The 268,117-nt window shown below is 40.4% G+C and overlaps 3 protein-coding genes, 1 non-coding gene and 1 pseudogene across 6 annotated transcripts; 2 read left to right on the top strand and 3 right to left on the bottom strand.

Moving 5' to 3' along the window:
- Positions 1-59,407: 59,407 nt before the first annotated feature.
- RUBCNL (rubicon like autophagy enhancer) lies at positions 59,408-96,092 on the top strand. Of its 2 annotated transcripts, XM_076009431.1 has the most exons (15): positions 59,408-59,486; positions 72,189-72,847; positions 75,689-75,771; positions 76,258-76,468; positions 80,028-80,129; positions 80,557-80,617; positions 81,566-81,698; positions 83,663-83,808; positions 86,179-86,208; positions 86,296-86,360; positions 90,943-91,181; positions 91,645-91,706; positions 93,308-93,461; positions 94,069-94,159; positions 95,413-96,092. In XM_076009431.1, exons 2-15 carry the CDS (start codon positions 72,316-72,318, stop codon positions 95,523-95,525), a joined length of 2,022 nt encoding a protein of 673 aa, XP_075865546.1. In that variant the 5' UTR covers positions 59,408-59,486; positions 72,189-72,315; the 3' UTR covers positions 95,526-96,092. The 2 variants fall into 2 exon arrangements, with proteins under 2 accessions (XP_075865546.1, XP_012638146.2); XM_012782692.3 differs by lacking the exon at positions 86,179-86,208.
- A 33,012-nt stretch (positions 96,093-129,104) lies between these two features.
- Positions 129,105-169,989, bottom strand: LRRC63 (leucine rich repeat containing 63). 2 transcript variants are annotated; one of them, XM_012782703.2, is made up of 10 exons: positions 169,795-169,989; positions 168,722-168,883; positions 159,748-160,437; positions 159,222-159,290; positions 150,918-151,075; positions 147,458-147,556; positions 141,607-141,743; positions 137,299-137,382; positions 134,237-134,476; positions 129,105-129,473 (listed from the first exon to the last, which is right to left on the bottom strand). In XM_012782703.2, the coding sequence occupies exons 2-10, from the start codon at positions 168,804-168,806 to the stop codon at positions 129,263-129,265; spliced, it is 1,773 nt and encodes a 590-aa protein (XP_012638157.1). In that variant the 5' UTR covers positions 168,807-168,883; positions 169,795-169,989; the 3' UTR covers positions 129,105-129,262. The 2 variants fall into 2 exon arrangements, with proteins under 2 accessions (XP_012638157.1, XP_012638156.1); XM_012782702.2 differs by having other exon boundaries at positions 168,722-168,836.
- Positions 137,001-137,107, bottom strand: LOC142875277 (U6 spliceosomal RNA). The gene has a single exon (XR_012922674.1). It is a non-coding gene; the product is annotated as a U6 spliceosomal RNA (small nuclear RNA).
- Positions 169,990-198,851: 28,862 nt separating the features above from the next.
- Positions 198,852-256,970, top strand: LCP1 (lymphocyte cytosolic protein 1). Its single transcript, XM_012782711.3, has 17 exons — positions 198,852-199,458; positions 201,155-201,267; positions 223,230-223,317; positions 224,341-224,504; positions 224,681-224,810; positions 226,165-226,297; positions 228,678-228,759; positions 230,533-230,698; positions 232,355-232,497; positions 235,001-235,096; positions 236,349-236,544; positions 238,666-238,744; positions 239,617-239,731; positions 240,532-240,665; positions 247,606-247,729; positions 252,018-252,142; positions 255,168-256,970. Exons 3-17 carry the CDS (start codon positions 223,254-223,256, stop codon positions 255,298-255,300), a joined length of 1,884 nt encoding a protein of 627 aa, XP_012638165.1. The 5' UTR covers positions 198,852-199,458; positions 201,155-201,267; positions 223,230-223,253; the 3' UTR covers positions 255,301-256,970.
- Positions 256,971-265,926: 8,956 nt separating this feature from the next.
- LOC142875249 (uncharacterized) lies at positions 265,927-266,035 on the bottom strand (annotated as a pseudogene).
- Positions 266,036-268,117: the final 2,082 nt, after the last annotated feature.

Here is a 268,117-nt window from a genome sequence, read left to right as displayed (position 1 = left end):
AATATTGGCTTATCAATTATAATAAATATACCACACCAATGCAAGGTGTTAGTAGTAGGGGAAATTGGAGAGGGAGGATGAAGGAGTATGTGGGAATTCTCCATACTCTCCACTTGATTTTTCTATAAACCTAAAACTTCATTTAACAAAGTCATAAATTAATTTTTAAAAATTAATTATTTCCTTGTACTGGCTGTATGATCTTGAGCAAGCCTTCATTTCCTTGTCTATAAAATGAGCATAACTGCAGGATGGTTCCTGGCAAGGTTGTTGTGGGAACGAGGGCTCTAGCTCAGGGCCTGGCAGTGCTGGTATTCAGCAGGCATGCCCAGGGTGCGTGGACTGGCTGTTCTACAGAACACTTCCATACCAGTTAGTAAGTAGCTGCCCTGATCATATCCCACACACAGACATGTATACCCAACCCCTGCCCTCAGATTCCTCACACTTCCTCAGGACCCAGCAACTGAAGGGTTAGTGCATGGCACAGCAGGGGACCTCAGATCTCCTACTGGGGCTAAGGCTAATGACAATTCTGAGTGGTCAGTGCCCATACCATACTGTTTGTTAAATGTGTGTAATATCATCCCTGCTATCTAATGAATAGCAAGCCCTTGAGGACTAGTAGTTATTGTTATTAGTGTAACTTTCTATCATTTAGATTTTATGCTTTAAGCACAGTGTTGCTTTTATCAAAAATGTCAATAGCATGTGGCTCTACAGGTGCCTTAAAGGAATTTTTTTTAACTCTGGGAAAATCACTATATCCAGAGTGGGAGTTTTTTTTTTATGCCAGGTTGTAGTCTGGGCTCAAAATGCATGCTGCAAAAATTTAACTGCAGGATAATGAAAAGCAAGGCAGTCAGCTGGTATAATCATGTTACATAATTGTTTTAGCCTTAGTGTAGCCTGAAAGAGTTATTGGGCAATCATTGGCAATGATCAACTGATATAAGTGAACAGCACTATATCTAATTTGGATGCCTGTTCTTGGTAAATAGAAATCAGATATTGCCTTCACCAAGAAATTATTAAAAGCAACTGATTAGAATTTGTGACTTTTAAGAAAAAATGAAGTGAGAGAAATGAGACGTTATCTGGGGAATCTGGTGATCTGAACTAGATTATCCAGGAGAGATGGGACATGGTTTTTCCTTAAAAACAGCTTGATTAGTCCTTATTTTTGAGTCTGTCCAGCTGCTTTCCCATTGTCTGTGCTGACTCAAGGAAGGAGTGAGAGGAAGTGAACACAGGACGATTGTCAACAGAACAATGGGACAATTGACATGACTACCTATGCCAGAATTATGGTCAACAAAGTCCTCTCTGTGTTCTTGAAAAATGGGGAAAGGAGACTATTTTTGGTGTGACCAACAAAGAATAATCCACTAGGTAGATTAATCCAATTGAATCCACTCCTTTGCCCCAGGAGAACAGCTCTAGATTTAGGAGGAAGAACCCATCAAGAGAATCTTTACCGCGTAGCTCACCCGGATGGCCCCATTTAGGTGACAACTTATTATATGGCATGTTCTCACTCTTCCCATATAATCACTGCCAAGGACAATGTCATCTCCAACTCACACATGTACACCGTCTGTGTGTCTTTCTCAGACAAAGAAATCCAGTTCCCATTCACCCTTACTCTCAAACCTGCTCTCAGAAGCCCACCAGGGAACACAGCGAGGAAAGGGCTTTTAGTGAACACGATCTGTTCTTTTGCAGAGACTGGCACAGTTTCAGGAGTGCGGTGGGAGGAGTAGACATAGCAATTTTTTTTTTCCTGTTAGCTCTATATCCAGAGAAGAGAAACGGAGAATGCCTTCACACAGTTACCGTCTGTCTGAGGTCTCTCCACCTCTGGCGCAGGCCCTGCTTTCTCTGTGGTCCAGCCCTCACCCCATTCATGGTTTGGCTGGCCTGCACTGCAGTCTCTCCTTCCATTCTCTCTCGTGACTGTCACTCATGGCACCATCTGGGTGTTTTTTTCCCCCTACTTTTGAGGTTGGCCATGAACACACATTCCTGAATGGGAAGACTGTTTTCCGAGACGGTAGGGAAAACCCCATTACAGCCAGGCCCATTGTTTGTCTAAATTTGTTTTGTTTCTTTATGCTGAATAGGCAGCATCCTCTATCCTTTTCTAATATGTCTGTAAATAGGCCTTTTTCCTGTGGAAAAGGACTTGTTTTAATATAATTCTAAACTATAGAATAAAGCTGATAAAAAGCATTGTCTACGTCTGCAGTCCCCAACCCCTGGCTCTGCAGACCCAGGCTGCTCCCAGAGTGAGCAGGGGGAGCCAGCGAAGGAAGCTTCATCTGTATTTACAGCCGCTCCCCATCGCCCGCATCACTGCACAAGCTCCGCCTCCTGCCGCATCAGCGGGGGCATTAGATTCTCACAGGAGCACAATCCCTACTGTAAACTGTGCATGCGAGGGATCTAGGTTGTGCTCCTTATGAGGATCTAATCCCTGATGATCTGAGATGGAGCTGAGGTGGTGATGTTAGCACTGGGGAGTGGCTGCGAATACCTGTTATCACCAGCAGAGACGTTTGACCGCACAATAAATGTAATGGGCTTGAATCATCCTGAAACCATCCCCCTACCCACTCCCAAGTCCACGGAAAATTGTCTTCCAGAAAAATGGTCCCTGGTGCCAAAAAGGTTGGGAACTGCTGGTCTATGATGTAGTCATAGCTTTCTGCAGAGGTATCCCTGCCAGTTTGGTGTGTGTGATCATGTGATTTGCCGAAGGTGACCAAGGAGACCTGACAATCAGCTAAAGCCATGAGCTGCTGACTGTTTATGGTGAGTCCCAGCCTGTTGCTGGGTGTCCTCTCACCAAAGCCACATGACAAAGGCTATCTGTGGGCTACTTATCCCTGAAGGGGGGCCCAATCTTTGCTCTATTATCCCATTGTCTTAAATGATTGCATTTTAATATCCGACAGTAGTAGTCACTTTTCATTATTCTTTTTTCTTAAATTTTCTTTGATATCTTTATCTATTAATTCTTTCAAATATAATTGAAAATAATTTTGTTGCCCCATCCTGCCAGGATATTCACTAATTTTAACGTTAAAAAAATACACCTTTACAATGGAGAGATCTAACTGTCACCATCTTAACCACTTTAACCTTAATCTATCAGATTGTAGGACAGCCTGAACAATATGGAATACATAACATGATCTGGGAAGTGTTCTTCCTAAAAATGTTTACCCTGAGCGTATCAAGCATTTTTAAGAAATATAGAGACTAGAAGAGCAAGTTAAACTACACCACAAAAACATCATCAAACACATCCAGGATAGAGGACAAAGAATTGCCCTTATCTTTTTAAAAGATAAAAATTATTTTTAAAATATTTCAAAAATTATTTTTATAATAACGAAATTTTAAAAATCCAAAGCAGTGAAAAATAAATTGGAGGACTGCTTTATAAGAAAAGAGCCTAAAAGGCCGGGCGCTGTGGCTCACGCCTGTAATCCTAGCTCTTGGGAGGCCGAGGCGGGCGGATTGCTCAAATCAGGAGTTCAAAACCAGCCTGAGCGAGAGCGAGACCCCGTCTCTACTATAAATAGAAAGAAATTAATTGGCCAACTGATATATATATAAAAAATTAGCCGGGCATGGTGGCACATGCCTGTAGTCCCAGCTACTCGGGAGGCTGAGGCAGAAGGATCACTGGAGCCCAGGAGTTTGAGGTTGCTGTGAGCTAGGCTGACGCCACGGCACTCACTCTAGCCTGGACAACAAAGCGAGACTCTGTCTCAAAAAAAAAAAAAAAAAGAAAAGAGCCTAAAGAGAGAATAACTAAATGTATTAATATTAATAATTGTTGAATCTAAATGGTGAATATTTTGGTGTTCGTTGCACTATTTTTTCCAACTTTATGTTTGTTTAAAAAGTTTTCATAATAAAAAGTTAAGGGGAAAAAATGAAAACATTTGTGACATTTCTAAAATAGTTCACTAAGATTTTGAATTTAACTGCATTAAAACAATAAGCTAATTGGGAAATAATTAGCATGCATATAAAATCGAATGTTTCTTTCCAAGAACATGAGTTTCTTCATTTATTCAAGTATTATCTTATATCTCTCAACAAATTATTTTTAGTAGTTTTAATAGTGGCCACCATATTCATAAGCTTTATAGTAACAAAAAAATGAAAGCAATTTGCTTTGCAAACACAAACTATGGTTTTTGCTTAATCATTTACAGTTGCACCTCAGAGAATAGCACTAAAGGGAAACTTTGAGGCCTGCCTTGTGACTAAAATACTGCAATTTCTGCTGTCCATAATATCTTGCAACCAGAACTGCCTTGTGTGTTTGACAGGATGAAGAGAAAAAGGGATCCTAAACCCCATGCAGCCATAGTCTTCCAAGCACATATTTTCTTGGGAATGTGGTATCATGTTATTACAGAAACCTACTTACTTGGCCAGTTCTCTCAAGCCCTTGGTATGTGTTTGGGAGTTCAAAAGGGGCTGATCATACCCATCCTTTCCTCCAGATTTCAAACCAATTTAAAACAGACACAAGAAGCCAGATGTAGTCGTAATACCATGTCAGTTTTATTTAAGGTAAAGCTGGTAGATTAGAGAATGTGGCTTGACCCAAGTCTGGACCAGAGCTTCCTATTCCCCCTGACAAACCCACCAATCACAAGTTGAAGATCCGAGGACTCAGGTGGGATACATCTCAGGTGAGTTTTTCAAGAGAGAGAAGGAAGTGGGGAAGGGATTGTCTTTGCTTGCTAGCAGAAGGAGAATGAGAGCTGAGAGGGCTTACCGCCGAGCTATAATCTCACCTTTCCCAGGGGGCTTCCCCTTGCAGTGAGGAGCAAGTCAAAGGGGATGTTCCGACCCAGTATTTCTTGCATAGGGCAGAAGGGCTGGAGCAAATTCCCTGCATCTTTGGGAAAGGCAAAGGGTTTCCGTTCTATAGCATGCATTCTTGTACTTTCCCTCTTACATGATTGGTCCCTGCCAGATGGACTGTGGACCTCCATGAGAAGGAAGTTCCTGAAGGGGGGAAATTTGGGGAAGACAGTGTGGAGCTGAAATTAAATCAAGGCCTTTTTGGAATGGACCTGATACCCTTAGAAAGTTAATGATCTACATTATTGCCTCTGTGTTAAAGGCTGCCTGTAAAGTTCACATGAAGAAGTATAAGGATTCAGAAAAGCCTGGAAATGAGGCTGAGTCTTCCCTCTGACAATGTCACTGAAATGTTAGCTGGCTGTTTCCCCTAGGTTTCAGCTAAAATGTAATTAAATGGGTAACCATTGTGAAGAAAGCCAGGCAAGTAAAATGAATATCAAATGAATTGGGTTGTGAACTTAAAATAGCATGAGAAAATCTAAACAGATTTTTATCTTGAAATATTCCCTCTCTCTCTCTTTTTCCCCCCTATTTTTATTTCAGGAAGAGGAGAGATGTGTATCAGGGAATCGCACTTATAACAGAGGGAAAGGGTTTACCTAGCATATTAGATTTAGTCTATGAAACAACACAACCATGAAAATATGGTTTTAAGTTCTTAAAACCCCTGATGAAAGCTTAGATGAAATGAATCAACAGATGATTCATCAAAGAGTCCCACTTTTGCAAGAGTCTGAAAGAATAAATATTGTGGAGTTGCATCAGTTAGGGACTTTAAACATTCACCAAGGAAAAGACTTAAGCTCATTTATAACATTTGGTGAATGCCATCTCATAGCAAAGATTCTGTGATGATTATTTTTATATGTCAACTTGCCTGGGCCGCAGTGTGCCCGGACATTTGGTCAAACATTATTCTGGGTGTGTCTGGGAGGCTGTTTCTGGATGAGATGAAGGTTTGAATGGGTAGACTGAGTAAAGCAGAGAGCCCTCCATAACGTGGGTGGGCCTCATGCAATCTGTCAAAAGCCAAAAGCTGGAATAAAACAAAAAGGATCACTCTCCCTTGAGTAAGAGGGAATTTCCTCTGGCTTGCCTGCCTTGAGCTGTGACAACAGTATTTTCCTGCCTTTGGACTTGAGCTGAATGAAACATCAGCTCTCCCTGGGTCTCAAGCCTGCTGGCCTTCAGACTGGAGCTGCACTAGCCGCCCTCCTGGTTCTCTTATGCCTCTAAACCCAGACTGAAACTCCACCATCGGCTCTCCGGGGTCTCCAGCTTGCCCCCTGCACATCTTGTCAGCCTCCATTATCATGGGAGCCAATTTCTTATAATAAATATCTCTATATTTAGCAATAGATATAGACACACATAAATCCTATTTGTTCTGTGTCTCTGGAAACCATGACTAATACAGGTTTACATTGATATTAGTGTCCACTAAGATTCTGTTGGTAGCAAGTGATAGAAAACTGTACCCAAATTACCTCCCATAAATGGAAATTCTGCAGGTGGATGGCTTGGTTTTATTCCTGGCTTCATACAGTGGTGACATCAGAATCCATTTTCCTTCTCTCTCCATTTCTCAGTTTCAGAAATTAAACTAGAAGAAAAAAAAATCACCCAACGCCACCTCCTCCAAAAAACCAAATTTGTTTTCATTTGAATATCCTTCTAGTTCTTCTTCACATGTATACTTGCTACTTGTGAAATCATAGTGGAAACATACTTATTATTAATATTCTACATTTAACCTGCACCACAGATAAATTTCCGCATATTGTTTTGTTGATTGTTTCCATTTTAATTAGTGCAAGAAATTTAATGCCAAAGTATATAAGTAGTTACAATTACCTCTTCTTACCCATGGTTTTGTTTTCTATGGTTTCAGTTACCTGCAGTAAACCACAGTCCAAAAATAGGTGAATACATTACCATAAAATATTCTGAGAGAGAGAGGCCATATTCACATTACTGTTACTATACTATATTGTTACAATTGTTCTATTTTATTATTAGTTATTGTTATTAATCTCTTACTGTGCCTAATGTATAAACATTATTATAGGTATGTCTGTATAGGAAAAAACATAGTACAGATGGGGTTTGGTACTATCTGGTTTCAGGCAGCCACTGGGGGTCTAGGAATGTATCCCTCATAAATAAGAAAGGACAACTGTATGCATAAATTATCTACCATGCCCTTCTGAATAAATGCATCAGTTTTGTTGCATTTTTTCTGAAAATAGTGCAAGTAAATAACATTTGTGTAAGTTTAGGTTTTCCTTACTTTATTTCATTTGACTTTCCTGGCAACCCAGTGAAGGCAGCTTTGTTCCCCATTCCCCATGCCTGCCTTTCACAGCTGGGGAGAGAGAGGCTCAGAGATAGTAGCGATCCACTCTTGAACACAGAGCCCAGCAGCCACAGGATGGTGATGCCTTGAGCCCGATGCTTCCAGGGCTTCCTTATTCCACGTGCTTTGCATGTGTTCGTGCTGGCGATGCTTTTCTTTTAGAACCTAACTTCCCAGTGACTGCCACCTGCGTCACAAGTATCCATGCCAAGGAGTACAGCTCTCTGGCTTTATGAGTAAAGGACATTCACAGCTCTCCACATGGGCTAATTTGAAGAATCCGGAGAAGGCTTTTATATCCCTGAATATCTGTCATTCCTCTGAGTTTTAGAAAAGTACTCCTCTGAGTTTTGGTGACCTTTGGTCTTTAAGAGGTCCTTATGAAAATCTCTAAAATACTGAGAAGGATGACTGCATAAGCAAGGGTTTGCTAACCCCTGTAATAGAGATTGTTTTTCAAAACTTGATATTAGTGGACGGGTAGCAGACTTCTGTTGTTTTGTGTGCCCGGCACCCACACGCTCATGTAATGGAATTAACTCCTCTTCCCAGTGAAATGTTATTATGAGGGCTGTCGTATTAGCATAAGGCGATTGCTGGTGATCTTTCTGGTGTCAGAATTGAGACTTTGAGATTGAGACTGAGAGGAAAGTGTGTGTGCACTCTCTCTCTCTCATTCATTAAAGGCCAATTTCACAGTCCATACGAATGACAAAAGCAGAAATTCTCTGCCCTTAGTAGATTGTGAAGACAAGAATCGAGCCCATCCTAAGAAACCTGCAGAGGCACAAATTGAGAACATTTCAAAGGCTGTGGAGGTATTAAGTAAATGTTAGTCATCACTCACATGTCATCATAGTTTGTGCACGTTTAGTTCAGCGTTTATCCAGCAAACGTGGATCAGGACCCCCCTGTGCCAGGCCCTGGAGACAGACATGAAATCGAGAGCTTCCTCAAGAAGCCCTCAGACTGGAGACAGAGCCCGACAAGCAAACCAATTGTTTCAAAACACACGACCAGCACTCTAAGGAGGACAAAAGTGTTAGGTACTGCAGTCAAGGAAAGTAGAGTTATGGAAGAAGACAAGAGCCCGTGTGGTGTGAGGTCAGGTGGGCTTCAGGGAGGGGTGAACGTTTGAGTGGTTCTTGCTGGGTGAGTGGAAGTTTTTCCATGGAAAGATGGTGGGCGGGTAGACTGTGAGTCTGGCACGAGCAGTCATCTATGTAAAGAGAGTAGGTTGTGCGAGGGTCGGGAGGAATAAAAAAGTGTGATGGTGGGGGGACAGCTCTCAGTCTGTGGAGTTGAACCACACGGTTCATGCCAGGGAATGGTGGGACAGGAATTGCAAACACAGGAAAGTGCCAGCCCAGGCTGGGCCTCACGGTCTGGGCTAGTGGGGTCTGTGCTGTGTCTGAGGATGATCACTTTGAAAGCAGAGAGGTGGCAGCAGAATTGTGAAGGATCAAGTGCATGGGCTCTGAGGCACCAGGCTAAGGCTGCGTCTGGCTCTGTTACCCTCTAGCTGTGTGCTCTCAAGCAAGCTGACGCCCCTCTCTAAGCTGCAGTGTTCTCGTCTCCAAATTGGCACTTATGCAGCATATACCGTGTTTCTCCGAAAATAAGACAGGGTCTTATATTTATTTTTCCTCAAGAAGACACCCTAGGGCTTATTTTCAGGATATGCGTTATTTTTTTAAAGTACGGTACAACATTCTACATTTATTCAACTATAATTAAGTAGTCTTCTTATGGAACATCATCATAACTCTCCAAACCCCGAATTCCATCCTGAATTTCTTGCCACTCTATTCCCTTTAGAACCATTGGCCCCAATCTCTCATGTCGAGCAATAGAGCTCTCATAGGGCAGATGAGAAGGGCTGCTCATCTTCTTTACTGCTCCATGACAAAATGCATGGGTTGTGCAGATATGCTGTGTAGCCACGCCCATCACTAGGTCTTATTTTCGGGGTAGGGCTTATATTGCCCAAATGCTTAGAAATCCTGCTAGGGTTTATTTTATGGGTAGGTCTTATTTTCGGGGAAACACGGTAATACCATACCAAAATACACCAAAAAGATTTCTTGAGAGAACTAGATGTCATGTCTTTAAAACACTTAGCACAGAGCCTGACAAATACAGTGACAGTTTAATATAGAATAGGTACTATTAGTAACTTGAGTAGCAGTGGTTTGATGAATGCAAAAGGAAATAAGGAAGCTTAGGATATATTAGGATCTTCCAAGGAGGAAAAAAACTACCACCTCTGCTGGAGAGAAAGCTTAGAGATCTTGCTCACTGGAGACCACTTTAAGTGTAGATGTTCCTCAACTTATGATGGGGTTATGCCCTGATAAACCCATTGTCCACACAGTTAATTCAAAAATGCATTTAATACACCTAACCTACTGAACATCATAGCTTAGCCTACCCTACCTTAAACGTGCTCAGAACACTTACATTAGCCTACAGTTGAGCAAAATCATCTAACACAAAGCCTATTCCATAAACAAACTGTTGAATATCATGTAATTTCTTGAATACTGTCCCAAAAGTGAAAAGCAGAATGTTGTATGGGTACTCAAAATGTGTGTCTACTGAATGCACATGGCTTTTGCACCATTGTAAAGTTGAAAAATTGTAAGTGGAACCATTGGAAGTCAGGGGCAGTCTATATTCATTGCTAATTATCTGCAAAATGTGTTTCTAAGTAGCTGGGTATGAGAAAAACAATTGGAAAAAACTTCAGTGAAATACTTTTCATTGAATATTCTATAAAAAATTCAGCACAGAAATCCAAAGACAGAGTAAAGGAGGTTAAAACACATCTTGCTGGCATTGATTTGGGCTTCATTACACAAGGGAAAACCCAAGATTTTCTTTTTTCTCTTGCAACCCAACAGAAGATCATGTTGGTCTTTGATGCAGATGTGTTTAACTGATTAAAGAGTTTGCAAACTGTGGGGACATTTTCACTTTGTCAGATTGGCAAGCAACAGAGAAAGAAGATTTACGCGCTGGAAAATGGTGTGGGAGCTTTTGTTGTGGGATACTTTCTAGAAGCTGAAATATTAAAATCTACTCCCTTATAAGCAAACACAGTGTCTAGAGGATGCCAAAACATCTAAGCATGTGTTGATCAATTAGATGACAAAAGAAAATTTGGCCAACGAATCAAAGTTTTTTCCTACGTGATGCCAAACATCTGGATATTTGGAAGCAGCTGTTTGGCATCCTGTGGACTAAATAGAAGCACCATTGTACCACTGTGGCCTGAGGTTGCCTTCTGTCTGATCTGTCATTGTCCCTAAAATCCAGTCTCAGGAACACTACTGACCAAACAGGGCCAGTACTAGTTCGTACATAGGTCAGGTAGTAAAGTTGATGAAACAGAATTGCTCACTGGGATTCAGGCCTGAGGAGTGGGCATTGGACAGATTTGTTAGGGAGACTAAATCTCCTAAATGCAACCGTTCATGAGAACACAGAACACTGGAATAAGACAGGAAGTAGTGTGGAAATCAAGGTCAAAGGGGTATCTCTTCATGCTCCAGACAAAGGCACTTTGGGAAGGAGGTTGCATCAGTGGCCAGCACACTGACTTCATTCTCATTATTGGCTGAGTCAACAGCATGGTGTAGTGGGATGAGCATAAAACCAAAAGTTAAAGCCCCTGAGCTCTGCTCCCAGCTCCACCACCAGGGTGTACATATGCCCATGAGCAAACGCTCTGAAATTCAACTTTCTAACAGGTAAAATAGAGAGTGTTGTAACTACCTCACAGAACTGTTGAGAAGCTCAAATGAGATTATTGACATGCTTCGTAAATGGCAAAGTGGTATCCAACGTAGGTTTTCATTAACAGTTTTTATTCCCATTTTTTGAGGTCATGTAAAAGTTGAAATGATTAGCTGAAGTTATGAGGGCCATGGTAAGAATATTTCAGAGAGTTTTTGATGGAAAAGAGTTGTCCTAAAAGATACTAGGGAAATTTGACTGGAGAAAAGCCTGAGGTTTGGAGAAAAACAGATGTGGGCTTGAACTCCAGCTTCCATGCAGTTTAGCTGTGTATCTTGAGGGCAAGCTACTTCTCAGTGCTCTCGTTTCCTATTTGTACAGTGGGGCTAATAATAGCAGCTACCTCAGAGCGTTGTTGTGAGAATTAAGGAGATAATGCCGGCAAAGCTCTGTACCTGGCTCAAAGCAAAGCTGCTGCTGGGATTATTATGAACAAGTTTTCTGTCCTTGAAAAGGTTCAAGCAGATGTGGAATCCCAGTCCCTCCAAGGGGCTGATGTGTGAGGAGATTGGGCAAAATGACTTCTAAACTTCCTTCAAGTTCAAAGTTTCTATGAGTTGATGACATAAAAATACACAATTAAAGCCGGCGCGGTGGCTCACGCCTGTAATCCTAGCACTCTGGGAGGCTGAGGCGGGCGGATTGCTCGAGGTCAGGAGTTCGAAACCAGCCTGAGCAAGAGCAAGACCCCGTCTCTACTATAAATAGAAACAAATTAATTGGCCAACTAATATATATATAAAATTAGCCGGGCATGGTGGCGCATGCCTGTAGTCCCAGCTACTCGGGAGGCTGAGGTAGAAGGATTGCTTGAGCCCAGGAGTTTGAGGTTGCTGTGAGCTAGGCTGATGCCATGGCACTCACTCTAGCCTGGTCAACAAGCAAGACTCTGTCTCAAAAAAAAAAAAAAAATACACAATTGCAGGAAAGAAACAAGAAATGAATTTGATCCTTGTAAAAAATCATTCCACTTACATGCAAAATGAGAAACTAGATATGAGCGTAACATTAAAAACCATGCTCTGAAGCTTTTTACTGACACCGAATCCAGCCTATTATTGAGCCAAAGCCCAACACAAATCACTAGTGAGCTTGTTCACAATGCCCCAGGCATTGAAGTGTCAGGATTTCAACTTCTGCTCTTGTTGGGTTACTCCCAGTACAAGATAAAGGACCAGAGGATCTTGTTGGCAAGTTAAAGAATGAAAACAGTAACAGCAGTTATCAGCGTAACTGTGCCATGAGCCCTAACTTAGGTTGTAATTGCTGGCAGAAGAGATAAAGTTCTTTGGGGCAGAGCTATCAACGTTTCTCACTTTGTAAACAAAACACCATTCTTCCTGTTGAACTCATCTTTTAGGAGAGAGGAAGGACAGCTTAGCTTTGGACACTGTGCCAAGGGAAGGACAATCCAGCTTTGGACATTGAGGCCTTGTTGAAAAATCCATGCCATAGAGAGAAAAATTCTCTCTAGCAAATGATAATTTCTCTTTGTCATTGGTAAAATTAACTGAAAACCAAAATAAACACAGCAATTTTTACTATTTTTTCTTCATTTATTCTTGCCTTAGTGCATTCTTTTTTCCCTTTTTAAAAAAAATTTTCAAAATATTAATTAAGGAGGTACAAGTGTTTTTGTTACCAAGATATCTTATATAATACTTAAATCAGGGCTTTGGTGTGCCCATCAACAGAATAGTGTTCATTGTCTCCAGTAGGTGAGTTTTTATCCCACACCCACCCTCCTTCCCTGCCCCCTTCTTGGTGTCTCATAATCTTTGTGTTGCTTTGTGCCCGTATGTACCCATCTATTAGATCTCACTTATTAGTAAGAACATAGGGTGTTTGCTTTTCCATTCCTGAGATACTTCACTTAGGGTAATTGTCTCCAGTTACCTCCACATTCCTGCAAATGACTTTATTTCATTCATTTTTATGGCTGAGTAGTACTCCATGGGTGTGTGTGTGTGTGTGTGTGTGTGTGTGTGTGTGTGTTACATTTTCTTTATCTATTCATGAATTGAATGGCCCTTAGGTTGATTCCACATCTTTGCAATTGTGAGTTGTGCTGCGATAAACATTTGAGTTCAGGTGTCTTTTGATAAAAATTAGTTCATTTCCTTTAAGTAGATACCCAGCATGGTACTGGTATAAAAATAGAGATATAGATCAATGGAACAGAATAGAGAACCCAGAAATAAAACCATCTGCCTTCAACCAACTGATCTCCAATAAAGGAGACAACAACAAACACCAAGGAAAGGAAGCCCTATTCAACAAATGGTGCTTGGGAAAATTAGACAGCCACATGTAGGAAAGTGAAACATGATCCCTATCTCTTGCCATATATAAAAATTAATTCAGATGGATTGAAGCCTTAAATATAATACATGAAACCATAAAATTTCTAGAAGAAAATGTAGGAAAAACTCTTTTAGACATTGGCCTAGGTAAAGAATTTACAGCTAAGACTTCAAAGACAAACATAGCAACAACAGAAACAAATAAATGTGACTTAACTAAATTAAAAAGCTTCTGCACAGTGAAAGAAATAATTAACAGAGTGAATAGAGAACAGGAGAAAATATTCGTAAAACTATACATGCAACAAAGGACTGATAATCAGAATCTACAGAGAACTCAAGCAAATCAGCAAGAAAAAAAACAACCCCATTAAAAAATGGGCAAAAGATATGAACAGAAGTTTTTCAAAGGAAGATAGACAAATGGCCAAGAGACCTATGAAAAAATGCTCAACATCACTAATCATCAAGGAAATGCAAATTAAAACTACAGTGAGACACCATCTTACCCCTATGAGAATGCCATTATTAAAAAGTCAAAAAACAATAGATGCTGGTGTGGATGCAGAGAAAAAGGAGCACTTATACACTACTGGTGGGACTGTAAATTAGTACAACCTCTACGGAAAACAATGTAGAAATTCCTCAAAGGAATAAATGTAGCCCTACCATTCGATCTTGCATTCAGTCTTTTGAGCACCACCTATTGTCTCAGCATATTCTAAGCCTTTTACATGCTCTGCTGGGCAATCTCCATTCACTATTCCAGATCCACTTGGCCCTCTGCTCTGGGACCCCAAGAAGCTGATCTTTTATAGGTAGCATCATCCAGGCTCCATTGATTGGTTCATAGTTGAGTTTGGCCTCTGGGAGGCAATAGCGAGAGTTAGAAGGACAGAAGGAAAATAGGTTTAGCTTATTTATTCATAGCCTCCCACCACTTATCCCATCATTAAGCTTCAGGTACTAAAAATCCAGAACCTGGGTAGAGCTGTTGGTAGCCCTGAGGTGCTTTATGATTCTGGTGGCTTCCCTCAACCTTGCTCACACTTGTGTAAATAATCCCTTAAACAGATGGCCCTTTATAGTGTGCCATCTGTTTTTTTTTTCTTTTTTTTTTCTAGAACCCTGACTGATACACATGCTTATTTCCAGTGGACTATAACCAGAAACGACACAGTCACTTTAAGGCCAAAGCAGTAAAGAGCCAGAGTGGTTCCTCTATTCACCAGGAAGCAAAAGCCTCTAAGATATCAGAGTTGCTATATGGAAAAAGCCCAGATCCTTGATCGCTCTTGGAATAAAGCCATCTTCCCTCCACCCCCTGACTCAGACTGGGACATAAGCAAGAAGTAAACTTTTGTCAGGTTAAGCCACTAAAATACTGGGGTTCATTTGTTAATGCAGCAGGGTCTATCCTATACTGACTAATTCTCTTATCTAATTTAATTCTTATAACCACTTTATGAAGGAGTTAGGTACATTAATCCTCATTTTTATAGATGAGAAAACTGAGATGCAGAGAGCTTAAGTAACTTGCAACCAGACCAGAAGGAGCAGAGCTGGGGCACAAACTCAGGCTTTTCTGACTCCAAAGCTCAAGCTCTTAGCAGGACGTAGTATGTTTTCCCCTAAATCATACTCCTTTATGTGGGATGGGGGGGAATGTCTTTTCTCTATATGTAGGAAAACACACATGCTATCAGTGAATTTTGCAAATGATGTGAGTCTAGGACAGGCCCACTGGCCAGGCAGAACAGTTGATCCAGCAAATGTTTATAGGACTTACCTGAAGCCTGGAAACTCATGGCTAGCCCCTTAATATTCTTGCTTAACTTCCCTACCTGGAAAAGGGAAATGTAGGATTTGTTTTCTTGCCTAAGGCTTGTAACATTATTCCTAAGCACCACACTTTTCCATTTTAATCTGGAATGAAAACTGTACTTCTTTTTTGCCCCTGCTGAGTAGATTTTTTTCAGAGAGACTTTGGGGGCTCCTTTGTAATTATTTTTTAAAAAAATAAATATGACTCAATGTACTTCATGCCACTGTATGTATGGTAGACTCAAAAATGGTTAAAATGGTATATTTCAGGGTGTGTATATTTTACCACAATAGAAAAAAAATTGTTTTAAAACATGACTACTCACCCTTGATTGATTAAGGTACAAGATTGCATTCTCGCCATGGATTATTTGCTTTGGAAAATGCATGTGCACTGCATTTTCAAGGTTTCATTATCAGCTGGAGGAAACAGGCTTTGTCATTTGCAGGAAGAAATCATTGACTGTAGGTCAGATCCGTTCCTTGCATGCAACAATAATGACTGGTTTTTTTTCTGTTGCCAAAGGAAATTCAGCAACACAGCGACTTCTGAAATTTTGTGCATAGGAAGGAAAAGCCAAAGGAGTGCTTGGTGGCCCAAGCCGGAAATATGACCTATTGAGCTCTCCAAAGGCAATGAGGTCAGAGCAGCCCTTTATCCTCCTAAGCTGGATGTGCTCGGCCTCAGCAGTTTGCATTCCACAGCTCTTGGGGATGAACTGGAAGGCTCGAATTCCGATTTCCAGTATTCTGTGTTTTTTACCATAATCAGCGTGCCCTGGCTTCTTTCATGGAGCTGTCAGTGGGTCTGGAGCAGGTCTTCGTGTGTGGAAACCATTCTATCCTATTTATGTTTCCTTCTCCATGACAGTCTCCTTGGAAAAGAATGCTTCAGCACCTGTCGAGTGGTCTCCCGGGATGGCCCCTGGTTTCATCATGGCCCCATCCCTTCAGGCCCAGGCGTGGGAATGACTTCCTGCTGTCCTTGCCCCTACATGCTTCTAGACCTTTGTTGGACCTCTTAACCCTTTGCACTCAGATGTCGAGTGTGGATAATGTCGAGTGGATAATGAGAAAAAAGCAAGCGAGTGCAAAGGGTTAAGCCTGCGTACACCTGCCTAAATGGCCCTGTCCTGCAGCTCTCTAAATCTCCAGCTGAGCATCCTTTCTGCAGCCTGCGGAGGCCTTGACTGAGGGACTCTTAGCTCCAAGGAGCTCCTGCCCATTTGGGTCAAAGTCCTTGATGTCACGAAGCTGAAAGTGCATAACCTGGAGGCTTGTAGAAGCTTGAGTCATGTTTACTGTTTCAATATTGACAGTGCTATAGTTTGTGGCAATGAAATTTTACTCTGAAAGAGATTATCTAAGCCCTTGCTACCCAAAGTGTGGCCCACAGACCAGCAGCAGCAGCAATACCTGGGAACTTGCAAGAAATGCAGAAGCTGAGGCTTCACCGCACACCTATGGAAAAAGAGTCCGCGTTTTAACAAGGTTGCAGGTGATTGCAGTGCACGTTAACGTTTAAGAAGTACTGATGTAACCCATAGAATATTGAGATCATTCTATATTACCCCACGGGCAGAGCCTAGCTCTTAAAGTGTTTTTAAGACAGGATAGTGGGTCAGCTTTGTGAAATATTTCAATGTTTTACATACTACAGGCTAATGAAAGAGAGGAAATTTGGATTATATCCCCTTTGAATATCCTTTCCTCTCAGATATTTCATGTGACCCTGTTCTTTTTTCCTTCTTTAGTCTATCTCTAAAAAAATCTGAAAAAGTCATTCACCCTATAGTATAAATTAATGGGAAGATCCATTTCATTAGATCAAAACCAAACATTATTTAAGTGTCTATTATGCACCAAACAGTGCTATACAGCAGGAAATGATAAACTAGCAGTGGAAAAAGAGAAGGATGCTGGGAGGAATTAAGAAATACTCAGAAGGTAAAATTGCCAGAATTTAGTAACTGACGACATAGTACCACAGTAGGGGTTGGGGTTGAAGGAGTGTGTAGAGATATTTTATTTTAGCCCATGTGGTTGGTGTTGGGAGTGATGCTGATACCATAAATTAGATCAGGAAGATAGGAGGAGGAGCAAATTTGAGGAACAAGAGGATGACATCCTGAACTAGATATATCATGGGCATTTATATATGAGCCTGAAGTTTAGAAAATTAACTTTTTTTTAAAGAAAAAGAGGAACTAACCAGGAAAAGATATGATTGACCCAGAGCTACAATGTGGGGGTGAGTAGCTTGTTCCTCTACATTCAAGCATAGAATAAAAGCAAATGTCCTTCTAATGATCTGTGAGTTTGACAAGCCTCAGGTGAGCTCTGCATGCTGTTTTTCTTCTTTGGAGCAGAGTCCTGGTACCCCATCCTCTCATTATGCCAGGATGTATCTTTCTCCAGCCCCACCTCTCGAGCTCCTCTCCCCTGGCCAGGATGGGAGTGGGACGTGGTTGCCCTCGATCCTTATTCTTTGCTGTTCCTGGATGCAGCACATATGACTGGTTTTTGTTTTTTCACACCAATCCTTATAGGAAATAAGAGGAAAAGAGAAGCTGAAGCAAGGACCAAAGTGGTCCTCTTGCCTAGTATTTCTACTAGGAGTAATTAGATCTTCTGAACAATTCAGCTTGGCACTTTTCCTGAACACCAAAAGTGCACTTGGGAACTAAATGGGAAAGGAAACGTGTTGGCCGACTCCATTGAGGGTAAAAACAAAGGAAATCCCAGTCATGAAAATGATGTTATACGTTTTTCTTCCAGAATTAATAGTTGCTCTCTGTTTTCTTCTTTCTTTTAGATTTGTTTTGTTTTTGTGTTTTGTTTTGCTTCATCTTTTCTTTCTTCTTCCTTGCCCTTCTCTGGGGACCAAACCTTGGCTCTTGTACAGAATCCCACGTATTCAGATTACAGTCTGTGAGGTCTGCTCATGGCTTTGGAGAATGAAATCAGAGACTCCAACCTTAAGTATTCTGAACACAAAGCTACAGAACTCAGATAAATGAATTCCAAATGCTGCCCTGTGCATGACGAATAACAATTCCTTACACCAAACTGGCTATAGGATTTATGTGACATTTCGTGCTGAATAAATAAAGTGTCACTAACCAGACAAATGGCTTGTGGTTTCTTCTCTCTTTTTTTAAACAAATGACATCAATATACATTTTTTTTCTTCTTTTTGACAAAGAAAAGAGAAACTTGACCATCAACCCTATTGTATTTGCTCTTCAGCCTTCCTTAGATTTTGTGTAGCACAAAGTAAAGCTCGTATTTTTTTCCAATGAAGTTCAGTAGTAAAAAGACTAATCTGGACAGTTCCTCTCAATCAGCCCTCCTTTATTCTCAGTTACCAGACTTTCAGGCAGAAATCATTTTCATTTATCCTGAATTTATCAGAATAGTTTCTGAAATGTGACCTCGTTTTTGAGGAAGGCTTCTGGGAAAATCTTTTGAATTGTTCAAATTAGAAGCAAACATTGCCTTGTATATTTGATTGCTAGAGATAACTGGTGGACTTCCTCCTAACAGCAAAAATTAGCGCCATTTCTTTATATGTATTCACCCAATAACATTCTCTGACACTTATGAGGGGCACATATTATGCCTGGTGTGGAGGATTCTTGCCCTTGTAAAATACACATTCTTGGCAAGAGACAGTTATGTAGTGATGATACCAATGTGGTGAGTGATGTAATAGAATTATGTGAAAAGGGTCATGGGGCATGGAATAGAGAAGTCCTAATTTTATAGAGAAGGGAGGAAGTGAATAGGAAAGTTTCATAGTGCAGGTGACATTGAAGCAAGGACTTAAAGAATGAGCTTGAGAGTAGCATCTGGCATGAGGAGGGAAAGGCATTGCAGGCAGAGGGAACAGGGTGAGAAAGGCATGGGTTTGAGGTTCATGTGTGTATATTTAGGGTAGAGGCTCTATGAGAGGTAAGGAAAGCAGGACTGGGACCCAGATGGTGATTCTCTTGCTGGCCAAACTGAGAAGTTTATGTGTTATCTTAGAGAAGGTTATGAGCTGCTAAGAGGGTTTTAATCAGGTAATTGTTACTTTCGTTTTCAAGAAAACATACAGAACCTTTATTATTAAGAGAAGAAAATCTCCATCCCAGAGGACTTTATTCCCTAAGGTTCACCTTCTCTTTCAGAGGGGTGCCTGGTGGTCACTACCAGTGTTTTAGTCAGGTCTGAAAGAGATCTCTAGACTAAGCTGGACAGGGGTTTCTTCCAATGATTCAGTGATTCCTCAAGGTTTGATATGAACATTAAAGAAGATTATGATTCAGTGATTAAGTGAAGCAAAAAGACATTCAACAGATTTTACTTAACTGCTTCTACAGAAATAAACAAAAGATAGGATAATCCAGTTTACAAAATGAGGCCTGCTCTCAGGTCTGGTCCCATGCATCTCAAGGTCTGCCCTTTTGGGGCATGTGTATGACGCACACCCCTATGCTTGCATGAAGACGTACTTACGTAAGTGGTGGTGGGGGGGCCGCAAGAAATGTTTTGAGTGTACTGTAATGGCCCAGGAGTTGGATGTAGTGTCTTTGCATAACTTCCAACAAAGGGATGGGCTTCCAATGACAGTATCTGTGCTATGCAACCCTGTTCCCAGCCATAATGGGCTGTTTTAAGGAAATACTTCTTGCCCAAGTAAATCAGATTCCTTTACCTGAGAATTTGAATCTTGGAAATGAGACAAAAAGACTGGAGATCCTTTGAGCTGATTCAAAAATGGCAGAGCTTTAGAGAGGTGCTGGTGGGCTCCCGAGGCTGCTTTGCTTTCTGCCCTCTGGAGGCTTGATTGTTCATTTCTTCCTGGGCTTCAATTAGAAGCATAGTGTCCTTCCTTAAAACTTCAATAATTAATATTTAGTTGGTAAGCATTAGAAATCCCTGTACAAATCTATGGGGTATAAGAATAGACAAATAGATCAATAGAATAGAATAGAAAGCCCAGAAATAAATTCTCACATTTTCAGCCACTTGATTTTCAGTAAGGATGCCAAGAAAATTCAATGAGAGACAGAACAGTCTCTCTAACAAATGGTTCTGAGATAGCTGTGTATCCACATGCAAAAGAATGATGTTGCATGCCTACCTCACACCATATAGAAAAATTAATTCAAAATTGACCAAAGACATAAATGTAAAAGCTAAAATTGTGAAACTCAGAAATAAACCGAGGCATAAATCTTTGTGGTCTTGGATTAGGCAGAAGTTTCTTAACTAGAACACCAAAAGCACAAGCATCTAAAGAAAAATAGATACATTGGACCTCATCAAAATTAAAAACTTTTGTGCTTCAAAGGGCACCATCAAGAAAGTAGAAAGACAACTTACAAAATGGGAGAGAGTTTTTGCAAATCATATATCTTATAAGCCAAGGGACATGTATCAAGAATATATAAAAAAAACTCTTACAACTCAATAATAATAAGACAAATACTCCAGTTAAAAATGGGCAGAAGATTTGAATAGATATTCCCCCAAAGAAGATGTACAAATGGCCAATAAGCACATAAAAAGACATTCAACATTATTAGTCATCAGGAAGATACAAATCAAATTGACAATGAGATCCCAGTGTACACACACTAGGATGAAATAACCAAAAAGAAACTAACAAATGTTGGCAAGGTTGTGTAGAAATCAGAACTCTCATATACTGTTGGTGGGAACATACAGTGGTGCAGTCAATTTGGAGAATAGTCTTGCGGTTCCTCAAATGGTTAAAAACAATAGCTACAGTATGTCCCTGTAATGCTTCTCCCAGGTATATGCCCAAGAGAAATGAAAACATATGTGCAAACAGAAAATTGTACATGAATGTTCATAGTGGCATTATTCAAAACAGCCAAAATGTAGAAACAACACAAATGCCCATCAACTGAAGAATGGTTAAATAAAACGTGATATAAGCCGGGCGCGGTGGCTCACGCCTGTAATCCTAGCACTCTGGGAGGCTGAGGTGGGCGGATTGCTCAAGGTCAGGAGTTCGAAACCAGCCTGAGCGAGACCCCGTCTCTACTATAAGTAGAAAGAAATTAATTGGCCAACTAATATATATATATATATATATATATATATATATATATATATAAAAACCAAAATTAGCCGGGCATGGTGGCGCATGCCTGTGTCCCAGCTACTTGGGAGGCTGAGGCAGAAGGATTGCTTGAGCCCAGGAGTTTGAGGTTGCTGTGAGCTAGGCTGACGCCACGGCACTCACTCTAGCCTGGGCAACAAAGTGAGACTCTGTCTCAAAAAAAAAAAAAAAGTGATATATCAAAATGATAAATATTATTTGTTAATAAAAAGAAATTAAGATACATGTTACAACATGGATGAACCTAAAAAATATTATGCTAAGTGAAAGAAGTCAGTCACAAAAGACTACATATTATATAATTTCATTTATATCCAATGTCCAAAATAGACAAATCTATAGAGACAGAAAGTAGATTAATAGGATTAATGGTTGCCTAGGACTGGGGGAACAGGAGCGAGGAATGTGTTGGGAGACACTGGGCAGTGACTGCTAAGGTATTTCTTTTTGGAGGGATGAAATGGTCTAAAACGGATCGTGGTGATGGTTTTGCACACATCTTGAATATACCAAAAAACCATTGAATTGGTTTACATGGGTGAATTTTATGAAATATGAATTATATCTCAATAAAGCTAATATTTTTTTAAAATCTATAGAGAAGTCGATGTCAAAACATCTTTAGGAACTCCTCAGCAAGTCCAGGGGTTCAGCAGGGAGTCTGCTGGGGTTCAGGGCCCAGGCTCACACGATGAGGGACTTGGGATACACAGCCAGGGTATTGCAGTCCTGTGAAGCTCCTCCAGAATTGTTTCCACAGCGGTTTTGGTCCAGCTGTGCTTTTCCTCTGATCCCAGGGCCCTAGATCTCCAGGGAATAGGACGATTCTGGCTCTGAACCTGGGACCCAGGTGCTAGGAGAATTCCTGGGTTCAGCATCTGGTGAAGTTCATTTGGCCTTTGACCTCAGCAGCTGGAGCCTAATATTCTTTATGCAGAAAATAAATCAGTGCACTCTAGCTTTGATATGATGATCAGGGCAGAACAACATCACCATCTGAGGCCAGCGCTGTCTGCCATCAATCAGAATAATTCGGAATACCCAAAGTAGACCTCTGTCGGGCCTATACTGTCAGTTTAATGAATGGGAAAAAGAAAAGTCATGTTTTCAGACCTGGTGTAAGTAGTCTGAAAACACAGTCATGCCATTCAGACCATGTAATTCTCCATTAATATTCTAAAGGAGAGATCTTCAGAATGGAATGTGCTCACCCCAAAGGGGCCATAGACAATCTACTGGGGTGTGAGGTCATATTAATATTAGAATTTCTGTGTATTCTTCATCATCTTTTTAAGTTTATATTTTTCTTTCCCTTTTTTAATATATATAGTATTTTAGGAGAATTGTACATGCACATTGCTTATAAATATATAATGTAAATAAAGTGCTCAAAAAGTTTTTATTGGCAATTTTAAAAGAGTTCAGTTGACTGCTGCTCTGAAGAATGTTTTGGCTTACTGCCAGATGGAGGGGAGAAGATTAATTGAAATCATACCTTGACTTACTTTGAGACCTAGCCCAAAATGGAAAACTAGCTCAGAATACCTCTTGCAAAAATTTATTTTTTAATGTGAATTCAAGTTAACTGAGGTCAAATCTCTAGAGTTCAATTGTCTCCCTACAATAGATGGAAGTAAACCCCACGTGGCCAGCCCTGCTTCCTAATGCCTTATGCCTCTTTTCCACTAACAGGGCAAGTAGACCTCAGTCTATAAGTTCAACCCTGCCCTAGCCTAAAGGATCTACTCTGACTTTAAATTGGTGGATTTAATGTGCTCTGTTTGCACATTAGTTTTAGTAGTGCAAGTATTAGTATTTAGTATTAGTATTAGTAGAGCAAGTATTAACTTGCTCATATTGCTAGTCTAACTTTAGGTCACTAACTTTAGGTCACTCAACTGAGAACTGGGCTTGTGTATTGATCCTGAGACGTATTCCCAATTAACACCCTAGTTCTAGTAATTGAATCCTATTTTCTTTCCCATGTCTAAGTCTGGATCCAAAAAACCCACCTACTACTCAGCTCTACAAGGACAGGGACTACCTAGTTCTCCCCAATCTCCAGGCATATGATCAGTGGCTAGGTACTTGCCTACAGAGTTTTCAGTGTTTTGGGTTCTTGAAATGTTTACACGTAGATGACAAAATGAAGCTATGCATAATTATCCAAAGTACCCTCATAACTGATTATTAACATCATTATTAGTAACCAGAAGGAATATTCACGATCTGCATTTAAATGTCTTCTTTACTGAACAAAGCTCATTCTTCTAAGAACACGAAGCTGTCGCATAGCAGCAATCCCCTTTAAATGTAAAGCAAAATCAATGAAATTTTTGGGTGTATCCAATCTCCAAGCTACTAAGATCACCTTTGAGAACTGGGCACTGCTTAGAATGGTGAGAAATTCAGCCGTGGTCACGCAGACTCCCTGAACTTTTGACACCTGCAGATTTGAAGGCCTCTCTCCTTTTTCTATGTCCCGTTCCTCCAGGTAGATCCTCAACAACTGCCTCTATGAATTAATTAGCTCAATTTCCCTCGCCAATGTTATTCTCTGATTCTTAACTGTTTTTTATTTTCTTATGTTCTCCAAATTAAAAAAAAAAATTATCTGTAAGAAATATACTCCAGAGTTACCATAATGCATTCAGAAGGGAATTTAGATTTGTCTCCTTGCAAGTCCTGGCTCTTGTTTAACCCCTTCATCACCCTGAGCACAGGACTCTTCACCAGATTCACAGCTAAGATAGCTGGATCTCATTCCAGTCCAGGTGGAGTCCTGCTGGTGGGGACCCGTTCCACCCCATCTCGTCACTGCTGTCAGAGGCAGACTTGATCACTGGTTACCTAGCAACCAAATAGCTCCTGGAGGTGTGTCCAGGAGTTACTCCATCCTGTGGAGTCATTTTACCTGTCAGTTGTCTCATATCTTAAATCATTATAATTATCTAACTCCCAGGCTGATTGCTAGAGTAGAATAGGTGTTACCATGACTATAAATAGTCTTACTTACTAGGTGTCATAACAGCTAGTGCTACACTTGTCAAGTTCTTCAAAGTGTTTGTAGAATATTTCATATGAATATTGATTCATAAGAATAGAATGAAATTTCTACTTGGTGTCCAACTTAAACACTTCTTCAGTAGCCCATTGCTCTTGGTAGCTAGGTGTGTTCACCTTCACTGACACCAGGCTTCTCAGAACACCACCTGTGGTGTTCTCCAAAGTTTGCCCTGTAATAAGTAACATTCAGATCAGAAAGAGACCATTTAAAATACATAATGTTTTATATTTTATTATTGGCACTTCACCTTTCAGAGCGTAAAACTTATTAAACTGCTTTTGATGAGCGGTAAAACTAACGGGAAAGTTAGCACAAAGATTGGAGCTTCTGAGAAAAGAAACTAAAATGGAAGAAAAAGAAGCAAAACCAACAATGTCAGGTGGAAAAAAGTTGGAGCTGAATTGCTGGGAGGTTTGCTTTCTAGCTGTATAAACATGGGAATGTTGTATGATCTCTCCAAGTGTCATTTCCTTCTCCGTAAGACAGAGATAGGAGTTAGAGGAAGTTTCATCTGCTGTAGCAAAGAGACCTTAAAATATGTAAATAAGAATATAAGAATCTTCTTATAAGAAATAAAATATTTAAATAAGAATATAGAAGCTTATTTCTATCATACATAATAATTCCTAGGTGAGTATTTGGCTTGGCTGGGCAGCTCTAATTTAGTATCTTATTAAATTCCACAGACAACTTCATGAGTGCGTCTGTAAAATTCATTCTTCATTTTTCTGGGGCGTGTGGTTGCCCATCTATTCTGTGTTTCCTATTTCACGACATGAAGCAACAAAGAACTTGTCAAACACAATCTCAAAAACGTAAGCTATAATGCAAAATTTGACAAATGTGATTCTATAAAAATTAAAAATTTTTGCAGCTGTGCCATAAAAATGCCAGATCATACGGAGACACCATGGGCAGATGTTTTCCCAGGCCCAGCGGAACCTGCGGTCTGAGCAGCTACCGGCCATCCTCTCCCAGACGTGGACGTGTGCATGAAGAAGCCATTCTGAAGTGGCTTCTCCTGCCCCAGCCACTGAGCTGACACCGCAGGGGTCATTACTAATCAACCAGCAGATCCCATCCTCCATCCCTGATCCACAAATTGTAAGAACAACAAAATGATTGCTTCAAGTCCTAAGTTTTGGAATAGAGTTTAAGAAAATCTCTGACCTGAAAACACAGATGTGAGACTCACAGGCATCTAAGTGGTGATCAAAAAGCCCTGGAAATAAAGAATGCAGAGTAATCTGAATAAAACTGAGGTAATAATTACACTTCCGATTCGAAATTGGACATTTCATATTTAATGACCTAATAGTTTAGATACACATTATCCCTTGTGAATAGTGCTACTATCAATGCAACTTAGTTAACAAGAAAGAAAAAAAATAAATTTTTCATATTAAAAACTTGAAATATTGATAGGCCTGATATTCATTGAGAGCATGCATAGAAGCGTTTCATATGGAGAAATTACTGTATTTCACTTATAAATTTTTGTTTGGGTACAACAGCAGAACAGCAAAAAGTTACAAATGCAACACTGATTTTCTATATTAATTGCCTAAATCCACATTTTCCATAAGCCTGTACAGTTTTTTTAATTTTTAATTTTTTTCTGTTTTTATTCCAATTATACTAATTGCAATGTAATTTTATTTATTAACTCTAATAATAAAAATATAGCTTATTTATGTTATGTATTTTATGTTCATTTTCCCAGTAATTCATACTTAGTTATTTTATAAAAGTGTCAGTGCCTGACGGATTAGAAATTTGGAAGACTGGGTCTTCACCACGGATAATTTGAGAAGCACTGTCTGTAGATCATGGTTCTCACACTGTGTGTGCATGTGAATTATGGAGGGCCTTGTTAAAAATCAGATTCTGATTCAGTAGGTCTTCAGGGGGTGGTTTGAGATTCTGCATTTCTAACAAGCTCCCAGGTGAGAAGAATGTTGCTGGCAGGGCCCACATTTTGAATAGCAAGGCTATAAAGGAGTGGGAATTGATGATTCTGGAAAAGTCTCAAAATGCTGTATGAAAGGGACAGAATCAGCCAATGCAACAGAAAGTCCCCAGGTGAAGCAGAAATGTGTGGGGTGCTAGTCATCCCTTACGTTTTGATAGAATTGTCTCACCCTGGCATCCCTGAAAGTAGGAATGGCAGTCTAGAAGTAGTTTTCATGGTTGTGTTAATACAAGAAGCCAGTGCGGTGGAAGTCACGGGTATCCTCACCAAGTGTTGCCTGTACAACCAGCTCCATGGGACTGCAGGAGCTCCTTTTCTCCCTTTCTCCCACCCAACCTCAGCTTTCTTCTTCTGGGCAGCTGGTTTCCTCCACCCCCCAGTCGTGTGCATTATACCCCCCAGGTGGGAGGGTATAATGGGGTGTATAGTTGTAATATCCCATGGGTCTCAAGGACACCAGATGCTCTAAGTCCCCCCTAGTGGAGGGTCTGGTGTTCTGAGACAAGTCTACACACAGATGGCCGTGCGATTTAGGTGTTGCCGATAAGGCCACTTCCTCACACTTGTCCTATGAGAACACAGACACAGAGGAGGAAAGTCCCTCCACTAAAAAGGAACTGTGGCCCTGCATCTCTCTCCAGGCGTGGTCCTCATCCAGGGACAATGGAGAGACTGATGGGCCATGTTTACCTCTGTCTCACTGCCCTGTGTATAAAGGCTGTCTCTGAACTCACAAATGATGCAACACTGCAGAATTTGTCCCCACCTGCCATATGTGACTCATGCAAGCCTGGAAGGAACCCTATTTACATGCCATTGTTTCAAAAAATCTGATAGAACTACATTTAGCTAAGATAAATCTGTACAAGCAATTACTTAATACATTATCTTGTAATTACATGATATTTGACATATGTTATTTGGAAACAGAATAAAATGATCATGTAATAATGGCCTGTAAAAGGGTAAAAATGTTTTACGTCTCTTCAAAACCCCCTCACCCTTTTTGAGAATGAAAACCTACATTCCTGCTTCAGGCCAGTGGTCAGGAGGGACAGGAGAGTGTCCTTTGTTCTTTGTCTCGCAGGAGACAGCTCAAGGGAACTGTCTGGGTGAAGGTCACGAGATTATTTTAGCAGAAGATGGGATGAATCTGGGCAGAGGTCATGAGGTTGTTTCAGCCAAAGATTAGATTAAGGGATTAATCAGAACCTTTGAAAGTTCTGTACTTCTGCTCAGAGAGAGGACATAGGTACTTTGAGACAGAAGTCTGCCAGCCTCCTCATTTGCTGGCAAATTAATAATCTCCTCTGTCCTTGTCCTCAAACCACTTGTGCTCTTTCTTCTCATGCAGCCTCCAGGACAAGCACTGAACTTTCAATACCAATAATAGAAGGGAAAAAAATGAGAATCATCAAGCTAGTTCAACTTGCTTTAAAAAAATATTCATTGAGATGTTGTTAATTTGTGCTGTATTTTCATTGGATTTTTATCTTCCATTTTGACCCTGGAGGTGGCTGGCTGGTTCTCTGTGTTCTTTTGGTTCAAGGCCCTAACTTCACCACCATCATCAGCTTCCTGGCATTTGCTCTAAAAAGCCTAAAGGGGATTATGTTCTATTTTCCTAGAAAGGGAAGAGAGGAGTGAGAGCCTTTAAGGTGGAAAGTTGTGAAAACTGATAACAGAGTAGGGAGAAGGGTTTTCCCAAGTCTGGAACATGGATGGGGAAAGTATTGGTGACCTGAGCCCCCCTCTCTTGCAGCACCTCTAGGAGGTGACCAGGCCTTAGAAGGGAGTGTCTGGCTGAAACACCAAGAGTGCGTGGCCACTGTATACTGGTGCCCTTTGCTCCTGACCAGGACCCTATGCTCAAGTTTGGCAAAGAATGACTGGAGTGACCCACCTTCAAGCCTTGTACCAGCACAGCATATGAGCTAAAGATTATAGGCCCTTTATCGAATGTTCCCTGGGGAGAGAGGACAATTTCAACAAGACTAAGAGTAAATTTTCTGCCTCTCAGGTGGGCCCACAGCCAGAGTTAAGAAATGCAGAATGTTAGAAATGCAGAGTCTCAAACCACTGCCCCCCAGACCTACTGAATCAGAATCTAATTTTTAACAAGACCCTTAAGCTTTAGAAAAATAAAAGTATCTAATATACTCAAGTTTGTTGAGTAAAGTTTATACCTACTGCATCATCATCCTAAAACATGACCAAATTAAGCTTTGAGATGAAAAATTTAGTGATTTCTCCAAGGTCATGTGATGACTTATGGGCAGAGTCCACTGGCTTTTTTCTATCACATGCTACCTCCCTTATTGCATTTGCCCAGAACAGTAGGCTAAGAGAAAAATGATCCAATCCTAAAGCCATTTAATAATAACAACAACAATGACAATGCCATCATGCCAGCAGCTTTATAGCAATAATTTAATATTTATACTTATTTTATTCCCATAAAACCCTATGATAAAGATACTATTATTATCTCCATATCATAGAAATTTAACTAGCTGGCCCAAGGCTGCACATGTAGGAAAGGCTGAACTGGGGTTTCAGCCAGGCAGTGTGATTCCAGAGCCTGTTTGTACACCTACCTAACCACCGCATTAGTCTCGGGGCACTTACCGGCAAAACTCGGCTTCAAGAAAGGAGGGTAAAAGCTGTGTCATCTGTTTTCTATTCAACCAACCTGATTTATTTTAGGCTTTATGCATTGCAAGTGTGTTAATATGAAATGCTGTGTTACTCATCTATTTCAATTAGGGAAAAAGTCGAGCCTTATATCAATGGTGTCCTTTATTCTCGATGTGAAATTCTTTAGCCTACCAGTGAACTGTGCCCAGACCCCAGGTCTGCTTTTCACTCTAAACCTCCAGCAAGTTTTCTAGCAGAGCAGGGAATTAGGCATCGTGAACCTCCAAGAGAGCTCGCATTTGAGGCACTTTGAAAATGAAACCATATTATTTTATTGTGAGTAGATTTGGCAAATGCTCTCAAAGTCAATATATTCCTTGTCTGGTTTCCAACAGTGATGCTTTGAACTGATGGTCACCTACATGCCTCGAGTCTGCATTTGAGTAAGGCACAAAATTCCACTTGAACAAACTGGCTTTGTTTTCTCCTTCTTGCAGAAGTCTAATTCCTCACAACCACATCACTGAGCAATTTCACATGGTAGTAATTAAGACCACATTTTCCATACTAGATTTTCTTCTGGTCTCTGATAAACTGCATGAATGGAGTATTCAGGTTCTAAACACCCTGAACATACACTGTTTTTACTTTTGACCTCTCATTTTGCTGTTCTCTTAGGTAAAGAAGGGAAAGACAGTACCGTGACTTCACTCTGTTGGTCTTGCCTGTCTGAGATACTTAGATGATGGAATGTGTTCTTCCTGGTGAGGGAGAAAGTCAAGATTCCTGCTCATTAAACAAGAACTAAGGGCTATTTCATGGACAGGTATTAGGGTCTGAATGTGTCTCCCCGAAATTCATATGTTAAAATCCTAACCTCCAAGGTGATGGCCTTAGGAGATGGGGCCTTTGGGACATGATTAGCTCATGGGAGTAGAGCCTTCATGACTGGGATCAGTGCCCTTACAAAAGAGGCCCCAGAGAGTTTGTTCACCCCTTCTCCCCCATGAGGACACACAGAGAAACCACCCGCAAGGAACCAGGAAATGGACCCTCACCAGACACCAAATGTGCTGGTGCCTTGATCTTGGATTACCAGCTTCTGGAATTGTGAGAAATCAATTTTTACTGTGTATAAGCCACCCAGTATTTTCTTATAGCAGCAAAAACAGCCTAAGACGCTGGGAGCTAAAGCGTATCTTGGGAAAGGAATGAGCTGCCCCAGAGGAAGTAGCAAGGCCCTCTGAACACCAAGTTCTACACTGGCTGTCCTGAACCCAGGGGGAAGAAAAGTTGGGAACTTTGCTCTGCCAGGGCTCTCCTCCCCACCTTGCAGTTGTTGGTGTCAAAAACAGCCACTTCAAAAGAATTTTGCCATATCTATGCAACGGAATATTATTCAGCCATAAAAAAGAAGAAAATTCTGACACATGTTACAACATAGATCAGTGTGGAAGACATCATGCTCAGTGAAATAAGCTAGACACAAAAAGGACAACTGTTCTACGAGTCCACTTATATAAGGTACCTAGGGGAGTCAAATTCATAGAGACAGGTAGAATGGTGGTGGCCAGGGACTGGGGGAGGGGGATGTAGAGTTACTGCTTACTAGGCACAGACTTTCAATTTGGGGTGATGAGAAAGCTCTGGAGATGGTTGGGGTGATGGATCCACAACAATGTGATTGTACTTAATGCTACTGAATTGTACACTTACAATGGTTTAAATGGTAAATTTTATGTTATGCATGTTATGTTATGCATTTTTACCACAATTTTAAAAAAGAACTTTTCACTGAGATTGAAATGGTCAATTTTATGTTGAAGCTAGAAAGGCTGTTACAGATTGTAGGAAACAACAGTGCCAATTCAGAGATGGGTACACTGAGATCCAGGATTTGAAGTGACTTACCAAAAATCTCCCAGCCTAGGCCCAGCCAGGACTCACACGTAAGCTCTTCAGCCCTCCCAGACCACTGCTTTTCCCACAATAGCTCTAACAAACCAGCGCCCCACGGGAGACACACAAATTATAGGGAGGCTTATGGCCCTTCCCTGGTGCTCCCACTACATGAAAATACCTTCCGTGGATCCATGACCACTTTTTGTTTGTTTGTTTGTTTGCTTGTCCAGGTGGCCCCCTCCCCCCTAAAATTAGCTCCGTCAGAGCAAGAGCTGTGTCTTTTTATCTTTATATTTCAATACCTAGCAACTTGCCTAGTGCATGATAAAACCTGAAGAAATATTTGTTAAATGAACGCGAATAAATAAATGAACAAACCACCTATGAGCAGACTTAGGATTGTCAGCCTCGAACACAAGTATCAAGAAGAGGATGGTCTGGAATATTCATTATTTAATTTGTCAGTCTTTGAATCCAATCACAAGAAGTAATAGTTTATTATTTTGTTTTGTTTTTTTAAATTCAGATTTGTAGTTTGGAAAATAAACCAGTACTCCCTTTCATGCAAAATAATATGAAGATTTACTTCTAATTTTATTAGAGAACAAAGACAAACATTAAACAATAAGGTCCCTTCAACTAGGACCTCTTCATTTTGTACTTTGCCACGCCCAGGTGCCCGGTTTTCTTAAGCCAGAAAGGTGAAGTCTGGCGCCCTCTCGTGGTTTTCCATTTTTAAAAGAAAAATGCAGTGAGTTTTGTTGTCTTGAGAAAATCATGTTCAGTAAACAGCATCTTGTCTCTCTCTGGAGGAATATTGCTTCTTTGACACCCATTGCTTCTAATGCTTGTCATGTTTCTTAACAATTTCAAATCAGAATTTTCTACCTTCCAAAGATGTAGTCAGGCTAGTTGTAATGTCTCTGCCAGTTGCTGAGAAATGCACTTGGCTGTCCTATGGAGTTGCTCTAAAGAAAGAGAATTAACATAAATGAAATCGGGAATTAAAACCCTTTTATAATCCCACGACGATGGCAGGTCCAATCCATGTGTCATATAAGGACCTTCATGATCCAGCCCTTGTGTTTCCCTCCGGTTTTCCTCTCTCACACCCTCCCCATCCTCACATCCTTTGACTCCCAAACACCAGTTGCTCATCTTTCAAGACTATTTAAGCATCATTTCCTTGACAAAACATTTCCTGCATTTAAAAAAAAATGTCTATTTCTTCCTTGGTTGCCTCTGTCTCCTCTCAGTCTTATGTGATGTCTGACGACTCTTATTGCACTTAGCTACGTATTTATCTGAATCCTTCATTAATGGTTGTGCGCTTTGAGCACAGACTTTCTGTCTTGAGGAAGTTGCGATTCATTCCCATTCACCCTGTGCTTAGCACAGAGTTGTAGTAAGTTTGATTGTATTACTATAAATTGAAGAGCAAGGCAGAAAATCACAATGGAAACAAAGAACAGTCAAAAACTAGCAGTTGTCTCCAAGAACCCCAAGATTCCCCTCCCCTTTTACCTCAATGATCTGCTATTTGGTACAGAGAATATTAAGGCACCATCACTTCTGACAAGCCTGTAGATCCCTCAACTCCGAGGAGATGAAAAAGTACATTTTCCACGGCCCCTCTATGGACTTTGGGAAGCTTAAAGTCAAACTTAGCCCTTAATGTAATTGAAAGTTAAAGAGTACAAGCATTGCTTTATTCCTCTACTATAAAACTGTGAGGACTACAGGTCTCAAGGTACTGATAAAGAAGATGAGCTCAGAGAGGCGATGCTTGCCCCAAGTCATGCAAGCTTTGGGCAACTGCATGCAACATGCAACTCAAAAAAATGGAGCCAGAACAGGAACATGGGCCCTGACTCCAGTTCCATGCTCTGTTCATGACGTGATGCAGTAGTTTGTCTGGTCAGGGAGTGCTACTCCTGAACCAGACATTTGGGCACTCCAGGTACACACATTCACAAAATATTTCAGCAAATGTTAAAAAAGTTATTTAGATTACTAGAAGCCACCCTCACTAACCACGCATCCCCACCACTAGTGCCCAGCTAAGATTAATTTAAACAAAAACACCCCCAAATCCCATGAAAACAAATGAACAAAACCACCCTCTCATGGGTCCTGCAGAATATCACGAGTATTACGGAAGAATCTGGAGTTACCAGGGCGGCATTTGAATCCGTGCTTGGCCATTTACCAGTTATATGGTCCCAGGCAATTGACTCCTCTCTGCTTTAACTTCATCATGTATAAAATAGATAAAAAATTGTGTGTGTTCAAAGAATTCAGTGAGTTTATGTGCACATAGAGCCTACCATATGGTCAGTTAAGTTTAGCTATTATTATTTGAAGAATGATTTCAGTTATCCGGATTGAACTGTCTACATTGGTAAAATTCATTGCACAGTGTTATTTTTCTTTATATTAGCTACAGTCTTTGGTAGGTGATTGCTTTGAAATGAAGTTTATCTCACCTACTGCTATATATATCTGCAGGACCTTCGTCCTTCTCTCGCTCTGATTCAAAGTTAAGAAACCATTTCACTTCCATCTCTCCAGGTAAGCCCTTCTGTGCTATTCCACATGGCCCCTTTCTGGGGTTCAAGGCAAGCCACTTTTAAGAAACTGGCTAAGACTTTTGTCAGTATGGAAAAAGGAAACGCTGCCTATTTGCTTCTCAGAGGCAGCTGTTCTCTGAACATATTGACCCCAAAGGGAAATGGGTCTAAGGGGCATTGATTGCCTTTGATTCCTTGTATCTCCCTGTAAATAGCTTCATCTCTCTGACCTCTTATCTCTCTCAATACCAGTTCATAATACAAATATCCCTTGAAGGATTAGGGAACTAATAGTGCCCTCTGGCCAACTGGCTTCTGTATCCAAAAAGAGCCAATAGGAATCACAGCTTCCTGAGCTCAGGTCATTAAATATGAAATGTCCGATTTCAAATCAAACGTTTAGTTTATTATATCCTGAACAAGAAGCAGTACAATTAATCAAAGTATGCACCTAAACTATCAACACAATTTTGCCATCTTAGAAGCCTGGAGAGTGAGTGGTGATGAAATCCAAGAAAGACATTTTCCATAGCTTGTTGCAAATTGAATATTTTTCCTTGCAAGAAGTGGTCTAAGGGCTGGAAGAAGTGGTAGTCAGTTGGTGCAAGGTCTGGTGAATACAGTGGATGACAGAAAGTTTCCAAGTCCAGCCTCTGTAGTTTGAGGAGCGTTGTCTGTGCAACATGTGGTTGAGTGTTGTCATGCAAGAGGATTGGCCTGTCTCTATTGACCAATCTTGGCTGCTTAATTTCAAGCATCCTCATCATTTCATACAAATGGTGGCAGTAGACATCTGCTGTAATTGATGGACCAGGTTTCACAAAGGGATAGCAGCTAATACCAGTGCTGGACCACCAAACAGACACAATTAGCTTTTTTTGATGAATATTCGGTTTTGGAACATCATCTTTATCCCACTGTTGTGCTGAATACTTGCAATTGTCAAAAAGAATCTATTTTTTCGTCACATGTAACAGTACGATATGGAAATGGTTTGCCTTTGTGTCGTGACAGCAATGAAAGGCAAGCGTTGAGGTAATTTCTCTTCTGATGTTCGTTTAATTCATGCGGAATCCATCTATCCAGCTTCTTTACCTTGCTCATTTATTTCAAATGGCCCAATATTGTTGGAATAGTAATGTCAAACCTTGCTGCTAACTCGTGTGTAGGTGGAGATGGATTTGTTTTCACTACAACTTTCAGCTCATCATTATCCACCTTGGCTTCAGGTTGCCCACATGGCTCATTTTTAGGATTAAAATCACCAGAATGGAAATTTTAAACCATTGATGTACCATGTGTTCACAAGCCACAGCCTTCCCAAACATTTTGTTGATATTTCAAGCCTTTTGCGCTGCTGCATTAATTCCATGACAGATCTCATATTCAAAAATAACATGAATTTTTTACTTTTCCATGGTTTTACAAAAATTGCAATTAAAAAAAAAATGTGAAAGATAATAACAAACCAAACCGCGTGTTTGAAAGACTGAGGATGTACCTTCACAATAAAAATAAAACAAGAAGTGTCAAACTGAAAAGTCAGAGCTATCAACTGTCAAACTTAGCACTTTAGGAAATCGGACATTTCATACTTAATAACCTACTTTTCACTGCTGCTTGTAGTGGCATTTCTCCTTTATCTTAGTGCACACATTCAATTCCTAATCAGGTGGGATTTGCCTGGCTCTTAGGCAACAGTCCCAACAGACAGTGTTTGTTTTCCTCCCAGGAACTGAAAGGAATACTCTACTGCAAGGGATTAAACCCTTATCTAGAGGCTGTAGTCAACAGACAAATTTGTAGTGAGATTTTTGAACTATGGCTCTTAGGAGCACTAAGCCTTTGATGCCATTTCAAGGAGAAACTCAACTGAAAGCTTCCTGGAAAAAGACTAATGAGATATTAAGCTTGAAAGGAACCAAATTTGTTGATAACTGATGACAACCTTGACTTTAGTAAAGAGGAATCTCAGATCAGGTGCTTGTCAATACCTAAGCGTGTGACCCCTACAAGCATTAACGACCGTGACTCAGGGTGTTTGGACAGAAGCAACCTGGCGTTTCCTGGCTTTGCACTTCAGAGTCGTGGTAAGACTACAGATCCACAATCTGGGCGATTTCTTTTCCTCTCTGTAAGAAATTTAAACCACATGTAGTGACATTAAATAAACATATGTCATAACATATTTGGGTAACTATTAGGCAAACTAAAAATAACTTGGCAACAAATCTCCTAGAAGTGACTCAATCGTTGTCTAGTTGGGCAAGGCGGCTTTCTGAGACCACGGCCACTGCCATTTCTTTGTGCTCTTGGCGTGAGTGGCTGCAGGCTTGAGGAGGACTGTCAACAAGTTGCTCTTCTTTCTTGAGCAGGGTGAAGACGGAGATCTGGGGTCAAGCCAGAGACATCTGTCTACACTGCATCTAAGGAGGCTAGAGCCCGGCCACATCACCCTCTGCACCGGACTTGTTCCAACTATGGGTGAAAAGCCAAACTGCTCATGTGGGACACTGGGCGTCAACTCATTGCGTCTCCGCAGCTTTGAGGCGGGCACACTGGAAGGCTGTTGTGTAAACCGGCGGCTAGTTCTTAGAATCTTCTGTTTTTCTTAATGTTTTTCTATTGGGGTGGTCACTTATACATGTGAAAAACACCAAATATCCCCAAACATGCTGACATCTCCTTTCTGGTGTTAAAGGAGCCAGGAAATGGCAAAAGTATTTTTTGAGACATTTGGATTTACGGATTGATTAGAAGTTTCTCTTCTTTGTTGTAATTCTTGTGACTTCTTGCAATGATAACAGACAAGGCTATCTGCTTGAAATCCACAGACGGGACTCTAATCTCATTTCTATAGCTAGTGCGGTAACCTCTTACTGCTTGCAGGCTACGGCAGGGAGAGACTCAGGAGAGCTGGGTCTTGGAAGCCAGGAAAGAGAAACAGTTCAAAGAGGAGAAAATTGCTGGTTTCCCCAAACACTGTAGTTAAATCAGGTAAATGTAGGGCTTAAACATGTGATTTTTTTTTACAAACAGCTTTATTGCAGTATAGTTGACATATAATAAGATATTTAAACAGATATGTTTAAGGTTTACAGTCTGATGAGTTTTTTGCATATCTACACACCCTGAAACCATCACTATATCAAGATAATAATGACCTCTGTCACCCCAAAATTTCCTCCTGTTCCTTTGTAATTCCTCCTTCCCACCTCTGCCTAATCTTTCTTCCCAGAGAATAACTGACCTACTTTCTGTCACAGTAGGTTAGTTGGCATTTTCTAGATTTTTATGCAAGTGGAATCCTACAGTATGCACTCTTTTTTGTCTGGCTTCTTTCGCTTTCACTTAGCCTAATTATTTTGAGATTGAGACTCATCCATACTGGAGAATTTATCAATAGCTCATTCATTGTTTTTTGTTTTGTTTTGTGTTTTGTAAACAGTATTCCATTGAATGGATATAACATAGTTGGTTTGCCCATTCACCTGTTGATGGACATTTGGGTTGCTTCCAGTTTTTGGCTATTACAAATAAAGTTGTTTTCAACATTTGTGTTTATGCGTTTGTATGAATATTTGGGCAACGGACTGAATACTTGTGTCTCCCACCCCAAATTCATATAGCAAAATCCTAACCTCCAAGGTGATGGTATTCAGGAGGTAATTAGATCAAGAGGGTGGAGGCCTCATGAATGAGATTAGTGCCCTCATAAAAGGGACCCCAGAGAGTTTCTTGCTCTCTTTCCACTATGTGAAAACACAGTAAAAAGGCAGCTGTCTATGAACCAGAAAGCAGGCTCTCACCAGGCAAGGAATTTTCTGGAGCCTTGATCTTAGACTTCTAAGCCTCCAGAATTGTGAGAAATAAATGTTGTTGTTTAAGCCACGCAGTCTATGCTGCTTGGTTATAGCAGCCCAAACTGACTGAGGCAATATGTTATCTTTTCTCTTGGGTAAACACCTAGGAGCAAAATGGCTGGATCACAGGGGACGTATATGTTCAACTTTTAAAAAAAACTGCCAAATGTTTTTCAGAGTGGTTGTGTCATTTGACATTCCCACCAGCTGTTTGAGAGTTCTGGTTCTTCCACATCTTCATCAGCACTTGATGTGGTCCGTCTTTCTAATTTTAGCCATTCTACTAGGTGTTCTCTGTGCAATCTGACAATCAGGATGTTCTGATAATCCTCAGAAAACATCTCCCTTGCAGGAGTGGAGACAGAAGGCAGACTGCATGGGCAGAGGGGCGGGAGTTAAGCAGTGGAGACAATGTCTGTTCTCAGAGGCCTTGGGCTATAAGGAAATGCTCCAAATTCATGTAAAGGTCAAGATCATATGTTCAAAACAGGGCCACTCTATATCATAATTAGATTATTTTGAAGTTTATTATTTTCCCAGTTCACAGTGTGGGCAGTTCGGTGGGGCTTGACAAAACTAAAACTTATTTTGAATTGTACCAAATCACAAGCCCACGTTGCTTTCTGAGAATTATCTAAGTGTTAAGGTTGGATAAAAATCAGCTGGAACTTCTCCCAGTCCTTTAACAAAACTTGAAATAGGACACATGTGTCGGTCCTCTTCCAACAGGGCACACCCAGACAGAAGACAAACAAGGAGGCTGGAAAAGAGAGACAGAATGAGAAGCAGGGCAAGGGACGGGGTGACCACTTGTCCCAGTTTGCCTGGGACTGCCCCAGTTTTTAGCACTGAATGTCTCGTGTCTGTGAGTACGTGGGAGCATGAGCTCTATTTTTGTCAAAGTTGAAGCAAGAATGAAATCAATAAAGCCTGAGGACTTGGATGGAGGAAAAAAGATGTCACACCATCTGTAATTGGTTTAGAAAATATTTATTTTTCCTTAAAAATAAGAAGTATAACTTCACAAAACAACAGTGTGGTATGCATGGAGGAGTTCTACAAAATCTAGGCACTCGTAAGATGGAAATGTCTCAGAGCCGCTCACTCGAGTGAATAGATTCAGTGAGGGCAGGATGAGCTCTGGACCCTCCTCTGCCCACCTCCATCCTGTGGCCACTGGCTTCTCCTACCCCTTTTGCTTGCTGTCCTAATCCCAGCTATGTGTGCTCATGAACTTATTTGGAAATAGGATCTTTACTGATGTAATCAAGTTATGATGGGGTCATGCTGGATTAGGGTGGGGCCTAATCCAATGATCGGTGTCCTTATACCAAAAGGGAACTTTGAACACAGAAACACAGGAAGGGAAGGTCACATGATGATGGTAATGCTGAAGGCAAAAACTGTTGTGATGTGTCTAACTCCAAGGAATTCCAAGGACTGGGGCAGCCACTAGAAGCTATGAGAGAAGCATGAAGCAGACTCTCCCTCAAAGCCTCCAACAAGAAACCAACCCTGCTCAAAACCTGGATTTCAGACTTGTCGTCTCCAGAACTGTGAAAGAATAAATTTCTGTTGTTTTAAGCCACCCAGATTGTGCTACTTTGTTAGGAAACTATTAATAATACTGATACTTCCACATATGCAACCCCACAGATCATTTACATCCTAAACATTTATTTAACAAAAGTTTAATGTGTGACTGTGATGTTCCAGGGTCTGTGTGGGCTTAGGAGAGAAGCAACTTAGAATGACAAGGTCTGGCCTGCTTCTTTGCCTGGATTACTCACATGTACTGCCCAGGCCTCCACTCAGCTCTCAGTTACCCCTTTTAGAAAGCTTTCTCTCATTTTAACTTTCTAGATGGGTCTCAAGGTTTTCAACCATCTCTGAGCATTTTTCAAAAATGCCTAGTGCCCTACAGAGCTGAGAGTCTGAGTCAGTTATTTTGAAAAGTCCCACAAGTGATTGCAATGTGCAGGTTTGAGATTCCCTGGGAGGGTGCTTCTCATTTGGGCCTTCATAGCGCTGACTACTTACTTATAAGCCATCATATTATAATGAAACAATATGGTTTCATTTTTTCTTCTTTCCAGAAGAAAAAAACTTCAACTTGCCGCACAATCAAATGACCCAGCAAATTAAAATCCCTTATATTCTTGACCAGTCCCAGGCCAATCAAATCAGAATCTCTCCAGGTGATTCTAATTTGCAGCCAAGTTTGAGAGCCACTCTACTAGATCAAAACTCCTTCCGAGAAGGAATCTAGCCTTATCGATCTTGGTAACTCCAGTGCCAATACACTGCTGGTGCATGGGGCCGCACAAGCGCACTGGTAGATGTTTCTGAAGTTAACTCTGCCAGAAAGTGAACTTAACCTAGAAAGGAGGATAAAACAAACAGACAAGCAATTTATTAATACTATTTACAATGTCGTAATAGGTTATATAAAACAGGTACAATGGAGTTACATCTTCTTTTGGAGCTGATGGCAAGGCCAACTCTGTGCCAGGGCCTCTCCTTTCTGAAGAAAGGGCCCTTGGAGTGGCCCCATGCTTAGGGAGTTGGGTGGCTACAAAAAGCAGCTGGAGGTTGTCTGGGGAAGCCACCTAGAGGCAGGGTCCCATGGCTTTTGGAAAGCCACACACAACAGAATCCAGTGTAAAAATACTCTTCAAAGAATCAGTGCAGAAGAGTTCACTTCTGGAGCTAATTTTACCCGTACAACTCAGGAATGCACCCCAAGTGAGGCTGTGAAGTGTGTTCTTTTCTGTCCTCCCTTTGACTGTTATTGTGTTAAAAAAAAAAGAAAATCCTAGCATGAAGTTAGGTGATTAGATGTCCTTCCTTGTCCCTTCCTGCCCAAACCTTCTCAACCTTCTCAAATAGTCCAACTCCATTCCCATTAGCCTTTATTGAAATCTAGTCCATCTACAACCCCACCCCACTAGAATGTAGTGGGGCCAGGTGCTTTGCATAAGGATGCCAAGATGGTTGTACTTACCAGTATTTCACAGTTAGTCATTTTCATTCTTAACCTGTCTTAATCCATTCCTGCTGCTATAACAAAAATACCCTAGACTTGGTAATTTATAAACAATAATAAATTGTCGCTCACAGTTGTGGAGGCTGGGAAGTCCAAGATCAAGGTACCAGCAGATTCAGTATCTGGGGAAGGCTCATTCTCTGCTTCAAAGATGGTGCCTTGTTGCTCTGTCCACACATAGAGGAAGGAGTGGAAGGGCCACACAGGTTCCCTTGAGCCCTTTTGGAAGAGCACTAATCCCATTCATGAGGACACAGCCCTCATGACCTGATCACCTCCCAAAGGCCCCACCTCTTAATACTATTGCATTGGGTAATAAGTTTCCACATGAATTTTGGAGGGACACACACATTCAAACCATGGCACAATTGCTCCATTAATAACATGGATCCTGACACTAGCAGTGAGGTGAAGGGCCCTCGTAAACCCATCCCCAGAAAGCCAGGCAGAACTCAAAGCTGGTGGGGGTGAGGGCCAGGATAGGCTGGTGAGTGTGGGTGGCTCAGGGCAAATGTGCATAATGCCAGGAAGACATCTTTGATGGTAGAAAATCAATTGTTACTTCAGTTTTAAAGATAAAAGGAAGAGCTAGGTATGTTTGGATTTACATGAAGAGTTTACACTTAAATTGCTTTCAATATCCCGTTTATTCAACTGTTAAATACAGATCTCATCTCAAGTTAGAATTCATTTGTCTATAACTCAGAGTGACCAAGTGGAGTAGTAACACATGGAGCTTAGTTTACTGAATGAACAAATAACTCTGTTACCTCTGTAGGATAGTCTGGGAAAAACTAAATATGGGAATCAAGGTAAAAACTTAGAAAGTATTTATCACCGTAGGCAAACGCATCAGATACCCTGTCATCCCCCTCAAGCCAAAGGTCAGAGGTTGTGATAGAAGTGGAGACTCAATGTTATTTGCTGTCATTTCTCGTATATCTACCAATTCTGGCATCTAAACCATTAAAGAATCCCTTGGTCTCTCATTATATAAATAGAGCTTGACCCAACCTTTTGTAGAAAAAGAGTGAATTGTACCCCTGGGAAGTAGTACATGTGGTGGAATGAAAATTTTATCATCTAAAGCAGTGAGTGTTGGCTAAATAAGTTGTGGATGGGTCATAGGATGGACTATCACAGATTAAAAATCAGGTTTTGTGAAAAATATTTAATGATTGTAAAAATGCTGATGCTACAGTGTTGTTTTTAAAAGCTGGATATTGGAGCCAAGTGCAGTGGATCATGCCTGTAGTTCCAGCTACTGAGGAGACTGAGGTGGGAGGATCACTTGAGCTCAGGATCCTCCCACCTCAGTGTCCTCTAAAAATAAATCAATAACTAAAGTAAAAACTGGATATTGGATATATAAGATGACTTCCTATTATCTAAAATGTGTATGCATATAACATAAACAGTATGTACATATATGCAAAAAAGTTGAAAGACAATATTAATAGCAATTGTAAGTTTTAGGATTATGTATGATTTAGAAACTTAGAATATTTTCCATTCCAACTATCCTTTAATGAATATATTTTATTTACAATCAGAAAAAAGAACACTTTGAGCATTTTTAGGAATTGTTGTCACTGCCAAAATGTCTAATCTATTTTCTGGAACATTTAGCAAAAGTGATTAAAGTAGATGTTGATAAGGCCAGGAAGATAAATTTGATCACTTTGCAAACTATTTACTTTGGTTCCTTGGCTACATGGTACTCCAAATCTGCAGAGCTGTCTCTAAGATAAAAGCCACTGACGAGTGCTGGAAAAGCAGCTCCAAGCCCCTTTCCTTTGGTGGGTCAATCACATTGGCCTCACCTATAAAATCTGTCCTGGAAATGGTGATTCCGTGGATAAATACATGGTACTATATGGGCGAATAAGAAGACATTGTTTCTTTTTTTAGGAGACAGAGTCTCACCCTGTCATCCCAGCTAGAGTGCCGAGGCATCAGCCTAGCTCACAGCAACCTCAAACTCCTGGGCTCAAGCGATCGTCCTGCCTCAGCCTCCCTAGTAGCTGGGACTACAGGTGCATGCCATGATGCCTGGCTAATTTTTCTATTTTTTTGTAAATACAGGGTCTGGCTCTTGCTCAGGCTGGTCTGAGATTCCTGGCCTCAAGTGACCTTCCCACCTCGGCCTCCCAGAGTGCCAAGGTTACAGGTGAGAACCACCATGCCGAGCCTAGAAAGACTTTCTTATTAGTAGTATTTAGATATCTTGAAAAGACAATTAGTTTGTTTAGAGCAAAAATAGCACTATACTAAATATTTATATTATCTATTTTAATGTTCATAATCATCCTATTGAAGTGGATACTCTTATGTGCATTTTACAGATGAGCAAACCGAGGTTAGAGACCTCCATTGTATAATTCCTCAGCTAAAGTATGTGGAAGCGAGAAAAAAGTATTGAGCAATTACTATATTTAGCTGCTCTCACAAATGCTTCTTTGTCTAAAAAAAAAAAAAAGACATTTATTGGGAGACATTCCCACATTGCCAAGCTACTCATAAAGCTAAGAATGAAAGTCAGTACAATGGGATGATGTTATCTGATTCACTGAAAGGGAAATGAGCTAAGATCTGATGGGTTAGGACAAAGACCAGCTGGGCTTTATGAGAATGGCAAGGCTTTTTTCAGATGGCAAGGAACAGGCTTTTCATGGCAGTCACTGGAGGAGAAGAGAACAACTCTAACACTATAAGTAAGAATTTTTGTGGTTCAAACAGATTATGTAGTTTACTCCATTTGGAGTAGCAAAAATAATCAACAGACACAGCATAAATAGCAATTGCCTCCTTTTTTCCCCCAAGCAGAATTTTCATTTGAAGAAAGGATATATTAAAGAGAATACTCATTTTAATCTGCACAACAAGTGTGATGGCACTAGTCTATATAAATGGACTTGCATCTTTTATAAAACCTCAAACACTACAGAGGTTCATGAAACAATGTATAGTTTTTCTTCCTTATCCACTGGTATCAATGCTGACCGGGGGAAATTGCACAGATGTGTTTGTGTGTCTGTGTGTGTCTGTGTGTGTGTGTATGTGTGTGTGTGTGCGCATGTGTATGGCTAGTGAAGCAAGCAACTACCAGAAATCTTTTTTTAAAAATCCAAAATTTATTAAGCTTTTACAATATATCTGAACCTGTACCACATATAGTTTAAATATTATCTCACCTAATCCTCATAAAAACCTATACAATAGGTTTTATTATTCTCTTTTCAAATCAGAGAAATTAAGTGAAATTATCAGCATTATTAATGGATAGTATATTTTGAATGTTTATAACTGGTTATACTACATATTCATATTATCTATTTTAATCTTCATAATCACTCTATTAAAGTAGATATTCTTACCATCCACACTTTACGAATAAGCAAACTGGAGCTTAGAGACCTTAAATATCTTGCCCAACATCAAATAAACATATATGCTTTATACTATCTATTGCTTTGTGTCCTTGACACAGTGCAAAAATTAGTCCCCATTCGTGCTTAGCATATCTCTGAGAGATACATGCCACTACCAGATAGAGAATGTTTGGTAAGTTACTTTTTCATTTATGATAATCAGCAAGAGGCAGAAATAAAGAAAATTTCATATCTTCAAATATGTACCTCCTTAGGTTCAAACTGTTTTTCCTTAGTTGCCATAATGATATGATGATGTACATTAGTGTTTGGAGTGCTGGGAGCTTAGATGCTGGAAGTTAACAAGAGTGTGATTGAACATGAAGCCCTTGAGGGTTGATCCTTAAGCAACGTGAGTATAGGTCAAAGGTAGGCTGGAGCTCAGTTGCACAAGGGAGCTATGCTCACCACACCCACAATCAGCATGTTCTCCACCCCAAGGCCTGTACTGAGATTTAGACATCTAGCATTTCATTTATTTCTCACTACCATCCTATGTACTAGATGTTATGAGTATTACGTCCACTTTACTCAGAAGAGAACCAAGGCTCAGAGAGAAGTATCTTGCCCAAGGCATGTAGCTGGTAAGTAAGTGGCTAAGAGAGAGTTTCTGGTTCCACTGACCACTGGTGGAACTAACTGCTTAGCTCTACTGCACTAATCACCTCGCATCTTGGGAAACTAAACCAAGAAAAGGCTGCTGGCTGGGGAAGAGACCCAATCCTGTTTCAGTTTGTTCTCATTATTAACTTCTAAAAGATTTAAAGAGGAAATCAACAACAATAAGAGGAAGATAAGGATTTATAGAAGAAATCAAAATGGATAAGGAAGTATGAAGAAGAGAAGTTGGTGAAATGAATCAAATGTGTCACATGAACTTTAGCTAGAAAACAGCAATTACATAAATCAAATAAGAATCATGGTGTCACAGGGCTTCCAGAAATTATCTACCTATTCATCCTCTTTTCTGATAGAATGATCCAGTGTATAATTGCACAAATGATGGTTTTGCATCTTATCTAAAGATTACCCTGGAACCACCAACCTTTGATGTCATTGAGTTCATCCTTAAGTATAATGGTGAACTGCCTGCTGAAAATCTCTTTTTTTTTTTTTATTTATTTATTTATTTTATTTTATTTTTTTTTTTTTGAGACAAAGTCTCGCTTTCTTGCCTAGGCTAGATTGAGTGCCGTGGCGTCAGCCTAGCTCACAGCAACCTCCAACTCCTGGGCTCAAGCGATCCTGCTGCCTCAGCCTCCCGAGTAGCTGGGACTACAGGCATGCGCCACCATGCCCGGCTGATTTTTATATTATATATATTAGTTGGCCAATTAATTTCTTTCTATTTTTATGGTAGAGACGGGGTCTCGCTCAGGCTGGTTTTGAACTCCTGACCTTGAGCAATCCGCCCGCCTCGGCCTCCCAGAGTGCTAGGATTACAGGCGTGAGCCACCGCGCCCGGCCTGAAAATCTTTTGAGAAGGACAAGATCATCTCTCCTGTATCTGGGGGGGCCACATGACCCAAAATAACGCTGACAACTTAGGAGTGCTGTGCACTAAAGATCAGCTTTATTTATATCTTCTTGTCTTTTTGGGAATTCTAAAACCACAGCTGACTTCTCCTTTTTGTTCTTTCTCATAAATCTTTAGTTCAGAAAATGTCTGATGTTTTATAACCAAAATGCATCCACAAAATTCAATGTAAAATTAAGAGTTTTTTCATATGTACAGGTATAGACGGGGAATTAGGATACATCTGTGTAGTCAATCATGATGCATTGTGAATCTCTATAAGCCCTAGGTAATATAAAAGATTGAGCTAAACTGTAGGTATTGTTGACTATACCTATTTCGAATACCAAGCTTTTCTTTTATGGTTAGTGCTTCTTGTGTCCTGTTTAAGTTATCTTTGTTCACCTCCAAATCATGAAGGTATTCTCCTCTGTACTCTTTTAAAAAGTTTTATTGTTTTACCTTTCACATTTAGGTCTGTGATCTACCTCAAATTAATTTTTGAGTATGGTGTGAGGTAAAGGTCAATGTTTAGTTTTTTTTCCACATGGATATTAAGATGCTCAAGTACCATTTGTTTGAAAGGCCATACTTTCTCCCACTGAATTTCTGTGACACCTTTGTTGCAAATCAATGGCCATATATCTGTGTGTCTGTTTTTGGATTTTCTCTTTTGCTCCGTTGGACTATTTGTCTATGAAAACTTTTGACATGAATTAGTGAGTTATACTGCCTTTCTGAGGTTGGAAGTGTAAACTAACTAAAAATAAAACTCTAATCCCTCCCCCCCAAACAACTGAAAGAATCCCCCTTTGGCCATGGAGACCCCAGAGAAACCTTAAAAACTGAGTTACTGCCCATCAATGAGTTGAGAGGTTGGACATGCCTCATTACACCCCCTCTTTTTTGTATACACAACAACTCACAGCATTAATGTTAAAACAGAGATGGCCAGACAGAACTGACTCTTTATTGTAATAGGATACCAAACTATAAACAAAACCTAAGGCCATGCCAGGGTTAAGTAACACACCCTATACTTAAAGAATAAACCATGTTCTGACTGCCATGAGGTTTTTCTTTTTTCTTTTTCTCTAGCATAAGAGAAAGCAGCTAAACAAGCACTGGCCTCAAGATAAGCAATATTGAAATAATTACAGCTTATCCACCACCAGACACTGACTAACTCCCCTGTTCCCATAAGCCTTAAATACAGCTTTGATTCGACGAGAGACTGATTTCAGTAACTTTCTCCTGATAAGAAGACCACTGACCATGGACTGTCTCTGGGTAGTTCACAGGGGCTATGCACTTGCGTGCCTTCGTGTCTCGACTTCACCTTTGACATATAGGGCCTAATTGTAATACATTTAAATGTCAAGTCTCCACCCCTAAGTAAACATGGGTCATATATAATATATACGTTCACTTGTGCATGTGTTAGGACCACCTTCATGAATATTCATAGCTCCTCTCTATAACCTGTTGAATATATATATACTTGGCTAACCCACCCAGTATAAATTCCTGTCCTACCCCTCCCTACCTTGAAGTGCCTGTTTCTGGGCTCTGCTACAGGCTTTGCTTCCCAGCCTGTCAGAATGGCCACTTTGCAGGCTGTAACCCTTTATAAGAAATAAAGCTCTCCTTTCCAAATTTATAAATAGTGTGATTTTTAAGTTAACAGAAGGAAGAGATGCCCTAAGTTGGATACACTGGTAACTAAATTACAAAGCCGTGCATAACATCTTAAGAAAAGTTATGCAGAGGTGAAAAGTTACATTGTATAAAAGAATATTTGATGTACAAAGAAATTATCAGTATGTAAGGATTCCAGCCTTTCCCACTATGTGCACTCAGTGAAGCAAATCCTGTAGTTGGCTGTTTAGTTCCTGCGGCTTTGTCACTCCTGAAATATAAGGGGGTCTTGCTTGCTGGGAAAGGATCTGAAAAGTCAATCTACATAATAAGAGAGAGAAACCAAACTTGTTTGGGCCATGTTTGAAAAAGAGTTTAGGTGGAATTTGAGATGGGACAATGCTTGGAAGTACATTCTGGGTGTAAAGAAATTGAAGGGAGGGGCAAAGAAATGCCATAAAGTTGGGTGGAGGATTATGTAAGGTTTGATAATCTTTAATGATCCTTGAGAAATGCAAAGAAAGGGTTTTGGTTGCATCACAATTATTGTTGGTTCTTGAAATGTGTTTGAGTAAATTTGAAGCCATTTTGATTTCATAAGAAAACATAAAATAGAGTCATAGGAATATAAACTGATTAGGGGAAATTGTGCTGATTTTAGAGTAATGCCCATTGGCACTACGACCAATCCACACAGGCAAGGTAATCTTGGATTTTCCAGGTAAATGTGATTTCGTTAACTTGTTTTCTTTCCAACAAAGGCTAATTAATAAATGTTTTAAAGTAAATGTAAAATAATTTTTATAACTTACCAATTATATTAAAAATCAGAAATGTCATTTATCATACTACATCTTGATTTTTGGTTCTGAAAACATTACCACTACATATTAATATAAAGGGAATGTGAGCCTCTCTTGGACTCCAGAATAAGCTTTTTCTTCTTCTGTTTCCCCCTTTTCTTCCTTTATTTCTTTCTTTTAATGAAAGAGTTATCCAATGACCTACTATAGCTGCCTTGGAGACTTCGAGATTCAGGACATGACTGTGAGGAGTCTGCAGTTGTAATTTGAACCAAAGGAGAAGTGACAGGAGCCTTTTCTCATCAGAATAGCAATAGTGGATGTAAATATGTGTCTGGGTTGATAGAGGTGCAGAAAAGATGTTTAATTTGTATAATGCGATGCAATTCCTCTTGGTAGTGAACTGAATACCCCTGAAGAATAAGGCCATGGACTTTTGGGGAAGAACATCTCATTATATCTTAAGGAGAGTTAGAGGCAAGCCAGAGCTGGACAGAAACACACAGTACCTCACTTTGATTATGGTCCCTCCCTGGTCACTGTCTTACTTAATTAAGCTAACAGGGCAGGGGAGGCATGCTGAAGAGAAGGGAGTATTGTGCCTTGTCCTTTTATCAAGGGGACATCACATTCTGTTCCAGGTGCTTTTTCTGGCTTGATGTACTTTGGGGGAGGATGAGGTTTGCAATGAGAGAAGTGACTGGGGTTGAACTTCTTTTAGAAGAAAAAGTCATTTACTCCAGTACTTTTGTAGTAAGAACTGTGTATTCTGATAAAACTCCATTTAATTTTGTTAGGTAGATAGTGAGGGATTCCAGGTCTCCCAGGGACGACAGTGGGTGCTGTTGTCTTGGTGCAATTGCCCCACCTGGGAAGAAGGACAAGGGTGGACCCCTAGACCCAGAACCCTGTCTTGGTCATGCTCCACCTTAGTCCTCTCCTGAGTGACTGCCATAGCTGGGGTAGGAGGAAATAACCTATGAATCTGCATCTGTGCTGCAAAAGAATGCAGAGGACTCTCTAGCCCACGGGCCAAGCAGCATGGGTACCACAGAGTCCAGAAGTGACCTAGAACACCCTGCATATGTAGTAAGATTCAGGTCATGCAACTTCCAGTTGTCTAATCAAAGTTGTTCGATGGTGACCTCTGAACCACAAGGGAGGTCCCAATCTGGTCACTATAAAACAAGACCCAGCCCATAACCAGGTCCTTTTTTTGGCCCTTCCTTTTGTTCTCCCTTCGCTGCGACAATGGGTCCGGTCATCATCTGTGGCATATGTATCATGCTCTATAAACCTGTACCTTGCTCTTGCCTTATAATCCTATCATTGTCTCCTCAATAAACCTCGTTTTCATTCTTATCTTACTTTGGTGTGTCTGGTCATCCTTTGGCCATGAGTGCCCTAAGAACCAACATTTCAGACTAAGACCTGACAATTTCACAAATGTTTGCTGAGCTCTCACTGTGTGGTAGGTTCTGTGTTGGGTGCTGTAGAAGATACACACATAACACAAGCTACCGTGAGTTGAGTAAATCGCTGTAAGAAGTGATATTTGGAGTTCGAGAGATGCTTGCAAGTAGATTCTGGGTGTAAATGAATCCAAGGGGAGGGAAAAGAAATGCAGTGAAGTGGGTGGACAGTTATGAGTGCAATCACCTTTAATGACCCTCAAAAACATTATTGTTGGTTGTTGAAATATGTTTAAATAAATGATCTCCTTAATACCCCCAAAGTCTTATCATAGAAAGGTAATTCTATTGACAGAAGAGGGGATGGAGGCTTATCTGAATTAAATGCATTGTCCAAAATGGAGCCAAGATTTGATCTAAGATTTTCAGAATTCAAATCTCATGCTTCTTCCCCAGTCACTAGAAACCCGAAAAGCACCTTCTCATGACTAACTGTAATATAAAGCGAAGAAGTCTGACTGCTGAGCAAGCAGGTGACGGGCACATGAAGGGAGATATTTCCAGTTTCCTAACGGGTAAGAAAGTGCTTGGGGAAGCTTTTGACTTCCAGAGGCTGATGAGCACACGGTAGTGATCGGGGACTCTGCCAGGAGAAACTGACCACGGACTGCCACCTGCCCACACTAGAGTGAACTCAGCAAAGATGACCCACTGCAAGTGGGGTCCCCAGAGAGCCTTGGTGAAGCACCACTCTCAGGACCTGCACACTTACGGTGGCTGTTCAGACGATGGACAGGGGAAGAAGAGGAAACCGGTTAGAAACTGAAGGAGAAGAAGAGGATCTTGAAGAGGAATGCTTCCAGTTACAGGGGTTCGACTTCTTGTTTCTGTCTTAAGCAAGGTTATCGTAAGGATGCGCTCAGTCCTTTTTGTTTGTTTAACTGTTAAGCCACAGAATTAATTTTGATCTCACCAGTTTTCTTATTATTGTCATTTTTGTAACTGAAAATATTTTATTGTGGTAAAAGATATAGAACATAAAACTTATCATTTTAAGCATAAGGATGGTCAGGATACTCAGGTTTGTTTTTTTTTAGGAGTTGAGATCTTGAACCCCTGGGCTCAAGTGATCCTCCTGCCTCAGCCTCCCCAGTAGCTGGGACTACAGTTGTGCACCACCACGCCCAGCTGAGGATACTCAGTATTCATGGGAGAATGACTGCCATCGCGATGGTAGGAGTGAAGGAGGGATCTCAAAGCTTTGTGTGCTCCTGCTGTACGTACCTCCTCGCAACTCACATTCATGCTCTCACCACCAAAATCAGCCTTGGAGACTCTCAGAACTAATCTTATCCTGCGCTTTATCCAGCAGTGTGCTGAATGCCGGTTACTGAACGTTCGCCAGCACACCATGGTAGTTATCCTTGTTTAAGTCAAGCTCTACATCCCTCTTCCATCAACCACCACTTCCTCCCCTACCTCCTCTTTTCTCTCCTTCTTCTCCTTCTCTTGCTTCTCCTCCTGTTATCCTCTGCTTCTCGTCATCACCATCACCGTCACCACCACCATTACCATCATGGTGTGCTCAGCATCTACCGCGTGTCAGGTGCCATCTTAAGTGCTTTACATGTGTTGCTTTACTTAACTCTCACATCTCTATAAAGTGTGTATTTTGATAATACTAGCTACCATCTATTAGACGTGCAGGGGCAAAGGGAAAATGTCCCCTTTGCCTTCTGAAAGTTCGCTGAAAAATCAACTAAGCAAAGGCAGATTAATTGGAGAAAAGGGAGACAGATTCATTAACGTGTACATAGGGAGAATCACAGAGTGATTATCTAACCCCTCAATGGGGTGCAGAAGCTTAAATACCATCATGAGGTTACAGAAAGAATGGGGGCTGAGGGCATGGCCCCAAACTGGTTATGGTGGTCAATCAAGTTATGGTAGCAAGATAGGTTATTTAGGGCAGAGGGGCAAGAGGGGGCCTGGATAGCAAAGGTGTCTTGTTATATAGATGAAACCTCACAGGTAGCTGCCCTCACAGAGATGGCAAATGTTTCTTTCAGACCTTTCAAGGTGTTGGACTCTCAGTTAATCTTTCCTCGATCGGGACGAGGGAAATTTCCTAGAATCTGGATGCATCGATGCAGATTCCCTACAGATGCAAATTTCCCCCACAAAGCACAGCTTTGCAGGGCCACTTCAGTTTGCTGGCTCCCTGAGCAGACATCTCAAAATACGTCACAAATATATTTTGGGGTAAAATATTTTGATTTCCTTCAGATGTTTCCTGAATGCTAGACACTGGGCTAAGTACTTTACATTTATCATCTCATTTATAGGATACTCTTGTCAAGGGAAAAGAACCCAAACTCTGTAAAATAACTTAAAGAGGTTTATTCTGAGCCAAATATGCGTGACCATGGCCGGGAGAGCCACACCCAAGAAGCACTGAGCAAGTGGTCTCGCCATCGCTGGGTTACGGCTTGGTTTTATACATTTTAGGGAGATCAAATTACACATAAAATCATAAATCACTCTATGGAAGGTGTACATTGGTTTGGCCAGAAAAGGCAGGACATCTCAAAGTGGAGGTTTCCAGGTTATAGGTGAGCTTAAAGATTCTTTGAGTTGTAATTAGTTAAAGAAATGAAGCTTTGTCTAAAGGCTTGGAATGTTTTAAGTTAAGGAAGTCTGTTAACTAGAGACAAGCTACCAGACATGTGCTAACACTCAAGAGATCTGTTGAGTAAATTGATGGCCTGCAGGTGCAGTTTAATCTTAGTTGCACATGGCCTTAGGCTTGCTAATGATTTTGTATTATATCTTATTGTTACAAAGTATAACTCCAAAAGGCATGGGGCATCTGGGCATGTCTGACCTCTCTTTTCTTCATGGCCAGCAACTCAGCTTTATGGGTTTTTTTGTGTGTGTGGGGGTCCCCTTGGCCAAGAGGGGTCCATTTAGTCAGCTGGGAGGCTTAAGATTTTATTTTAGTTTGCACAACAGGGGAGATATATACATGCTGTACTGACCAAAACAAAGGTTAGAGGAGTCCCATGTTTCTCTCTCTGCAACATCAGCTTAAAAGATTCTAATTTATTTATCTACAACTTCCCTTCACATCACTAAACTATTCAAATTAAGGCCCAGTGGTCACATTTGGAGGATCTGGTGTTCTTAGCTTGATGTCAATCTCAAGAAATGGAAAAGTAGATCTGTAACCACATCAGACCAATGTGGCTCAACGTTTACAAAACAAAGTTGTGAGTTGTTTTTAAGTTGCCATGGACCCCCAGACTGAAGGTTATGTAACCTGAGCATGCCCAGATGAACCAAAAGTGCAACCACGGGTGAAACCTAAGTGTTTGGACTGAGGATTTAGGACTGAATTAAGAAGTTGACACCGTCTGGAAGTAACATTCATTGGGTGTGGGACAGGTAGGAGGGGGAGGAGGGGATGGGTAAATTCACACCTAATGGGTGTGGTGCACACTGTCTGGGGGATGGGCTCACTTGTAGCTCTAACTTTGGGGGTTCAAAGGCAATTTATGTAACCAAAGCATTCGTACTCCCGTAATATTCTGAAGTAAAAAAATAAAAGAAGTGGACACTGCATGGCAGGATCCAGGATCCAATCAGATCGAGCCCTGGCATCACCCCATTGCAAGATCCTATCAGATCACACCTCGTTACCCTCTGACTACAAAACTAGCCAACCCCCTTGTTGAGGGACACACTGCTTTCAGAACTATCTCCGGTGTGCTCCTTACTTGTGCCGAGTGATAAACCTCCCTTGCTATAACCAACTTGGCTGTGTCTATTGACTTGATACCTGTCAAGCGAAGGAACCCCTCCAGTTGGGAGGTAACAAATCCACTGCTGACAGCAAGAAAAAGGAATTTCAAAGCCCATTTGGTAATTGAGCACACGGAGAACAAGATGAGACAGTTCTGAGCTGAAAGAGCAGAGTCTGAGTAACGCAAAGCACTCAGAATGAACGACTAATGACATCGCCACAATGTTCTCTGCCTGAAGGATTAGGTTACCCTAGGAAAATGAGCAGCTATCTGAGGATGGAAAAGACCTTTGCGTATGCCTTCCAGCTGCTCCCTCACCTTGTAGGCTCTAGAAAAGCCAATGGTGGACGCTCATGAGTGATCCTGTGTAGGACTTCGCTACTCAAAGACCAGGCCATGCCTCAGCAGCCCTGGCATGCTTGTTGTAGCTGCCAGAGCCCCACCTTAGATTTACTAAACGAGAATCTACACTTTATCAAGATTCCAGGTAATTCCTATGCACATTAAAGTTTGGAAAGCACTGCCTTAAGGAATAAATTTATTAGATCACCAAGGAAGGAAAATGCAAATATCAATAGACTCCCAACCTGGTTATTTCCTACTATTTGCAGCCCTTCAGTAGTTCCCATTGCTCTTAGAATAAGGCTGCACCTCCTTAAAGTGGCTTCAGACTCCCATCTCTAGCTTTCTGCATTCTTTAGTCCCGCCAAGCTCAACATAAACCAACCAGGCTTTCTTTGTGCTTTATGTTTTGCACATATTTCTGTTGACTGATATGCTTTTCATCATTTTAACAAACAGGACTGCTTTAAAGCCATAGAAATACAGCAGTAGTTAGAAACAATGAACATTAAAAAAAAATGTCCATGCCCACAGGGGTCCAGTGAGTGTAGCTAGTCAGTGCACCATCAGCTCTTGCTACGAAGAGCTCACAACCCAATACAATGAAGCACGTCTCTGCCCAGGAGGGCTTTTGAGCCAGCAACTTCCAACTGATGGTATTTTTCAAGGGACCTTTTCATTTACACTCGGTTTGACTCTGTGACAGCAACTCCAACACCAGAGAATGACAACAGGCCTCTCGGGAGCCCGTCTTAGCTGACTGAATGCTGTAATGATTCATTGATATGCTCCACTTGTCTTCCTGCTTCAAACAGGCCTAGTGTTTAGTGTTGGGCATGATATGGGTGCCAGCTGTGTTGACCAGAATGTCACAAGCTCTTTCACCAGCAAGACTAAAGAGCTTCCACACGCCTGGGAATAGAAATGAAGCTTCCTCTTGTATGAGGGAAGTCACTGCTATATACCAAGACTAGGCATTGATGTTTAAACTGAATGCATAGTTTCCTTGTAGGTAGAAAAAGGAACTGGGTATTACTGTCTACAATACTTTTGCTGTTAAGTCCATGTAATTTAACTATCAATTTCTTGATTGTATTGAGGTTCAGAAAAAAGTACCCCAAAATGAGGGCCTCAGAAGCAAAAGGTTTTCTCTGACTTTCTCCTGCCCTTTTGTCTTCCAGTCCCACTCTCCTGAGGCTACCCACAGAAACTAGAATCCCTCTTCCCCAAGGTGGGTCATAGAAATCAGACAAAACCTCTTTTTTTCCAAAAGCCAACCATAAAACCTAAAAATATTCTGTGTAAAAACTGGCCATAAAGACATGATCTGATCTACTTTGTTTGACTGTAGGTCATAAGACCCCCATTCCAGAGGGGTCCTGCCCCACACCTAGAGGGAAGGATGCTGCCCAGGGCTGAGAAGAATCTAGACAGACAGGCCTTGCTGGGTTTCTGCACTCAGTCTATTAGTATTGGATCACACCATTTTGTCCAATCATATTTCTACAAACCTGTCCATACTTTGTTGTACCTAAGCATAAAATGGACAATTTCCCTTGTATCTCTGGGTCTTTATTCTGAAAGCTCCCATGTATACACATTAAAATAAATTTGTATGCCTTTTCTCCTATTATTCTGTATCTTGTCATTGAATTTTCAGTGAACCTTCAGAGGGCCAAGGGGAACTTGGCTCTCGGCCCCTAATGGGAAATTGGCTCATGTGATTATAAAACCTGAGAAGTCCCACGATCTGCCGTCTGCTCATTGGAGACCCAGGAAAGCTGGTGGTACAGCACAGTTCAAGGCTAAATGCCTGAGAACCAGAGGAGAGCAAAGATGAGATGAGTTGTTCTGGCTCAAGCAGCGAGATGGGGAAGAAGGGGTAAACCCCTCCTTCCTCTGTCTTTTGCTCTAGTTAGTCTCTCAAGGGAGTGGGCGATGCTCACCTGCACTGGGAGGACCATCTACCACATCTGCCACTTCAAATGCCACTGATATTAACCACAAACACCCAGAAATAATGCTTAACCAGATATCTGGGCATCCCTGATCTAGTAAAGTTGACACATAACATTAGCTATCACATTGATATTGGAGGCAGTCATCCACAACTAGTCAGAGAGAGAAATGGTTAATCCTCAAAGTTTTCAGACCATCAAAAATACACCAGTCATGGCTCACAGACTTTCTATTTTGCCAAAATCCACTTATTCAACAGATGTTTTTAAGAGCCTATATTATGTTCAAAGGACTTTGATGATTTGAGAGGAAAATGAAATTGAGATATTTCTGGGGGACTCCAGGAAGCCACTTGGCAGGTCTACTACTTTGCAGCTCCAGAAACTGCCTTTCATCAGAGCAACCAAAATCACTCAGTCTCTTGGGGTCTGTATTAGTTTCCTATTGCTGCTGTAACAAATTACTATGAATTAGGTGGGTTAAAACAATACAAATTTAGTATCATATAGTTCTGGAGGCCAGAAGTCTAAAATGGCTCTCACTGGGCTAGAATCAAGGTGTCAGCTTCCCCTGGAGGTTCCAGGGGAGAATCTGTTTCCTTGTCTTTTCCATACTGCCCACATTGTTTGCATATGGATGGCTGTCTTCCATCTTCAGAGCCAGCAATCGTTGGTCAATACTTTGTCACATCAAATCACTTTGACCCTGACTCCCCTGCCCTACTCTTTTACCATAAGGACCCTTGTGATTACATTGGGCCCATGTGGACAATCTCCTCATATTGAAGCCAACTGATTAGTGACCTCAATTCTATTGGCTACCATAATTCCCCCTTGCCATGTAACATAATTATAGTCTCCTGAAATTAAAATGTGTATATCTTTGGGACACCATTATTCTGCCTACCACAGGGTATGATGTAATCTGACCAAACTCACTAGAGATTAATATATGCAAGAATGATAATTTACTGCTATTTACAATGAAAATATAACTTTAAGGGAGTGGAGTATGTGGGAATGCCCATGTTGATCAGTCAGTGCCTTCTTGTCTTGTAGGCAAATTGGCACAGAAAAATTAATTTTTTCGTAGAATTTGGCTTGGTAAGCATGAAATCAGAGCATTAAATCAGGTGACTGACTTTAATGGTTGGTGAAATGAATCCATGGGAGAGAAGCTGTTGGTTGGATCCATCTACTTTATGGAGATGCAACTTCTATTAGTATCCACTGGTATTCATTGTACTGGTAAAGCATAATTTTTTAACCACTTTGGCAAGATAATATATTGAGGGATCCATTTTTACTTTGTTGCAGCTAATAATTTATTGAGAAATTCATTTGTTTTGTTCTTAATGCTTTGTAGAAAAATCTGAATCAATGAGACCACTTTTCTCTTACCTCCCTAAAAAGGGCCAACAGGGCTATCAGTCCCCTGGGACAGAGTTAGATTTTTATCTTTAATTGTGGCTCTAGTCTATGGTAAGCAGAGAGGCAGGAGTTGCTTAAGTGGGAGGTAGTTTCTTCAAGTAGGATCAAAGGGAAAGGGATTGTTTGTTTGTTTTGATGGGAGGGTAAAGATGGCTGGTGGGTGAGGGACAGACACAGCATTCGGATGCTGCCTGAGCTTCCCTTGGCTGTCCCCTTCCTGGTGCGTGTCTTGGCCTCCCTCCTGAGCAGGATCCGCACTCCCTCTTCCCCAAACTTCTGTGTTGTGACGATGCCATCAGGCCCCTTTTGGTAGCTCATTATACAGTTCATTTCATCTCATTTCCTTCCTGTTTTGTACGGAGACTGATTTCCCCTTTGCTGACTCCGTCAGCTGAGTTCAAAACCAGGGTCAAAGCTCTGCTCACAGCACAAATCACTCCTTGTGAAGTCTGGCTGGGTTTTGGTGGGCAGCTGCCAGGCTTTTAGTCTTCTAGAGGCTGTCCTGGCCACAATGGAGCTTTGTGTGTGACCAACGGGTGCTGGCGTGAGCCCGGCTAGCCTGGCTGAGCGGTGAGTTGCTCCTGGCACTCTCCTGGCCTTCAAGCCCCAGGTCTTGGAGGGTACTGTGCAATGGAAGTTCACCTTCCCCATGGGAAAAAAACAAAACAAAACCAGCCTCTGCTTTTCCTGCACTGTGCTCGGTTTGTAGTTATCAGCGACTTTCTCAGAATTAACCAATCAGTTGTGCAGTCTTGGAAAGCCTACCCCTCAGCATCTAGTGCTTGGGGAATTCTACTTCCAGATCCCAGAGGGGACAGAGCAGAACTCCAGTGAGTATTCCTAACTTGGAAAATCTGTCCCTCAACTCTCCTTCTTAGTCCTAGAGATACTCTTTCCGAATGTGGCCCTTTTTTGTGACTAGATGTTGAATGTGTATATTCAGATTTAGCAGGATGCCCATGTGACAGTGCACAGGCCAGCTTTATGGCAGTTTGGGTAAAAACGGTTTCAAAGTGGCTTTGGAAGGAACTGACATCATCTTGGTCCAAAATTTCCTAGTCTCCCTAAAGAATTATTTTCTTGCTTGGACTATGGCCAGTCTGCCACCTAGCAGTTTTTGTTTGTTTGTTTGTTTGTTTGTTTTTCACTCACTGATTTACTTGCATGACACTTGTTCATTTTAAGATTCTTTCAGCTCCCCCTGGACTCTTCTTTCCCTTTATATATTCCTGAAGCGGGCCCTTGCTTGGTCCCTTTATTATTCTTCTCTCTTGCTGCTGGCGGGGTGGGAATTGGACATCGGGTTTGGCCTTAGACACGCTTGCCTTCAAAGCCCACTGTGTGACCTTGGGCAAGTTACTCAACCTCTCTAAGACACATTTTTTTCCCTCTGTGAAATGGGAACAATGATTTATTCTCAGGGATGTTGATAGGATTGCTCAAAATAATTAGGGAAAGTACCTGGCGCATTGCAGCACCCTTTTCTTTCTGACTCCTTAAAGGTAAGCCTTTCCCAGTGGGCTGAACTTCAGCTGACCTGAATCCCTGGGATATTGTATTTGGAATTCCAAATATCCAGAGTTCCTTCAGGTTCAAGCTGTCTAGGTTCCAACAGGCTGCCCCCAAAGCGAAACGAGGAGATTGGCAGCAAGTATTCACCGGACTTTGTCACATGATTCATAATTTCATAGCGACTGATATGGGGTGTCGCCCCTTAACCACTCCATGCCAGGATGTGCCAGGGACCAGGGTGTTCCACAGATACCTGGCAAATAAAGCCCAAATTGCCAGTGCCTTTGTTCCACAACCTGGAAATGACAAAGGACAAAGTCAGGGAACCAAGGAGAGTGCGATGGGATTTGGTTTCTCCAAGGTACTTTTCTAAGGCTCAGCTGAATCGTTGTTAGGTGCAGCTAGCTTGGAGACCCTTTCCCCAGAGCAATTAGGGCGCTGCAGCCCCCTAGGGGCGGAGGGGCGTCGTGCGCTCAGCCCTGCTAACAGGGCGTAGGTTTCCATTGTGAAAACTTGCTGTGTTGGTTAGCAGGTCCTCCCAGCACCACCACGGTCTCAGACATCGGGGCTGTCCGCGGCACACCTGTGGTTGGATTGCAAACCCTGCCGCCAGAGGACAAGGTGACGAGCAGGTTGAACAAATTACTGACGGTGAAGACGGCTAAGTCGGACTCCGCGTGGAGCAGCCAGCTGGGGCGCCAGGTCTGAAGCGGGCAGTTCAAGCCGCGGGTAAATTGCAGGTCGATTTCAGGGCAGATTCACCCAGATTACTCACTCACTCTGCATTTCAGGCAGTTGTACTGAATGCTAAATACCGCTGCTTGGGGCGTTTGGGGTCGGGAACTCATTTCTGATTTCTGCCAAGTCTGTGTTTATCTCCTTGCGACCCCTGAAAGCGCTGCTCGGTCTGGGCCCGCGGGGAGGACAGCGGCGCCCAGAGGGGCGCACGGGGGGTCCTGGCTGTCCCCCGCTCGGGTCGCCGGGAGCAGGAGGCACGGCTGCAGGGTGCCCAGGGAACCCAAGTGCCTTCCATCTCGGTGCGAACAGCCGGCCAGGGAGCGGCGCTTTTCTTCCCTGGGGAGCTTCTCCGAGTGCAGCAGCGGCGGGTGTGGGAGGTGGGGACTGCAGGGGGCGTGGCGGCGACCAGGCGTCGCTTCCCCCTCCTTCTCCCGGCTGCCTGGGGAGCGCAGTGACCACTGAAAGCTGCTGGGGGCCGCGACAACCGAGATCAGACGCGCTGCGCCCACTCGCGCGGCTTCCCATTGCGGGGGTGAGGCGGAGCGGGGCCGGGAGCGGGCTGGGAGGAGGGGAAGGAGCGCCGAGGGAGAGGAGGGATGGTGGAAGGGGTCCCAGAGAGGCTTGTGCAGAGCAGAGATCCCGGGATCTCAAGGTAGGTCAGGGCAGTGTCGGGAACCGCTTGGAGACTATAGACAGGGGCTCCTCGGCAGGGTGGCGGCTTTTATAGCGTTGATTTTGCAAAGCGAGAGCGACCTTGTGCTCGGCTTGGGCCGGGAAGGGCGCAGGGGCGGGACCTCAGGGCACTTTTACGCGGGGCGATTCTCAGTGAGTACGAAGCCTGCGCCCTGGTGGCCCCAGGCGCTGTGTTCCGAGCGCGGTGGCTTTTCTCGGTTCTGCAGATGCGCCCAAACGGACGGCGGTTGACCGCTTCCCTAGCACGCCCAAACCCATGGATCTCTGGTGGCAAGAGAAACAAACATTCTGCTACTTAACTGAGCTTCGTTAGAGTGGGAAAGCGCGGCGTGTAGTTGGTCTGAGCGCCCCAGGTGGAGCCCACCTGCAGAGAGTGCAGCGGGGAGCGGGGCCCTGCGGCTCTCACCCCCACCCACCTGAGCGTGGCCACACCACGCCGTGGGGTTTGCTCCCGATCCCCTGCGAAATTGATGCTGTCAGCTTGGAGAATGTGGAGAACCTTCAGAGGAAGAATTATTTCACCATAAATGAGAATTAAGACTCAAAGGAAAGGGTCTATTCAAGGGTTGCCCGTAATGTTATTACAGGGGGTTTTGGAAGGATCTTTGAATTGAAGACCTGGTGAGAGAGTGCAAAGGACAGACAGTTGGTAAACTCGGGTTTCTTAGACCCTGTCCTAAAGTCAAATAAGGGATGAGATCTTGGCAAGTCAACAAACCTCATTGAACTTTAGTTCTCTTGCGCGAGAAGGGGGAGGATATTCCTGCCCTACCTCACTGGTGGTTTGGAAGATACATGAACTGGAGTCGGGAGGGAGGTGGTTTTGGACATTATATAAAGTATGATCTTCCCAAATGAAGGCATCGTTGCATTGCTGCCAACACAGAACCTAGCCACCAACAGAACCTAGTTTGGAGCAGAATTAAGGCAGCAACTTTACAGTAGTGCTGGGCTTTTCATAATTACCTGTCCAAAGGGTTAGGATGCGTCTGCGTCACAACTTCTTGTTGCAGTTCCTCTTCATTGCACTGCCAGGTGAAACTGCTCATCACAGTGTGACAGCAGAGGACAGGAACTCTGCCTTTTTCATCAACTACTTTAGGGCCTGTACCAAGTGGGGGAGGTGCTAGGAATGGTGATGAAAATTGAGGGGCATACTCTCTCTGGGGGTTTAGATTTGATTAGACATAGTCTTTATGCAACCATTTAAGTCCAAAAACATTGTTGTCATTCTGAGTTCTTGTTTTCTGCCACAGGGAAAATGCTGTCAGAGCCCAGGATAAACAAACATCCCAGAGTGAGCATTTTCATTTGAATGGTCTTTACAGGGAAATAAGTGAAGAGCTAAAGAAAGTGCATTGCTTGTTGACACATTTTCCCCACCCATCTGAAGGCACACAAATAACAGCACTGACAAATTTGAATAGTTTCTTTTGGTACTAAAATAAATGTAGATTTGTATTTTTAGTACAGAAAGGAGAGATTAGCATGGTCGGTTGTGTTGCTGTAAAAGTTCAAGCAGTTCTTCTTGGATAAGTGTGTCCAGCCTTCCAGAAATTACAACTTTAGTAATGCCTAGTGCCTGTTAGTCATATTGCATCTTTTTGTGATACCCAGTAAGATCTCTGACTGGTTTTCCCATTTTAATGCAAAGAAGTTGAAGGATGACTCAGTTAAGAGGTTGGGACATTAAACTAGGTCTCCTTAATTATGCTGTCTGATACTGAACTGTAAATCTTTATGCAATAATGATGATGGTGATAATAAAGCTAGCTTTCATAGAATGTTGTGCACCAGACTGAGATACACATGTTACAATTCTTTTTGTTCTCACAGCAATCCTGTAAAGATACTGAAGCATGGAGAGGTTAAGTGATTTGCTCAAGGTCACACAGCTAAGAAGTAATTTTTCTCAGATTGGCATACAAATTATATTTGCCTGGGTCTCGTGTGTGTGTTTGTACGTATGTATGTATTTTAACTCCTGAACTGTGTTTTATCCCATGCATAGAGGCGACATGAACAGTGAGATTGGAGGCTCTGGAGCAAGGTTCCAGGGTTTGAACTCTGAGCATACCATTGAGTGACTTTGTGGTCATCACCTTTGCTTCCTTTCTCTGGGTCTCAGTTCTCTGATTCATGAAATAGTGATAATAACTCCATGTGGAACGAATGCTTTGTTTCTACTGGAACGTATGAACAGTGAAAGTAAAATACTTCTCAGGGTGTAAAAACTGTTTCAGATTCAAGTGTTTTTGTCATCAGTAGGGTGGAAAGTGGCAAATGGGTAGAAGGTGAAATAAACTGTACACAATGTGCTTTGCCCAACAATCATGTTGAAAAATCATTTTTATAAATAAGTGCTTTAGTTCCAATGATCCTTAGCTTTTCATTTATTAAGAGAAGTGGATGTAAATTAGACCTGAAAGGTTTCTTTGGCAGGTAGCCTTGAAAAATACTCATAGTCAACATGTGCTTTTTCCTAGTTGATTTTAGGTGATGAAAATTGGAGGTGGAGATATTTTTTCTACTTACCCTCTTCTACATTGTTTTATTCCAGCAAGCTGTAGTGGATTCGAAAACAGCTGAGTCCCCAGAGTGTATGTAGGGTACTTCCCTATTTCCTCTCTCTCTATTTGAACATTGTTTTTAGAATACACTTTTTGGGATGGCCTCTTTAAATCTGGGAGGAGACTTGCACTTCTATATGTGCATATTTTAAGGGTGTTTTTTTTTAAAAATACAGCTCAATGGCCAAAACATTTGATTTGTCCTGTGATCTATGTAAAAATCTGGGGTTTTTTTGGTTTGACTTTTCCTCCCTCCCTCCCTCCCTCCCTTATTCTTAGTTTAGGCTCTTGGTTTTGTAGAGATTTAGCCTCTGAAAGGTAAACATGTCCATGTTGGCATTGCCAAGTTCATGGCCATTTGCTCTACACTTGGTGAATATTAATATATTGGAGAGATGTTTGGATCTTCCCTTCACCCCTGTGCTTGCACAATTAGGGCTAGATTAGTTTAGCCTGGGCTTCCTGTGTTTTGGTCATTTGAAAACAACGTTGCAAGAAGGCTGGCCTTTGCCTTAGTACAGGAGAAATAATTCGTTATTAACTTCAAGTATCTTCTATTATACTGTGAAATAAGGATGGTAGATTTTTTGCTTTCTGTTTTTCCAAACAATACCACTTGGAATTGTTGTGGGTTTTGTTCACATATCAACTGTTTCTTAATCAAGATACTCTTAATAATTTTCACCCTGCCTCTTTTCTTCCAGCTGTCCTTTGGTGGTGGTTCTTTAGAAACTGAAAGAATTCATTTTTGTTGGAGGTTGGGCTAGGTTGGTAATAATTAATCTGAAACACCTTGAAGGATGCTGACCTAATCAAGGGATAAGGAAATGAATGTGTGTGCACGTGTAGAAAATTTAGAACTGTGCCAAGCACAAAGTAAATGCTATGTAAGTGTTAGTTATGAACTGATGAAGAAGATGATGTCAGAAGATGAGGGCTATAGAAAAAAACTAGGGTAGCACATAGGAAGATAGCATTTACCTATAGGGATGTGTTTTTTTAAAAGATGATGGGAAAAGTCTCAGTCCAAAGGTGACATTTGAATAAAGACCCGTAGAGGTATATAGAGGTGTCCAGGTAGTAGAGAAGGAGGTCAGAGAGGTAACTTAGGGACACATGAGACAGACATAGCAAATGTTGAAGGTTTTTAAAGAAAACTTTTGCTTTTGGAGGGGATTTTTTTTTTTTTTTTTTTGAGACAGAGTCTCACTTTGTTTCCCAGGCTAGAGTGAGTGCCGTGGCGTCAGCCTAGCTCACAGCAACCTCAAACTCCTGGGCTCAAGTGATCTTCCTGCCTCTGCCTCCCAAGTAGCTGGGACTACAGGCATGCGCCACCATGCCTGGCTAATTTTTTGTATATATTTTTAGTTGGTCAATTAATTTCTTTCTATTTTTTAGTAGAGACGGGGTCTCACTCAGGGTGGTTTCAAACTCCTGACCTCGAGCAATCCTCCCGTCTCAGCCTCCCAGAGTGCTAGGATTATAGGCGTGAGCCACCACGCCCAGCTTGGAAGGGATTTTTTTTTTTTTTTTTTTTGAGACAGAGTCTCACTTTGTTGCCTAGGCTAGAGTGAGTGCCGTGGCGTCAGCCTAGCTCACAGCAACCTCAGACTTCTGGGCTCAAGCGATCCTTCTGTCTCAGCCTCCCAAGTAGCTGGGACTACAGGCATGCGCCACCATGCCCGGCTAATTTTTTCTATATATATTAGTTGGCCAATTAGTTTCTTTCTATTTATAGTAGAGACGGGGTCTCGCTCTTGCTCAGGCTGGTTTTGAACTCCCGACCTCGAGCAATCCGCCCGCCTCGGCCTCCCAGAGAGCTAGGATTACAGGCGTGAGCCACCGCGCCCGGCCGGAAGGGATTTTTTTTAATGGAAGATTTCAAACTTGAAAGAATAGTATCATAAACAACCTTCTCCCTTCTCCCAGCTTCAACAATTATCACCATGGCCAACTGTGTTTCATCCATATCCTGCCCTGGTATTATTTTAAAGCAAATTCAAGAAATTCCATCAAATATTTCTAAGTACATCTGTATATATTTCTAAAAAATAGACACTTAAAACATAACCACAATATTTAACCTTTCTGAGCTTGTTTCCTGTCTGTAAGTCCAGGCCATCCTCAGTGTAAAATCTGACAATAGGCGCCCAATTGCTGATAGGCATAGTGCTAATGTTGTCTTCACCAGCTCTTGATTTTCTTTTTCTAGATAGTTCTATTATGGCAATTTCACTTTTACTTCCTCTTTCTTCTTCATACCTATTTTAGACACACTTATTCAGTATTTCCTTTATCTACTCTCTGTTTCTCCTTTTAGCTTTCTCCTATCCTTTCAGTATCTTTGCTCACAGCCTGACTCATAGCTCATGTTCCTTTGATTTCATAGTCTGGGAAATGCCAGCTTCCTGTAGTCACCTTAGATCTTTTGAAGAAGATGGGCCCTTCTCCCCATTTCATTTTTTAAAAACAATGTTATTGAGATTAAGATAGAATTTACATGCCAAACAATTCAACCATTTAAAGTATACAAGTCAGTGATTTTTAGTGTATTCGTAGATATGTGCTGCCGTGACCACAGTTGTTTTTAGGGCATTTTCATCACCTCCAGAAGAAACCTGGTACCTGTTACTTATTCCCGTCTCTTACCCTGAGCAATGACTAATCTACTTTTTGTCTCTGCGAATTTGCCCATTCTGGACATTTCATATGAATATAAATGTGAAATGCTTTTGTGTCTGGCTTCTTTCACTTAGCATAATGTTGAACACGTTAAATGCTAAGCGCTCATCCATGTTGCGGTGGGAATCAGAACTTCATTTCCAATTATGGCTGAGTTACGTTCCATTGTATGGATGCAGTAAATTTAGTTTATCCATTCATCAGTTGATAGACATTTGGGTTGTTTCCTCTTTTTGGCTATCATGAATAATGCTGCCATAGACATTTGTGTACAAGTTTTTGTGTGAACGTATTGTTCTCATTTCTCTTGGGTATATATCCAAAAGTAGAATTATTGGATCAAATCATAACTGTATGTTTAACCATTTAAGGAACTGCCAGACCATTTTCCAACTTGCCTCCCCATTTCATTTTGCCCAGACTTGGAAATCTAGCCATCTTTCATGTGCAGATACCTACCCTTACTTTGGGTAAATTTCTGTATTAAAATTTTTTCAAACTCTTGCTTAGTTATCTAATCACGTCCAGTATAATTCTGTTTTTTGTTATTGTTTTTTATGTGTAAGGTTTTTAAGTAGAACATTAATTGAGCAGTGCTTCCCAAAGTGGAGGGTACATACCGTTAGGGAACAAGATGATTCATTAGAAAACAAGAACAAAATGCTATTTTCATGTATGCTTTATAATTACATAATGAATTAGAATAGCCGTACATGTGTAAGGTATATAGATAAATATTCTTATACTGGAGTTGTATGGTACAAAGATTTGTTTTATACCAGTGGAAAAGAGTAATCATAAAATTTTGAGAATGACTCCAGAGACATGAAATCAAATATAGTGATGTGATTCTTAATCCTACGTTTTATGCAAAGTCTGATAGGAAAATTCTTAAAATTACTTTGCTAATGATATTGAAAATATCCTACCAATTTCAGCCCACGTGGAACATGTGAATACCGGTGGAAAAACTTTGGATCAGGTGTCAGACTTTTGTTTTTATCTTACTTCTGCTAATTACTAATGGTGAGACTTTAGGCAAGTCCCTAACGGTCTCCATTTCAGTTCTCAAATTGGTATAACATCTGTAGTGTTGCAAATTATCACTGTACAGACTGAGAGTAGGAAGTGTGACATACTCAGTAACTGTAGGGAGTTAGTCATTTGGGTGTTTTGGGCAACCCTGCAGTTCTGTTAGGCAAAGTATCTGGTTTTCCCTGATCTTATCCCACTTACTTCTCTCAGTTGCTTTCATGTTCTTCTGACAGCAACCTTGGAAATTCATGGTCACTGGTGAAGGCCAAATCAGTCAGAGTGGAATCCATGTGAGGCCAACAGTGCAGGATGGCACTGTGTCCTTCCTGCTGCTTTTGTTGTGACATAGTGTTTAGCACGTGTTTTGATGAAAGGTGTGACCTTAGGAAAATTGCTGTTCATAGACATTCCCGGACACTGTTATAGAAGCCGTGGAGTGAAATTATTGGGTATCTTCATGGTTTCTGTTTGATATGCAATAGTGTTAGAGTCTGCCGGCCTCTTTGGGGATGTGAATCTTTGCTTCACGTCGAAGCATGAAGGGAAGTAGATCCTGAGAAGGGAAGAGATTCTGGGAAACTATGTTAACCCAGCAGCTCACATGCTGTGTTTAAAGGTTATTTGTTCTCTACTCACTTGCACTTATTACTGGGCATGCTTAGTGAGGTACCATAAAATTGACAAAAATGAACTTTACCTTTCACCCTAGACTGTCTGTGATTTCTATTCTCTAATATCCTTTATTTTAAGAAAATGGTTGGACATTTTAGGTTATGATCTCTAATTTCTTCTAAAGGATGATATCCATTCTTGACTTCCTTTCTTGGGCAACAGAAATAACCAACATAGTCATACTTAAGTGTTGTTTGTTAGTTCATTCATTCTTTCATTCATAAGCTCAAAGAATATATTTAATGAGCATCTCTTATTGCCTCCATTCTGAGTTCTGGGGACAAAGCAATGTCCAAAATAAATTCTTTAAAAATTTTACATTTTAGTAGGTGCGAGTCATAGAGATTAAATAAAATGGAGATTGGTGTTAAGGAGAGGAATATCGCTGGGAAAAGGGACAGGAACTGTTGGAGAGAGGCAGTTGCCCTCTTTCATAGAGTTACCAGGGAGGCCTTATGGAGAAGGTAACATTTAAGATCTTTGCTCTAATACCCCCAGCTATGTATTCTATGAGTAGATAGTGTTGGGGTGAAGAAAATCTAAATCCTAAATCTGATGTCCTTGTACCTATTTGTGGAGTAACTTTAAGACTATTGTGGGTATTAGGAGCTGCTTTGCCCTCAAAGTGCTGGCTGCTTATGGTCTGAAAGACTTGTGAGGTCATTGTCGAGGTCACGGTGACTCATGCTCAACTGAGGCATCTGTCCCCTCTTGCAAAAGTTGCATCTTTGCAGTCAATGCTGTGTCCCTGTGGTGGGTTAGCATTGCAGTCATTCTTGATGGGCCCACTGACTCTGATGCAGAATGACTTGGCTGGGGGAGCCCTGGAGTCGCTCCTTTGTCCAAGGCCTTTGCTGCTGCGTGTATGTTAACTAGTAACATATATGTGCTTGTGCTCACCCTTTGATCCCAGTTGGAAAGTCTCAGTAGCAATTTAAGCTTTGAGACTCAATATCTATTGATTTTATCTTTTATACCTAAGCAGCTCTGATTCAAAGGACCTCCTTTATGACAGAGGGAAGTATGTTGAGAAGATGCTAAACATTGCTTAGACCCACATTTCCTTCTACCTGTCAGTCCCTGAAATGCATTGAATGTGCATTTATCTATTCACTATCTTCCTTCCACCAGAGCATAGGAAGCTTATTTTCATCACCAGTTTTATGTTACTCCAGTGCCACCAAAACAAAAACAGACATGGGTAGATCTCAATACATATTTCTTAATTGAGTAACTAACAGACTACTAGCAATATGGCAACCGGCAACACGTCCAGCAATTGTATGATGGTACCTCGTGAAATACTTGCTGCCTTAAAGATAAAAAAAATAGAGACCTCTGTCTTCAGGGCCTGGACATTGATGGTTTCCAACATTGCCCTCTCCTCTGTGTCAGCCTACCTCTCAGAGAAATTCATGATCCCCCGTGAGTGTCCAGCCTGGCTTTTTGTTCTCTCTCTGACATTGCCCAGCTGTGACCTTAGACGTGGTTTTGAATCTATATGGGCCTGTTGTGTCTCTAAACGTTTTGAATTCATAACTTGGCAAAGCCAGCACCTGCTCGTTATTCGCATGAAGCAACAACACCTTTCTAGAAGGAAGTGGAGCAAGCACCTGCCTCTGAAAATTGCTTTTTATAAGGAAGTCTATTTTTGCTCAATGCATTTAGGTCACTTCTTTATATGGGAGTCTCACAAATAACATTATTCTCTTTGAACTGTTGACTTTAATCTATTTAAAAAGAACACTGGGGCCGGGCGTGGTGGCTCACGCCTGTAATCCTAGCACTTTGGGAGGCCGAGGTGGGCGGATTGCTCAAGGTCAGGAGTTCGATACCAGCCTGAGCGAGACCCCGTCTCTACCAAAAAATAGAAATAAATTAATTGACCAACTAAAAATATATATACAAAAAATTAGCCGGGCATGGTGGCGCATGCCTGTAGTCCCAGCTACTTGGGAGGCTGAGGCAGTAGGATCGCTGAGCCCCGGAGATTGAGGTTGCTGTGAGCCAGGCTGACGCCATGGCACTCACTCTAGCCTGGGCAACAAAGTGAGACTCTGTCTCAAAAAAAAAAAAAAAAAAAAAAAAAAGAACACTGGGATCACTATTGCTTACCATCTGAGAGTGTATATTTTTCATGTGGTTTCACATCTATCATCACCTTCCCCCCACACAAGAGACATATGATTTATAGAAAATTGAGAATAAACAGTGACTTATATAGCTTTATTGTCTTGGAAATATTGAGGTTATCATGAACTGTGGACCCACACGAAGATTGGAACTAGTAAGAGAAAGGGACTAGTAAAGTCAATTAAAAATGACTTGAACAAAGAGGTTCATTTATGTATACTTTATAATGCAAAACTAAACATTTCTATCAGTGCATCTAAGTGGAGTATGATACATTTATAGAAAGTGATGAGACAATTTAGAAGAATGTATTAACATGCTGTGGTGAGAAAAAGGTAAGTTATGGAATGTGTCCAATATGGTTCTGTGTGTATATAAAAAAATAAAACATATCTTCTGATCTGACATATGTTAATCTACAGATAAAGCTCTGGAAGGAGAAAAATAGTTAACAGTGTTATTTCTGAGAATGAAGTGTAGGGTTGGCGGGGCTTAGGGCCATGAGAGCTCTTTACTTTTTACTCCAGGCTTCTGTGTTTTTGGCATTTTATAAAAACAAAGTCATGGTTTCCTTTTGTAACTATAAAATCCAAAATTATTGGAGTGGAAAAGATGTGTGAGAAAGAGAAATTTGTGCACAGGTGGGATTTGAAGTCAGAAGAAGGAAGATGAAACACTTTGGGATAGTGAGTGGCAGTTAACATAGCGAGCTGTATCCTGTAATATTTTGTGAATGGTGATTTGGGGCTTTTTGTAATGTTTTCAGGCTGCATTTATTTATATATTTGTTATATACATTTATATATGCATTTTTACATATGTTGTATACAAAGGCTATGATATAAATCCTGAAAACAATATACATTATATACAAATACATACACAAACACAGTTGACCCTTGAACAATGTCGGGACTGGGATGCTGACCCCCTGTGCAGCGAAACATCTGCATTTAACTTTTGATTTCCCCTGAACTTAACACTACTAATAGTCTACTGTTAACTACAAGCCTTACTGATAACATGATACGATTAACTCATATTTTGTATGATATTTATATACTGTATTCTTACATTAAAGTTAACTAGAGGAAAGAAAATATTAAGATCATAAGAGAAAATATATTTAATGTATGTTATATATTTAACATATTCATTAAGTGGAAGTATATCACAATAAAGTCTCAATCTTTGTCCTCTTCCCACTGAGTAGGGTGAGGAGGAGGAGGAGGAGGGTTGGTCTTGCTGTCTCGGGGATGGGAGGAAATCTGTGAGTAAGTGGATCTGTGCAGTTCAACCCATGTTGTACAAGGGTAAACTCTGTGTATTTATTATATATGATCTTTAGTAGTCCAAAAGATATGACCTGGAATATGTGGCCCCCAAATCAAGAAAACTCAAGGATTTTTATGAGCAATTTCCATATGTTTCTTCTTTTGGTCTCTTTAAACTTATATCTTGTCACTGTAAGACTGGGTGAGAAAAATTCCATATTCTTACATGGATTCTCTTCTATCCCTGTGTGAATATTATAATTCTACCCCAGTAATAGAAGGTTTTTCTCTAGCTCTTGACTTTATTCCACTCTGTTGAATTCATTCATTCAGTCCATAGACATCTATTGAGCCCCACATGCGACTCCAGGTTTGGGGGATGTGACCTGGCAGTGAACAGACAAGCCCCGCTCTCCTGGAGCTTACAGGCAGGTGGGGGTGGGGGTGGGAGTGGGGGTGGGGAGGAGAACGATAGTAAGGAGCTAAAAAGTATCTGGAAGTGAGCACCACAGTGATGAAAACTAACCAGGGTGACGTGCTGCGGAGTGACAGGGGAACTACCTTAAGAAAGGTGGTGAGGAAAGACTTCTTTGGGGAAGTAACTTACAAATCAAGGCATGCATGTGTGAGCATTTGGGGGAAGATCAGCTCGGGAAGAGGAAACCCAGAATCGTAGCCCTAAGGGAGGACAGAGCTCCCAGGGTTCAAGAGCTTGCTGTGTGGCTGGGTGAAGACGAGTGAGAGAGGTTTGCAGGGACAAGATCATGTCAGGCCTTAAGGACAAGGTAAGGAGTTTGCATTTTAATCCAGATGTGATGGGAAGCCTTCAGGGAATTTTGATTGGGGGAATGACATGGTCTGACTTAGGTTTATAAGAAATCTCCCTGAATACCTGTTGATTATAAGCAGGTGAGAGTAAAAGCAGTAAAAGTTTCCCACTGGGAAACCATGGCTGGACGTGCAGGTGGGAGAAGAAGGTGACTCGGACCAGGGTGGCAGCTATAGCTGTAGACTCGCTGGTGGACTGAAGCTGGAGAGCTGGGGGAAAGCAAGACTCAGAAGTGACTCCTATGTTTTAGGGTTGAGCAACTAACCGGGAGACGTGTTTCCTGAAATGGGGACAACAAGCAGGGGAGGAGCAGGTTTGGGGGCAAATCAGTGTCTGTTTTGGACATATCAGGTTGCAGGGCCCACTGGACAAATGTCAAATAGGCGATAAACTATATTAGCTTGGAGTTCAGGGGGAGGTCAAGAATAGAGATATACGTGTGGGTGTCATCTGCATACAGAGTGATGGTATTTACAGCCCTGGAATTGGTCCCAGTGTCTCACGTTCACCATTGTGTGTGTGCTACGGCACCTTTCATTTTGGCTAAACTTGCTTAGACGCACTGATTCTGTCACCAGGCTTTCCCCTGGCTGGACTTGCTTTTGCTGTTGAAGGTTGCTTCATGACGCAATGGGCAATGAGAGAACAGTAAAGAGAAACATTTCCTAGGCCTGTAATTTTAGTGACAAGAGGGCTTGTCATTGGTGTAGCTCTCAACATTTGAATCATCATTTACTAAGCTAAAATCTGAGCTTAAAAGTGAGTGGACCATTTTAAAGATGGACTCTAGATTCATAGTGTGTTCCTTAAATATTAATATTATAAGCTAATAACAAATTTATATTGCTATTATAATATAAATTAGTATTAACCTAATATAAGTTACATGAAGCAAAGTTTTTAGTGCTATGAATCTTCACCCTGTTTTATAATATATGCCATTTTGCCTACTTTGTTGAAATACAAGAACAAACTAAATAAAGATTAGAAAATATGAAAATGTGTCTTCCAGATAGTATTCTCATTTGGGATATGACATGTAATTTTACTGGAATAATTTCAATGCATGTATGTTTTACATTTTAAGTGATTTATCAGTTGATCCTTTGTGGCTTCTTCAATTATTTTTATGCTTTGGGAAATGTTTCCTATCCCAGTGTCAAGCTGCTAGTTTTACGGCTGATTTTCTTTTTTTTACTTGTAAATCCAAGTGGAATTTACTGTGTTGGATAGAGGCAAGTACAGACTTTTTAATTTTTTTGATTTTTGCCTTTGTTAAATAATTTGGAATCAAACTCTGATTGAACACTTATTTGTTTTGAATGGTTCTTGCTCATTCATTGCAGAGAAGCTCTCCAGAGCCCCGGCTGGCCATGTGGTGAGGTCAAGGTCCCAATCAGCTAGTATGGCAGCCATCTGAGAGCTCCTTCTATCTGTTCTGAACAAATCTGAAGCAGCCCCAAGCCTGGAGAGATGGTGTCACAGTCTACCAGCCGGCGGGATTCTCCCGTGGACCCCTGGGCAGGGATTGGCGATGACTCTAGCAACATTCTCGGTTTGCCCAGCCTCCTGGAGCCTGACCAGCCCCCTTGCCAACTAGACATCAGGCTCACAAGGCACAAAGCTGCCTGGATTAACCCTCAGTGTGTGCAGCAAGAACTGCAGGATTTGGCCTCCAGAGTGCCAGCGGTGGGGACCATCAGGAAGCACTTTGTGGCGGATACCGCCTCTCCCTTGAGTCCTTCACCCCTGGCCATTGGGGACTCCCTGGCAGAGACAGCATTGTCTGAGGATACTGCAGACCCCGCTGGCATTGCCTCTGCCCAGGGCTTAAGTGAAAAGAGTGACTTGTCTTCGACCTCAACTGAAGAATGGCTGGTGCTCCCAGGGCTCTCTCACCTGGCATCTCTGCTCAAAAGCTCGAAGATTTTGGCCACGTCCCCATATCCTGAGGTTGACAGTGCTTTTTTTGACCCTTCCCATCTGACGGCTTCTGCTGATGAAGGTAACTTTAGTCGGTGACTTCCCTTGTTCCTATCTGTGCATGAGCTTGCTTTGCCTTGGCCTAAAGCCTGCCTTATTGACCACCCCATGGCAGAAAAGTTCCTGGGTTTCCACTTTAACCAGAAGCCAGTGCATTAGCTCATTAATACTGTCATCAGCCTAGCCACCTGGGTGATCACAGAAGGTGAAATCAAGCATTTGCTTTCTCCTTAGACTGGAGGGGAATGTCATTTTTTTAGCTCAACATAGTGAATAATCAATGCCTTGTGCCATCTTTGAGTTGGTGTCTGCCTTCAGGAAATTACAGCTCATTAAACTGTCTGCAAGGGAGAGCATCAGAAGCGTTCTCAACTCAGTTGGGTGGTGGAAGGTGTTTCCAGACAGTCAGAGAGGGCTCCGTTTCATGCCTGTACTTATGTGGGTGATGAACTTGCTACACCTGTTATATTTACCTGTACAGAGTGTGATGGGGAAATAGTAAGATTTAAAAATAATAACTACAGATCTCCTCAAAGACTATTAAAAAAACTCTTTTTATTAAAACAAGGGTTCTCATTGGTATGAGGTAATGTACATACTCCTAAAATACTAACATTCCTAAAATGACATAACCAATGCAAGAGTGCCACTCAAGGGTCAATAAACTAGCCATTGTTGTTGTTATATTACAATTTGTGGCATGTTTATTTTAAAATATTCATTATGTTATATTAATACTTGTCATTATTGATTTATATTTCTATTGGAACTCTGGTCCAAATAATCAATGGAGTTTTTTTCAAAATGATTTAAAAAGCTGCCTACCTGTTTGTCTGTATGTGTATTTATGTATTTATTTCTCTCTAGCAGGACCTCATCTTCCCTCTTACCTAAAATATGGGGTTTATTTATTGGAAATGTTTGAGAAATCATAGATGATGACAACCTTTTATGTATTATTCTTAGCTCAAGAACAGCAGATTTTGGACAATCTTTCAATGGCTAATTTTGAAATAAGAACCAAATTGGAGCAAACTGAGAGGACTGATTACAGGCGTATTTTTTTTTTTTTTCCTATTTTTTAGCTTTCAGGATAGAGAGCGACTTGCAGATTTAGTGGTGGCTAAGCAAGAGGTCAGTCTCCTACTAGGTCCTCTCCTAGAAGAAAGCTGTCTCAGTGGCAGACCACCTCGGTGGCAACTTATAAACGGAAGATGATCTTTGGGGCCTAGTTCACCTGCCTGAAATCTTTTTTTGTATCAAGTACAGTGATACAATTTAAAATTATCCCATAGCTTTGTCTTTTTCCCCAGAAAGAAAACAGGCACCCCAGCCCCTTTTGTCCAAAGACAAGGACTCCCAGCAGTTCTTCTCGGCGCCTTTAAAATCCACTCAGTGTTTTGAGAATCTCTCTTAAACTTGGTAAGGGGATTCATTCCATAGGATTAAGAAGGAGAGTCCCCGGGTGATCTGGTTTGTTCGTTCTTTGCTGTGGGGGCAGCCATGGGGCAAATAGGCGCTGCCCACTAAGACAGGATGTTTCTGTGACTGCTGCATCTCAAATGGCACTAAAATTTTCCTTTTCTAGAAAATAGGGCAGGGGAAAGACCACCTGGTCTGTAAGCATTTCCTGAGGCTATAGGAAAAAATTCCACAGTTCCTTTTGTTTTCTGCAGGATCTACATATTTACAAAGCACTTTCACATTTCCTATCTTCTTAATGTCCTAAGAGGTAATTATCCCAATTTAAAGGCTGAGAAAATTATGACAAGGGCCCAGCTGGTGAATGGAGAGCTGGAACTGGAATCCACTCTGTTGAATTCTTCTCTGTGCTTTTTCCTCTATACTCAGGGTCTGCAGACTATGATCTGCAGGCCAGCTCCTGCCAGCTTCCTGTTTTTATAAATAAAATTCTATTTTGTCTATAGGTCACGACAGTGGCAGAATTAGGATAGTTGCAACAGATAACTGTATGTCCTCAAATCCTCCAATATTTACTGTCTAGTCCTTTACAGAAAAAAATTTGCCAACCCAGATGGCTTCTGAAGCTAAGAAATTTGAAGTTTTCCATGTAACCACCACTCTCTTGAACATGTAGCAAGAGATTTAAGTGACCCTGCTTGCCACTCTGTCACCCTGAGAGATGTGTAACCACCAGGACATTTGCAACATTTTGTTCTAATTTAGCAGGGTTGGACAACTGAGCTCTTACGGCATTCGTGGACTTTTTTTCCCCTTTAAATGCTGCAATAAGAAATCACGTGATAGAGTTGCTGTTTGTTTCGATGGTGGTCATTGCCAGTAATGGAGCAGCTAAGGGTGCAGGAATGGATCAGTCTGCAGCATGTCCCTTCTGTAGTTTCTTCTTGGCTTTGACTGGAGGAAGACTGTTTTAGAGAAGCTATGCTGACCTGTGTCAGATGGATTTTGTTTCTGTAGGCAGGAAGTCAATTGCAATGGGGTCAGTTTCAACGACTTGGAGCAATGAGTTGGAGAAGTATTCTCAAAATTCTGTGGCCTTGCTTCTGGACTGTTCCTTGTCACCCTTCCCCATCTCCTGTAGGTATTTCCCATGAACCCACCTCTCTTTCTACCCTCTTGGCCTCTTTGGTGTCCCCTGCCCCTGCCCCGCAGGGTACTGCTAAGTTACTGCCGTAGCCTTTCCTAGAAATAGTTGTCATTAAGACAGTCTCCATAAGACTTCACATCAGAAAGATCTTTCTCCTTCTGTCATCTTAATTTATTCTACAGTTGTGCTAGTTTTTTAAAAAAACAGTATCTAAAAGTCTTCCCTAGAATTTTTGTGTTTTGCTAGATAATCTTTAAGCTTTTCTCCATTTTTAATAACTTGCTATTTTGGCAGGTGCTGTTCAAGTCAGTGGAAAAACCATTTCTTTGAATTCCTTCTCACTGGAGGCATTAGAGCTGCCTGTCGATGTAGAAAAGGTGAATGCTCCCTTCTTTTTTATTTTTTTTTTTAAACTGCAGAGATTCTTAATCCTTTAGATAGTGCTGTTCTGATTTTAACCTGGAAACTTCACCTTAATATGAGGCATATCAAACAGGTTTTATTTCAGCATTTAATTGGTAGGCACTGCCAGGAGCACTAAGCTGAGAAGGGTTCAAGGGAGGATCTGTACTCAGGTGGAATGTTTTCCGTGATTGATGAATGATGTCTGCCGTTGGGCTACCATCAGCCTAGGGTTTTCTATTACAAGAAATTCAGCTTGAGTTGTCTGTTGGTTATATGTCTCCATGGCTTATAAGTCATATGGTGACCCTATGATAACTCAGTTAAGTGAACATTTATATGTATATGCATTAACTTCACTTAAATAGGGCTTCTTGATTTTTCAAATCTGATACACTTTCCATGAAAAAAAAAGTTGCTTAGGCTTGTATTTTAATTGATCTTTTTTTTTTTTCCTGTAGGAAAATGCCCACTTTTATGTTGCAGATATGATTATATCAGCAATGGAAAAAATCAAATGTAACATCCTGAGCGAACAGCACACAGAGAACTGGAGTAAAGAAGAAGCTAGTGGGTCACGTGGAATTGATCAAGCTGACTCTGAAGTGACCTTTGATACAAGCATAAAGCAAGAATCTGGGTCAGCCACTTCTTCAGACAGTGACTGTGAAGGTAAGTTGGGCAAAAATGAGAACACTTGGTGTTGTATGTTCCCCACACACCTCCTGTCTTCTGTCAAATACTGAGGTACAGTGCTCCCCCCCTTATCTGAGGGGGGACACGTTCCAAGACCCCCAGTGGATGCCTGCGATGTCAGATAATACTGAACTCTGTATATGCCATGTTTTCTCAATCTGATGATGAACGTGGCTACTGAGTGACTCACGAGAGGGCAGCGTTTGCAGCACGGATGTGCTGGACAAAGGGATGATTCATGTCCTGGGCAGGACAGGGCAGGACAGCGTGAGATTTCATCACGTTACTTGGACAGTGTGCAATTGAAAACTTATGAATTGTTTTCTGAAATTTTCCATATAATATTTTTGGACCACAATTGACTGTAGGTAACTGAAACTGTGCAAAACGAAACTTCAGATAAGGAGGGACAACTATATGTCTTTCAATCCTTTATCTAAAACTTCTTGCGTAACCTATATGATCCTCAGCATCCCTGCCATCTTGCCTTGGGGTTAGTTATTCTGCTCCATCCAGTTGTCAGATCCTGTTTTGTTATTTTCTTGGACTTCATCCTGCTTTTCTTTTTCACTGAAAAGAAAAAAAAGTGGCCAATGTCGTCTTCTTCCTTTGTTTTCTGATGCATAGCATTCTCCTAGCTCCTCTTAGATTCTGTCCTTTTCCAAGTAGTCCTCTGTCATTCATTCAACAAACAGTGAACCTGTAGTGTGCTAGGTGCTGGGAACAGCCAGTGCGTGGGATAGGCCCCTTCCCTCAGGGGGCAAACGCTCTGCAGCAGGGGCCAGGGAAGCCTTGTGGGATGACTTGTAGACAGAGGCAAGTGCCCGGTGCGGTGTGTCACCAGGTAGGCGTGCGTCACCTGCCTCCCTCCCCTTACTTTGGGGAGGCTCCCCTGGAATGTGTGTTTCCCCAGGAACTGCACATCAGGTCCTCCACCCTTCCCGTCCTTTGAAAGCAGTCTCCTGCTACTGGCACTGTGACATGCTCCTCAGGGCAAATCTGGAACCATCACCGGGCAGCAGCAGCATGTGTGTGGAATGAGACACAAGTCGTGCCCCAGATGCTCCACTGTTGTCTACCGTGTTTCCCCCAAAATAAGACCTACCCATAAAATAAGCCCTAGCAGGATTTCTAAACATTTGCACAATATAAGCCCTACCCCAAAAATAAGACCTAGTGATGGGCGTGGCTACGCGGTGTATCTGCACAACCCGTGCATTTTGTCGCGGAGAGGTAAAGAAGACAAGCAGCCCTTCTCATCTGCCCCATCGTGACAGCTACTATCCCAGAGGTGACCGGAAAGGTGCAGGCAGCCCCACCAACAAGGTCGGCTCCCCCTGTCATGTCCCGGCCATCCTATGTGTGCTGCAAGCTGAGGCTTTGAGAGGAAAATAACACATCCCCTGAAAATAAGCCCTCGGATGTCTTCTTGAGGAAAAATAAATATAAGAATGTGTCTTATTTTTGGGGAAACACGGTATGTGCGTCACTCTTCCTCGGGTCATGCCGTGCACAGCCCGTGGTGAGCAGCTGTGCTTTTTTTGTGGTTACGTGTGTATCTCAACTCCTTTGTGAAATTTTAAACTCTCGGATAGATGAGAAATTGTTTGTATTTGCGTTTAGCATAGTGCCTTGTCTGAAATAGGTATTTTAGAAATATTTGTTAAGTGGTTGGGTAGAAACTGATGTTTAGGTAAAACTTTAAGAAGCATGAATGTGTTAAATGAAATTTAAGAATATTTCTGCCTGCCCAATAAAAATATTTATCTTTTATTAAGTATCTCTCTTGTGACATTTGTGGTGATTGATGTTCTTCCATGGGCTAAGTTGTTGTTCTTCAAACTACAGGTTGGTCCTGAAAGCATCAAAACAAAAAACAAACAAACATACAAATAAAAGACAGAAATAGGATAGAAAGCATTACAGTGCATCTTACTTAGGGCGAGCAATGTTTCCTAAAAAATTTTTTTTATCAGTGAAATATATTATTGTGCTTGTACTAAGTCACCTGTCTGTCCCTGTGGATCATGGCCAAAAGAGAGTAAGAAACAGAGATGATGGGTGACATCCCATCTCACCCAGAGCATTACTGAAGCTGGAGCTTGTAATCAGTGCTGTAGTCCCCCAGGTAGAATGGAGCAGTGTGGGTTTTTTTTTTTTTTTTTTTGAGACAGAGTCTCACTTTGTTTCCCAGGCTAGAGTGAGTGGCGTGGCGTCAGCCTGGCTCACAGCAACCTCAAACTCCTGGGCTCAAGCGATCCTCCTGCCTCAGCCTCCCAAGTTGCTGGTACTACAGGCATGCACCACCATATCCGGCTAATTTTTTTTTTGTATATATATTTTTAGTTGGTCAATTAATTTCTTTCTATTTTTTAGTAGAGATGGGGTCTCGCTCAGGCTGGTTTTGAACTCCTGACCTTGAGCAATCTGCCCGCCTCAGCCTTCCCAGAGTGCTAGGATTACAGGTGTGAGCCACCGCGCCCGGCCTAGGAGCAGTGTGGTTTTAAAGTCAGGACGATTCACACAACTTTGGTGTGACCTATGGGCTAGACTATGTCCCTGAACAACTGTATTCATTTCTGTGTGTTTCTTTCCTGTGTTTATTCAAATGAAAGTTGTGTGACATTATATTCATACTAATTATATAATTATATTTATGTAATTATATTAATAGTATTATTATATTTGTGTGATTATATTAATAGTATTTCATATCCATTTTTTCATGTTGCCACAGTTTTTACATTATTCATTTATTAATTTTTTTTTTAGTTAGAGACAGGGTCTTGCTGTGTTGCCCAGGCTGGACTTAAACTCTTGGCAGAAGTTAGAAATTAAGTTGTTGGGAGGTTTGGTTCCTTCTGGAAGCTCCGGGGGAGAATCTGTTTCATGCCTCTTTCCTAGCTTCAGGTAGTTTCAAGCAATCACTAGCATCACGTGGCTTGTAGACACATCACTGTGATCTCTCTCTTCATGTGACATTCTTTCTGTGTGTCTCTGTCTTTGTATCAAAATTTCTCTCTTGTTATGACACCAATCTTACTGGATTTAGGGCCCACCCAAATCCGGTATGACCTCATCTTAACTTGATACATCTGCAAAGACCCTATTTCCAAAGAAGGTCATATTCGTGCATTCTGGGTGGACATGAATTTTGGGGGAGAACTATTCAACCCAGTATCACATTTATGTCTCCTATACTCTTTGCCTCACTATGAAGATAAGATTGTTTTCTCCCCTTTCATTTTCTTAAGGTTTGTATTATAGAAATTTTCAAACATATCTAAAAGTAGGTAGATTATTATTATAAACCCCCATATACCGATCATTCCTTTTATGCATCGTAGTGAATGTAAGAAGGACGCACAAAGACAGTTCCCTGCATTTTTAAATTTAGAAGCCGAAATGTTTAATTCTTTGAAAGTAAACTTTTAGCCCTTTACATTTCCCAATATCTATATAGCTGGATGTTGCAGGTGGTTGTGCAGTTTTTCTTTTTCTTCTTGTTGGTGAAAACCTCCTTCCCTTTTTGCAGGTTGTGCTGTGTTACAGGTCAGCCCAGTGGCCGAAACACCTGCTTGCGATGATGCTGTGAAAGAGACCTGCAAATGTGACTTTGATGAATTTGTTATTTTAGGTAAGACTTGGAAGCTTGTTGGATACAACTGGCTGCCTCCCCACTTCCCTCTGCACGTACATACTAACACGCCTCACTGCAACACCACGCCACGGTGGCATGCGAAGAAACTTCTCCCAAGGTCAGATTATATCCCTGACATAAAAAAAAAAAAGATGCTCTTGTTTCAAATGTCTCGATAGTTAATCTCTCATATCACTTGTAGAACTGAATGAAAAAGCAGATATTGCTTTCTCAATTATACTTGGTCAGACTTCAGGTGAAATTCTATCTTTGGTTAGTATCTGTAGTTTATAATAGAAACTCAAAAGAACCTAAAGCATGGAGATAAATGAATAATTGGCTATTTCTGAAATGTTCTTATAAAATTGGCTATGGTGAAGTGAATCAGACCGAAAGATCTCATTACTGTTTTATTTTCCCACAGAACTTGGAGAGTTTAACGATATCACAGAAACCTGTAGGTGTTCCTGCAGCTCCTCTAAGAGGTATCTGTCTTCTGTGTGCTCCCACACAGAGACCCCTGGGCTGTCACCTCCGAAGCACAGTGAACAATAGGCCTTGACATTTTGAGCCAAATGCATCCAGTCCCAATGATTTGTTCCCATGGATCTAGGGAATTACCACCCAGAAATGAAACAATCACCCCCAAAGTTTCTACAGTATTTTATAGTGCATAAAAGACATTTGTATACATTCTCATTTAATCCTCATGGACAGACGGGGCAAGTTTTGTGCATGCATTTTTTTTTTTTTTTTTTTTGAGACAGAGTCTCACTTTGTTGCCCAGGCTAGAGTGAGTGCCGTGGCGTCAGCCTGGCTCACAGCAACCTCAATCTCCGGGGCTCAGCAATCCTGCTGCCTCAGCCTCCCGAGTAGCTGGGACTACAGGCATGCGCCACCATGCCCGGCTAATTTTTTGTATATATATTTTTTAGTTGGTCAATTAATTTATTTCTATTTTTGGTAGAGACGGGGTCTCGCTCAGGCTGGTTTCGAACTCCTGACCTTGAGCAATCCGCCCGCCTCGGCCTCCCAAAGTGCTAGGATTACAGGCGTGAGCCACCGCGCCCGGCCTTGTGCATGCAGTTTTAAACTCCATTTTATAGATACAGAAAAGGAGACTCACACAGCCTGTACCTTAGGACACAGTGCTGTTCAGTAGCAGAAGTGGGGCTTGAATGAAGGCCTTCCGACTCTAAACACAGTGCTCTTTTCACCCTACCTCCAAGTCTTAGTACCCTCAATCAATAAAAGATTTATTGAGCACAGAGGAATCGTGTTGAGTAGGATACCTGGTAGTGATTGATGCTTGGTCTTATACGACAGCCTCCTCTGAGTTTTGGGGATGGGAAGGACAGTTGAAAACCAGAGGAAGACCCTGACCATGCTCTTTATGAATATAGTTTTTTGTTTTTTGCATCTCTTACATTCAGTGTCACTTATGAGGCAGACTTCAATTCTGCTGAGCTGTTAGCCAGAGAGTTGTACCGAGCATTCCGCAAATGCTGGATGCTGTCGGGAGTTAATTACCAGCTGGCGGGGGCCCTGAACGCAGCCAGCTCAATAGTAAGTATCAAAAGAAATTGAACTTGAATCAAAAGTTCCTAAATTCTCATTTTGCCTGCCCTGTTTGCTTAAAATATTTGTTTCCTTATATGGTTCCAGGGTGTTGGGAGAGACTCGAATGATGGAACAGGCTTGTGTTGAGGGCTTACTATGTACCAGGGACTGTTCATAATTTAATCCCTACAAGTATCCTGTTAGGTAGATGCTGTTGCTGTTTGTGACGTGATGGGCCAGCCCCTGGCAGGGCTATTGGTGGTAACGCAGGAGCCCTGCCCCAGGCTGCCTGGTTGGAAAGTGCGTGCTGGTTCCCTTGTAGGACTCACTTCCTCTGGGAGCATGCAGCCCACTGGGGGTAGAGAACTTTGTGACAAAGGCTAAAATAAGAATTGCAAAAAAAGCACGCGAAGTACAGGGCAGGGAGTGTTTAATTTTTTTTCAGTGGAACTTAGTGGTGACCTAAAAAAGAAAAAAAGAGGCACAATATATAATTTAAGGAGTTTACCAAAGTGAGGACAGCTGCCCACAAGACTCCGACCCAAGTAACCTAGAATATGAGCTCCATTTAGCCTTTGTTGCAAGCAGGGCTTTTTTTTTTTTTTTGTCTTCTTTCTTTTTTTTTTTTGAAACAGGATCTTACTCTGTCACCCAGGTTAGAGTGCAATGGCATCATCATAGCTCACTGCAACCTCAAACCCTCCTGGGCTTTAATGATCCTTCTGCCTCAGCTTCCCTAATAGCTGGGACCACCACACCTGGCTAATATTTTTCTATTTTTTGTGGAGACAAGGTCTCACTTTTGCTCAGACTGATCTTGAATTCCTGGCCTCAAGCAGTCTTCCCACCTTGGCCTCCCGCCTCGGCCTCCCAAAGTGCCAGGATTACAGGAGTGAGCCGCCATGTCCTCCTGGTGCTTGGCCACAAAGCAAATTTTTAAAAACAAAAAGGGGGATCAGGGAGTGGGCTGATACAAAGTTGTTTGTCAAGAATTCTCTTTGCTTTATAGAATTAATGTTGATTAATGATCAGCTATACATTGTTAAGCTATAAGGGGTGGATTACAGTGTCCAGTGCAGTGTGGCATTATTAGGTTAATTTATAGCTCCTTGTGGCACTAGCAAGCAGTTTCAAGAGATGAATGCATAGTTCAAAGAGAGGAAATAGGATGTGACTGCTGTCTCATTTTAATGCCTCTCTGGGCCTGATCATTTAGAAGGACTCATATTCCTCAAATAAAAGTTCTTGTCTTATTGGGAAGGCTGATTGGAGATCTCAGAACTTGAGCTAAGTATTACGCTGGCCAGAACTGTGGCAGGTAGAAAAGTGAGGCAGAGAGTGTTCTTGGCAAAGGGAGACTGCAGCAAAAGTGGGTGCACGGTGGGTGCTATTGAGCAGAGGGGCTTGGTGTGGTTAAAGAACACATTTTGTGTGTATTTGTGTGTGGGAGATTGATCTTCCTGGAAATAAGACTTGAATGATAGTGACCGAATTATGGTGATCACAGAATGCTAATTTGAGAAGTGTGGACTTTAAAATGACAGTAGGAAAGTATAGTGGTGCAGAGGGCAGCTGCAGAATAGTTAAAAGCAAGGGAATGGTCTTCACAGAGCTCTTTCTGGGGAAGATTAACAACAACAGTGCTGCTTGTTGGCAGCATCTATGGGCTCCTGCCATTTATGAATGTATTCCAGGTCAAAGTGACCTACTTACAGTAAATTCAAAGTACAGAAACAAAGGAACTGAAACTACTAAGCAAAGCTATCTCAGCTGGGTGTTGGTAGAAGCAGTTCTGCACGTGGCTTTAGAGACATGGTGAGCTCTTGCCACGTCCTTTAGTTCAGTTGGACACAGTTTTATTTTTTCATGGTAAATTTTTAATATTGGAAACACTCTTGAATGTTCTTTTATTTAAATTCTCGAAATAGGCTTATTTCAGTTGTTCCTAAATCTTCTTATGTACTACGCAGGTTGTCAATGAAGAGCGTGTCCGAGAAGACTTTGAATCCAGTATGAGCGTAGTACAGGAGATTAAATTTAAGTCCAGGATCAGAGGGACTGAAGACTGGGCCCCCCCAAGATTTCAAATCATATTTAATATGCATCCACCACTGAAGTAAGTGTGAGCTGCTGCCTGGTCCTCCATCTAAAACAAGTTGTGCAGATCCCACCGGACTCTTTATGGAAGTAAGGGAACGAAAAATATAATACGCTAAGGGACACAGGAACATTTGTTTTACGAAAAGGAAAGTTGGGCATATTTTCTGGCTTAGCTTTTGGTGACTCTAAGTTTTGATAAGCTGAGAATTTATATAAATGAATTATGAATATTGCATTGCAACTGAAAATTAAATAGGCTTCAGGGATTTTTAAAGTGGCTAATCTTGAGACTTAAAGATCCTATATGGTAATTTTAAAACATGGAACCATTCTATTTTCCAGTATAGTCAGTGTGAACTAAAAATTAATGAATAAATTTTGAAAAAGGAAAGTTTAATCTCGAGGAGAGTGTCAGTAGTTAAAAAATGTAACAGAATGTAAATAAAAATGTTTTTTCTCTAAGAAGGAACAAAAGTCCTAAAAGACAAAACAACTAAGAGGATGCAGAAAAGGAAAGAAACTCATATATACATTTTTAAGTAATAATTTAATTATAATTTGTTCTGAGAGTGTATGACAGATTATAGACAAAGATTATAGATAAAAAATTTAACAGTGTACAATTGTTTTTATTCCTCTTGGTTTGTATTAAATTTAGTGTACAAACTGCAGTTATGAAGGGACTGGTGAGGGTTGTTGAATATGTCCCGTAGAGGTGCCTTATAGATCAGTGGTCCCCAACCTTTTTGGCACCAGGGACTGGTTTCATGGAAGACAATTTTTTCAGGGACCAGGGGTTGGGAGGGATGGTTTTATGATGATTCAAATGCATTGCATTTATTGTGCGGCCAAACCTCTCTGCTAATGATAGTCTGTATGTGCAGCCGCTCCCCAGCGCTAGCATCACCGCCTCAGCTCCACCTCAGATCATCAGACATTCTGATGCCTGATTCTCATAAGGAGCACAACCTCGATCCCTCACATGTGCAGGTATAGTAGGGTTCACGCTCCTGTGAGAATCTAATGCTGCTGGTCTGACAGGAGGCGGAGCTCAGGCAGTGATGCGAGCGATGGGGAGCAGCTGTAAATGCAGACGAAGCTTTGCTCACCTACCGGCCACTCACCTCCTGCTGTGCAGGCGAGTTCCTAGCAGGCCACGGACTGGTACCAGTCCATGGCCCAGGTTTTGGGGAGCGCAGTTATAGACTGTATCTTTCTTTTGAGAATGATAACCCAAAATAAGTGACTGAGGCAAAAATCTCAATCAATGGTTGTTTATTAAGCCAAAGTTTGAGGATGTGCTGGGGAAAAACACAAGCCACAGATGCGTCTGTGACTGTTTTTTCTGGAGATGGTTTTGGGAACGTCAGTATTTAGGGGGAGAGGGCATACAGATACAGGAAGAAAAAGGAGGAGGGACGTGAGTAGTAAGGAAAATGGTCACATTCTTGTGACACCCAAGAAATCTACATTTTACCTAAGATAAGGTGAATGTTTGAAAAGAAAAAGGGAGCAAAGGAAGAATCAGTTATGTAGATATCCCTAGGGAGGTGGAAGAATGTTTGATCTTGTCTCTGTTCTGCACCTGAGAAGATACACTTGGGAGCAAACCTTGCAGATGCCTGAGGCTTTTTACCTTTCCTTGGGGATCTGGTTGATGCATAACGTTAGTAACAGCTGTTCATTTGGAAGGGGGTGAGCATGACTCGGCCTCCAGGCTCGACCTTCCCTTTTCCATAAGGAGTTGGTGGGGGATGATCCTGAGATTTTAATTTTCCTTTACAAGAGAATGCCAAGAAGGTATCTGGGGCTGCTTGGGCAGAAGAGCTCCCTCTCTTGGTGTTGTGCGGGGTCATCCTTAGTGTGGGGTATCTCTCTTCTCTAGAGTTTCCCTCAATCTTCTCTAAGGCACATGGGCAGAAATTGAGCATATTTTCACCTCGGCCATTCTTGCTGACCCTGAACTATAATCAAATTTTACAACTTTCTCCATAATTAAAAATCACATGTAAAACAGTGTCACGACAATTTAATAGAAAATGCTCCAATGGAATATCCCACCAGACACATTTGACAATTTGTCTTACATTGCCTCTTGTTTGTCTAAATTTCTCTGGATCCATTTGTGAACCTCCCAAGTGCATTGTCCTTCAGTGTCTGGTCTCCCTGAACTGTCTGCGTAACGTGTCTATGGTTCTCTTTGGAGATAGGACTCTGTGCGGGCAATGAGAAGTCCCTAAAAACCCCTTGGTGGAATAGTTATTTGTGATACTGATTCCTGCTTTGGTTTTTGCAGAAGCTTTTAAAAGGTTCTAGCTTTAAAAGACCCAGAGATTTCAACTAGAAAACTGGGTTAAATAAACCTATTTCTTTCCCAAATGAAAAGTGACAAAATGAAAGCCTCAAGCCAAGAAAGGTATCATGATATCAAATTTTTTCCAATTAGTGACAAACATTTCCTCAACCTTCTCTGAAATGTAACTATTACCATTTTCTGTCTCAGGAGGGACCTCGTGGTGGTGGCCCAGAATTTTTTCTGTGCAGGCTGTGGAACTCCAATAGAGCCTAGTAAGTATGGGTAATGGATTGGTGCTTATTACGCGATGACAGGGTTGAGAATAACAAAGTTGGGCAGCGCGCTGTTTTTGTGAGAGATGCCTTTGATGAGAGGCTGTTATAAGAACCTCATGGAAGTTTGCTCTCTATTTTGTGGCGAGGCCATCATGACCTACAAGGCTGTGTGACCAGCCAGGAATGAGGAGAACCAGCCTCCCAGTTCCCTCCCCATTGGGCACTCAGCTCCAGCCACGTGGCCTCCCTGCTGGCCCTTGAAGGTGCCAGGTCCCTCCTGACTCAGGAATTTGCATTTGTGGTTTTCTCTCCCTGGAATGCCCTCCCTGCAGATGTCCCTGGGGCTGACTCCTTTGTTCCTTCACATCTTCACTCAGAAGTCAGGAGGTCTTCCCTGCCCGCCCTATCGAAATGCCCACCTTGCCTCGCTCCTGGCTACACTCACGTGCATGCTTTATGTTGCCTCACCTTCTTGTTTTTTTATTCTTAGCATATTCTTCCTAAAATACTCTCTTATGTTTTACTGATGCATCTTATTATTCTCTGTCCTCATCACTAGATTATAAGTTCTGTCAGGCCAGATGTTGTATGTTTTATTCATGATTTTATTCTCACCTTCTAGAAGGGTGCCTGACCCAGAGTGGGTCCCTGAAAGACATTTGTTGAGTGATTGATGGATTACCAAGGAGCTAGCCAGACTTTTGTGAGAGAGTTTGAGGAGGTGGCCTGAGAGAATCATTCTTGGGCCAACTGAGGCCCAGAAAATCAGACCTCCTGGAGTCAGAAATGAAAGTTTCCAACTCAAGACTGGGAGTCACTTATTCTGCTCTGAGGGTGTCCGTAGGTCTGACCTGCAGAAGGCTGGGAAGATGAGCTTGGATGGAAAGAGTTCCTTCGTCCTTTGATGATCTTTGAAGGAAAAAGACTTTGAGGAGCTCTATTTCAAGAGATGAAAATAAAAAGTAGAAATCTATCTGGGCTTCCTCTACAACACATTGGATGAAAATGCTGACAGGCATTACAGTTATAACTCATTTTCCTTAAATGACTCATTTTCCCAGTTATTCTACCAGGGACCATGTCTTTTTGGTCAACCACTGTTTCCTGGTACCTCAGTAAATATTGAACACATGCATGAGTGAGAAACGTGACTATGATTCCAACTTTTTAAGTGCGTCCCTAATTTTATTCACATATGGAGATGTGGCTGGGCGCAGTGGCTCATGTCTGTAATCCCAGCACTTTGGGAGGCCAAGGCAGGAGGATCACTTGAAGCCAGGAGTTTGAGACCAGCCTGGGTAATACAGCAAGACCCCATCTCTACAAAAAATAAAAAAATCAGTTGGGTGTAGTGGGTGTAGTACCTCCCGGCTACTTGGGAGGCTGAGGCAGGAGGATTGTTTGAGCCCAGGAGTTCTGAAGCTGCAGTGAGCTGTGATCTTGCCACTGCATTCTAGCCTGGGCAACAGAGCAAGACCCAGTCTCTGAAAACCAACCAACCAACCAACCAACCAACCAATATGGAGATGTGTGTCTGCACTGTTGATACAGTGACTAATCTGGCAAACGTGGTCCTGGCTTTGAGGATCTTGCTGATTGTCTTGTAGGGAAAGACATAGTCATCAGCCAAGTAAGTAAATACCAAGGGTGACATATGTAACAAAAGAGAAAGTCAAGAGAGCTATGGGATTTATAGCCAGGAAACTTAATCTAGGCATGATGGGCTGGGAGTAAGAGGTTTCATAAGGATGTGATTGTCTCCAGAAAGAGAGGGGTTTTCATCATATGCAAAGAGTCTGTGGCAATTCAAAAGAAGCCTTATGTGACTAGGGAGTAAGAATGAGAGGAAAAAACATGCGACAGAGGTAGGTGAAGCACAGATTGTCAACAGCATGTAAATAATTCTGGGTTTTTCCTGTGAACTTCCTCTGGCTCTTAGGATAAGTTGTTTTTTTTTTTTTTTTTTAACTTTTTATTTAGAGATAATTTTAGACTTACAGAAGAGTTGCAAAAGTAGGACAGAGAGTTCCTGTATATCCTTCACTCAGCTTCCCCTAACGATAACATCTTACGTCATCAATAGCGTCGTCATTAAATCTGAGAAATTAGCACTGGTACAGTCCTGTTAGCTAAACCCCAGGCTTTATTCAGATTTAACAGGGTTTTTTTTTTTTCACTACTATCCTTTACCTGTTCCAGAATTCAATCTAGAATTCCACATTGAATTTAGTTGTCATGTTTCCTTCAATCTCATACACACTGAACATGACATTTTATCCTTTACGACTTCAGCATGTCCCCAAAATAAGGACAAATAGTCACACCAAAAAATAAAACAAAACAAAAAAAATAATTCCCCAATATTGTTTACTAGTCCATTTTCATTTATTGTCCTCAAGGTACCCTTTATGGCTAATTTTTCCATGTAGGTTCTAATCAAGTTTCATGCATTGCACTTAGTTATTATTTCTCTTTAGTTAGCTTTATTCTAGAACTGCACTACTCAATATGGTAGCCACTAGCCTATGTGGCTATTTAAAATTTAAATTAATTAAAATTAAATATTCAGTTCCCTAGTCATACTAGCTACAGTTCAAGTACTCAGCAGCCACATGTAACTGGTGTCTACTGTATTACACAGCACAGGTATAGAACATTCTCATCCTCACAGAAAGTTATATTGGACATCCCTGGTCTAGAACATTTCCCTCCTTTTTTTCCTCATGACTTTGACTTTTCATTAAATGAGAACAATGGTGTTTTAGAGCAGGATTTCTTAGCTTCAGTGCCATTGACTTTGTTGGGAGGGGTGTCCCATGCTTTGCAGGGTGTTCAGCAGTGTCACTAGCTGCCAGTAGCAGCCCCACAATGGTGACAACTGAAAATGTCTCCAGACATTTCCAAATGTACCTCGGAGCACAAAATAACCCCTGGCCGAGAACCACTGGTTTAGAATGCTTTGTTTTGTTCTAGCTTAATTAATGGGTTAGGAAACTGAAAGAGATGGACATAGTTTATTCCGTACTGAGAGCATGACACTTAGTATGTATTCACTTAAGCTTGATAATGAGTGGATGGATATTGAGATGTTAGGATTTTAGCTGTTGGGGAAAAAGGAATTTTGCCAGGGAAGTTTGTTGGCTCCTTTTGTCCTCCTTTCTCTTCCCATATTGCTATTATTATTATTATTATTTTGAGACAGAGTCTCACTTTGTTGCCCAGGCTAGAGTGAGTGCCGTGGCGTCAGCCTAGCTCACAGCAACCTCACATTCCTGGGCTCAAGCAATCCTACTGCCTCAGCCTCCCGAGTAGCTGGGACTACAGGCATGTGCCACCACGCCCGGCTAATTTTTTTCTATATATATTAGTTGGCCAATTAATTTCTTTCTATTTATAGTAGAGACAGGGTCTCGCTCTTGCTCAGGCTGGTTTTGAACTCCTGACCTTGAGCAATCCGCCCGCCTCGGCCTCCCAGAGAGCTAGGATTACAGGCGCGAACCATTGCACCCGGCCTCTCTTCCCATCTTGTTAAGTTTGATCAGGCACGTGGAGTGCAGGGTCCAGGGCATACCTTTTCATGGTTTATTCAGTGCCACGTTGTTTGCATTTTTGTGCTTTCTGTTGGTGATTTCACTGTTTCAAATCTCCCCCACGCATGGTGCTGAAGTGCTGTGTGTTGTTTCTCAGAGCAGGGAGGTCTGCTTCGTGGAGAAAATGTGTGCATTGATAAGCTCCATGCAGGCGTGAGTCATAGCGCTGTTGGTCCTGAATTCAATGTTATGAGTCAACAAAATATATGAATTAAGGTGTCCTTACATAGAAAGACATCTAAAACAAGGTTGTGTGTCGATCAGTTGATGAAAATGTTGTTACTAGAAATCCCACCTCTGTATACTTCATCAGCTCTGCATCTTCTAAATTTCCGACAGCCCGAGGCAAATAGAGTATCTCACTTTTAAAATATGCATTTCTTTGACTGTTCCTGAGATTGTTCTTCACATCCCTATTGACGATCTGAATTTCTTCTTTCCATGTGTTACCTATTCCCATCCTTTATGCATTCTTGGTTTTTTTTCCTCAATGATTTATCAAGAAGCTCTTTTGGATGCGACTCCTTAACATTGCATGCATGCTGCTTTACTTTGTACTTTTCCTACACGTAGTATCACTTCATCCAGTTCTGAGTTGTGTCTTCTGGTCTCAAGAGGGTCCGCCTGAGGAGATTCTGACCTGCCCTCCTCAGCCTTCTTGCTAGTGAGAGGCAGCCTCTGATCTCCAGATCCTAAGTAAACGTTCTTTTAGCCGCACTACAGTTTGTGATGCCCACCTTTAAAGCCCAGGAGTATTTTGAGAGAGTTCTGTTTTTTTGGACATCTGGTCCATGAAGGCAAAGCTCATGAATGGGCATGACGTAAGTCCCCAAGTCCCTGCTAGAGTTTTCCCAGCTGCCATGAGGCCGAGCGTGGTTTTAATCATGAAAAAAAGCCATCTGAGTCTTTGAGTCTTGCGTAGGCATAGGAGGTGGGGGGCGGACCAGGTGGGCGTCCAGCGCCCCCTCACGCTCGGGTGTGCTCGCCAGAGTTTGTGAAGCGGCTGCGGTACTGCGAATACCTGGGGAAATATTTCTGCCACTGCTGCCACTCCTACGCGGAGTCCTGCATCCCTGCCCGGATCCTGATGATGTGGGACTTCAGGAAGTACCACGTGAGCAATTTCTCCAAACGGCTGCTCGACAGCATCTGGCACCAGCCCATTTTCCACTTGCCGAGCGTCAGCCGAAGCCTCTACGGCAAAGCCAAGGAGCTGGACAGGGTGAAGGTGAGCGCGTCTCCGCAGGCTGGCCAGTGCCCTGGCTGGAAGCGTCCTGCGGCAGGACATGCACGTCACTCTAGCCTCAGGGCTTCCACAGGTAGACCCTCCAGGAGGCAGGTGCATCGTAAAGCCAGTGGAGCTTAAGCTTTGGTGCTTCTCACCTGCACAGGCTCTTTGTAAGGCCCCATATTGAATTTTATATTCGTACGTAGCTTTGTGTTTTTCTTGAAGAAGTTCCCCCCAAATTGTGTAAGCTTCAGCCCCCACAAAACCTGGATCCATCCGGGTTGGATGTGGCCTGTGGGTCAGTGGACTTGGCTATGAACCCCTGCTGTCTAGGCTGTTTGCTAGAAAGGTTTGTTTCATACAGGTGTAGCATTTCAAGGTTAGCAATAACACATTTGACTCGCACATTGCTGGCAGCATTGATCACATTTAGCTCTTACCCCTGTTTGGTTTCTTACATTAGGAAATCCAGGAGCAGCTTTTCCATGTCAAGAAGCTGTTGAAGACCTGCAGGTTTGCTGACAGGTACTATTCTAGGCTGGGACAGTCTGCCATCCCTCCACACCTCTGCTGATCCTCTGAGCCTCCTGCTCCCGGCTTCGCTGTTGCACAGGGCTTCTTGGCTGTCCTTGGGAATGCAGAACCATTTCTTTAAAATCACGAAACCCTTTAAATCACTAGTGGAGAATTTAGCTCATTTAGAAGAATGAGCATACCTATGGATATGGGTAGAAATTTAGTTAAAGTATAGTTTTTCTTAATAAGAAAATATATTACAAATCTAGGTGTTCAGTAATAGCAAAATACTTAATACCACATCCACAATATAGAACATCATCAGCCAATAAAAGTTTAGGCATGAATTCATTGAGAGAGATTTTTAAGTTGAAAAAGAATAGGTTACTCAAGGGAGTTAAGGTTATTTGTTATAATAGATGAGATTATAGGGATTTTCTTAAAAATTCTGTTTTAAAGCATTTTTCCATTTCTGAACTTTAATGATGATGTATCGCTCTGTAATTAAATTTTGTACGAAGGAGCATGCATTGTGTAGTTATTTAGCCTTGAGCCTCCACCTCATGACATTGGAGTGGCATTGGTCTCAGGGCCTCAGTTCTCTTTATCTGTGACATGTAACAATACCTACATTTCCTCCCTTCCCCAAAATATTCTGGAATATCCATTCTGTGCTTCAGATAAGAAATTAGTATATCTGTGTTAAATCCAGGGAGAAAGTCAGCACAAACAGATCATTGCCCCACTGTGTGTGTTAGACATCTGTGCAAAGTGCCGTGAGGGTAGAGAGGAGGTGGCATTTAGCTCAGGGGTGGGGTGCGGTGGAAAGCAGGCAAGGCTCAGAGATAAAGCCTGAATTTGAGGATTGGGACCCCTCCAGGCAGAGGATGCAGCATGGGTGAGCATCTGAGGCTGGGTGGAGAATTAAAGCCAGTTTGGCATTAGTAGCATGCCAAGTCCAGGTAGGGCATGGTTGGCTTGGGAATGCAGTGAATGGTGCTGCCACTAGCCAAGTTAGGTACTCCAAGAGGAGACCAGGTGGATTTGGAGAAGATTAAGTTACATTTTGAATGCCCTCGGGACATCTAAGTGACCGTGAGCACCTGCAATTGGATGGCCTGAATCTTAAACTCAGTGTTGTACTCATGGATTTGGGAGTCACATGCCTGCCTGTGAGCAGTCATTCTCCTGCCAGCTGAGACAGCAGTCAGTGATGCTGACACAGTTGAAATTTAGCTGGAATGACTAAGATAGTTAATTTTGATTACTCAGGAATCAGACAGTACTTGGTGCACATTTTTAAGACTTGGAAAACAAACATTCAATTTTCATTTGCTCCATGTGTGCATGGGGCAGGCTGCAAGAGAGACATTTCTCTCCTCATCAGCTGTTTGACATCAGCTTTTATGGAATTTTAACTTTCCAGCTTCCAAGCAAACTTGCAAAACGTAGAGTGGTGGTGAGCAAGGTTCACTGTTGTTCTTGGGGCTAGTTTTTAAAAATTGTGTTGAAAAAATTAAGTGTGAGTGTTGAGCAGAAACAGCTGACCCTGTTCTTCCCAGCCTGTGTTGGGTGGGTTTCCGAATTCCTCTTTTCTCCCTCCCTGGCAGTGCATTGAAGGAGTTTGAGCAGGTGCCGAGACACTTGACTGACGAGCTCCACCTGTTCTCCCTGGAGGACCTGGTCAGGATCAAGAAGGGGCTGCTGGCACCCACCCTCAAGAACATTCTGAAAGCTTCTCTTGGGCATGTGGCTGGCTGTGAGGTGAGGGTTCGCCTGGAGCAATCCCTGAGCTGTCCTTTAGTCACCAGGGCCTGTTCTGAGTGGTGTGCACTTGACCTCATTTAACTCTCTCAAACCCTGAGGGAAGCCCTGGTGACACTGTTTGCAGAGGAGAAAACTAAGGTTCAGAACTGTGAATATGGGGCAGAGCCGAGCTGGAATGTGAGTCTGGGCCAAGCGAGTTCGAAGTCGGGGTGCCCAGCCTGGCTCGGGGCCCACTCTGCCCTGATGTGCCAGATATAGCCCTGGGGACTCAGGAGTGGAGGGAACAGGAAGCTCTGTGTCTACATGGTCTGAAGAATTCTACTGCAGCAAACGGAAACGAAATTAGATCATTTAAGAACACCCATTTAAAATTATGATCTTTCTCCAGCAATTTAAAACTGCCTTGATATGAAATGGATGAATGTGCATTATTTTTGTTCTCATCCATCCGTTGCTGCAAAACACAAAATCTTTTTCTTGCTAGAGGCTAGAATCACAGACATTCAAAAATTGATGCTTATAAAGTTCTATGAACGTCATAACAGCTTCTCTATCAAGAGAATTACAAATGAGGATGGTCACTTTTTGATACTTTCTTTTACAGCTGTGTCAAGGAAAGGGCTTTATTTGTGAATTTTGCCGGAATACGACTGTCATCTTCCCATTTCAGACGACAACATGTAGAAGATGTTCAGGTAGCTTACTAACTTAATAACATCAACTTAATAGTAGCATAACAACTGAAATCCAAAGTTAATTTAATAAGTTAAGCAAAAAATTATCTTAAGCTGAGTAATAGCTTAATAACTTAAGTACAGTTGTTTCTTTAAAGTACAGTGATGCTGGTGTGTGCTTCTATGTTGGATTGGAGATAATAAAGTTTTGGGCACAGGAGCAGGAGTATTTGGGTGGGGCAGGGATGACGGATTATGTCTCCTGGCACAGGGTTTGGATAGAGGAGACAGTCCCTTTGTTGCCTGTGCCTGCCCTGTTTTGTAATTGGAGCACATTCATGTCCAGCATCGAAGTGTTGTCTCTGGCTGCTTTTGCACTGCAGCTGCAGAGTTGAGTAGCTGTCATAGATAGAGACCATGTGGCCCACAAGTTCTAAAACATTTACTATCTGGCTCTTTACAGAAAAAGTTGCTCACTCTTGTCCTATAGTATTAGTCCCCAAGGGAATCCCGTACTTTCTAAACCCCGTTTCTTGGGAGAGATCCTGGTAATGAACTCTGCCTTCACTCTTGATGTGGGCAGGTCCAAGTCTTAGGCCACTCTAGTGCTCTCTCCCCTAACCCTTTAGGCAGTGTTGCGGGAGGGGTTCCCCGGCAAAGAGATCTGAGGCAGGGATTTGTATGCAGAAAGTTGCATGCTCTCGAGCTCAATATCTGTGGGGGTGTGAAGGCAGCAGCGTTGGGCAGAGGGAGAAGTGGAACTGGGATGTGGGTACAGTGGAGTCCTCGGCCCATTTCATGGGGAACTCTGCAAATGGGTGACCTTTTAGCATTGTTCCAAATTGGGGATAGAGGGCCAGCCAGGCCTTTAAACTCCACCGTGAGCAGTCATTGGATGCAGGCTGGTGCCAGGAAGGGGGCATGACCTCGGATGAGGCAGCTGTCTCCATTTAGGGCCATTTCTAGAGGAGCAGAGCTGCTTCCCAAGAGCCACCGGCCACCACCTGTCTCAGGGGCTGGGGGAACTGGTGCCTCAGTGCTTGGGCAGATCTGGAAGGCACTGTGGGGTCCACTATGTCAGGCTCTCTGAGCCTCATATTCATGACCTGTTGGGAGAGCTATAATCCCAGGGAGTTTCAATCTGGCTGATTTCTTTCTAGAAGACTCTATGTTCTGAACTCGGACCCCTCCCTCCCTAGGATGGGATTAGCGTCTGCATGTATGTGAAGAAACGAGATAGCCCACTTGCTAACGGCCACCCTCCTTGCTTGCAGCGTGCAGAGCTTGCTTCCACAAGCGCTGCTTCCAGTCCTCCCGGTGCCCCCGGTGCGTGAGGATCTCAGCCAGGAGAAGCCTTTTGGAAAGTTTGCCCTCTGCAGCGACGTGATGCCCCTGAGCACTGGGAGAAAGACTGTTCGACTTGCCTTATGATAACACAATTTGTGTCTGCTATTGGTAACCTTGTTTTAGGTATCAGGCATTGTATATTAAGAAAAAAAAGATGGGAAATATTCTCTTCATTGTATATACTTAATGTTTTAAAAGAATGCAGATTCTTTGTTATTAAGCATAGGGTTGTTTCTAGTGGTTTTGTTTACAAACATTTGATACTTTTGCTGCTACTGGGGGTTTTTTTTAAAGAATTTTTTTTGATACTTCTTAAACTCTATTTGTTAGTTACAGTTAGCTAATACCAGAGCCAGTTTTTTTTTTGTGTGTGTGTGTGTGACTTGTAACTGACAAGATGAATTACTCAGTTACTGTTTTTCTAAAGCTTGTTTGATAAAACTGATTGGTAGAGTCAATGAACAAAAATGCAACCCCAGATCTCTTTGCTCAGGCTTTTATTCCTTCTAGAAACAGACTTCCACTTAAATGCCATTTTGTAGTGGTGTCGATATTACACATTTTATATATTCCAGGGTTTGAATAGAGAGTACACATTTCCTCTGCAGTTACATTTATGTTGAATTGCTTAACAGTGGGTGTAGGTCTGGTCGAGGTAAAATTTGAAGATGTTGCCTCTAGAAGGTGCTCTTTTAGATTGCACAGATCGAACCTGTGTGTGTCATCTCTGTTCCACACACTGCTAAGTCAAGGGAGGCAGAGGTGAGTAGAACTTCATCTTTGCCCATTAGATTCTTGCCTTATAGCTAGAAGAGTGAACATAAAGTATCTGCAGACTTCAATAATCTAGGGAAAATACTTTTTTTTTTTTAAGAGATGGCATCTCAGTATATCACCCAGGCTGGTCTGGAACTCCTAGTCTCAGTCAATCCTCCTGGCTTAGCCTCCTGAGTAGCTAGGAACCACAGGCACACACCACTGTGCCAGGCTGGAAACACTCTTAATGATCAACGGGATTCTAGTATTAATAATAATATTAAAGTCAGAGACATGAATTAATAAGGTTAGGTAAATCACAAAACTTTCATGAATTTCTTTTTCCTAATAGTTCCTATATTTATATGCATTCCAGGAGCATGGGAGCCTATTTTTTCTTCTTCTATTATACTTTCTACATACTTTCTCCTGGGGGCTGAGAAAGTGACCCTGGGGCTGAGTCCCTTCCTAGAACGTCTTCAGACTGAGTGGTTCTCAATCTAGGGCTTGGGTGTCACAGTCCCTGGGAGTCATATGCCCTAATTTGAACAAATTTCTTAAACAGCACAGGCAGGCAATAAGGTGTCATAACTCCATCCAGCTCTGTGTGTGTGTGTGTGTGTGTGTGTGTGTGTGTGTGTATGTGTGCTTTATTCAATGGAATAATACTGAGCACGTGAAAGAAATGAATGTCTTCTATCAACCTGTCTTCCCATTCACTTTTTCCATACTGCCAATTGGTTTTCTCATCCCCAATGCCTCTGCCAGAGCTGTGCTCACATTCATTATTTAAGATTTCTTTTAAATAGGAATTTAGGCATAACAAGTGATAAATAAGATCAGAAAACAATGTTTCCTGCATAGCCTTACCTCATATTCCCTGTTAGGAATCAAGGTCAGAGTGGTTGTTTATATTCCTTATGACAGCTGTCTGAGAAATATCTACATCTTACAGGGAAGGAAATGAGGCCTAGAGAAGAAAAATGGTTTCCCTAGGTTCGCATAAGACGTGTGTGGTGGTGCTGGGGTCAGCATTTGAGTCTGCCTGCCTCCAAAGCCCAGGCCTACCCCCTGCTGCTTTTGTGGTTTCTTTTTGAGAGCATAGGAGTAAAAACAACCTTAATTGGTAAGTGCTAATCAAACCTACAGTAGTAGCATTGGGCTCAGTGTTTTCTCACATCGTTCTCTTATGTTGGCTCAAGGCAGTTGCAGTGGCTCAAGCATTGCTTGAACCCTGTACTCAGGGTTGCTGTGTTTGTAAGGCACTGGGGAGCGTGTGTGTGTGTGTGTGTGTGACATATCCTTAATATTAAGGAAGAGTGCACAGCAGTTGCCAAGAAGTTTGATTTTTTATTTTGAGAAAGAATGAGGTAATTTAAAAAACAGCTCTATGGGATTTGTCTGGGACTTGGTTCCTCCCTACTGTGGTAGTAGAGGCTCCTTCTGAGTAAGGCACTTGTTGGAACAGTGTGTCAGCCCATGTGTAGCACCCTATGGGGAAGTAATTAGTTGTGGCATATATTGTCTTTAATGGGGTTTACTGATGATGTGGTTTTCCATTCGACTCTTGCTTGGCTGCCGGAAGGAAGATGAATAGTTGGTCAGACCATCACTCGCTGTGAATTGCAGTGCTGTGATCCTCAGTGATTCATTTTCTGCCTCTACACTCTTCACATAGGAAATTCCAGTAACATGTCATTTACAGTCTTGATTATCAACTGCAGGTAGGAAGTTATGCCATTTCGAGGCAGGTGACATGAGGTAAGGAGGGATGAGCCATCCCAAAGATGTTAAGGTGTGTTGACCTAGGTGAGTATTGGCCAAGGCTTCAGATTGAATCCCAGATCTGCCACTCCCTGCCCGTCTGGGCAAGCCATTTAAATTATCTGCGCCTCTTTGTAAAGCGAGGGATAATAACTGTATGCAATTAATACGAAGATTAGAAACAGAAATGAAGCACCCAACAGAGTGTCTGGTACAAGAAAGGGCCCAATAAGTGGTAATTATGACGTCTAGACAGATTAAAAATTGAGTCATACCACCTCTTTTCTCTATCTCTAGGTAAGTGACTCAGTCTCAGTTTGTAATTTGTCATACGAAGATTAGAACAATACTTCCTATTGTGGGCTGAGTTGTGGCCCCCAAAAAGATACACTGACATTCTAACTCCATGCATCTGTGACTGTGACCTATCTGGTACTAGGGTCTTTGCAGATGTAGTTAAGTTAGGATGAGGACATACTTGATCAGGATAAGCCTTGATCCAATGACTGGTACCTTTATAAGAAGAGGGAAATTTAGACAGAAATACACACACGGAAGACATAGGGAAGAACAGGAGCAGAGAGTAGGGCAATGCATCCACAAGCCAAAGAATGATAAGAATTGCTGCTGCCACAAGAAGCTCAGAGGGAGGCATGGAACAGATTCTTCCTCAGAGATTTCAGAAAGAACCAATCCTGTCGACACCCTGATTTCAGACTTCTGGTATCCAGAACTATGAGAGAATAAACTCCTATTGTTTTAAACCACCTTGTTTATGGTAATTTATGACAGCCCTGAGAAACTAATACGTCTACCATTTGGGGTCCTTATGAGGTTAATTAAACGGTGATTATGTAGCACGTGTGAATGAACCATCACACTTATTGGCACAGAGAGGCCATATCAAGTATTGGACCTTTAACCTTCAAGTATAAAGACACAGAAAATGGACTCTGAAAGATGATGATGACATAAAATCCTGTCCCATCTATAGATTTGTGGGTGTAAAGAGACCTAGAACACAGAGCATCAGCAGGTGGATAGCTGGGTACTCTCCCTCTTTCAGCTCTTAAGCACTGGAGAAAGCTGCTTACCTTCCAGGTGTTGGGATATCCATGAACTTGGAAGGTGGTGGTTTGGGTCATGGTAGAGAGGGTGGGATTGCCTCACATGAAAAAGCAAGTGGGTCCATCTTGATCCTCAGATGTAACAGAAATTGAAACTAATCCTCAAATAAATCTCCAGTGAGGTCTTGATTGGTGATGTTAAGACCCCTCCCTTCCCTCGTAGCGCACACGGGGCTGGGGACTGGTGGCTCGGGCAGGGAGGCCACCTGTTCTACCCGAGGCTGTCCTCACTGCTGGACTCACTTGGGAACATTCTGTGTGTGGCTGGGGAGAGGTCCTCGTGGTCCCTCTCCATCCTGGCCTCTCGGAGGACCTCACAGCAGGAGAGGCTGTTACCCAGCGGTGTCGGGATGCCACCTGGGACAACTTAGCCTGTGAACAATGCTGTGAGCAGTCACTCTGTAGCCTTTGCTGTAGGCGTTTTGAGTGTATGGTACCAAGAGACAGGGAGCCAGTACAGAGCAGGACTCCATTTCCAAGCCAATTCTGAGACGTCACTGGGACATCCAACAGGAGAGAAGGCAGATAGGCTGTGGAGAGAGATCAGGGCCAGCGAGGAGAAACCCAGAACGCCTGTCAAGGTATAGCCTTGAGCTGCAGGCTGGGGAGGCACCGGGTGGTGCTGCTGTCAGCCTGGGGTGGAGGATGAGTTGTGGACTCTGCAGTCAAGGCACATATGGTCTCTCCTAGGGCCGGCACAGGACAGCAGGTCAGGGAAATAGAAGTCAGAGGGCCGCATACGTCCTACAGCTGAGGTCCTGGCAAAACGCGGGAGGAGTGATGGGTTGCGCTTCGGGTGCTCCAAGAAGGCTCTGTGGACGCTGACCCCTGGAGGCAGAGCCCACCGGAACAGGTGGGACGGGAGGAGACTCCACTGGAGGAGGAGCAGCCCGGGGGCGGTGTGGCGGAACCGCAGTGCTGCCCTGGGAGGGGCGAGCAGACCAGCTGAGGGTTTGGCTGGGAATAGGGCTGGGAAGGAAAGCGGAGCCCACAACGTGAAGCACAGTGAGCACGAGGCCGGGGTGTGGGCTCTGCAGGCAGCAGGGATGCTGTGGGCTCTGCAGGCAGCAGGGATGCTTTGGAGGGTTCTGAGGGCGGGCGAGAAGGGCTGCTTGCTGCAGAGAAATGGAGGGGAGGGAGGCTAATAAGCACTCGTCTCCGACATAAAATTGATGAGATCCTCAAAACTCAGTAATCAAGATCAACATGTTTTAATGCGGTATTTTTAAAAAATCGATGCCCCCCCCCCCCAAATCCAAGAAGAACAAAATATCAAAATTTCAAGTAAACACTGGATCCTACCCTGCACTGGCCGAGCCTGCCTGGTTCGCCTCCGCGGGGTGCGCGCGGGTGGGCGTGGGGACGCGGGGAGGCACCGCAGCGAGCGCCCCAGTGGCGAAGCTGGGTGGCGGGGCAGCCCCGGAGAGCCGGAGAGCCGGAGCGCGGGGCGGAGAGCTCGGCGGCTGTCGAGGAAGGATGGAGCGCCCGGTGACCGAGAGGGGCGCGCGTGGGGACAGGGCTGAGCCCCCGGCGAGCCCTCCCCAGTCCTGCTTGCCAAGCAGGAGGGAGGGGGCCTGAGCTCTGGAGACTGGCCCCGGAGGATGGATCGCAGGAACGTGTAGCTTCAGGGCTGGGGAGTGAGGATGGAGAAAGTCTCTCTTGGAGAGTTTCAAGGGCGGCTACAATGGACCAAAGGCTGCCAGAAGTTCTGAGAGCTGTTCCTGTGCGACAGTAGGTGAAGCAGACTGCATTTCAGGGGAGAGCGCGTGTGCGCATGCGCGATGTGCTCAAGCGGTGACAAGGTGGGGACCAGCCCGGCCTGGCCCATCTGGGGTCGGGGGTTAGGGCTGGCCTTCCTGTGGTTCTGCAGAACCCGTGCCAGCGCACAAATGCAGGCCTGATATCTAAATGCCTGATATCTAAATATTTTGAAGTTAAAATGTCTTCTCCTCCTCTCGTGATGAATGTGCTTTCATCAGGACCAGAGAGCAGGTGTGACTTGCAAAGCCTGGGACTCCTAGGTGCTCTGCTCTGCTCTGGAATGTGGCAACTCGGCCATGGCTTCATGGGGCCAACCTCATCTGCCCCCTTTTTCTCTCCACGTTGGCTCCATCCCACAAGCAGCCACCCCTTGGTCCCAGTGGGAATAGCACAGTTCACCTCCAGGAGACTGAATCCAGGGGAGAAAGTCCTGAGCAGCCTTAGAAGTGGGTTTGGGCCTGCAGGGCAGGGGAGTCTGGGGCTCCAGGTGCCCAGAGCACCGTCTGGAAGCAGGGGTGGGGGCTTCACGTGGGCATGGCCCCTTGGCCTTTGTCTCCTGTCCTGTGGGGAGGGACACAGCGGAGGAAGGCCACAGCAGGGCCTCCCTCTCCAGAAGGGAAGGGCAGTCCTTATCCCAGGCTAGGGATGCAGGAAGAACAAGACTTTGGAGGCAGGAAGCCAGCAAGCGGAGGTAAGAGGGGCGGTCCTGGGGCCAGAGAAGGCCACAGGCACAGGCAGAAGCCTAAGAAAATGCAGAGGAAACTACTACATTTGCCAAAGCTAGATGGTTAATCTCTTTGAATCTTAATCCTTTCGTCTAGGAGAGCTGCCCATGCATGTGCGAGGGTGCGGAGAATCTCGTTTTCTCATTTTTACGTTGAAGTTTCCCAACTGTATTTGCAGCCTGCCTACCACGGTGTCACCATAAAAATACTATTTTAGTTTCTAATGAAGTGAGAAAAAGGAACTACGATTTCCCTTTTGAAACCAGTTGTGGAATTGTTTATTTAAAGACGGAGATCCCTAAATGTTTCTTTTACGGAAATGGTTTATGAAGGGTGTTGACAGATGAGCCAGTGCTGTTCTCTACATCAGTCCCCTCTGGCGATGACCCCAAGAAGGCTGGCGACTGCGAGGCTTCCTGCATGTGCTGTCTGGCTGACGTTAAGCCAGCACGCAGGCTCAGACGTGAGGGCAGGGTCTGGAGCCCCCAGCCCCTCGCTGACATGTCTACCATGTTCCGTTGAGCAAGAAGAGGAAGCTGGGCTGCAGGGAGGCTCGGGGATGCATCGGATCACCTATCCTGGCTCAGACTCCTGGGCCAGCACCCGTTGTACCCACAGAACTTTCTTGCCTCTACCCTAGGCAGAGGCAGGGGAGCTTCTAATGGCTCATTGGAGAAGTGTCCCTTTCTGCCACAGCAGAAACATTTTTGGAAGAACAGTCTTTAATTTTTATCTTCATTTCCATAGCTATTTTTTCCTATTACCTACTCCAGTAGAGTTTCCATCTCAACCCTTCCACCCAAACTGTCAAGCTCACTAATAATAGCCAAATTCAGTAGTCATTTCATTGTCTTCATCTACCACACTTGCCTGCATTGTCCTTAAAGAAAAATGCTAGGACCAAATTTGATATTAAAAATAGAGCTATAAATAGAAAAAGCTACACTAAAATGAAATTTACCCTACTTTAATGGTGAATATCTCTGTGTAATGGGATTAGAATAATTTTGAAAAATTTCTTCCATAAGTTTTACTAGATAGAATAGCCATCATTTTAAAAATCAGAGCAACTGAGTTTTACACAACCATATAAAAACAAGTGGGTGCTTCCATTTCTCCTGTCCATGCCCACAGTGGAGAAATCAGGTCAGCTCTTGGGGACCACCTTCAATCCCATCTTCAGAGGGTCTGGTGATGGAGGTGCTGCCTGGTGCCCAAAGCTCTTGGTTCTCTTGGTTATTTTACTAAAGACCACGTGAACAAAAGTGAGCAGGACTAGCTGTCAGATGAACCAAATGGACTGGACGTACCTCCCCACTTTCCTCCCTGAAGCTTTTGGAACCCTTGAAACATCTTGACTTTTATGATTCCTCTCCTTCCTCTTGCAGGCCTCTCCTTGGTCTCCTTTTCTGGTTCTCCTTTTCCTTCTCCAGCCATCTCTAAATAAAGATAGAAATCCCAGAGCTCAATTTTACCATCGTCCTTCTTGCATCTTTAGATGGTTTTATTCAATGAAGTAGCTTTAAATGACTCCCAAATTTATAGCTTCAGCCCCACCTTTCCCCTCAATTCCATAGTCATGTAACCAACAGCTTGCAGATGGCTGTATCTGTATTTCTCTGCAGCCTTCCCCATCTCAGCAAATGGCACCACCATTGACCTAGTTATGTTAGGTAGTTAGGATCTTAGGATGTCCCTTGTCTTCTCGGGGACACAGGTTCCCTGCTTGGATGCTGTTTGGAGCAATTGCTCCACCCGGGAAGAAGGATGAGGGTGGACACTCCATTTTGGTGTTGCCCCACTGTTAATCCTACCCCAAGCAACTGCTATACCTGGGGAAGGAGGGAATGCTTGATCAATCTGGGAATTCCCCAGCCCAGGCATGATAGGATTTAGAAAGTGACCTAGAGTAACCTAAGGGTACTTAATATGCCATTACCTTGAGTCTGCATTGTGATTCACCCTCTCCCCCAAGGCGGGATTTCTTAGAGGGAGCTTATATAGGCAGATGAAATTTTGAGAACACTCGTAGATCATTTGATAATATCCCACACCACCTGAGAGCCCTCCCCCAGACTGGGCTAATAAAAGGAAACAATCAGAGAAGTCAGAGAGGGTGTGTCAGTCAGTGAGTGAGCTGGTATGTCTCTCACCACGTGCGGAGACAGACTGGTTTTTGTTTTAGGATAAAGAGCTGCTCCTGTGAAACTGCTTCCTGCTTGAGGTTACTCCATCACTGGCCCTGCTGGTGATTTTTCCAAGAAGAGAGCCAGAGGACCAGGATGATAGTCTGGACTTGACACTTTAGTGTGTCTGGTCATTGGTTGGCCAAGAGTATACCGAGAACCGAGGGCACATGGCCACCGTGACATCTTTGGGGCTGTGACTCAGATTTCCCTGACATTTTTGGTGCTGTGACTCAGATTCTGACAATTGCTTAAGCCAAACACACAGGAGCCATCCTTTCATTCTCTTTTCCTCCCTCCACAGGTCCAGCCCCATGATAACTTCTGTCAGCTCTACTTCCAAAATGCCTTGGTTGACAATACACCATAACCTCTGCTGTTACTATGGTCCAAGCCACCACCTCCCTCCTGGACTTCTATTAGGTTAAGCCACTTGAGATCGCTGCTATTTTTATCATTTTTGAGCCACCAAATGGCCATTTTATATCGTTTATCTTAATTAGCAACCTCCCAACCATCTCCTGTTTTCCATACCACCTCTGCAATCTGTTCTCCACACAGCAGCCAGAGCAATCTTCAGAAAGCATAAATCAGATTGTGTATCTCCCTGGTTTAAACCCTCTAAAGACAATTTAAAATTAAGCCCAAATTATTAACCAAGTAGCTTTCCTGTTGGGTTAGACCTCTGCACCTGAAGTGTTCCAGTCTTTGCCCCATCGGGTACGTCTTTACAAATTCCCCTCCCCCTTCATGGTTTTCCCTCATTACGTCCCTAAATCATCCATACTTTCCCTTGGGGTACTGTGAGTCTAAGTGACCCAGGGTGTACAGTCAGAAAGTACTTGAATCCTTTCATTTCCAGTTCTGTGATTTGTGATGAGTTATTCAAATTTCTTGAAACTCAGGTGCCTATTTGTAAAATGTTGATAACCTATCGCAGAGGGTTGTTGCATAGATTAAATGATGTAAGTTATTAAAAGTGCTTAGCACCCTGTCTTAGCACTTTGTGTATAAAATTCAGTGTTTTTCCTCTGGCCTCCAAGCCCTCCTGCTTAGCCCCGGTCCATTGTTTTTCTTTCTAGGCCATAACTTGTCTATAACCTTTAGACTCATCATGCCTCTATAATTCACACATCTGAATCACTGTTCCTCTCTCCTGTTCATCTGACCCCATGAGTCTTCCAGAAGAATAAAATCTACGTTTCTAAAGGACTTTCTTCCATTTGATAACTTGTCTTGAGGAGGCAAGGGTGATTGTTTTGGGCCACAGGCATGATGAGAATGTGGAGCAGATGATTAACCGTTGGGAAAGCTACATTTAAAGGGTGGCTCAGACATTGTCAAGTTGCGTGGCTTTGAACACGTCATTTAACCTCTCTGGGCCTTTGCCTCCTTATCTGGAAAGTGGTGCACATGCCTACTTTGCAGGGCTGTTGTGTGCATCAAACAAGACAACGTAAGGTGAAAGTGCTATAATGTAAAGCACAGAGATAGAACAGTGACTCTCTTCTTAATGCTGGTGCTCATGGAAACCTAATGCTAGTGGTTTCTACCCTCAGAGCACATGTAAATTACCATTGGATTTCTTCAGTCACTTCTGTGCCAACCTTCTTTCATCATCAGAGCTCAGACTGGTTGAATTTTGGCTGACATTTCCTGGGCCCTGTCTTTGGCTGTCAGAATTGGTGTGGGTGGTGGCATAGTCCTAGTAGGGTGCCAGATTTGGCAAATAAAAATACAGAGCACCTAATTAAATTGACTTTCATATATATGAGTGTTTACTGTAAAATGTCCTGTGTAATATTTGTATATTTCTGGCAACCCTGACCTCTACAGAAAGCTGGGTAGGCATTTTCCCTGTGCCATGACTATTCACTGTGGCCTGTGAGCAAACGGGGCATTTTGACCATGTCCTGACCAGTCTTCCAGGACCCATGTCAGCTTCCTGGTCAGCCATTATGCCCAGGTTGCTGCTCTTAGCCACGGCCAACTGGGGGTGCTGGTGATATGAGGCTCTGCACGGAGCTCTCCTGGCACAGGTCTCCCTTGGCTGTCTTGTGAGTCTTTGCTTCTTGGGTGATCATCATGTACTCAGCCAACTCAGTGGTGACACCTGAGTTGAAGTCAATTTAAAAATCAATCATTGCACATCAGCCTCGCTCCAGGCTTAGGGGCACAGATGTGAACAAGACCCACTGACTGCTGTGAAGGAGCTCGCAGTCTTTAAAGTTGAGTTTCCCAAATAGTCAGAATGTCCTTCTGATTGCAGCTCCTCCTCAGTCTCTCATTCGGTTCTAAAGCCTGACCTACATAAATGCTCCAGTAAGTAGCACTTCCTCATGCCATGGAAGCAGGGTAGTTAGTGGTCGGGGGCAGACTACAAACACTGCCAGACCCTCTCATTCCCTCACAGAGTAGCCCTAGGATTGTGGAGAACTTTCCCCAAAGTGTATCCCAGAGCACACTCTCCATGTGCGTTGTGAACACGAATGCATGCAGAATTTGTGATCCCAATGAGATTAACTTCCTTTATTAACCACCTCAATCTCCTCCCCAACCTGAAGTTGTTGACCATGTGACATGGTGTCTTCGTTCTAGCATCTGGATAGCCAAACATGGGGCAGGGCTGATCCTTAGGCCCCTGCCAGGCCCCTGCCTCTAGTCCCTCCAGTGAGCTGGGTCCACATGGGGTCTCAGCAGCTACTCTCTTCCAGTTTCCCTAAGAGGAGAGGTTAAGGCAGAAAGGAGAAGTTGGGCCAAGATGGCGGTAGTCAGGGCACTTACACTGACTTCCAATGTGTTGAGCCCCCAATGTGTTGTTGCTGATGTCTCCTCCCTCACCTGTTCTGTACTGGTGAGCTTGTGTCTTTAAAATAATTCCTTAACAGTTGTTTTGGAGCAGTGTTTTTACTGTTGCTTTAGAGAAGCTTCAGCAGTATACAAAATAGACCTATGTTCTGGCTGCCATCTTTGTGGGAGGCTCAAGCGTACAATCTTTTTATGTTATTATTGTGGTTCAGCTAACACTCTTAACTATTACACTATACCTCACTGCTATGTTTCACAGTCTTGGAAGCACTTTTAACAGGGGACTACTATGTTTGTGTCTTTAGGAAGTTAACTCTAGTGGTAGTGTGGAAGATGGAGGTCCAGTCATGGCAGGAAATCTGTTCTGTGACCAGGATTCCAGGATTCATAAATCCCCATTGTAAAAAGGGACACTGTGGTGCCTCACCTCACTGGGAGCATCACTCAGTGCTGTGGGAGATAAGTTCTAAAGCCAGCAGATTAAAAACTGCTTACTAGAAAGTTACCCTTTAAAACGTTTTAAGAAACAGCCAGATGGGAGTTGAACATAAACAGACTTAGTAAGTCCAACAAAGCAAGGTTGTTCTTCCACTTTGGAACAGACTACTGTTTTAGCACATGAACACAAGAAAAAGTAGTTGACTTGCATTTGTTGACTAAAAAATATTCACCTTTAGACATTTGCAAACTCGGGGTGGCATTGTACACACGATGGGGGCTTTGGGGACCAAGAATGCCTGAGGGGACCTCGGGCTCTCATCTGCCTTTCCCCACGGCACAGCCTCCTTTTTTTCCTTCTTTGTGTTCCCTTCTCGTTCTTTCTGCAAGCTTTGGGTTTAACTGTAGTAAGTCCAATGTGCATACGATGAGACTGCAGTGTAATAACAAGAAAGGAAGCAAGACTGCCGCAGTGATGACACACGGTTCTGTACCTCCGTAAACTGTGGCTATTTATAGATATTCTCCAGTTGTTTTGTCCCCTCCACCTCTATTCCAAACTTACCTGCAGATTTATCTCCCATATTTTTACTTTACAATATTCATGGGGGATGAAGTGAATATTTTTTTCCTGCTGAACATCTAAGTTCCCTTCCTAATTTTGAGAAACTTCAGTCTGGTGATTCTTGGTGGGATCCAAGGCCACTTCCTGCCGTAAATACTAAAAGTGCCAGAGTCTTCTTTCCCCAGCCTCCTTTGCAGCCCAGGATCTGGCATATGACCCAGGCACCACGGACTGGGTACAGGTTGCCATCCTGAGATTAGGAACTTGCGACAGAGGGGGTAGGGAGCTGTGGAACACCTGTTCCAGTGCTGATGACCTTTCTGTTACTGTTTCTAGGGTCCTGGCTACAACAGGCTCCTCATTTCTGGTTCTTTCCAAGCCTGGTTCTTTATCCCTACTTACTATTCTGGAAGTTCTTGATACCCTTTCTATAAATCTCTGCTCTGCTTAAAGCAGCTGGAGCAGGTTACTATTTCTTTTAACTGTGAACTCTGATAGATAAAAAGAATTGTTTAGGAGTCTGGTTCTAGTTCATAGCCACCACGGTAACAAATATGCCAAGTGAGTCCAGGCACAGTGGCCCATTCCTGCAATCCCAGCACTCTGGGAGGTTGAGGCAGGAGGATCACTTGAGCCTAGGAGTTTGAGTCTGCAGTGAGCTGTGATGGGGCCATTGCACTCCAGCTTGGGCACCACATGTAAACTAATGGCGGGGTATTCCAATGAGAATCCTATCCCAGGGCCATCTAACCAAGACAGGCAGCTCTCGGCGACATAAAGGGTACCAGTGCTGAGGTCCCTCCCATTCAGCACACCTTGGGATCTGGCTGCTGCTGCAGGAGCCCCTCAACTAGCCTGGGGGACAGGAAACTTTAGAGGAAGCTCAGAGCAGCAGGGAGTGTGACAACACAGGCCCGGAGGGAGCTGGGCCCAGCAATCCTAGCTCACAGGGGCCCACCCCAGAAGTGGTGGCAATCACCCCCCCCAAGAACAACTTCTGTTCTTTTAACTCTTTGCCTGATAGATGGAAAATGATACGTTACTGAGTTAATTCACTTTTCTTTATATGAGTGAGATGGAGCATCTTAGCTTATGTCCATAGAACATTATTTTGAGTGTTGCCTGTTCTACTGCCCATTTTCCACTTAATTTTTAGTCCTAAAGGTATATGACGGCTCCTTCGATCGAAACTTAGATTTGGATTTGCCACCAAAGTCAAAGTTAAAATGTCAATTTACACCTCAGCTGCTTGGGTGACTTCTGTGCCAGGGCCTGCCTTGTCTGACACTAACCACACTGTGCCACCACTAACCACAAGATAAACAAGGGGCCAGAAAAGGAAAATGACATCAGCCGTGGGACAGCTGCTCTTGTTCACTGCTCCGTGGTGAGCAGGTCTGTACAAATCTGCCCCCAAAGGCCAAGGGACCTGAGAGGCTGAAGAAAGAGGCTGACAAATCCAGTTTCTCTGAAAGAGATATTTATTGGGGACTTACAAGCAGGAGCAGTGACCTGTGAGGCCGTGAGTTGGTGGATCCGCACACTGGCCCTCCAGAAAGTATCCTTAATATAATCAGCTCTTAGGATAAAGTCATGTGTAGCTGGTCACGTCTCAGACTTTCTTGCCAAAGCTTGTGACCACTGGGGAGGTTAGATACACATCTTTATGAGGGGTTATTTATGCTACAGGCATTGCGTTAAGACCTTGCAGTAGAACACAGTGGTATGCAGGGGTCAAAGGTTAGTTATGGCGGTTTTGCTTCAAGATGGCGTCACTCTTACCAGGTAACATGGCGTTTTCCTATAGTCAACGTGTCGGTCAGGGTTCTACCAGAGAAACAGTCCCAGTTGGACACACACGCGCGCACACACACACATCTGTTCATTCGTTTGTTAATTGATCAGTTGCAGGGGATCGGCTTATGTGATTGTGGGGCTGGTTAGGCCAATCAGAAATCTGTAGAGCAGACCAGTGGGAAGGGCAGGCTGGGACTGAACTGCAGCTGAGTCCACAGGCAGAATTTCCTCTTCCTCCAGGAAATCCCAGTTTTGCTTTTCAAACCTTTCACAGACTGGGTCAGGTCCCCCCAGACTATCCAAGATAATCTCCTTTACTGAAAGTCAACTGATTATGGATGTTAATCACGTCTACCAAATACCCCCACAGAAACACCCACAGGAGTGTTTGATTAAGGAACAAGGTACTGTATCCCAGCTACAGTGACACATAAAATGGACCAGCAGAGTTGCCAGTCCTCCAGCTTCTGAGAAGAGAAACGTGGGCTTCTCTGCCAAGCAGGAATGAGGGAGAGGGTGGGTTCAGAGCCAAATGGTGTGAAGATGGAAGGAGATGTCAGGATTTCATCACTCACTTTTCATCTGGGTTGTGTGGAAGTGCCAAGCCAATGGAAAGAATTGTACTTTCCTGAAGTGCAGATCTCTTTTATTTCTTCCTTCCCTCCTCCCATCTCTCTCTCATTCTCTTCCCTCCTTCCCTTCTTTCCTCCCTCCCTTATTTCCTTTTTTTCTTCCCTTATCTCTTAAAGTAAAGAAAGAAACCAAGAAAGAAGGAAGGAAGGAAGAAAGCAATGAATTAAATATCTATGAAGAGCACCGGTGACAAAGATAGGGCTTCACAGTGCTAAGTGAAGCCATTTCCAGATTCTCCCCTCAGCCTACATTATCAGTGTCACCCACAAGAAGCTGGGATAGGGTTGAAGGCCAAAGGGCAAGGATTTGTTTGTACTACATTGCTCTGGAATGCATCACTCAAATTATATGGTGATGCCAGCAATCCGCCTCACCTTCCTGGGCTTTCATTCCCCACCTAAATGGCATTTCATAGGTTGTCAATGTGTTCACCTACAAGTTCTGCACATAGTGAGCACGGTATGAGTGACAGCTAATGTCATGTCATGATGAGGACAAAAGAACTAAATAAGTGTGTCCAGAAGTGAGTTTCCCGGGAACATAAGTCCTTTTAAGAAAAGGGTTCTATGCTATAAAGCGGAGGTTTTCAACCAGGAGCAATTTGTTACTCAAAGGACAAGGGGCAATGTCTGGAGACATTTCTGATTGTCACAACTTGCAGAGGGGAGGCTGCTATTAGCACCTACTGGATAGAAGATCACACACACACACACACACACACACACACACACACACACACACACACACACACACACACACTATTCAGCCATAAGAAAGAAGGAAATCCTGCCATATGTGACAACATAGGTAGACCAGGGGGACATGATGCCAAGAAAAATAAGTCAGACACAGAAATACAAACACTGTATGATCTCACTTGTACGTAGAATCTAAAATAGCTGAACTTGTAGAAACAGAGTAGCATGCAGGTTGCCAGGGGCAAAGTGGTTGGGAAAACGATGGATGTTGATCAAAGGGAACAAAATTTCAGTTATAAGATGATCAAGTTCTTGGGATCTAAAGAACAGCATGGGTGGTGATGGTTGTGTTAATTAATTTGATTGTGGTGACTGCTTCACAATGTATATCTAATGATCATGTTGTACACCTTGATCATATATGATCTTTGTCAATTAAATATTTTAGAAAAGAATAATGAAGACGTGGAAAAGTATCACAGTAAATTTTCTTTGACTCAGTGTTTCTCAGACTTCTTTGATCATGCACCTCGCCCCTGCCAATGCATGCCCACAAACAACCTTATCACCATCATGCACGACGGCTCCTGATGGCGACCCATTTGGGGAAATGCTGGCTGGATGATCTCCAAAGTCGTTTTCCATTTAAAAAATATTTTAAAGGTATTTTCCTCTGATGAGGCAGTGTAAAGTTGGGTTCTGAGTTTGATCATACCTTGAAATCACCCTGCTTGCGTTCAGTCCCATTCTGTGACCTGTCAGCCTCAGGTCCCTCGGTTTCCTCGGTTCTAAAGAGGTAGAAACGGCCCCGTCTATCACACAGGGATGTAGTGAGAGTTAAATGAGGCAATAGGAGTGAAAGTTTGCAGCTCAGCACCTGCCACTTGATAAGCCTTCAATTAATTCAATATTAATCATTATCACGTGAGCGTTTGAGTGTATTTCCTCCAGGTGCTGCGGCTGCTTTAGGTCTCAGATCTGGCCACAAGAGGGCACCGGCGACACAGCCTTGCGGCTTTGCCCGTGTCGGTCCGAAGTCTCAGGAACTGTTGAACAGCAGATTTTAGAGCCGGAAGGCACCCTGCAAATGATCTAATCCACCATCAGATGCTGCAATTATAAGCCACAGAAGGGTAAATGTGGGCTAGGTGAGTGCGACTTGCAAAACCAACACTGGGGCAGAAAAAAACAACTCCAAGTATGTTCTCTGTGGAGTTGGAAGGTAAGACAGAAACATCATCTTTCTGGGGGGAAGAAAGATACCAAAACTGTTATCAGAAGTGTGAGACTGAAATGAAAGGAAGGCACTGGTGTGTGTGTTTGTGAGAAGGAGAGAGACAGACAGACACAGAGAGACAAGGACAGACAGAGATAGAGAGAGGTCATGTAGACTTTTGTTTGTTTGTTATGAAAACACTAGATAGTGGTTCTTTCCTCTAGATCAGATCAGGGATGAAAGTATTGATTCTTTTCGGCAGGCTGAGCCTGAGAATGCCCTCCATACCCTCTCCCTTGTAAGGGAGACTGCCGCTGCTCAGGTGGCCTGTGTGGTCCTCATTCCTCAGCCCCAACCACGCCTGACCCCAGGCCGTCCAGTCCTTAACCTGGCCTGGAAAGGGGGCTCATCCCCTGAGGGGGAAGATGCCTCGGACCAGTCAGCTTCCTATTCTCTGAGGTCTAAGTGATCTGAACATGGGATGGTGAGCAGTTCCCACTGAAATATCATGAGCAGAAAGGGCTGGGGGACCTGGTGGCTGCACCCAGGGCGGGCCAGGGTGGGAGGAGCAGGACATAGGAGTCGGTAGAGAAATGAGCTCACTGCAAGCTGAGAAGGGCCCCCAGTAGGGGTCAGACTGCACCCTACCCAGGGGCTAGAGGAGGTAGCAGGGTGCTGGTGTATCCCTCATCCTGCATTTTTTTTTTTTTTTTTTTGAGACAGAGTCTCACTTTGTTGCCCAGGCTAGAGTGAGTGCCATGGCGTCAGCCTGGCTCACAGCAACCTCAAACTCCTGGGCTCAAGCAATGCTCCTGCCTCAGCCTCCTGAGTAAGCTGGGACTACAGGCATGTGCCACCATGCCCGGCTAATTTTTTTCTATATATATTAGTTGGCCAATTAATTTCTTTCTATTTATAGTAGAGACAGGGTCTCGGTCTTGCTCAGGCTGCTTTTGAACTCCTGACCTCGAGCAATCCGCCCGCCTTGGCCTCCCAGAGTGCTAGGAATACAGGTGTGAGCCACCACGCCCGGCCTCATGCTGCATTTTTGAAGCAACTTGTTTAGGTCTCTAGTTTCCTGCACCTAAATTGCTTAAAGAGAAAGTTTTGAAGGCTTTATCGGACAGGAAACCGCATAGCAAAGGCGACATTGTTTATGAAATGGTGTCTCATTGGAAAAGTCTGCAGGGGTGTGTGTGTTCAGAGGGTATAGAGCCAGAGATGTTCCTCCTCCTTCTCGTCCCCCACTCTTGTCTCCTTCCTCTTCCTCCTCTTCCTCCTTCTCCTCTTCCTCCTCTTCCTTCTCCTCCCCTCACCCTTGTCTCCTTCCTCTTCTTCTTCCCTCTCATTCTCCTCTTTCTCTTCCTTCTCCTCCTCTTCCTCCTTAGCTATAACAGTAATTTTAAACAGTAATTTTAACAGTAATTTTAAACTTTTTATTTTAAAATCATTTCAACATTACAGAAAGTTTCTTAATTTATTAGAGTGTAGTTGTTAATAATAGTCTGTAATGATCCTTTATATTTTTGTGGTAATAGTTATAAAGTCTACTTTTTCATTTCTGATTTTATTTATTTGGGTCTTTTCTCTTTTTTTTCTTAGTCTAACTAATGGTTTGCCAATTTTATTTATCTTTTTTAAAAAGCCAGCTTTTTGATTCATTACTCTTTTGTGTTGTTTTTTGGTCTCAATTTCACTTATTTCTGCTCTGATCTTTATTATTTCGTTCCTTCTACTAGTTTTGGGCTTGGTGTTTTCTTGTTTTTCCTTGAGATGTATCATTAGGTTGTTTATTGGAAATCTGTCTATTGTTTGATGTAGACATTTATTGCTATACACTTGCCTTTTAATCCTGCTTTTGTGATATCTCACAAGTTTTGGTAGGTTATGGTCCTATTTTCATTTATTTCAAGAAATTTTTACATTTCCTTCATAATTTCTTTCTTTATTCATTTGTCATTCAGGAGCAAATTGTTTAATTATCATGTGTTTGTATAGCTTCAAATGTCCCTTTTGTTGATTTCTAGTTTTATTCCATTGTAATCAGAAAAATACTTGTTATGATTTTGATTTTTAAATTCTTTTTTGAGATTTATTTTGTATCCTAACATATGGTCAATCCTGGAGAATGTTCCATGTGCCAATGAAAAGAATGTTCATTCTAACGCTATTGAGTGAAATTTCCTATAAATGTCTGTTAGATGTATTTGGTCTATAGTACAGTTTAAATCCAATTTTTGTTTGTTAATTTTCTATATGATCTGTCCAATGCTGAGAGTGTTGTGTTCAAGTTCCCAACTATTATTATATTAGGGTCTATCTCTCCCACTAGATCTAATAATATTTGCTTTATGTATTTAGATACTCTAGTGTTAGATGCATATGTATTTTTAGTTGTTATGTCTTTTTGCTGAATTGATCCCTTTACTATTATATAATCTCCTTCTTTGTCTTTATAGCTTTTGACTTAAAGTCTGTTTTATCTGATACAAGCATGGCTAGTCTTGCATCTTTTTGATTTCCATTTTCATGGAATATCTGTTTCTATTCCTTCAGTTTCAGTCTATGCATGTCTTTACAGGTGAGGCGAGTTTCTTATAGGGAGTATATAGTTGGGTCTTGTTTTTATCCATTCAGCCAGTTTATCTCTTTTAATTGGGAGATTTTAATTCATTTACATTCAAAGTTAATATTGGTAGGTGGAGGCTTACACCTGTCATTTTACGGATTGTTTTCTGGTGGTTTTGTTTATCCCTTGTTCTTTACTTCCTCTCATTGTTTATCTTTATAGTTTGGTGGTTTTCAGTAGTGATAAAGTATAATTCCTTTCTCTTTCTTCTTTGTGAGCACTGAGTGATTTTTAAGCAGGGCTATGATGTAGTCAACTTTACATTTTAGAAAGTTCACTTTTGAAGAATTGTATGGAAAACTGGCTGGAGTTGGAGAAGAGTTGACGTGTATGGCTGTACCATTTAGTAAGCTATCACAATGGTCCAGTTGAGAGGTAATGGTGACCTAAAGTGGGATAGTGGCAGTGGAGCCAGAGATATGTGGAGGTATTAGAGAGACAAGTAGGAGGTGGAGGTAGAACTGACAGGACTTATTACGTTTTGGGAAGTGGTGGAGTAGAATGTGGCCATAAAAACATAAAACACTTGAACCATTCAACTTAATCCCTGTACTGTATGTTTGTGTGTATGTGTGTGTGTGTGTGTAGTGGGGCTAGGGGAGTGTCCTCAACAATCAGTACTCAGCAGTAAACAATGCTACTTTTATTGATTTCATAATAGTATAGTCTTTGCTCTGCTGAGTTGTAGTTGTCCTGAAAGGAATATGAGGTTATTGAGCTAATAACTTTGTCATACTTACTAATACAATGAAGAGTGTTAGTAGAAATTAGAGCCTATGCCTGATATTCTCTGTTTGCTCCTCCAGATTCACTCACTGTCCCTCTCCACCCTGCTGACTGCCCAAGAGGCCAACCTGCAAGATCTGTGTCAACGGTTCCCAGCCTTATGGCTTCCAGGTGAGTTTGACAATTAGAAACCCTGAAAGGAGACCTGAGAGAAGAAAGAGAGCAAGGTCAGGGCATCTGTTCACGCTGGTTTCTACCTGAGAGGCTGCCTTGGGTTGGCCATACTCCTTGACCAAAGGTCTCAGTGCATGTCAAGGTAGCTATTCTATATTTCCCTCTCTACTTTTGAGTTCTGGAAACCCCTACTCCTCTCCCTCAGGCTAAGGAGTCGTAAGAGCTCTGTTGCTGGTAGCCCAGGTTCCACCACCACTTCATGTTCAACCTCTCCCTGTCCATACCTTTGTGAGCATACAATATTTGTGTCTGCCTCCCTACCTCAAGTGTCCAACCTTGCTGCTGTGGATAGCTTGCAGAGAAGTGGGTACTCTTGCTGTGGAGTTGTACTCATGCCTGGTTCAGGAGGTGGAGAAGCTGAAGGAATAGGTCCCATGGGAGCAGGAGGATCTGTGGGACCACCTGCTGCCCCACTCCAACAAGGCGACTCAGCAGATTCATGAAAATGTGCATGTACTGCAACAGAGTCTGACCTACATCAATATTGGGAGGAAACATGGCTAGTGCCTCATGCCAATATATAATATCTTGTGGCCAACTATAAATAGAAACATCCTGGGAAAGGAATTTTGAAAAATATAATTCAGCTTAGCCAAGTTGACATATAAAACCACCACAGAAATGCTGTCACTTTGTTTTCCCTAAGTTTCTTCATAATGTTTATAAAGCACCAAACTGAGATGGTGAATTATGGTTAAGAAAATGTTTGGTTTTAATAAAACCTTAGATCTGTGAAGGGAGTGACTGGAGAATGCCAACTCCGGTGAGAAAGCTCATGGGATAACAATTTTTCAAGCCCCAATCAGAGGTGAAGCTGGATTTTGTTATAAGAACAAAAATAGAGGAAAAATTCAATACTTACTTGAAAAATTTTGTCTACCTGCTTGAGGAAGTGGTGGTGAAATTTACCATGTCTTTGGCTACCATGGGAAGTGGAGAAGTGGACTGTGGCCATGAAAACATAAAACACTGAACCATTCAACTTAATCCCTATACTGTGTGTGTGTGTGTGTGTGCACGCGTGTGGCAGGGGGCAGCAGGAATGTTCTCAACAATTAAAAATCAGAAAAAGTCATCCATTAAAAATAAAATCACTGCACAGAATGTGTGAATGTATCCTGTTCGCATGGATTGGGAAACTAAAGCCAAGAAATGAATATGCACACTAAGCCAGAGCCATTGAAACCCCTAGAGTTCTGAACAAAACAACTGAAAGATTTTTATAACTCAAGGCTCATAGTACTCCCATGGAAAAAATAATCCCTACTAAAGATGAATACAATAAAAAAGAAATTGCAAGCCAGAAGAGGAAATCATCCACCATAAAGACAAATCAGCACGCATAGCAAACAGGAAATTAGCACATTAAGAATTTGAGGCCGGGCGCTGTGGCTCACGCCTGTAATCCTAGCTCTTGGGAGGCCGAGGCGGGCGGATTGCTCAAGGTCAGGAGTTCGAAACCAGCCTGAGCAAGAGCGAGACCCCGTCTCTACTATAAATAGAAAGAAATTAATTGGCCAACTGATATATATATATATAAAAATTAGCCGGGCATGGTGGCACATGCCTGTAGTCCCAGCTACCCGGGAGGCTGAGGCAGTAGGATCACTCGAGCCCAGGAGTTTGAGGTTGCTGTGAGCTAGGCTGACGCCACGGCACTCACTCTAGCCTGGGCAACAAAGCGAGACTCTGTCTCAAAAAAAAAAAAAAAAAAAAAAAAAAAAAAAAAAAAAAAAAAAGAATTTGAGATAACAGGATAAGCTGAAAGAAACTACAAGAAAAGCATATTTATAATAACTTAATTTTAATAAGATTAGAAATTATAATAAAAGAATAGATACTATGAAAAAGACAGAGTTGAGACCCAATCAAGTAGAATTTCTAGAAATAAAAAGTTATTGGAAACAAAAACTCAGTGTATGAATTAAATGGCATGTTAGAAACAGCTGAAACATTGGAAGATTAATGTGAGGAAATAATCTTGAATGCAATATACCAAAATAAATAGACAGAAATATAAATGAGCAGGTAAAAGACATTGAAGACTAAAGAAGAGGTTAACAATTACATATCGCAAAAAATTTAGAGGGAGAGCATAGAGGGAATGGGGGGAACATTAATGAAAAGCCAAGTGCCAAGAACTTTCTAAAAGAAACAATATGGGGGCTCGGTGCGGTGGCTCACACCTGTAATCCTTGCACTTTGGGAGGCCGAGGCCGGTGGATTGCTCAAGGTCAGGAGTTCGAAACCAGCCTGAGCAAGAGCGAGACCCTGTTTCTACTAAAAATAGAAAGAAATTAATTGGCCAAATAAAAAATATACAGAAAAAATTAGCCAGGCATGGTGGTGCATGCCTGTAGTCCCAGCTACTTGGGCAACTGAGCTTGCTTGAGCTCAGGAGTTTGAGGTTGCTGTGAGCTAGCCTGATGCCTCAGCACTCTAGCCCGGGCAACAGAGTGAGACTCTGCCTAAAATCAATCAATCAATCAATAAAAGAAACTGTATGCAGCCTCAATTTGAAGAATTTCTCAAGCATAATAAATAAAGCCAAATCCACACTAAACATATCATGGTGAAATGTCAGAACATTAAAGACAAAGAGGAAATATTAAATGCATCAAGAAGATACACAGGTTAGCAAAGGAATATAAATCATACAGAGAACAGACTTGTTATTAACAACAATAGATCCAGAAGATAAATGTCAAAGTGCTGAAATGAAATAGCTATCAGCCTAAAATTCTACTGTTGGCTAAATTTTTATTTTACTTTAAATTTTTATTTAAAAGTGAAATAAAGGCATTTTGTACATAAACACCTATCACATAACAGAATTTTCTCCTGTATTTAAAAATAGATTTCTTTCTAAAAATTAGTACTTTCTCATAATATGCTTTATAAATGTTTACTATTACTAATTCAATTATTTGAAAAAATAAAAGCTGAGATAAAAAACTACAACTTTCCAAAGTTAACCAAACAAGCTGAAGATAAAAAGCTTTCGATTGTTACTTTCTAAACCCCAAGATGTAAAAAGATCAGAAAGGTCTTTCTTCTCTTGTCAAAGATACACAACTTGTATTGATCAGTTTTTGTTAGGTTAGGTTGCAGTAACAAATGAATTAAAATCTCAGGGGCTTACAATAATGAAAGATTATTTCTTGCTCATGATACATGTCAGCTAGAGTTGGCTGTAGCTCTCTTCTATGTATCCTCTTCATTCTGATTTACAGGCTGAAAGATTCATCCTTGCCTTTTTTTTTTTTTTTCTCTTTTTAGAGAAGGGGAAAGCTATGGCTGAACCATGCAACAGCTTTTAAAACTTCTTTGAGACATGCTGTAAGTCATCTGCTCACATTCTATTAACCAAAGCAAGACCTTGGTAAAGCCTGATATCAATAGTGAAAAGAAATATATTCCACAGAAAGGTACAAGAAGTCACATGGCTTGGATGTGTAATTTTTTTATAGGGACAGTGTAAATAATTTGGAAAAATACTGCAAGCTAGCACATATTGAAAAGATATTTTTCTCATTTATGTTCTTACAAATACTTGTTAGATATCATTTCTTTCCTATCATGTAAAAAACCCTAGCTGTCATGCTCTAAAATTTTTCTGATATTAACCCTCTGAACCTTGGAGTTTTTCTATATCAGCCCTAGTCAGAATCTAATCCAGCAACTACTTGTTAACAATCTGCAGTGAGATAAGAAGATTGTGCCAGAAAGTAAATCAACACACTGCTTCCTTCACCTTGAAAGTCTTACCACAAAAAAACAAAATGATAGCAGAATTGAACAGTGCACTTACTGCTGTAGCTGGTTAACATTTTGGCTTAAGCTCCTTATCTTGTCATAAACTGGTTCTAAATAGTTCGTAGACTGACAGTGGTCAACAAGCCATGCTTTGAGTGGGACTGTTCTGCAGCATTGTGGTTTCACCCATAAGATCACTCAGTTATAGAATTTTAGAGCTGAAAAGTATCTTAGACACCATCTAGTCCAAATCCTTGGTTTCACAGCTGAGGATCCTGAGAAGCTGAAAGTTTTGGAAAATTTCCCAGAGTCAGGTAGTGGTTGAGATACAATATAAAGTAGAGGCCAATTGTCTTGACTCTTTCTTATCACCAGCATGCCCTGAAATTCCTAAAGGAAGATGAACTTCCTTGAGGTTCTTGCTGAGTAGCACTCAGGCTGCATCTGGTGTAGAGATTCAGTAGAAGGAGCCAGGTTGTCTCCTGAATGGGAGTAGGGTATGGAGGATGCACATGGGCTTTCATAACAGACAGATCTGGGTCATGTTCCAGCTCTATCTCTTCCTTGAAGAATGTCTTTGGGGAAATTACTTAAAATCTCAAAGCCTCAGTTTCTTACTTTGTAAACATCCTACTTTGAAGGTTGCTGTAGGATGAGAGATTCTCACCTGAAAACACTAGTGTTCCCTCTTGCAGTAGGCAGAAAAACAGTCCTCCAAAGATGTCTACATCCTAATCTCTGGAACCTGGGAATGTGTTATGTTACATGGCAATGGGGAAACTGAGGTTCCAGACTGAATTGAGGTTGACCTTGAGATGGGAGGATTACCTGGGATCATCTGGGTGGGTCTAGTGTCATCACAAGGTGGCAGGAGAGAAAGAATCAGAGAGGTGGCAGTGGGAAAAAGACTCAGCCTGACGTTGCTGGCTTTGAAGATGGAGGAATGATGCCATGACCCATGGAATGCAGGAAACCTCAAGAAGCTGGAAAAGGCGAGAAAACAGAGTCTCCTCTAGAGTCTCTGCAAACTGGAACACATCTATGCCGACACGTTAACTTTAAGCCAGTGAGACCCATTTCAGACTTCAGACCTCCAGAACTGGGTGATAATGTGTTTTAAGGCAGCAGTCCCCCACCTTTTGGGCACCAGGGACTGGTCTCATGGAAGACAATTTTTCCACGGACCAGGGTGGGGGGATGGTTTCGGGATGATTCAAGTGCATGACATTTATTGTGCAGTCAGACCTCTCTGCTAATGATAGTCTGTATTTGCAGCCGCTCCCCAGTGCTAGCATCACCGCCTCAGCTCCACCTCGGATCATCAGGCATTAGATTCTCATAAGGAGCACAACCTAGATCCCTCGCATGCAGTTTACACTAGGGTTCACATACCTGTGAGAATCTAATGCAGCTGCTGAGGAGGCAGGAGGCAGAGCTTATGCAGTTCCAGCGATGGGGAGTGGCTGTAAATGCAGGGAAGCTTTGCTGGCCCACCTGCTGCTCACCTCCTGCCGGTTGGTCTAGTTCCTAACAGGCCCCAGACTGCTACTGGTTGGGGGTTGGGGACCACAGTTTTAAGGCACTGATTTATGGTGCCTTATAGCAGCAATACAAAAAAAATATATCTTTCATTTGAACATTGTTACAGCTTCCCTAGAGCAGCTGTTGCATCATCTTTTGGAAGATACAGTTTTTTGAGGCCACATTTTGTAGTGGTAATCTTTGGCAGAATCTGCTCTAACACAAGCTAGCCAAAACAGGAAAGCTGCTTCTCAGTTCTTTTTAGCTCTTTTGGTCATAGCTGGTCAAATACAATGGTTTGCATTTGGGGGGCATTGCACTTGGGAATTTAAATGGACTCCAAAATAGCTGGTAATCTGATTTTTTTCCCCTCGCCTAGACTATGCTTAGAGCTACAGTCTTTCCAAAGAGCACTGCCCTCTTGCACTGTGTCAGACACTATTTGCCAGCAAAGCATTAAGAAAGAGGCAACAATGAGGTTCTGTGGTGCCTGGCAGTGGTGGCAGACAGTTTGTGGTCTCTGCACCTTGCAACACTCATCATCCTGTTTGTCGCAACTCTTTGATGCACCATGAAAAGCTTTGCAGCAGGAATGGGCTCCTCTGTTTGATCTACTTCCTTATATCTGAGCACAGGTATTGGGATTTGAATGTCTGGTGGCCACATATTCACTAAGCTGCATAAGATACAGACACAGTAATGTGACTATCACCAGTGATGAGTTTGTAAGAAGAGGAGAAAAAGCACAGAGTGAGGCTCAAACTGTAGTTTTGACACATACATACCCTCGTGCTCCCCGTCTCAGGGGCCTGTCGCCCTCAGCTTCTCTTGGTGGTGCCGCCGTGGGCGCTGTGGCTCTAGCTGCGCAAAAGAGGAACAGAGCAACATTCTTCCGGGTTCTGCAGAGTAAAGAAGTTGTTCTTCTGTCTGGAACAGGCCACAGGAGTGTGGGAGAGCTGATACTTCCAGCTTTTCCCTTTTCTAAATTTTTCTTTCCTTCTAAAAATAAAATGGCTAAGGCCAGTTCCAGGTAAAACAGTAAGGCATTTAGTCCTATTTATTTAGCACTTATGCCATGCTTACTTCCTACAAAATTCAGAAGAACTGCAAAATTAAAGCATTAGAAAATGGGGAATTAAAATAAAGACAATTAAAATAACTGCAATCACGTGCCATTTTCCCATATTGAGTTATTAAATATTTTAAAAGACAGCCTTCAGCAGTTTGGTGAGTGTGTGGCGGAAAGCCTGCTGGGTATGGACACTAGTGGGAACACAATGTTTTCAAAAAGCAAACTGGCTTTTTGAGTTGAAAGCCTTAAACCTGTTTATATTTGTGATCATGAAATTGTATTGTTCAGAATCCACCCTTTCTTAACTCAATTTGCTTTAATTTCTTCACGTGTAAAACAGAGATGTTGCTAAGAGCCCTTTCATAAAGCGGCATGAGAATTAGATCATGGATAGCTGGCACGCAGTGTATGCTCCACAATTGTCAGACATCATTATTAATGAAAAAATAGAGATCTTTTCAAGCAAAAATTAGTACAACATTGTGGCATAGAAATTTAGAGCATTGATAGCTCCATGTGCTGGAGTGAACCTAAAAACCATTTTAGAAAGGGAGTTTGGCTGGCTTGGGAGCCTTCCACCCACCCACTTCCCAATCAGTTCTTGAATCAGTCTCTTATGATGTCTGAAAGTTATGTAAATTGGAGGTCACAATTTAATCCAGAGATATGGTCATAATAAAAGTTAAGGGCATCTTTGACATAAGAAAACTACACGTGTTATTTTTATGGATTGCTTTGGGGGCAAACTTAATGTTCTCCTGAAGGAACATTCCAGGGAACATTCCGTTACCTGGAATTGTGTGTTTAGTGTGGGCTTATCATTCTTCCCCAGTGAGCTGTGTTGTAGGACTAGCATCTGGTTCTATCTGAAGGTTTTCAAAGGACCTTTTTTTATTTTTTGAGAGAGAGTCTCACTTTGTTTCCCAGGTTAGAGTGAGTGCCGTGGCGTCAGCCTAGCTCACAGCAACCTCAAACTCCTGGGCTCAAGTGATCCTACTGCCTCAGCCTCCCGAGTAGCTGGGACTACAGGCATGCACCACCATGCCGGGATAAGTTTTTGTATATATATTTTTAGTTGGCCAATTAATTTCTTTCTATTTTTTAGTAGAGATGGGGTCTCACTCAGGCTGGTTTCGAACTCCTGACCTCGAGCAATCCGCTCGCCTAGGCCCTCCCAGAGTGCTAGGATTATAGGCGTGAGCTACCACACCCAGCTTCAAAGGGCTTTAAAGATGGATACTTCTCGGTGTTTAAGGAAGGGGGATCCAGATTGTTTGGGGCTGGTCACTTTCAGGCTGTGGTTTAGATGCTCGACTCAAGGTCCGTTGAGAATGAGGAGAGAATCCAGCTACCTGGGAAGGGTATGAAGTGAGTGTGCAACGGGTACCCACAGAGCATAGAGAGGAGGGAGATGCAGTGGTGGTTATGGGATGGAGACCCAGTTACCTGGGACCTGAGCAAGAGGGAATTGTCAAAATACAGAAGGAGGCTGTCAGTGCCGTGCAGGAGTCAGGAGAAGGGTGGTTGGGAGGGGTAGACTCGTAGGTGGCCTAGCGCAGGGTCCCTCTCATGTGCCCGGGAGCTGCCTTGAATGGTGTCTTCCTTGCTAACCACCCAGCCTCATGCATGTGGAAAGCTCCCTCCCTCCTCCTCCATGCTATATGCAGGATGAACATGGGCTCCACCCAACCCTGTCCTCACCAGCTAACTGACTATCAGGGGTGACTCCGAGCAGTGCCACAAAGCTTGCTTCTGTCCAGCTGCCCTGTGCAGAAAACAGAACACTCCCCAGGATACCTCTAAACCCAAAGGGGCCCTGGGGCTTAGTATCGTCAGAGGAGCCCCTGTCCTGTGCTTGTGGCAGGGTCCTGTTAAACCGAGCAAAATCTAGACTCTCAAGCTGGGACTGTGCTTAATGGCATCTCGTTACCTTTATAATGTATTCGTTTCCTACTTCTTTTAGACTTATTGGTCTTTTAGACAGGACGTCCTATCTACTTCTGTCCACTGAGGACTACAAATAGCTAATTCCGTTTGCTCTGTCTAAAGCAGGGGACAAGGAGATGGATCTAATGGTGACAGACATCTCTAGCATCATAATGGCATGAATTCAGGTGGAATCTACATACAGGAACGTTTCAGGGCTCTCTGAGCTTTGCCAAAAAAGGAATACTGTAGATCATTTTTGGTCTTCTTCTTGGCGTAGTGCCAAACCGAGAGGGAAAATGAAATTGGAAAGTTCCAATTAGGCAATTTGTTCTGTGATGCATGATGTTACAGAGAAATGGCCTTGTCTGAACGCTGTTTCAAGGACAATCTATTATCATGCTTTCTGGGCTAAGAGAATGTTCAGTTAAGGTCAGTTGGAAAACCGGTGTCCCAGCAGGTATTTCCAATTAGATAATGACTTTCTGTAACTGTCTCTGTATCTGGCCCGGGCCTTATGGAGACTATTGATCTGCTTATTGAGCCAAATTTTGCATTACTATAAATTACTTGGGCAATGCTTACAGCTTAGTACCTCACTCCTTAAATTAAAAGTGTATGACGGAAGCAGGAGTGACCCAGGGATCAAAAAATACAATTAGCGTGCATCTCTTTTCGGTAGAAAAATGAAAACAACCCATAAGCCATATCCAACTGAACTAGAAAACAGTACAGGAAGAAAATCAAATTGACTATTATTTGTACATTATCAGGTAAGCCCATTGTTCTCACTAAACTTTTTATGATTATGGCAAGAGGCTTGTATGAGCTCCTGAGGGACATGCCAATGGGCCCCCTAAAGTTTCAGCTTAAGGGAGACCTAGTCATATTCCTATTTTGGAGACACCTCTGGCTGCTGCAGCATTCCCTAGCATCCGCTGGCTTTATTTGAAACACAGTGAAAATTTAACTTGTTTAGATTTTTCCAGGGATCAGACAAATTCAATGTGCTGCTGTTAAAATGTCAGGAAGGAGGGTCAGGTATTCCAAAATGGATGTGACATTTTGAGTAGACCGATTCTTATTCTTCTTGTGCTCCAGGTGTCAGGAAATAGCCTTTCCAATTTTCAGGTGCAGCTGGGGTGGAATTCTCTCAAAAGGAACAGGTGGTTCCACTGCCTGGGCTCACAATTCGTTTATAGGCCACAGGAGCCCGAGGGCGAATGTGGTATGGCTGTTTTTTTCTGAGCAAGTAGGACCCAAAGGAGGTTGGGGCACAGCATGGAATAACTTGGTCTTTCTCTTGTGGCCCTTGATAGCTCTTCGAAGGACTGGTTCTTTCCCTGCCTCTGCATGACATTTCTGGTAGACCCCAAAGCCCTGCCTGCCCTTCCGTGCCATAAGAGGAGTGTCATTGCAGCAACCAGGTGACCAGTCGAAATATTCACATTCCAAGCTCTTAACCAAGTGAGAACGGTATTGGGTCAGGTGTGAAATCTACAGTGGGGCAGGGGTCACGACTGGCTGCATGTGTCATCCCTCAACCCCTAGTCCCACCTTGCGCTCTCCCCTTGACTGGCTGCAGTTTCTGACCCTTTCAGAGTGATGCCCCAGGGGCAAAGGAGGGTAGGGGAAACTGGCACAGTCACGTTTCATGATCTGGCATTGTGACATTTGGGCTTGGTGGATGCTCAAGTTAACTCTCTGGGCAATTTTGTGGGTTTCCTGGAGAGTCGCCCCCCCCATCCAGGAATGAGAGCCCCCACCCGTCGTAGCTTTCACCATCCTGAAGGTGCTTCCTTCAACTGCCACTTCCCATCCCCTTCCTTAAGCCCTGCACCTCCATCAGGAGGTCCCTCTGCAGTCATTCGGCCCCACCCACAGGGAAGGCTCCCAAAGAGAAGCCTTTCGACATGACCCCATGCTCGATCCTCCCTCTGGTCCACCTGACTCCAAGGAAAACACACATCCTTGTCCCTCTCTGGGGCACAAGCTGCTCTGGCTCTCTCTCTGCTTGGCCACTTTAGATCAACAGCCACAGTCTGTTCCCTCTCAATTTCTCTATGTGTGTCCTACACCAGTGCCTTGTGTCCCTGAGCTCCAGGGAACACTTAAATTTGTGAAATAGGCCCTTGATACCTCTGCCACTTGGCTTACGGCAAGGAAAAGCACCCACCATGATTTCTGGAGCTTTAGTTCTGTAATACTCCTAAGGGAATTCTTTTGTATGCTTCTTCAACTCTTGATCAGCCTTCCAGATACCTATTAAATATATGCCAGATATTCATGACTATCTGTCACAAAACTAGTTTTGGCCATCTCCTTTCCAAGTTCCATAATACATCTCCTTCTGGAAACTTATTATTTTAGTTTAAGCATTTGGACCTCACCTAAAATGGAGACGGTGAGAATCCTATTTTAGTATCCTTTTACAGTTGCTAGCCATTACCAAACAAGAGCTTGCTAACCTGAAAAGAAGTGATATCAAATGCATTTGTAAGGCGCTATCATGCGCACAGAGAGAAGATTATTCTGACAGGTTATACTGACAAAGCTTCAGAGGCAGATCAGGACCCAGCAGGCAGGAGTGTAGGATTGATTAGTAATGTCTGCAGTGTGCTGGCAAGGTCATTACATGGGGCTAGAAGTCTGCCATCCCAGTAGCTGCTGGAAGCCTCAGTATCAATTCAGATTTTGCATCCTGTTCTTGGGCTTTCCTGGTTTGCTAATCTGTAAGACTTATTTTTTTCTTTCAAGAGGTATACAAAAGGGAAAATAATTTGACCAGAAGTGGTTGATTTCTTCCTCGGCAGTAGGTCAGATGGACCAGTGTCCGGGGTGGTAGCAGTGTCAGCTTCCTGCCTCCCCCTAAGTGGGACCATAAGGAAATCAGTTTGCTTAACTCTGTCCCAGCCTGACATATAGACCTGACCAAAATCAGGGTTAAAAAGTAGCTAAGAGCGGCTTGAAGGGAAAAGTAAGTGAGCTAATAACAGATTTCTCCAGTAGAGGGAGTCTGACTCTTTGCTGGTGGTGATTAACGTCTACAATAAGCTGTAATTGTTAGGAATAGATTTGGCTGAATATAACAGAAAAACCCAAAATATCAGTGGCTAAAACAAGATAGAAATCAATTTCTCTCTTATGTACAAGGTAGGCAATACTAGGTCTGATATTGTGGCTCTATGGTGTCATCAGCATGTAGGCTTCTACTCTCTATTCTCAAGGTCACCTCATGGCCCAAAATGGCTGCTGGAACCCCAGCCATCCTGTCTGCATTGTAGGCTAGAGGAAAGAGGGAAGATCAAAGGGTAAGAAAGATCCTCTTTCAAATCAATCCACTCCCTTTCAACAGCCTTCCTGGAGTCAGACCTGACAGTTTTCTGCACCACACAAGTAATACCACAAAAGCATTATGGTTTGTTTTTTTAAAATAGATTTTAAATATGTATTTCTCCAGTTTCTTCTATTTTTAAATTATAAACACAATGACCTTTCCAAATGACCGAATGTCACCTGAGGATCTTTGATTTTTTCATTGGTTGTTTTCATTACATTTAGGGGAAGGAGAGAGGAGGTAGAGACTAATGACAAAAATTGATTCTTCTTTCCATTTTCTCCAACTTGTGCTTAGCTAAGCACTTCTAATCTTCAAATAGGATTCTTCTGGCTAGAGAGCAATGCAAATGTCCCCAAAGCAATTAATCTCAGAAATCCATACATCCACAAATCAGGAGTGCTAACTCATTTTGACCACCTAAACACTCTTCTTCTAAACTAATTTTTCTATAATTAGTATATCTGATGTTCATATTAAAAATATACTATAAGTTACTTTATAAAAAATGTGTAAGCTATCACTGATATTTAAGGTTTATACTAACTGTAGTGAGGTCGGGCTCCAAGTATGTTTTGTATTTGTTCGAATGTCTAGCTATACTTGTTTTTGAAATGTCTTTAAGTTGTTGTCATTTCCCTTAAAACCTATTCTTTCTTGTTTTTTTCCTATTTCAATAGGATACCACCTGGTTGCTCAAACCAAAACCCAATGTGTTTTGAATGAATAAAACATATTTCTTCCCCTAAGAAATATTTCAGGAACAAAGATGAGTGTTAATAGACTATATGTCACTAGGAGTTAATCTTACCTTTTATCTTATTTTATAATTGTGAGTATATTATATTTTTAATTAATTAATTTGTTGTCATGCTATAAATATCTCCTATATTACATGTGTGATACAGTAGCTACTTCTATTATAAATAATTTTATTCTTGTGCTGGAGACTACAGTGTATACTTCTCAAGCAAAGTTTGCCCATTTCTGCTTAAAATGAAACTGAGTCTCAAGGAAAAGCATGTAAGCATCCCAGTATACTGAAATCAATAGTGGGAAAAATTATTTTGCTGATTTACCTTTTTTTTTTTTTTTTTTTTGAGACAGAGTCTCACTTTGTTGCCCAGGCTAGAGTGATTTACCTTTAATTTAAATGATATCACTAAATGATACACACAAACCTGACACAATGTATATGTTCTGACATTCTCTAATAATAAGACAGCTGTATAAACTTAAATCATTTTATTCATTAAGTTTAATTGGCAATGATATTTTTGATTTAAGTTAACTGCACATAAAAGGCCATATGTGAAAAAAGTCTATGCCATTCTAAAATTGTTTGTTATATTAAAATGCTCTTTTACCTTCCTCCTCCTAGACGTAATTCTTAAAGCCTTAAGTTCTACTGTATGCATATACTGCTGTGTAGGTTCTACTCTATTTTCTTTTCGGGCTATCACTGAAGACCTTGCTGATTACTGGTGCTAGGTTATGGAATCAGACCCAGTATCTCGGCTTTATGAGATGCAGGTCACGGTCAAGGTAACTGTTAGAGATGGTCCCAGTTCTCTAAGAACCTGGGAAATGAATTCAAACAACTAAAAATGGAACTAGAATCAATGTTTTGTTCCCCAGAATAATCCACAATCGAGACAGTAGGCACTGGAGAGTTTTCCACAAAAAATGCACAAACATTGAGTACTTGAATGCATGACTTAGAAGCCATACGCAGCATAGACCTTACTGATGACTTTGAAATGCTATCTTGTTGCTTAGTATGGATGCATGAAAAGACCAGTTGTAAGATACAATCCTTTCTGCAAAGGATTCTAACATTTTTTTTTAAATAGTAAATAGACTCGGGAAGACATTTTCTTAATCTTTATTTAAATCCAAAGGCCTTTACTAATCCTTCTTGAAGGATTCTGTAACAGTTTCTTAACAATCACAAACTTTCCTAAGGAGCTAGGATCATAAAGAGAATTCATTCGTATGAGAAAACACGTCTTCCATACAGAACCTGTACTTCCAAAGAGATGAATTACTATATATATAAATTTTATTGGCTTTTACAGTGGAAATGGTAAATCATTGTACTATCATTCATTTACTGTCTCCAAATTTATAGCTATTTTTTTGTCAGGAATGCTCCTTGAAATAAAACCGCCTTCCTTTACTTTTCTATAGCAATGAGAAGAACAGACATAAAACATAACAGGAAGCTGTAATGCTCCAAAAATATCATAGGGTCGGATGACACGAAAACCGTTGCCAAACTTTGGACCATGGCACCAGTCACACCTAGATGTGCTAAAATGGAGGAAATAGCAAGTCAATATTTAATAAATGTCTACTAAAATAAAGACACTGTGCTTTATGCGATGCAAGACTCAAAGTGGTATAAAATATGGCATTTATATTTACTGAGCTTACCATCTAGATGGTGTACTTACCATTAAATGAAAAATTAAATGCTAAAAGAGCTAAACAATAAAGTAGATATATGTATATAATACAACCCTAACCTTTTAAAACAAGTATATATGCACAATATGAAAAGACTCTAAGCATAGATCCAAAATTAAAAACAGTTATTAACCTTGGAAAATGTGATGACAGGGCATTTTAAATTTCTTTACAATTTTTTTTTAATTTCCAAATTTTCTTTAATAATGACGTGAGATTTGTAATTCTTCGTATTTACCACCATGTCGTCCATAAATCATGCATTCCTATCACTTAACCACTTGTCTATGGGTTGTATCTTTTCTTACTGCTTTGTGGAAGAGACACAGTAGCCCCCCCCTTATCCAGGGGTTTCACTTTCCACAGTTTCAGTTATCCATGGTCGACGTTGGTCCAAAAATATTAAATGGAAAATCCCAGGAACAAACAATTCACAAGTTTTAAATTGCCCACCTGGGACAAGAATCATCTCTCTAGTCATCGTCTTGGCGCTGTAGACTCTGCCTGTCAGTCACTGAGTAGGAGTCTCAGTTGTAAGGTCAACTGTTGTGCTGTCACAGTGCTTGGGTTCAAGTGACCCTTATTTTCCTTAATAATGGCCCCAAAGTGCAAGAGTAGGGCTGCTGGCAAATTGTTATAACTGTTCTATTTTATTATTAGTTATTTTCATTAATATCTTACTGTGCCTAATTTATAAATTAAACGTTATGATGGGTATGTATGTATAGAAAAAAACACAGTATATATAGGTTCAGTACTGTTTGAGGTTTCAGGCATCCATCAGGGGTCTTGGAACATATCCCCCTTATCTGTGGGATACAGGACGACTGTCTATATGTTTTTTAACTATTATAAGCTTTGCAATATCTTCTTCCAGTTCATGGCTTAATCCTCTAATTTCATCGATGGTGTCTTATGTTTATGGAAATATTACTCTTGCCAAATTTATGACACTTAGTTTACTGTTCACATTTTTTTGTGTTTTGTTTAAGATATCTTTCTCTACCATGAAGTCACACAGATAGTCTTCTACACTTGCTTGTAAAGGCTTTAGAGTTTTGCTTTGGATTTTTAAATCTTTAATCCAAATGGAAGTGATTTTTGTATACAATGGTGGCAAACACATAGCAGGAAACTAATTTTATATTTTTTTCCTGGTGGATGACCAAATGTCTCAGCATCATTTATTGAAAAGTCTAGGCCGGGCGTGGTGGCTCATGCCTGTAAATCCTAGCACTCTGGGAGGCCAAGGCGGGAGGATTGTTCAAGGTCAGGAGTGGGAAATCAGCCTGAGTAAGAGTGAGAGCCTGTCTCTACTCAAAATAGAAATTAATTGGACAACTAAAAATATATAGAAAAAATTAGCCAGGCATGGTGGCACATGCCTGTAGTCCCAGCTACTTGGGAGGCTGAGGCAGGAGGATTGCTTGAGCCCAGGAGTCTGAGGTTGCTGTGAGTTAGGCTGATGCCATGGCACTCTAGCCTGGGCAACACAGTGAGACTCTGTCTCAAAAAAAAAAAAGACAGACAGACAGACAGACAGAAAAGAAAGAAAGAAAGAAAGAAAGAAAGAAAGAAAGAAAGAAGGAAGGAAGGAAGGAAGGAAGGAAGGAAGGAAGGAAGGAAGGAAGGAAGGAAGGAAGGAAGGAAAGAAAGAAAGAAAGAAAGAAAGAAAGAAAGAAAGAAAGAAAGAAAGAAAGAAAGAAAGAAAGAAAGAAAGAAAGAAAGAAAAGTCTATCCTTTTTCTACTGAGCCACAGTGCTATTTTTTTGAATATCAAGTTTTCCCATATGCATGGGAACATAATAAGTGGGCTATGTTTTCAGTTCCATTGGTTGATTTGCCTTTCCTTGCACCTAATACCATCCTGTATTACTTTCTCTAACTTTATAATAAGTTTTTTTTTTTACATTTTTTATTATATGTTATATTAAGTCTTGATGTCTGGTAGGCAAGCTGCTTTTCAGGCTTGTGTTGACTATTTTGGAGCCTCTGCTTTTCCATATACATTTAGCATCAGCTTATTAAGTTTCTCAGAAAGTTCTATTGAGATTTTTACCATAATTGCATTGAATTTAGCTCTATTTAGGGAGAACCAACATATATTTAATATTAAACCTTATTATCTCTGAATGTGTATATCTCTCCCAGTTAATTCAGCCTTCTTTACATTTTTATAAAGCTTTAATTTTTTAAATTAAAAATTTTGCACATATTTTACTTGCTATGTTCCTAGGTATATAATGTTTTTTCTCCTTATCATCAAAAAAAAAATCTTTTCAAAAATACATTTCCAATTGTTTGATGTTTGGCTTTAGTTATATCTTATTTTTAACCCCCAGATAATAGGCATTGCTATTATTATAACTTCATAGAGAGGATGTTTGTTTACCTACATATTTTCCAATTTATTTTCTCACCATTCTTCGTCCATCTCAGAACTTGCTTCTGGAGTTATTTTCCTTCTTTCCGATGCACATCCTTAGTAGCCCCCGTTACTGAAAATCTGTTGAGAGTTGATTTTGTGTTTTGGTTTCTCTGAAAATATCATTCTTTATCTTGTTCTTGAAAGTTACTTTTGCTGGGAAAAATATTTTTTCAGTCATCGTTCCACTATTGATGGCAGTTGATTTGTTGTTTTTTGTAAGTGATGATCTTTCCTGGATTATTTTAAGTCCTTATCTTTGTCTTTGGTATGCTTCAATTTCACCACAAGGTGTTGTTTTACTTAGCTTTTGTAAGGCGCTCACATCTTTCATTACTTCTGACAATTTGTAGCCATTAGCTCATTGAACAATGATTCCTGTCACTCTCTCTCTGCTCTCACTTTCATTTTTGTTTTTTGAGTTAGGGTCTCGCTCTGTCACCCTGGCTGAAGTACAGTGGCCCAGTCACAGCTCACTGCAAATTCAAACTCCTGGGCTCAAGCGATTCTCCTGGCTCAGCCTCTGGAGTAGCTAGAAATACAAGCATGCACCACCACATCCAGCTAATTTGTTTATTTTTTTGTAGAGACAGGGTCTTGCTATGTTGTCCAGCCTGTTCTCAAAGTCCTGGCCTCAAGCAATCCTCCTGCCTCAGCTCCCCCAAAGTGCTAGGATTACAGGTGTGAGCCACCATGCCTGGCCTGTTCTCACTTTCTGGATCTCTGAGTCCTCTTTTTTCTTCATCTCATTACCTCCTATCTGCATATTCACCATAATCTCTTCAGTGGTCTCTTCATGTGTGTATAATCTGCTTTTTAACTCATGTACCAAGTTAACTCCAACTATTACATTTTTAGTTTCTAGAATTTAAAATTTCATATTTTCCTGATCTTATTTGATGTTCTCTTATTCCAAAACTATTTTTAAAATTATATTTTTTCCTTAAGCACTGAGAGAAGGTATTTCATATTCTGTAAGCCATACTAATATCTTAGGTCCTTGGATGTTAGTATCTGTCGATTGTTTTTGCTGACTTTTATTCTTGGTGGCTTGTTTCCTCGTGTATTTGGAAATTTCTTTAAATCGTCAGATAATATTTATTTGAACTTAATTTTCTGGAATCTTTACAGTCAAAATTGAGGATGTTTCTCTCACAAAAATTTTGTTCTGCCAGGAGAGAGGGAGTTCACTGCTCTGGGACCACTTAGCCTGTTCTTGAGTCCACATGTAAATTCGTGAATCTCAGGTGGAGTTTTCCTATCTTATGCTGAATCCAAATCTCACGGTCTCCTATCTGTTTAATACTCACTAGTTAGGTTTTAATTCTTTAAAAACTTTTTTGCCCTTGAAGATCTTTATTACTTTCTCACTTGCAATCAAGTTTCATGAGCATTGACATCTCAGTGCATTAAAATCAAAAACTTTTGAGCCTGGTGCCTTCTTTACCGGCAGATTTTAAACCACTCTTTCCAGTTTATCTAATAGATACTAGTTTGTTCAGGTTTTCTACCTTTTATTGAGTCAATATTAGTAACTTATATATTCCTAGGAAACCTATCTTACTTAGGCACGTAGCAAATATTTGTTAAATTATTAACCTAAGTACTAATGGTCAACATGTTAGTAAAAATGGTCTTATATCATCTGAAGGAAGTAAGAGACAAGCCTAAGTGAACTGTGAGCGTGTGGAGTTTAAGAGCCGTAGTCCTGAGCTGAGGCGATGATTCCAACACTGGTCATTGACACCTAGGGAAAGAAATTGTTCAAATTGTTCCATGTGTGTCTGCCCTACTCCTGGTCTCTGTGACAGTAGAGTGGAGTAAAACATTTCCCTATATAGTGTGCCTGGAACTAAACAGTTGTTTTGGAAGAACCCATTTCTACATACTTAGAAATTCATAGAAAATATTTATGTGACAGCCATATATAGATATTGTTGAAAACACCGCAGCAGTTCACACTTCACATTGAATTTAAGTAATAGCTTGAGGATATCTTAAAAATGGGATTGAATTATTACCCCTGAAGAGCTGGAAGCAGCAATTTTGAAGGACTGTGTGTATGGTTTTGTGTGGAGTGTGTGCATGTGTGTTACTAAAATGGCCATCTGGGCCTGAAATGAAGGACATTTTAAATGCTTAAAAGTGTGTTTTGGTTAAAAGGGCTTCAACATCTGCTCACCATTGTAGTAACTTTTGAATTTTTACTGGAATATCATCATAAAGTCGCTGTAGATTATTTTTGACAATGAAGAAAGCAATAATTTGAGTAAGTCGTTGTGGATTATTCAAAGAATTTTCTTTCCAAAAGCAAGGAAGAATGAAATTATTCTCAATGTGAATTTTTATCAGGTTAAGCTTCAGAATTCCACTTGGGAGAAAAGACAATTCAATCCCATCGATATTCAGTTTTTCAAGTGACCTATAAATAAAGGAAACCATATTTTAAAAAATATTAATACAATTCATAATATTGAAGTAAAATTCTGCCTCAATGTTGTTGAAAATTGGTATCAAATTTAGTAGCAATAAAACACAAGTGTGTATTTAAGTATTTCCTTGGAATTAAGAGAATTTATTTATAAAGCAATTTAACCAATATTATTATGCAAATAAGTATATTTCTGTGAATAGCACAGCCTAGAATATATCTTTCAACTTTTTGCAACATCTTATCTCTATGGAAAACATTGTTTGTTTGTTTACTTATTTATTTTTTCAGCATATTATGGAGGTACAAATGTTAAGGTTATGTATATTACCCTTGCTCCCCCTCCCCCCTTGAGTCAGAGCTTCAAGTGTGTCCATCCCCAGTTGGTGCGTAATGCACTCATTATGTATGTATATACCCATCCCCTGCCCCCCATCTGCCCAACTCCTGACAGATGTTATTCCTATATGTCCACTTAGGTGTTGATCTGTTAATACCAATTTGCTGGTGAGTACATGTGGTGCTTATTTTTCCATTCTTGGGATACTTCACTTAATAGAATGGGTTCCAGCCAGGAAAATACAAGAGGTGCTATATCACCATTGTTTCTTATAGCTGAATAAGTACTCCATGGTATACATATACCACATTTTATTAATCCACTCATGTATTGATGGGCACTTGGGTTGTTTCCACACCTTTGCGATTGTGAACTGTGCTGCTATAAACATTCAAGTGCAGATGTCTTTTTTATAGAGTGACTTTTGTTCTTTTGGGTAGATGCCCAGTAGTGGAATTGCTGGATCAAATGGTAGATCTACTTATATTGCTTTAAGGTATCTCCATATTGCTTTCCACAGAGGTTGAACTAGTTTACAGTCCCACCAGCATTGTAGGAGTGTCCCCATCTCTCCGCATCCACATCAACATTTATTGTTTTGGGACTTCTTAGTAAAGGTCATTTTCACTGGAGATAAGTGATATCTCATTGTGGTTTTGATTTGTATTTCCCTGATGATTAGAGATGTTGAGCATTTTTTCATATGTTTGTTGGCCATTATTCTGTCTTCTTTTGGAAAGTTTCTGTTCACGTCCTTTGCCAACTTTTTGATAGGGTTGTTTGATTTTTTTCTTGCTGATTTTCCTGAGTTCTAAATAGATTCTAGTTATCAGCCCTTTATCAGATATGTAGATTGTGAAAATTTTCTCCCATTCTTTGGGTTGTCTGTTTGCTCTCTTGACAGTTTCTCTGGCTGTGCAAAAGCTTTTTAATCTGATCAGGTCCCATTTATTTATTTTTGTTGATGCTGTGATTGCCTTTGGGGTCTTCTTCATAAATTCTTTGCCTAGGCTAATGTCTAGAAGAGTATTTCCAATGTTTTCCTCTAGAATTATAATAGTTTCACACCTAATGTTCAAGCCTGTTACCCAGCGTGAGTTGATTTTTGTGAGAGGTGAAAGGTGTGGGTCTTGTTTCAGTCTTCTATATGTGGCTATCCAGTTTTCCCAGCACTATTTATTGAATAAGGATTCTTTTCCCCCATGCATGTTTTTTTCTTCTTTGTCAAAGATTCGATGGCTATATGAGGATGGTTTTATATCTGGATTCTCTGTTCTGTTCCACTGGTTTAATTCCCTGTTCTTCTGCCAGTACTAAGCTGTTTTAATTCCTACAGCCTTTATTTTTGAGACAAAGTCTTGCTCTGTCACCCAGGCTAGAATGCAATGGCATCATCATAGCTTACTGCAACCTCAAACTACTGGGCTCAAGCAATCCTCCTGCCTCAGCCTCCCAAGTACTACAGGCATGCACCACCACTATTTTTTGTACTGATGAGGTCTTGCTCTTGCTCAGGCTGGTCTTGAACTCCTGTATTTCCTTACAAAAAAATAAATGAAGCAAAGAACCATAGGTATACACACAAGAAAAATGAACATAAGTAGCTTATTCTATTAAGTAGTCATCCATATCATTCTTTAAATCATTACTGAAAATGTTATGTCTTTATTTTTTTAATTTAATTTTAATAAAATTTAATTTTAATAAAATTTAATTTTAATTTTATTTTTTAAATTTTTTTAAAGTAGTTGGACATTTATCAATCATTTAATGTTTTAGAAATGGTAACTATATTGAGTTTATGTTTGACTTTAAAAAAATTTTTTTATTATCTCAAATTCTGTTGGTACAAATATTGTTAGGGTTATATATCTTGCCCCTGCCCCCCCCTCCCCACCTTGTTATGCCAGAGCTTCAAGCATGTCCAGTCTCCAAGTGGTGTGTACTGCACCCACCATGTAAGTGCATACCCTTCCCCTTCTCCCCCCTTCCACCTTTTCACCTCCCAATAACAGATTTTTTTTAGACATTTGGTTACAGTGTGTATCTTTGCCTCTCCCTAAAAAGGTATAGAGGTAATCCATTCCCCCCTACAATGCTCATCACATCCTTAATATGTGGGTCTCCCCCCCAATCCCTGTTGAACACTACAATTTTTTGAGCACCATAGTTTTAAAAAATATGGAATGCTTCATGAATTTGCGTGTCATCCTTGTGCAGGGGCCATGCTAACCTTCTCTGTATCATTCCAATTTTAGTATCTATGCTGCTGAAGCAAGCACAAAATGTTATGTCTTTAAAATCCTGTACACTAATCAGTCAAATCACATTTTCAGTAAACTTTGTGCTTCACATATTATATTTTATGGCTATTAAATAAATGAAAGGAAGCAATTTTCCCCATCCCAATCATTACCAAATATATCATTAAGGGCCATATGATTTTCTTATGTACTTACTACTTCCAAAATACCTGAGTTTCTGGATTTCATTTGGAATAAACCTAATTTCATTGTAGGAAATATCAAGCTCTTCAAGATAATACAAGCGAAATAACCTTAATTGAAAAGAGAGAATTAATTGTAAAAATGATTATGTATTTGTCATTACTGGGAATAAATAATTAAATACTTGATTAAGGATGGAGGAGTATAGAAAAACAATGGTTTTCTATGATCTTGACATTTATGTAGACTTCTTTTCATTATACATAGTGTAATTAACATAGAAGTTCCTAAAAATTATTCATCTTTCTATTAAGACTGGCTTTGGATGCTTGGAATGAACAAAGGCCCAATTTAGGAAAAGTCACCTGAGAAATTTTTAACATCATTTAGATATTTTTTTTTCATGGTTGTTGTATTAGTTTCCAAGAGCTGACATGACATATTACCCCAATCTGGGTGGCTTAAGTAACAGAAATTTATTCTTTCATAGTTAAGGAGACCAGAATTCTGAAATCAAGCTATCAGCAGGATTGGTTCCTTCTAGATGCTCTGAGGGAGAAATCATCCCTTGCTTCTCTCCTGGCTTCTTGTGGGTGCTCATAATCCTCGGCATTCCTTGGCTCGTGGCAGCACAACTGCAACCTCTGCCTTTGTCTTCATATGAACTTCTTATAAGGACACCAGTCATTGGATGTAGGGCCCACCCTAATTCAGTATGACCTTTTATTAATCAATTACATCTGCAAAGACCCTATTTCCAAATAAGGTCACATTCTGAGGTTCTGTATGGACATGGATTTTTGAGGGGCACTGTTCAACCCAGTACAGTTGTATTAAGACTTTCCTAGTGAAGTACCTTTGAACTTTCTTTCCATCAAGGTAAGTTCTTAAAAGTAAGAACCAAAGAATACAAAGACTCTATAACACAGATGTTATGCTGCCACAAACCCTGACTCCTGGGGGATGGAAGTAGAAATTGCTTTGCGAAGACTGGACTTGAAGGACTAAGTGCAATAGTCATCACAATGCCTAGTAAACATCCCCTTCCCTGTGTGTGCTGTTCTCAAATACCTTCCTGTTTTCCAGGAGAAAGATGAAAATTTATTTACATGATTATTAGCTAAGGCATCATGAGCACAGTATTTCACTAATTTCTTACTATCTTAGCGTGGTGCATGAGGGTTCTTATGATCTGGCCCCAGACCACTTGTCCAACTCACTTCCCATGCTCCTCCATATTCTTCTATGGTCCAGTGTTTATTTGCTAAAATTCCCTGAATTAACCAGTTCTCATATATCTCCAGATACCATGTGCAATTTCTGCAAACTTGACTCTTTGATCATTGTCTTTTCATTTTTTTTTTTTTTTGAGACAGAGTCTCGCTTTCTTGCCTAGGCTAGAGTGAGTGCCGTGGCGTCAGCCTAGCTCACAGCAACCTCAAACTCCTGGGCTCAAGCGATCCTCCTGCCTCAGCCTCCCGAGTAGCTGGGACTACAGGCATGCGCCACCATGCCCGGCTGATTTTTATATTATATATATTAGTTGGCCAATTAATTTCTATTTTTATGGTAGAGACGGGGTCTCGCTCAGGCTGGTTTTGAACTCCTGACCTTGAGCAATCCGCCCGCCTCGGCCTCCCAGAGTGCTGGGATTACAGGCGTGAGCCACCGCGCCCGGCCTGTCTTTTCATTTTATAAGTCTTGGCTTAGCTATCACCTCTTCCAACAAACTCTTCCCAAATCCATCAGACTGGGTGAGATACCTCTTCTGTACTTCTCTGCTTACCCCATCATAGCACCTATCACACTGTGTAATACATGTCTGCCTCCTAAAACTGATGAGGTTCTGGAGGCCAGGGATTCAGTTTATATTTCTATACAACTAATGCCTTACATAGTGTCTATATACGGTATAGAATCATAATCACAATTGAATGAAAGGAATGGTGATGCCAGTTAATTTGAAATCATTTGCTCTGAGAAATTAATGAGATTGAATAGGAAAACAAAAGAAATGCCTTTTCAATATAGTGTTCATCTCTTATCTCTGTAAAGAAAATGTTAGTACCATTTGCTGTTATCTTTCAATTCAAAATCATGCTATTGGCTTGCCTCAGGTAGTTTCTAGAATTATTTCATCCATCTTCCCTTATCACTTCAGTACTGGCAACCTAGTTTAGTTCCAGGCTTTCACCATGGATGATATATTCCTGCTGATTGTGAGGTTTAATTGGGCTAGTAGACAGCAGTGAGGAAGCTAATTAAGGAGGTTGCATAGGTTCTAGAGTTGAAATTTGCTTCATCTATATATGATTTTAGAGAGCAAATCTCTTCAGACAGCCTCAGTTTGGTCTGATCCTCTATTCCCCCACCAGCATCAAATCTATTATATACTTTTTAGGATGTGTAGAAGTTTTTTTTTTTTTTTTTTTTTTTTTTTTTTTTTTTTTTTTTTTTTTTTTTGAGACAGAGTCTCGCTTTGTTGCCCAGGCTAGAGTGAGTGCCGTGGCGTCAGCCTAGCTCACAGCAACCTCAAACTCCTAGGCTCGAGTGATCCTTCTGCCTCAGCCTCCCGGGTAGCTGGGACTACAGGCATGCGCCACCATGCCCGGCTAATTTTTTCTATATATATCAGTTGGCCAATTAATTTCTTTCTATTTATAGTAGAGACGGGGTCTCGCTCTTGCTCAGGCTGGTTTTGAACTCCTGACCTTGAGCAATCCGCCCGCCTCGGCCTCCCAAGAGCTAGGATTACAGGCGTGAGCCACAGCGCCCGGCCTGTGTAGAAGTTTTTACATTTATTTCATTGCTTTGTTTATTAACACATTGTTAGGCAATGAGATGCTTAAACTAGAGCCCTGCTATTAGCTTGCAAGATTAGATTAGCATTAATAATTGCAAGTGTTATCTGTGACAACCACCACAGCAATATAAATATTATTTATTAATATCCTTGTATATGTCCATGATAATTTAGAACGATCTTTTACCATACTATTGCAAGATTGTTACATTTTACATATTTAAAAAAGTGGGTGCTGCAAGAGGCTAAGTAACTTATCCAAATTAGTATGAATTAAAATATAGTATCTGTTTTCTTCAGATGTGTACAAAGTAATTTAATTCCCTTCTTTAATAAAAAAAAATATGGGAACATAAATGTGTGCAATTTCAGAATCAGTTCTTTATACAAGGCTTTCAAGTAGGTTGTTACGCTCTTTGCTCTAAATAGCTTCTGCTTCCAAAAGAACCTGCCTGCCAATTAAAGCAAACTGAATCAAGAAAGTAAGGCACAAATTTGATTCTGTTAGTTAAAAGTAGCAATTTTCTATGTCATCTTTTTCTCCGCTATCCACTAAAAAATTTAAGGACTTTTTCTTTGCCTTTGTGATAGTTATTTTCACATAACCTCATGGTTTGAGTCTAAAAATTGTTTTTATAGCAAACAGTATTTGTTCATGAATTATGTAGTTTCCTTTGTTCACTTAAAGGGTAATAACATCACAAAAACATGTCTCTTTCCTCCCCCAACTCTGCTTTTCCTTTTCTTATCTTTTCTATCTAAAAGCCCTGAGAAAAGAAAAAAAAAATTTGGATTTTTGAAATGATTTATTATCTTCATTTTGTAAGAGAATTAAAAGACAAATCAAAGAGCTTTTTGTGGTTACAAAACTCTAAACATATGAGTCCCTATCCCTTTTCCCTTAACCTACATTCAATTTGTTAAACTCTAATTGGAAGAAGTATCTTGTTTTGACATTTGGTCAAGGTTTTGGTTTAGAAGTTAGGAGTTAAATAATTACCAGTCCATATATGGACTTTTATGCCCAAATATCAGCATTCCTATTGAATTGAAAGGATCTTAAATATCATATAAACCAGTCTTCTTAGTTTACAGATGAGGAAATTGAGGCTGAGAATAGTTAAGTTACTTTCTCCAGATCAAATAGGTAATTATCATCAACTTTAAAGTCAAAGGTCTAGATTTCCTAGTTACAAGTTCAGTGCTCTTTCCATATCCAAAAATGCTATAAAGATATAGGTGCAAGATTCTCACCTGAACTGGTTTAAATGATTTCTGTTAATTTAATTCATATTCAGATAATGGATATCTAGATGTATATTCATTAGACCCATATTAATTGCCACCTATATAGCTGTTAGGATTGTTTTTAACATCATAATAAGAAGCAAATCAGCTACTTAGAACAGAATAAGAATTACTAAATATCCGAAAAACTGCTAGCTGCTTTCAAAAGGGAAATTGTTTGTTCCTTTTCTAAATTGTAAACTCTTTATATTATGTGTTTATAGACTCAAACTAACAACCTTACCCAGGTGGAAGGACAGTAATCCAATTAAAAGCTATGCTAAAAATTCTAAGGTACTTCAGTTTTTGAATTTCAGAAGGAATTTCTTTGATAGGATTATTTCTCAGTTTCAGTACTTGTAAATTTTTAAGACAAAATACCTGGGGAACATAAAAGAGAAACAAACATGTCAAGAGAACCTTGGAGGTGAAAAAATTAAAATATAAAATTAAAAAAAAAAGAAACAAACATGAATGGAATAATAAAGTATGCAAATCCCTACTTGTTACCTTTTCTAAGCACTTTGAGCTAATGTGATAGAATCACTATAGCAATGTTAATTGGCTCTGTCAATAAACACCTTTGGTCAACCTTCAAAATAAGTGGCTAGCATTAATATGAACGATTTGGTGAAACAGTGCAACTACTGCACTTGTAAACCGTGCAGTCACCCCTCCTCCCATAGATATGGAAGGGAAATATTGAGAGTGGGGAATATGTAACAGAGGGAATGGCCTGAAAAAATGGCAAAAATATTTTTTGTCTCTTTAAAGCATCCTCCACTCCTTTTTGAGAACTAAAGCCTGCATCACTGCCTCAGGCCAGTGGTTGGGAGGGGCAGGGTAAGTCTTTTTTTGTGTGTGCAGCAGGAGATGGCCCAGCTGGGACCTGGTAAAGGGAGGTCCTGGGTGGAGGTCACCAGATTGTCTTCAGTGGAGATAGGGTGATCAGAATAATCAACTGTAGTTAACAGTAATTGCCTGAAGCTGAGAACCCATCCTTTAAGAGCTCTGTATTTCTGCTAATGTTCAGGAAATTTGGATTTTGAGTTGAGAAGGTCTATCATTTTTCCTCCTTTGCCGACAAGGTAATAAAACTTCTCTTTCCTTCCCCTCAAACCACTTGTTCTTGTTCTTCTGATATAGCCTCGAGGACAAGTGGTTGAGCTTTTGGTAACATATTTATATACCCTTAACTCAAGAATGGACTTTTTCTAAGTCAGAAGGGATCCTTTTTCATGGTTTCATATGATGCAATCATGGAAAGATGAGGGCATAAGGAGGTATCTGCAGAACCAGGGAGATAAGTGGAATTAACCTTAATGATCAGTGAAGTGTCAGATATTATAGCCAGATTATTGCAGATATAATAGTAATTTCATGTATATTAATTTTACATATGAAATTTGAAAATAGAATATACCATATAAATCTATGATCTTTGCTTGATTAATATATTTCTTGCTCTCTGATAAATCTTTATAAGGTCTTATATTAGCTCTCTTTAACATTAAATTAAACCTTTTTATCATCATAAAGATCCAAATTTCGTGGAGTAGAGCATGCTTATTCTTATAACCAGGAAGTGTGAATCCTCTAGTTTATTTTTCTTTTCAAAATTGGTTTGGCTTTTTGGAATTTTTTGTATTTCTATATGAATTTTATGCTCAGCTTGTCAAATTTTGCACAAAAAAGGCAGTATAATAATTTTCATAGAGATTGAATAAATTTGTAGATTAATTTGGGAGTATTACCATCTTAACAATATTAAGTATTCAGATTCATGAACATGGGATGTCTTTCCACCCATGTATGTCTCCTTTAATTTCTTTCAACAATATTCTGTAGTTTTCACAGTGCAAGTTTTGCACTTTTGCTAAAATTACTCCTATATATTTGATTTTTTTATGCTATTATAAATTGCTTTCCTAATTTTATTATCAGTATTGTTCATTGCTAGTATATAGAAATACAACTGATGTTTGTATATTGAGCTTGAACACTGCAATCTTGCAGAACTCAATCATCAGCTCTAATAGTTTTTTAGGGAATTCCCTCATATTTCGATATGCAAGACCATGTCATCTGCAGCTAAAGATAGTTTTACTTCTTCCTTTTAAACCTAGATGCCTTTTTCTTGACTAATTGCTTTGGTTAGAAACTCCAGTGCAACGCTGAACAGAAGTGGCAAGAGTAGACATCCTTGTCTTGCTTCTGATCTTAAGAGGAAAAGTTTCAGTCTTTTACCATTAACTATGATATAAGCTGTAGGATTTTTGTAGATGCCCTTTATGAGGTTGAGGAAGTCCCCTTCTATTCTTAGATGTTGAGTTGTTTTTTTTTTTTTTTGTCTAGGAAAGGGTGTTGGATTCCCCCAAATGTGTTTTTCTGTGTCTATGGAGATAATGGTGTAGTTTTTTTTCCCCTTTGCTATATCAATATGGTATATGACATTGATTGCTTTTTGTATGTTGAAACAACCTTGCATTACTTGGATAAATATAATTTAGTCATAGTGTAAAAGCTTTTTTATATGTTGCTGAATTTGGTTTAATAGCATTTTGTTGAAGATCCTAGCATCTATGTTCATAAGAAAGAACGTTCTGTAGTTATTGTTCTTATCATATTCTTGGCTTAATGGTTTAAACTGGGGAGTGTTCCTTCTTCTATTTTTTTTTTTTTGAAGAGTTTGTGAAGGATTGGTTTAATTCTTCTTTAGATGTTTGATACAATTTACCCATGAAGCCATCTTGTCCTAGACTTTTCTTTGTGGGAAAATTTTTAATTATTTTTGAATCTGTTTACTTGTTATAATAAATACAGTATAATTCCTATTTTTTCTTGAGTCCATTTTTGTGTCTTTATAGGAATATGTTCATTCATTTAAGTTATTTAATTGGTCGGTATACAGTTACTTATAGTATTCTCTTAAAATCTTTTTTATGTCTGTAAGGTCAGAGGTGATGTTCCCTCTTTCATTCTTGATTTTAGCACCTTGAGTCTTTTGTCTTTTTTCTTGGTCATTCTAGGTAAGGTTTGTCAATTTTGTTGATCTTTTCAATGTAATAATGTTTGGTTTTGTTGAACATCTATATTGTTTTTCTATTCCCTATTTCCCTAATTTCTGTACTAATTTTTATTATCTCCATCCTTATTCTTTCTTTAGGTTTAGTTTGCTCTTTTTTTCCTAGTGTCTTAAGATGGAAGATTAGCTTATTAATTGAGACTTTAAAAAAAATAATAGGCAATTACAGCTATAAATTTCCCTCCAAGCACTGCTGTAAATGCATCTAACAAATTTTGGTATGTTGTATTTTTATTCATCTCAAATAAATTTTCTAATTTCCCTTTTGATTTCTTCTTGGACTCACCAGTTATTTACAGTGAATTGTATAATTTTCACATATTTGTCACTTTCCAAATTTTTTTCCATTTTTGATTTTCAATTTAATTCTGTTGTAGCCAAAAATAGACTTCCATGATTTTCAATCCTTTAAAATTTATTGAGACTTTTTTTGTGGCCTAACATGTTATCTATCTTGGAAAATGTACTATGTAAATTTGAGAATTGTATATTCTGCTGTCATTAGCTTGAATATTTCATAGATGTCTATTAGGTCTAATTGGTTTATAGTGTTGTTCAGGTCTTCTATTTCCCTATGTCTCTTCTGCCTGTTTGTTCTGTGCATTATTGAAAGTGGGATATCAAAGTGTACAACTATTATTGTTGAATTTTCTATTTCTTTCTTCAATTCTTTCAGATTTTGCTTCATATACTTTGGGGCTCTGTTGTTAAATACACATATATTTTTAATGTTATTTTATCCTGATGGATTAAAAAATGTCCCTCTTTATGTCTAGTAACATTTTTTGTTTTAAAATCTATTTTTTCTTATATTAGTATAGTCACTCCAGCTTTCTCATGGTTGCGATTTGCATGATATATATTTTCTCATGCTTTTACTTTCAATAGTTTCGTATCTTTCAATCTTAAGTGTGTTTCCTATGGACAGTATATCATTTGATTTTGTTTTTTTAATCTAGTCTGATAATCTGTATCTTTTTATTGGATTCCTTGATGTATTTACATTTAATGTTATTAGTGGCATGATTGAATTTACATCTGCCATTTTACTCTTAGTTTTCTATATGTCTTTTTTTTTTTTTTTTTGAGACAGAGTCTCACTTTGTTGCCCAGGCTAGAGTGAGTGCCGTGGCGTCAGCCTAGCTCACAGCAACCTCAAACTCCTGGGCTCAAGCGATCCTGCTGCCTCAGCCTCCCTAGTAGCTGGGACTGCAGGCATGTGCCACCATGCCCGGCTAATTTTTTCTCTCTATATATATTAGTTGTCCAATTAATTTCTTTCTATTTATAGTAGAGATGGGGTCTCGCTCTTGCTCAGGCTGGTTTCGAACTCCTGACTTTGAGCAATCTGCCTGCCTCAGCCTCCCAGACTGCTAGGATTACAGGCGTGAGCCACTGCGCCTGGCCTCTATATGTCTTATGTTCTTCCTTTACTGCTTTCTTTTGTATCAAGTGAATATTTTTCTTGTGTAACGTTTTAATTACTTTAATAATTTTTTCAGTATATTCTCTTGAGTTATTTTCTTAGTCATTGCTTTAGGGGTTAGATATACACCTTATCAGAATCTACTTCAGATTTATACTAACTTAATTCCAATGAGATATGAAAATGTTCCTCCTAAATACTCTATTCCCAATTCTCTTTTGTGCTATAATTTTATACATATTACATCCATATATGTTACAGATCTAACAATTCATTACTATAATTTTATTGTATATGATTTTATGTCTTTTAAAGAACCTAAAAGAAGAAAGGAGACCAAGTATATGTTTATAGGGTTTGTTATATTAACCTTCTTACTTAACATTTTTGTTTCTACATTTACCTATCTTAAACTATTTTGTGAACTTTGCATTCTGCCTGATTCCCCCATATTGAATTTCCCTGAAGCCTGTAATAATTCCAATCACTCAACTTACCCCAGCCCCCAGTTTTCTACTCATTACCTTTACACTATGCTAATAATCAGGCATCATTAGCCTAGCCCCAGTGTATACTTTCTAAGTCTTGATATTATTATTGTCATTGGAATATTTTATCTATAGCTATATAACACAGATCTGCATTTTATTGACAAGTTCTACTGATTTCTGTCACTTTAAAAATGAGCACTTTATATCTTATATCTGAAGAGCTGCTTTGTATTTATACATTATTTTTTAGTGAGTGAAGTATTCTTCAGCAAATATACAAGCTTTATCTGTATCTACTTAAAAGAAGATTAAATTGATGTGAGGAAATAAGATCCCTATATTCCTTGGGAATTTGTGTCAATTTGTCCTCATCAAAGTAATAAGACCGGTGTTATATACTAGAAAAGAAAAAGTAACTTTTCCTAGTGAAAATAAAAACATGATATTACAGATAAACATATGTTTTCAATACTATATGTTTGAAATAGGAAGAAAGTAAATTTGCCAAAATCAATTCACTAACAGGAAATCAATTTCTGGAAATCAATTCACAAAACAACCAATCACTCAGTGACCAATGAAGCAATGACTAAAGATACCGAAAACACAATTTTCCCTAATTAATCATAATGACTCATTCATTAAACATGACATTAAATTAGGTCATCTCATATCTGATTATCTTTGATAACTTAATAAACATTTTGTTATATAGAATATCATATATTAGCTTATGATAATTAAAACTTGTTACAACATTGCCTGGTCACTAACTTGTTTTTAAAGCTTCTAATTAACACATGGATAAGGTTTATTTTAGGTTTTATTCAGAGTTAGAAGAATAAATAAATTATTTAATATTTCAGAGCCTGACTATAACATAGGCCTTGAGGATTATATCATGGACCTTCCTAAGAAAAGTGTACTGTACTTTTTAGACTTATGAAAATAAGTATTTTTCTTAGATAGAACCCCAAATTTATTTATAGTACTTTATAGTGACTTCAGAGTATCATAAGATGTCTACTTTTTATCATAATTAATATTTATAATAATAAATCATATCAATATATAATTATAAAAAGGAACTTACTTCTGTGGGAAAGTAACAAAGATCATTAAATGATAAATTAAGATATACCAATTGGAAAGCCAAACATGTTAAGTCTGGACAATTCAGGAGAAAATAGCCCTAAAACAAAGTGACAGGATATAACATGTTAATTAACAATGCACAAAATATTTTACATAAGAGTAAAACAAAATGAGCACATAATCTGAGTGACAGTGTTTGATACCATACACTAACAAGCCTATACTCAGCTTCTATTCATTTTTTTAGTTGGTCATAGTAATAATTTCTTAAGTATGCACAAGATAGAAACACAAAATAAAAACACTACTTAGTATTTATATATGTGGTAAGTATGGTGCTATATGTATGACAACATTATTCCAATCAGTAACAAGCAAATATTTATGGATTGCCTGCTACATGCTGAAATATAAGTAATGGAGTCATTTTATACTTAATTAACTCCTTTATTCCCTTTTTTAGTCCCTATTTTCTATTTCTCTGTTACCTATCTATTAATCTAACATGCACCTAAAACTTTTTGTTAGATATCCCAATTTTAGACTGAGGAAATACTTTGTCTTGCTGCTTGTTTTTGTCCCCTACCCCGAAATTTATATGTTGAAGCTCTGATCCCCAATATTATGGTATTTGAAAGTGGGACCTTTGGGAGGTAATTAGGTTTAGATGAGATCTTAAGGACCCCCATGATGGGATTTATGCCCTCATAAGAAGAGGAGAGGACCAGAGCTACTCTGTGTCTGCCACGTGCAGGTACAACAAGAAGGCAGCCATCTGTAAGAGAGCCTTCACCAGGAACCAAATCTACAAGCACCTTTATCTTGGACTTCTTAGCCTCCAGAACTGCAATAGATAACTTTTTGCTGTTTAAGGCACTGATCCATGGCATTTTGTTATAGCAACTGACTGTGATATGTCTAGTGTCCTCCCCTGCCCCACCACAAGTATCTTTAATGCTCCAGGACGGCTGAAATATTTGTTTCTCAGAGGGTGTAAAATTGGTAGTGATCAACTGAATGAACCAAGGAACTCTGACGCTGAGGATCAAACCTTGGCTTGTAGGCAAAAGAGGCGTCGTTGCCAAGGCATTATGCTGTGGCATGTGCTATATAAAAATAAAGTTCATGGCTAAAGAACCTCAGAATTGATGGCACTGGGTTCAAGACTAACTTATTATTAAAAGTATTAATATATATCACAGTAGTAGTAGTGTCTACTACTACTACGTTGGTAGTAGACAAAAGCAAGTGCCTCTTGTTCCTGTCATTAAACATTTTTCTCTTCTCTACAGAACTAGTGGTACAAGTTAGGTGGCAGAAATGTGTCTGTCACAGGCTCTAATTATCCTACTTAGTGTGCTCAGATGACCTCCCTTGGGAAAAGGTAAACCTACTGGCTTTACATTTCCTCCTGCCTGGAAAGCTCTGGCCCTATCCATTTCATGAATTATTGTCTCCCTTTACTCAGCTGCCTGCTTCTTGTCAGCCATTTGCCTATAAATCATCCAAACAAAAGGCTTTCTCTGACCAATCTATCATAAATGGCCACCTCTCGGATCAGTGCCTGGTCTTTGGCTCCCTATCCCCTCCACTTGCTTTACTTTGCTTCATAGCTCTTATCACCACAGAACATATTACACATAAATGTATGTATGTGTGTGTGTATGATCTCACTACACTAAAGTTTAAGCTCCATGAAATAGACATCTTGTCTGTTTTGATCAGTGACACACAGTGTGATAGTTTATCACTGGTACACAGAGGGTTTTTAATAAATATGGGCTGAATGTGTGGATATCAGTGATTTTCATGTTGCTTCATGGATTCCAGGGACCTTTACTGTGGATATAAACTGAGGTCTGCCAATCAAAGGTCCCCTGGATCATGCTTTTCTCATCTCATAATAAATTCTGTTTGCTGTAGTTATCATGGAAGGAATGTGAAGGACTAAATAGCACAAAGAATGTGGAGGCTTTCTCAGCCTCTTGAATTACACTAGCAACTGTTAAGCATTTATGCGTTGAGTCTGCAGTATATTAATCACTGCATTTGTTTTGTGTAAATTGTTATTCATATATTTGTCTCCCCCAAATCTCAGGTTGAAAGTTGATCTCCAATGTGGAAGGTGAGGCCTAGTGTTTGGGTCACGGGGTCAGATCCCTCATGAATGGCCTGGTGCCCGCCAGATGGAAATGAGTGAGTTCTTGCTCTATTAGTTGTGAGAACTGATTGTTCAAAAGAGTTTGGTACCTCCCCTCTCTCTCTCTTGATCTCTCTCACCATGTGACATGCCTGCTCTCCCTTCACTGTCCACCATGATTGGAAGCTCCCTGAAGCCCTCACCAGAAGATGATGCTGGTGACATGCAAGATTCTTGTGCAACCTTCAGAACCATGAGTGAAATAAACCTCTTTTCCTTATAAATGACCCAGCCCCAAGTATTTCCTTTATAGAAATGCAAATGGACTAACACAATGTGGTTATTTCTCTACCTTTAAATAAAGTAGGTTTATTCGTTTCATTTAACACACACACACACACACACACACACACACACACACTCATTTAATTTTTAGGGGATGATTAGCTAGGCCATTTACAACTCTGCCTTAGCCTTCACTTCCTGCCTGTATTGCACCAGGAAGTCAGCCAGATGTGAAAGCTCAGGCCTTCTCAGGTCTTTTCTTAGAATGCGTATAACACTGGGCAGGCATGTGGCTTTCCAAATTTTTCAATATATGTAAACATTTTTGAATACCCTGATTTTTCAAAGAAATGCACTCTGCAGCTTTTCCTGATTTTGAAACTTTCTATGGGTTTGAGCCTATATCAAAATAAAATTTAATATAAAAGAGCATCGATTTTGAGGCCAAAGAGTTCTAGGTTAAAATCCAAGCTCTCTGACTTGCTTACTGTGAGATGTTGTGCACGTTACTTTCATTGATCCTCAGTGCTTTTACCTCTAAGATGAATATTGTAATATCTACTTGGCAGGACTGTGAGTTTTAGAAGTAATGTGTAATTGGTACATAATAGGAGCTTAATAAATTGAAACTAGTATTATTGCTGTCCATCATATAGAGCTTATGTTTAGTGAAAAGCCAGCATAGTACTAGATTTTTTATAAGACCAAAGATTGCTGATAACTTAAAAATATGACAAATCTGAATCCCATTTCTCTTATCATGATAACTAATGAAAAAAGCACTTTAATTATTTCAAATCTGAGCATCTTTTAATACTGAAGGCAGATAGGTTTAGAGATGCAATCAGAATGTGGTTCTGGGAAATCTCTATTGCAACCAGAAAAACTCTTCAATGACATACAAATTTACCTATGTGGGGAAACCTAAAACAAAAATAATTGATATCTCAGTTGCAGGTGACAAAGAAAAGAAAAAAAAATAATAATAATTGATAACACAACTGGACATTGTAAATAAAAAGATTTAGCATACCTTAAGATTAAGTGCATTTCTTCCATGTACGTGACAGTTTACTATAGCCAATTTGGTCATGGCTGTTATTGTTTCATATCGAGTTGCTGTAATAGTCTTGAAACCTTCACCACGTATAATATTTCTATCTGATTCTATTAGTCTAGTTTTGTCGTAAACTAAATAAATAAAACATGAAACTTCAATGTGTAATCACTTAGAGTTAAAGTTAAAAGGTATTTATGTTAGCACTGAGTTACTCTAAGGGGTTAGCTATACAAAAATCTCTGGAAGGGATCCCCCATAACCCTCATCTACCCAATCTCAGTTGTCTGTTTGACAAATCGAGTGTTGTTTTGTTTTGTTATTTAATATTAGATGGCATAACTGTCTTTCAAAAGGAAAACCATATGCTCATAGATTTATATCTGGATAATTTAGATGATTAATCTTTTTGTACTATATGTAATTAAAAAATTTTTTTTGGTCTCACTCTGTTGCCTGGGTTAGAGTGCAGTGGTATTATCATGCTCACTGCAACCTCAAACTCCTGGGCTAAAGCAATCATTCTGCCTCAGCCTCCAAGTAGCTGGGACTATAGGCATATGCCACCACACCTGGCTAATTAAAAAAAAATTATTTTTTGTAGAGACAGGGTAACACTATGTTGCCCAAGCTAGTCTCAAACTCCTGGGCTCTAGCGACCCTTCTGCCTCAGCCTCACAAAGTGTTAGGATTACAGGGATGAGCCATTGCACCCCAGCATACATTTTAGAATTTTATTAGAATTACATAAAAAACTTCTTGAGACAAAACATTAATAAATGGCATCATATAAGCATAACTCAGCTAGACATCAACCTCACTTTTTCCTAACATCACCTTGATGCATGATTCAAATGCCCTATGTAATTTAACTCTTAACCAAAGTTTGTAGATTCCCCCACACGAAAAACAAATACTACTGATTTGCCAATGTCTATGTTGACTTTATAACCTTCAACTTTCTGAATTGATTTATCAATTCTAGGAGTCTTTTGGAGGAGTCTTCAGGGTATTCTAGGTATAAGACCATATTGATGGCAAATAGAGGTAGTTGGACTCCTCTTTTCCAATTTTGATACCTGTTATTTCTTTCTTTTCCATCCTTGCCTTGTTCCAGTTTTTAGGGGGAATGCTTTAAAGTTTTCTGCAGTCAGTATGATGCTGGCTGTGGGTTTGCTATATATGGCTTCTATTATTTTGAGGTGTGTTCCTTTTACACCTAGCTTTTGTAGGTTTTTATTATGAAGGAATGTTGGATTTTATCAAGTGCTTTTTCTGCATCTATTGAGATAATCATATGGTTTATATTTTTACTTATCTTTATGTGGTAAGTCATAGTTATTGATTTGTGAATATTGAACAATCCTTGAGTCCCTGGGAAAAAAACCCACATGATTGTGGTGAATTATATTTTTGATGTGCTTTGGATTTCGTTTGCTAGTATTTTGTTGAAGATTTTTACAGTTATATTCATCAATGATATCAGTCTGTAGCTCTCTTTTTTGTTGTGTTTTTTCCTGGCTTTGGTATCAGGGTGATACTGGATTTGTAGAATGAATTAAGGAGGATTCCCTCCTTCTTAATCTTTTGGAATAGTTTCCATAGAATTGGTACCAGTTCTTCTTTGTAGTTCTGGTAGACTTCAGCTGTGAATCCCTCTGGTCCTGAGTTGTTATTAGTTGGGAAATTTTTTATTACTAATTAAATCTCACTGCTCATTATTGCTCTGTTCAGAATTTCTATTTCTTCCTGATTCAAGCTTGAGAATTTGTGCATTTCCTGGAATTTACTCATTTTCTCTAGGTATTTTAGTTTGTGTGCAAAGAAGCGTTATAGTAGTCTCAGATGATCTTCTGTTGTATCAGTTGTATTGTCTCCTTTTTCATTTCTGATTGAGCTTATTTGAAACAAAAAAAATCAATACATGAATGAAAAATTTACTAAACAAATAGATTTATTTATTTTTTTAGAAAACATAACAGAACTTCTGGAAATAAAAGAGTCATTTAGGGAATCTCAAAATATAGTGGAAAGTTTTAACAGCCTAGACTAAGTAGAAGAAAGAATTTCAGAGCTTGAAGAGAAGGCTTTTTAATTAACCCAGCCAATTAAAAATAAAGAAAAAAGAACCAAAATAAATGAACAAAGTCTTAAAGAAATTGGAATTATGTAAAATGCCCGAATATACGAATCATAGGTATCTCTGACGGAAAAGAAGAAAAAGTACATAGCTCATAAAACCTATCTGAGGGAATAATGGAGGAAAACTTCCCTGGTCTTGCTAGAGATTTAGACATTCAGATATAAGAAGCTGGTCAATGAACTCCTGAAAGATTCTTTGCAAAAAGGATATCACCCAGGCTCATAATCATCACACTGGCTGAAGTCAACATGAAGGAGAAAATTCTATGAGCTGTGAGATGAAAACATCAAGTAATTTATAAAGGAAAACCCATCAGACTAACAGCAGACTTCTGAGAAGAAACTTTATAAATCAGAAGAGATTGGGGTCCTTTAATCTTCTTAATCAGAATAATTGTCAGCTAATAATTTTGTATCCTGCAAAACTAAGATTAATGAATGAAGGAGAAATAAATTCCCCAGACAAGCAATTGCTAAGGGAATTTGTCACCACCAGGCCATCCACACAAATAAATGCTCAAGGAAGTTTTAAACATTGAAGTAAATGGTCAATACTCACTAGTATAAAAATTCACAAGAGTAAGAAAAAACTCACAGTTTTTATAAAACAGTAACACAAGGAAGAACACAAAGCAACTAAATAACAATTGACATAAGGTCTGGGACATTATCTCATATTATTAACATTGAATGTATTAATAAATGGTCCTAATGCTCCACTTAAGAGATATAGATTGGTGGAATGGAATAAAAAAAACAGCCCAAACATCTGTGGTCTTCAAGAGAGCCACGTAACTCATAAAGAGTCTCATCAACTCAAAGTAAAGAAATGGAATAAAATATTCCATACAAATAGAACCCAAAAGTGATCAGGAGTAGCTATTCTTGTATCAGATAAGACAGAATTTACATCAATAGCAGCAAAAAAAAAAAAAAAAAAAAAAGATGAAGAAGGTCATTATATAGGGTTTCCCAAAAGTCTCCATACAAAGAAAAAGTTATGTAAAATTTTGTAATGAATATTTTGCAAGTAAAGGTACATTTAGCTACAATTTCCCATTTTCCCTATGCATGGTGATTTTTGGGACACCTGTATAATAATAAAGGGATTGATTCAAAAACAAGATATAACAATCTTACATATATATGCATCTAACATTGGAGCTCCAAGATTCATAAAACAAATACTACTACACCTAACAAAAAAAAATAAACAGCAATATATTAATTGTGGGAGATTTTGACACTCCACTGATAGAACTATACATATTACTGAGGAAAAAAATCACTAAAGAAACACTAAACTCAAATGGGACTCTAGAACAAATGGACCTAACAGATATTCACAGAACATTCTACCCCAAAACTGCGTAATATACATTCTTCTTATCAGCACATGGAACATTTTCCAAGATAGATCATATATTAGGCCACAAAACAGTCTCAACAAATTTTGAAAAAACTGAAATCATATCAAGTTATTTTCTTAGACTCTAGTAGAAAAAATGAGAAATCATTTCCAAGAGGAACTCTCAAAACAATATAACTACATGGAAATTAAACAATCTACTGCTGAATGATCTTTGGGTAAATGATGAAATTAAGATGAAAATTTTAGTGCTAAGGGGAAAGTTTATAGCACTAAACACCTACATCAAAAGGACAGCAAGATCACAAATTAACAACCTAATATTATACCTTAAGAAACTAGAAAATAAGAACCAAACCCAAAGTTAGCAGAAGACAAGAAATAGCAAAGACAAAAGCATAACTAAATGAAATTGAAACAAATAAACAAACAAACAACAAAATACAAAGGATCAAAAAACCAAATAGTTTGTCCCTTGAGAAATAAGCAAAATTGATAGTGCACTAGCTAGATTAATCTAGAATTATTAATTTCTTATATATTTTGTGCTGTAAATTTTTATTTGCCTCTTATTTTTAAAACCCAAAATACCAGTTTTCTAGTGAAATTCTCCAATGTTCTCTTTATTTTCTTAAACATGGTAATCATAGTTATTTTTAAATCCCTGTTTGAAATGCTAATAACTGAATCAAATATGCAGCCGTCTCTACTGTCTCTTTCTTTCTACGAGTTTTCAGAGATTTTACCCTGTTGTTAGGGATGCTTTGTGACTTCTTAATTTAATGTTTGACTTTTTTATGTCAACATGTTATTTTTATTACTGTAATAGAAAAATTTTTAGTTATATGAATATAGGTAGGCAATATATGGTATACTTTATTTTATTTTTTATTATTTTAGCATCTTACAGGGGTACAAATATTTAGGTTACATATATTGCCTTTGCCCCACTCAAGTCAGAGCTTCAAGAGTGTTCATCCCCCAGATGATGAGCACCGCACCCATTAGGTGTGAATATACCCATCCCCTCCTCCCCCCCACCTGCCCAATACCCGATGAATGTTACTACTATGTGTGCACATAAGTGTTGATCAGTTAATACCTTGATGGAGTGAAATTCTTAATAATTTATTAACTTAACTTAATAAGTTAACTTAATTAACTTAATAAGCTAAGTTAATGATGGTGAGTACATGTGGTGCTTGTTTTTCCATTCTTGGGATACTTCATTTAGTAGAATGGATCCCAGCTCTATCCAGGATAATACAAGAGGTGCTATATCAGCATTGTTTTTTGTGGTTGAGTAGAACTTCATGGTATACATATACCCTGTTTTATCAGTCCACTCATGTATTGATTGGCACTTGGGTTGTTTCCACATCTTTGTAATTGTGAACTGTGCTGCTGTAAACATTCTAGTGCAGATGTCTTTTTTATAGAATGTCTTTTTTTCCTTTGTGTAGATGCCCAGTAATTGGATTACTGGATCAAATGGCAGTTCTACTTGTATCTCTTTGAGTTATCTCCATATTACTTTCCACAGAGGTTGTACTAGTTTGTAGTCCCACCAGCAGTGTATGAGTATTCCTATCTCTCCTCATCCATGCCAACATTTATTGTTTGGGGACTTTTTGATAAAGGCTATTCTCACTGGAGATAAGTGATATCTCATTGTGGTTTTGATTTGCATTTCCCTGATGATTAGAGATGTTGAGCATTTTTTCATGTTTGTTGGCCATTACTCTGTCTTCTTTTGGAAAGTTTCTGTTCATGTCTTTTTCCCACTTTTTAATGGGGTTGTTTAATTTTTTTTTCTTGCTAATTTTCCTGAGTTCTATATAGATTCTAGTTATCAGCCCTTTGTTGAATGTGTAGCATGTGAATATTTTCTCCTATTCTGTAGGTTGTCTGTTTACTCTTATGACAGTTTCCTTGGCTGTGCAGAAGCTTTTTTATTTGATCAGGTCCCATTTATTTATTTTTGTTGTTGCCATGATTGTCTTTGGGTCTTCTTCATAAATTCTTTCCCTAGGCCAACATCTATAAGAGTTTTTCCAACTTTTTCTTCTAGAATTCTTATAGTTTCATGCCTTAGGTTTAATTCTATTATTAACCATGAGTTGATTTTTGTGAGAAGTGAGAGGTGAGGATCCTGTTTCAGTCTTCTACATGTGGCTATCCAATTTTCCCAGCACCATTTACTGAATAAGGATTCTTTTCCTTAGTGTAGGTTTTTGTCTGGTTTGTCAAAGATTAGATGTCTATATGAGGATGGTTTTATATTTGGGTTCTCAGTTCAGTTCCATTAGTCTATGTCTCTGTTCTTGTGTGAGTACCATGCTGTTTTAGTTACAATAGCCTTATAGTATAGCTTGAAGTCTGGTAAATTGATGCCTCTCAATTGGTTCCCAATATCCCTTATGAATATAGATGCAAAAATTCTCAAGAAAATCCTAGCAAACCGAATCCAGGTGCTTATCAAAAAAATAATCTATCAAGACCAAGTAGGCTTCATCCTAGAGTTGTAGGGATGGTTCAACATATACAACTCTATAAATGTAATTCAACACATAAATAGAAGTAAAAACGAAGACTGTATGATCCTCTCAATAAATGTAGAAAAAGCATTTGACAAAATTCAGCACTGTTTTATGATAAGAATGCTTAACAAAATGGACACAGACATGACTTACATCAAAATGATAAAAGCCACATATGACAAAGCCATAGCCAGCATCATACTGAATGGGGAAAACTAAAAGCATTCCTTCTTAGAACTGGAACCAGACAAGGTTGCCCTCTATTACCACTTCTATCCACGTAGTGCTGGAAGTCCTAGCCAGAGCAATCAGACAAGAGAAGGAAATCAAGGGCATCCAAGTGGGGGCAGAAGAGGTGAAACGATCGCTCTTTGCTGACAATATGATCTTTTATCTAGAAAACTACAGACATTCTGCTATGAGACTACTGGAATTGATAAACAAATTCATCAAAGTCTCAGGTTACAAAATCAATGTACAGAAATCAGTAGCATTCTTATACACCAACAACAGTCAAACTGAGAACCAAATCAAAGTCTCAATACCCTTCATAATAGCAGCAAAGAAAATAAAATACCTAGGAATATAATGCTTTTGCGCGAACAATTTTAATAGGTCTAGATCAGGGGTCCTCAAACTTTTTAAAGAGGGGGCCAGTTCACTGTCTCTCAGACCATTGGAGAGTGCTCACTGTGAGCCCGGGACAAGTTAGCTGCTAAGCAGGACAGGCAGCAGCGGCAAAAATACCCAGTGGGCCGGATAAATGTCTTCGGCAGGCAGCATGTGGCCCATGGCCATAGTTTGAGGATGTCTGGTCTAGATAATGCTCTCTCTGTCTCTCTAACAAGTGTTAGATTTTCTGCAGTTGGGCACAAAGCATCACTTTGACTTATCAAGGATTTGTTTTGAGGTTTGATAGTGCTAGTCTATTTAGATTTTGTCCTTTTTCCTAAAATATCATTTTTATTCCTAAGGTGTGGGTCCTCTGAGTCTTCAACTAAAAGTCCAGTGTGTTTATAAAGGCCCCCACACTTTGGCAGAGCTTGAACTCCGTCATTTGTTTCTTATACAACTGCAAAATCTATGCTCAAATCTTATCTTCTCAGCTGATGCTTTGTGCTATGTTTCTCAGAGTCTTATCCTGTACATGCACAGCTTAGAAATCTGCCAGCACTCTTACGGGAGTTCGTATGCAGATTTTTTTAGTTTTTAAAAGACAAATCTTGCTATGTTGCTCAGGCAAGTTTCAAACTCCTGGGCTCAAGTGATCCTCCAACTTTAGCCTCCCAAGTAGCTATAGGTGTGCACCATTTCACTCAGCTTGTATGCAGATTTTAAAATGTATTTCCATTCAATTCTCTTCTCTCCAAGATATTGCTCTACATGTCCCAATTATATTGGCAGATCTAAAGAATTACTGTTATCTTTTCAATGCACTAAAATTACGACTTTCTACTTGTGATCTATTCTCCCACACCTCAGACAAAAGCCAAGGTAAAGGTAGAGCTTCCCTTCTTTCAGGGATTATAGCCATTCAAGTCATGCCTATAATTGGCTACTCACCAATTCCTTCAATAGCTATTTTATCTATTTTTGGCAGCTTTAATAGTTGATTTTCATAAGAATGTTAGTCCAATACAAGTTACTCAATCATGGGCAGAACCAGAAATCATCAGGTCATTTTAAAATCTGTGTCTGATAATCCTAACAACTAGTACTCCCATATGTATGTTTGTACTTATTGTTTCTGCTAGTTTTCATTCATGTTTGTCTTTCTCTTTGTGTGCCTGGTAATTGCAAATTGTTTACTATATAATACTATATTAGAGGGATTGTTTGTAGAGATAATGTGAAGTCTAAGATGATGTAATCTTTCTTCAAAGATATTTTTCGCTTGTTTCTGCTAGGTAACTAAGGTGAAAGCCTTAAAACAGTGCCTGTCACATGGCAAATAGTTAACTTATGTTATTGCATGTCTGTTTGGCCCACACAGATTAAGAATATAACAGCTTTTATAATCTCAACATCACTAATGTCTGGTTCATGGTCAATACTTTAAAAATAGCTTCTGAGTAAATGGCTTAAAGGAAATGAAAATGAGGTGAGACATGTATAGTATGTATGTGTGAATCACATACACACATATAAATACACAAAATCAAAAATATTTTTATAGAGAGATAATCTTATATACAGTTTCTAAAAGAATTGTATAAATTTAGCATTTACCTTCAGTTGGTTTTCGAGAGACTTCCCTTGAGACAGTCTCTATATATTCATTGTCTGTTGCAAGAGTTTCTAGAAAAAAAGAAAAAAATGAGACAACTTTTGGATACTTGTAAAAATTCATTTGAGGGTCTTATGACTTCAGTATAATTGTTTATCATTTAATTAATTAGGATTATCCATGAAAATCCATCAGCATTGGTGTTCCACTTCTGGAGTTCATCTAGATCATTTTCTGAGTGAATGTTCATGCTCACTGCTTCTTTGTTTTAACTTTTCTGATCTGTTGAGTTCCCTTGTTGGTTCCCATCACCACAGTCTGTATAGAGTACCCAGTTTGGCCTTGGCAGATCTGCAACGTCAGACCTTCTGTTATGCCCTATGGCCCTAGAATTCAATGTGTAGACAAAAGATAATTCCCACCCTGCAAACCCAATAGGGGTTGGGGGACATCATTTGTTTGTATGCCTCCTCTCCCCTTTGCTCTACTTGACTCCATTATCATAGGCCACGTTCACATTGTATTTACCTATCATAGACTGTCTGTGAGGTCTTCTTGGTGAAGCTGGTGCTGGTAGGTAAATATCAACTGGATATTGAGTAACACTTAGTTTCACTGAAGAGCTTTGTGGTAAAACCTTGAGCCACTGTCTTTCTGGTTTACTAGTTGTAGTACTAGGTAGAGGGCTTGGCGCTGCCTCACTGACATCTGTCAAGATGTGCTGATAAGTAGAGCTTGGGCTCCTTGACAAAGGTTGATACCTGGGGTATGGTTTCTTGAGTTTGCCAGGGATGAGTTCGCAAGTAATTAGAGGCTTGGAGAACACTGAAGAAAGAATTAAAAGGCCTTCTAGTGCTTTGCTAGCATAAACATCTTTTAACATCCTTTTTGACTTCCTTGATTTTTTTATTTGGTCTGTTCCTTTCCCAAAAACTCGAGTGGAAGCTGAATAAGAGCTTGGGAAAAATATGGAACCAGTAGCAGTATCTGGAATGTGCCAGTGGACACTCTTAGTAGGTGCTGGGCGTGTTGAAATTGTAGCCACTTTCCTGGCTCTTTTTCGTACATGATAATCAAAACATAAATTTTGGATTTTGATGGGTATTGGTGATTTACTTCTTGAAACAACATCAGGAAAACTAGTTTCATCTCTTTTAATTGAAATGGTTTCATCTTGAATGAATACTACATGTGGTGACTTAGTTTCACCAGTTTTGGCTACATCAAAAAAGGAAAAAAAAAAGGAAAATTAGATTTTATTTATTAAGATGTCAGAGACAAAACTTTTAATGTCTTAGCATTCATAACTTTTCTTTACCCACTCACCCCTCTCTCACCTTCTAAAATTGTTTCTATTTGTGTTTGCTCAGCTACCAGCACTTCTGTTGAGCTGCCTAGGATAAAGTTTGAGTAAACAACTGGAGAAGTGAAAAGGCTAAATTGTATCAGATTTGGAAAGGGTAAGTAGCTACTCTTGGAAGAATAGAATTGTAGGAGAGAAGAGTGGGCTACAAGAAAATCTTTTTGAGTGATTTCCACTAAAATTCTGGTAACATGGATGGCTAAAATTAGTTTGATGAAGTTTTGCTATTTATCATATATCATTAGCACTCTCTTATTTGAAGTTTTTTTGAGTAAAGATTTACATTTCTTTTGAATGCTGGATGTCAGACCAATGTGTCTTTTGAACATGATAACATTCTGATAGTGCTATCAGGTTCCATAAGTTCATTTAGGTTACAACAATAAGTATTCTTTTCTCTCTTAGGTCCAGAAAATGCACTGAGTCTGAATTCTTAGGCACCTCACTACATTAAATATGTCCTTTCTTTCCTATGCAACAGAATGTTAAATGACATTTTTCTGTTGTTTCAGCTTTAGTGCAATAAATGGGAAGGACCTTTACATTCTAACGTAGAGATAATAGATTCATTAAGGCAAAACTTGCAAGCAGATGGCCAAAACAACTCTTTCAACCCTTCACCCACCTGTTATTTATATATAAGAGAAGGCTAGAGATTGATCCGGGTTCAGAGAGGGGATTTCTTCTGAATAGAGCTTGGAAGACTATGCATTCTTCTGGTTTTCCCCTCCCCCTGGTGGGTAGAAGGGGGATGATGTCCCCCATCTCAAAGTAATTGAGAGGGACTCTTAGAGAACAATTTATAAAGAATAAGAGTGTATGCCACAAGGAGAAAATAATACCTCACTACTCCCCTATAACCTCCCCCACTGATACTTGCAAAGCAGCAAAACTTATTGGTTCACCCAGTGCAGTCTCCAAACCAGAGTAAGATAAGAGAATCCTTGAAACTACTTGACTTGTATTTCCTGGTATTTCAGGGGGTACAAAATTGATGCTGATTCTCACCTTAACTATTCCCCACTCCTAGCCCCACCTATGGAGGATACAGAAACTATAATGTAAGTTGAAAAAGGAAAGTAAAAGAACAGGGTGAAAGAACTGATCATGCCCCTCTTTCGGCTTATATAAAAATTAGCAGGCCTAGATTGAGCTGGGAGAAGGGACAAGGTTTGATTTTATGTTCGGTGGAAGTATTGACTTAGATTGAATTAACTCTTTAATATCTGAAAAGTGAGATGGAACTAATGTATAAAAGTGACTAGAAAAGCCCTGGGAGAGAGAGGTGTGACATAAGAGTTTGAAGGGCAGTGGTAGAAGAATGGAAGAATGTTTGCTGCCCACTTACATGGAACCAATCAAAGCTAGCTCATTTAATAAAAGTTACACCAAGATCTTCATTTTCTCATTCTTTCCTATTAAAATAAAACACATTAACACAGCAAGCACTTCAATAAACTCCAGAACAACTCCTTCCAACTACCACCATCTCACCATATTTATCCTCCCCTTAATGGCAAACTGAAATAATTTATACTCATTAGTTTGATTTCCTCTCCTCTCATTTTTGTTCTATTTGTTGTTTTACTTTATTTATTCTGCAACTTTTAATTAAGTTAATAGACTATTTTTAAAAATAGTTTTAGATATACAGAAAAATTAAGCATGATATATCTTATATCCCTTTTTTGCACCAGTCTCACCTCCCATTAGCATCTTATATTAGTGTGGTACATTTTTTACAATTAATGAACCAATGTTGACACATTCTTAATTTTTACAGTATAGTTAACTCTGTGTTGTACAGTTCTATGGATTTTGACAAATGCATAAAGGCATGTATCCACCATTATAGTATCACACAAAATAATTTCACCACCCTAGAAATCCCCTGTGCTTCACTTATTCACCCCTTCCCCTCTCCCTGAAATCCTGGCAACCACTGATCTTCTCAGTGTTTCTATAATTTGGCCTTTTCCAGAATTTTGTATGGTGGGAATCATAAAATATGTAGCCTTTTCAGACTGGCTTCTTTCAGTTAGCATTATGTAATTAAAGTTCTTACAGGCCTTTACATGATTTGATAGCTCATTTCTTTTTAATGCTGAATAATACTCTGTTGTCTGGATGTACTACGGTTAATTTAGTCATTCACCTATTGAATCGTTTCCAGTTTGGAGATATGAATGAAACTAGTATAAACGTGTATGTATAGGTTTTTGTATAGAAATTTTCATCTCAAATGGATAAATACCTGGGTGTACGATTGCTCCACAGCTGCATTGCATGGTAAAAGTATTTTTAGGTTTTTACAAAACTGCCAACCCATCTTCAAAGACAGCTTGTACCGTTTTGCATTCCCAACAAAGAATAAGGGTTCCTGATACTCCTCTCTAGCACTTGGTATTGTCATTGTTTTGAATTTTAGCAATTCTAATAGGTCTGCAGTGGTACCTCATTGTTTTAATTTGCAATTCTCTAATGTCATATGAATTTGAGCATCTTTTCATATGCTTATTTGCCATTGATATCTTCTTTGGTGAAGTGTCTATTCAGATCTTTCACACATTTTTTATTTGGGTTGTTTGTTTTCTTATTGTTGAGTTTAAGAGTTCTTTACTTTGAATTCAAGTCCTTCATCAGATATGGGTTTTGCAAATATTTTCTCCCAGTCTGTGACTTGTCTTCTCATTTTTTTTATATCATCATTTCACATAGCAGAAGTTTTTAATTTTAATGAAGTCCAACTTCTCAGTTTTTTCTTTCAACAATGTCTTAAAGTTAGGTAATACTCCTCCTTCCTTCTTATTTTTTAGTATTATGTTGGCTATTCTAGGTCTTAGCCTTTCCACATAAACTTTAGCATCATTTTGTAAATATACACAAAGTAAATTGCTTGGATTTTGACTGGTATTGCATTGAATCCATAGATAAAGTTGAGAAGAATGGAAATGTTAACAATATTGAATATTCCTATTCATGAACATGGAATATCTCTCCATTTACTTAGATCTTCTTTGATGTCTTTCTTCACAATTTTGTAGTTTTCCTCAAATAGATCCTGTACATATGTTGTTAGATATATGCCTAAGTGTTTCTTTTTTGGGGGAGGGGTACTAATATGAATGTAGGGTTTTAATTTTAAATTCTGATTGTTCATTATTGGTATATAGGAGCGTGATTGACTTTTACATATTAATCTTGTATCCTGTAACCTTGTTATAATTGCTTATTACTTCCAAGAATTATTTTGTTAATTCTTTGGGATTTTCTTTTTCTTTTTTCCTTTCCTTTTTTTCCTTTCTTCTTTCCTTCCTCCCTCCCTCCCTCTCTCTCTTTCCTTTCTTTTTAAACAGAGTCTTGCTCTATCACCCTGGGTAGAGGGCAGTTGCATCATTGTAGCTCAGTGAAACCTCAAACTCCTGGGCTCAAGTGATCCTGCTGCCTCAGCCTCCTGAGTAGCTGGGACTACAGGCATGCGTCACCACACCCAGCTAGTTTTTCTATTTTTAGTAGAGATGGGGACTTGCTCTTGCTCAGGCTGGTCTCAAACACTTGAGCTCAAGCAATCCTTCTGCCTCGGCCTCCCAGAGTGCTAGGATTACAGGTGTAAGCCACCATGCCTAGCCTAGGATTTTCTACATATACAATCAAACAATCTGTAAACAGTTTTATTTCTTTTTTATCAATGTGTATAGCTTTTATATCATTTTATTGTCTTATTGCATTACCTGGAAGTTTCCAGTGCAATGTTGAATAGCAGTGGTGAAAGGGACTTACTTTCTTTGTCCTTGATCTTAGCAGAAAGGCTTTTAGTTACTCATCATTAAGGATGATCTGAGCTGTAGTTTTTTGTTTTTTGGAGGAGTTTTTTGTAAATATTCTTTATCAAATTAAGGAAGTGTCCCTCTATTCCTAATTTGCTGAGTTTCTTCATGATCATGTGTTGGATTTTGACAAATGATTTTCCACATTTATCAATATGATCATGTGATTTTTCTTCCTTAGTCTATCAATGAGATGGATGAAATTATTTAACTTTTAAATATTGAACCAGCTTGAATATCTAGAATAAATCCCATTTGGTCATTTTATGTAATTATTTTTATATATTTTTGAATTTGATTTGCTAATGTTTTTTGAGGACTTTTGCATATATATTCATGAGAGATATTGATCTGTAGTTTTCTTGTAATGTCTTCAACTAGTTTTGGTATTAGAATATGCTACCCTCATAGATTGACTTAGGGAGTATTCCCTTTGTTTTCTGGAAGAGATTGTAGAGAATTGCTATAATTTCTTCCTTAAGTGTTTGGTATAATTCACCAATGAACCTTTTTGGGCCCGGTGCTGGGCCTGGGTCTGTTTTGGAAGGCTATTTTAATAGTTGATTCAATTTCTTTAAAAGATATAGGTCTATAAAGATAGGCCTATACCTGGCCTATATTCTGCTTATATGAGTTTTGGTACTTTATTCCTTTCAAGAAGTTAATATAGCTATTACAGCTTTATTTTGGTTAGCATTAGCTTGATATTTCTTTCTCTATCCAATTACTTTTAATCTATCTGTGTTTTTATATCTAAAATGAGTTTCTTATAGACAACATATTATTGGACTTTGTTTTTTTTTGAGACAGAGTCTCGCTTTGTTGTCCAGGCTACAGTGAGTGCCGTGGCGTCAGCCTAGCTCACAGCAACCTCAAACTCCTGGGCTCTAGCGATCCTTCTGCCTCAGCCTCCCGAGTAGCTGGGACTACAGGCATGCGCCACCATGCCCGGCTAATTTTTTATATACATATCAGTTGGCCAATTAATTTCTTTCTGTTTATAGTAGAGACGGGGTCTCGCTCTTGCTCAGGCTGGTTTTGAACTCCTGACCTTGAGCAATCCGCCCGCCTCGGCCTCCCAGAGAGCTGGGATTACAGGCGTGAGCCACCACGCCCGGCCTGGACTTTGTTTTTTATTCACTGACAGTTTCTGTCTTACAACTGGTGTGCTTAGACCATTTACATTCTAATCAATTATTGAGATTGTTGGCTTAATGTCTGCCATGTTTGTAAAATTTTCTATTCATTGCTAGTTTTGCTTCCTTTTAAAAAATTTTCCTCTTTTTCTGCCTTTCTTGCTTTAACTGAGCACTTTATTATCCCATCTTCTTTTCTCTTAGCATGTCAATTATACTCCTTTTTATATAAAAAAAAATTAGTGTTTGTCCTAGAGTTCACAATACCCATTTATATCTAATGTAAGACTCCTTTTCTGCTTCATGGGTATTGCAGGTATCTTTTAACTGAGTGTTCTCAATTCCTCCCTCCCATTCCTTTCAATGTTGCTATCATTCATTTCATTGATCCAAATGCTATAATCATTCAATATATTGTTGTTATTTTTGCTTGGAACAGTTATCTATTATTAATAGATCAAGTAAGAATAAGAAAAATAAAAGTTTTTATTTTAACTTTGCTTATTCCTTCTCTGACACTTTTCCTTCCTTTAGGTAGATCTGAATTTCTGACCTATATCATTTTTCCTGTCTCTGAAAAACTTATTTTTAATATTTCTTTCAAGGCAGGTGTACTGCCAACAAATTCACACAGTTTTTGTTTGAGGATGTCTATATTTATCCTTCATTTTTGAAAGATAATTTCACTGGCTTCTTTGAAGATTTTCTCTTTTGTCTTTGGTTTTTTTCAGTCTGAATATGATATGTGTAAGGCTGTTTTATTTTGTTTTTGGTTTATCCTGAAAAGTGCTCCCTGAGCTTCCTGGATCTGTGGTTTGGTCTCTTCATTATTACTTCAAATACTTATGCTGCTGCTTTCATTATTTCATCTTCTTTTGGTATTCCCATTACACATATAACTTTTGTAATTGTCCCACAGGTCTTGGGTATTCAGTTCTTTTTCTTTGTTTAATTCTTTTTATTTATTTGCAGTTTGAGAATTTTTTACTGACATACTTTAAGTTCATAGAGTCTTTTCCCCAGTCATTCCAAGCTACTGATGAACCCATCAAAGACATTTTTCATTTCTCTTACATTGTTTTTGACTTCTAGCATTTCCTTTCAATTTTTCTTTAGAGTTTCTGTATCTCTGTTTACATTGGCCATCTGTTCTTGCATGTTGTCTACTTTTTCCAGTAAGTATCAATCATAGTTATTTTCAATTCCCCGTCTAGTAATTCCAAGGTCAAAAGTCTTTCTGAATATAGTGCTGATGCTTGCTTTATCTCTTCAGACTGTGTTTTTTTTTTTTTCCTAGTCTTTAAGCATGCTTTGAAACTTTTTGTTGAAAGCCAGAAATAATAGAAACTAAGGTAATTATATCTGTAGGTACCACTTTGCTTTCCTCTAGTTTCTTTTTGTTGTTGTTGTTTGTGTGTTTTTCCTCTGTTGTCTTTGAGCTTTTCTATGATGTCATTAAAGAGAGTCTGCATCTTAGAGTTCTCTTAGTTGTAATCTACTGTTCTTATGCTGGAGACTTCTAAACTGTAGGGGGGTAGTGTTCTACAATGTTATGATTAAATTTCAATTTTTTAGTGGGCCTGAATCCCTTGGCTGTGGCTTTCAAAAGTTTTTCTTAGCCTTTTCCCTACCTTACATGAAACTGGAAAGCTAAAGGGAGTTAGAGATGTCTAATTTTCCCTTCTCCCAGGTGAAACAAAGCTCTGGTAATCTGTTAATAGTTTCTCTTCGAGGGTATGTATTTGTTATGGAAAATACTCTGGAGGTATTTTTAAATGGTTACTTTTCCCTTCCTTCTGGAGAAAAAACTAGCAAACTTTTCTCTGATCTTCACCAAAAGAACCTGATGTGTCCTGAAGATAAAACCCATGATATTGTAGACCTCCCCCACAACTTAACACTGAGATACCAGGCATTTTTAACTCTCTTGCTAGCCCACATGAAATCTCCAGAAATTGATCAAAATTAGCACCTAAGTGTTCCTACTAGTTACCAGCTCAAGAATCTTCTACTCCTTTAAGCTGGAACCCATTCTATTAAGTGAAGTATCCCAAGAATGGAAAAATAAGCACCACATGTACTCACCAGCAAATTGGTATTAACTGATCAACACCTAAGTGGACATATAGGAATAACATTGGGTGTTGGACAGGTGGGGGGAGGGGGTGGGTATATACATACATAATAATTGCAATGTGCACCAACTGGGGGATGGACACGCTTGAAGCTCTGACTCAAGGGGGGGAGGGGAGAGAAGGGCAATATACATAACCTTAACATTTGTACCCCCCATAATATGCTGAAAAAAAAAGAGAATCTTCTACTCCCAATAAGCTGATTTCAGATGTGATTCCCTATATTTGCCTGTCTCTCCAGACATTGCAGTAGTAACTTTTCCTGTGACCTGAATTCTCTGATGAATCTAAGAAAAGTCATTGATTATCAGTTTGTTTGTTTTGTTCTTATTGTAAGGATGGGAGTAATGACTTCCAATGCCTTTACACTTTAGTGCTGAAACCAGAAGTCTCCTCACATTTATTTTCCAAGCCATTATGACCTGGAATTTGTCATCTCTACTTCCAAACTGTTATCATAAAGTTATTATTGATATCTTGTTGCTAAACCCAATGTTTACACATTATTTTAAATCTTTATTTGACTGCTTTTAGCATTTGATATTTTAATCCACTCTTCTTCATGAAATTAACTTTTCCCTTGGCTTCCATGATAACACTATCATTTTTTCCATTCCTACTACTCTGGAAATTTATCTCTCCTTTTTAGTTAAATCTCTTTCTCAACTCACCACTTAACGTCTCTGAAGGTTCTATATTCATCCTTCTTATTCTAACTCATTTTCCATATATAATAATAATTCTAAAATTTGAGTCTGGAAGCCCTAAGCACCTAAAACTCATCATATCCAAACCTAACTTATCAGTCAGCTCTAGGAGTACTTATTTTACAAATAAATTTTATCAATGAAGTAAATATGAACCTACTGAATCTACACATGAGGGTCAACCACTGTACTTGCAGAGTTGAATTGGATGTATTCATCTTACAACAGACATTTAAGTTATACTTATTAGTGAGTATCTTTAACTATTGTGATCCCGAGCTGTAAGTAATTTCTATGAAAAGTCAAGTAATTTCTATGAAAAAAATACACATACCCGTATGGATTTTCTTCTTACATAAAGACAGCTTAAAGAATTTTGGAGGTAAGGGTCTTCGAAGAAGTTGTGGGTGCGTTTGCATTTTAACGAATAAATGCTGTTTTTCATAATTCTTGGTTTAAGTGAGAATTGAAAAGTTATTGAAAGTTTAAATTGTTGCTGAAAAAATAATGTATTAAAATCTATATTACATTTTAATGAAACTCATTCTGTGCTAATACCATATCAAATCCAAGCAAAATTCCTTTATGAAATAGAGAGGGTAAAAAAATAACTTTTGAAAACTTCTAGAAATACTCCAGATAAAATTTAGGCTTATAATTAATAGAGATTTTAAAATATGTATACTATTACTAGCCAGAAGCATTCTAAAGTTCCCCATGTTACTATAAAGTTCAGTCTGCCAATGCTATTTCAACTAGTAAATATGGATTTTTCAGAATAGTAGAAATGACATTTTTTTTTCTGTTCCCAAAATCTTATCAGTATAAATTTAGAGTTTTTGGCCAAAAAGATGAGAGGGGTCCCCCCCCATTATAATAGCCCCCAAATAGATTTATAATATATTATATTATAATTATATAATATATATTATATAACATATATGTTATTATATAAGACCAACACTATGAAACCATTCACAAATTTTCTTTCTATAATAATGACTTGTTTTAAATTTCAACCACTATATCTGGGCTATAACTATTTAATTCAAAAATAAGATGAACTTCACTATAGTATTTCCCAGGATTGCTGGGCATCTCAATTAGTACTGTTTAGAAATGGTGTGAGAAAATGCACCCTAAGTAATGTGGTCTTAGTTTGCAGGGCAACATCGAAAGTGCCTTGGCACATCACCAGTCCGTTGACTGCCAAGAAAGGAACACTTTGCACAAGTGGGCCGTTTACCGCCAAAAGATAACTTTGCACACAAGCACTCAAGGTTTGCTCCCTGGTAGCACGTTCCACTCGATGTTGGTCATTTTCCTTCCGTAGTACCGAAGAGATCCCTGGAAGTGTTGGACTTCCCACACTACCCTTTAGGACAATCAGCTGCTTCTGAAACCGACCAGCTTTTCGTCTTCCATCTCATTTTCCTTGGAATCTAGACAGCGACGGAAAGGTCCAGTGAGGTCGCGGGCCTTCCCGCAGGACGCTGTTCCCAAAGAAGCACCGACGGTACCCCCATCCCTCAGCACGGTGCTGTTAGAGGCCAAGGAGACACACCCTAGCAACAGCCGGCGGCCGCAGCGGGGATGGGGGGGGAGCCCGCGGGACGCGCATGCGCCGAGGGCGGGGCAGGCTCCAGGGGGCCCCGCGCGCTCCCGCGGAGCCGGCCCCGCCCCACTGCGCGGCGCGCGCTCGCCCTGCTCCGCCACCGCGGCGCGGGCGGCTGGGGAGGCTGCGGGCGGTGGGGGCCGGAGGAGAAGCCGGCTGGCTCCACGTGCAGCTGCTGTACGGAACCCCGTGGTGACAATTGTTATTACTATTCTTATTAAGCCTGGCAGTGACCACTCTGATGTATTTACTTTACTTGATTACTCCGCGCTTAACTCGGGTGTCTAGAAACGGGGCTGGCATTCTTGAATGCTGCACTTTTGCGCACCAGGTCCCTTTGCTAATGTTGAAGTGACAGGGGGGGAAAAGCAAACATTCTGTTCTCTTTCTCTTTTAATGCAACTTGTTTTGTCTTTCCGATCCTTTAAAGTTCCTGGCTGAAGCGGAATTGCGTAGAAATAGGGGCATTAGGGATCTGAGCCGGCAGTAAAAGAAACTTATTGTCATAGTCATTTGTTCTGATTACCATATTGTGACTTGTGTCCTCTGCCATGATGTTGATCAACCTGTGTGTACCGTGATGGACACATCGTAGGTGTTTGCAGGTATGTGCCTGTTTCTCTGGAGCTTTAAGGGAGAAAGAGCTAGACAACTCGGGTAGATGTGGAAACTCAGAAAGTAAACTAGATGGGGCTTCCTTCCGGGTATTTTTTTTTTTTTCCTTTAAAGTACAGGTGCAAGAACATTTTAACAGATGTTGGAAAATGAGACTTCTGTATAAATATCTTTCTAGCTTTGGGGATCTTTCAAGATTCACACCCTAACCTTTTTCTCCTTAGTAGCAAACATATTTTAAACAAATCAATGAAAAAGTGGAAAAGTTAAAAAGTATTTCATCAGACTCTGGAAAATATTATGCAACTTGTTTTCCTTAAGAGTATTAGCATCTGGTTTCTTTTCCTTGTAAGATTACTGCGTCCGGATTAGACTTGCCCGTCCCAGACCATGAATTTATTCCACTTTCGCCTGTGTCTGTGTCAGAGATTGATTAGCTTCTCAGAAAGACAAGAAAACTGACAACAAAAAGTAGATCCGATGGCTAGGTTTAGTCTGCAGTAATAGATATTGTGCATATTTTGTAAATGTGAAAAAAATGAAGTTGGAACCGTAAGAACTACTGGAATTGAGTTGTACTGACAGATTCTTGGTCTTTAAAATTTACTCTTAGTTTTGTGTAGTCAAAATCAAGGCAATGCACTTTTCAATAATAAAAATTTTTGAAAATGCTTTGTCACATGTGGAATTAGCAGGCGTCAGGCTTCATTCCTTCAAGATTTTTCTAGCAAGTATAAGGCCAAAACCTAGGGCTGTTAAATATGTAACATCCTCAGGTGTGAACATTTTGTCTTCTACTGGTTACTATTTCTACCACTTAGTACCAGACATTTAGGCAAATAATAGTTACTATGAAAATTAAGTCCATGGCTTGATATGTTTTATATGTATACATCAGTTATTCTAACTTTTTTTACATGCTTTATATATGAAAATGATATACAGATATGTAGGATGGATTTATTATAGAAAGCAAAAATCACATTTGATGTGGGTTATTTTACTTTTTTTAGATTTATTTATTACTATTTTTGAAAATATTACTACCTCAATTCTCTGTCTTTTTAAAAAAATCATATTTCTTTGAAATAACCCTCTTTGATTTTAAGGGTCTACGTTATCTGCTATAGTGGACAGTCCCCACCTTCATTCTATTAGCTAATTGTGCTAAGGATGCCAAGGTAATGCCTAACACCAAGGTTGTAGACACCCTGTGGGTTTTTTTTTTTTTTTTTTTATGTTGCTAAAATGAGATAAAAGCCTTATGCAAAAGCAACCAAGAGCATTCCTCGGATAATGCTATTGATTTCCATAATGAGTAGGAGATACTTGTGGAACCTCAGATTTGCTGTTGGTTCTGTTGGAATGATATAAAAATTTTGTTTGACGTCTTCATTATTTTCCACAGACCTCTCTCTTATTTATTTATTTATTTTCCTTTTAAACAGGACAGAGGTTTACTAAACAGTGTAGACTTAACCTAACATTTTACCTTGTGGAAATAACTAGAGTAATTTGTGTTTTTATGCTCATATTTTTAAAGATTCTTTTAAAGAATGAATGGTGATTTGTGAGTGCATATTGGTTCAACTGTTGAGTTCCCAGGGAAATCCAAGGCACTAAAATATATTTAAGAAGTGTGTTCTTAGTCTGAGTTTACCTGTTTACATTAATTATATGTACTGGGAAATGTCTAGTCTTCATCAGTCACAGTGGCTTAAATGTATACATTTACTTTATATGTTTTGATGCTCTTGCCTATAGAAAAGTTTTACGTGTTCTCAAATGTTAATAAAAACAAAAACTTCATTTCTGTTCTTAATTATTTTTGGCCAGTTATTTCTTTTTGTCTTTCAAGATGATAGTTATTTCCTTTCCTTTGTTTGAACTAGAGATCTTGGGATTCCTTTAAGAAAAAAAATACTAATAAAGAAATTTCGTGCAAACTGCATCATGGAATTAAAAAGAAATCCCAAACATAACAAAAGGACAATGTCTGTTTTTAAAGTGTATTTATGAATTCAGTCATTCATTCCAGAATGATTTATTGGAAACCTACTATACATAAGTTACTTTGCTCGGTGCTGTGAACATTAAATCTTATTAAAACAATTTATATTGATTAATTTGAGGCTTTATAATTTAGACACTGAAATAAAATTTTAAATCATTTCCAAAGGCTTCACTTACATATAATTATAACTACTTTAGGGTCTTTTTAAAATCATTTTAACACATTTTTATTATGTTGCTTGGGAAGAATTATGTTACATATTCACACTACCTCAAATACTCCGACAAATTTTGTGTTTTCGTAGCTATAGTGATCATTTTAGACATATTTGTCTGCAACCAGCTAATGTTACATATTTGTATATATTATATGTTTGTGTCCTTCTCCAAAACAGTTAAGTAATATTTGTTTTTTAAGCATTTGGTTGACTAAGCATTTAAGCATGAGCAAGGTTTGTTACTATATGGAAGGCACAAAATGTTGATTTTGTTTTATCTTATTTCACAATTATAACATTAATTGAGAACTCTAGTATCTGCATCAAATTCCAATCAAAGGCGGCATGGCATAGCTCTGTTCATTTGGATTCAAATGCTGCGGCTGCCTCGTGGTGTCTCTGTGCTCTTAGACCAGTTGCTTAACTTCTCTAAGCCCTGGGGTTTTCCTCACCTTAAACTTGGCTTAAAATGGTACCTGACTAAGGGTCTTGTGAAGATTTAAAGAGATAATCTGTGTCAAGGGCTCAGTCCTCTGCCAGCCACAGAGTGAGTGTTCAGTAGATGTTAGTTGTTAGAAAACTTAACATAATAAAAACAAATGGCCCAAGTTTGCCATCTCCATGGTCCCTGCTTTACGTGATGATAGTTGATGTTAACCAAAATATTTGGAGGTCTATAGGGTAAATCCTGGGCATTTACCCATAAAATTTCACAATTAGTTTGCAAATGGCTCCGAATGTTGGAGAATCTAGTTTGCAGGTCTCACTCAGATTGTGACACAAATGCTTTGCTGTAGGCACATCCTACCTTCTGTCTCTAATCCTTATACTCCTTTGGGCCACAGAGGACCTGTGACAGCTTGTGCATGAAGGAATCCAAGTATGGTGACATAACTAAGGAGGTTTGACTCTTTGCTCACGTGAGTTGGGTCTTTGAGCTGCTGTCTGCATTGACTCAGCCAGGCTGAGTACGTGATGAATTTCGACCAGTATCAGAGGATAAAAGGTGCTTTGTTCTCAGCAGCCTCCAGGCCACTTGGTGAGCCTAACAAAGGTGAAAAAAGGGCTGCAATGTGAAGCTCCTTTGAAGAGGTAGAGGGAAAGGTGTTACAAAGAGACATAGTCTTTCTCAGGTTGTTCCTAATGTGCACACCCAACTTTGGGAAATGAAGTCTACTGAGTTCTTGGACTTGGCTGGGATTTAGTCCTAAACTTATGAGGAACGTGTGCTATGCCCATAAGGTGCCTGAGTCTCATGCCTTCTGTGCAGCCCTCAAAAAACACCTGTAGTATTTAGAACCACGGGTGAGCAAAAATGCTTAGTGACAACTTATTCTTTGTTCTATTGTCAGTAGCAACCTGTAACCTTCAACAGTAGGTATGATGGTTTGGTTCTCAAACCTAGCATTTTGCTTCATGCTCACTGTCTTAATTAAGTTTATGTTTTATTTGTAAGTGTAGTGAAGCTAAAAATTGTGTGTGGGAAGTTAGGTTGGGGGCGAGCACAGATTGCCTGGACATGTGATGGTGCATTAAATTCTCCGTGTTGATGAAGAACTTGCATTTCTTACACCGCAACTGGACAACTAGAACTGTAACTTCTGTTTTGGTATCACATAGTTTAGTATGCTTTTCACCATTCTGCTGCATTTCCAACAATTGCAATTCCCACCCTTACAATATGTTTTGTTGTCAGAAATGTTATCAGGGTTGGATTTAATAAAAATGTCAGGATCTTGCTTCTCTCTCCACCTTGCCCCAGGTAGTCACCTGCCTTGGTGGTACAGAGAAAGTTCCTTCATTTCCTCTGCTGGTTTTTCCAGGTGAAGTGATACCCCCCAAAGGACAAGGTATAGTGTTCAGCTCTATTCAGGAGCCATGGGGAGGACAGGTTGTGGGGCTTTATTCTTCCCTCCACTGCAATTCCAAGCAGAGCAGCTATGCCGTCATAAGTTTGACATAAGGCTGACATTGACATTGATATTAGGTTTGACATTGATATTAGGCTCTGCTTAAGACTTGCTTTGAAGAAAAGGTTAGCATGCAAACCACCAAGCTAGATGTTTTTAAGGTGTTTACAACCTTGAGACTTTGTGCTCCTAAGTCTCCTTGGATGGTACCTTGCCCTGAAAAGGTTTCTCTTGGAAACTTCACATGGTCATTGCCCATGGGATGCTTCCAAGTGCTCAGGAACTTCACACACACCATCATTTCCCAACCTCCCCAGAATCAAACCCTTAAGGAGACACCTCTGAGTCACCACTGCTCTCAACAGGGTCAAAGGAAGCCAGAACATTTCCATCTTCCCCCACTGCTTCCCTACCCAGACTCATGGCATTAAAAAGAATTGCTTCTAGTGGTTGGTAACTTGGTGCATCACTTCACACAGATGTTTCTGTTTAGGAGAAGTAAAAGCACCTCATCCTACACACTCACCATGGATATTGGCAGTACATAGTTGTGTGACACTTAGTGTCCCCAGTGAAGGTCAAAGGAAGACAGCACCACTGGGGTCAGTGATGATGCTGGCATTCTGAAAGGAGCTAAAGCGATAGGCCACAGTGATTGGAAGGGAAACCACGAGTAGAGCAAATCTGGTTTGGCACCATTTGCTTAGTAGAAATCATTTAGTTAGGAACCGGAAGGGTCAGTTTTGTTAATCTTGTACTGTGCATTGTAAGACGAGCTGTGATGAAGTGGAACGGCTGTGATTTTTAGACCCATACCTCAGGACTGGATGGGGGACAGTATATTTCTTAATAAATGCATTTCCCTTATTTATACTTAGTTTCACGAGGCAGGGTTGTTTTCAAAGAGAAGTGTTTTCTGTGAGGTGTAGAAGTATTTTGAGAGCTCCCTGCAGTAGTGGAGGTGTGGATTTTTAAAGGTCTGACCTTCTGAATGAGTTGCTGACATGTTCTGGCTAATAGATTAAGGAACCCCAGAGGAGAAGGGTTTTATGATTCTAAAAAGTTTCCCGAACTGAAGAGGGAGTCAGAGTACCTGACCTCAAGTTCTTAGACTGTATAGCTTCTGTTGGTGAGCCTCTGAACCTCAGTTTCCTCACCTTTAAGGCTCTTTCTGTAGTCATGTTGTTTGATTCTAATACTAATTTCTCATTCATAAACTATTGATCAATTACCCATGAGTGAAACTAAATAATGATTGAATATGTTGATATTTTCCACAAATCCTGACCTTCGAATGCAAACATTTATAAATCTATTCAGATTTCCAGTACTAGAGTAGGTGATTTATTTGCCATTAAATAATATTTGTTAAGCTTCAGTGGATGGAAGCATTCAAGTTTGGTATTTCCATGATTTAATGCACAAAACCATGTATATGCTTTTTGGATTTTGATCAGCTCTTCCTCCAACCTTTATATTTTTAATGGACTGTTTTAATTACACAGTTATTTCTGCTTGTTAGAGGAAAAAAATAATACAGAAGTGTAAAAAGTAAAGTCTCTATATCTTCTCCCTAATCCCAAATGTTTGGTGTATAACATTCCAGAATTTATGTTTATATATATGTGTGTATGTGTGTGTATTTTTAATGTAAAGAGACTACATATTATTTAGCAACTTAATTTTTTTCTCTTGACATTTTATCTCAGACATCCTATGGAACAGTAGATATAGATCCACATTACTTATTCTAATATCAGCCTTCAATTTTATAGGCTAAGCATCTTAATTTTCAGTCTGTACAGGTATTGTTAAACACTGAACTAGGGAAATTTGTATGTTTACTATAGAAATATCAGACTATACAAATAAGAGAGTAATCCTTTTATATAGAAATAACTATTATAATATTTTGATATATCTATACTTAAAGACATTTTGTATACAAATACACATGTATATATTTTCAATTAAAAACTATTCTGTGTTACATTGCTACTTTATAGCCTATTATTCTTCTCAAAAGTATGAGAATTTTTCAAGTGGCATAAATATTTTAAAGGTTTTTGATAAAATATTCCCTATTTGTCTTCCAGAAATCCTGATTTAAGCTCCCACCAGCTTAATAAGAGTGTTCATTTCTCTTCACTCTGATACTGAGAATTAATAAGTTTTTAAATCTTTATTACCCTGATAGGTAGAAAATAGCATCTTTTTATAGTTTTATTTTTAATTGACAACAACTGTATATATTATGGGGTGCAATGTGATGTTTCAATATGTGTATACATTGTGGAATGATCAAATTAGGCTAATTGGCATACCCATGACCTCAAATATTTATCATTTCTTTGTGGTGAGAACATTTAAAATCCTCTCTTTTAGCTATTTGAAATATACAGCATGTTATTAATTAACTGTAGTCACCTTGCTGTGATAGAATGCCAGCACTTATTCCTTCTATCTTACTGTAACTTTGTACCCCTTCACCCCCCAGCCCCCAACCTCTGGTAACTACCACCTACTCTCTTGAGTTCAACCTTTTTAGATTCCACATATAAGTGAGATCCTATGGTATTTGTCTCTCTGTGTCTTGCTTATTTCACTAACATAATATCCTCCATGTTGTCACAAATGATAGCATTTCCAGGGTGGGGGGGATGGATTTTAAGGCTGAATAATATTCTGTTGTGTATATATACCACTTTTTAATTTTATTTTTTAGAAGAATCAAGGTAGTAAAACTTTTATTTTGGTCATATTTTCAAAAGATAATGTCTTTAAATTTTAAAACCTGCATTTTTGAACTTATTTAAAGAGAGTAAAAAATTTAACGGAATCTCATTGGGCTGGTGCATAAAAAGGTATATCTAAGACTCAGTTCTGTGTTAGCCTAGAGGGAGAAGAAGAGGGAAAGAAAGAGAAAGAAAATTATGAAAAAGAATATTTTAAGTTGAAGGCTTTGGGTTCTGTAAGATGAATTAAGGCAAGGGTGGCTATTTATTTTCTGTTTGTAATTTGCCACCTGAAATTACCAGAATGTGACCCATATCTTTCTAAAGATTTGTGTTTGTTGTTTAGAGTCCATGTGCAAACATTTTGTTAAAGAAAATAAAAAGGAAATATGCAAGTGGCATTATGTTATAACTTGAGGACTCTTTCTTCTGAGCTTTTAAAAAAAATTTATTTAATTGACACAATAATTATACATATTTATGGGTACAGTGTGATATTTTGGTACGTGTGTACAACGTGTAATGATTAAATCAGGATGATTAGCAAATCTGTCAGCTCAAACATTTATCATTTTTTTGTATACCACATTTTAAAAATTGCTTCATTTGTTAATGGATACTCAGGTTGTTTCTGTATCTTGGCTTTTGTGAATAATGCTGTCATGAACCCAAGAATGCAGACTTCTCTATGACATACTGATTTTAGGTTCTTTAGGTACATACGCAGTAGTGGGATTGCTGAATAGTATGACAATTCTATTTTTAGTTTTTTGAAGAACTTCATGCTGTTTTCCAAAATGGCTATACTAATTTACAATATCACCAGTAGTATACAAGGGCTTCATTTCTCCACAGCCTCTCCAACACTTACCTTTCAACTTTTTGATAATTACCAATCTAACAGGTGTGAACTGATATCTCATGGTGGTTTTAATTTGTATTTCTCTAATGATTAGAGATGTTGACCATTATTAAATATATCTGTTGGCTATTTGTACATCTTCTTTTGAGAAACGTTTATTCAAGTCCTTTGCCCATTTTTTAACAGGGTTTTTTTTTTGTTGTTGTTGAGTAGTTTGAGTTCCTTGTATATCTTGGCTATTAGCCCCTTATCCAACATATGATTTACAAATTTTTCTCTCAATCCATGAGTTATCTCTTCACTCTATAGTTTCCTTTGCTGTGCAGAAGGAAAATAGCATCTTATTTTAATTAGAATTTGATTATTAATGAGTTTAACAATCTTTTCCTCCCTTTATTACTGAATGTATTCTACTGTAAATGGCTAATCCTTTGACCATTTTTACATTGTAGTGTTTATTATTCCCCCTAGTGATTTTTAAAGCATCTTTGTATTAATATATTGTGAATACCTTATACGCCAAGCTTGCCTACCTACGCTATTTAAGATGAGTAGTTAGATATGTGGGCCCTAAAGTTAGACAGATGTGATTTGAATCCTGATACTACTATTTACTAATTATATGACTTAGGTCAAGTTACTCAACCTTTTAAGCCTTAATTTCCTTAATTTCTTAATTGGGACAATAATGGTACCTACCCTTTATTAAGTTGTGAAAATTAAATGAGAATGTCCCGTTTTAACACAGTTCCTGAAGCATTGAAAATGCTCAATCAATGTCTACTACTATTTTTCCCAATTATAATTCAAAAGCTGATAGTATAAAGGAAGTGCCATACCTTCTTATTATTACAAATAACTGACTTTGTTGCTAAATTACACTAAAATAGCATTGTGCTTTTAAAAAAATATGTATCATGTGAACAAAGTTATTTTACATTTGAGCATATGTAGTTTGTTTAGTTAGTTAGAAATCAATGCTGGAACTTTCAGTCTATGTGACCACTGGTCCTAATGTGGATGGTCTCCTGCCCACCCCAAATACATAGAAGAAATACCACATAAAATATGGTATCTGAGATGAACAAAAAAGCAAATCCCTGATGTTGGAAACAAAAAGAACTTAATGTCAGTGAAGTGAGCTGGAGGAGAATTTGTGGTGGTCCACAGGGGCATCTGATTTGGACATGAACTTTTAGGGGATGGGAACTGGGATTGTCCCACCTAATGGGAAGTGGAGATGAGCACTCTAGTCTGCAGTTGGCAGAGAAGTGAAATAAAACATTCTGCATAAAGCTGAGAGCCTCAACATTCAGACCCTTTCTTTAAAACAGAGACTAGGGAACTGTTAGGATAGGAACTCATATCATGGGGTGAGAAAGAATTCTCAACACAAAGATCAGAATAGGTTTTAAGAAAAAGTTTATTTTACTTTCCAAGAGAGGAAAGGGCACAGCATGGAAGAAAGAAATAAGAACCACCCCCAAAGGGTGAGGGGTTTATGCTTTTTTATTGGGGGTGATAAAGGTTAAAAAATAGTTGTTACTGTGAACTGATCATTGGAGGTGGCAATGAAGTGGCAGTGTTTGTTTTTTGTCTCTGTTAGACTGGCTTTAGACCTCTGGAATGTGGTTCTGGTAGATGTTGGGGAGGGTCATGCTCCTTCTATTTCCTCAGTATTTTCAAGTGCTATAAAAACAAACTCTTAAAGATAACAAGTTAAGCCACAGGTGGTTAATCAAACAAAGGGGCAGTTGTGTGGGTGATCTTTTTCTCTTTTCTGTTAGATAGTTTATTAGCAATGCCATCTTTTTGGGAACCCTGGCCAGCAAAGTGTTAAGGAAGCTGACTCTAAGACTGTGCAAACAATATATTAGTCCTGGACAAAGTAGACTCTTAATGGGCTTGTTTTTTAAAGATACGAAGAAATGATTCCTCAAGATGATACACCAACATGAGACTGTACCTAACAGCATAACTTCCAAATAAAACCAAACTTCCATAACCCAAAATAAAAACTGACAAAATTACAAGGAGCTATTGATAAATCTACTTCTAAAATGGAGATTTTTAAAAATATACATATCTCTCAGAAAATGAAAGCTTGAACAAAAAAAGGTTACTGAGAATATGGGATATTTGAATAACTCAGTTAATAAGCTTGATCTGATAGACATATAGAGAAAGTTGTGTCCAGTAAATAGAGAACACACATTTTGTTCAGTACATATGAAATATTTACCAAGTTTGATGTGTACTTGGCCATAAAAGAAATCTCAACAAATTCCAAAGGGATGGTTAGCAGATAGATATTCTGGTTTGACTAAAGAAGAAGTTGGGTAGGTAAGCCTGGGAAGAACTTAAATATTAGAATATTTACTGGCAGTAGAGACCCACTGAAAGATTTGGAACAGGGAAACTACAGGATCTGCATTAAAATATGAATCTAGAATTGAGGCCAAGTTACTCCCTTAATTTTCAAGAGTTAATGAAAAAACCAGCTCTGACTAAATCATGAGTTTGTGCAAAGTGAAAGCCAAATGGCATCAACTGGAGGTAACAGTAGTTCAAAGAAAGCAAAATGGAAGGATGGAGCTGCTGCAGAATGCATGGTATGTAGCGCGAGCAGTGAACGCAGGCCACCCTGGGCCATGTGTGTTCACAGGGCAAAGTGTGATTTAGTTCTGGACAGTCACCACTATCCTCTTTCAAATACTTAGTTTGATTATTTGTGTGTGTGTTTGAATTTAGTTGTTAAGCTTATTTTGGATTTATAGTTATGATCTAACTGCCCTAGCAATTTATACCAAGCTTTCTGTTTGCTCATGTAATAGAAATAGGTAGACAACTCTGGAAGTCTGAGATGATTTTTTCTGTATATTTATTCATGTTAGAGAAGTTCTAGTCCAGTTGATTCTCCTCACTCTTATGGAAAACAAAGCACAGAAAGGTGACAAATAATTATAGTAATAAAAATCATTAAATATTAATACTAGCACTTTTGGAACATATGCTGTGCATTAGTCATTATACTAAGTACCCTCCATGCATTTCCTCATTTATGCCTTGCAACTATGCTATGATGTAAGTGCTACTTACTTTTCCTATTTGCTGATAAGGAAATTGAAGTTCAGAGGGATTGAGAAGCTTGTCCAAAGTCACAAAGACTATAAACCCAGGAACCAGGTTTGGAACCCAGGGCTTTGTAACCCCAGAACCTGAGCTCTTAACCACTTAGCTATTCCTGTTTGACCTGGCCACCCAGGTTTCGACCCAGCCAAATTTAGATTCAAGATCTCTTGCCTTGTGGTCTAATGTATTTCCCATCTCATCTCAGGCCTCTATTCTCTACATTTCTTTGCAAGTATACAGCTAAAGCTACAGAGTAGTTCTAGATCCTATTATAAGAAAAATGTTTAATTAGGCACATCTACTGTATCAGAAGTTCAGAATAATTAATCATATTTCCACTTTCATTTGGGAAAACCTTCTGACTTTTCAGAGTTCCTGGGATGTTTTAATTAGATATTTAACACATTTTTTTTTCTCTGTCATCTGTAGAGCACACTAGCTGTTTCGGTCCAGATATTGGCCCAATAAGTATTTGTTGGATGGATGAATGAAAATCTAGAACCTTCTTTCTACTTATGAACTGGTTAGATTTCGGAAGTCTATTTTCAAGTACATTTTCATGTAAGTCCATAGCAACTAAAATGGATTTAAGAGGTATTTCTCAGAAGTCCCTAGAAGCATTTCCACTAAACATGTATAAATAAGGTATAAACAGGTATAAATAAGTCCTGTGAAACTTTAAAAATCAGGTCTATTTTTCTCCTTTGAGATCGTATACAATCTACCAGATGCCTTTTCTATAATTGTTTTGGTCTACATTGAAAATCTATTGAAGCAGTTAACCCTCCTCTTTGATGATATCTGCCATTGTTTTAGGTTATACCTTATCTAAGTGACTCACTTGATAAACCACAATATTAAATCAGCTCTCCTCCTAGCTAGTACCTGTATCAGTGGAGCTGAACAGGGCAGGAGAAAACTCACATATAATGCTCTTATTTTAAATTTGTGATCACCTACCTATTAATTACAAAGGGAAAAATAGTAACTATAGTGGAGGACCCCTGCAGATATCATGTGCCCCATGATATGATGTGCCGAGAGAGATACAAGATCACTTATGTGGTATTCTTGCCAAAAATACATACCTCAATTAAATTTTGAGGAAACAGGGCCAACTGAGGGACATTATATGACTGATCTTCTCAAAAGTGTCAAGGTGAGAAATAAAGATTGAAGAACTGTCCCAGATTACAGGAGACTAAGAATACATCACAAGTAAATGGAATGTGGGACCATGGATTGGATTCTAGTCCAGAAAAAGGGACATTAATAGGACAACATACTGAAGTTGAAAAGGGTCTGTAGTTTAGTTAATAATGGTAGATTAATAATTTCCTGATATTAACAATTGTACTAAGTTTTTTTCCATATAGATTTCTTTATTTTATTTTTTTTTATTTCAGCATATGAAATAAAATGTTTAGGTTACATACATTGCTTTTGTCCCACCCAAGTCACAACTTCAAGCATGTCCATCCCCCAAACAGTGCACATTGCACCCCTTAGTTGTGAATATACCCATCCCCTCCTCCCCCCCACCTGCCCAACACCCAGTGAATGTTACTACTATGTGTGCACATAAGTGTTGATCAGTTAATGCCAACTTAATGGTGAGTACATGTGATGCTTGTTTTTCCATTCTTGGGATACTTCACTTAGTAGAATGGGTCCCAGCTCTATCCAGGATAATACAAGAGGTGCTAGATCACCTGTTTTTTTTTGTGGCTGAGTAGAACTCCATGGTATACATACGCCACATTTTATTAATCCACTCATATATTGATGGGCACTTAGGTTGTTTCCACATCTTTGCAATTGTGAATTGTGCTGCTATAAACATTCTAGTGCAGATGTCTTTATTATAGAATGTCTTTTTTTCCTTTGGGTAGATGCACAGTAATGGGAGCTTGGGTGAGGAGTATATGGGAATTCTTTTAACTATTTTTGCATCTTTTTGAAATTCTGAAATTATTTCAAAATTAAAAGTTAATTAAAGGAAAAAATTTTTTTTTAATTTTTTAACTTTTTTTAACTGAGGAAAAATATTTTTAAATTGATAATCACTAGCCTTAAATATTGCTCAGCCATCATACTATATTTCTCCTAAAGCATTCATTCTTCCAAACTCCTAGATAATTATTTCAAACACTCTTCTTTCCCTACAACCCTTCCATAGCTTCCTCCCCAGACATATACATTGTGAAAATAGGGGCAGTTAGAAGAATTTCCCCAGGTGTTATCTCCCCACATCTGTGATTCTTCACTCTGCTTTCTGTCCTGCCATTTGAATGAGCTGTCCCTGCACCTAGCCAGGGCCAAGCCCTCCACTTGTTTAGTAGATCTTATTCTCTCATCTGTTGAAGAAAATTGCTCCCATACATCTTCCATGCCTCTCCCTTTCTCTCTTTCACTCATCCCCTCCCTGCTCTCTCTCTCTCTCCCTCTCCGTCTTCCTCTCCTTCCCCCTTCCTCCCTTGTGCTGATAATTCCCGGAATCATAGAAACATGCTGTTATTTCTCCCATCTTTAAAAAGAAAAAACAAAACAAAACAAAAAACCCATAACTCCTGAGCTCACTTCCCCTTCAGCCAGTTTCTGCAATGTTTTTCTTCTTCCGCTTACAATAAATCGTCTGAAATTTGTTTACAATTACTGTCTGCAATTTCTCCCTCTCATTCCAATGGGACTTCGCTCCACTCTTCCATCGAACTACCCTTACATGGTTACCAGAGGCCTCCCTGTTTGTGCATCCAGTGGTCAGCTTGTTCTCTGCCCTTCCCTTATGTGACCTGCCAGCAGCTATTCAAAGACCTCCCTCACCTTGGGATCTGTCTGCATCCGGGCCTCTGAGTCATCACAGTCACCTGATTTGCCTCCCGCCTCTTTGGGAGCTGCTTCTTAGCATTCTTTGCTGGGCCCTCTTCATTTTTCTACCGTCTTATGTTGGAGTGCCCCAGAGCACAGAGCTTGGACTTCTCTTCTTTATATTTTCTCCTAGGTGATCCTATCCAATATCATAGCTTTAAATACCATCACTATGCTGATGACTTCAAATTTATCCTACAGTGTGGACCTCCAGACACCTAGATCCACATCCTCAGCATTTGATTGAATCTCTAACAGGCTTAACAGGTCTAAAATTGAATTCCTGCTGTTCTCCACCCCGAGGCCTGCCCTTCATCCAGTTTCCTCCATATCCGTTAACAGCAACTCCATCTTTCTAGTGATTCAGACCAAAGGCCTGATTCTTCTGTGATTCTTCACTTTCTTATATGCCATAAAGAATCTACCAGAAAATCCTATCAACTCTACTGTCAAAATAAACACAGAATCTTATGACTTCTTGCCATCTTCTTTGCTAAGACTTTGGTCCAAGACATCATCATCTCTTATCTAGACTATTGCATCAGCCTCCCAATTTATCTCACTACATCTGACATTGCTCTCCTTTGGTTCAGTCATGATGCAGCAGTCAGAAGGATTCTTCTAAAACACATATTAGATCCTGTAACTCTTTTCATTAGACCACCCTCCCTGCACTGGCTTCCCATATCACCTGTTACAAAAGTCAACACCCTGTGTGATCAGGTCTCTTCGACTTCATTTGCTACTACTCTACCCCTTTCTCTTTGCCCCATCACATTGGAAAACGAGATGCACACTCTTCCCTCGGGGCCTTTGTTCTTATTTCTTCTGCCTAGAATTCTCTTACCCCAGATGTCTGCTGGGCTTGCTCTACTTCCACTCCCTCACTATCAGCCTTCACTTCCCTCATGTTTCTACTCAAATGTTGCTTTCTCAGAAAGGCCTTTCCTGGTAACCTAATTTGGAATTTCAATTCCACATTACCCTTCCCCCCACCCCAAATGCACATACACTATATACATATATAATACACACAACATGCACATATACACATAGGTTTATATTTCCCTTCTCTACTTTAATTTTTCTCCCTAAAACCTTTTTCTATCAAATATATTATTTACTTAGTTATCTTATATATTGTCTGTCTTTCCCAACTGGAATGTAAATACCATAAGGTTAGGAACTTTTGTTTGTTTGATTCATGCATTATTATGCCTCTGATAGTACATGAGACATAGTAAATAATAAATATTCATGGAAGGAATTAATGGATATATGAATCTGCATTGGAACCTCAACACAAACTTTGGTGAAATGGGCTTTGTACGACTGGAATCATCCATGTCTTACAACAACTTTCAGCAGCAATTCATACTGTAATATGTTAATTACTTGAAATTCCTAGCCGCCTTCTAAATTAATGTTGGACATCTATTATTTACCAGACCAAAGATTTTCTAGCTGCTGCTGCTGCTGATGATGATGATGATGATGGTGATTGCACAGGTCAAGCCCATTTCAACATTTGACATGATTTACTGTCAGTCTCTCAGTAGCATTGCTACCGTTCAACCATTCATTTGAATGTACCGGTAATATTCATTATCACCATTTTTAGGTTTTAAAATTATCTCTCTTTTCTTTTTCATTATATCTGTATGCCTCTTCTTTTAGGCTCTTTCAACATTCTCAAGTCTTTTGCACCTTAACTGATATGCTAAGGTTAATAATGTTGGTAAACCTTCAATGACGTCCACATTTCTGCACAAACATAGCAAACCTGCCACAGGCCAGAGGTTATAAATTAGTGACCTTTGGAATCAAATTAACCAACATGACGTTTAATTTTTTAAAAAATGTTTAGCAATATTTTAAAAATCAGATAATTTTTTGCATAAGGATCCAGATTCCTGGTTTCTCTTGAACAAGCCTGTCTTCTTTCTGCTGCTGCATTTAGATAAGACATACCTGTTCTGGCGTGTTGCAGTCTCTGCCACTTGCACTGGGCCCTGTAGGTGTTTGAGATTGACTCAAACCACAGGCAGGGAAATGACTTAGAGACTAAAATAAGCTGTGTGTGCATTAGGTGCCTACTGGGGAAGGCAGAGCTATCACATTTATTCTGAAGCATTGCTTTCTATCTCTGAACATTTATAAAATGAAACTTTAAGTTCAAAAGGTTCAGTAAATCTACTACCAAAGGAAGTTTGGGAGAGTCTATGATTTGTTCATTCCAGTGTTTGTTCGTTTTTTAATTAAAAATATATTTTTTGTTTCTCTTTCATTCTTTATTTTTCTTGATTTCTATAGGAAAGAGCAATGAAAAGGGAGATGAGGTGGAAAAGATCCTCTTCCTTCCCATGACCCCACTCCTTTGACTAGAGTTCATAAGGGACTAGGAGACCTTTGTAAGGCTGAAACCCTCTGCTGTGTAGACTACTGACACAGCCCTCTGGAGGGGTCACAGGAACCACTCAACCAATCACACAACCAGTTAAAATGTGTGACTACTTGAGCACATATTTATCACATTTTAGGGCCACTGCATAATTCATCTAAAAGAAGACCTCCCTCTGCTAGTTAACAAACACTTAACCTTCATCTGTAAAAGTATGTAGCCATAAAACAGTAGGAACGACAAGTAGAACTAGTTAAATGTCACTTGGGGTCAATCCTGATTACTTTGGATTGGAAGCAAAGAGGTACGATACAGATTGTCACAGGCTAGACTATGCAATCCACAAGGACAGAGAGTATGTCTGTCTTATCTACCACTGTATCCTCAGTGTCTGGCTGAATAGCTTGCAGAAAGTAGAGTGAATGAGGAAAGGAGGGAATGAACTTAGATGTTGTGGCCATTGTAGACAGAAGCAAGTTTTCAGGTTTGCTGGGCACATCCAGGATTTCACTGATGGAGGCAGATCTTACACATTGGTAAATTGGAAGTGGGTTGTTAATAATCAAGGGACTTCATTTTTAGCCATGATTTCCTTCCCTTGCAGACAGGAATAAATATAGTCCTTTATTATTGAAATTCCATTTCGGTGCACACCAAAATTGACTAAATTGGCCCTTCCCCCTTCTTAATTTTAGATGTCAGTTCTTAAACTTCTACTCATTTGCTTCTAAATGCTTCCTCCTAGAGCAGCAGTCCTCAACATTTTTGGCACCTGGGACTAGTTTCATGGAAGACAATTTTTCCACAGACCGTGGTGGGGGTGCAGGGCAGGGAGGTGGAGCTCAGGTGGTGATGCAGTGATGGGGAGAGGCTGTAAATACAGATCAAGCTTCACTCACTCACCCACCGCTCACCTCTGGCTGTGCAGCCGGACAATCTTTCCACAGATAGTGGGTGGCAGGGGAGTTCAGGCAGTGATGCACAGCCAGGTTCCCAACAGGCCACAAACCAGTACCAGGCCATGGTCCAGAGGTTGGGGTCCATAGTCCTAGAGTGTTAACTCTATCCAATAGTTTAGCTTAACTCCATGCTGATGAGGCTCAAATATCTTCTGCCCTGACCTCAGCCTACAGCTCTGGTTACCTGCCTTGTATTATCCAGGGGCCAGCTTTCCTGAGCTACCTTCAGTGTCAACTCAACCTCATTGTGGTCCAGTGAATTTCACCTTTATCTTCCCTAAATGCCACAGTTCTGTCCAGCACATCACCACTCCCTGAATTCCTTAGATGAAGTCTTAGTCCATTTGTGTTGCTATAATGGAATACCTGAGTCTGGGCAATTTATAAATAAAAGAGGTTTATTTGGCTCACAGTTCTACAGGCTGTACAAGAAGCATGGCTCCAGCATCTCTTTCTGGTGAGGTCTTCAGGCTGCTTGCACTCATGGCAGAAGGCGAAGGAGAGCCATGTCTGCAGACATTGGGTGGTGACAGCAGAAGCAAGAGAGATGATGGAGGTGCCAGGTTCCTTTCAACAACCAGGTCTTGCAGGGACTAAGAGTGAGAACTCACTCAGTCCTGTGAGAATGGCACCAAGCCATTCATGGGGAATCTGCCACAATGACCCAAACACCTCCCACCAAGCCACACCTGCAACATTAGGAATCACATTTCAACATGGAGCTTGGGGGGCAAGCATCCACACTACAGCAGATGATTAACCTCAGAGTCTTCCTTGGCCCCTCCTTCTCATTGATCCTCCGTGGACAGTCAGCCTCTGCACTATCTCTGATGTTTGCCTCTTGCTCCCTTTGCCCAGTGCCGCCATCCCAGGCCTGGCTGTTGCCTCATACCTTGTCCACAGCCACAGTTTCCTAAGCCTTCTTGTTTCTAGCCACTTCCCCTCCATTCCATTCTCCTGCCTCCAGACTAATCTTCCAAAACGGTCAATTTCATAGTTTCACACTCTGCTGATCAAATTTCCTATGATTCTTTTTACCTATGTTTGTTTTGTATCTTATTTAATACTTTATTATACAGAGTAAATACTTGCTTGGTACATAAATACTAAGAGTGATCAAAATAAGGAAGTCTAGTCATATGAATTCACTGAAGCTATGCTGACTATCCTTTGGCCTAGTATGTAGAGAATTAGCAGATGATTCATATCTCCATTTAAAGAATGAAGAACATGACCAGAGATATTTTCATATTGCAGCTGCAGATAAACAGGAAAGATAAAGACTTTTCATCTGGGCCTCAGTTTCCTTACCTTACAATGGAGAAAATACCACCTACATCCTAGATTGGCTGGAAGTACTAAACATGATCTATTAAAGCACCCAGCACAGAGCATCCCACAGATATAGGATTAATCTTAATTGAGTCTTAATACAAAAAGATTGAATAAGTGGATTTGATGACATCATGAATACTAAGGTATTTATATAAATCACAATTTATGAAATTCAGATTCAACTAAAATTTGCCACTAATTAGGGCCTCTCTGTTAGGCATGTTAACACATAATGTCTCATCTATTCCTTGAAGTGCCCCTGTCATACGGGTGCTATTTTTTTCAATATATAAATATGTTTAGCTGAGAAATGGTAAATGTCTTACCCTGGGTTCATTAGTATACACTGGAATCAGGATTTGTATTAAGATTTCTAATGCCAGATCTTTTGCTTTGCCGACATACCTTGCTCCTCAAATATTTTTTATCAGTTTTTTCATTCTTATTTATTTTTTTAGGTTTGCATTATTCGAAGATTCATGACTTTACATTTTTACTTTTCCATTGAAACACTTAATTCATAGTCTTTTTCTTTTATTTCCTATGTGCTTATTTTAAAACCATTGTCCCTCTACTTATATTCTCAGTGGTTGGGAGAATCTCAAACATTGTCTTAGCAGCAGCAGATCTGTTTACAAAAGTTGAGGCAATATTGTATTTCCAGTGTGGGAAGCTGAAGGTAAGTGGCATACATCTGTTTCAATGACTCTGTTAGTGCAAATGGGTTGTAAAATGTCAGTGAGTTCCTAGGGAGTTGTTACAAACTACAGGTATGTGAATTTTCTACTTTCAAAACGGTCGTAGCCTGCATCATTTCCGCTTTTTAATACTTAGGAATACTACAGAGATAACATTTTCATGTGCCTGACATTTTGTGAAAATAGAATTTGCAGCTATGAACAGCCGTCTTTCTTTTAGAATCTACCTGACAATAATAACTATAATTAGCTTTCGTTGCACTATTATCAAAAAGAAAGAGTAAAATTAGCATGAAACGGGTGTAAAGTCAACCTTTATATGGCCGACACATGCATAAATTGCTCAGAAATTGAATTTTAGATTTATATTTAAAATATTTAGTTCCTTTTGCTCTTTGGTTTAACTTTAAAATGCCATATTGCTTATGGAATCAATTTGCCTTCTCAACTAATCAAATACATATTGAATTTGTTCTATGCACAATGCACCGTGTCACTACGGGAGGGTGCAGTTCCAGTACTTCAGTTGGGAGATATACAAGACATCCCCAAACTTTATATATGCTGGTCTTTCTGTCTGAAATGCCCTTCATCACTCTCTTTCCTCTCCTTTGCCTGGCTGGCTTCTACACATTTCTTTAGGTCCAACTACACATCGTAATCTTCTTTTTTATTTTTCTTCTTCTTCTTTTTTTTTTGTAGAGATACGGTCTCTCTCTGTTACCCAGGCTAGAGTACAGTACACAGCTCCTTGCAGCCTTGAACTCCTGGGCTTAAGAGATCCTCCTGCCTCCGCCTCCTGAGTAGCTGGGACTACAGGCATGTGCCACCACACCTGGCTAATTTTTAAAAATGTTTTTAGAAATGGGATCTCACTATGTTGCCCACGCTGGACTCAATGCCAGTCTTCTTTTTTTAATTGATAAATAAAAATGATATACATTTATGGTATCTAATGTGATGTTTTGGTATAGGTATACGTTGTGAAATGTTTAAACCAAACTAATTAACATATCCATCACCACATAAACTTTTATTTTTCTAGTGAGAACATTTGAAATCTCTCTCAGAAATTTTCCAGTACGTAGTACTTTAGTATTAACTAGAGTCACGTGTCGTATGATAGATCTCTAGAATTTATCCCTGTTGTCTACCTGAAATTTTGTATTCTATGGCTAACATCTTCCCAGTTTTCCTAAATTCCCCCCAGTCCTTGACTACTCTCTGCTTCTATGAATTTGACTTTTTGAGATTCCACATAAAATGAGGCCATGCAGTATTTGTCTTTCTATGCCAAGCTTATTGCATTAAGCATGTCCTCTAGATTAATCTATGATGTCCCAAATAACAGAATTTTCTTCTCTTTTAAACTTGAATAGTATTCCATTGTGTATATATGCCACATTTTCTTCATTCGTCTTTTGATGGGTACTTAAAGTTGATATCATATCTCAGCTATTGTGAATAATGCTGTAGTGAACGCGGGAGTGCACATATCTCTTCTGATTTCATTTCCTTTGAGTAGGTACCCAGAAGTGGAATTGCTGGATCATATGGTAGTTCCATTTTTAATTTTTTGAGGAACCTCTGTGCTGTTCTTCATGACTGTACAATTTACATTCCCACTAATGGTGTAGGGGGTTCCCTTTTCTCCATATTCTCGTCAACCCTCTTTTTTTTTGTCTTTTTGATAATAGCCATCCTAAGAGGTGTGAGGTGATAATCTCATTGTGGTTACAGTTACACTTCTAAGATGCCTTCCCCTTATGTCTTTTTGGTACCTTATGCATCTTTCTATCTCAGTTTATCACAGGGTATTATAATTGTTATGATGTTTGGTAACCTCCCAGAGTGAAAACTTCTTGGGTTTATGAGACTGAGTCTTTTATTTTCCGAGTGCCTGGTACATTGTATATGCCTAATAAGAGCTCGACAAATGAATAAACATGCTACAAAACCCCCCCACATATATAGTCATAAAGATTAATCGACAGAGAAAAGTGGCATGCAATAAATGTCAATAATGGCTTATAAACAAGTACTATAGGTTTTAGGAGGAGAGGAAAGGAAAGATTGGTGGCCAAGGAAAGATTCTTGGTCAGGTCCATGCAGTCTCATAGGGCTCCACACTTGCTGTAATGCTCTGCCGTCACTCTCATTGTCTAAAAATTCTTCACTTTTTTTTAATAATGGACTTTACATTTTTATTTTTCACTGGGGCCCACAAATTATGTCATTGGCTCTAGGAGAGTGAGTCAGACTTACAGAAATGGGGAACTGGGAGAGAGAGCACAGGAGTATCAGGCACAGTGAGACATGCACCAGGTGTGTGAGAGGGTGAATGACCCACCAGCTCGAAGGCACCAGGGGGCTTACGTTGTTAGTATGAGATTGAAAAATGGATTGAGGCCGAGTTTGGACATTGTCATGGATGTGGTGAGTAATTTCAGATGCACAGTGAGCAGGAGAGTGATGGGAGGAAAGTGTGGCTTTATGAAGAGTAATACGGTGGTGCCCAGCAGGATGGAGTAAGGAGTGGTGAGACAGGAAATAGGGAAATCAGGAAGCTAATCCTAATGAAGTATTAAGGAAATAAGGCAGAAAGTGGCAAAGAAAGAACAGAATTGGGAAAGACTATGAGGAAAAAAATAAATGTAACTTTGGCCACATGTGGGAATTGCAAAAAAAAAAAAAAAATAGTAGGACTTGAGGAGTGCTCTGGACCATCCTGGGTGAGTGAGTGATACACTTCTGGCTGAACGGAGGAAGGAAGGGATGGGGCAGGGACAGCTTATTTGTCAAGGGATTGATGAGGTCAGTTTTAGACATTTGAGATGGTAGTGGGATTTCAAAATAGAATTGTTCTTTTTGAACTTAAATATCAATAATTGCTCACAGAGAAGAGAGTTTGGGAAAGGAAAGGGTAGTTACCAGTGTCAGATGCTGCACAAAGGCAAGGACATAGAAGACTGGGTAGAGTCCAGTTTCAGAAGAAGAGGGATGAGAAGAGCAGCCCAATAAAGACTGTGTGGAAGGTAGCATTTTCTAAATTCATAATCCTCTTCTCCAAACCACCCCTCCTGATTTCTTGTGGAATGGCACCACTCTCCACCACCCAGTTTCCCATCCAGAAATGGGGGTCATCCTTGGTTCCTACTTCTACTTTACTCAATCTCTTTCTCCACCTATGGTTAGTCCCTTCTGCTTAGCAAATGTCTCTTGAATCTACCTACTTCTCTTTGCCACATGGCCACTATCGTCACCTTATACCCAGTGGAAGGCAAAGGTTTCTAGGAGGGTCTGATCTTTATTCTTCATGCTCCTACTCCTTCTCACTGGAGCTAGGAGGATTTTTCCAAAACACAGGTCTGATTGTGCCACTTGCCATTTATGACTCTGTTATAAATTGTGTCCTGCCAAAAAATGTTGAAGTGGTAAACCCCAATGCCTATGGCTGTGACCTTATTTGGAAATAGGGTCTTTGCTGGTGATCAAGTTAAGATGAGGTCATTGGGATAGGCCCTGATCCAATATGACTGTCTTCCTTTATAAAGGAGAAATTCAGACACAGAGATGTATAGATGAAGACAGAAATTGGGGTGATGGCTTTATAAGCCAAGGATGACCCAGGTTGCCAGGAAACCCCCAGAAGGTAGGAGAGAGGCATGGAGCAAATTCTCCCTCACAGCTCTCAGAAGGAGCCAGTCCTGCCAACACCTTAGTTTCAGACTTCTAGCCTTAGAACTACGAGACTATCAATTTTTGTTATTTCAAACCACCCAGTTGTGGTGCTTTGTTACAAAGCCCTAAGAAACTAATACGTACCCTAAAATTGCTCCCCACTGCTTGCAGGGTGTGATGGTTAATTTTATGTGTCAACTTGACTGGGCTATGAGGAGTCCAGATTTGGTCAAACAATTATTCTAGTTTTGTTGACAGTGTTTTTGGATAAGGTTAACCTTTAAATTGGTTGGCTGAGTGAAGCAGATGGCCCTCCCTAATGTGGGTGCCCCCCTCCAATCAGCCGAAGGCCTGAATAGAAGCTTACTCTTTCCTGAGAGAGAATTCTTCCTGACTGACTGCCTTAGAGCTGGGCCACTGACTTTTTTCTCCCTTTGGACTCAAACTGAAACATTGGCTCTTCCTGGGTCTCGAGTCCACCAGCCTTCAGACTGGAGCCACACATTGGCTCTCTTGGCATAGCAAGTCTCCTGACTCACCATGAAGGGCTTGGAACGTGTCAGCCTCTGTAATCATGTGAGCCAATGCTTTACACTAAATCTCTTTATACCTTCACATATATGATCACACATATACACACAATATATACATAAATGCATACATATATACACATCCTATTGTTTTGTTTTTCTGGAAAACCCAGGCTACCATATGAGGTAAAGCCCAAACTCCTTAACACAAGTTAAAAGTTAACACAAGTTAAAAGACCAGACCAGACCTCTGCTAGATACTCTAGATTTTTTCTTTCTCTGCACTTCCCTCCAACTTTGCACTTTTGACTACAGTAGCATCAAGCTTGTGTCATATTCTTGACGTACCTTGCTTTCTCTCACCTCTGATCTTTTACACATGCCATTCCCTTGTGCTTAGAGTACACTTCCACCTTTCCTTTCCATTCATCCTTCAAGTCGTGGCTTAGTCTTCATCAATTAATTAATTATTAATTAATCATTAATTAATGAACTCTTCATTAATTTATTCAACAAACATTCTTGAAATGTTGGGTGTAGTGTTTAGAAGCTAACAAAACAAACACAGCCCTTGGCCTCAAGGAATTCCAAGTCTAGTAGGAGAGGCCAATATCAAAGGAGGCAATAGTACACAGGAGATGTCAGCAAAGTGTTGGCGGCAATGAAATGGGTGAGGATAGTGATAGCTTTAGCACACATGACAAAGCTGAACAAGTCATGTGTGTAATGAGAGAAGCCCCACAGAAGGAATTTAAATCACACCGTGGACACTCAGCAAAGCTCAGAACTCTGAGGCACCAGATACCTTTGAAAGGCAGAGGTGCAAGATGAAGCTGAGATATAAGAGGATTGGTAGAAAGTTTATATAAGGAATACGACATTCCCCACCTCATCCTGCGCCCCCCCCCCAGCCTTGCTATAAAGAAAGAAACATTTGGAGAAAAAGATTTTTTAGTTATTGCTATGGTTTAAATGTTTGTTCCATCTAAAACTCATGTTGAAATTTAAGTGCCATTATAGCAATATTAAGAGGGAGGACCTTTAAGAAGTGATTTAGGGCTCTGCCCTCATTTATCTCATTCATACCATTATAGAAGGGTGACTTTGGCTCCCTTCTTGCTCTCTTGCCCTCTCACCTCCCACCATGGGATGATGCAGCAAGAAGACCTTCATAAGATGCTGGCACCTTATGTGGGACCTCCCAGCTTCCAGAACTGTGAGCCAATACATTTCTGTTCAACATAAATTACCCAGTCTGAAGTATTGTTATAGCAGCACAAAAGAGACTAAGACAGAAATTGAAACAAAGATAGCAGAAATTAAACATTCAATAGGAATTTAGAGAAAATGTTGAAAAATTCTCCCTGACAGTAGAACAGGAAGGCCAAGAGGCAGAAAATAGGAGGGAAAAAAAGAAAATTAGAAGATCAACTCTAGAGGTACAACATACAAATAAACATAACCCCAGAGAAAGAAAGCACAGAAAACAGAGGAAAGGAGAGAGAGACACAGAGAGAGAGAGAGAGAGAGAGAGAGAGAGAGAGAGAAAGAGAGAGAGAGAGAGAGAGAGAATATGAATGAATGCATGCATGAATGAATGAATATGAATTTCCCAGAACCGAAAGACTTGCATTTCCAGGTTAAAAGTGATCACTAAATACCTAGCACAGTGGATGACAGCAGCCCCATGCTAAGACATATCATCAAAATGTTTCAGAACACCTGGCATTAATGTTTCAGAACACCTGGAATTAAAAATTCCTAAAAATTTCCAGAGAGAAAACAAAGATGATATGCAAGGAACCCTAAGTCAGAATGGTATCAGACTTCTCAAAAGCAATCCTGAAACCTAGAACACACTAGAACAATTTCTTCAAAATTCTGAGAGAAAATGATTTCTAGTATGGACTTCCATGAATGGAGGTAATGTCTTCAGCTATAAACATCTCAGGAAATGTCCCATGCACTCTTTCTCATGAATCTTCTAGAGGGGAATGTGCTTATTAAAACAAGGAAGTAGACCAAGAAAGTGGAAGGTATGTCGCCCAGAAATAGGAGACCCAGCCCCGGAGGGGGTTCCCAAGACAATGAGAATGGGAAGCTTCTAGATGGCAGCTGAGCAGCAGGACCAAACAGGAAGACAAAGGGTGTCAGAAAAGACCTCTTTGAGAGGGAAAAAGAAGAATGGGTTAATTCCTCGGATGTTTTTAATTATATTTTAGCTCTGTTGGAGAGTTTAGTACAGAATTAGTCATAGGCACATAGAAACATAGCAAAGGAAAAGAAATACAAAAACATAGTGTGCTACATACTTGTTACAAATATTTTTATAAACATTGTAAACACTGAACATTGATTTAACTAAAAAGGTGTTCTAAGCTGTTTTAGAGGATGGTGAGAAGGTTAGCATGTACATGTTGGTGAAGGGAGTGAGAAGGCCATATATTTATCTTCCAAGCAGGAAGTAAAAAAACATACATCTGAACGCTAATAATTGAGATATAATATAAGCATAGCATCTAGAAATAGGGAGCTAAATAGCAGAAGAAATAGCTAAAAGTGTTGAAAATACTTGTTTCTAGGGAATTGGAGGTGGAGAAGGAGTGTCAGGAGACCAGTGTCTCATGATAAGCCTTGAGTTAAATATTTGACTCCAAAACTTTATACATGTATTACTTTGATTAAAAAAAATTTTTAAATCATATGTCCACACAAAAACATGTACACAAATGTTCATGGCAGCATTATTTATAATCTCAAAAAAGTAGAAACAATCCAAATGTCCATCAACTGATGAATGGTTGAATGCAATGTGGTCTAGCCATATAGTGGAATGTCATTTTTCTATAAAAAGGAATGTAGCTGACACATGCTACAACATGGACGGGCCTTGAAAACATGCTAAGTGAAAGAAGCTAGTCAAAAAAGACCACATGTATTGTATGATCCCCTTTTTTGGAAATGAACATAATGGGCAAATCCATAGGTACAGAAAATAAACTAGTGGTTGCCTATGCTGTGGATTTGGAGATGGGGGTGAATGGGGAGTGACTGCTAATGAGCATAGAGTTTCATTTTGGGGTGATGAAAATGTTCCGGCATTATATAGTGCAATGGTTGCACAGCTCTGTTAATATACTAAAAACCACCACTGAGCTACTGTAGTCTCAGCTGCTTGGGAGGCTGAGGCAGGAGGATTGCTTGAGCCCAGGAGTTCAAATCCAGCCTAGGCAATATAGTGAGACCCCCATCTCTAAAAAAAAAATAATAAAAATATACTAAAAACCACTTTACTGTACACTTTTAAAAGGTGAATTTTATGGCATATAAATCATATCTCAAGGATATGGTTTATTAAAAAATTAAAGAAAAAACAAATACAATAATACCTAATTCATAATGTCATTCTGAAGAATAAATAAAAATGCATGTTAAGGATCTAGTCCAGAGCCTAGTATTACATATACGTATTAAAAGACTAGTTAATACTGAGAAAGCATTTACTCTGTGCCAGGCACTCTTCTACGTTCTCTACGTGTATCAATTCACTTAACCCACACAATAGCTGTATAAAATAGAACAATTCATTTCACTGTTTTCTAGACCAGGAAACTGAGGCCAATGAAATTAAGTGATTTGCTCGATGTCACACGGCTAGTCCTGCTTGCAGCAGGACTTTGACCCCAGGACGCTGGCCCAGCGCCATCACTCTAGACTGTTCTATGCTCCCTGGTCAGGCCTCCCGGACCCCAGGTCTGGATTAGGGCTGCTGTGTCGCAGACGGGCACCCTGCCTTTCCTCTGTCGCGGTTCTGAGCAGTGTACTCTTCATGCGCCTTTAACTTGTCTGTGTCTTCAACCATCGTGGACATTGTACACAGGCAGGGAGAGTGCCCCTATCAGTTCCTCCTCATTCCCTGCTCATCCTCTATTGGGGAAGGGGGGACCATAGACTGAAGCAAAGGTGTCTGTCCCTTTGTACTAATCTTCTAAGTGCATGAAGGGCAGCTGGGGAGAGGATAGGAGATTAAAGGTGCTAGAAAAACATGAGATAATGATGGAGCCAGGTATCTCGGTGTAGAGGTAATATTAAGATTGTATTGAGTAACTATTAACCTTGGGAAGAAGGAAGAAAACCTCCTTTAAGACGGAAAGAGAGGAGGAAAAGATGGATCTTGTCGGAGTAGAGGGGCTATAGAAGGAAGCTCACACCAGATGACTTGGGTTGTTGCAGCCAATAAGGGGCAGCGGAGGACTCTTGGGCCAGGAAAAAGTGCAGGAAGGGGGTGGGAGGCTGAGGCAAGAGGAAAGAGTTTGGATTAGGATAAACGCCGAGGCCTTTGGGGTCTGTGATCTCTTTCAGAATATGATGGATAACATGATGGACCCTTTTCCTATAAAAAAATCCGTACACACAAAATTACACACACAGTCTTAGGGCCTATGGACCCCAAGTCGAGAATCCTTGCTGTCAGGAATTAACGAAATTGAATAAAAGTATTTCTGAGAAGTAATTTGAAGTCAAGCAGCTCGAATTTATAGCACTCCAGGTCTGTGCTTCTGTGACTTTCCTCAGCAGCAGTGAGGGGCCGAGAGTAGTAGGTGATCTGGTGACAGGGACGGAGGCTGGGGACTTCAGAGAGGCCAGGGCGGGGTGAAGTCCCAGAGGGCGGTGGGGCCAGAGGAAAGGTAAAGCCCAGGCCAGGGAAGGAGAGACAGAGGTGGCAGCAGAGGCCCGTGAGGGTGGGCAGGAAGGACCCACTCCAGAGGGGCGCATTATCTGTAGTAAACATAAAAACAGTAATAAAGGCCACGGTCCGTTTTGTGTTTATTTTTATGATGCACAAGCAATTCTAAACACTGACCGCGATAAAATAACTCTGCTCTGAAAAAGCCTTGGTCTAAGACCTAAACAAATGCCTGCACCTGGGTAGACTTACACCACAGAGATGCAGAGAGAGAGATTAAGGATAAGGGAGCAGGGCAGGGCTTGAAACGGTGAGCCCCAGGATGTGGCTGAGGGGGTGGCAGGTGCCCGGCGTGGAGTCAGAGGTGAGCAGGTGCTGGGGCAGAAGAGCACTCCATCAACCACAAGGTTGTAAGCACCACCCAAGTCAGTGGCTTTCATCTTCTGCAATCTAGACATTGTCTGAAATCCAAAATCTTTTTTTTTGTTGTTTACTTGAACCAACTGCTAGATATAACTATGCATGTTTCATGTCTTCAAATATCAACTCTGCGTCTGCTTTGATATCACACAGCCTTTTCATCCCTCTGTGACAGATGGCATTTATTGTCTTACATGTTTTCCTCCCTCCAAACCTTTGTACTCCTTGAGCATTGATTGTGTCTCATTATTTCTGAATTGCCAGTTCAGACAGGCGCGCAACTTTTAGTGAACCAATGCATAAATAAATTTTGCTCTTTTTTCGTAGATTCCTGTGGTCTCAGATGACCAGGCACCAACAGATACAGAATGCTGCTGCATTCCTCCTCCCAGGTAAATGAAATGAACATCTGTTCCCTTTTGTGAAGCATCACTGTTGGACCTTCGTGCCATCCTGAAGCCACAAGGATGCGGGACTAGGTTAGGGAGATCTACAGTCATTGCCCACATCATCTGTAAGACCATCAGGACCTTATCTCTGGAGTCTCAGGACTCCTAAATGATGACTGTTTCCACCCACAGGGAAACCACCAGCATTTCACTGCTCTGTAGTGAAGCAGTACTGTAACAGTGACACATGGATGATCGTCTGCTGTCCTGAAAGGATTTAGGTGCTTCTTGAAATCTCTCTGCAACTTATTAACTGGAAGTAATTATGCAAAGGAGGGGGGGGTCCCATCACCCCACCAGTGTTCTCTGGGGAGTAGCAAGAGGGCTGCTAGCTCTCTGTGGGGCAAACCATGTCCATAGTGGACTCAATCTCCACCACCTCTTCCCATTCTTCTGCCCACCCTCTTCCCCAAGAAGGCTCCTGTGGGCTTCTGACAAAGTCACCACACTACTGGCTACTGGAGTAGATTAACTAGAACAGTTCCGTTTAACATTTGAGGTCAGAGGAGGGACTTTCTAGAGGAGAAATCAAAGAAGCAAAAGAAGTATAAGGGCAACACCCCTCCCCACCCCCAACCGGTTAGATACTGTGATCTCCTGACAGATCTGCGGCCCCAGTGAAGAAGGGTGCATGTAGACTCTAGATCATGAGACATCTTCAACTCACCATCTGACCTGGGAGCACAGCTGTGTAGCTTCATTCCCTAACAGCAGAATTACTGCTGGAGCCACGAAGTCTCCAGGCAATGTGTGGACTTGCTTAATATTTGTCGACATACCTCAGGGTGCTGCTACCCCATCTTCACAACCATTATGAGCACCTGAGGATATTCCATTTGGACATAGGAATTTGCCCTCAAGCATCTGGAGTTTGGCTATAGAATCCAGTTTTTTTCTCTCCCCCTGGTAATTTTATAAAATGTGCATTCAAAAAAAAAAAAAATCTCATCTGCATGAAGGCATTAGGCTGCCCATTGAACTCAGCAGCTGCCTGTGTTGTCCACTGTTGCTCTTTGTAGGAACCCTCTAAATAATTGAGATCTTCAATTGGGTTAAAGAGATCGTTAGCACATAGGTGTTCTATAAATAAAAGGATGACTAAATAATATACTAACCTTCCTTGTCTTGCCCTTCTCTTAAAGAGATCACTTTGTTTTGTTAGCACCAATAAGATCATTGTTGGAGGACTCCAGCGAGATCTGGCTTCTGCTGAGGCAGGGCGTTCCCAAGGAAGTCCCTTTTTGCTTGTTTCAGGTGGACTGCCAACCTTTTTTCTTGGCTCTTTCACTCAAAATGAACAATTCGTTAATCTTTGCTGGAAGAAGGTAGACACCTGGGCTTTGGGGGCGGGCGTCAGGCAAAGAAGTCAAGATAGCAGGCTGACCTGGCCTTGCTATCTGCGATCAGAAAGGTTTCAGTCGCCCCAGGCCTGCTTACGACAACTGGAGGAGAAAGAAAAGGAAGGGGAGAGAGAAAAATGCTTATAAAGAGGAAGTGGTAAGAGGCGTCTGAATTTCACTGTGACCTGTTCTGTCAGGTGATTTTTGGTGGGGAGGGGACATGAAAAAAAAAAGTTAAGTAAAATGTCCTTATAAAGACAAAATCTATTTCTTTCCTGGCTGATGATTTGTCATTCTAGTCACTTCCTGCCTTGTGACCACACACCCGGGCTTGACAAAGCTGTTCTGCAGATCAGAAAGAAGGGGGTTCCTGGGCGCACGCCAGTACTACCAAGGACAGTTTTTCTACAAGGTAAATATTCTTCATGTGTTTTGTTGTTTTTTGAGTGCTTGTGGTGCTGTTTGGCACTGTTTCTGTGGATTGTGGATTTTGCCTCCAGGGGACTAGGGATCGGAGCACCTGTCACCTGAGCCCTGTGTGGGCCCTGTCCCTGCGTAGCTGCCCAGGAGATCTGCCACCTTGTGTGGCCGTCCAGGATGGAGCCCCTTAGCTCTCTGGGTTGGGTTCTTCTCAAGTTGTCCACGGTTCTCATCCCCTCCCACAAATTAAGATTCTTTTTTTTTCTTTTAAACCAGACCCTATTCTGATTTGTTTCTGTTGCTTTATTTCAGGAAGGCTCTGTACTGTGATTTTATTTTCTTTAAGACGTTTTCAGGAAAGTGCATATTGATCATTTAGATTGTGCTGTTCATTGGCCTAATGGGGGTAGTTTAATTTTAGCTCCTGTGGTTCTGTTTTTCTACAAAAAAAAAACGTCTTTACAGTACTTTGGTAGATATATTAACATCTTGAGTCATGCTTCTGAATATGATACTGGTTAGTTGAGTGATTTGGGGCGCCAAGGGTTTTTAATGGGTGTGCTTAATAACCACACGGAATTAGAGGTCTCTCTTCTCCATTTAGTCTCTAAAAATAAACGCAATTTGTGTTGCTTAATTGTACTGTTTTTGTGGGGTTGTCTGAATTATTTGTTACACTTATGAGCATACAAATGAATATTCAGTTAAATTCTGGGAGAAAGGCCTCTGTCTACAATGTAAATTTTTATAAAGTTGATATGGGATACTTAGTTCAGAAACTTTGCCCAAACATAGAGACTTCGGATGGTATAGTATCAGCGTTTATTATAACACTGTCATACAGAACTAAGCGCCACTGACAGGTAATAAATAGAGAAGCCATTAAGACTGGAAATGGACACATTAATCAGGAGACTTATCAAAACCTAATTTTTCTTAATCCAGTATAGTACCTTGCTTTCTAAAATTACTCCCTTCGGACAACTTTTAAAAAAATTGTCAGTAAACAAATAAAGATGGCTTATGCATACACATCTTGATTTTGATTTTGCATAAATTTATCATAATTGGTTTCTATGAAGTGTAATTGTTTAAAGAACATCTGTGCAAGCAAATTTGAATGGAGTTAATCATTTACCTTTAAATGTGAATTTCTGGAAGTTGCAAAATGTGACCATCAATATTACTTTGCATATCTCCACCTGAATAGTTTTAAACTAGCAAAAATGTGAAATCAAAGGAGGAGGAGCTTAAACCCCAGAAAAGAACAGATTAGGCTGTGTCTTATTTCAAGTAAAAATATTAATAATAATAAAAGAAGTTAGAATGTGAAGGAATGTCAGTATTTTCCTTACATTTGGAAAGGAATAAAAAGGAATAAGAAAAAGTTAATTCAAAGTAGAAAAAAGTTTCATTTGAAATCAAGTTTAGGTTGCTAAAGCATCAACCAGATATGTTATAAAGTGTCTGTTCTTCTTCATTCTAATTCATACCCAGGTGCATCGGGGAAGAATATTCTGGGTCTTGCCCCTTGAACAAGCACTGCTATAGTGGGATGGAGTTGTGCTTAGTAGGGCATTCATTATCAATCCTAGAGATGCCTTTTCTTTGGAGCATTTTAAATTTTGTCTCTTTTGTAAAGGATGCCTTAAAACGATTGGTAATTTGGAAAACAGCTTCAGCATCTTAGCTTCATTTTATGATTCTATCGCTGAACCCTTTCCAGAAGGGAAGACTAACAAGTAAAATCTCATTCAAATGTATCCATTTAATTTACAGAGGACAGGAAATGTAGTAAGAATGCTTACTGTTTCTAAGCACTTAGTGTGTGCTGCCACTCTTCCTACATTACCTCGATTAATCCATCCTCTCAACTACCTTTCGAGATAATAAGTGGGCTTAGGTCATTACAGGAGCTGGCCCAAGGTCACTGGCAGACCCACTGGGGTCCGGGCCGTAGGTGGCCGGGATTTCAGGCTCTTTGCTACCGGTGTCTGTTACCAGATCTGTTCACACTAGCATACTCTCCCCAGATGTAGGTGATGATGGCTTTTATTACTGAAGCTGGCTGAAGAGATCTGGGCACTGACAGTTTTAACAGAGAGAGTGAGAGACAGAAACAGAAAGAGAAGAAAGAAATTCGTCATAAATCCAGAAACATTTTTATTTTTATAAGTAAAGGAGATCATTGCAGGCTTCGTGTAATAATAAAATGAAGTATTTTCTTTTAATTAATGCACAACTTTACTCAAGAACTGTGTGCCTGCACAAACTTGCTCCAACCCACTTCCCCAACCTTATTTCTTGTCACTTCCTTCTGCTCAACCTCTCCCCGCCCCGCTCATTGCTAACCCACATTCTGGCTGCACCAGACCACAAGCCTCCAGAAAGTTCCATTCTCTTTCACGGAGTTTCACTGCAACTGCTTCTTTAATTGCTTTCTTCTTTATTTGTAAAATTTCTGGTCATTTTTAAAGGCTTACTTCAAGAAACATGCCCTTTCTGAGGCCTTGACTCCTTGTCGCTAGCCTTGCTTAAATGCTTTGATCTTAGAGTAAGTCTAGCATTGATCATACTGCTTTAGTTTCAAGTCCTTATTGGCTGATAGACCTGAGCTCCTTCTCTCTCTCTCCTGGCACATAGCTGATGCTAATGATAGTTTTTGAATTGAAATTTTGTCACAAGTATTTTTTCTTTAGCTCCTTATATATGCATAGATGTCCTTGATTGCACTTACTAACTTAATACGTATTGAGTTCCCACATTTATTGCTAAGAAGGAAGATACAACAATAATGTAATATTTTGCATCATACCATGTTTCATCTTTGCCAAACTCCTTTCTTCATTTTAGCCTCAAAGTACTGTATAGATATTAACCTCAAGGAATTTAAGAAATTGTGCAATGACTTCTAACAAACAGGCAAAATTATAACCTTATTATTTTACTCTAAATACATTCACTGGGCCAAAACTTAGCTATTCTTACCAAAATTGTGTACCCAATAATGGGCTTCTTTGATGACAAAGAGCACAAAAACAGATATCAATAACTTTTACTTAGTCACTTTGGATCGTTCTCAGAAAATTCTCAAATCAACATCTCCTTGTTACCTAAAGAGTACAGGCCCTGCTGTGTATACAGGAGAGATGGCAAGCAAAGTTTGAAATCAGATTAGGTATAATAAAATTAAGAAATTTGCTTATAAGATTATAATTATGAAGAATCAAAAATTTATAAGGTGAGATTATAAAGGCATTGGACTTTAAGACTTATAGTAGATTTTATAGCAGAATGACATTTAGATTACTGTAATTTTCTTTCTAGTGTGTTTTCTTAATCTGCTAGTTTCCCAATTTACAGATTTCAAATGAAATGAAATTCCACTTGTATATGGAACACTGCAGAAATAAAAATTAGAATTAGAGCTCATCAAAATATAAAACTAATCAATGGCAGCCAATCTGAAGAGTTGCAAGTGTCCCTATTTTGCCAGATGGAAATGCACTTCTTAAATCAAACGTGTTGCTGTTTCACAGTGATTTCATTTTGAAGTTATCTCCTGATAGGATGTTTGTCTCCGATGGGCATCTCCCCACAGCTGCTGTGGCTGCAGTGCTCCCCAGATGGCATCTCCCTGTTGTGTCCCTCAGTCCCCTTCTGATTCAACTTCCTGTCTTTTACTATTGACAGTTCCCCTTGTTTTGGTTTGTCAATTTCAAGTATTACACCAGTCTTCTCAGCAATTGCATAATCGCTCCATCTTGTAAGATAGTGCATGGGAAGGGGACGGGGGAAGTTCAATTTATTACTCTAGTAATAACAGCTAATATCACATACTACCTACTTTGAATTGGGTATTTTTCTAAGTGCTTTCACCTTATTAAAGCATTTGGTCATCACAATAGTCCTGTGAAGTAGTGACCAGTGTCATCTTCATATTTGAGGATGAGCTCATTCATTCACATATTTTATTTAATTTTCTACAGTTGGATCAATTTTGTATTAGCTATTGAATCGCAGGGCAACCTCTTGGAATAAACAGGCAGCAAGTCATGAGGCTTATTTGTACCTAAGCCCTTAAGCTGAGCTCAAATAATCATAATTTCCTCCAAATAAATGCACCCATATTATAACTGCTTTTATTAAACAGACAATTCTGTGTCGCCATCATCATCATCATCATCATTACTCATTCAGGCCCCCTATACACTTGACTGAGTAGTTGTAGTTGACTTTTACCAACTTAACAGGCCTCTGCATGGGTCACCACACATGATCTCCACCCTCAAAAGCTTTCAAGGTTCTTAGTCTTAGAAGATGAGAATAATTTTAGTTAAGTGGCACCCACATTTTCTAGCCTGTTGTGACTGAGATAGACAGGAATAAATTAAACAATTTAGTATTCATACCCAAGCACACAAATCTATGATTGCACAGAATTGGCCAAATACAGGTGTCTTAAACACCAAGAAAGAATGAAAGATTATTTTAATGGTGAGTGGGGGAATAGAGGTAAAAGTGACCCACTTACTGAGTTTAAGTAAGTTTTGCTCAACTTCACAGCCATGGCTGTGTCAGCCCCACTTACAAGTTACGGGAGGCTGTTTCTCAAATATGGTCAGTTGTTTTTTCTGGCGGAAGGAAAAGCTGAGATGTTAAATTGAGGAACTAGCAAAGCCACAGTTCTGTGGTTGCAGCATTGATTCTTGTTTTAGTTCAGCATCAGTTATAGGATGGGAGAGGCCTCCCTTCCTACCTCTCTTTCCCTCTCTTTCTTCTCTCCCTCTCTTCCTCTCTTTCTTACATGCACACACACTCTCCTTCTTGACTGGCAGAACTAAAGTAGAATAGAGATTATGTTCTCCACAGCAGAAAAGCCAAGACACCAAATTCAGCAGGCGGATTAATTATGCATGTGAATTGCAGTCTCCAAGATAATTTGTTTTCCTTATTTCTCTGGTTGCACTTTCAAGAGGGAAGTGAATTAATGGAGTAATTATCTTGCATTGAAATAATACCCTGCATGTTGATCCCTTAGTCCGGTAGTCACTAAAATTTATCCAAATTATGTATCTAAATATATGAAGAGGTACACAAATGTATTTGTATAAAATTTGCATATTTTGCCTATTCATCATTCCTCAGGCAAAATTTAGAATTAGAAGTGCATCTTTGCTAACCTCAGGTGTAACTTTTTTTAAATTAGAAAAAACCTTTTTATTAATATAATAGCTCATGAGATAGTAATAGATGTGAGTACATAGGTTCTGTTCTGAAAATGTTTTCTAAATTTTTATTTTTGTAATGACACATAATACATGTACATATTTATGGATATATAGTGATGTTTTGATACATATAATATATAGTGATCATCTGATCAGGGATATTGGCATATCCATCATCTCAAACATTTATCATTTCTTTGTGTTGGAAACATGCAATATCCTCCTTCTAGCTATTTGAAACTATATATTATTAACTATGGTCATCCTCTTGTGGTATAGAACATAATAACCTATTCCTCCTATCTAGCTGTAATTTTGTATCCTTTAATAAATCTTTCCCTATCCCCACTGTCCCCCTACCTGTCCCAGCTTCTAATAATCTCATCTACACCTTAAAGTGTAGGTCCTTTGTACCTCCTTGATGTGATCGGCTCATATTGCCTTCACCAGGAAGGCCAGCTCGAAGGAAGAAGGGTGGGACAGAAGTTCCTTATGGAGAAAGCTGGGTCATAGGTCCAGAGTGAAATAAGGGGGGAAAGAAGACCACGCAGGCAGCTTTGCATTGTAGAGCACCCTTTCCTCACCTTAAAAACGTGAATTGATCTGGGAGGCCGAGGCAGGAGCATTGCTCGAGGTCAGGAGTTCAAAACAAGCCTGAGCAAGAGCGAGACCCCGTCTCTACTATAAATAGAAAGAAATCAATTGACCAACTAATATATATAGAAAAAATTAGCAGAGCATGGTGGCGCATGCCTGTAGTCCCAGCTACTCGGGAGGCTGAGGCAGGAGGATTGCTTGAGCCCAGGAGTTTGAGGTTGCTGTGAGCTAGGCTGACGCCACGGCACTCACTCTAGCCTGGGCAACAAAGCGAGACTCTGTCTCAAAAAAAACCAAAAAAACAAACAAACAAAAAAAACATGAATTGAACTTCCCCCACCATTTCCAGTGCTTTATAAATGTTTTTAAAGTTTCTCTTTTGGAAAGATGGAATATGGAGGGCACCTCAGAGGACCATTTTGGATTCTTCCCTTCCTTCATTGTCTTCCATATCGAGATTTTCATCAAAATATCTCTAATTCTGTTTCTCTTCTGTGAGCACTGAGAATGACAGTCACCGTACCCATCTCTCTGGTGATGATCACACGGTTTTTCCCCTCACCCACCCTACTGTTCATTGCACTCTCAGCACCTCAGTTCTTCCTCCAGTATCATTTGTGTAATGTCAGCTCTTGAAAGCCGAGTGTCTGCAGTTCCTGTGCATCCAAGAGGCAGATGTGCTATAAAGAAAGGGGAGGGGATGTAGAGACAGATTTGGATTCACATTCTAGCCTCTTACTAAACACATGCTCATGCTGGGCACGTCTCTGCAGCCTCTCGAAGGTCAGTGGCCTCATCTATAGAATCAGGCAAGTCCCACCTACTCACTTGGGGTGTTCTGGTTTCCAATGGAGTCGGTCTCTATGCATATCTCCTACACCAGTATCACCGCTGGCTTACTGAGCCCGTGCTATTTGCTAGACATCACACCAAGCGCTTGAAATATAGTTGCTTTTTTATTTCCACAAATAGCTACATAAAGTTGATGTTATTATCTCCTTATGACAGATAACCGAACTGGTGTTCAGGGAGGGTTAAGTGAGTTGTCTAAGGTCACGGAACCACTAACAGTCAGAGTCAAGATTCACACTTTGCCTCACTCCCATTTTATATCAGCAGTTTCTAAAGGCGTGAACTGCATCTGTCTAAACTGCATTGTGTCCTCTAACATGATCCCCTAGTTGCTTCTTGATAATATGTCTAAATGTTCCTTTTGGTGATTCAGTAATTACTGAATGACTATTCTTATTTTCTGCATTTTTCTATCAGGAAGAGATCCCAACTCTACTTTTGATGGGTCAAAGACGTGTTTGAAAAACAGATAAATAAATGCTTGGGGAATTTATGTTACAAAGTCCTTAAAATAACAGCTAGGAAGGTATTTAGCCACTTAAAAATTTGATAAAAGAAACGTTATAGCATATCCCATTGTAAGTTGGTATTAGTAAATATTTGCCAGGCAAACTGTAACTTTCAAAAATAGTGAAGATAAGTATAGCCCATGAAATTAATGCAAATTTCCTTCTTCAATTTATCAGTAACTTCTCATTTTGTTTTTTTCTGAAAATGAGCTTGTCATTAGAGATTCTAAAAGAACAGTTCCAAGGAGCCTATTGAAAATGAGATTACATTATTAAAAATAAATAGAAGTGTCTGTTGCCATTGCTAATATACAGATGTCTGCTGCACATTGTCTCACTGTTTTTCAGCTCAATCTACAATGGCAAAAATGCCTAGAGAATTAGAGAGTGGAAGAGCAGATAGAAGCAGGGTGGAGGCTAATAGAATCAGAGACTTGGTGCACCTGAGAGGGAGGAGACATTGCCAGTGGTCCTCATCACAGATGCCCAGAGATCTCTTTTCTTTTCATGACTCATAGTGGATGTGGTTGGGCTTTTCTTAAGATTGCTGTACATTTTCCACTCTGGCCACACTTCCTCAACTGTTAGAAAGGTACTTTCCACTGTCAGTGTCTCAGCCAAGGCAAAGCCCAGAGCTCTTGACCACTCCCGATCAGCTAATACCATGCTGCGGGCCTCTGTTAGTACCATCTACTGGTTCTGCAGTACCTGTGCGAGCTATGGCTTCCCTAACTCTGGATGAGAAGTGTGGTGCAAGAGCTAAAAACAAGCCAGGCTGAGAACATGAAGAGCTGGAGCATGGTGTGAAATCTACATTTACTCCTACGCAAAAACACATACAGGCAATTAAGTGAGGCTTTTAGATGGTGACTCTATATGGTATTTCATACAATTTATAGTAGAAATTGGGTTTATCCCCCAAGATAATGTTATAAAAGTTCTAGTTCTTTTACATTTTCTTTTAACTTTCTTCTTCTTTCCTTTCCTTTTCTTTCCTTCCTTCCTTCTTCCCTGCCTCCCTCCCTACCTTCCTCCCTCCCTCCTTTCCTTTCTTCCTCCCTTCCTTCGCCAGACATTGTTGTATACCTTTTAAACACTTTGTCTCACTTAATCCTAACACAACCCCGTGAAGTGAGCACTGTGGTTGCATTATTAACATTCCCTCTTTACATATGAAGAAATTGAGGCTTAGAAAATTTAAGTAAAGACACACAGCAAGAAGTATTTAAGTCATAAAACCCAGCATCTTTTCACCATACCATGTTTCTGCTTATCATTTTTTAAAAATATATAATGATCCTAATTTTGTAAAGGAAGATGGGATCATTAGCCTTTGGTTTGCAGGATGCCTGAAATGCCTTTACATGGGCTTAGACTAGGAGAGAGACAAGTTGTGTCCTCACATGGGTAGATCTAACATACTATATATCCCAGATCCATGTATCTAAGACATAAGCATGTTTCATGGACTACACATCTCAAGGTGTTTTTTTTGTTTGTTTGTTTTTTACCTTTAGGTTCTTTTTTTTTTTTAAAGGTTGGTTAAGTGAAGCAGTGGGAACCTTTAGTTTCTTAAAATGCTAATCTACTTGTGTTTTTCCCATACTTTGGCTAAACCAAACTAAGTTTTTCAGGGTTCTACTTCTCTTTTCAGATCAGTCATTGACTCACTTTGAGACTTGGAGGAGTGACTTCACTCTCCGGGGCCCCATTTTCCCATTTCTAACATGCCCAGTTCCCTCCTCTCTTTGCAGTATTTTCTAAATAGGGGACAGTGATAGAAGGAGAAAGCTATCTACATACAAACACGCCAAAAAGGGCTTCTAGGCAGAATCATTTTGTTGTTTACATTGATATTACCTGTGATGAGTTGAGTAAGCATTGTGCCTGAAGGTAGCAAGAAATACAGCCTAGATCGAGGTTTTCCCTGTAGAAACAAGAGCTAGTGAGGAAGAGAACCACAGTCGTCCCTCCCCAGCCTGTTCTCCTGGAGGTCTGCTTCCCATGTCCCAGGCATCAGCCACACCAAAACTGAGACAGCTGCCTCTGTATGCTTTTGCTCATCTCTTCACTTTGCAGGGCTATTTTCTCAGCCTGGGTTGCCTTTTTTTATTTTGTCTATTTGGAAAACTCCTGCTGGTTCCCTAAGACTTAGCTCAGTGGCCAATATCACGTTTGCTGGAAAGCCTCCCTTTCCTTTCCCAGGCAGAGGTAAGTACAGTTGTCCCTAGGTATCCACAGAGCACTGGTCAGATACTAAAATCCGCACATAGTCAAGTCCTGCAGTCAGCTCTGTGGAACTGCAAATGAAAAGTCAGCCCGCTGTATCTACAGATTTTGCATCCTAAGAATACTGCTTTTTCCATCCGTGTTTGGTTGTAGATGCCAAACCCACAGATAGGGAGGGCCTATCTATGTTTATTGGAAAAAATCTGCTAAAAGTGGTCCTGCACAGTTCATACTTGTGTTGTTCAGGGGTCAACTGTACTTCCTTCTTGGTGGCCCCATGGCACCATGATAATAATACCTTTCAAGTGTTCATGTTAGTGTAGTCTTTCATTTGCATGACTGTTTTCCTTCACTAAACTGTGCTGTGCAGCCAACAAAAGCAACGATTCTTCCTTGTTCGTCTTTGCACCTCTAGTACCTAGGGCAAGGCAAGTGCTTTATTAAATGTGAGTAGATGACCGAGCTGTGGAGGCTACTAGTGGAGGGGACCCCAGAGGCGAGGGGACACAGGCAGGAAAGGTCAAGACTGGTGGTGTTCTTGCTCTTCTTAACACTTCCTTTGAGATGTTGAGGAACTGAAGAGAAGAGACATGTAGAACTTCCTGAAAGAGCCCAGGAAGGGCCCCAGTCCTAAGCAAAAACTTACAGAAGTATGTGTATTCCTAAATCAACATGAGGTCAGAACTTTGACCTTTTGTGGTTTCCTTTTGAGTAACTCCACAAAATTACTTAAAGACAACCTTTAGATACAGGAATCCAATGACCAGAAGTGCTAGGAAAGGCAGGAGGCTTCCTTAGTTCATAGCTGTGAGACCCTGGGCTGATTATTTAAACCTCAGTTTGCTCATCTGTAAAGTGGGAATTATAGTAATACTACCTAGGCTTGTGGTGAGAATTAAATGTGACAATGCATGTAAAACATTTAGCATTGAGTAAATTACTCATTAACACTAACTGCTGTTCTTATTGTCCATCCGGTCTTCTCATTTGTCCTTTAGCTATTAGTCCTTTCTCTGACTCCAAATAGATAGACTGTCTATGCAGAGAACATGAGTTAATAATCTCATGCAAATAAGGAAGAAAACTAAAAACTGGTCTTCAAGTAATCTCCTGCTGGTCTGTTGAAATCTAGGTCAAATGTCACTTCTTCTATGGGACCATCTTTGGCTCTTCAGGGGAGAGCTATTGTTCCCTCTTCCTGAGGATCTAAAAAGTCCCCCTGTATTCTAGTGACTGGTGTCTCTCTCTTCTACCAAACAGGCCAGAGCCACATCTTAATCTTTGTGTTCCCAGCATCTAACATAGGACCTGGCATGTAGTAGGTACTTGGTGTACGTCTATTGAAGGAAGAAATGTACAAATGTGTGAATTTTCTTAGTGGCAGACATTTAGAATTATCAGAGGATGAATTTCATAGTCCTGATGGTGATATGCAAATTGCATACAGGTAAACGTTAGCACCCATTCCTGATTATTTCCCAAGTGCTTCTTGGTGCATGCATTGGTCCATCCCTGGTGGCTTTGCACTCCTGCCAGTCCCTGCTCTGTCTCCATAGTGCCTTCCCTCCCACCTCAGCAAGACTCAGCCTGGAGTCTGACACTAGACTTGAATGGAGACCCGCTGCCAAGCACCAGGGCCAGCCCGCAGGGTTTACAGGAACAGCAGCGCCAAGAAGCCCAGCCCCAGGCTCTGCTATATCAGATGAAAACTCTCTTGCGGCTGGCAGGGTGGGGCCCAGAAGCCAGAGCACCTGCAAGCTCACAGACTGCCTAGAGACAGTTGCTGCTCTTTCGTCCCCATATCAAGTGACCAAAGTAGTTTCTCCAGCAAAGCGATTTCATGTAAACTCGAAGCATTTATTTGCCTTGTTCTAGGTGTTCATACCTGTCAGTGAGTGGGATATTCTAAGTATGTGCACAAGAATATTATTGTTAAACTCCTCAAAGATGGTGATAGGAGACTTTTCAAGCCCTGTCTACCACTAGTTTATGGGTTGGTTTGTTCACATACACAACTCATTTACTGAATACCTTGGATGTGCCGGACATGAGGCAGTGCAGTGAGCTCCGAATCCGCTGGGAGAGAAGGATCTGGAAGCAGGGACCACAGAGGAGGAAGGGCTCCCTGATTCCCACCCAAGTGCCAGAACAGAATGCCTGAAACCATGATGATAGTTGTTGTAGGTCTGAGGGTGTCATTTTGGTATTCATCCATGAATTTGGCCATCTTGTCTTTTGAAAATTTCGTCTCATGGTGAGTTGTTTTAATTTGGCTTGTTTGTTAGTTGCTAAGGAAAATCAGAGGGCCTTAATACAAAGTCAAGAATCAATGGTGCAGCTGGGTGCAGTGGTCTACACCTATAGTCCCAGCTACTAGAGAGGCTGAGGCAGGAGGACTGTTTGAGCCCAGGAGTTCTAGGCTGTCGTGTGCTATGCTGATGTCTACACTTAGGGTGTCCACACTCAGTTCAGCATCAATGTGGTGATCACCAGGTTGCCTAAGGAGGGATAAACCCACCCAGGTCAGAAACAGAGCAGGTCAAAACTCTCGTGCTGCTCAGTGTTGAGATCGAGCCTGTGAACAGACAGTGTACTCCAATCTGGGCAACATAGCAAGACACCATCACTTTAAGAGAGGAAAAAAAAGAATCAATGTATAGATGAATGCAGGGAGCAGGGTGACCTAGAAGTGGCAGTGTACACAGTATCTGTACATGATTTTGCACATGTTACTTGCAGCCTAGACCTGGACCGTGCCTTTGCCATACTTAGATTAAGTTCCCCTTCATGTGAAGGAAACATACATGAAATGATACTCATAAGAGATTTGAAATCATGGAGGCATTATACTTACTGTATGTGGAAAAGGTCTTGCTTAAAGAGCAGAGTTCCATCTTAGGCTTTAACACTTTTATAGAGGAAAGAGGAGAAATCAGGAGGCCCGGACTCTGGTCCTGTCACTCCCCCAATGAGCTCGGTAATGTTGGGCATGTCCTTTAACTTGAGTGTCATCTCATACCACTATGACAGAAGAGTGGCAGGTAGATCATCTCTAAGTTCCCTCCTCTTCTCATTCAATGGTTATCATTCTTACGTTCACATTTAAGGAAGTTGGCATTGACCCAGAAGATAGCAAAAAAAACTATTGAAGATTTGGGAAATCAACCCTAACAAAAGCAGGTTAAAAGAATAAAAACAGACCCGATGGCAGTCACTAAGGCACCTGATGGAATTTTTATGAATTGAACAGCCCTTGTAATTCCCCCAGAGAGTAGCCCAAGAAAGAAGGAGGTTTAATCGTATCAGAAAAGATTTAGGTTACAAGGCAGGGATATGAGACACCAGAGAGGTTGTAGGCTTTCCTTATTTGGGCATTTTTGAGAAAATAGTAGACGACTCTCTTTCTGGGACAGTTTGTGTATCACCTTGCCTAGAAACTAGGAGTGAACTGGATCAGCATGTCTTAAGCCATGTGTGGTGACATCTCATAAAACAGGTTTCACGTGCTGTTCTGGTAGCTTCCCTGCTCTGTGCTGAGCAGCGGAGCAGCTGGAGCAGCTGAGGAGCTGAGCTGCGGGCACCTGCCCCGGGTCAGCGAGGAGAATGCGTCCAGGTAGAGCTTTACGTGCTGCTGTGCTGAGGTAAGAGCAGGACCAGAGCTCCCCCTTCCTCTCCCTCCCCCCAGAGAGCCAGGCTGACCTGGGAGCTGCCTGCTCCATTCCACAGGTGGCACCTCCCGGCCACGACCACAGCTACCAACAGTGCCTGATTCTAGGTTCCTTCGCAAACTCCCTAACCCGGCTCTAATTTCTACATGCCCTTGTCAGCTACTGCGTAGAATTTTGGAACTTTTAACATGGAAGGGATTCCACCTATCAATTCATGGCTGAGGCAGCTGAGGCCACCGAGGCGAGCTGGAGCCTGAAGTCACAGAGACAGGTGGTAGTTCAGGTCTCCTGACTGCCAGGCTTGGCACTTTGTCCCAATCCCTGCCAGTTATTTCAGTGTTGGTCCCCTTGGAGATATGCAAGTGTATAAACTGTCCCACTATCCTTATTGCATGGGCTGATTAGGTATTTGAAATTTTTGGGTTTTGATAATAAAGCTTCTGTGCTCATTTCTTACTCTTATCTAGTCTTGCTTTTCCCTCACAGCCCTGTGTTTAACCTTTCCCTTGTTCATTTTTGATTTTCCAAACTTTTTCATTCTATTAACCATTTCACAATAAATTAGCTGTCATCTGCGTGTTGCATTTGAAACTTGACATTTAACTGTGGGCTTCATGATGCCCCTGCATTTGTGTCCCCCATGCTTGCAATATACCCCCCCGCCCCGCCCCCCAGCCCCAGCAAGCAGGGCAGAGCTTTGCGAGTAGACACATATGTGAAGTGAAAGAATGAATAAGTGACACTTGATATTGAGGTAATAGTGCAATCGTGAATAGCCAGCTAGCCCATAATAACATTCGACTTTTTGAAAAGATGTATTTGGGATACTGTGAGCTTTTAGTAGGGGAAAGTCCACATCTTAAAGTGCTCATGGTAGAATGTAAAAGAAAGGGCAGCTGAAAATTTTCAAAATGTTAGCATCAGTTACCACTGTCCATAGCCTAGGGAAGGGGAGAGATGCTGAGGTCTGGAGAGGCCTCCTCAGACCCACCCTGGAGCATCCCTTTGCTTGTAGGAGGTTTGTCCCGTGTCACATTCTTCATGGGGTTGGGCAACTTGGTAGAAAACAGAGGTGTCAGGAACATGCTGGGTGAGGAAGAGGCTAGGACGAGGACCCCTTAGTTGGTGGCAGAGCCAGGCTCTGTGTGAGATGCCGCATAGCTTCAGAAGCCCCTCAGATGAGAGGTCAATCCAGAGGCTCCCAGGGCAATGTGAGATAGATCAAGTCCTGAGCAATCCGGTCTGGTGGCTTCCCATGGTGTTTACCCGGCCTGAGGTAGATAGGGTCAGAGCAGAGCCGCTGAGTCTAGGCTGTGAATAGCCTTCCCCCTGCCTTCCTCCCTGCGGCATTGACATCAGAGACTGCAGAGATAAGATTCTGTGCTCTGGAGCAGCCTTTGGGAGAATCAGTGTAGCTGCAGGGAGAGAAAAGACAGTCTAGAGGAGATCCTACCTTGACAAAAGGATTCATAAGAATCCCTTTATGGGGGCGTGGGGGGGGATGGCAGGGGCAATATATGTAACCCTAACAATATTTGTACCCCCATAATATGATAAAACAAAAGGAAAAAAAAAAAAGAATCCCTTTATGTGGCCATCTGCATCTGAGGCCATTTGGTTTCTTAAAAACAAAGTCATTTTTAAAATATATTTTCCTAATCATCTTTCATGTAAAAGTTAGGCATACCTGTATCATGGAGAAATGGTATTCCAAAAATATATAATATAATTTACTATATAATTATATTCTCAAAGTAAGATCCCCTGCAATGGTCTAGTTTGTAAAATGAAGAGGACAGGATTAAGTGAAAGCAATGTTTTTTTTTACTTAAATAGCTTAATCTCGATGGCTTTCAAAAAAATGTATGGGCATTTTATTTTGCTTTGGAGTCTTATGCATTTTATTTTTTCATTTTTTTAGTCATCAGTCTAATACTAAAAATTGCAATGTTGATGTTGTTCTAGATGAAAAGTTGTTTTGAGTTACTCATTGCTCAGTGAGGTGTTTGGAAGTTGTATAATTTCCCACTGGATATGGACTGAAATTATTGAGGTTGAGCTAGGAATTTGAGTCCTGAGTGTCCAGTTTTACTTTAACCACTGAATCAAATTGCAGGAAGAGTGGGGCACATTCAAAAGAGTCCCTTGGCAATATGCTTTCAGGTCATAGATACCTCCCTGATCCTGGCATGTTATATAGTTGGGCATCAGTATATTGAATCAAAATATTGACTAGCACACCACACCACTACCCGCTGTTCAGAAATGATTCCAGCCCACAAACATCTCACTCTGGGCAGGCCACCTTTTCTATCCTTTCTGAGTCTTTTCATTATCATTATGAAACTCCTCGGAGAAAATTCCATTTACATTTTTACACTTAGTTTAGAGGATATATTTCCCTCTGTAAATTCTGCAGTTCTGTGTTCACTAGTGAATTCCTGCAAATAATTTCTATATTCAGACTTCAGGGAATTTGAATTAAGATACTTTCATGATAACTCATTCTCAGAAATTCCCTTTTACTACCATCCTGGGGAATACCAACCCCCTTTAAGGAGAGACTCAAAACTCACTGACTTGAATTAATAGACTTTGTGGCTTTTTTGCAGTTTGGGATGGGATTATTTGATTTCCTTAGGATTTTAAAAATAATTTTATAATTAAAAAAATAAGCAACCAATACTTTCTTTGAACAAATGTTTTGGGATTCTACAACTATTGATTTGATAAATTTAAGTGCTCACAGAAAAACTAGGAGCCAGACATGGCCTAGATGAATGATTTGAGATTTGTCTTCTTAGATTTACTAATATGAGTAGTGATTCAGAAATGGAGTTCCAGAATTTACCACTGATTTGCAAGAAACCCTAAAATGATTGCTGGCAGGGCGTAGTTAGATGATGCAGTCATCAAAAAAGTCCACACTGAATGCAGGAACAGCAGAGCAGAGCTGAAGAAACCACTCATTCACACCCTGGAAAACATGTTCCTTCTCTAGAACCTTCTATCTGGCCCCCAAAACCTCAGCGTGCCCCATTACTGCAGCCATGCCCCTAGAGATGGCTGCTAATATGGTAATTTGCACACTAAAACCATCACCAATTATCCCTATTCATTCATCTTACTAAATATTATCACAGCCTATACCCTCAAATATGCATGAATTAAAATGGGTGCATTTTCCCCCAAACACATTAATAGACTATGTAAAGTACCTAATATTTGATTGTGACCCCAGCAGTGTCCTTCTTAGAAATGATCTGATCTGTATGTTTTTACAGTAATCATGTCCTCTTCCTGCTGCTCTGCTTTTGAAATTGCTGCCATTTGCACATTCAGCTCAATTAGTCTAAGGGTCTCTTCTCAGGGATGGCCCTTAATGGCCCTTCGGATGGTAACTCCATCCTTTTCCTGCTCTGCTTATCAGCGACTGCATTTGCAGACTCCAGCCTGGCATTGCCCTGAGAACTTACACAAGGAGAAAGCATTTCATCTCATTGAACCTTCAGTTTCCTTATCCATAAAATGAAGGCACTGGAATAGATTATTTCTGAGGTTCCTCCTGTCTCCGAAAGGGAGGCTGTGCTTCCACGACATATTGCTCACTCTGACGGCAAAAGGGACTCTCTAGATATCTTGTCCGTGCTCTGGCATGATAGCAACACAGTGTCACAGTAACTTTGGCTGCCAACTATCCCTTCTCCAATTCACCTTTTAAACTAATTCAATCCAATTCTGTATTGTTTTAGATGTTAAGTCACTGAAGGGCTTTAGATTTTTAGAATTTAAAGACTTTCTCACTGTTTTGCTTCTCTGAGTGGATCCTTTCCACTCATAAATCTGTTAGAACAATATTGATACAGATGCTCTAGCGTTTTCATCTTGACCTACCTGCCATGACCTTAAAAATAATGTAGTTTTTAAAAAACCTGTACTTTCTATGTCTTTCATTTCAATAGACAATGCAATGTTTATGCTAAAACATTTTCTGTACTTTCTCACTACATCATGATCTCTTTAGATTTTTTTTTTTTTTTAATGGCAGAGTCTTTCTCTGTGCCTGGGCTAGAGTGCTACAGTGTCATCATGGCTCACTGCAGCCTCAGACTCCTGGGCTCAAGCGATCCTCCTTCCTCAGCCTCCCAAGTAGCTGGGACTACAGGTGTGCACCACCACCCCCAGCTAGTTTAGGTTTTCTTTTTTACCCAACACAGTAAATTATTTTGTTTCTTCCTTGGCCCTTCTCTTGACACTTAAAATGCAGTCTTGTTCCCTTCCTATACTTATATTTCTCACCTGTCTCTTATAGTGCTCTAAACTCTAAAATTCTTGTGTCAAAGGATGGGGCCAGGTTTACATTCAGGGATTCTGTTTATTTTCCTTACCTTCAACATTGTTTCATGCTTTAGGGTAACTAGCTAGGTCGGTGTATACATGACTTACCTGAAATGAAGAACAGTGCCCGGCTTATACTAGGCATTCATAAAATATATGTTACATGAGTGAATTTATCTTATAATCCCATGAGTACTCATGAACTAAGAAGTGTTAAGATACTTAAAAGCAAGAAAGTCATTGGCGTAGGCAAAGAATTTATGAAAAAGACCCCAAAAGCAATCACAGCAATAACAAAAATAAATAAATGGGACCTGATCCTATTTATTACAAAGCTTCTGCAAAGCCAAGGAAACTATCACTAGAGCAAATAGACGACCTACAGAGTGGGAGAAAATATTTGCATGCTCCACATCCAATAAGGGCTGATAACTAGAATCTATATAGAACTTAGTAAAATCAACAAGAAAAAAACAAACAACTCCGTTAAAAAGTGGGCAAAGGACAGGAACAGAAACTTTTCACAAGAACACACACTAATGGCCAGCAAACAAAAAATTGCTCAACATCTCTAATTATCAGGGAAATGCAAATCAAAACCATAATAAGATACCACTTAACTCCAGTGAGATTGGCTTTTATCAAAAATTCCCAAAACAACAAACGTTGGTGTGGATGTGGAGAGATAGGAACACTCCTACACTGCTGGTGGGACTGCAAATTAGCACAACCTCTATGGAAAGTAGTATGGAGGTATCTCAAAGAACTAAAAGTAGAACTACCATTTGATCCAGTAATCCCACTACTAGGTAGTTACCCAAAGGAAAAAAGACATTCTATAATAAAGACATCTGTACTCAAATATTTATAGCAGCATAATTCACAATTGCAAAGATGTAGAAATAACCCAAGTGCCCATCAATACATGAATGGATTAATAAAATGTGGTATATGTATACTGTGAAGTTACTACTCAGCCATAAAAACCAATGGCAAATTAATACTTCTTATATTATCCTGGATGGAGCTGGAGCCCATTCTTTGGAGTGAAATATCACAAGAATGGAAAAATAAGCACCATGTGTACTCACCACTAAATTGGTACTAATTGGTCAACACTTCTGTGCACATATGGAAGTAACATTCATCATATGTAGGGCAGATGGGAGGGGGAGGAGGGGATGGGTAAATTCACACCTAATGGGTGCGGTGCACACTGTCTGGGGGATGGGCACGCTTATAACTCTGACTTGGGCAGTGCAAAGGCAATGTATATAACCAAAGTGTTTGTAATATTCTGAAATTAAAAAAAAAATAAAGTAAGAAAGGCCAGACAGCTCTAGGGCTTTAGACCAGATTTTACCACCAGGCCTTGTTATAGTATAATAGGGGAGAGCCTTCTGTCAATGCCTGTGTGGAGTGTTGGTGGAGGGTGTAAAAGAGAGCCAAGCCGAATTCGTCACAGAATTTATTAAGGGATAGATACAAAGTTACATACTGATTTCTTAAAATAGAAACCCTGATTTCTTAACAACTGAAATCAATAGCTTCCTAAACTAGAAGGCCTAGACAAGCTCACTACATTGTAGTTTGAAAATCTACCGTGGGGCTATACATGTTCTACATACTTAATGAATAATTGCTAGGCCGGGCATGGTGGCTCACGCCTGTAATCCTGGCACTCTGGGAGGCCAAGGTGGGTGGATTGCTCAAGGTCGGGAGTTCGAAACCAGCCTGAGCAAGAGTGAGACCTCATCTCTACTATAGATGGAAACAAATTAATTGGCCAACTAAAAAATATATGGAAAAAAATTGGCCGGGCATGGTGGTGCATGCCTGTAGTCCCGGCTGCTCGGGAGGCTGAGGCAGGGGGATCGCTTGAGCCCAGGAGTTTGAGGTTGCTGTGAGATAGGGTGATGCCACGGCACTCTAGCCTGGGCAACAGAGTGAGACTCTGTCTCAAAGAAAAAAATAATTAATTAATTAATTAATAATTGCTGAGTGGAAGGATGGAATGAATGTCTAACAGGAGGATGAAGGCATAGAACCTGAGTGGACAACACAGGAGAGGAGAAAAGACCTGAGAATTGGAGTCTTGACTACTCCTCTACCTAGCTGTGTGATCTGAGATCACATGGCTTAACTTCTTTGAGTTTCTGTTTTCTGTTCTGTAAAATGGGAGTAGACATCCCTATGCCATCAGCCTGCGATGAGGAACATTATAAGAAACATAAAACTGTGCTTCCTTCATCCCCCACGTGTCCTCTTCTTCAAGCCTGGGTGAAGATTTTGCCATCAGACCTCAGTTCTGCTGCCCTATGAAAACTGGTTTGTTTGTCTCATGTTGATAGAGTGAACTGTATACAACTGATGATACTTCCCTCTTTGCATGAGCGTCCAGAGAACTTGGAGCTCGATTCTCAGCCCACTTCTAGCAAAGCATGCAGGATCTTAAGCATGGTCTTAAGTATTAAAGTTCTTCCCTGCTATCATCTTATGTTGCTGACACTCTTCTTCTCACCAATTATATCAATTAATTGATTTAACTCTTAGGTTTGGATACAGCGTTGTAACTTAGCTCAAATTATTTTTGCAAAAAGGCATTGTGAAAAAAGAGAAAGAAAGGGAGAAAGAGAAGAAGACAAGAAATTCAGATAGCCAGTGCCTCTTAGGGTTATTGTGATGTATAATTGAGATTGTGTTTTTTTAACACAATTAAGCCCTCCACCGTTTCTGTCATCCTTCAGAAAACCCCATGGACCAATCAATATCTTCTTGGATACATAAGGCAAATAATAATAAAATAAAATTTTTATTGATAACCAAATGTATTTTTAAATGAATCGAAATACAATAACATACATCTTTCTGTGATTTTCAAATCCGATGAAGAAAGTCACAAGGAAATATCTTACAAGGGTAGGTTGGGTTTTTTCAACCAAAGATTCTCAGAGTCATTTTTATTTGTTTGCTCTTATTTACATGTAAGAGCATGTAAATGTGTCATGCTAATATTGACAAACAACTGCTTGAGGAAACAAAAAAATTGAAAACACTGATACATGTGTTTGGCAAGATAGTAGGTTGGTGGATAATGAATATGGATTTGCAAAATTGAGTGCAATGCATTTTGGCCTATAGGTTTCAGTGTTAAAACTGTTTCCTTTTTCGTGTGACTGTTGGTTGCCATTAAGAATAAGTACAGTACTATAGAATGATATAAAAATATACAAAGGAAAATCGATTTAAAACAATAGCCTGTCACAAATTTAAGATATTTTCAAAAATCGACAGCTTCACTGATATGTCCAAAATATAGTTATACTTAGAAATTCCCCATCCCCCATGCTCCCAGTGCACTTATCCCCTCCCTGCTGGGAAATCCAGCAACCTTCCTCCAAGCTCCTCTTGGAAACATGCTGGCGTGGATTAGCATGGGGCGTGGCGAGTATGATCCATTTTCTGTTTCATTTTCCTTCTACCCACTAGAGGGCAGCAATAATGCATAGGGAAAGGGAAATTACTCAAGCACTAGCCCTGTTTTTCAGCCTTTCTGCTAAGAAAACACCTAGAAAATGCCTCAGATTCCCATATATGAATTATAAGAGAGACAGCTTCCCTTTGTCCACACCTAAATATATAGGGAACTTTGATTAACTTTCTTTGAAGTTATAAAATGTATCTGTTGGCTTGATCAAATGTATTGATTTTAAATATGAACATGAAGATATCTCCAAAAAAGACACTTATGTAAAAGTTAAATGTTTTAGCTGTATATTGCTGTGTAACAAACTACTCTAAAATTCAGTGATTTAAAGCAGCAATCACTTCATCATCTCTCTCTGTTCCATTGGTTGACTGGGCAATTCTGCTCCCTGTGATGTTGGCTGCTACTGTGGTTATCTGGGAGCTCAAATGGGCCAGCAGGTCCAAAGTGGCCCACCTGGGGGGCTGGCAGTTGCTGCTGTCAGCTGGGAGCTCAGTGGGGATTGTTACCCACAGCGCCTGGTTCCCCTTCATTGGGTTCTTTATGTGGCTTGCATGTCTCACCGCATGGCAGTTGGGTGCCAAGAGACTATCCCAAGAGTGAGCATTCCAAGAAGAAGGAAGCAGAAGTTCCCAGAACTTTAATCACTTCTACCACCTGCTAATTTTCAAAGCAGTCACAAAATCAGCTCATGTTCAAGGGGAGGGAAATAGGTCTACCTCTTGGTGTAAGGAGAGCTTACACCAAGGAGAGCTTACACCAAGGAGAGCTTACACCAAGAGGTAGATGGGGCTGGGAGACGGGGCTGGTAGACAGGGCTGTGTGTGGGGCTGGGAGAAATTGCTGAGGGCCTTCTTCGGAGACCACCACGTGGAGGGTTGAGAAAAAACTTATTCTGACTTACATTTTGGAAAGATAGTTATAAATTGGGGGAGGATGCAGAAGAATATTTCTTCATTTAATAAGTGGGAATTGCTTGTTAACTGAGTACTTTGAGAATTAAGATGCACAAAAGACATCCCTTATGTTCTTTTCCTCCCCAGATCTGTTACCTAAAGCAGTAAAAGATGGCCAGAGGATCGGTGTCTGATGAGGAAATGATGGAGCTCAGAGAGGCTTTTGCCAAAGTTGGTGAGTAGACCCAGTACCTCAAGTTGCACTGTCCTCTTCTTCACTGAATAGCTCCAGGATAGATTTGAAGAAATGGTAACATGAACAAAATAGCAGAGGTGACAGGAGACCTGTGATATTGGTTAGAGGAGTGGGAAAACTTATTTTTGATAGATATGCTGCAAGAAAACTGAGCCCAGGAGTTTGAGGCTGCAGTGAGCTATGACTGTGCCACTGAACACCAACCTGGGCAACACAGCAAGACCCCATCTCCAAAAAAAAGAAAGAAAGAAACTACTTCTTTCTCTATCAGAACATGGAATATGGACTCTTTCTCACCTGTAGCATTTTCTTTTATATGTCATCTACTTTCTTTGATTTCCTTTAATACTATTACATATTTTCTCTTACTCTTGATCACTAAGCCTATGGTTTAAGAATTTCTATAAGGCTGGGTGCGGTGGCTCACGCCTGTAATCCTAGGGCTCTGGGAGGCTGAGGCAGGAGTATCACTCGAGGTCTGGAGTTCGAGACCAGCGTGAGCAAGAGCGAGACCCCCGTCTCTACTAAAAACAGAAAGAAATTACCTAGACAACTAGAAATATATAGGAAAAATTAGCCGGGCATGGTGGCGCATGCCTGTAGTCCCAGCTACTCGGGAGGCTGAGGCAGGAGGATCGCTCGAGCCCAGGAGTTTGAGGTTGCTGTGAGCTAGGCTGACACCACGGCACTCTAGCCTGGGCAACAGAGCAAGACTCTGTCTCAAAAAAAAAAAGAATTTCTATAAGAGTTCCTTATGGAAACAGAGGTTTCTTATAAAACTTTTGTTCTGAAATTATCATGACTGTTTTACTGTGGATGTTGGGAGTGATGCTGGTGCCGTATCCAATAGCAACAGGCCTCTTTGTGAGATTCCTTTTCATGGGGTCAGGCCTTGACTCCTGAATGATAGCCTCCCCTGTCCCTTTACCTCCCATCTAGTCCTCCCTCGCCTCTCTAAAAGCTGACATCCCCTGAAGCTTCAGTACACTGTTCGCATTACAGATACCGACGGCAACGGATACATCAGCTGCAATGAGCTGAATGACTTGTTCAAGGCCGCTTGCTTGCCTTTGCCTGGGTACAGAGTAAGAGAAATTACAGAAAACCTGATGGCTACAGGTGATCTGGACAAAGATGGAAGGCTCAGCTTTGATGAGTTCATCAAGGTGAGTACCATGCAGAACGCAAGGAGACACATTTGAAACTTGGAACTTTAATTCAGTTTGAAAAAAAACACCCAGAAAGACATTCCCGCCCTCCTTGTGGCAACATCACGTATTCTTTTGTTTGTGATTTTCTTGACGACTGCGTGGGTTACTGAAAGTACATTATATTTTTGCAGATTTTTCATGGCCTAAAAAGCGCAGATGTTGCCAAGTCCTTTAGGAAAGCAATCAATAAGAAGGAAGGGATTTGCGCGATAGGCGGTACTTCAGAGCAGTCCAGTGTTGGCACCCAACACTCCTATTCAGGTAGGCTGTCCCAGCGGGTGTGAGCGGAGGCGGAGAGGGTGTTGGTATGATGCGATTGCTGAGGGTGAGGGGAGAGGGCGACGCGTAGAAAGGATCCATGCATTCTGGTGTCACAGATTCTAAACCTAGGATTCAAACCTGGGCGGTCTAAACAAAGAAGCAAACACGACCTTAGGGACTACCACCTACTTTCCTGGGTGTATGCGGGTCAGGTACGTAATATAGGAGCCATTCTAGATCCAGGTAGGGTCCAATACAAAATGATCTCACCAGCATTCAACAAAATACATTAAAAGTTGCCAAAATTCCTTTGTAAATCTTATTGACAAAATTAGCTACTTGAGCTCCTATCTTCAAACTTCATGATTATTAACACCTGTTGAGTGGTCAAAATAATTGTCTTTTCAGTGATTTGGAAGAAAGTTGTATAATTATTCTGAGGGCTGCCATTCAACAGCCTTAATGGAAACTTCCGATGGCCCAAAGAGTGCAGTAACCCAACATTTCCCAGCCTGAGTTCTTCAAGACATTAGTTGATCTCAAAGAGAAGTTCGTGGCTAAACACCATCGATAGTTGCTAAGACAAAGTTTTGCCTTTTACTTTTAAATACAGGAATTTTCAGAGCCTTTGCCATATCAAATATGTGTCATGAATCTTTAAGACAGTTTGATACGCTATGCAGTGTTTTCCAAACTTTTGTGACTCAGGATTTCTCTGAGGGACACTGTTGTTTTCAGTGACAGATAATTTGGGAAACACAGTGCTAGGCTATAAAGGCATAATGTAAGGTTTTATTAAAACTTCTAAAATCACTTGTGGCAGCTTTACTGTTAGGAAAGAAAAATTATATCACAAATGATCTCATTTTATAGCAAATTCATTATAATTGTATAAAGAAGCTCAGAGATACTGTATTGTCCATGTCATCCAACATTTAAATCAACAGTGCTAACGGCAGAACACTGAGTTTTATAAGCATTAGACCACATTTATATTTAAAGTCTATATATAGATATAGATTATACTTTTAATTTATATATACACATATATGGAAAATATAGATTATGTATACATTTACTTCTAAATGTAATATATCTGCAATATGTATACTATAGTTTTTAAATGTGTTTGCTATATGTTTTATAACTTGGAGTGAACATAGATTTGGTGCCTATTTCCCAAGTGATCTGAGATTGTTAAATGTTAATGAATAGGAGATCATAAGATAATGGACCAGATAAACTCTCATTGTCTTGTCTCTGCTGGGCATGAGAATCTAAGATCCAGATGGATAATTTTGTTTATACCAGATTTTCACTTTGCAAATAAGTCATTTTAATCATTTTCTTGCAGAGGAAGAAAAGTATGCCTTTGTCAACTGGATAAACAAAGCCCTGGAAAATGATCCCGATTGTCGGCATGTCATCCCAATGAATCCAAACACAAATGATCTCTTTAATGCTGTTGGAGATGGCATTGTGCTTTGGTAAATAATACTTCTTTCTTGGCTTACAAAGAATTGCCCATTTTCTGGAAGACCAACAATTAATTATGTTTGTCATAGGCCAACTGCCTTTGGTGCTCAGCTGCACCTAGAATGCTTCTCTGGACTTCCACTTGGCCAGGTCCAATAGAGCAAAATAATTTATAAAGCAATTTTTAATGAGAAATGTGGAACTACTATTGCTTGGGTGGACGGGGGGAATGCCCATTATGGACATAAACACAGAGGTATAGTAATATAAGGCCAAAAGCTCCGGGTGTGTGATCAAAGTATTAGGTACTTAAGTGGCAGAAATTTATAAAGTACTGATTTAATGATGACTATAGAAAGATATAAAAACGTTTATCAGATGATAAATTAAAGGTATAAAGTTTCATCAGGTGTCAAATAGAAATTCAGATGTTATATAAGAAATGTATATTCTGTTATATAATGGGGACAATTTTCGTAGCAATATATTTTTGGAATATATGCCACTTTGCTTCATCAGAAAGAACATGGCCCACCATGGGAGCAGATAGAATTGATAATAGCAGCAGGATAACTGCAGCAGCCCAGTACAAGCTGTAGTCCTTAAGCAAAGAAACCTTTGAGTGGTGCACACAGATACCCAACATAAGTATTGAGGGCACCTGGAAAAGGGAAAATGTGTTCTCTCCACGGGAGGCCTCTAAATGTAGTGCTGGTCAATTCAGGCTGGTGTCTTTGAAAATGCCTCTGTAGCTCCTGCCTTGCAGGTTCTCTGTCACCGCAGGCCACCGTGTTAGGGAGGTGGCTTGAGACGCTCATTATGGAGGGGACTCAGGAGTGAAAGGGAAGGAGGTGTGACTCCCCTCCTCTGTTCCAACCAGAGCAATTCTACTTTTGGTATTTATTCTAGTTTGTTCATAAGATTTTGTTTTTAAAAGGTTCAACTGCTATTTTAAACACACCACACAAAACATCAAAATTCTAGCCTTTAGTTTGGCACCCAAGGTACCAATGGTCTTTCTTCAATGTCCTTCTAGTTTTACCTCCCAAGTCCCTGTGACTCATCAGGACTCGGCACAGGGCACGGAGTGACTGAAGTCATCAGCGAACACATCCACTCTCCTCCTCGCACGCCTGCTGATAACATGCAATGGGGGCTCTGCCTTTTATTTTCTTTCCTAAGATGCTCTCCCCAGCTCCCCCCACCCCCTCACCATCACATTTTCTGGCCTATCCCATCCTCCAGTGATCTCTCCCCACACTGAATTCTTAAGAGGACGTGTTTGTAGCTCTTTGGGAACTGTTACAATGCTCTGCTGCGGATTGTTATATACTTTTTATATTCATGTATTTCATCTCTATGATTGGATTATATGCTTTTCAAGGCAGCAGTAGGTTATATACCTTTTTAAAAGTCAACTCTTGGCCGGGCGCGGTGGCTCACTGCTGTAATCCTAGCACTCTAGGAGGCCAAGGTGGGTGGATCGTTTGAGCTCAGGAGTTTGAGACCAGTGTGAGCAAGAGCGAGACCCTGTCTCTACTAAAAATAGAAAGAAATTGTATGGATAACTAAAAGTATATGGAGAAAAAATTAGCCGGGCATGGTTAGCACATGCCTGTAGTTCCAGCTACTCGAGAGGCTGAGGCAGGAGGATCGCTGGAGCTCAGGAGTTTGAGGTTGCTGTGAGTTAAGCTGATGCCATGGCATTCTAGCCTGGGCAACAGAGTGAAACTCTGTCTCAAAAATAAAATAAAATAAAATAAAAAGTCAACTCTTTTCACTCCTTCCCTTTCCCCCCATCTCCCAGAGCTGCTAGTTTATGACTAGTTTTGTATTTTTCAAATGATATTTAGAAGTTTGCTTTGCCTAAATTGCAGTAGAGTGCCTTTTATTTAAATATATATATACACATGCAAACACACACATAAGCAAAGGATACAAAAAAGTTATCATATGATCAGTTAAATGTATAAAGCTTGATCAGATTTCAAATAGAAATGTAGATATTATATAAGCTCAGAAGTGTATAGGTAGTCTTTTATATAGTGGGGACAATTTTTGTATTTAGGGGGGATTTGCTTTGGTTATCCACCTAGAATTCCCTAATGTGCTAAGGGAAGCAGGACCATTTTGCAGATTTTAGGTGATTGAGTCAAGTGGGGTCTTCATTTCCTACCCCAGTCTATTAGGATGGCTTCAAGAGCATTAACCTTTCCCACAGATAGTTTGAATCTAGCCAAATGAAATAACTGATTTTTATATATAAACACTGGGAAGCACAGATTATGTTGCTGTCTTGTTTGATTATGGTATTGCTCGAATTTAAATTCAGTGTTCTTGGGCTCTGTTATTCAGAAGTCTGCTTCTTTCATTCAATGGTTTCTCTTTCAGTAAAATGATCAACCTATCAGTGCCAGACACAATTGATGAAAGAACAATCAACAAAAAGAAGCTCACCCCCTTCACCATTCAGGTATGTCTTCCCACCATTACTTTAATGTAGGATTTGCTTGGAACGTGTGAGCTCCAGAACTGCTGAGTCAGCCTTTTCCAGTACTCACAGATCATTCTCAAAACCCAGTCTCTGGGTGGGTGATTTGTCATACTTAGTGGGAACAGAGGCATACGTTTCTGTAGCGTGAGAAAGGAGGCTGATGGAATGTTAGTAGCTGAGGGGTTATACGTTTTGGCCACTTAGGAATAAAATTCACATTGGCTAAATTTTTTAACTCAAACTTTCCCTACAATTTATCTTTGAGCTGATGCCAAATACATAGCCTTTTAGCTGAAAAAATAAGCCTTTCTAAGAAGTGAGATGAAAAACGGGAAGTACTCTAGTGGCCTTTATAGTGAAATTGGCCATAGCCACAAGTGTAATAAATATAACTTGCTTTTATTCCTTCAATTTGTTGATTAACTGGAATAGTAAACCACAGTAAGTAAGCTGTATTTCTATGTTATGTTCCAGTATTTTAACATAATTGTAATTCCCTTGCTCAGAAGCCATGTCTACCTTCTTACATCATGAACAATATAATATCTCCTGTTTGGATTTAAGCAACCCTGTGTGCTTTCAAAATGAAAGTGGTAAGCAAATTGAGAACAGTGATTAAACATATATGAATGCACTTAATGTTAAATTGACTCACAATCTCGGCCATAGCAGAAACAGTATTTTTCACTTGTCATTTGAGCACGACATCAAGAATCCGCTTTTCTTCTGATAGCTCCCTTCTCAATTCACTGGTGGCCTTTGCTTTGTAATTTGTCATAAAAACGACTTCTACATATCTCTGACATTGATACCTCCTCTTTTATGGACCCACGAATAGTACGTAGACTCTAGACTGAAAATTCATTACTCTATTCCAACTGTTAGTACCTACATTGTTGTTAGTGGTAAGAACATATAATGTTCTGTGTATATGTGTGCTCAGTTTCCCCAGTTATTATGGATACTCAATAAATTGAGCCAGTAAAAAAACATTCCATTTTTTCCAGGAATTTGATTTGTATCTTTTTTTGTTTTTAATTTCCTTAATAACCAATCTGCAAGTCAAAAAGCTATTCTGGCTGGGCATGGTGGATCGTGTGAGCTCAAGAGTTCAAGACCAGCCTAAGCAAGAGCGAGATCCTGTCTCTACTAAAAATAGAAAAATTAGCCAGGTGTTGTGGCGCATGCCTATAGTCCCAGCTACTCAAGAGGCTGAGGCAGGAGGATCGCTTAAGCCCAGGAGTTTGAGCTTGCTGTGAGCTAGGCTGATGCCATGGCACTCTATTCAGGGCAACAGAGTGAAACTCTGTCTCAAAAAAATAAAAAATAAAAAAACTATTCTGTTACTCTCTTTTATGACCTTGATTTACATCAATTGTCTTATTAATGATAGCCAGTGACAGGACACTGACTTCTCTCAAAGGTGCCCCTTTATTTCTGGCTAATGGAGATGTCATGTGGGTGGGCTTCATCAACAGAGCTAGAAGGGAAAACATAAGACTCATTAGTCTCACACTGACCAGAAGGAGCCTTCAGCTCAGGGTGCTGGTTTGACTGAATAGGCTGCTACCTAACCTCACAGTATCTGGGTTACTGGATTTTCTCTTTGAGTTATTAATTCACTGTTTTTTCTTAGTGTTAAAACTAGTGAAGACCATGCCTCTAGACCTGTAAACTTTCCAGAAGCGAAACACTGTTGCTGATGCCAATCAGTAATCAAAGAATAAAACGTGCATACTTTGTCTCCTTCAGGAAAATTTGAACTTGGCTCTGAACTCTGCCTCAGCCATTGGGTGCCATGTGGTTAACATAGGGGCCGAGGACCTAAAGGAGGGGAAGCCTTATCTAGTCCTGGGACTTCTGTGGCAAGTCATCAAGATTGGGTTGTTTGCCGACATCGAACTCAGCAGAAATGAAGGTAAGAGCAAAGTCTCCAGTGTTCTTAATGGCGTGGAATTCTATTAATGCATGGGTTGGGACTGGAGGGGGGGGAAGACGTCGGAAAGTTTTGAAAACTACAGTTAAGTTGACTCCATGGCATTAACATAAAAGATTCTATCACCCTGACCAGACTTTTTTAAATGACAGAGCAAAAGCTTTTTAAGACCACAGACCAATAATAATGCTCGTTTGGGGCACATAGCTCAGTCTAACTGTCTGGGACTCCAACCTCAAGAGCTTTTTTCAGAGCTCACTTTGCCTTTAGATACTTCATAACAAATAAGATAACTTTTAACTTGTATTTATTTTATGAAGCAATTCACATTCATACACTACAGTGACAGCACCAGATTAGGAGAAGCTTGATTTATTTCTTATCAAGACTTTAGAGGAAGATACAGGTCAAAGGATACAAGGTCACAGTTATATAGAATGAATGCATCTAGAGATCTAATGTAAAACATGAGGACTACAGTTAATAATACTATGTTGTATACTAGTAATTTGCCAAGAGAGTAGATTTTAGATACTCTTACCACAAAAAAAAAAGAGAGAAAGAAAAAGATAAAAAGAAAGCTACCTATATGAGGTGATGGGCATGCTAAGTTGCTTGACTATAGTAATTACCTTATTATGTACATGTGCATCAAGATAAATATATCAAAACGTGTTATACACCTTAAATATATACATCAAAGAATATAAATTGTTTAAAGAATTACAGAAATTTTAGAAAATTACATTTAGGGTGTCAGAGTTCTCAACTAAATGTGTAGCTGTCAATCTTATTCTATCTTCCCTCACTATCCCATTTGTATATTAACACTGACAGCCCTGCTGCTTAGACAAAGTAGCAGGTCTTGATAAATATCATACAAAACACAACGTTACCTTCGAGTTTTCAGATACCAATAAGAAATCTATAGACAAATCCTAATCTTTAGTTATGCATACGTTTTATTTATATGTCCAAATCACAATAACCAATGAAGAATCCTAAGATATCATTTTAAAGCCAATATATTACACAAAATATAAAGAAGGAAAAAAAAAAAAGAAGCAAATACGGATTTTAGAACCCACAAGAAAGAATATTGATTTTCAAATATTGACCTCAGCTAAAACCTTTTAACTGAGCAAAAAATATTTATTCATCTGGGGAAACATAGAGGAGAGTTGATTACATTGTTAAGTTGCTGTAATTACGCAGATAAGCATTGGAAATATAAAACACCTGTGGGACTAGATAAGCAAACCTTATTGTTATTACAAAATTGATGTCTTAAAAGCAAAAGTGTTGTTATCTCCTGAAATGTGGTCTGACAGACCCAGCAAAGCATTCCAAGCCTTGATTGTTGTCATGGCTCTGCCCTGGTGTTCTAAATATAGCATTGAGATTCATTGTTTCTTGTCTTCTCCATCTGAAAAATTGGAATGATAAATAAGGTTACAGTAGCTTACACCTCTTTTGGGAGAATAAAGTGTTTATTCCATGGGAAAGACTATAAGAACCTTTACGCCAAAGAGGTAATGTTGCTGTCGTTAGCTTTCCAGTAGAGCCCAGTGAAAGTGCTAACTAGTCCCCCAAACATCTCTCTGTATTTATTTTCCTTTGGTTTTTGTGCTTCCTCAGCTCTGATTGCTCTTTTGAGAGAAGGGGAGAGCCTGGAGGATTTGATGAAACTCTCCCCTGAAGAGCTCCTGCTGCGGTGGGCCAATTACCACCTGGAAAATGCGGGCTGCAACAAAATCAGCAACTTCAGTACTGACATCAAGGTAGGAGGATTGTCATTTGAACATGACTAACTGCAGCGGTGAAGGGGAATTTGGGCGTTCATGGAGAAAAGGCAAAGATGCGGGCCTCGTCTCTTCAGAAGCTGGGTTAGTCTGGGGCCATTTTGGATCTACTTGCTATTCTAAAAATCTCCAGGGCCGGGCCACACACAGATCTGCCCAGAGTCCTAATGCAGCATTGAAGGGAGGTGGGTCTTGCTTGGAGTGTCAACATCAGGACGAAGAGGGACAAGGGTGAGATAGAGGAAGGGCAAGAGATCAGATTGCTTTTCTGGGAAAGAGAGTATACACAGGACTGTAATGTCTCTGGTCTTATAAATGGGAGCATCAGATGGGGATGCTTTTAAAATATTAGATGAAGATGACTCTTTTAATTACACTAATAATAGCAAATGTGATGTTGGCTACCTGCCAGGCACTGTTTTATACATATATTCCCTCGTTAAATCCTCACAACAACCCCATGAGGTGAGGATTACTCTCCTCTCATTTTACAGATAAGGAAACTGAGACAAAGAGATCCCCAAGGGGAAAGGCTGAGGCAGGCAGACACTGTAGTTTTCAAGTTTATGAAAAGTTCCATGTCAAGGTGAAAGGAAACCGCTATTGACGTTGATGACAAATGGACCAAGATGTTATAGAAAGAGCTTCTGGAGCAGCAGCAATGGCAGAAAGCAGTCCCTAGTAGGAAAGGGCACAAAATGCTGGGATGCAATATGAGGAAAATATTTCAGTCTTCACTTTCTCAAAAGTTAAAGAAAATTTCCCCAAAGAGAGAGAGAGAGAGAGCAAAGGTCATGTGACTCACCAAGAGTCCACCCAGGCTGGTATTTCTTTGAGTAACAGCTTCCTGCTGCTGCAGCACGTGCACCCAGTGGGGTTTGGAACTCGGGGTGTGCCCGGCGCTGTGCCAGTTACAGACAGGCTTCTAGATGGAACACCCCTAGGCATTAGGATCTGAGCTAAATTCATCTTTCTAGCCACACAGCTTTCACTGGTTATGAACATTCTTCCAGCACCACCAGCCACACTGGGGTTTGGGAGGAGCTGATGTCGTCATCTTGTTTGTGCTCAGCAGTGAAGCTCTGTTATTATAAAACTTTTCAGCCAAAATTAGGCTGCTTTATCTCAACCATATGTTCACCTGATTTCCGATCACTAAAAGGCTGTGTTCTTTAGAAAAATAACCATTTTGGACTTTGGGAAGTATTTGTACGAGACAGGAACTGGCAAGCTAAGCACTTATACGGTGGTTGTGCCTGTTTTCCCAGAGCGGCTGCATCCCACTGAGTCAGTGCTGTTATGTGATGTCTGAGTAGCCAGCACCTTTGGAAAATGTCTTTATATCACATAAAATCAGCAAAGGTGGGGAGAATGCCCACTCTAGAGTGAGTGAAAAAGGTTTATTAGGGTCAGGTGAAATGAGGTGACTATTAGCCAAGCTAATAAGATATAACACGTGATAGGCAGATTTTATTGGTGCCTAACACCTGCATGGAATTTTCACTGACTTCAAAACAGCTGCGGTGAAAAGTAGGTGGAGGGGAAGGTAGAAAGAAGAGAGATGAAGATCAGTTCTCCCAGGTGCAGCATCAATGGCTTGAACTCTTTTGTTCTTTCTAATGCCAAAAGTGGTGAGCTCTCCTCTGCCCACACCCTCCCCAGTTTTAAAAACAAATAACAGCTGATTTTTTCAATCTTTAAGAGAAATTATGATGCTTTAAAATAATTTAAACAAATTACCTGGAAATCTGTATGCTTTCATTGACTGAGAAAAAAATTTGTATTTTTAAGACCATGATTCTTAGAAGTCTTTTTGTCAGTAAGCATATTCCCAAAAACTAAGAAAACTTGAGAATTTCAATACCTATGTTCCATCTGCTATAACTAAATTTAACCATTTTTTCTAGCTTCTAAATAAACCTTAAATGCACTTGTCATCTTGATATCTCTCCTTTTGCATAAAGATTGCTTGTTAATGCTTCAACCTTCTGTCTTTGAAATCTTTATTTTTCTTTTGCTGATTGTCTATTTAAATGTATTTTTAAACTCTGCTTTAAACTTCTGCTTCCTCTTTCTGTCACTTTTTTTTTAAATGAAACCTTAGCTGACTGACTTCTACAGCAATATAAAGGTATATATATATATATATATTTTTTTTTTCTGTATACAATTTAATACATGAAAATAAGTTGCTTCTCTCCCCTAAGGCCAACAGAATAATATCTGCTTCTTTGGGTTGCCTTTTGTGTATGTCTTGTATTTTTAATTGTTACATTCCCTTTAAAAAGAAAAGCAAATATAGTATCTAAACAGACAAATAGAACATTCAAATCAGTGAATGTTTGTAGCTTTGTTAATTAAGTTACATTCTTGAGTGATAGTTGAATAAGAAACAAAATGTTTGCTGTTGGGAAATTATTATTGTGCTAAGCATGTAATTAGCTGTGCTGTTTTGAAATTGTAATTTCTTAATTTCTCACAGGACTCAAAAGCTTATTACCACCTGCTTGAGCAGGTGGCTCCAAAAGGAGATGAAGAAGGTGTTCCTGCGGTTGTTATTGACATGTCAGGACTGAGGGTAAGGCCGTGCCCGTAGCCGTGTTTAGAAAGCCTGGTGCTGCCTTTGTACTAGCAGTTCATTTGCTCTAGGTGACCCTGGCTCTGGAGTTCCATGAGTGGCCATTTCTGCCTAAAGCCCTGTTAAAACTGCTAACAGTGATGGATAATAATTGATGGAAACTGAATCTGGAAATAAAACGTTAAAGGAAGAAATTAATACTAATTAAATGCCACGCAGATGCCAGGCACTTCAATATGTCCATCATTGAACATTTAATAAGCTGTGTAACACCAACATGGGTCTGAACGTTAAAACTTCAGTTCTGCTGCCACTTTAATATTGATCTTAAGAAGTCACCTTACCCATTTTTGTGCCTCATTGAATATCATTGGAGCTAAATCCAATGAGTTAATGTTGAAGTCAACTCATTCCTAATGAGAAGTAAAAGGAAATGAGAAGTAAAGCTCATGAAATGTATAATGTGTAGTGTTATCAAGTAAAGCATCATATTAAGAAATAATTCTAGTTTAAAGTTCTACTTTCTGAAAATTGGTGTTTGCATAGATTTTAATGACAGTGGACCATATTTCAACAAAATTTTAGTCTTGTTATAAGAGTCTGCTTATATATGACTGGAGATTCTCTAGAATTACTTGAGCATGTGAAATGAACAGTTCTCAATCTGAGGTCTGCAAAAGTCAGATTGATATTATATATTTATCAATGATAATATGTAGGTTAACTGATAACATTTATTTTGTTTGGGTTGTGAGTACAACCAATTCAGGGTGGCAAAACTGGTCAACTAATCACATGTTCTTATTAGCAGGTGCAAATATCTGTTATGAATTAGAAATGGGAATATAAGTTATTAATAAATAAATATCCTTGATAGACAAAATCACATGATGTCTGTGCAAAAAATAATATAAAGGAATCTTAATGGTTGGAAATAATTAAGATCAACTCAAACGATAAGATTGTGGAATCTGCTGAATCTCTGTCAAAATGGGGCAACAAATCATTCATCTGAAATTCTTCTGTACAGAGATGAGAGGTCTTGATTATTTAACTTCTGAGATTCCTTTCACTTGTGATTTTCTGCTTTGGGTTCAGGCGCATATAAGCAATAATGTGCTGTTATGAAGTGTCCACCTGAGATAAACACTAAGGATTTCAGTGGGATGCCCGTTTCTTTTCCACCTTATACATATCTGCTGTGTGCTTGGAGAGCCTCGGTCCAGCCTTGAGATGTCCTTTTCCTTTGCAGGAGAAGGATGACATCCAGAGGGCAGAGTGCATGCTGCAGCAGGCGGAGAGGCTGGGCTGCCGGCAGTTTGTCACAGCCACAGACGTTGTCCGAGGGAACCCCAAGTTGAACTTGGCTTTCATTGCCAATCTCTTTAACAGATACCCTGCTCTGCACAAACCAGAGAACCAGGACATCGACTGGGGGGCTCTTGAAGGTAACTCTAAACTAGTTGCTTGAGATCTTTGGAAAAAAAAAAACACTCACAACTCTAATTCAATAGCAATTCGAAATCACTTTCTGAGCAAATACAAACCCCTCACACGTGCAAACAAGCCATCAATTCCCTGGCACACAACAAAGAGAGTAAATAGATTCATCAAGTCAATTTACAGCCAAGCAGGAATAATCAAATACCATTATATTACATCCATTATACATAGGCTTCATCCATTATCAGAATTAAATGTTTTAGGGAAGATAATGCATTTAATTATTGCACGAAATAAATCTTGAGCTCCAAAAACCTAATTTAGGTACTTAATGGAGCGCGTTAATTCCTAGGGGCAAGAATTGCCACTACTCACCATCTAAAAATAATATTTAACTTATGCTAGGATGTGCTTATTGAGTTTCTGTTGTTGTTGTGTTCCTTTGATTTGGATTATGGAGGACACAGAAAAGCGTTTTGAGGCAGAATCCCTGACAGTTGTATTTTTCAGGTTAACACCCTACGATTCAACAAAAAGCATATAGGTTTAGTCAGGTTCTACCAAGTAAAGGTGCCAGAGCTGTTTACTTTCTTTTTTTTTTCCATCATGAACTAATCCCAATATTGAGACAAAAAAATAAATAAATAAATAAAGTCAAAATTAACATTAAATGAATGTCACCCAAGCAATGAAATTCAGATTTAAAGCATTGGTTGATGTTTTTCCACAATGCTTTACTCTAGCTGGAAATGCAATATCAATCATTTTCCAACACTCCTGCATTTGTATCATTTGATAAATTATGGTCAGGGAGCTACGTATTTTGTTGACTCCCCAATCTATATATCAAGCTCACTAATCACCCGTTTCAGCTGTCTCTAGAATATTCCTGTTTAAATCCTTGGCTAGCATTTGAACTGCAGCATATATATAATAAAACAGAATCGATCATTTCTTTCCCCTTCCCCACCATTGCCTTCCCACCCTGCCTCCCATCCCATCTGCTCTCCTTTAGAAATTCTCCATTTCCATTAATCACACCACTCTTTTTCTTTAGTCACCAAAACTGAAGACCTTAGGGTCTACTGTGACATCTTACTCTCCTTCACCCCTAAATCTGTTAAATCAGCCAGTACTAATAATTCCTCCTTTGGAATGTCTTCAGGATTGTTATTTTTCCTTTCTGCTCTTCTGAACTCTTATTACCTCATACTCCAATTATTTTAATAGGTCTTAGGGGCCTATTCCTCCATTCATCAAACACTCCAATGTGTCCCATGTGCTAGTGCCAAACGCTCTCCCCTCTGCGTGTTTAATTCAAATGCATATTACCTTTCAGCAATTCTGCACACTACCGCCAGGCACGTCTCAGGACTGCTTTCATTATATCTCTGCCTTGCTCAAGAATTTATTATAGTAATAAAAAAAAACCCATAATGACTGCCATTGTCGAATATATCAACTAAAATATGCTACCTGGCATGCAGAGATGCCTGATTCTGGCTCCAACCTCTAGACAGCCTTATCTCTGTGTACTGTATACCACAGATTCCCGACAAATCAGTTCCTGGTGCTGTTTGTAGAGACCTCGCCTGTCATTCCCTTTGTGTGCACATTCACACTATCTCCTAACCCTAACCCCTTGCCATCACCCTTAGTCTTCTGCTCTTTCCTCTTTACCATACAGATTTTGCTAGTCAAACAAGGTAAAGCCCAAATCTCACCCCATCCACATTTAGCCCATTCAACTCTGCTCTGTCTCAACTCAAACAGCAAATATATCTGCCTCATCTGTGAGTCCTCTAACTTGTGTGATCTCTGTTTGATGCCTAAAATTCTTGTTTCTCCAGGAAAAATTCTTGTTTTTCTTGGAGGGCCAGCTGAACAGTTACCCCATATGAGATCTCACCCACTACTAATAGATGGTATAGAAATACTTGTAGAATTGAAATGGAAAAAGAAATTAACACAGAATAGTAGACTTCATCCAAATCCAATAGGGTTTATTTAATTTAGTTATTTCATTCTACTCTGAGTTTTTATTGTGGCCTCTTTAGTTAAACTTTGATCATGAAAAGGGCATGTTTTCTGGGGGCTTCAAAGGTAATCAGTCTTCATTAATCTAGGTGAGACAAGGGAAGAGAGGACGTTTAGGAACTGGATGAACTCCCTGGGCGTTAACCCTCGAGTCAATCATTTGTACAGGTAAGAATATTTTGGGACTCATTCTTAATGTGAGACAGAGACCTGGAAAGATCCATAGGATTTCAAATACTGCTATGATGTGTACTTTCTTTGCAAAATGCCCATGTATACCTTGATGAAAAGGGAGAGAGTACCAAACTGAGCTTCAGATGTTGTATGTTCAGCTGAGAAACTCACTTCCATGCACCAACCTTACTGTGTGCTTAATACAAACATCATACCTCAGCAAAATAACAAATTTACTGTACATCACAAGCTTATGACCTGCTCTCAAGCAGGCAAAACAATGAATGTGGTTTGCAGTGAAGTGTCTCTTATGCCATTTGTTAAAGCCGTATTTCTTTCCCTGCAGACAGCATATGTTGGCTAAAGGGGCATAGCTAGTCACATGGGCTGGGTGCTGTGGCTCACGCCTGTAATTCTAGCACTCTAGGAGGCCAAGGTGGGAGGATTGCTTGAGCTCAGGAGTTCGAGACCAGCCTGAGCAAGAGTGAGACCCTGTCTCTACTAAAAATAGAAACAATTAGCCAGGCATGGTGGCACATGTCTATAGTCCCAGCTGCCCGGGAGGCTGAGGCAGCAGGATTGCTTGAGCCCAGGAGTTTGAGGTTGCTGTGAGCTAGGCTGACGCCACCACACTCTAGCCTGGGCAACAGAGCGAGACTGTGTCTCATAAAAAAGGGGTGGGGGAGAGCAAATTCTCCGAGTTCTGAGTTGTCGTTTCATCACCTCTAAAGATGGAGCCACTATTTCCAGTTATGCAGGGTGTTATGAATGTTCTTTGAGCTCATATATAAGGAAGTGCATGGCCCATTGTAGACCCCAAATAAATGTTGGATAACTGAGAATTCTTTTGTGTTTGTTTTGTTCAGTGACCTATCAGATGCCCTGGTCATCTTCCAGCTCTATGAAAAGATTAAAGTCCCTGTTGACTGGAACAGAGTAAACAAACCACCATACCCCAAACTGGGGGGCAATATGAAGAAGGTAAACAGTGACTACTGTGGTGTTCCAAGAGGCAGGTGAAGTCATGAGCCTGCAAGAGCTCTCTCTGAACACTTAATCAGGTGGCCAAACTTACATAAGTAAGGTTTATCCCAGTATTAAATTATAGTGAAGAGTTTTATTAAAGTGAGTCCATTATTTCAGTTGATTACTTATTTATAATTCCATGTTGGATGTCTTTAAACATTATCATGTAAAAATTCTAATTAAGACAATTAGAGCAAGCAGAGCCACAGGGATTTTCACCTCTGCAGGATCCTCATTCTAATTTCTAAATAATTGGAGCTTTGTACTGACAGCTTGACTTGTACAAATAGTTTGTCTACTGCTAACACAGTAGGAACATTGTTTTGAAACAACAGGGTTGACATAGCCATTCCTTACCATTCTTTGTCTCCGTGACTCTTAATGATCCATGAGTAGCAACAGGAATATCTGTCCTACATGTTTATCTGCTTTGTGTGCATAGGATAGAGAATCCAAATTTTCCATGTCAGTCTCCATGAATTCAGCTACTTTAGAAGTATTGTAGGCAGGTAACTAAGGATGGCTCTCTATTCATGTATGAATGAATATGAATATTTTTGATATAAGGGAGGAGTTATATTTAAGAAAAGATGGAAAATTCTGTAATTTAGCATCCTAGAATTGCAGTGCCAGTTGAGACTTGAGAGATCATTCAGTCCGATCATATTTATTTCATTTCATATCTTTATTTTTATTATTTTATCCGATAATTGAGATAATGGCATTGAATTGTTTTCCTCTCTGCTCATTAACAGCTTGAGAATTGTAACTATGCAGTGGAATTGGGGAAGAATCAAGCTAAGTTCTCCCTGGTTGGCATTGGTGGACAAGACCTCAATGAAGGAAACCGCACTCTAACATTGGCCTTGATCTGGCAGCTAATGAGAAGGTAGTACAAATCAAGGGGATGAGTTTTTATTGAATAATTTATTCACCTAGAAAAATTCTAGCAAATTTTTAGGAGTGTGATTTAATTCAGCAAAACTATGTTTTAAGCTCAACTTAATAACCAAAGAATTTTTTATTTTCCTGCTATTTTTTTCTTTGCAGTTCAATCAATTTTTGCTTCAGGTATTGATAAACTCCGTTATTAGGTTCATAAACATTTTACATTACTGCTTCATCTTGATTTAATCACTCATTTGTCATTATGGGGTGACTTTCTTTATGCATAGTAATATTCTTTTCTCTGAAATCTACTTTTTCTGATATTAATAGCTACGACAGCTTCTTCTCGATTAATGGTTAACATGTCATATATTTTTCCATCCTTTTACTTTTAACTGATTTGTGAAAATAACAATTACCTTTTAAAGATATTTTTAAATGGAGAAATTATGCTATATTTATCTACATATTTACCATTTCTGGTGTTCTGCCTTCCATTGTATAGATCTAGATTTCCATTTGGTGTCATTTTCTATCTACTTGAAATACTTCTAATAGTGCAGGTCTACTGGTAATGAATTATTTCAGCTTCTATATTCTGAGAAAGTCTATTTCATTTTTGAAAGATTTTTTTTTTCTGTGAGTATAGAGTTCTAGGTTGATGATTTTTTCTTTTGGTACTTCAAAGACAGTTTTCAGTGTCTTCTCACTTTCATGGTCTCCAACAAGAAATCCATTGTCACTCTTATCTTTGTTCCTTTGTGTGTAATCTGTCTTTTTTTCTTTGTCTACTTTTAAGATTTCTCTTTATCACTAGTCTTAAGCAATTTGATTATGATGTGCATTCTCATTTCTTGTGCTTGAGGTTTGTTGAACTTTTTGCATCTGGGTTTATACTTTTCATTAAATTGGGAAAACTTTTGGCTTTCATTTCTTCAAATATATCTTCTGTACCCATCCACCTCTGTTTTGAGGGGACTCCAAGTACCATGTATATTTTGTCATTTGAAATTGTCCTCGGGCTCACTAGTGCTCTATGTTTCATTTTTTTCTCTCTGTTTTATTTTGGATAATTTATATTGCTGTGGCTTCAAGTTCAATAATCTCTCTCTCTCTCTCTCTCTCTCTCTCTCTCTCTCTCTCTCTCTCTCTCTCTCTCTCTCTCTTTTGGTAATCTCCAGTGTTTCATTAACTCTATCCAGTGTATATACCTTTTATGACCTTATAGTTTCCATGTTTAGAAATTTTGAGTCTTTTTTATATCTTCAATATCTCTCTTTTCTACCTTCTTGAACATATAGAATATAATTGTAATAACTTTTTTTCTGGGTCTGTTTCTACTAACTTATTTTCATCTTTATTATGAGTCATATTTTCTGGCTTCTTTGCATGCTGCTAATTTTTTATTACATGCCATATATTGTGATTTTACCTTACCAGGTACTGAACATTTCTGTATTCCTTTAAATATTCTTGAATTTTATTCTAGAATGGAGTTAAGTTGCTTACATACTGTTAGATCCTTTTAAGATTATATCTAAGGTTTATTAATCTAGAGCTCACTTCTCCTCTTACTACTGAGAAAATTCTCTTTGGAGTACTTTTCTTGATGCTCCATGTATTATAAAATACACTAGTGGAAACCACTAGTGGAAACCAAATAATTTCTATCCCTGTGCAAGCCTCAGGGATTGTTCTCTCTGTTCATTTTTGGTGGTTCTTTTCCTAGCCTCTAATAGTTTCTTTACATTCATGCACTGAGCAATACTTAGCTGAAGACTAAAGATCACTAGACCTTTCTTTCTAGAAGACTGTCTTATCTCTATATTCTCCTCTGTAATATTCTGCCCCACAAACTCTAGGTACCTTGGCTTCCTTGAGTTCTCAGCTCTCTCCTCTCAACTCAGGGGATGGCCATGCTCTGTTTGAATTTTCTCTCCCTGCACTGCAGCCTGGAAACTCACTCCGTACTGGAATAATCTTAGGGCTCGCCTTATTTGTTTTCTTTCTTTCAGGGAGCACGGTCCAGGGCTTCCTGTTGTCCAATGTCTGAACAACATTGTTTCACATGTTTTGCCTTGTATTTTAGGTATTTAAATGTGACCCCTGCTACTCCATCATGGCCAGAAACAGAAGTTCCCTTAATAGAAAACTTTAAATACCTTCTAGAGCTGAATACAAACTTGATTAATGTGAGAACTCTAGGGGGATATTAGTTAAACAATAATGCAATATAATAAGATATGTATATCAAAAAGAAATTATAAGAAACATAAACAATTTTTGGTACAAAAGCATGAGGAATAATTTTAAATAGTGAATCTGTAAGTATAAAATAGTTTACTTTTAAATGCTTCACCTTTTCCCCCTATAACGATGGCTCTGACCAGGCAGAAATCTTACATCCCTCAAAAAGAGCGTATGTTAGTGTGACTTAATTCATTTTTCTACCTGGAAGGAATCCCTAGAAACTATGTCACGTGACATTCTGTCTGACAAGGTAGTGGCAAAGACAGGGTTTGTAGTGTCCCCAGGCAACTTTAGTCCCAGGCCACCGTGTCTGCAGATCCTTACATTCGTGAGTGGATCTTGATGTAATTGTCCCAATGTTTCCAGATGAGGCAGGATAATCAGAAGTGATCATAATAGATTTCACTGCCTGATTCACATTTGCCTTACCAAGTAAAAAGCTCCACTACCCATTTCTAAACTGGGGTCTTCTTATTGATGCAAGACAGATGTCATAAGGCTCCTCTGGCACATAAAACTCCAGATACATGCATTTTACCAGCGTATTTTCAGAAACTATTTCTAAACGATCTTTACTGTCTTTCACATGTGTTTTGAATTCTTAACAGATTGGCTTTGGGTACTGATTGATTTAAAAACCAAAGCAAAAGTCGTTTTAGTGGCAACAGTTAAATTGACTCATGGATTCCAATATTAAATAATTCTTGATATATTATATTTTAATGATAAACTTAGGCTAACTCTATTCTGTGTTGAATTTCATAATATCTGAAAACCGCCTTGTAATATGATCTTTGCTCTGGAAGTTTTATAAAAATGTGGCCCAAAGCTATATATATATATATATATATATATATATATATATATATATATATATAAAACTTATCATATATATATGATAAGTTCTACTCTGCTGCTATTATCTCCACCTGGTTAATATGTCATATTTCTTATGAGAGTTTACTACACAAGAATGTGCGTATAAGAAAGTGAACATTACAAGTGGATGATATACAAAAAGAAAAAAAAAAAAAGAAAAAAAAAAGAAAGTGAACAGAGAAATACATTACTGTCAAAGGAGAAGAAATGACTGATAATTATGTAAATGGTACCAGAAGAGTTGGTTTTTTTTTCTCTGTGTGCCACACATTAAAAGATCTATTAAATTTACAGCCAGTTCTAGCTGGAATTTATTTCATTGGATTGCGCAGATGTGCTAATTTGGTCATTTATCTGGACAATAAATGGCTTGTCGTTTTTCCCTCTAAGAACAAATGGGAGATATGTGCTTAAACTTCCCTTTCTCCTTCAGTAGCCTGGAAATCGTCCTCAGGTTAAAGAGTTGGCAAATACTGTGTGTACAAACTTGGAGACCAAAGCCTGAAACAAGCAGGCTGCCTGCCGGCAGACAGCAGTGGCAGCTAGACACTAGCAAATGGACGGTGTCCGAGGCAGGCAGAGAAGTGAACTCTCCCCACATCGAACAGGCTGTGGATGGTGAAATCAGGATGGGTCCTTGCAAAACAAAACACTGAGGTTTGACCCTCTGTGTCGAATGCCAAATAAATAAAACAAGTGTTGGAAGTCTGGAAAGTAAGCAAGCAAGTAATGATTACACCCCCTCTAGTGCCTACGCCCACTCATCAATCCTCTTGTTGGAGGAGGATATGGCTAATGCTGTCTCATTTTGACAAAGAGCTTTTCAGCACAGTGCATTCTGCAAACGCCAGTAATACTGAGATCTCATCTGGAGGGTTCCATTTAATAGTACCATTGCCTAATACTCACCTGAGACATGGAGTGACTATCTCACAGGGAGAAATCTAGGTAGACACAGGTCAATAAACTTTTGTTTTAAATTTGGGTTCTGCATTTAGATGAACAATTGACTCTCTAGAGTTGAGGCTCCAGCCTAATTCCATCCTTTCTTTCCTTTGTTTTTATTGTTGTATTCCCACGTGGGCATCTGATTTTATTTTAAACCTCTGCATCTTGCTTGAAGGGGTAGAAAGACTGATTTATGTTCACTAGAACTCTGCGCCACAATTTTTTACACTTCTATAAGGTTCCCTGTTCCTTGGTTGTTTTTTTGTTTATTTTGACAGATAGACTTTTGTATAAAGGTGGGCTTCCCCTCTGTACCGTTTAGTCCCCAAACTCAAGAGATAGGCTGAAAACACTAACTTGAGTATGTCAACAAAGTCAGTCTGGAAGCCCTGGTGAGGGAAATTTAGTAAATGAGAATTAAGTCTTGAGCTGAGGGAAGCTACAGGAAATTAAACTTAGTTTGTTCCATCAGGTTATTACAGAGAGGACCTAACAAAGTGAGCCCCAACCGTTTCTTATCTAGATGTTCATTAGGCATAAATTCTGAAATATTATAGTAAATGCTAATAACTTTACACACATGCTAACTTGCAGGAAACAAGAAGCCAATTATGCCATAAAATGTAATCTTCATGAACAGATCAAAAGCCGATTCTTTCCAAACTAGAAATATTTCGAAAGTCTGAGACTTATCCCGTTTATACTCATGATTCCTTAGCATTTTGGTCCCATCTCTGAGCCCACACCAAACATTTCTCATCTTTACTATCTCCTTGCTTTCCCTGGGAGAAAGTCATTCTAATTATTTCAGCCACCACTCTACGCTTCCACTTACCACATGCCCAGAAGCACCAGGCACCCTGCCAGCCTCTGAAAACATCGCAATGAACAGGGCACGTGGGCCCTGTCCGAGGGGACGTGGTGGACATCAACTCCATCAAAAGTTCTGAAAAACAAGTTTGAAGCAAGTGTAGCAATAATGATTAATACACCACCCAGATCAGAAAAGTGATGCTTGAGCTGGGACTTGCCTGAAGGATGAGAAATTCTCTAGAAGGAAGGGCGTCCCAGCCAGAGAGGACAGCTGAGTCCTGGACGCAGGAGGCGGGAGGATGCATGGTATGGTCGGGGAGCTGCTGATGGTTCTGTGTGTGTGTGTGTGTGTGTGTGTGTGTGTGCGCGCGCGTGCACGTGCATGCATCTGTGTGTTGGGGGGGGCAGGCATGGGATGGGAGAGGAAGAGGGGTGAGAAGAAGGAAATGGGAGGTGTGCTGACAAAGGAGACTGGAGCCAAATTGTGACAGTGCCATGCTAAGGAGCTTAACCTGTATTCTTTGGGCCACAGAGAGTCATTTTATTTTATTTTTTATTTTTTGATACGGAGTCTCACTCTGTTGCCTGGGCTAGAGTGCCGTGGCGTCAGCCTAGCTCACAGAAACCTCAAACTCCTGGGCTCAAGCGATCCTCCTGCCTCAGCCTCCCGAGTAGCTGGGACTACAGGCATGTGCCACCATGCCCTGCTAATTTTTTTCCATATATTTTTAGTTGACCAATTAATTTCTTTCTATTTATAGTAGAGACAGGGTCTCGCTCTTGCTCAGGCTAGTTTCTAACTCCTGACCTTGAGCGATCCTCCTACCTTGGCCTCCCAGAGTGCTAGGATTAGAGGCGTGAGCCACTGCGCCCTGCCGAGAGTCATTTTAAATATGACCAGAACTATACTTTAGAAAGAAAATTCTGTGAGAAGGAGAAACAGAGCCAGTTGATTTGAGGGAGATTTGGCAGGTAGAATTGAGAGGATATCGCTGCCAGTTTGGTAGATAGGACTTTTTTTATATATATATAAAGACAGTTGCAGCAGCCATTTTCCTCCCTATCTTTGATGATGGGAAGGTGCTTTAACCTAGAGGATGCAAGCATCACCCCATTTCGTGGGTTAAACTTGAAAGCCTTGGGGAAAGTCGTGGGAGAATTGTGTTTCCATAGAAGCAGTAACTCGAGAAAGATACTGGACAGATTATGTATGCAAAATCCTGGGGCACCCGAGTGGAGGGTGACCTCGTTTAGGTAGGCCTGGCGAGAGGAGGTTCAATCACAGGATTCTTGAATTTCAGTTCCAGTAGCTCACACTGTAATCCTAGCCCTGAAGGTCTTTCATGTGTAATTGGACCCCCGCCTGTGAACCTGAACTCCCAGGTCAGCAAACCTGCAGATTGCTCAGCTGCTTGGCTTTCTTCCGCACAAATCCCCTTTCAGAAGGGAGTAAATTTAGGGAATGGTAATTCTTCTCTGCTCCATAGAATTTCAAGAGCTTGAAGCATCTTCTTAATAAATGTAACCCCCCCCCAAGAAAAACCCAATTCTTAGAATCAGTAAGGCGATTCTTACCCTCAGACTGAAGATTTTCGTGTATTCCTAACATTTTACTTTTATGATAAATGAAAATATCATTTATATTTTTTTTATCAGGTTGTCTACTTGGATTTTTCTAACTTTGAGTTGTTTCTTGATTTTTATGGTTCATTTAAGAAAACTGTCACTGGTTGGAATCTTTTGCTTCGTTTCCCTTTCCTGTACTTCTTTTCTTCTGCTTTTTCTTCTTGCCCAGAGCAATGACAGTGCTTAGAAGGAGGTATTCGCTTTGCATGTCATTATAACCACCATAAATTTTTCTAAAGGGAACTAATATTATATATATTCTATTTTTCCCCAAATGGTGTCCAAAAAGACACCATTACATACCTGGAAAGTAGTAGTTCTATGCCATAGCTGGAAAGAAAAGAAGATACCCACCCTTGGCTATTTTTTGTTATATTGAATTCTTTGGCAATATTTCTCCAAAACTCATTCTTGATTTTGTTCAGGTACACACTGAATATCCTGGAAGAAATTGGCGGTGGCCAGAAAGTTAATGATGACATTATTGTCAACTGGGTGAATCAAACATTGAAGGAAGCAGAGAAAAGTTCATCCATCTCTAGTTTCAAGGTAAAATTCTTCTCCTGCTAGAGGCCACCTGAGCTCTGTGCTGATCTTTATTATTTTCACTAATATGTTAAAGTGACCTTCAGTGTTAGGTATTTCGGGCTCCCCCTGCCATTTTGATTTTGCTTAAATGACCCATTATTGTTTTGATGTGCATTGGCCACTTCACTGGAAAATTTCTCATCACTTTCTCCCATAATAGTTAATTTTAAAAACCCATCATTTTTAAGCATTGTTTTAGGCATTGTTCTTTCAAAGTAACATAAAATATGATAATGCTTTTTAAATGTGCACATCTCCATGATTCAGATTTTTAACATTATAATGGTGAAATGTAAAATGCTAAAAGATCTCCCATGTGATTTTTTTTGGGGGGAAAAAAGCAGTTGTGTACTCACATCCAAATCCCATTTTATTAATAACAGCATTATACTTTATTAAATTTCTCGACTCATGTTTCATACATTAGCTGGATTCTTCCTCAAGGGACCTGCACACTTGATCCATATTATAATAATGTCTGTGCCGTCTTAACTACATTTTTCTAGTTTGAAGGTCAGGTTTGAGGGGAGGGACCCCCTCAGAGTTGTATTAACAGGGTCGGTGAGGCAGCTCATCATGCTGTCAATCCTCTGTTTCAAAATCAAGAAGAACTTAAAATCCCTTTCCACCAGGAAGAGTAGAAGATGTATCTGGGTGGGGCTGTCACAGGAGTGTCCAGCTGCTGGCAGCTCATGACAGATAACGGGCACCTCCAGCCCAACTCCAAATTCCTGTTCAATCTGGAGAGCTGAGCAGAGTTAGGACTGGATGCTGGTAACTAAAGAGAGCAGATTCTTTCAGAAAGAGATTGGCCCAGTTGAATCCAGGTGCTTGTCAAGAAAATAATTCATCACAACCAAGTGGGCTTCATCCCAGGGATGCAGGGATGGTTCAACATATGCAAATCTATAAATGTAATTCACCATATAAACAGAAGCAAAAACAAAGACTATATGATCCTCTCAATAGACGCAGAAAAAGCATTTGACAAAATTCAACACCCTTTTATGATAAGAACGCTCAACAAAATAGGCATAGACAGGGCTTACCTAAAATTGATACAAGCCATATATGAAAAACCCACAGCCAATATCATACTGAATGGGGAAAAATTGAAAGCATTCCCACTTAGAACTGGAACAAGACAAGGTTGCCCACTATCTCCACTTCTGTTCTATATAGTGCTGGAAGTCCTCACTACAGCAGTCAGACAAGAGAACAGAATTAAGGGCATCCAAATTGGAGCAGAAGAGATCAAACTCTCAGTCTTTGCTGATGACATGATATTATATCTAGAAAACCCCAAGGATTCAACCAAGAGACTCCTTGAATTGATAAATGAATTTGGTAAAGTCTCAGGATACAAAATCGATACACAGAAATCAGAAGCATTCATATACGCCAACAACAGTAAAAGTGAGAACCAAATCAAAGACTCAATTCCCTTCAAAACAGCAACAAAGAAAATAAAGTACCTTGGAATATATTTAACTAAGGAGGTAAAAGACCTCTACAGGGAGACCTACGAAACACTGAAGAAGGAAATAGCAGAGGACATAAACAGATGAAAGAATATACCATGCTCATGGGGCGGCAGAATCAACATTGTTAAAATGTCTATACTACTCAAAGTGACCTACAGAGTCAATGCAATCCCTATCAATATACCATCATCATTTTTCACAGATATAGAAAAAATAATTTTACACTTCATATGGAACCAGAGAAGACCCCGTATAGCAAAATAGCAAAATCAATCCTAGGCAATAAAAACAAAATAGGAGGTATCAACTTACCAGATTTCAAACTATACTACAAGGCTATAGTCATTAAAACAGCTTTTTACTGGCACAAGAACAGGGACATTGACCAGTGGAACAGAACAGAGAACCCAGATATAAAACCATCCTCATATAGCCAACTAATCTTCGCCAAAGCAGAAAAAAACATACACTGGGGAAAAGAATCCTTATTCAATCAATGGTGCTGGGAAAACTAGATAGCCACATGTAGAAAACTGAAACAAGACCCACAGCTTTCACCTCTCACAAAAATCAACTCACGCTGGGTAACAGACTTGAACCTTAGGTGTGAAACTATTAGAATTCTAGAGGAAAATGTTGGAAATACCCTCCTAGACATTGGCCTAGGCAAAGAATTTATGAAGAAGACCCCAAAGGCAATCACAACAGCAACAAAAATAAACAAATGAGACCTGATCAAATTAAAAAGCTACTGTATAGCCAAAGAAACTGTCAAGAGAACAAACAGACAACCCACAAAATGGGAGAAAATTTTTGCAAGCTACACATCTGATAAAGGGCTGATAACTAGAATCTATTTAGAACTCAGGAAAATCAGCAAGAAAAAATCAAACAGCCCTATCAAAAAATGGGCAAAGGATATGAACAGAAACTTCTCAAAAGAAGACAGAATAATGGCCAACAAACATATGAAAAAATGTTCACCATCTCTAATCATTGGGGAAATGCAAATCAAAACCACCACAATGAGATATCACTTAACTCCAATGAGAATGGCCTTTATCAAAAAGTCCTAAAACAACAAATGCTGGCGTGGATGCGGAGAGATAGGAACACTCCTACATTGCTGGTGGGACTGCAAACTAGTTCAACCTCTGTGGAAAGCAATATGGAGATAACCTTGAAGCAATACTAGTAGATCTACCATATGATCCAGCAATTCCACTACTGGGCATCTACCCAAAAGATCAAAAGTCACTTTATGAAAAAGACATCTGCACTCGAATGTTTATAGCAGCACAATTCATAATTGCAAAGCTGTGGAAACAACCCAAGTGCCCAGCAATTCATGAGTGGATTAATAAAATGTATATGTATACCATGGAGTACTACTCAGCTTTAAGAAACAATGGTGATATAGCACCTCTTGTATATTCCTGGATAGAGCTGGAACCCATTCTACTAAGTGAAGTAGCTCAAGAATGGAAAAACCATTACCACATGTACTCACCAGCAAATTGGTATTAACGGATCAACACCTAAGTGGACATATAGGAGTAACATTTATCGGGTGTCGGGAGGGTGGGAGGGGAGAGGAGGGGATGGGTATATACAACCACAACGAGTAAGATGTGCATTGTTTGGGGGATGGACACGCTTGAAACTCTTACTCGAGGGGGGAGGGGGGCATGGGCAATATATGTAGCCTTAACACTTGTACCCCCATAATATGCTAACATAAAAAAAAGGAGAGATTGGGAATTCCTGCATTTCCTCTGGCCTTAATCATTTTATGCAAAACTCACTCCAGAGCAAGCCCTGAGAGTCTGAGGCCTCTCTGCACACATGGCTGGGCCTGTCCCTGCTCCTGGGGCGCAGCCCTCTCCCATCTCAGATGCCAGAGAAAAGCAGGGATGGACATGGGGAGGTGGCGTGGGTGTCCTACAGGGTCACCCCCAAACTCTGCAGGGTGGGGTACAGATGTGGCACCTCAGAGATGGCTTTTGCCGGCCCAGAGTTGGGGCTTCAGGGGCTGCAGCTCAGGCTTGACCCCCTGGCCACCATCTGACCCCATTCTCTCTCCCTCGTCCCCACGTCAGGGTCCATCTGGGACTAGGAAGAAGGAGGCTCCTTCCTAGAAGGAAACCTGTGACCCCATGCCTGCCTCCCAGCCCTAATCCCCTCTAAGAAGAACCAATCATTAACTTTTCAGCTTTAACACCCAGGGCGGGGAAATGAGAGTTCTCCAGACCGCTGCAACCGGGGCAGGAGATGAGATGAAGCCCAGCTTATGCTGGTGGGGAGTGGATATAAAACACTAATTAAAAAGGATATTAAAAAAAGAGAGAGAAATTTGGAAAGGTAGTTGAGAAAAGCAAAGGCAAGAGGAAACACACTCTTAACATCTTTAGTCTCCCTGTTCTGATGCTTTCTTTTTTAAACCATCGCTTCCTCCACTATGCTACCATATTACTGATCGTTAAAAGACACATTTCAACCTTTATGTTTTTCTCCAGTTGTGCTAACTTCCTTCCATTCGTTATTTGAGAATGCCCCCCTGCTGTTGGCAGACAGTGGGTTTTCTGGGAAGTTACTGGTGCCCCTGCAGAAACTACAGTGTATGTGAAACACTATGTGGAATTTGGTGGCATTCCCCAGAGCCAGCTGCATATATTTCCTACTTAAGAAAGCCACCCACTTCCTTTGAGCCAGATGGAGGTAACTTTGGAAGGTGTTGATACAACTCTCCCTTTCCCTCTGTTTAGGACCCGAAGATTAGCACAAGTATGCCTGTTCTGGATCTCATTGATGCCATCCAACCAGGCTCCATCAACTACGACCTTCTGAAAACAGAAAACCTGGATGATGAAGAGAAACTCAACAATGCAAAGTAAGTAAATAAACTGGGACCAGGAGGGGAGGACCTATTTGGCCGCTGGATAGTTGTAAAGTCTAACGCCTATGACTTTGTACAGACCCCTTATTTTCACTATTCATGCTTTGTCGTCTCAAGACTTATGATAGTCTTATCATCATTATTTTGGATATGGTACCATAGCAGTTTATGGCTCCTAGTGTTAGAACGGGAGCAAGACAACAAAAAAATATTCTTACAATTGATAAACAAGCCTATAGTTTCATAAAGCCAATTTCCTAATTCTAATCTATGGGAGATTTCCAAAATGAAGTTTGTATATGGCAAGCCCCAGATCCAAACACCCCATCATGAATGTTCATAGGTAAGAATGTGCAGGGTTAGAGTTCAACAACAGAGCCTTCACCAGCTTGAGACCTGCTCCCATGTGCTTTACCATTCAGGTCACCTGCCAAATGATTTGTCTAGAGCAAGCGACAGCACACTACCGTCTCTGAGCCAGATCTGGCTTGTTTTCCACTTTTATAAATAAAGTTTTATTGGAACACAGCCCCCTTTGTTTACATATTATCTATAGCTGTTTCCCTGCTACAACAGCAGAGCTGAGTAGTTGCAACAATGCCCACAAAGCCTGAGATATTTATTATCTGGGCCTTCCTTTGCAGAAAAGTTTACTGACCTCTGCTATAGAGAGTGGCCTTTCTCAGAACATGTTGTGTTAGGGCTAGGGCGGCCATAACAAAGTACCTCACTGACTGGTAGCTTAAAACAACAGAAGTTTATACTCTCACAGTTGTGGAAGCTGGAAGTCTGAAATCAAGATCTTGGCCGGGTCGATTCCTTCTGAGGGTGACTCTGTCCCATGCCTCTCCCAGTGTCTGGTGAAGGTCTGCAATCTTTGGCATTCCTTGGCTTGTAGATGCATCATTCCAATCTTCGCCCTCATCTTCTCATGGCCTTCTTCCTGTGTGGCTGTCTTCCCTCTTCGTGTGTCTCCGTGTTTCTTCTCTTCTTAAGAGGACATCAGTTATATTGGATCGAGGCCCCATCCTACTGCAGCATGACCTCTTCTCAATAAATTACATCTGTGGCCGGGCGCCGTGGCTCACGCCCATAATCCTAGCACTCTGGGAGGCTGAGGCGGGTGGATTGCTCAAGGTCAGGAGTTCGAAACTAGCCTGAGCAAGAGCGAGACTCTGTCTCTACTAAAAATAGAATGAAATTAATTGGCCAACTAAAAGTATATAGAAAAAATTAGCCGGGCATGGTGGCGCATGCCTGTAGTCCCAGCTACTCAGGAGGCTGAGGCAGGAAGATCGCCTGAGCCCAGGTTGTTATGAGCTAGCCCGACACCACAGCACTCTAGCCAGGACAACAGAGTGAGACTCTGTCTCAATAATAATAATAATAATAATTACATCTGTGATAATGCTATTCCCACATAGGGTCACACTCTGAGGTACTGGGGGTTAGAAGTTCAACATATGAATTTGGAAGGGACACAATTCAACCCATAACACAGGTCTAGAATTGACAAGTATCTAGTGCCCAGCACCCTTGCTTTGTATTACCAACAGGGCTCCTCTCTCTTCCCAATTCAGGAAACTGGGGACCTATTTTCCCAGGATGCTGATGTTTAACGCAATCTAACGGAGAGAAGTTAACAGTTAAACTGTAATTATAATAGAGTGTGATAGGGGTGTGGAAAGGTGATTCAGGGTGTCCTTGAGGAAACAGGAGGTAGACTGAGCTCTTTGGAGCAAACAACATCCCACCTGATCTAAGTTGAAAAGACAAGTAGGAAGGAAGTAGACAGGTAAAAGACAGAAGAAGAAAATTCCAGGCAGGAAAAAGAACACATATGCAGACCCAGAAATTAAAAAACAAAAAGCCTTGAGCCCAGATGTTCAAGGAGGGGACATGATTAGGTGTGAGCAACTTGCCAAAGTCATACAGTTTTTAAGTTGTGCAGCTGAGATTCAAAGTCTGACGTCAGAGCTAAGGCTCCTAAGCGCTTGTAAGAGGCAAGATACAAAATTACTTAGAAAAATGAATGAAAGGAGTTACACAAAATGCTAAGAATGGTTATGTGATGGTGGCAAGATTGTATGTGGTTTTTTTGAAGCTCCTTTTTGATTTGCAAACAATTTTCCCTTTATGTTTTATAATGGAAAAATTAATTTTACTTCATTAAGAACACAGAGGAAGTTATTGACAGGTAGACAAAGAGAGAGAATGGGACTTCTTCTACTTGATGCTCTTACTTTAATTTGCTAAACAGAGTAAGAGTAAAGATATTTTAGGAGAACAGGGAGGGAGTGATGGGGCCTTGGTGGAGTCAAGAATCTCTGCAGTAACCATGGTTCCTAAGAGGTCACTAGATAATAAAGGAGATGAATAAAAGAGCTTCCAGGTGGGCTCATTTGAAAATACATTACAGCTAATAAAAATTATCTGCAGATAACTATAGAGCAAAAAATGTTCTGATGCAGCTATTATAAGTTTAGGTGAAAAAATATGAAATATAAATCTCTGGCCATTTTATATTATAGTACCATAAATAAGTACATGTATATGTGGGCAAGCATTGGAATGAAATGAAGAATGGAGGAATTAATGTGTCAAGTCAAGGTATTACAGATGTATTTTTCCTCTTTTCTTCCTTGTAAAATTGTTTCTGTAGTTGAAATATAGTCTGCAAAGTTTTCCTAGTACAAATTGTAGTGTAGTTCTATGACTTCTGCCATGCTACTATATAGACACTATTCCTGGGGTAGACATCCAAGCGGTAGGGGAGGTCTCTGAGGACAAATAATACATTTGATGATATTATCATGATCTAGGTGGCAAGTCCAACGCTATGCCAGGAGCTTTTGTTGAGCCAAACTTTGTCCACGACAGTGTGAGGATGACTGGCTCCAGCTGTTCCAGGAGTGAATTCTGATCTGCACATAGAACAATTGTCACTGTGTTCCTGAGGGGGCCCCGTCATGCTTTGTTACCCAGACTTTCCTCATTTTCCCTCTTTTCTCCCTTTTAGGTATGCCATCTCTATGGCCCGAAAAATCGGAGCAAGAGTGTACGCCCTTCCAGAAGACCTGGTTGAAGTGAACCCCAAAATGGTCATGACCGTGTTCGCTTGCCTCATGGGGAAAGGCATGAAGAGGGTGTGAGCCCCCGGGCGGGGTAGGAGGCAGCACGCTCACTGCCGACCACCCAGCGCAGGATGCTCCCAGGAAGCACGGGGACAACTCAAGCCATTCCAAAGTTCCGCTTGGTGGCATTATGCAAGATTCCAAAAAGCCCATACTCGTACAGCCAAGCAGCTTCTGCTGTATTTAACAAAAAGTGCTTCATTCTTTGCAGAAGGCCCCATCTCCTACAAATATTTTTTTATTCTTGATGTATTTGCTTCTTTGAAAATCTAGAGAAAAAAGAAGTTATTTTCCAGGCACCCTTCCTGCTTTCGCAGTAGTCAAGGATAGAAGCTGCAGTGTTATTAATTTTCACATGATCTTCCAAAGCAGTTTAATGTGGCTGCCTTTTGCTTTGGTCAAAGAGGAGGAGAGATCATCAGACCTGCCCTAATGCCTGGTACCAGAGGTTGACATTTGACTTGTTACAAGACTCTTTTTCTGGCTCCTTTTCCTACTCTCTCTACCTGCGACTTTGACCCTCACCCTCTCAGAAACTTGCCTTCTCTGTGGCTCACCTCTTCCAGCCATCCTTGTCTCTGGGCCACTGGAACATCTGACAAATCGTTCAGGCTGTTGAGGTCCCGGAAGTCTCTGGTAGCCCGTAGATGTAAGCCTCATCATCAGAGACTTTCCTTAGAACTGGAGTCCCAAATGTCATAATTTTTTAGTTTTTCAGCTAGTAGGAATCCCTGTGTTTTTTAACCCTAGAATTTGGGCTCAGACCGGATCTAACATCTTGAATACTATGTCCTCAAGGTAGATTCTTAACTCTTGGGGGAAGGTTGGATCCAAGGAGGGTGTAATGGAGCATCTGACCACTAGGGGGCATCATGGAGCTATAAGCATCCTTAAGGGTGGTGCCTCTCCATGTATTTAGCCCCACGTGTTAGATCTAGTTATTGTGATATGGCTAAATATCTGTTGACATTTGGAAGCAATCCTGCTTTGCTTTCACTTTCTCTTAGATCTTAGCATATCTGATTGCTGTCAGGCCATATTATCAATGTTTACTTTTTTGATACTCTAAAAGCTGTTTGCCACCCCCAAGCCCCAGGGAGCAATATGTGCCAATGAATAGCAGCCCCTGCCCCCTACCACATACCTAGCCAGATGTCAAGGTTAGAATGAATACACGCTGGATAAGAACTTGCTTTTTGAAGAGCTAATTTACTGGACGTTTAAAGAATTCCAAAGCAAAACCAGGAGAACAGTATGAATTTGAATAGCTTTCATAGATTAAGCAACTTCCACAAAAACCAATTGAGGGCGAAAAGCATCAGAGCACCGCGAACCAACACTAGACTCCCTCTATCACACTGAACGGGTTCATCAATGAGGTATCTTTTTTAAGGGTACTATGTAATGGAACTCAGCCATTTTTCAAAGCAATTGAAATGCATCACCCTGGATCTGTTCCTTGGCAGTGGGCTCAGGAAGCCAATATGTGGCTTCTGCCAGCCCATAACCGGTATTTTTGCTACTTCTGAATGCAAAGTGGTTGGCTTTGACTTTAATCTGAACTTAATGTAGCCTCAGATGATTTTTTTCCCCCCAATCTGCCTTCAGGAAGGAAGTATGTTACTGCCTTAATGAAAAATGAAGAGAATATTATGCTCAAAAGCTTTTCAAATAAAATGTTCTCTATACTGGGTGTCTCTGGATGTTTCCTTTTTGAAAGTTTAATACCAGGGTACTATAATTCATTAATTCATTCTGCCAACGTGCACTGAGTACCTAACATGTGCTAGTCTCTGTGCAAGGTTTTAGGAATATTCCTATAACTGAGGCAGCCATTGTGCTCAGCTGATGGGGAAAGACAGATGTTAAACAACGAAAGTGACAGGCATGATAAGTGATGAGGAAGGGCAGAGTGAGACGTGAGCTTATGACGGGAAACACAGTCTGAGGCTAAACGGTGGAAACTGAAGTTGAATTTGCAGTTAGTTAGACAAAGTAGGGAATAAAATTAAGTTGAGACACGAACTCCCAAACATTTTGAACCTGTAGGAGCAGAAAGGTGTGATACCTTTCCTCACCCATCATAAGAGTCCCAGACGACACTCCTGTAACAAAAGACAGGCTAAAAAGAGAAAAGCATAACAAATGTATTTCATCAAAGTTTTATGTGACATGGGAGCCTTCAGAAATGAAAACCCAAAGATGGAGGGGAAAACTGTTCATTTTCATGCTTAGATTTGGTGAATGGACAGCGGCGCAGAAATGTGACTGGAAAAAAGGGTATGACCTGATGGTAACAAATGGGGGAAACGCACAGGCTTGTCTGATTGGACTCTTTGTGGCCCCTCTGTGTAGCATTCCTTCCTGCAGGGATTGGGGCAGGACGGCTTCTGGAACAAGAGTCTTGTGATCTACCATCAGACAAGGTAGGTCAGAGAATGTCCTTTCCACCAGCTTGCATAGAAAGGCAGGGGAAAGTTAAGTAATTCTAGATTTGATGGTTTGGAGGGCAGGGGTTCTAGTTTCTATGACGCACCTTGGGGAAGAGGAATTCTGGTTTCTACAAGTTGCTTCAGGGGAGGCCGGCGGTCAGGAGAAGGTCGGAGAGAGAGACTTCACATCTGAGGCGGTTTCTGAGGCTTTCTGGTCTCCTTTAGTTCAAAGTAGTCTGCATGTCAAAGTGCCATACTTTGGGATTTCACTTTCTAAGCCCCGACAAACCCAATCATAACAGTCAGGCTGAGAGATTGGTGCAAAGCAACTTCTAGAGTGAGTTGAGAAGGAATCCTGGGGTTGGCAGTGCCTGGGGTGTCCCGGCCAGCTTGGCTGGGCCTTGCTTTGGCAGGGTTGGGGATGTGGGTAGGGGGCATGCTGAGAGATTCCACTGCTGCCAGCTCCCTCTAGGTTAGGCTGCTGTGACAGAGAAGCGGGCCATCGATTTGGCACGATCACACTTTGTCCTGCAGAGGAGCCACACACCCACACAGTGGCCAGGAAGCTGGGCTTCTGTGGCTGAGCTGTGTGCCCTGGCTTCACCAGCAGCTGCTGCTTGGAGGTGGCTCTTTGCTGGCCTGAACACTCCTGCAGTTTCTACACTTAGGAGGTAGCTGTCTTCCCCACGCTTCAAGAGGCTACAAATATTGTGTCGTGGATTTATTTTTTTCTTTCGGTACCAGACTACATGGATATGTCTCCTGAGTAGAAAGAATAGAAAGACTGAAGAGGTAAAAGACAGGAGAGTAAGTACTATCAAGGAAAGAAAACTATCTTGGAGAAGAGAAGACCCAATGAATATACCAGACTAAGCATGATAATTTTTTCTAAATTTAAATTTTTATTATTATATTTTAAATCCAAGTATGGCATAAGAAATTAAAATTGTACCAAAGGATCTACAGTAGAAACTGGGCTACCTTCTCACCCCTGTGCATATAGTGGTGTGGTTTTTTTTTTGTTTGTTTGTTTTTGTTTTTTGAGACAGAGTCTCACTTTGATGCCCAGGCTACAGTGAGTGCCGTGGCGTCAGCCTAGCTCACAGCAACCTCAAACTCCTGGGCTCAAGCAATCCTCCTGCCTCAGCCTCCCGAGTAGCCGGGACTACAGGCATGTGCCACCATGCCCGGCTAATTTTTTCTGTATATATTAGTTGGCCAATTAATTTCTTTCTATTTATAGTAGAGACGGGGTCTCGTTCTTGCTCAGGCTGGTTTTGAACTCCTGACCTTGAGCGATCCGCCCGCCTCGGTCTCCCAGAGTGCTAGGATTACAAGCGTGAGCCATCACGCCCGGCCTAATGGTGTGTTTTGAAACTAACTCTTAACAGCTCACTGGAGCCAAGTGAATTTTGTGCACCTATTGTTAAACAAGCCATCGTTAGCTTGATGTTGGCCAGAAAGGGGATATGTATATCACAGAAATTATCAAACTCTACAACTAGGGCTTTTTATCCCAAAGAACTAGTTGATCAACCCACTACTACCTCTGTCCCAGTCCCTCAGTTCCTCTCCTAGTCAGCAAGCTCTGTTACCACTTTCTTTTGTATCCTTCTAGACATATTCTATGCACATATCCCACACGCACACCTATTTATTACAAATATTAGTGTACCATAAACATCACTCTGCATCTCATTTATTTCACTTAACACTGGATCTTGGAGTTGTTACAAATTGGTACATACATTAATAGATCTGCCTCCATCTTTTCAACAGGTGCGTGGTATTCTATCATATAGGTGTGCCCAACTGTATTTAACCAGTGGCCTATAAACGGATATGTAGGTTGTTTCAATCTTTTTCCACAGCTAATAAGGCAACAATGAATGGTGTTATACCTACTTCTTGAGCACAGAACGTTCATTTTTAATTCAACAGGTACTTAACCAAGTTTCTGCTCTAGCAAAGATATTGAACTTTGGGTGGTAAAACATGGATTCTCTTAAGTTTTCTCACATTTTTCTCAAATTTTCAAAGAACATTAAGCCGGGACAGGTGCTCAAGTTGACCCTCAACTTCTCCATTTGATGTCTGAACAGCATGTTGATCCAGGAAGGACATAATGTGCATCTCTCACACATAAACTATAACAAAAAACAGAATGTGATAAATGCTACCAAAAATTTGTAAATGAAATATTACGGGAGCTCAGGGGAAAAATCAATTCTGAATGAAGGATCAACGAAAGGTTTTGGAAGAGCTCAGCTGCGACAAATGAGAAGTGAGCAGGCATCATGCTTCCCACGTGCTGATATCCTTACAGATCCAAGCATATGTCTGGATTTTCAGAGCTCAGTAACTCTTAAAAAATTGATATACATGAATTATAAACAAAAGTTTCCTGACTGTAGGGGATGCTGAACAGAGAGAAGTAATTGTGAGAAAAGTTGTTAAATAGACTTAGCTGGAGAGTTTTCAGAATAGAATGGATTCCTGTTTGCCTGGAAATTCTGACATTAGGGCCTGTCTGATACTATGCATTGATTACATGGCCTTGGAAAGTCTCAGCCAACCTGGTGATTTTATTCAACTAGACACACACACACACCCCTAATCTGTCGCTTGGAGCACAGTTGCGGTCTGGATTGTAAAGACTGTGTAAACTCTTAGCCCACCTTAGATCAGCCCAGCTCAGACTGACGCTCAATGCAAGAGAGGCCTTTCCACGTGTTCCAGTGTCCCTGGGATGGCCCCTGGGCCCACCTTCCTCACAGTTACTGCACCTGTCGTCACTGACCTCTGTTCTCTTCCAACCCAGCCCACTAACAGTAAACGCCAGCAGGCCTCTCCTGGTGAACTTGGCATTGCTCTGCCCAGCACGCCCCTGCCAGCCTCAGACGAAGAATTTCTGCAGAGCTGATGCTCAGGACAAGTCAGCAGTGTCGACTGATCCTCTTGTGCAATCTGGTCACTTTGACAGTTTCCTAATCACATTCCTGTAATTAAACTCTCAGCTGCCAAGGACGGCTCTTTACTCAGTGTCTTTCTCCCTACTCTGAAAGGCAGACTTTACCACGTGAGCCCGTGAATGAGTGACCAAAATAAAACCGTGTAGATGTTTTCTCACGCCTAACATCTGCACATATCTAATAACCCGCCTTATGTCAGGCACAAAAACATAGATAATCTGGTCGACGCCCATTATCTCACCATCGACAACTTAGAGAAGGGTCAGTAAATGGCAGTAATTTTTACGCTATCTCGCATGTTGAAATTGGGAGGTTCCATTTAAACATGTATTTTGGTTAATAGAGCACTATCGTATCATTTTTGGAATAGAAACCTCTAGAGAATGAGAACACAAGCAAATATTTAATTCTAAAGCAATATAGAATCTAACACAAAACTTGACGATACAGCAGGCATTTCTGGATTTGGCTCCAACGTTGTGAGTCCAAAACGTTCAACCCTCCTTGCTCTAAGACTGGTGCTCGGACCAGGGGCCCCAGGGGCTGGTTAGATACGCAGAATCTCAGCCCCGCCCCAAACTGCTGCATCAGAATCTGTGTTTTAATAAGATCCCAGTTGATTCATGTGCGTATGAAAGTTTGAGAGACACTGTCCTAGAACAACAGAGGTCTCCTTGAAAGATCTACAGTTGATGGGAAGCTAAATTAGCCAGTTTTAAATTCAATTACACTTTCTTGGTTACGCTGGACTTGAGAGATTAATGTAACTTTCCGCTCACATTTTCCCATCATCAGTAATCACTGGAGGTAGCCAGGGTGGCTCTTCCCTCTATTGGGGTGCATCCTGCACCACGCAGCTTTGCCCTTTGGTGTCCCCTTTCCCTTTGTGGCATGCACTCCTCAGCACAGGTCCAATGAGCTGCATCTTCTGGTCCTACTAGGTATGTTTAAGGTGTCTCTCAGCTTAACTTTCTCTTGCTGGTGGCCCAGGGCTGCCCCTTCAATGGCTCTGACCCCGTCATTCAAGTCTTCCCTGCTTATCCCTCCACTGCCTATATCGAACCTTCTGGCTTTTCCCACACTATCTCTGGAGCAATCTCTACGGCTTCTGGCAGGGAACTTAGCGAACCATTCTCTCCCCAGGCCCTCCAGTGCCTATTCTTTTCTCCCCCCAGATATGTACTTTGCATTGACTTTCTGGGGTTCTAACTTCACCATTGCTATGTTTGCTAAATGCCTAATGTCAAAGAGAGAGGAGACGTGTCTTCCAAGTACAGGGACTATAATATGTAAGAGTGCTTAGGATGGAAGAAGCTTGACCCCCTTGAGGAACTAAAGAGCAGGACAGCTGATGGGGAGCATGAACTGCCGTATCATAAGGAACAGGTGGGCTAGCAAAAGGCTGAGGAGTGATTCTCAGACTTTAGGGTCCTTAAGAATCACCTAGAGAGCTTGTTGAAACACATTTTCCAGATCCCAACTTGAGACTCGGTGGCTAGAGGGCTGGTGGCCCCAGGAAGCTGCAGTTTCCACAAACATGCTAGGAGACTCTGCAGCCTGTGAGTCACAGGCCACAGTTGGAAAAGGACTGGTCCAGAGCAGCTGTTCTCAACCCTGCTGCATGTTGGAACCATCTCAGGAGCTTTCAAAAATGCTGGTGCCTGTACCCCTCCCCATGGGACTCTGATATAATGGGTCTGATGTACAGCAGTCAGGCTTGAGAACTGCTGGTCTCTCGCCTGGGGCACTGCTCCCAAGGGCAGGCCTGGGTAGAGCACCCGAACAGGTGAGCAGAACAATCAATGGCAGTGTAGATTCAGAAAGACAGAAAATGTTCCAAAGATCAGCCTAGCTTGCATTACAATTTAAACATCCAATCAACAAGCACTTGCCTGTCTGGGTGTCAGGTAACCCTCTTGGTGCCCTGGGTCTCAGGCTCAGTCTTCAAGCCAATGTAAGGCACTTGGAACCTGAGATTGAGTTCTCTGCTTTTAGGCCTTAAATCCACCCCCTTCCAAATGGCTTCTGAGACAGGAGTCTTCCTTCCTGCCCCTTAGAAATGCAGGAGGCCAGATGCCCTGAGCCTTTGTGTAAGTTATGACTGGTTCACGTTCCATGAATAAACATGAGAGACAATGTGTGAAGGGAAAAAACATTTATCAATTATGTGTCTTCAAAACCTCCCAAGATTATGCAGCTTTAATGGCTGAATGATTTCGAAAGGAAAACTTGTAAATTGAGCTACCCTGGAACTCATCATAAAAAGGCATTAAATTAATTGACTCTCTCAGTGCTTACTTAACAAGAAGCATGTCCTGCATGTCCAAGTCGAGGCTAGCCAAGGTCTTGGTGGCATGTGCCCTTAGCTGCAGGCAGCTCCAGTGTGACAGCAAAGTAAGGCAGAGGGCTCATCACAGGGGAGGTAATCTTCATAGGTATAGTCTTAATAAAGATAGAGCGGTAGGGCTCTTTGAGAAATACTTGCCATATTATTTTTACGCTTTAATGTTCCAAATTGGCTGGAGAACAAACATTCCAATTAGCTGGGTTCCAGGGGGCATGATTCAATCAGATGGGTTGGCCAGAACTGGAGAGTCTCTGGGGTGGGGACTTATCCCCTCACTCTCAGGAAGGAGCAGAGGAACGCTAGCTGTCCCTAAGGCCAGGATGAGCTGGATGAGGCTCCCACAGAGAACACACTGGCCTCTGCCAACTGCCTGTCTGGTTAGATAATATAAATGAGAAGTATTGAGCACCTGTTTTGTTGTCGTTGTTGATTTGTTTTTGCCAATTGCTTTCAAATGTTACCCCATTTAATCCTCACAATAGCCCTTTGAGGTAGGTTAAAGAGGAAGCTACACTTCTGAGGAGCTAAGAAATTTGCCTGTGATTGTGTTAGGTACACAGCTAAGGACTTCCGGTCCCTCCTGGGGACAAGAGACTGCCCCACCTGGGGGAAGAAGGAACCCACAAATATGCCAATCAGGACTTAGTGTGCCAGCTGCAAAAGAATGCAGAGGACTCTCTAGCCCACAGGCCAAGCAGCATAGGTACAATAGAGTCTGGAAAGTGACCCAGAACATCCGGCTTTCAGAGAGGCTCATGGGAGATCCACATTAGCGTAGTAAGACTCAGGTCATATAACTCCCAACTGTCCATCAAAGTGGTTCCATGATGACATCTGAACTATGAGGAGGTCCCTACCCGGATGGACACTATAAAATAAGACCCAGACATCACCAAGTTCTCTTTTTCTACAACAAGAGGTCCAGTCATCATCTGTGACGTATGTATTTTGCTCTGTAAACGTATGTATTGCTCTTGCTCTATAATCCTATCTTGCTCCCCCTCAATATATTTCACCTGGTGCTTGCCTTACTTTGGTGCGTCTGCTCATTCTTCAGCTAAGAGCAGACCAGGAACAGAGAACACAGAGTGAGATTGCCAAACCCGGCAACTGAACAGCTGGAGGCGGAGTCCACCTGATCTCATTTCTGTGTTCTTGTCACTCCCACCAGCAGTGCCCGGATTGATAGAGAAGCACCTCAAAAATAGCTGAAGAATGAGAAAACTTGTGTCTGTCTGTCTGTCTGTCTGTCTTTCTTTCTTTCTTTCTTTCTTTCTTTCTTTCTTTCTTTCTTTCTTTCTTTCTTTCTCTCTCTTTTTTTCTTTTTCTTTCTTTCTCTTTCTCTCTTCTTACTTACAATAACAATCAACTTTTAAGTGTCAAATTTGAAAGAATTTTAGCAGGACACAATTGTGTAACTACCATCACAGTCAAAATATAGACTATTTCCATCATTCCAGAAGATTCTTCTTGACCTCTTTATAGGTTAATCCCTTCTCCCCAGCTCCAGATCCTGGCAACAACTAACTAATTTTCTGTCTCTGTGATTTTGCCTTTTATAGGCGTCATATAGATGGAACCGCACGACAGTGTGCAGCGAGTTTTACTTGGCATAATGCTTTTGAGGTTCTTCCGCCTTGTTGCATGTATCAGTGGTCTGCTCCTTTGTCGAGTAGCATTTCATTGTTTGGAAGTACTACAGTTTGTCTATCCATTCCCCAGGTGATGGACATTTGCATTGTTTTCAGTTTTTTTCTTACTATTATGAATTAAACTGCTATCAGCATTCAGATTTTTGAATATTCAGCTGCTATGACATTCAGGTCTTTCTGTAGACAAATGTTTTTATTTCACTTGGGTAACTAGAAATAGACTTTCTAGCAGATATAGTAATTATAGCTTTAACGTCATAAAAAATTGTCAAACTGTTTTCAAAGTGGCTGTACCATTTTGCATTCTGACAAGCAATGTATGAGAGTTCAAGTTGCTCCATATACTTGCTATTACTTCGTATTGTCAGACTTTTTAATTTCAGCTGTTTATTTTATTTTAGCTTTTTTATGTGTAGTGGCAAATTGTGGCTTTAATTTGCTTGTGTTTCCCTAATAACTAGTGTTGTTGAATATGTGCTTACTGGTGAAAGTAGCTGTGTAATCTTCTGCACACTTTATGTTTCTGCACACTTTACATTGGGTTCTTTGTTTTCTTATTCTTGATTTATTAGAATTCTTTATATATTTTGAATACAAGTCCCTTACCTGATGTGGGTTTTGCAAGTATTTTCTCCCAGTCCGTGGCTCATCTTTTTATTTTCTTAATGGTGTCATTCAAGAACAAGTGTTTTTAATTGTGAAGTCCAATTTTCAATTTTTTCACTTGTGATTTGTGCTTTTTGTGTCCTACCTAAAAAATCATTGTTTAACTCAAGGTCAAAAAAATTTTCTCCTGTTTTCTTCTAGAAGCTTTATAGTTTTAGCTCTTATCTTTATATCTGGGATCCATCTTTAATTATTTCCAAGGTACAAAGTGTGTCTCCAAATAAACCCTTTTGCTTCTGGATGTCATATTTTTTCAGCATCATTTGCTTAAAAGACTGTCCTTACCCAGTTGAATTACCTTGACAACTTTGTTGAAAATCAGTTAGTCTCATATGTATGGGTCTATTTTTGGACTCTCTATTCTGTTTGATTGATTTCTGTTATTGAACTCTCTTAACCTAATGCCATTTTTGCTTTGTTAGCAATCTTAAAGGAAAAGCATTCAGCCTCTCACCATTAAGTTTGATGTTATGAAATGCTCTCTTTCGGGTTGAGGAATTTCCCTACTGTTTCTGGTTTGCTGAGATATTTTATTGTAAATAACTGTTGAATTTTGTCAAACTCTTTGTGTTCATATGAGATTTTTAAATTGAGTCTGTGGATATGGTAAATTACCTTAATTGGTTTTTAAACTGATGAGAATAGATATTACACTTGATCTTAGCCAACAGGCCAAGAAGCAGTTAATTGGTTTTTGCATATTGAACAGACATTGCTTTCTTGTGATAAATCTACTTGCCAAACAATGCCATGGTGTATTGTTATTCTTTTGATATATTGCTAGATATAATTTGTTAAAAGTTTTGTTAAGGATTTTTGCATCTATGTACATGAGGGACATATGGTTTGTAATTTTCTTCTTTATATATGTCTTTCTCAGGCTTTGGTGTCAGGGTAATGTAGGCCTCATCAAATGAATTGAGAAATGTTTCCTCTTCTTTCATTCTTTGAGAAGATATTGTGTAGAATTGGTATTTTTTTTTTCTTAAATGTCTGGCAAAATTCACCAGTGAAGCCATCTAGTCTTGAAATTTATTTTGAGAGGAAATTTTTAGCTATAAATTTAATTACTTTAATAGATATAAGGCTATTCAGGTTATCTATTTCATCATGAGTGAGCTTTGACAGTTTGTGTTTTTCAAAGAATTTGTCAATTTCATCTATGTAATAAAATTTATAAGCATAAATTGTTCATAATATTTTCTTATTTTAATGTCTGAAGGATCTGTAGGAATTTTCCTCTCTCATTTCTGATATTGGTAGCTTGTGTATTCTTTCTTTTGTTCTCAATCAGTCTGGCTAGAGGCCTATCAATATATTTGATGTTGTCAAAGGACCAGTTTTTGGTTTAATTTGTTTTATCTATAGTTCACTATTTTCTATTATATTGATTTCTAATCTTATCTTCGTTATTCCCTTCCTTGTGCTTACTTTGAATTTAGTTTGCTTTTTATGTTAAATTTCTTGAAGTAGAAGCTTAGAATACTGGTTTTATACTTTATAAGTATTTAATGCCATAAATTTCCCAGTAAGCTTTCGCTGAATCTCACAAATTTTGATATGTTGTTTTTTTGTTTTCATTCAGTTTAAAGTGTGTGCTAATTTTTCTTATGACTACTTTTATGTCCCCTGGACTTTAAAAAATAAGTTATCTAATTTCCAAATATTTGTGGATTTTCTATATAATTTTCTGTTTTCCATTTGTAGCTTAATTCAAACTGTGGTCAGAGAACATGCTCTTTATAATTTCAATGCTTCTAAATTTCTGAGTTTTCCTTTTTATGGTCCAGAATATGATCTCTTGGTGAAGAGTTCATGTGCACTTGAAAAAAAACTATATGTTGCCATTGTTGGATAGAATATTCTATAAATGTCAATTAGGTGATGTTGATTGATAGTGCTGTTCAACTCTTCTATATCCATACTCACTTTGATGAAAGTATCTCTATGTAATTTCCATGCCTACGTCATAAAATATGAAACAGTTCTGCTTTGCTTGCTATAATACTTGTCATTGAAAGCATCAAACCCCATGTAAGCAGTTCACATGCCCTGAGGTTACCATGCTATGAGTAAGCCCAAATTAGCTCAAATATAGAGGTCTCAAGGCCAGATTAATAGAAAGAAATGTCTGTCTGATCAGCCTCCCCCCATGTTCTAAGTCCCCTGCTGTTCTGTCTCCAGCCACTGATGACAACCTTACTTGACTGAGAAACTAGAAGCACCAACTTACTCAATGTTCAAACTTACTCAATTATAAATGTATCTGCCTCTGTATGAGTCCATATATCCCTCCCTCTCATTTCAGCAAAACTGAGCACCTGGATTATCTCCTACACCACTCGCATGACCCAGGCTTCCTTCCTGGCTCATCTTTCTCCACTTGGGCCTGAATACTCTGTATTCTTCAGTGTTTCCACTTTAGCCCTCCTCTTATCCCAAACTCCACCCTCTCCCAGGGCCATCTTTTCCTACCCTTCTCTCTCTTGGTTTATGACATAACCATCTACCCAGTGTCGATGCCAGAAATCTGAGACTCACCTTTCCTCTTCCGTGTTCCTCATCACCTATACCCAGACAAGCACCAAGTCCCATCACTGCTAACTCCTTCTTAATTACTCTCATACCCATCTGTGTCCTCTTGTTCATGGAGCCAGTATCCTAGTTGGATCTACCAATCATTCCTGTCTGCTTTGTGATCCAAGAATTTGGTCCGGAAAATTTCTACAGATAGAAATTTATGGTATTTTTGAATTGTGGCCTTAT

This window comes from Microcebus murinus, chromosome 13 (assembly GCF_040939455.1).
Source record: "Microcebus murinus isolate Inina chromosome 13, M.murinus_Inina_mat1.0, whole genome shotgun sequence".
NCBI lineage: Eukaryota > Metazoa > Chordata > Mammalia > Primates > Cheirogaleidae > Microcebus > Microcebus murinus.
Note: the sequence above shows the minus strand (reverse complement) of the source record. Positions and strands in the feature narration are given on the sequence as shown.

What these genes read in the sequence shown, in the direction of transcription:
- LCP1 (XM_012782711.3), top strand. Translation starts at nt 223,254, where the DNA reads ATGGCCAGAGGATCGGTGTCTGATGAGGAAATGATGGAGCTCAGAGAG. An exon ending in TGGGGGGCAATATGAAGAAG is followed by an intron (nt 239,732 to 240,531) that starts GTAAACAGTGAC and finishes GCTCATTAACAG; the next exon opens with CTTGAGAATTGTAACTATGC. An exon ending in ATCTGGCAGCTAATGAGAAG is followed by an intron (nt 240,666 to 247,605) that starts GTAGTACAAATC and finishes GATTTTGTTCAG; the next exon opens with GTACACACTGAATATCCTGG.
- LRRC63 (XM_012782702.2), bottom strand. An exon ending in GAAATGCACTTAATCTTAAG is followed by an intron (nt 147,557 to 150,917) that starts GTATGCTAAATC and finishes ACTTTGTTTTAG; the next exon opens with GGCTATTTTCTCCTGAATTG. An exon ending in TTTGTTACTTTCCCACAGAA is followed by an intron (nt 141,744 to 147,457) that starts GTAAGTTCCTTT and finishes TATGTTCCCCAG; the next exon opens with GTATTTTGTCTTAAAAATTT.
- RUBCNL (XM_076009431.1), top strand. Translation starts at nt 72,316, where the DNA reads ATGGTGTCACAGTCTACCAGCCGGCGGGATTCTCCCGTGGACCCCTGG. An exon ending in TTCAGACAGTGACTGTGAAG is followed by an intron (nt 76,469 to 80,027) that starts GTAAGTTGGGCA and finishes CCCTTTTTGCAG; the next exon opens with GTTGTGCTGTGTTACAGGTC. An exon ending in AAAGCCTCAAGCCAAGAAAG is followed by an intron (nt 86,209 to 86,295) that starts GTATCATGATAT and finishes TTTCTGTCTCAG; the next exon opens with GAGGGACCTCGTGGTGGTGG.